The sequence below is a fragment of the Thalassophryne amazonica genome, chromosome 19, assembly GCF_902500255.1.
Source record: "Thalassophryne amazonica chromosome 19, fThaAma1.1, whole genome shotgun sequence".
Lineage (NCBI taxonomy): Eukaryota > Metazoa > Chordata > Actinopteri > Batrachoidiformes > Batrachoididae > Thalassophryne > Thalassophryne amazonica.
This window is the reverse complement of record NC_047121.1, coordinates 34,005,536-34,265,759: the sequence shown is the minus strand read 5'-3', so window position 1 is coordinate 34,265,759 and position 260,224 is coordinate 34,005,536. Positions and strand designations below refer to the sequence as shown.

The 260,224-nt window shown below is 40.6% G+C and overlaps 5 protein-coding genes and 2 long non-coding RNA genes across 10 annotated transcripts in view; 3 read left to right on the top strand and 4 right to left on the bottom strand.

Moving 5' to 3' along the window:
- The window catches only part of tmx1 (thioredoxin-related transmembrane protein 1), an 80,693-nt gene extending 76,444 nt beyond the window's left edge, over nucleotides 1–4,249 (bottom strand). The window contains exons 1-3 of the mRNA XM_034159564.1: nucleotides 4,045–4,249; nucleotides 3,631–3,746; nucleotides 1,096–1,141 (exon numbers count right to left, since the gene is read on the bottom strand). Coding sequence (XP_034015455.1) covers nucleotides 1,096–1,141; nucleotides 3,631–3,746; nucleotides 4,045–4,202 — 320 coding nt within the window. The 5' untranslated portion in view covers nucleotides 4,203–4,249. The remainder of the gene's footprint in view (nucleotides 1–1,095; nucleotides 1,142–3,630; nucleotides 3,747–4,044) is intronic.
- Nucleotides 4,250–58,201: 53,952 nt separating this feature from the next.
- trim9 (tripartite motif containing 9) lies at nucleotides 58,202–150,333 on the top strand. Of its 2 annotated transcripts, XM_034159484.1 has the most exons (11): nucleotides 58,202–59,162; nucleotides 89,203–89,298; nucleotides 93,170–93,292; nucleotides 128,717–128,827; nucleotides 130,233–130,386; nucleotides 131,500–131,645; nucleotides 134,594–134,732; nucleotides 139,520–139,558; nucleotides 142,130–142,433; nucleotides 145,447–145,609; nucleotides 149,449–150,333. In XM_034159484.1, the coding sequence occupies exons 1-11, from the start codon at nucleotides 58,326–58,328 to the stop codon at nucleotides 149,524–149,526; spliced, it is 2,190 nt and encodes a 729-aa protein (XP_034015375.1). In that variant the 5' UTR covers nucleotides 58,202–58,325; the 3' UTR covers nucleotides 149,527–150,333. The 2 variants fall into 2 exon arrangements, with proteins under 2 accessions (XP_034015375.1, XP_034015376.1); XM_034159485.1 differs by lacking the exon at nucleotides 139,520–139,558 and having other exon boundaries at nucleotides 58,326–59,162.
- On the bottom strand, nucleotides 135,277–155,436 carry LOC117500718. Its single transcript, XR_004557833.1, has 4 exons — nucleotides 155,270–155,436; nucleotides 143,985–143,990; nucleotides 140,735–140,741; nucleotides 135,277–135,288 (listed from the first exon to the last, which is right to left on the bottom strand). It is a non-coding gene; the product is annotated as an uncharacterized LOC117500718 (long non-coding RNA).
- A 1,832-nt stretch (nucleotides 155,437–157,268) lies between these two features.
- Nucleotides 157,269–196,399, top strand: pygl (phosphorylase, glycogen, liver). Its single transcript, XM_034159483.1, has 20 exons — nucleotides 157,269–157,548; nucleotides 161,448–161,549; nucleotides 161,626–161,704; nucleotides 162,921–163,024; nucleotides 165,133–165,264; nucleotides 166,012–166,123; nucleotides 167,230–167,312; nucleotides 167,417–167,554; nucleotides 175,659–175,751; nucleotides 177,954–178,100; nucleotides 178,294–178,457; nucleotides 179,444–179,558; nucleotides 179,662–179,763; nucleotides 180,016–180,163; nucleotides 184,776–184,834; nucleotides 184,938–185,079; nucleotides 185,194–185,401; nucleotides 194,125–194,259; nucleotides 194,515–194,581; nucleotides 195,803–196,399. The coding sequence occupies exons 1-20, from the start codon at nucleotides 157,306–157,308 to the stop codon at nucleotides 195,989–195,991; spliced, it is 2,562 nt and encodes an 853-aa protein (XP_034015374.1). The 5' UTR covers nucleotides 157,269–157,305; the 3' UTR covers nucleotides 195,992–196,399.
- LOC117500719 lies at nucleotides 162,309–176,693 on the bottom strand. Its single transcript, XR_004557834.1, has 3 exons — nucleotides 176,682–176,693; nucleotides 162,676–162,684; nucleotides 162,309–162,458 (listed from the first exon to the last, which is right to left on the bottom strand). It is a non-coding gene; the product is annotated as an uncharacterized LOC117500719 (long non-coding RNA).
- Nucleotides 196,400–202,082: 5,683 nt separating the features above from the next.
- On the bottom strand, nucleotides 202,083–213,822 carry LOC117531885 (lysophosphatidylserine lipase ABHD12-like). The gene is given in 12 exon segments (XM_034195077.1): nucleotides 202,083–202,381; nucleotides 202,603–202,730; nucleotides 202,829–202,907; nucleotides 203,034–203,118; nucleotides 206,546–206,630; nucleotides 208,517–208,557; nucleotides 208,588–208,668; nucleotides 208,757–208,802; nucleotides 208,886–208,916; nucleotides 209,078–209,197; nucleotides 209,397–209,499; nucleotides 213,711–213,822. Coding segments are annotated over 12 exon segments (939 nt in total). The 3' UTR covers nucleotides 202,083–202,353.
- A 4,964-nt stretch (nucleotides 213,823–218,786) lies between these two features.
- Nucleotides 218,787–259,966, top strand: nin (ninein (GSK3B interacting protein)). Of its 3 annotated transcripts, none has more exons than XM_034195399.1 (27): nucleotides 218,787–219,008; nucleotides 228,237–228,446; nucleotides 229,182–229,275; nucleotides 231,306–231,478; nucleotides 235,249–235,294; nucleotides 235,437–235,612; nucleotides 237,815–237,961; nucleotides 238,280–238,447; nucleotides 238,558–238,694; nucleotides 238,895–239,035; nucleotides 240,837–241,011; nucleotides 241,378–241,488; nucleotides 244,351–244,440; nucleotides 244,606–244,741; nucleotides 245,184–245,305; nucleotides 247,272–248,392; nucleotides 251,788–251,886; nucleotides 251,958–252,027; nucleotides 252,134–252,301; nucleotides 252,382–252,492; nucleotides 253,103–253,216; nucleotides 254,130–254,306; nucleotides 255,299–255,433; nucleotides 255,542–255,643; nucleotides 255,748–255,840; nucleotides 258,833–258,946; nucleotides 259,182–259,966. In XM_034195399.1, exons 2-27 carry the CDS (start codon nucleotides 228,258–228,260, stop codon nucleotides 259,395–259,397), a joined length of 4,425 nt encoding a protein of 1,474 aa, XP_034051290.1. In that variant the 5' UTR covers nucleotides 218,787–219,008; nucleotides 228,237–228,257; the 3' UTR covers nucleotides 259,398–259,966. The 3 variants fall into 3 exon arrangements, with proteins under 3 accessions (XP_034051290.1, XP_034051291.1, XP_034051292.1); XM_034195400.1 differs by having other exon boundaries at nucleotides 258,836–258,946; nucleotides 259,182–259,397; XM_034195401.1 differs by lacking the exons at nucleotides 258,833–258,946; nucleotides 259,182–259,966 and adding an exon at nucleotides 257,511–258,629.
- Nucleotides 259,967–260,224: the final 258 nt, after the last annotated feature.

Genomic DNA, 260,224 nt, shown 5'->3' with positions numbered 1-260,224 from the left:
TGCTGACAGCAGGAATGTCAACCAGAGCTGTTGCTCGTGTATTGAATGTTCATTTCTCTACCATAAGCCATCTCCAAAGGCGTTTCAGAGAATTTGGCAGTACATCCAACCAGCCTCACAACCGCAGACCACGTGTAACCACACCAGCCCAGGACCTCCACATCCAGCATGTTCACCTACAAGATCGTCTGAGACCAGCCACTCGGACAGCTGCTGAAACAATCGGTTTGCATAACCAAAGAATTTCTGCACGAACTGTCAGAAACCGTCACAGGGAAGCTCATCTGCATGCTCATCGGGGTCTCGACCTGACTCCAGTTCGTCGTCGTAACCGACATGAGTGGGCAAATGCTCACATTCGCTGGCGTTTGGCACGTTAGAGAGGTGTTCTCTTCACAGATGATGCGAAGGAGATGTGTTGCACTGCATGAGGCAAATGGTGGTCCCACCAGATACTGACTGGTATCCCCCCCAATAAAACAAAACTGCACCTTTCAGAGTGGCCTTTTATTGTGGACAGTCTAAGGCACACCTGTGCACTAATCATGGTGTCTAATCAGCATCTTAGTATGGCACACCTGTGAGGTGGGATGGATTATCTCAGCAAAGGAGAAGTGCTCACTATCACAAATTTCAACTGGTTTGTGAACAATATTTGAGGGAAATGATGATATTGTGTATGTGGAAAACGTTTTAGATCTTTGAGTTCATCTCATACAAAATAGGAGCAAAACCAAAAGTGTTGCATTTATATTTTTGTTGAGTATATATATACACACGTACACACACACACATACACACAAAGGCTTCAAATGCAAAACCCAGTATCTCCAAAACCATAAATTTTTAGTTGAGGACAACATGTACTTGGCTGTCAAGGGGCCCATCAGTGTGCAAAATATGAAAGAATTTGAACAAACTGTTTTCATTTTATTGATGAAAGTCTGTGCATTTCCGAATATGGTTTCCTTTAAATCTCCATTTTCAACTGCATTTTTCTCCATTTAAAAAAAAAAAAAAAAAACTTACTGGGTATAATATATGACAAACTGAAAGGATCTTTTTTTTTAAACCACAAAGTACCAGTGAACTTACTGATAAATCGTAGGAAGTGAGGTGATGATAAACCGCCCACTCAGACCTAACAGAGGAAAGAGAGGCGTACTGTCAGTGAGGAGGAACAACATTTTAACTTGTAACTACACAGAGAAATTATAGTCACACTTGGCACAAACTCTAAAAACATTTCATAGGCATTGTACTCACACATGCCAACTGGCATTTTACTACTGTGAAGAAAAATACCTCAGTTATTTCTAAGTTAGGCAAAGTGTCACCTCTGGCAACGGCTGTCAACCGCTGGCCTAAACCATTTACAATCCTAGAGTGGAAAGGGCAGCTACCTTTCGTCTTTCTTCTCCCTACTTCTGTCCATTCAAGAGGGTACAGTATGCATCAATCTCTTCCATCCTCTCCAGTTCAAGTTTTAACCCACACCTGTCAACAGCTAGGTTTCTCATTTATCAAACTGTGCACAGAAAAGCTTCTAAATTCTGTCATATGAACAAAATTAAGTATGTGTGCAAGTACAAAAAAATAATAATTCATATTTATCAAACACACATACACTGGGTCATACCCACAACAGTAAATGTCAGCTGTTGACAAATCCCACATGTTCTTATCCACCATGCTCATGCACGTTCATGCTCATTTTCATTCTGAAATGCCCTCAATCATCCATATACAGGAAATAAACAACTGTTTAAAAGCCATGTGTTGCTCATGTTCATCACTGGAACAATGGCAAAAAGAGTGAAGAAAAGGCACTTTTTGGAAATGGAAAATGAGGCGCTTCTGTGTGGTCATGGGAGGACAAAAACAGTAAATGCAGCGAGTGGCAACACTAGTTAGCAACAAAGAGTCCACAAGTAGTTTTGAACCCAACCATTCGCAATGACAATTCACTCATATTGTTACACATTACTTCTTAAGTTAGACATCACTTATGGACACAATTTGAATCAAACTTTAATAAGATCACCACAAGAATGGTATAAAACATTCTGTGTTGGCCCAGGGACAACACAAACACTGGCAACAAAACTGATCAATCAAGAAAAGTCTGTCAATCCTATATATAATATGCCTTACGTGAGTGGTTCTGTGTATCCGTGTCTGCAGTGGCTCACGCGGAAGACACCACCTCACTCGACAGTAACAAATGCACTTATTAGACATAATCCATTATGCCAATTAACCGCACAAGCCATATTACTACGGATACTTGTCATAATATGCACACAAGGAAGCCATTCTGTCATGCTAATGATAGCACCTTAGCATCATCCTATGTAAAAGATTATGTGAAGGACTAAATCCATCATGAGTCACTGCTTTAAGGTACTCAACTTGGTTACACTGTCAGCCAGTCTGAAAACCAACTTAACACTTAAAAATGAATTACAAAAATAAAATGTTCTTCTGTGTATATCGGGAGACCACAAACCAGCTTTAGAGGTGCATACCGCCACCTGCTGTATGAAAGTGTGAGGAATCATGGCATTAAAGTCAATACAATACAGATCATGAAACAAAATGAAATAATCCAAACATACTGCAAATATTTTAATACTATTAGGAAATAGCAGAAGTTTGATAGCAGAGCTCAAATTAGTCCTCAAGTACCACCTGGCCCACATTTTCTCTCTCTCGCTCTGCTCTGCCACAAGCAGATTAGCTCATTCAGGTTTCTGTTCGTACTTGACTGGCTGCGCATCTAAATGAACCATCAGCTTGTGGCAGAGCAGGTAGACATGGAAAATGTGTAGGTCAGGTGTTACTTGAGGAGTAGGTTGAGAACCACTGTTTTATCACCATCATACAGCACTTTTAAATGACTGAACAAGTAGTTTATTTAGCCTAAAACCACTGTCTTGATGTACTGGTTCCAATGTTGTCCTTACGTTTTTCTTTTTAAACAAATAAAGCTTTCGACTTGGCAAATACGGTGTTACGGACTGAGATGACCCGTATATCAGATATGTATATTCACTACCCATGTGCAAATAAATAAATAAATACATACATACATAAAGGGAAAATTTGTTCTGTACAGAGTTGATCATTTCTGTGTGGAAAGGACTGAAAGCTAGATTCAACATATGGAGAAAAATAACACCTGTAAACCTGATTTTGATCGGTACACAGAAAGGGAAAACTCAGTACAGAACAAACGCCCCGTTTTTCACACATGCACAGATAGTGAATATACAAATCTGGTACGGGGGTCATCTCAGTATGTGACAATGGTACTCTTCACCTGGGCGAAGACGGGTACCTCTGCTAGTCAAGATAAATTTCTCAGTGCAAACCCTGCAAGATGCATGTGTGTGGTAGCGGGCAGCAGCTGAAAGAGCTACGTATGGCTCACAAAACTGTAATTGCACACAAGCTGAAAACACACCGGTTTCTACACAACTGGGATCTAAAGCAACCCACAAAACCTACTTGCAAATACTTCTAGAAACATAGGCTGAAGTTTGCAGTTTTATCCATGTTCTCTGAGGGGAAACCTTCAGGAGTTTGTCTATACAGTGGGGAATCAGACAGGAAACAATTGAGGCCTACCAGGTTGTTCTGTCACGTCCACTTTGGCTATGTTGACACCCATGTCCTCTCCCCACTCTGCAAACTCCTTCCACACGGGCTGGAGCTGCTGACATGCTGGGCACCAGGGTGCATAGCTGACACAGATCAGATGGAAACCCCATCAGAGAAACTGCAACATGTCATATTTTACCACAAAGCTGAAATTAACTGACTTGGGGACTTCACTTGTCAGGAAGTTAGCAAACTGGCTAACATGATACTTAGACAAATTTGCCACACATTAGCAACTGGTAAATGCAAAATGTAATTACACACTAGAATAATCAGAAAAATAAAAACATTTAAAAATAAAGTGGACCGAAACTTTGCACGAGTTCATATTAACACTAAGCTAGCTGCGTAGCATCTAGCTAACGTCAAACGCGTACTGACAATTCAATCATCCATTCTCCAGTAAGGATTTCATCCCAGTTGTCATCGGTGACGTCTTTCAGGCTGTCCTTTTTGCCCAACGCTGGCTCCAAAGTCAAAGATATTGCTACAAATAAGCAGCATGTCCATGCTTTCATTTTACGAGGTAAGAAAAACATTATTTGGCTTGTTCTGCTCGGGGACAGCAACGCCTGCTCACTTCCGTGTTACGTCAGAGTCACGTGTTTTAAGATGACTGTACAGAAAATTACTTTTTCACATTCAGTTGACCATAATGACAAGAAAGTGCCGTAAGCGCCTCATTTATCCTCTTCATAAAATAAAATAAACCTACCATAAACCAAATAAAAAAAATAAATACAAAATTGCAATTAAATAAAAAGACAAATACATTTACATAGACAACTGATCCAAAACCTGACATTAAAATATGATTCATCAGTAAATAAAAATAAAAACAGAAAATCTGGCAACCGCATTAAGCAGCAATCATCACTATAACTGTCCCGCAGCTTTAAACTTAACAAAAATACTGAGTTATATAAAACTAATTAAAAAGTAAATAAACAAGCATTTAAAATTTCAAAAAAGCATTTAATTTAAAGCAGCAGGTATTAAAAACAGGACGTCAACACGTCTAATCAGTTAAAATGTGGAAATGTTATTTTAATGGATAACATAGCAGATTTCAACATTAATACATCAAAATTAATACATCAAATGGTTCATTGGACATGATCTTCATGCGCAACGTTAAATTGTTGCTACTGAAGGCAGTTAGTTAGCAAAAATAGAAATGAAAATAAAAATAAAAATCCTTCCTGCTACCCTCTATATTACCAGCAGGTGGTGCGCGTACCTCCAGTAAAACTTGAGCGCTAGTGTGTGTGTGTGTGTGTGTGTGTGTGTGTGTGTGTGTGTGTGTGTGTGTGTGTGTGTGTGTGTGTGTGTGTGTGTGTAAATTAAATATAATACTATATTGTTATCTAAATTCTTCATTTTCTGAAGCACTTTTCAGTTATGCTCTCTCTCTCTCTCTCTCTCTCTCTCTCTCTCTCTCTCTCTCTCTCTCTCTCTCTCTCTCTCTCTCACACACATACACACACACACACACACACACACTTGTAAAGATAAAAACAAGAGCATGTTGTATATGTTTACATTTATCTATAAATATTACAGTGAAAAGTCACTTAAAAAAGGTTTAGTCCAGCTGTCCTTCACTTCAGTCTGTTATCTTTTGAGACGTTTAGCTGAAAAGATCCTCACAGTAACACAAAGTCCACCGAAAACATAAACCCAAGGATTCTGTGTGTTTGACCTTTTCAAAGTTGGCCTTCTGTTCTTCCAGCTCTTTTATGAATTTGGCTTCTTGTTCCTCCTGTTGTCTTCTGTGCTTCCAGCCTCTTTCTGTGCTTTTCTTCTGTGGCTTTCAGGTCTTTGTTGTAATCTTCCTTCAGTGATTTTTCATGTCTTCCAGTTCCTTCCTCACACATGCTTCCTCCTCTCTCAGCTCAAGCATCTCCTCCTCGTGAGCCTTTGAGGCAACTTTCATTGGTTTCAGATCTAAGAGCACAAATATGTGGTCCAAAGTAGTACAAGAAAAGACATGTAGCCTGTGTGCACTCGGAAAAACCAGAGGGTTGTACTTACTGTCCTGGACGATGACGGTGACATTAGCCGCCTGTGGTCCCTTCCTTGCTTCTACAACATCAGATTCCACCGTCACTGCGTCTCCAGCACTGTTGAGGGATTTGTGGGGATTGTTGTTTGCAATGGCAGTATAATGAACGAAAAGGAGCTCTTGTGTATCCGTCATCTTTCTAAAACCCTTTTTCAGGTATCACAGATTATACACAAACGTGACTCTGCACACCTCTGCCCTCTGTCGATTTGTAGTAGTAATGACATGTTAAACACACACACACACACACACACACACACACACACACACACACACACACACACACACACACACACACACACACACACACACACACACACACACACACACCACCAATTCCAGTGAAGTTGGGACATTGTGTGAAATGTAAATAAAAACAGACTACGATTTGCAAATCGTCTTCAACCTATATTCAGTTGAATACACCACAAAGACAAGCTATTTAATGTTCAAACTGAGAGACTTTTTTTGTGCAAATATTTGCTAATTTTGAAATGGATGCCTGTGACACATTAAAAAAAAAAAAACCTGGAACAGGGGCAACAAAAGACTGGGAAAGTTGATGAATGTTCAAAGAACACCTGTTTGGAACATTCCACAGGTGAACAGGTTAATTGGAAATAAGTGAATGTCATAATTGGGTATAAAAGGAGCATCCCCAAAAGGCTCAACCATTCACAAGCAAAGATGGTGTGAGGATCACCTCTTTGTGAACAATTGCGTGAAAAAATACTCCAACAGTTTAAGAACAATGTTTCTCAACATTCAATTGCAAGGAATTTAGGGATTCCATCATCTACAGTCCCTTATGTAATCAGAAGATTCAGAGAATCTGGAGAACTTTCTACACGTAAGCAGCAAGGCTGAAAACCAACATTGAATTCCTGTGACCTTTGATCCCTCAGGTGGCACTGCATTAAAACCGACATCATTGTGTAAAGGATCTTACCACGTGGGCTCAGGAACACTTCAGAAAACCACTGTCAGTTAACACAGTTCGTCGCTACATCTACAACCCTAATTCCAATGAAGTTGGGATGTTGTGTAAAATGTGAATAAAAACAGAATGCAATGATTTGCAAATCCTCTTCAACCTATATTCAATTGAATACACCACAAAGACAAGCTATTTAATGTTCAAACTGATAAACTTTATTGTTTTTGTGCAAATATTTGCTCATTTTGAAATGGATGCCTGCAACACATTTCAAAAAAGCTGGGACAGTGGTATGTTTGCCACTGTGTTACATCACTGTCCTGCGGGTGGACAGGTACTTTGTGGTACTCACGGACAAACTGACCTTGGAGAAGATGACTGTGGTCGCCAGGTGCGCTAAAAAGTCCTGGATGTGGTGTACTGGGTAGCAGTCCAGCGTAATGGCATCATTAAGTTGGTGGTAATCACCACAATGGCGCCATCCGCTGCTGCGTTTGGGAACCATGTGCAGGGGCGACACCCACGGGCTATTGAAGCAGTGGATAATGCAGAGGCATTCCATGCTGTCGAACTCAGCTTTGGCAATGCTGAGCTTGGATGGGTTGAGATGCCTTGCCCAGCCATACACTGGTGGGCCCCTGGTGGTGATGTGGTGCTCTACACCATGCTTGGTGGCAGAGGCTGAAAAGGTTGGGTGCATGAGTGCGGGGAATTCCCCGAACAGGCAGTGAACCATGTCAGCCTTCAACAGCTCGGTAGACAGCCGCTGAGGGTGTAGCCGCATGAGCAAAAGGTGGTGGTGTTGATCAAATGCCGGTTCTTTACATCCACCAGTAGCCCATATGTGTACAGAAAATCCAGGCCCAGGAGGGTGATGGCGACCTTAGCCATTATGAAGTCCCAGCTAAAGCTCTGTCCCCCAAATCACGTCGATGTGTTGAGTGCCATACGTACGTATGGGGCTGTTGTTGGCAGCTGAAGGGGAGGCCAAATCTATCAGTCAGGATAGATTTGCGCGTCGGTGTTGCACAGGAACTGTCACTCGAAGAAGGTATCTTGGATGCACAGCAGCCTGTCGTGGGGGCCAATGCTCATGGCCACTATTGTGTGCCGGCTGGCTGTTTCCCTTGTGCTTGAAGGTGTAGGGTGAGCAGCAGTGCCCGGCTTTGGATCTGAATGTAGAGAGATAGAAGTAGAGGCTGGGTTGATAGAGATAGGTGTCATCGCCATGAGTGCTGCTTCCTCCGGGGCGACGCTTATGTGTGGACAGTGCAGGCTGGGGCAGCCACGGCCGTGTGGGCAAGGATGACTGCTGCAGCAGCCTTGCAGTGGTGCTGGCCGGCCAGGAAGAACTTGTCCGCCTCCTCAGCCAGTGTACAGCAGTCAGTGATGGTGGTGTTGGCCAAAGCTGCCGTACCTGGGGTGTGGCAAACTCAGGACTGAAAGATGGGTGCTGGAAAGTGTACGGAGACAACAATCTGGCAGGGAAGTGAAGGACTGTGAGGTTTAAATACAGGTGGACTAATCAGGATGTGAGATGAGGAACAGGCGGCGTTAGCGAGGTAGATGTGAGGAAAGAACTAGAAGGGGGTGTGGCTACTGAACAAAGATTACTGGCAAGATTGTGAGGAGAAGAGTGCACAAGGTGGAGTGATGTAATACACAAAGATGCATGAACAGGTGCCAAGAGTGAGAGTGAACGGAAATATTAAACAGACTGAATCAACATGAGGGACACAGACAAAAAGGCAGGTGCAGGGCGTGGTGTGTGAACATAATAAGCTGGCTGTGAGGACTAGCGGAATAATGAACAGAAGAAACACAGAATATAAAGTAACTATGACAAGAACTAGAATTAGGCATGGACATGAGAACAAAAGGACTTACATGAGAACTGATCAGGAAACATGGAGCATAAATACTAAAGCAAAACTAAACTGGTGACAGTAGCAAAATAAACAAGTGATAAACTAATGAACAATAAATGAAAACACAACTGATTGAAGAAAACTAGAACAGAACGAAAGGCCAAAGTAAATAATAACAAAGAAAACAAATTGACACATAAAACATAACAGAATAAACCATGATGAAAATAAACAACTAATAAATTAAAGCTGGAGAGAACAACGGAAAAGGGGGGGGGGGGGGGGGGGGGGGGGGGGGGGGGGGGGGTTAACGCCCTACTCAGGCCCCAGTCATGACACACTGTAACCACAGGTGGTGATCTGACTTGGTGAATTATGTCTGAACTGTACATTGCGTGTTGTGTGTGTGCCACAGGGTTGCTACTGCAGATTTAATGTGGATCACAAGTTTTATACTAGATGCCACTTTTGCCACAACTCCACACTACATGGAGAGCAAGCAGATGAGAGCAACTACTTTGCCACCATAATACCCTACCTTAGGTGTTCTCATTTAAAGTGCTTGAAATATCACCCCATGGTGGCACATACATAATAAATTTGTGAATCAGTGTGTTTTGACCACTTTTCTCTGAATGATATTTCATTATTTTTTTCTGTTAAAATCAAAATAAGAGCACTGCTTCTGTATCAAATAGAAGTTTGTATCAAACTTGAAGTTTTTTTTTCTTGAAAGTGCTAAGAACTCATTTTAATCTGATGACAAATAACAGAAATATTCATGTTTTGCACTTATCTATCATTCCTGCCCTGCATTTTGTCTCTGTGTGCATGACAAGATTTGACTGTAAGTGAATGAGAGCAGTTATTACTGGGAACCTGCAGGCACATTGCATTGGCAGCTGGTTATCAGTGCACCTCACACTCTAAAAATATGCACCGGATGACATCCTTTTGTGCTCCGGCCGACGCCCCCTTTCTCCAGCCATCAGAGCTGCTCCACTTACAGAGCAAAATAAGCCTCCTTCCTCTGCAGTCATCTGCGCTTCTGCTTTATGTGACAGTGAGAGAGAAAAGGGCGTGGGAGTTTTAATGTTGTTTTTTGTGTCATTCTCTCAAACTGCATTAGTGTCCAGAGAGGCTGCTGTTAGAATGTAAAATCACAAATGGACCTAAATTCACTTGTCCACTTTTTTGCAGACGCGGCAGTGGCGAATGTCAGTCTGTTAGCCCCAACTCAAGTAAAGCACATCCATGCAAGATAATTTAATTTACTTTAGCTGGGGCTACATATATTTATTAGATGGAAATCCTGCCCATAATTGAATTGAGTTCATTCACTGAGTCATTTGTTTGAGTGATACACTCAAAAAACTAACTCGTTGGACTGTATTACATTTTATGTAGTCCCAATGAAATTAGATTACATTATCTTGCATGGATGTGCTTTATTTGACTTGGGGCTACATATATTTATTAGATGGAAATCCTCCACATAATTGAATTGAGTTCATCCAGTGAGTCATTTGTTTGAGTGATACATTCAAACAAATGACTAATTGGATTGGATGTTGACCTAATAAATATATGTACTATCAACCCAATTAAATTACATTATCTTGCATGGATGTGCTTTATTTGAGTTGGGGCTACAAAAATTTATTAGATGGAAATCCTGCCCATAATTGAATTGAGTTCATCCAATGAGACATTTATTTGAGTGATACACTTAAAAAAAACTAACTCATTGGATTGGATTTCATCTAATAAATATATGTAGTCCTAAAGTCCCTTCGGCTGCTCCCTTGTTTGCACTCGGGGTCGCCACAGCAAATCCAAGGTGGATCTGCATGTTGAATTGGCACAGGTTTTACGCCGGATGCCCTTCCTGACGCAACTCCACATTACATGGAGAAATGTGGCAGGGGTGGGATTTGAACCCGGAGCCTTCTGAACTGAAACAAAACGCATTAACCACTTGGCCACCACCCCTGCTATAATAAATATATGTAGTCCCAACTCAATTAAATGACATTATTTTGCATGGATGTGTTTTATTTGAGTTGGGGCTACATATATTTATTACATGGAAATCCTGCACATAATTGAATTGAGTTCATCCAATGAATCATTTGTTTGAGTGATACATTCAAACAAATGACTAATTGGATTGGATTTCCATCTAATAAATATATGTAGTATCAACCCAATTAAATTACATTATCTTGCACGGATGTGCTTTATTTGAGTTGGGGCTACACATATTTATTTGATGGAAATCCTGCACATAATTGAACTGAGTTCATTCAATGAGCCATTTGTTTGAGTGATAAACTCAAAAAACTAACTCACTGGATTGGATTCCATCTGGAGGATCTGGTTTGGGAAAGACTGGCGTAGACTGAACCCTTCACAGTTTCATGGGATCACGTCCCCTCATCGAAGGCACCATGTTGCACCACATTGTTAGAAAACTTGTTCTAGAAAACTGAAGAAAAGAAGAGGAATCTGTGAGACTGCTCCCCTGTATGCTGTCTACTGGTTGCTAGTGCAGGCTACAAAGTTTAAAAATCTCATTTTTGCAGACATTTGTCAAAACTACACTACAGTTTCCACTGCCTGAACAGGTAAACAACACCGAATGTTCAACAGCTACACATTCCTGCTCCGATGAGACGTGTTGCCCGACAGCCGACACGTCAATCTGTGCTTCAACACGCCTGCGCTCATATCAAAGCTCAGACACCATTAATTATCATGGGTGTATGTTGTCAGATAATCCAGATCACAACTGCTTAGTGGACAGAAGAGTGGGAGATGTAAAATATGCAGTGGTTCCCTGTAAAAGTGAATACCACTTTTACCAGTCCTGGTTAAACTAAAAGTGATGATCAACTTCATCATGACTTAGTAGATAACATAAGATGATAACTCAGAAACATTAAATGCTACTATCTTGTAACTTTCCGAATTAAAAGAATATGCAGTGCCTTCCAAAAGTACTGGAACACTTGTTATTTCACCCATTCTAATTTGTTTATTCAATTTCAAATACAAAAATAAAACTAGAAGCTCTCGGAGAGCGCAAACCTCCACCAAGGCCATAAGGTCGCTGACGTCACATGGAATACCCTTTGGCAAAGAGACTTACTTATTCCATGTCGTTTCACGCTTACCGTCATGTTTCAGATTCAGTGGATAAACCCTTAGATCTTCAGCAAATGTTTTTATAAAGAGAAACTGCATGAACTACACAAGTTTTTTTTATTTTCTAATAACAAGTTTATTCATTGAGAAGAAACAAATGCTAAATTATTGTTGTGTCGTAACTTAATTTTTGTTCAGCCTTTGTGACCCGTCTTCATGAAGTTAGATGCAAAATTGTTGAAATTGGCCCTATCCTGCAATGATAAAGAATCCTTAAAAAAATTACTGGATCCGGATCGTGTTCTGGATCATTACCAAAATTTAATGACTTCTAAGTTAGGCCAAGATACACCCCTGGTAAAAATTTCATTGAAATCTGTTGAGGATTTTTTGAGTAATCCTGCTAACAATCCAACCAACAAACAAATGGACGTGACCAAAAACATAACCTCCTTGGCGGAGGTAAAAATCTAAAATTGTCTTCCTTAAGCTCAAACCGAATGCAAATCTACAAAACTTGATATAAATTAATTAAAAATATAAAAACCAAGATGATGGGTTGCATAAGTAATGGAATGCTATAATACTTATAAATAATCAGTTTTATTGCCAGTTTTCTTCAGACAAGTCAGGAGATTGGATTCATGAACATTTACAAGTCACTGAATATTTCAATTTTTGAGCCTGTATTTACAGTATTTGCCTCATCAGACAAGAAAATTGTGTTTCTCGTGGTCTGAGAGTCCTTCAGGCACCTTTTGGCAAACTCCAGGTAGGCTTCCATGTGCCTTTTACTAAGGAGTGGCTTCCGTCTGGCCGCTCTACCATACAGGCCTGATTGGTGGATTGTTGCAGAGATGGTTGTCCTTCTGGAAGGTTGTCCTCTCTCCACAGAGGAATGCTGGAGCTCTGACAGTGATCGGTTCTTGGTCACCTCCCTGATTAAGTCGCTCAGTTTGCAGCCAGCTCAAAGAAGAGTCCTGGTGGATCCCAATTTCTTACAGATGATGGAGGCCACTGTGCTCTTTGGGACCTTCAAAGCAGCAAAAATGTTTCTGTACCTTTCCCCAGAGACAATCCTGTCTCAGAGGTCGACAGACAGTTCCTTTGGCTTCATGCTTGGTTTGTGCTCTGACATGCACTGTCAACTATGGGACCTTATACAGTTGTATGCAAAAGTTTGGGCACCCCTGATGATTTCCATGATTTTCCTTTATAAATCATTGGTTTTTGGATCAGCAATTTCAGTTAAATATATCATTATAGCAGACAAACACAGTGATATTTGAGAAGTGAAATGAAGCTTCTAGTATTTACAGAAAGTGTGCAATAATTCTTTAAACAAAATTAGGCAGGTGCATAAATTTGGGCACCCCAACGGAAAAAAATACATCAATATTTAGTAAATCCTCCTTTTGCAGAAATAACAGTAGTCCATTGGCTGAGGGGGATCCCATGGCCATAAAATGTCCCCTAAATTTTTCTTCATATCTTTAAACTAGACCATTAGACATATCAAAAACTTGTGGTTAGACTCTTACTACCCTAGCAGCAAGCGAGATAATTACGTAATCAGCCTTGCCCACTTTCGGCTTCTGCAAATGCCAAAGCGCCCAGCCTGTTGATGAACCTGAGCAATGTCAAAATCCCTCTGGTACAATTTGATGAAAAGCTTGGGTATATTCCTGAGCTTTACCACGTTCTTGTCTACACTTGCTCGATATCAAGCATAATGCCATTCATGAAACATGATAATGAATCAGGAGAAATCTATGAAACCTTATTACATGTATGCTTTTGACTGGTGGCAACGTGGAAAGAGGCGCAAGGGGTTAAAGGGTTAATGCTCATGAGCGGATGTAAGACTGACAACTTAAATCTGTTCATCTCTTGTTAAACTGACAACTTAGATGAACAAGCCCAACAGTTACATTCCTGAATTAATTAAAAAATATGCTGAAGAAACCAGCAGAAAATCATGTAGCTATTTTACTGAGGCCATATGGATTACACCTTGGGTGTGTTAACATTTGGATTATTGTTCACTTTGTGTTATATAACACAAATGAGCCTAAAAGCGTTTAACACGGTTTTTATAAAATCAAACATAAACAGTTAGGAGGCAACTTCTCCAAGTACACAGAGTAAAGCAACACTTTCCCCTTTGTATTACTACTAGTACTTAGATTGTGCCAGTTCCTCATGACCTTTTGACCCCAGGTGACCTAATTTGCATATACATTTGCATAATAAACGTGCACAATTATAAGAGGACTCAAATACAAACATTTTGAGGTACATTTGGTTGTTATGTGATTTGTAAATCTCAAGATACTCCAATTTATGTTTCCCTTACCCCTGAATAATACAGCTACCGAAGTCGAAAGTAGGCGTGGCTGATTACGTAATTATCTCACTTGCTGCCGGGGTAGCAAAAGTCTAACCAGCTGTTTTTGATATGTCTAATGGTCTAGTTTAAAGATATAAAGAAAAATTTAGGATACATCTTATGGCCACGAGGACCCCCTCAGCCAGTGGATTACAGCTTCTAAACGCTTCCTATAGCTTCCAGTGAGAGTCTGGATTCTGGTTGAAGGTATTTTGGACCATTCTTCTTTACAAAACATCTCAGGTTTGTTGGTTTCCAAGCATGGACACCCTGCTTAAAAAACACACCACAGATTTTCAATAATATTCAGGTCTGGGGACTGAGATGGCCATTCCAGAACGTTGTACTTGTTCCTCTGCATGAATGCCATAATAGATTTTGAGCAGTGTTTAGGGTCATTGTCTTGTGGAAAGATCCAGCCCCAGCGCAACTTCAGCTTTGTCACTGATTCATGAACATTGTTCTCAAGAATCTTCTGATATTGACTGGAATCCATGTGACCTTCAACTTTAACAAGATTCCCAGTACCTGCACTGGCCACACAGCCACACAGCATGATGGAACCACCTCCAAATTTTACTGTAGGTAGCAAGTGCTTTTCTTGGAATGCTGTGTTCTTTTTCAGCCATACATACCGCCCCTTGTTATGTCCAAATAACTCAATTTTAGTTTTATCAGTCCACAGTACCTTATTCCAAAATGAAGCTGACTTGTCCAAATGTACTTTAGCATACCTCAAGCAGCTCTGTTTGTGGCGTGTATGCAGAAAAAGCTTCCTCTGCATTACAGCATCATACAGCATCTCCTTGTGCAAAGTGTGCTGTATAGTTGAACAATGCACAGAGACACTATCTGCAGCAAGATCATGTTGTAGGTCTTTGGAGCAGGTCTGTGGGTTGACTATGACTGTTCTCACCATCCTTTGCTTCAGTTTATCTGAGATTTTTGTTAGCCTGCCACTTCAGGCCTTAACTAGTACTGTGCCTGTGGTCTTCCATTTCCTCACTATGTTCCTCACAGTTGAAACTGACAGCTGAAAGCTCTGAGATAGCTTTTTGTATCCTTCCCCTAAACCATGATGTTGAACAATCTTTGTTTTTGGGTCATTTGAGAGTTGTTTAGAGGCTCCCTTGTTGCCACTCATTAAAAGAGATGCAAAGAGGAGAAACATTTGCAAATGGCCACCTTAAATACCCTTTCTCATAACTGGATTCACCTGTGTAAGGAGGTCAAGGGTCAATGATCTTACAAACCAATTTTGTGTTCCAATAATTAGTACAAAATATATTCAAATCAATAAAATGACAAGGGTGCCCAAATTTATGCACCTGCCTTATTTTGTTTAAATAATTATTGCACACTTTCTGTAAATACTTGAAACTTCATTTCACTTCTCAAATATCAGTGTTCATCTGCTATATGATATGTTGTACTGTATGTTGTACAATCATTCCACCCTGGAAAAAGAACAGTTCAAAGACATCATTAAAAGCTCAGAATTACAGTGACATTCCATTACCATGACCATGATGGGTGTATGTAAACGTCCAACCTCAACTGTATATATTCCACTGTGAAAACCAAAACTCATTTTTCTTTTATTAAACATTCAGGTTTAACATTTTGGATTGACTGAGAGCACTGTATTTGTTCAACACAAACATTAATCATCAGGAATACAACTTGTCTGGTAATTGTGCATGCAGTGTATTTTCAGACCTCATTATAAGGACAGTTTTGAGATTTGAGGACCCATTTCTCTTCTTCGTGTATCCCACTATGTGCCGGCATTAATGTGCTCGCACTGTCACATGACAGCTGATGGGTTCTGATAAATTCAAGGTTTTGCGAATGATGAGTGAGAAGTGGAACAGCATGGGAGTGAGGATGGAGCAGAGCTCGCTAATCACAGCTGAGCCTCTTCGACAGTTGGTCCAAACCACAACGCTTTCCAGTCACTCTCTGGGTATTCCAGCTCCTTTTTTTTTCCCTTTTTTTAGAAAGCAGGCGCCCTTCATCTGAAGTCAGTAATGTACAATAATCCAAACTAAGCTCTACTAATGCACCATCATCCCCTGTTCAGCTGCAGAGACTTCACAGTGTGGAAGCATTTGTGTTTGTTTTATTAATAATAATATCATACATATTAATCAGTTAAAAGTTGATAACATAAATTTCCAAACTGGCTACAGTTCAGCTTCTTTAGATAAAACATGTGTTTTATTATCCCATCGCCACTAATCAACATTTCTTCACAATAACTGTTATCAGCATCAGTATCAGAATCAGAATCAAATTTATTGCCAAGTAAGTTCTCACATACAAGGAATTTGATCTGGTGTCAATGGTGCATAAAAAAAAGAAAAGGAAAAAAAAATCTTCTGTAAAAAGTAAAGGAGTGACATAGACAAATAGGCAAAACTATGTTCACTGTCAAATAAATATAACATAGTGGAATGGGGCTGTGCAAAGGCATGCAGATGTACAGTACCTTTCAGTGCAGGGATGATCAATCTGTACTTTGTGGGAGTGGGGGGGGGGCAGTGTAAATGGGGGTCTCTGGCATTAAATTTAAGTCTTGATGCAGATGGAAAGAAGCTGTTTTTTTGTCTTGAGTTTCTAGTCCTGATGTACCTCAGCCGTCTGCCAAAGGGGAAGGTGACAAAAAGTTTGTGTCCTGGGTGAGAGGGATTCGCCACAATCTTCCTTGTTCACCTCAGGGCCCTGGAGGTGTACAGGTCCTGTAGGGATGGCAGATGGCAGTCAATCACCTTCTCTGCTGTGTGGATGATATGCTGCAGTCTGCACCTGTCCTTAACAGTGGACATCAGTCAGAAGCTCCAAGGTCAAAATTTCAGAATTTTCTGGAAAAAACAAACAAATAAATAAATCATAAAAATGCCTAACCTTTTGCAATAGCAGAACATCAAAGTGCAAGACACAAAAGTGTTAATTAGAATATAAACATAAAAAAAACTTCAGCCTTTGTCCTGTTGGTCAACTGTGAAGCTGTTTTTATGTCAATTTCTTCAGACCATTGCCGATGAGGTGCTGAATAATGTCATATTTCTACCTAAATGGTAAATGGGCTGAATTTCTAAAGCACTTTTTCCATCTGACACTCAAAACGCTTTACAATGATCCCTTACATTCACCCATTCACACACCAACATCAGTGTGCTGCCGTACAAGCTGCTCATGCTGACACAAGGAGCAACTTGACTCAGAAATTAAGGACCTTGCCCAAGGGGAACTTAATGATTTTCCACAGGATTTACAGGGGAATGGGACCAAAACTCCTCTGGTCACAAGTACACCACTTTAACCTCTCGACCAACAGTCACCATCCTTTCTCCAAGTGACTATACCTGCATGTTTTCCATGTGTACCTGCTGCAAACAAAGCTGATTTGTCAACACTGCTGTTTTCCAACTCTTGATTGGCTGACCACACCTGAGTTACTTTCTTGGAAATGGGTTCAGCAGGGAGAGCTGAAAACCATGCAGGACAGGTGATCTTCAGGAGCAGGGTCTGCTCTACACCACCCTGACGCATTCCAATCAGGCCCTTAGTTATGATCCTGAGGTTCTGTTGGACCTTTAGAATAAAATTTTGCTAATTTCGGGTTGGTATTCCAAGCCTCTATCTTCAATGATATGAAATCTATAGTCGGTGTTTCGCAGTTGTGAATCTTGTGACGTCTGGCAGTCTGTGACTCACGTGAGAGGTCGGTTTCAGCAGAGTTCCGGTGTCAGGAGCTCAGCACTCACAGTGTAAACACATCTCGTGAAGTATGGACAATAAGACAACATCGGGGCACGGCAGAAGTCCATCACAAGTGCTACACCTCCTCTCAAGCTCTCACCACCTCCTCTCAACTTGGGAGAGCGTATAATCATGATAATCAGCCATGAACTCGCTAAATTAACGCCATCCACATCCTCACTTTGCCATTGTTTACATGTGCTGTGAGACAGCGGAACTCTGCTGGCACCGTGGTGCATTCTGGGATGAGCAGGCGGCCGCCAGGTAAGGGGCATTATGGGAAATGCAGAAACACCGAATGGACCAGAGATTCTTAATTTTGTGTTTTTAGTATAGTAGATTTGGACAGTTGCTTGCAGCAGGCCAGATTCAGGGACTTTTTGAAGAACACCATTTCGTGCAGGGGATTATCTTCATTCTTTCCCTTTCAAATTATTTTCATTTATATAGCACCAAATCACAACAAAGTTGCCTCAAGGCACTTCACACAAGTAAGGTCTAACCTTACCAACCCCCAGAGCAAGCACACAGGCGACATGGTAAGGAAAAACTCCCTCTGAGGAAGAAACCTCAAGCAGATGAGACTCAAAGGGGTGACCCTCTGCTTGGGCCATGCTAGCGACACAACTGACAAAAGAATTTACATAAATGAATATACAGGAAATTTTGCCGGTGCACAGGACAAGAGGGTTGCAGAAGAAGATACCACACCCATCTCTGGATGGAGCCGCACCTCAAACAGAGAGAAAAAAGAAACAGAATCAGGCATCGGAAAGACAACAAATACAGTATAACTGTCAGCATTAAGCAACAAGAAAAACAGAAAAAATACTCAGGGGACCACCGGCCACGAGCCCAAAGCTTCACTAAAAGACCCAGAATTTCATAAAATGAACACTTTGTAGAAAAGTGTTCACCTCCATATCTGTTAAAAAATCAGTCATTTTCTATATCCTTCATTAGATAAACGGGGATCTCAGAACAAATGAATTAAACAATGAGGGACACCTTCTTCCTTAGATCAGTATTGTATTCAGCCCATTAAAAAGCTCTCCAATCATTGTTGCTTTTTCATAATAAGACCAAAGCCCTGGTCACATGGCTCTAAGGAAGAACAAATCCCAAATGAAACAAGAAATTTGGACGTTCATTGACATTTGGAGGCATCGTTTCATCAGAATTTTTAAAACGGTTGAAAAATTTGAACAAATACTGACGACAACCTCAGGTCTTCTGTTTATCTTTTTTTGCTTTCGTTCTTGCTGGTTTCTTGTAGTTCACTTTGTAGTTTTTTGTAACACTTCAGCGTTTCATTTGACTTTCGTCCAACCTCCCAAGTCCGACGTATTGAACGAAGGTTGACGATATCTGAACGAATTGATAACTAAAGCTTTGACGATCTGAACAAAACATCCTTGTATCACTAATGAATTGTCCATGTTTGGGATGAAAAAGCAACGTCTTCATACAGAAACAATAGCGGTAAGAATATTTTATCAACTACTTTAACTATTTATGCACGTTTCGACCATTTGTGGCTGGCCTGCGTGTGCGCTCAGTTTAATACCCTCTTTCAGTCACGTCATTGTGAATGTTTCATTTTGATTTTGTTTAAAGCGCAGAGGTCGACATTCTCTTTGTTTTTCTTTTCGTTTAAAGTTCTGTTTGAGTTCGCTTGATTCGCAAGCTTTTCGATGATGGGAAAAGTGCAGGATCTTTTGTCCACCTTTTCTCTACGATTTTTGACTTTTGATCCTTCATCCAGCTTTCGCCGTCTGCCATGTGACTGGGGCACAATACTGATGTGCTGCTTTATCACCTTCCCTGGTTCTCAAGACCAGGCACCTAAGTGGCTCTACTCTACTCTTTCTACTCTTCTATTTTACTCTTCCTTTTTAGATATTTAGATATACGATATACTCGTACCTTAGTATACTGGCATAGTTCCACCTTAGACTTGGAATATAATATATAAGATATACCTTATTGAATTTTCATGTCTGTGGTGATCCCACACTGATAAACTGAGACATCATACTCCAGTAAATATGCCGTCAGGTATTTACTGACACTTGACTTCCTTGGCATAGCCCGAGCAGATGTTTGGATATTGGTGTCTAATTAAGAAGGAACAAGCAGGAGCAAGAATATCTGAGAGTGGGAAAGCTCATGATGACAGTTAGAACTAAATAGCAGCAGTTCCAAAATCCTCGTTATCATTTGGGATCATTGGTGCAGTCCTAATTACCTGTAAGATTTCATCATCTCATCTTCCAAATGTTACTACACCCATAATAATAACATCACACATTAGTTTCCACATAAATTTGAGGTTATGTGACACATTTCTCACAAGAACAACCAGATGTTGATGGATGCTTTTTCATTCATTCATTTATCTTCATTTCTTACCTTGCAGTGACAGTGCGTGTTAATGAAATGAACTTAAAACATGCAAATAAACAAGGACTGACACTGTCATGGCACTGTTTTGGAAGCAAACCGAAAGGTTTCGTATCTACGCTCCCATTAATGCACAAGTTACAGTGGCCTTAGTGGCCATCAGGATCCTAGGTGAGCAACAAGTCTTTGTAAATTCCGTGCACACTTTGGATGGACTCTACCTGACCAACACAAGCCCAGACAGGTTAACATTGCCATTTAAACTATTATCAAAGAATCACTGCAAATTATTATATTACAAGTGGTCAATATGGCTCCCAAAAGAGGTCTCACTGGTCCTCAACTTTATCTACCAGAATCCAGAATTTCAAAGCTGAATATACATTTGTTTTTATGGAGTTACTGACAGAATTTTGCAGACCCACTTGTTGACTCACGTTATGCCCCTGTTAATCACAGGGGATTACAGGATATGAATAAATGAGGTTACAAAATCTCAAGGTCTTGTCCCAGATTTTACTATTTTAAATTTCAGTTTCAGAGGTCTTATGACTCAGGCCTAAAATGGACTATATTGTCTGTAACTGGTCAGGTCTGGAAGCTGGTGTTACATGTCCCTGCATCCACCACACCATGGAACTGCCTTAGGTTCCTGGGTGATTGTCATCCAGGCCCATTTCTACTTCTCAAAAGCAACCATCTCTATGCAGCACCCAGATAAAATGTGGACCTCTACCCTTGGTTTTCTCCAGCCACTGTGATCTTCAGCAATGTGGCATATGCGTGCTGTATCATGCTCAAAGAAGTGTGCCACTTGGCCAAAATGTCATAGCTGACATTCCCTGAGTCCCCCTCCATGAAAAAACAAAGCAGAGGAAATGTGACCGCTGGGGTCGGGCGCTCTGTGCCATGGGTGGCAGTGAAAATCGAGGGCCTTGACGGACGAGACAGGGGCACCAGCTTCAGGGGCGTGGAACGTCACCTCGCTGTGGAGGAAGGAGTGCTATCAGTTAGATCTGGTGGGCCTCGCCTCCATACACAGCCTCAGCTCCAGAACTCCTTTCCTTGATCAGGGTTGGACCTTATCCTTCTCTGGAATGGCCCAGGGTGTGAGGCACCAGACGTGTGTGGGGATCCTCACGAGTCCTTGGCTGAGCACCGCAACATTGGAGTTTACCCTGGTAGACAAGACAGTTGCCTCCCTTCGCCTTCAGATTGCAAGGGGGTGGGATTCTTACTCTCTAGTGGGGACAATGTTATACTCCCTGCAGCATCATTCAGTATGACTGGTTTGGTGGTGGGTCAGTAATGGTTTGGGGAGACATTCTTGGAAGGACGCACATACCTCTACAGGCTGAACAACAGCACCCTGACTGCTGTTAGATATCAGGATGAAATCCTTGGACCCATTGTCAGACCCTACACTGATGCAGGGGGTCCTGGGTTCCTCCTAGTGCTCAACAATGCCAAGCCTCATGTAGTGAGAGTATGCAGGCAGCTCCTGGAGGATAAAAGAATTGATACCAATGACTGACCCCAATGCTGGCATGACCTAAATCCAATAGAACATATCTGGGACACTATGTTTCGGTACATCCGTTGATACCAGTTTGCATCTCAGACTGTCCAGAAGCTAACTGATGCCCTGGTCCAGATCTGGGAGGAGATTCCAAGGACACCATCCATCATCTCATTAGGATCATTAGCATGCCCTCATGTTGTCAGGCATAAGTACAGTACGCAAGGGCCACATAAACTACTCAGTATCATTTTGAGTTGTTGCAATGAAATTTTGGCAAAATGGACGAACCTGCCACACCATTTTTTTGCTTTGATTTTCGGCGTCTTTGAATTCAGCCCTCTGTCGGTTGAGAACTTTCATTTCCATATAACAATGTAGCATCCTTTAATTCCATTACCCAGTCCATATCAGGTGAGATATCCAGCATGATTTTTTTTTTTCCCAAATGAGATCTGATGTGTTTTTGAAGTGTTCCTTTAAGTTTTTGGAGCAGTATATTTATTGTTTTACACCTGCTGATCAACATTCCAAACCACAGTGTATAATTTTATCATAAATATAACAGGACTTGATGAACATTTGAGAAATTTTCTTCAATATTTCTTTTAATCCATTCATCAATAATTCACCCATTTATGTCACTTCTGTTGTAATTATTTACAGTTCCACATGTTTCCATCTTATTATATTTGAACATACAATCTTAATGTCTCTGTGCAAATACTGTACACTTCTTTTTCTGAGACCACAGTGCTGAAAAAGCATTTTGCAAAGACGTGTAACAACAGAGAAAACGAGGTCAGTGATATTAGAATGAGAATGACTTCAGTTTTGGTGCTCTGTTTGTATGTTTTTGCATCCCTGAGTGCATGGCGAGTGTGCAAAATTAAAAGAAAAGCTGCTGTAGTGTCTATTTATTTAAGACAAAACAGACACATGCATTGGTTTGTGTATTGTGTTTGCTTATTGCAAAGCAGCAGGAACAGGTTCACTTGGGCTTTGCATGCAGAAGATTAGTTGTGGAGCATTCATGGCTAATAGTCTGCAGCCTGGGAGGCCTCTTGATGAGGCTGCGTAAATGTGTCAGGAAGCAGCAGGGGAAAGCCAGCTCCTCCGCTCCCTCTAATTGGATATGTATGGAAGAAGGCCTGGATTTGTTTGGAAGCCGACAATTTTATTCTGCTCATCTGACATCCAACATGCTTTTGTTTGCCATTTTCAGATCCCAGTTCTTTGCTCCATGAGAGGCAAAAGTGAGTCAGTGCGACGGTGACTCAGGTAAGAGGGCAGAAGAGCTGAGCGCAATAAACCAAAAATAAACAAAAGAAGAAAGTATTCAGCTTTTTTTTTAGAACACACACTCACACACTCATCTTCAACTGCTTAGTCCAATTAAGCCTATCCCAGCAGTTACAGAGCGTGAGGCAGGGTACACCCAGGACAGTGGGGCCACAAACAGACAAACAAACACATTCACACCTACTCGCACACCTACGGACAATTTAAAGATTCCAATCCACCTAACCCACATGTCTCTGGATGTGGGAGGAAACTGGAGCACCCAGAGGAAACCCACGCAAACACGGGGAGAACATGCAAACTCCACACAGAAAGGCCACAGGCAGGAATTGAACCCATGACCTTCTCGTTGTGAGGCAACAGTGCTAACCACTAAGCCATTGTGCTGCTTTTTTAGAACATTACTTTATAAATCACAGTATTTGAATGAATGCACCCTTGTAAAAACTAATAAGCCAAGTGTATTTTTATGATTAAACACACTATACTAGTAGTTACACTAGGTAGAGCGGGTTGCTTAGTGGAAAAGGTACTGACCTCCTACGCTGTAGAGCTGGGTTTGAATCCTGCTCATAAACTGAATATATGCTGGACAAAGCCCACGTGACATCACACATAGGTTTTCTAAAGAGACCTGGAAAAGCAGATGTGAAGCCCATATCTGGGTGTGGCCGTGCTGGCACCAATAACAAAATGGATAAAGAGGAGGAGGAAAGAAGCCTGGACACGCCCCTTTCTTTGAGTCCAAACCAGTTAAGCTAACAGGCTAACCTCAGTTCCAGTGTTTCATTCATTTTCTATATCCGCTTACTCCAATCAAGGGTCATGGGGTGGAGCCTGTCCCAGTAGTCATAAGGCGTGTACAGGATGCCAGTCTGTCACAGAGTTCGGGTGTTGATTACATCATATTTAATACAGTTCGGTGATTATCAGAACAGTTTGCTTTGTAGTGGGCATTAAAAGATATAAGCCGATTATTTTCTCAGTAATCAGGACCTGACGCATCAAACTACTGGTAGCTGCTAAAAGACCCGGAGGTGGCAGAGCTGAAGATGTTGCAATTCTCTTTGGGAGTGATGAGAATAGACATGATTAGGAATGAACAGATCAGAGGGACAGCTCAGGCAGGACAGTTTGGAGACAAAGTCAGAGAGGTAAGACTGAGATGGTTTGGACATGTGCAGAGGAGGGACCCAGGGTATATAGGGAGAAGGATGCTGAGGATGGAGCCACCAGGCAGGACAAGAAGAGAGAGGCCAAAGACAAGGTTTATGGATGTGTTGAGGGAGGACATGCAGGTAGTTTGCATGACAGAGGAAGATACAGAGGACAGGCTGAGATGGAAATGACTGATCTGCTGTGGCAACCCCTAACGAGAGTGGCTGAAAGAAGATTAAATAAGACAGGAGTTTCTCTCAGTGCAAATATTGCAGAAAGGATGTCTTAGAGGATCCATTAGGAGGACATTTTAACATTGACTTGAATGGAAACCTACTTGTTCTTGTCATGATTCTGCCTGTTCTGGGCTTTGATTTTCTGTTTCTCATGCTTTAGTCATGTGTTTAGTGCCGTCCTATTTTCTGTCCAGCATTTGTTTTTCTCCATTGTGTAATATTGGTTGTATTATCTATTACTTTTGCCACATGTGAGTTCTGTTCTAGTTTTGTCTTAGCCTTTATTTCCTTGTTGATCCCTTTTCAGTTCTTACATTTGTTTCCTGGTTTAATTCCTCCTTCCTTTGTGTTGGGTCTTCTTTATTTTAAGTCTTATTTATTAGGCCTTGTGTTTTGTTTGTCTTTAGTTTTGGTATTTTATTTGGATCACTGTGGTTTTAGGTGCATCTTTTAGTTGGGTCCTGTTCACTTTGCATCTGTCTAACTGCACACTCTGGTGTTCAGGGTTTGGTATGGGTATGTCTTGTCCCTTCTGTTTGCCACACCCCCTTCCTGATTGTTCTCTCACACGTGTGTCCCATTTTTCCTAATCACCACCTGTCCTATTTAAGCCCTTTGTGTTCTTTGTCAGTTCGCTGAATTTACATTCGTTTTCCAGCCTTTCCCACAGCCTCGTTTTGCCTTCTCCTACTGCCTGCCTGTATTCTGACCCTGCCTTGTTTTTGACCTTCATTTTGTCTCTGCCACTGAACTCCACCATGCCGTGTATTTTGAACTCTGCTTGTTTTTTGGACCACGCCTCAGCCTCTCGATTGCCTGTTACCTCTGCCTGGCTGCTTGACAACCTGTGTTCTGAATCTCTGCTTGTCTTCTATATTAAACCTTTTTTCTTACTCCATTATCAGCGTTTGAGAGTTTGTATTTGTGTCCTACTCCGTTTGAGCCACGCCTCTGCTAAACCTGACAGTTCTTGCAGCCATCCTCAATCACCTACCGGTCTATGTCCTTCGACAAGGCACTTGGTCTGCATTGTCTCAATCCCCCAGCTGCAAATGGGTGCTCACCTGTCCCATACAGGAGAAGTCCAAGACTCTCGTCCACTTTACGCTATGGAATCCAAAGATAAGCACTGGCCTGACGGGCCTCATGGTCTGTATAGGACTTTCCAGTTTCACTATGTCCACACACAATAATGTTCCAGAGCATGTTTTTGTTTTAGTCCAAATTGAATTTTTTTTCCTATTTGCAATAACATGGTACTGAGTTCACTTCCTGCCTTCCTCTGAAGGTGTATCTAAGCTTGTTCTGTTCAAAGAAAACAGTTCATCTTTATCCATAAACAGAATCTTATGTAAGGTGGATTTCCTCATTTCTAAGATTGTCCATATACAGCACGTACACTCAGTCCTGACTCAGTGACAGATGATGCCTGCACAATTCTGTGCAAGTCTGAAAGCGAAGAAGTGTCGCAAGTAGTGGGAGGACAGGGCTGGTGAAGCGTGATGAAACAGCCAGTGGGAAGCACACAATAGGAACCACTCACACACATACGGACAGACTCGCACTCATCAAAAATACACTTGTGTAATGGACTCAATAAATCCTGTTTTGTTTTTTCAGGAAGAGAAATATCTTTAGAAACTGACACCTCTTTCAGTTATGACGCTAATGCATTCTCTTGCTAACGTAATGCTAACCATTTTGAGCACCATGTCACTGCCACTGCCAAAGTGTTTTACACACAGACCACGGCACTCGTATTTTCCTTCATCTGTTAATCGAGATGCCTCATCAAAGTAGATGGGTACGTTTTCTTCACAAAGACATATTGAGAAGCTCATTAAGCCTGAAACTTTCTACTAATGGCTACACACATGGACAAAGTTGCTGGCACACCTATGTTTTATGTACACATTTTAATATATGGAAATAAATGCAAAATTTTGTTTAATCAAAATATTTAAAAAATGTCCAAAATTATTTGGTAACAAGAACAAAACGAAATGCTTCCATGAAGTGAAACAAAAAAATCCTGACATAAAACGTATGCTGGACATTTAAGACAGTAAATTATCACTTTTACGGCCAGTTTTCTTTAGACAAGTCAGGGGATGGATACATGTACATTTCCAAGTTAAAAAAAAGAGATAAGTTTTGAAATACTTTGTTTTAATTCATATTTTGTTCAGAGCTCGTGGTTAGTGTGGTGCCAGGTGGTCAGTACACCTGCTTTCAAAACAGAAGGTTTCTAGTTCACGACCTGGTCTCCATGTAATGTGGAGTTTTATCAGCAAGGGGATCCAGTGTAGAAATGTGCCAAATCAACATGCAGATCCATACTGGATATGCTGTGGCCACACAGAGCAAAAAGGGAGAAACTGAAAAAAAACTTTTGAAAAAAAATTGTTATGAGATAAAGAGGGGGGGGAGGGTGAATATTTGTGGTTTCCTACATTTTAAAGGATCATTTTTAGCAGCTGATAAACTATGAAGTAATCCCAATGTTTTCAGATTGTTACTTTTTTGTAATCCATTGGATTATGTTAATAATTGTTAAAGTGACCATGTATTTATCGTCAATAACTGATTACATTTCAAAGTAGTCTGGATTAAATAAGATTACATTATATTAGATAGAACTTTATTGATCCCTTGGGAAGAAACCCTTAGGGAAATTGAGGTTTCAGCAGCACTGTATAGCAGCACACAGGGTAAGAAGCACACAGAGTATCAAAAGTGAAGCAAAAAAAAAAAAAAAAACAGTTTGCAAATATAAATATCAATACACAACCCAACTATATTTTAATTTATTATTCAATTTATTAAACTTATAGAGCGCCAAATCACAACAGCGTTGCCTCAAGGTGCTTCACAGAAAACAACTTAAACCAAAAGATCAAAGAGTGTAATTAAGAGATTAAAAGCATAATAAAAAAGTTTTTAAAAAGTAAAAAGAATAAACACATAGTAAAACAATATGTTAATCATATAAAATAGAAAACAAATGCTTCTTCAATCGCGACTTAAAAGTCTCAACAGAGTCCGACTGCCTCACTAACGCAGGAAGAGCATTCCACAGGACCGGGGTATGATAAGAGAAGGCTCTGTTTCCTGCAGACTTTTTATTCACCCTAGGGACACAAAGTAAGCCTGCGTCCTGTGAGTGCAAAGCCCGGGCCGGTACGTAGGGTTTAAGTAGATCAGCCAAATAGCAGGACCTTAAAATCTGATATAGCAGAGATGAGAAGCCAGTGAAGGGACGCCAAAATGGTTGTAATGTGGTCAGACTTTCTGCTTCGTGTCAAAAGTCTGGCAGCAGCATTTTGAACCAATTCAAGACCCCTGATTCTGGATTGCGCCAACCCTGAAAATAAAATGTTGCAATAATTCAATCTAGAAGAAATGAATGCATGAATCAGTGTCTCGACATCAGCCGTAGACAGGATGGGATGAATCTTTGCTATATTTTGCAGATGGAAAAAAGCAGTCCTCACAATATCTCGAATGTGGAGGTCAAAGGACAACGTAGGATCAAAAACTATCCCAAGGTTCCTCACCTTGTCAGAAAATCATAGAAAAAACAAACAAAAAAAGCAGTGAAGGTGTGTACGAGTATATGGCAGAAGTGGAAATGCTGAGATGGATGTGTGGAGTTGCAAAGCTAACAGCATAATATATGAGTGACTCAGAATGCAGGACTGGCATTTGCACAGTAATTGAAATTTTCAAAAGTTAGGTTGCAGTGGGGAGAAACCTGGAAGCAAGAACACAAGTGAGAGAAAAGGATGTCTGATCTGATTTTGCTGGATAACTGTGGTGATGTACCTCTCGACACAAGAGTTAACCTAATTAAATATAATCTGGCACCGTATGTCAATTACAGCAGCTAATAATGGTAAAGAAGAAATGAGGTACAAAGAAAGCAGTTTAGAAATTGTTCCTCACGTCTCTTTATGTCTTCCACTGTTCTTAATGCTTCCCACCAGAAATACTCCTTTCCAATAAATAATTTCATCCATGAAAACATCACCCTGTGGAGATTCGACTGTTTCTGAGCTGGAGTTCACTGAGCCTCTTATTGCCCCCCAGGGGACAGTAGCTGCTGATGGCGAGAGGGGAGGGGCACCAATATTCAAACGAGTCAGTCCACGGCCACCGAACCAAGCTGATAGAAAGGAGATATTTACAAGGAGAATGAGTGGAGCGGAGTAGAAAGAAAGAGCACGAGAAGAAACAAATCACATCTCACTATGAAAAACAAGACCACCTCATATTTTTATCACTTTGTGTTGTGTTCCACCGCTTGTCCATGTCTGGTATCCTGTTTGTTCAGTTTTCTTTTACTTTTTCATCATTTTACCCTTGTTTTATACTTTTGTCTTTTTTATTTTTAGTTTTCTGGCACTGAATTTTGGCTCCTTTTGTTTAATACACGTTTTTGAGGATCATATTTAGGGTTTAAGTTAAACTCTCCCTCGGTTTCTTGTACAACCCCTGCCAAAATTATGGAATCACCGGCCTCGGAGGATGTTCATTCAGTTGTTTAATTTTGTAGAAAAAAAGCAGATCACAGACATGACACAAAACTAAAGTCATTTCAAATGGCAACTTTCTGGCTTTAAGAAACACTATAAGAAATCAGGGGAAATAATTGTGGCAGTCAGTAACGGTTACTTTTTTAGACCAAGCAGAGGAAAAAAATATGGAATCACTCAATTCTGAGGAAAAAATTATGGAATCATGAAAAACAAAAGAACGCTCCAACACATCACTAGTATTTTGTTGCACCACCTCTGGCTTTTATAACAGCTTGCAGTCTCTGAGGCATGGACTTAATGAGTGACAAACAGTACTCTTCATCAATCTGGCTCCAACTTTCTCTGATTGCTGTTGCCAGATCAGCTTTGCAGGTTGGAGCCTTGTCATGGACCATTTTCTTCAACTTCCACCAAAGATTTTCAATTGGATTAAGATCCGGACTATTTGCAGGCCATGACATTGACCCTATGTGTCTTTTTGCAAGGAATGTTTTCACAGTTTTTGCTCTATGGCAAGATGCATTATCATCCTGAAAAATGATTTCATCATCCCCAAACATCCTTTCAATTGATGGGATAAGAAAAGTGTCCAAAATATCAACATAAACTTGTGCATTTATTGATGATGTAATGACAGCCATCTCCCCAGTGCCTTTACCTGACATGCAGCCCCATATCATCAATGACTGTGGAAATTTACTTCTTCTTCAGGCAGTCATCTTTATAAATCTCATTGGAACGGCACCAAACAAAAGTTCCAGCATCATCACCTTGCCCAATGCAGATTCAAGATTCATCACTGAATATGACTTTCATCCAGTCATCCACAGTCCACGATTGCTTTTCCTTAGCCCATTGTAACCTTGTCTTTTTCTTTTTAGGTGTTAATGATGGCTTTCCTTTAGCTTTTCTGTATGTAAATCCCATTTCCTTTAGGCGGTTTCTTACAGTTTGGTCACAGACGTTGACTCCAGTTTCCTTCCATTCGTTCCTCTTTTGTTTTGTTGTGCATTTTCGATTTTTGAGACATATTGTTTTAAGTTTTCTGTCTTGACGCTTTGATGTCTTCCTTGGTCTACCAGTATGTTTGCCTTTAACAACCTTTAACAATCTACAGGGTGATTCCATAATTTATTCCTCAGAATTGAGTGATTCCATATTTTTTTTCCCTCTGCTTGGTCTAAAAAAGTAATTGTTACTGACTGCCACAATTATTTTTCCTGATTTCTTATAGTGTTTCTTAAAGCCAGAAAGTTGCCATTTGAAATGACTTTAGTTTTGTGTCATGTCTGTGATCTGCTTTTTTTCTACAAAATTAAACAACTGAATGAACATCCTCCGAGGCTGGTGATTCCATAATTATTGGCAGGGGTTGTAGTTTGATGTTTCACTTTGTTTGTCAGTCTGCATGTTTTTAGGTGCAGCCCTGTGACTCGGTGTTCCTCACAGATGTCTCACTATCACCATCACCACACCTGTCTCACCATCACCACACCTGTCTCACTATCACCACACATGTCTCACCATCACCACACCTGTCTCACTATCACCACACCTGTCTCACCATCACCACACCTGTCTCACTATCACCACACATGTCTCACAATCATCACACGTCTCACAATCATTACACGTCTCACAATCATCACACGTCTCACTATCATCACATGTCTCACTATCATCACATGTCTCACAATCATCACACGTCTCACTATCACCTCACCTGTCTCACTATCACCACAGCTGTCTCACAATTGCCACACCTGTCTCACCATCACCACACCTGTCTCACTATCACTACAGCTCTGTCACTATCACCACACCTGTCTCACTATCACCACACCTGTCTCACAATCATCACACATCTCACTACACCTGTCTCACCATCACCACGCCTGTCTCACAATCACCACACCTGTCTCACAGGTCACCACATCTGTCTCACAATCACCACACCTGTCTCACTACACCTGTCTCACTATCACCACACCTGTCTCACCATCACCACACCTGTCTCACATGTCACCACATCTGTCTCACAATCACCACACCTGTCTCACTATCACCACACCTGTCTCACTATCACCACACATGTCTCACCATCACCACACCTGTCTCACAATCATCACACATCTCACTATCATCACACGTCTCACTACACCTGTCTCACTATCACCTCACCTGTCTCACTATCACCACAGCTGTCTCACAATTGCCACACCTGTCTCACCATCACCACACCTGTCTCACTATCACTACAGCTCTATCACTATCACCACACCTGTCTCACAATCATCACATGTCTCACTACACCTGTCTCACCATCACCACACCTGTCTCACAATCATCACACCTGTCTCACAGGTCACCACATCTGTCTCACAATCACCACACCTGTCTCACTACACCTGTCTCACTATCACCACACCTGTCTCACCATCACCACACCTGTCTCACATGTCACCACATCTGTCTCACAATCACCACACCTGTCTCACTATCACCACACCTGTCTCACTATCACCACACATGTCTCACCATCACCACACCTGTCTCACAATCATCACACATCTCACTATCATCACACGTCTCACTACACCTGTCTCACTATCACCTCACCTGTCTCACTATCACCTCACCTGTCTCACTATCACCACAGCTGTCTCACAATTGCCACACCTGTGTCACCATCACCACACCTGTCTCACTATCACTACAGCTCTATCACTATCACCACACCTGTCTCACTATCACCACACCTGTCTCACAATCATCACACGTCTCACTACACCTGTCTCACCATCACCACACCTGTCTCACAATCATCACACATCTCACTACACCTGTCTCACCATCACCACACCTGTCTCACAATCACCACACCTGTCTCACCATCACCACACCTGTCTCACATGTCACCACATCTGTCTCACAATCACCACACCTGTCTCACTATCACCACACCTGTCTCACTACACCTGTCTCACAATCACCACACCTGTCTCACTACACCTGTCTCACTATCACCACACCTGTCTCACATGTCACCACACCTGTCTCACAATCACCACACCTGTCTCACTATCACCACACCTGTCTCACTACACCTGTCTCACTATCACCACAGCTGTCTCGTTACTTGTGTTGCCATGTATTGTTTTTAACCTGTGCACCTAACAGTTGATTTCATTGATTAGCTCATCTACCTGCCTCAAGATTTGAACAAATTACAAATCATCTGGTTAAGAGGCTGGTTGGATCAAATATGTGGCAGGACTTTTGCTCATTGAAGCCGGTGTCGCAGACCGATTGGTCCCCCCCCCCCTCTAAAAATTGGTCCGCCCTGCCTCCACTGCGCATGCGTCATTTGGGACCACAGCAGCTCGTCTGAGATTGACTCTAACTCTCTTCACCTAAAGCGATCAAAGGGAATAATGTGATTATTAACCATCAGATGACAAGGTAAAACCTCTAAAATCATTCTAAAGTCAGTTTTAAGCAGAAACAAGGCCATTTTAAGGCGATAATCAGTGAGTCACTACTGACACTTTGAAATGACAGAGGTGCAGTGAATGCGGCACCAGCAGCTCGTGCTGCTGTGCGCTCTGATCCCTTCCTCCGTCTTCTATGATGAAATAATGCTGAATTTTTGTGGAAATGATTGTTGTACAAAAGCTTGAGATATCTGTTGCCGAGATAGATGATGAATGGAGTGCAGTTTGAAACAGAAACAAGGCGATAATCGGTGAACCGCGGCTGACACACAGAAATGACGTATGTGCAGTGAAGGTAGAGCGGATTGATTTTTATGGGGAACCGTTCGGTCTGCAACATCGGGATTACCCACCTCTGGTTGTCACACTATGACAGATTGAATAAAATGATAAGTAACAGTTTGAAATAATTTGTCCAGTGGCAAAACTCTCTTAATCCATCGTCTCCTGTGGATTTTGGACACTGATGGACAGAAAGCACGAGATATATATTGTATAAAACAGACAATAAGCAGACAACCACCAAATGTGTTGTGACTTTACTGATGACATGAACGAATGACGAGGGTTTAATGAACAGATAAAACAAACGCCTATCAGACATCCACCAGCAAGCTAACGGACAAAACACACAACAAAAAAGGTTAGGTCATGTGACAGCAGCCTAATACAATGGAATGGCCACACACACACACACACACACACACACACACACACACACACACACACACACACACACACACACACACACACACACACACACACACACACACACACACACACACACACACACACACACACACCCCATTCCTACACTTCTCAATGATTCACATTGCCAGTATCTCTTTTAGCATGACGCCCAAGAAGGGAGGGAACGGGAAGCAGAAGCCACCCACGGGAGGACAACTACCCCTCCTGAGCCTTTTCCTCCGAGTACTATTGAGCGTGACCAGGATCAGGTAGCAGATGAGCCAGAACAGCATGATGAGCCATAGCAGTCACCTCGGGACCCTTCTCCCTCCTTCCACTCTAATGGAGCCCAGTCATAAGGTCGGTCAAATGGACAACCACAGGATGAGAACGCCTGAGTCCCATAGAAATAACGAATAGGTGAAAGAAAAAATGCACAAGAAATAGAAAACAAACGTATAACCACCGGGGTAGCTCTCTGTCCGATGTCCGCTCAACGTTTTGAGCATGCACTTGCACAAGACAAAAAGGACACAAATAGATCTCAGAACTTCATATTCATTAGGTTTCATCAGTCCATCACAGAGTGACTTAGACTTTAAGTTCATCACTGTTCCCCTTTTGTTTGCTGGTTGTGTTCTGGTTCCTGCTGATTACTTTCCATGCCCTACGTTCTGTGTCCTTGTCTGCTTCTCGACTCCACATCCCTCCGATGGTTCTCTGCCCACGCCTCTGACAGTTTGACTGCTCCTTGCTTTTGGACTGCACTGCTATAGTGGTCAAATAAAACCACTGATTCTGTTTACTGTTTGCATTTTGGGTTCAGTTTATATAAATCATGACACATTGATGCTTCTTAACACATAACTTCTACACACAATGGGGATACTAGTTTTAAAGCTATTTTTATGCCTCACCACTACTGTGGAATCTGGTAATAAGCACCAGCACCAATGTGCCTTGGGGCCTATAGAGGACTTACTCAGACTGCAAATTGTAAAAATGGCAATTGCAGAGATGCTTATCCGATATTAGTTAGCAAATGTTTGGTAAGCCAAATGTTAAGTTTAGTGAGCCAATGTTAATGAGCTATGCCAGCAGTCATAGGTGCAAGAGGTGGGGTACACCCTGGACAGGACGCCAGTCTGTCGCAGGGCCATATATACGAAGATTGTAGATCGACAAACTCAGTTATACGCTTACAGTCAATTTTAAGTTTCCAATTCACTTAACCCGCATGTCTTTGGAGGAAGCCGGAGCACCTGAAGCGAACTCACACAAACGCCACACAAAAAGGATGAGGTGTGAAACAATCCCAGTATCTTCTTGCTGTGAAGTCACATTGCTAACCACTAAGACCCCAGTTTGAACAGGGATTTGGCCCAAATCCCGCCCAAGATGGATAGGTTTTTTTCTTAATCTGAATGGCACAAATTGGATTTAAGATTACTTTCTGTCTGTTTTCTATTGGATTTGAGCAGATTTCACTGAGGTCTAAACACAAATGTGGCTACAATCCGTCTAGTTTGGGAATCATGATGTCAAACTTTCTCACCACATCCATGTGTCCACAATGTCTTCTTCACTGTGGTGGAATTCAGTAAAGCAAACAATCTTCTTTCTTTGGGGAACCGTCTCGCCAGCTGCACGCACGCACGCACACACACACACACACACACACACACACACACACACACACACACACACACACACACACACACACACACACACACAGCACACACACACATTCACATGTTGCCTTCAGAAAAATCATCACAGTGCTTGTTATAGCAGAATTCCTGTCGTCTGCAGAGGCAGACTGTAGGAGACGAGGTGAGGTGTGGACATTTTTCAATGACATTGACACGGACAATAATTTACTTCACTGAGAGATACAGGCTGTTTGCATTTTGCATGTTATATTAAAACAGGAAACCCTGGCTCTGATGGCAGCTAAAAAAAAGTTCACTTTTGTGGTTATAAATTAATTAAATTCTGAAATATTACACAAATTACACACGTTAAACTGTTTAAAACCAGGTGACTCTCTGCACTTAAATAATCCATCTCTCTATATCCGTTATTCCTCCTCATTAAAGATAAAACATCCAGTATGTCGCTGTCGCTCCAGTAAGCAGCAAAAGTTTATAACTTTTGATGGAAAGTGCTATTGTGGTATGTAACTGTCTTGGTCACAGCCAGAGGTGGCAACTGGTTGTGTTTTATCTTTAGTTAACTTTTTTAACTGCCCTCAGTTGCAGGGTTTCCTGTTTTAATGTAACGCTGTGCAAAACGCTAAGACTCTGTTGTATCTTTCACTGAAGTAATATTCGTGCTGTGACAGTTTTTCTGAAGCCACCATTTGGATGCAGCATAAGTCCAGATATACACATGCACTCACATGTACACATGGATTGAAATCGGCTTGCACTGGATTGAGCGTGGACGCATGTGTAGGATGAGCTGGATTTGAAAAACAGGTCTGAATGGGATCTAACTAGAAAGCAATCTGGCTTGAATCAGGCTCAAGTCTGATTGCCAACCCCAGGTGGAAGTTTAATACTAGCTAGCATTAGCATCCCTCTGTTGACACTTGATACAACATAATAGACAAAGCATGTGCAATGAATCATGGGTACACCCAAAAGTTATTTGTGATCAATTTTACCCGGAACCAATAAGTCGCCAATGTTTCACAGTGACGCAGAAAAGGTCAAAGCAAAATGCGATTGAAAAGTTGATTTCGGACAGGACAGACGAAATTCATGGAAATGGATGATACAGGGATGACTTTGGATGATTTTTGGCAATAGACAGTGGTGAATTTAAAAGTATTTTTGAAGAAAGGAGGAAAAGAAAACAAGAGATGGTGGCACAGGCATTCAAGAAATGAACATGACAATTTTGCAGGACTCGGAACAAGTTGTCCAACAAATCCAGGCAGATTATGAATCACTACTTAGGACCAATGACGAGGAAACAATACCAGACCCCATGAAGATTAACAAAAAAAGTGGATGGGGAGAAGGGCGGAGTGTGCCGGTAAACTTCTTAACGTTTACAATATATTATTAATTTATTTGACTGAATAAGAAGCTATGTTTGTTATTAAAATATTGCTAAACCAGTTGTTACAGTCTGTGTGAACAAACATGGGCATTCATGTTTTCCGTAAACAGCCATATCACATCTCATTCAAATGTTGTATTTACATCAATCAACAATAGCAAATTCAAAAAAGTAGTTCTAATAAGCTTTTATGACATGTTACAGGTTCATTTCACAGAACAAAAGATGAAATTTGTTGAAAAACAATGATATAATAGATGGTTTCGATACTCGTCACAAGCAGAAACAGCGATCACCATGTGCGCTAATATCCTCCACTTTCAGTAATTCTACAACAAGTTCACACTAAATTTGATAAGAATAGAAGCACAGCACCTAAACTTTGATATTTTCATGATGATATTTTAATATACCACAGATTTGAAGCCTGTAAAACATTGTCAATACTGTTCTATTCCCGATTGACCTTCTAAGCAGAAGAGCTAGCTGGACCTTTTGCCACACTGCGCATGCTCCTGCTGAGATAGCGACTTCGTCTATTCAGAAACTCTGAAGGTAAGAAAGTAAGCATATCCAATTCTGTATTTTAACATTTCCCATATTCCCCATGAGCTTCCCAGAATGCACCACAGCACCAGCAGAGGTCCGGCATTTCAAATCCATGTAAATAACGGCTAGCGAGGAGGTGGATGGTGCCAATTCAGAGAGTTCACGGGTGATTATGATATACATTCTCCCAAGTTGAGAAGGTTATCTAGAAGAGGTGTAGCACCTGTGATGGACTTCTGCTGTGACCCGATGATGTCTTGGTGTCCACACTTCACAAGGTGTGTTTACATTATGCCCTAAACCAGAACTCTTCTGAAACCGACCTCTCGGGAGAGTCACGGACCTCGAGATGGTGCGAGATTCACAACTTCAAAACAGCAAATGGTGAGAGTTAAGCCTAGTTTACACATAGACGGTTTTGTCGGCAGGCAGTACGTAGACCGAAGTTCACGGTAGTTCCGGCTGTTTTCGTGGTGGAAAGGGGCGGAGCATTTCGCCGGCGTTTTGGCCGCCGTACTATCCGCAAATACGCGGATAAAATGCCGCTAAATCCTGAATAAAGTGGCGTAGCATCCGGCACACATCAGGCAATGGGGTTAATACCCAGTTCTATCCTTTACAATCACAGGTTAAGACGCGTGTGAGAACGGCGGTGTTCTGCTGCCGCCGATAATGCCCTGTGTACCACTGGATTTATCCAGGCAAATCCTGCGTTACTCCAGGAACTTTTGCATATAGGCACGTTACTCCAGGAACTTTTGCATATAGGCACTGCCCTCAGAGTATAATAGGCTGAAGCCTCTGTCACTGCAGGGGGAGGGAGATCATACTCAGCCTTTTCTTCTCCTTCCTTTTTCCCCTCCTCAACGTGTTGCTCCGTCTCCACCACAGGGCTACCCTCTGCTTCTGAACCAGACCTCTTTGTAAGTCCTTGCCACTGCCAATTTTCTTATAGGAGGTATACTGGAGCTTCTCTGCAAAAATGTCTGGAGCTGGCAGCGAGTGAGAGGCCTGCATGCAGCGCGCTAGCATTTTTATATTGACCGCTGCTTATCGGCAGTTTGGAACGCCGTTAACTGGGAGGTGGCGTTTAGAACGGCGTACTGTCCACTAGCGCCGCCGTTTTGTCTGCCTCTGTCGCCGGTTAAAACGCCCTTGAGGACGCCGATGTGGGCTCTATCGCCGTTTTACACGCCGTTGGTTAGGGATACAACGCCGGCCGCCAATTACGGCGGTGTAAACTGCGGCACTACAGGAAGGGGCAGGATGAAATGGCGATTTAAAAGTATCAAACGCCGTTGTTCGCGTTGTCACGCGAATTCTTCGGGAGCGCTCCCGGAATTATTCGACATGTTGAATCATTTTTTCGGCGATTCCCGGTAAAGCCGGAACTAAGCCACGCCCCTCTAGTGCAGGCGTTAACAACGGCGTGTGATCCTTAAGACGGCCAAAAACTCTTCCGGGACGCTTCCGGGAGCTCTTACCGTCTATGTATAAACGGGGCTTTAGGCAGGCAGCTAAGAAAGGGTATGTTCCACTATACGGGTGTCTGAAATTGAATTACAAGAGTCTTCCAGGCAAGAATTGTAATATTTAAAATTACAAATAAGAATGATATACGTAGATGTTGTATATGTTGTTTTTTTTACCTCTTTGAAGGGGTCTAAGTCTTATTTGAAGGGGATGGCAGACCCCTCCCCGACCCACCCCCACCCCATACCCCTTGGTATTTGAATCATGTACAAAAGCACTACAAGGATACTCAAGAGTACAATAAAGTGTATTTATTTATTGTTCGTGAAGTGCACAGCATAGTTTAGACATGATATATTACACTGTATGTTCAATCATTCTCTCTACGACAATAAACCCTCCTCCTTCCATCACTCTGAGATTTGAAATAACACGGCAACTTTTATGAGTTTAAATCCCCACGAGGACACAGAAGGGGAGTTTAATTTCACCAAATGTTGCTGAGAGCTCTTCATTTTTGATGAAAGTGTTTCAATCTCTGGAGTTTCGGCAATGGTAGGAGGAGCAAACCTGATGGATGAAGCAATCAAATTAAGGTGTTCTCCTCATCTTTCTTCCTGTGTCTGACATTTATTTTAGTTTCTTGGTAATTATTGATCATTATGTGTGATAAGTGTTACACGGGGCCATATCGTTCCCCTCCTGTTAAAATAAATTATTTTTTAGCTCCGTTTTCTTCCACCTGTTCCGTTTTTTCTAAATCTGAAGTCAACAAAGAAGTCCTCAGGCCAGTAACAATGCCTGCAGTAACAAGAGCTGATTCCATTAGCAGGATCCCTGCTGGATGCTGGGTGGGGGTTGGGAGTGGAAATGAACTGATGTTTTTCTCAAACATTGCACCCGTGGTATCCAAACACCCCTGCAGGTCCTATAAGAGAAGCGAGAACACAATATCCTACTGGGAATTACTTTGTATGTTGCACAACAACATAAATCTTCATTTTCTCAACATTTTTGGAAAAAGCCTGACTATTCAGTCAGTTGGCACTTGGAAGACAGACTAAATAGACTGTCAAAAATGAATTCCAACATTCATTCATTCATTTTCTATACCCGTTTATTCCAATTAAGGGTCACTTGTGGGGAGGCTGGAGCCTATCCCACCTTGGACAGGCTGCCAGGCTGTCTTAGGCCTGAATGTTAACATGGCTCACCTAATTTGTGTCCGTGTGTATTCATTAGCCCACAGCACCATAGAAACACACTTAAATTAGACTGATAACTGGTTAAAGAATCAATATTGTATCATCTGTGCTCCGAGCCTCAGGTTGAGCTCAGTGATAGTCCCTGTGCAGCAGGAAAGAATAAAAACTCAGCCCGCTAAGAATTACAAAATCATGAGGCTATTAAATGTGACAGTTTTTCCCTTCAGTGTGTGGCTGGTTTGCACGGGAGGACAGTGATGTTGCACGTGGAAGCTTTTCAGTGCACGTCTCTTCATGCAGCCCACACAAAAGACGATAATGTCACATTGCTGCTGCTGCTGCTGCTCTTGTATGCCATTAAATGTGGGCTTTGTTGGAATTCACAATGAGGATGACCCCTGACCTCTCATGGTAAGAGAACTGTGAGCAGCAGCAAAGACTATATGCACAAAGAAGCACTTATAGATTTGTTTCATTTGTTCACACACTAAAATTAGAGGATAAAACACAGTCACTGAAACCTGAAACTCACATACAGGACAGGATCATCTCGAGGCACAAAACTGGGGAAGGTACAGAGACATTTCTGATGCTTTGAAGGTCCCAATGACCACCGTGGCGTCCATCAGCTGTAAATGGAAGAGGTTCGGTCCACCAGAACTCTTCCTTGAGCTGGCTGTCCATCTAAGCAATCTGGGAAGAAGGGCCTTAGTCAGGGAGGTGATCAAGAACCCAATCAGTCTGGTCACTCTGTCAGAGCTCATGCATTCCTCTGTGGAGAGAGGAGAACCTTCCATAAGGACAACCATCTCTGCAGCAGTCCACCAATCAGGCCTGTATGGTAGAGTGGCCAGACAGAAGCCACTCCTTAGTAAAAGGCACATGGTAGTCCATCTGGAGCTTACCAAAGGGCACCCGAAGGACTCTCAGACCATGAGAAACAAAATTCTCTGGTCTGATGAGACAAATATTGAACTCTTTGGCATGAATGCCAGGCGTCATGTTTGGAGGAAACCAGGAACCATCCCTACAGTGAAGCATGTGGTGGCAGCATCATGCTGTGGAGATGTTTTTCACCTGCAGGAACTGGGAGACTAGTCAGGATTGAGGAAAAGATGAATGCAGCAATGTACAGAGACATCCTGGATGAAACCTGCTCCAGAGCGCTCTTGACCTCAGAGTGGGGCGACGGTTCATCTTTCAGCAGGACAATGAGCCTAAGCACACAGCCAAGATATCAAATGAGTGGCTTCAGGACAACTCTGTGAATGTCCTTGAGTGGCCCAGCCAGAGCTCAGACGTGAATCCGATTGAACATCTCTGGAGTGATCTGAAAATGGCTGTGCACCGACGCTCCCCATCCAACCTGATGGAGCTTGAGAGGTGCTGCAAAGAGGAATGGACAAAACTGCTCAAAGATAGGTGCACCAAGCTTGTGGCATCATATTCAAGCAGACTTGAGGCTGTAATTGCTGCCAAAGGTGCATCAACAAAGTATTGAGCAAAGGGTGTGAATACTTACGTACATGTGATTTCTTAGTTATTTATTTTTAATAAATTTGCAAAAATTTCAAAAATGTTTTTCATGTTGTCATTATGGGGTGTTGTGAGTAGAATTTCGAGGGCAAAAAAATTAGTTTACTCTATTTTGGGATAAGGCTGTAACATAACAAAATGTGGAAAAAGTGAGTCACTGTGAATAGTTTCCAGATGCACTGTATTTACAAAATCTGAAAACCAAGTCTGTAAAATTGCAATTACAATTTCTACTCTGCACAGAGTTGTCTATTCTAAATCACACTTTTTGAAAAACACTACACGCAGCTCTTTTCATTAAACACAACATTCCTACTTTGTATCTCCAGTGACCTTTGGGAAAAAGCTTCATTTAGCAATTAGCAACACCAATTCCTCACAAGTGTAAACCTTTTACCTGATTGTTAATGTAGAAATCAGAGCTGTAGTGCTGTAAAAACACTACAGATCAATTACGTTTAGGAGGAACATGGAGGTCAGTGATGAATCAGGAACTGCAAATTACGTAAGAAGAGGAGGATGAGGAGGAGCCGTGGTCTCAGATGATATGAGGGCCACTGTGGTCAACTATGGGCCCCCGCCATATTGCTTCTTCCTGAACACAGTTGAAGATTTGTTTTTCCTCACCATAGATGTATCACCAACATCCCCTCATCACACGTTCTGCATAAAACAGGTGATGAAGCTGATGTGAGCATACATGTACACATCTATATAGCAAGAGACAGCTGTGTGTGTGTGTGTGTGTGTGTGTGTGTGTGTGTGTGTGTGTGTGTGTGTGTGTGTGTGTGTGTGTGTGTGTGTGTGTGTGTGTGTGTGTGTGTGTGTGTGTGTGTGTGTGTGTGTGTGTGTGTGTGTGTCAAAAACTTAAAATATGAAAAAGTTCAAAATGTACTTATTCATTCATTTTTATCAGGCATTTCAGAAAGTGAAGATTTTATATATTTTGGAGTCATGACATAAACTAAAATGTTTCTATGAACAACATGGTTGGACAAAAATACTAAGTTCTGACACGGATGGGATACGTTCAAAATGTTTTACTTAGAGTACTGGCAGGGTTCTGTGCACAAAAAGGCAGTCAAAAATCAGCAATGGTAACAGAAACATCAGGCAGAGACGTGGTCCAAAAACAGGCAGGCAGTTCAAAATACACAGCAAAGCAAAGGCAATAAAGCACAAGTAGAAGAGAAGCTTAAATACTGAGTGAAATGAGCAGGTGATGAGAAACAGGTGTGAAGAAAAGCTGTGTTGTATAGTAACGAAGTAAAAATACTTCACTACTGTACTTAAGTACATTTTGGGAGACTTTGTACTTTACTTGAGTTTTTTTAATTTAGCTTACTTTCACTTTTACTTCACTGCATTTCCAACCTTAATTGCATACTTCTACTCCGATACGTTTTCTATGCACCATGCCGTTACTCGTTACAAAAAAAAAAAAAAAAAAAATGCACACACACATAAAAAAAAGTCGTGTTTTGACCCAGAGACACCACTGATTACTAGTGACTGCAACAAAGTTAGGCCGATTTGTCATGAGGCATGTCCGGTAGGCTTTTTTGCAGTTTCGCACTTGTTTGTCAGGAAAATGATCATTTCTCTACAATTATTACAGACCTGCAGCTTGTCTGTAATCAACTTTTCTGCAGCACGGCTTTGCTTTGAACCTTGAACCAATTGAAGCAGTGATTTGCAGATTGAAGCAGTGCTTCGATCTACGATTTGTGGATTCATTGTCGCTTTATCCTAATTTTTCCCGCTAAAACCCTGAAGAGCATATGTCTGTGAGTAATATTTAATATTTTTATGTTAAACTGACCTGTTATGGTCTTCTGAAACAGATGGTAGATGTATTTTATGACTTAAAAACGGGACCGATGCTAACGCGTTAGCATGTCTAAGGCGTTTTCAATGTTAAAGTTAGCATTAAGCTGTTCGCATCAGCACGTTTGTGTTGATTTGTTTTCTGTATAATTAATGGCTCAGCGTTCCTTGTCGTAAAAGAGTCAAATTGTAATTTTTTACATTTATTTTTATTCATATATTATAGCAACAACAATAATAGTCTTGTTTTGAAACAAGGTTCGGTCAGATCGGCACACAGAAATGATCACACAGACTGCATTTTGCTAGAACAAACAGGCGTATGTTTATTCCCCACAAAAGCAGTTACATCAAACACAAGTGGTTGCAGCGCATAAAATATCTCTTTCTCTCTTACCGTGACGCCTTTAAGGTGGAGAGCCAACACCTTCGGCAGAGTGCGCTTGTCAACCGGCTGGGCATTCATACGCAACCCGCAGCAGACTCTATCGGAGCATGGCTCTGCCCCCTCTTTTCTAGTGTGTGCGCGAAGGGAGGGTGAGTGGCCATCTCAAACTCCCAGGCGCACATAATTCCTTTAATCAACAGGCATCTGAAAGTTATTTCCTCTTGCAAAAACATAATGACCCCAGCTCTTCACTCCCAGTTCAGAATGACCCCAGCATGCTTCACTCCCAGTCGTTAGTGGCTACAAAAACAAATTCAGTGTAATAATAACAAGTACATCATTAGGGTTACTTTAAGACAGGGGCAAAACAACATAATCTTTTCTCCACACAAGTCTACATAATAGACAATAATAGTCAATAATAATAGACTAATAATGTTACAATACAATTTTAAAGAAAGACAAAAAGAACCTAATGAAACAAAACACAACAGAAAAGATAAAACCATGTAACAATGAAAATAAATAAATACATATAGAAATAAATGTTTCCTGTGAACACCTAGTGAGTAGTCTACTCTCGTTTAGGTTTTGAAACCTTGTTTCTGAAGTGTTTTTGTGTGATGTGCACAATTTTCAGTACTTTGACTAATACTACCAGTCATTTACAAGTCTAGATAAACTTTGTAATGTAAAAAAAAATCAGTCCATTTTTGATTATTAACATTTACTTGTACTTTTACTTTCAATACTTGAGTACATTTAGTTGTACATTACTTGTTATACTTAAGTACAATAAATATTAGATACTTTAAGACTTTTACTTGAGTAGCATTTCAATCGGTTACTGAACTTCTACCAAAGTCATTTTTTAATGGGTATCTGTACTTTTACTTAAGTGTGATTTTCCGGTACTTTATACAACACTGAAGAAAAGAGATCCAGAGTAGGGTGTGGAAAGCAGAAGGGAATCGCCCACCACCAAGCGCCCAAGTGACAGACAAGAGAAAGCAGTGAAAGGAAATCCAAGCAGAAAAATAACAGAGAAACACATTGCACACATACATCAAAAGTCCCAATCCTGATAGATTCTCACTTTTTTTTTCTTTTTGATAATATGCCCCAAAACATAGAAAATGTGTATCTTATCTCAGAAAATAGTAACATTTTTGTAAGATCAACCAAATAACAAAGGATTTAACATACAGAAACGTCAAACTTCTGAAAGGTATCTTTGTTTATGGACTCAATACTTGGTTAGGGCTCTTTTTCAGGAATTACTGCATCAGTGCAATGTGGCATGGATGTGACCAGCCTGTGGCACTGTTGAAGTGTTATGGAAGCCCATGCAGGTTGCTTTGATAGCAGCTTTCAGCTCATCTGTATTGCTGGTGTCTGTCATCTTCCTCTTGACAAGACTCCATAGATTTGTCTATGGAGGCAAGTCAAACACAGTAATACCAGGATCACCAAAGCAGTTACTAGTATTTTGGCTCTTTGCACAAGTACCAAGTCATGCTTGAAAAGGAAAGAGGCATCTCCATGAAGCTTGTCAGCAGATGGAAGCATGACAAAGTCATGGAATTGACGTAAAATTCTAAAAATCTCCTTGTTGATGGCTGTGTTGACTTTGGACTTGATAAAACACAGTGAACCAACACCAGCATGGCACCCAAAATCATCACCAACTGGAAACTTCATGCTGGACTTCAAGCAACTTGGATTCTGTGATTCCATGCTTCCTCCAGACTCTGGGACCTTGATTTCTATCCATCCATTTTCTATACCTGCTTACTTCAGTTAAGGGTCATGGAGGAAGGGAGGGGGGGTGCTGGAGTATATCCCACCAGTCATAGGGCGTGAGCAAGGTTGGGTAGGATTACTTTGAAAGAATACATGTGGATTACATGTATGTATGTACATACATTTGGATTACTTGTAATCTGATTACTTTTGGATTACATTTCAAAGTAATCCTACCCAACCTTGGGCGTGAGGTGGGGTACACCCTGGCAAGGACGCCAGTGTGTCACAGGGCCGCATATAGACAGTCAAACACATTCACACCCGTACGCACGCTTACTGTCAATTTTAAATTCCCAATTCATCTAACCTGCATGCCTTTGGATGGGGAAAAAGCCGGAGTACCTGGAGGGAACCCACTGGAACACAGGGAGAACATGGAAACTTTGCCACAACTTTGCCACTGTGAGGCAACAGTACTAACCACTAAGCCACCGTGTTACCCCCTTTATTTCCACATGCAATGCAAAATGTATTTAGTTTACTTTAATTGGACCACTGAACAACAGCCTAGTTCTTTTTCTTCTTAGCTGCTTCTTACTGTCTCTAGTCCAAGACTGGCTTAACTGTTGGGAAAGTGTAGGAACACGGACCCACAACAGGGGGCGCAAATGAACGGACAATGGAATAGGTCAAATAACAACACTTTACTGTTGCGAACGTGCACAACAAACACAACAAATTACAACAATGGACAAAGTTCAATTCACAAAGGTGTCGTGTGGGCAGGCTCGAAGATAGGAGACGCCTCTCCAAAGTAGAACCGGAACCACACGGTTTCCTCTGCCACAGGACCCCGGGAATACTGGAGCCGCCAAGTTCCGAACTCCCAGGTGGCCACTGCCTCCGCGTGTCGGACCTGGTACTGCTGGCGAGGAACAAGAACACAATTAAACGTGGGCGCGTTTGCACCCAGCAACCTGTACGGCAGGGAAGCTACCTCCACCTCTCGTTGGAGAAAAAAGTCTGCAATCACTCACAAAAATCACAAAGGTTACTGTCAAGCAGTCAGCTGAGATTATTACCTTCCAGGTAGAACGATATCTCGGCGATGAGGTGGAGATGCCGTCCTGCTGATATACCCCAGTGATAATTGCCGTCAGCTGTCTCAGGTGATGGGTGACAGCTGTTACCCAGGCTGCTCCTGTGGGGCGGCGGCGCCCTCTGGTGCCTGGAGCCCGCACTCCAGGCAGGGCGCCCTCTGGTGGTGGTGGGCCAGCAGTACCTCCTCTTCAGCGGCCCACACAACACTTAACACTAGGAATATGATACTTGTAGTCCATTTTCTGTCTCCAGTCTTAGTCTTCTCCCTATGAAGTTCTTGAATGGTCTTTGCTTGACATTCTTCTCAAGGCTGCGGTCATCCGTGTTGCTTGTGCATCTTTTTCTACCACACATTTCCCTTCCAGTCAACTTCCCATAAATATGCTTTGATACAACACTCTGCAAACAGCCAGCCCATTTGTATGGGCTACAGAAAGTGTACATAATTGGAGACAACTGCCTCCATTTGCTTTAGCTGCTTTTGCCTTTATAGTTTCACAGACAGTGTGACACTGCTACACACAGACATTGTGTAGCTGCCCAAATCAGACATTTCTGGATCGATAGCATCTGATAATCAGTAATGTTGCAAGTCATGACAGGACACTGTTAAAGAGTAAAGCTACAATGCAAAGCTTATAAATCATAATCATAACTCCATTGCACCCCAGTATCTCTCTCTCTCTCTCTCTCTCTCTCTCTCTCTAGGCCTAATTTTAAAATAATGCAAAATGGAAATGTTCTTTTCAGGCCACTGAAAGACACAGATGTTACTGAATCCATCATGAGTTCAACTGGGGTTGGAACTTCACTGAGGTCAAGAACTCAGCAGGATGATTTTAAGTTTTTGTCAACCCAAGGTGCCCTTTCTGCCACTAAGAAACCAGGTACCAGATGGTGATAATGCAAAAATTATTCCATAAGAAAGACTCCTTTCAGGATGAGGTATAAATCAGCTTCCAGTGACTTTCATACATTGATTTAAATGGTTTTTGAAGGTTAGGTTTCTTATGTTTGCTCATGGGTTGGATAAGGCCAAGAGTGTTATACACCTTACACATGTACAACACTTTGGGATAATATGTTGTGACTGGGTGCTGTATAATTGCACTGAATTGTAAGTCATAACTGGTTGAAATTACAGTTATGTGTGCGTGTGTGCGTGTGCATGCGTGCGTGTGTGTATGTTTGCTATGCACAGCCACAGTAATTAAGCACTAAACTCAACACTAAGCTTGCTGTGGTGACTGGGGTCACCAAGGGGGAGGTCACTGGGGCCCATAAGCTGAAAGCGTACGTGTGCAAACACACACACGGTCAGCCTTACATCGCAACCAGCTCACTGGATCCCTTATTTTCACAGTTCTCATGGTACTCAGGTCATGTATCAAGCATCACACTTTACTTACTATGTAGTAGTGGCTAGCTAGGGTGCACTTTAATTACAATCCGAACGTCCCAATGTACACCGCATGCACGTTAAAGTGCACATTTTTTTCACTTAAAATGTACCTGCTGTGTATGGCATGCCAGAGCATTGCAGTGACATGACATGCTGTCACCTTTTATCATCATTCACTTGAGTCTCATGAGTGTCACAAATTGCTCTATGAAAATTAATGATGACAACATACACACAATGCGACTTACTACACCTATTAAAGTGTCAACTTGAACTGTGCAATGAGATGGCTAAAATTCTTCTCTATTATCTGTGCATAGAACGGGTATTTCAGATAGTTCTGTATAACAACCTAATTTTTCCATGAGTCAACCTTTCCATGCTACCTTAGGTGGAAAATCAGCACATACAATCCAGTCTCAGTATACTCAGTAACAACAACAACAACAAAAAGTGTATGATAACCTTGACAGAGTGGTGGCTATATGCAAGTAGCTATCAAAGGATTAAATATGGATCAAAGATTTTAAAATGCTCCAATCATGTTGAAAGGTACACTACATTATTTGTCTGATCCTAAAGATTTAAATAAAGGTAGTTTACACTATCAATAATGTAAATTTGTTGAGTTATTAGGTTAAAAAAAAAAGCAAAAATGGTGACAAGGTTTGTGCAAGAGTCAAAAAAAAATGAAGGTTGCTCTAATTTTGGTAAAATCATAAAAAGATGCACACTACTGGTTGAGTTAGTAGGATGGTTGAAAAGTAATAGTTTGTACTACCTGTTACGTTTACTGTAGTTTTATATTATGTGGCAAAATATTCATAGATTTTGCATTGGTCCAGCATCAAATAGCATGTTGGTCCTATAAGAGCCTGTTAGATATATTTGTGTTTATATCTTATCTTGTTTGTTTGCTATTTGTTTTGGTATTATGTAATGTACTTCACTTAAATGGTTTTATTCTTAGTTTGATATACTTTTAGTCTGTTATTTGCCTAAAAGTGTATATCAAACTGGGCTGAACCGGTTTTTACCACTTAGAACAAAGAGATTCAAGTTACATTATAAATTATGTGTCCTGTTATCGCGCGGGTTATGGACAGGGAGCTGGACCTCCCTCTAATGCCCACGGGGACCAATAAGGAGAGGATTTTGTGAAATAAGGTCTGCCTTTGTCACACCCATGTTGTGTTTTATAAAAACTGTTGTTGTTATGTGTCGGACGCGGGCGGAGAACCGACCAGCGTTTGAAGTAAGACCCAGTATAAAATAAGCAGAGCACGGTACAAAGGATAACAGAATTTAATAACATAACAGTGATGTGCAGAACAAATAAGTGCGCGGTCTGGCGAGGTGGAAAGACGGTGCGCTCCCAGCAGCACAAACGGTCCGGAGCCAGAACAGTTTGGACCCAAGGACCCCGCCGACACCCCCAGGTGGCCGCGACCAACCGAGTCTGTGAAAGAAGAAACCATCATGTGAGTCCACCACTCCACACACAGAGAGACCACTCAAAGGTGTACATAAACAGCAAACACTTCCTGGCTTAATCACCAATCAGCTTCCCACCCTTCAGGCATGGAACACCCAGTTCAATTCTCCACTGCAGTGGAAGCTGATTAAACGACTAACATAACAGCTCAATATAATAAGGTGTGAGGGACACCACATTTACTGACTGTACTCATGTTAGTCACAAAACCTAAAGTACCTCAGGAAGTGTGCTGACGAGCGTGAGACCTCACCCCCTCCTCTTTCACAGACCATGGCATCAAACCTGGTACAGTCTCTGCGTCCATGATGATGAGATGGTTCTCCAAACGTCAATCTCACCCGTCTGGTCACAAGGTCGAGTCTCTGGCAAATACACACTGTGTACTCCAGACTTAAATGCAACCATGCCCCAATCCATAAAGATGCACCACAGCTGTGAGTCCTGACGAGCTGCACATGACAAGCTTCAGGTGATCAGGGTGAGGTCCTGATAACTCAGCCACACAGCCACTCAGTCCTGAACGCATGCCACCTGGAAGGAAAAACAAAAGACAGAACAGAAGACAGAAACAAAAGGCAGCCAGGCACCCCAGCCATACAACAGTTGTAGTCCTTTGTTCAAGGTTCTGAATGGATGGATCTCCTGCGAGAGAGAAGTTCTTCAGAATCCAGGCCTGTTTTTCACTGATTTTGAATAAATTTAAATTGAGAAATAGTTTGACTTTGTAAGGGACAGTATTACAATAAGAACCAGGTGTAATTAACAAGCCAATGGGACCCTATAATAAATGTAGACCTTGTTTGCCCTTCAATTTGATGACCAGATATTCATCATAGTTAAAACTACTAAAATGATTTCGGACTAAGTGTAGTCTTTGTGATTTGCTGGTCAATAGACATCTATAGCTGTTATCTCATATGAACTCCAGGCAAGGTTTGTAGAATCAGGTCTGGATAGTGTCCAGAGCTGCCCCTTCACACATGCAGCACAGAACAGGAAATTATCTGTGGATAATATCTTCTTCAATGTGTCATTTTGGTCCAAATATAGCTATCAATTCTGCCAAATTGCAGTATGCCATCCTTTGAATTGATTTTTAAAATCCCAGCTTTTTATCAAGCCTGTGTGCAGTAACAAAAACAGTTTTAAGTCATATCAGGACCATATCGTCACTGCATTACAGATTCCTATCGAGCCTGATATTAGCCATTTCGCATGATGCTCCCAGTCATTGAGATGTTCTTCACACAGTTGGTTTAAAGCTCCTGAGACTGCAGAGAGAGAGAGAGAGGGTGAGTGTAAAATAAATACATCAAATGCACCACAAAGGACTTTATATGTCTAAATGATAGTAGGGCACAAGCCAGCTGTTGAAAGTGTTGTGAGCATCTGTTGCAAAAATGTGTTTCTCACTCTCACAGCTGTCTGCTGTACAGTGGGGAAAAAAGAGCATAGAGTAGTGTTCAGAATAATAGTAGTGCTATGTGACTAAAAAGATTAATCCAGGTTTTGAGTATATTTCTTATTGTTACATGGGAAACAAGGTACCAGTAGATTCAGTAGATTCTCACAAATCCAAAAAGACCAAGCATTCATGATATGCACACTCTTAAGGCCATGAAATTGGGCTATTAGTAAAAAAAAAGTAGAAAAGGAGGTGTTCACAATAATAGTAGTGTGGCATTTGTTCAGTGAGTTCGTCAATTTTGTGGAACAAACAGGTGTGAATCAGGTGTCCCCTATTTAAGGATGAAGCCAGCACCTGTTGAACATGCTTTTCTCTTTGAAAGCCTGAGGAAAATGGGACGTTCAAGACATTGTTCAGAAGAACAACGTAGTTTGATTAAAAAGTTGATTGGAGAAGGGAAAACTTATATGCAGGTGCAAAAAATTATAGGCTGTTCATCTACAATGATCTCCAATGCTTTAAAAATGGAAAAAAAAAAAAAAAAAAAAAACAGCTCCAGGATGATCAAAGACAGTCTGGAGTTACCTGTAAGTGCTGTGACAGTTAGAAGATGCCTGTGTGTGAAGCTAATTTATTTGCAAGAATCCCCCGCAAAGTCCCTCTGTTAAATAAAAGACATGTGCAGAAGAGGTTACAATTTGCCAAAGAACACATCAACTGGCCTAAAGAGAAATGGAGGAATATTTTGTGGACTGATGAGAGTAAAATTGTTTTTTTTTTGGTCCAAGGGCCGCAGACAATTTGTGAGACGACACCCAAACTCTGAATTGAAGCCACAGTTCACAGTGAAGACAGTGAAGCATGGTGGTGCAAGCATGATGATATGGGTATGTTTCTCCTACTATGGTGTTGGGCCTATATATCACATACCAGGTATCATGGATCAGTTTGGATATGTCAAAATACTTGAAGAGGTCATGTTGCTTTATGCTGAAGAGGACATGCCCTTGAAATGGGTGTTTCAACAAGACAATGACCCCAAGCACACTAGTAAACGAACAAAATCTTGGTTCCAAACCAACAAAATTAATGCCTCGCAGATGTGAAGAAATCATGAAAAACTGTGGTTATACAACTAAATACTAGTTTAGTGATTCACAGGATTGCTAAAAAAGCAGCTTGAACATAATAGTTTTGAGTTTGTATCGTCAACAGCAGATGCTACTATTATTGTGAACACCCCCTTTTCTACTTTTTTTTATAATTATCTTGCATGGATGTGCTGTATTTGGGTTGGGGCTACATATATTTATTAGATGGAATCCAACCCAATGAGTCAGTTGTTTGAGTGATACACTCAAACAGCTGACTCACTGGATGAACTCAATTCAATTATGTGCAGGATTTCTATCTAATAAATATATGTAGTCCCAACTAAATTATAATTATCTTGCATGGATGTGCTTTATTTGGGTTGGGGCTACATATATTTATGAGATGGAATCCAATCCAATGAGTCAGTCTTTTGAGTTTATCACTCAAACAACTGACTCATTGGATGAACTCAATTCAATTATGTGCAGGATTTCCATCTAATAAATATATGTAGTCCCAACTAAATTAAATTACATTATCTTGCATGAATGTGTTTTATTTGAGTTTGGGCTTTGAGTTTTTGAGTGTAGATCCATGTCCTTGCCAGAAAACCTCTCTCATCTTGTCACTTGTTTTTCCCACCATATTAATCTTCCTGGGTCATAGATAGCAACCACCAAGGCAGACAACTGATCTATCCCCAACCTCAAAAGTAGCCAGGTGACATGTGAGTATCCCCTTGTCCATTTCCAGTTGTTGGGGTCCTCAACACTGAGGCACTTTCATGCTGGATCATACACAGAGAAAAACACAACATGGACAAAATGTCATAACTGCCATTGTTTCACTATGCATTTGATACTTCTCACCTGAATCTCTCCAAGTAACTGATTGACAAAGTCATTCTAGCAGTACCTAAGGATCCTACCACAAGATCCAAGACCGAAGACATCCGGTCGTCAACTTAGGCCACTGGCTTGCGTTTAAGTCCCATGGCCATGCAGTAAGTCAAGAAGCACCAGGACTCTAATGACTTGGATCTTTGTTCTCCTGCAAAGATATCAGCATGCCAAACACCTCTGTCCAGTAACCTCATGACTCCATATGAGCTATTCCCAGACTCCCTAGAGCTCAAAGGCAAAGGATCCAGAGAATTGAATATCACTGAATGTATCTGCAAGTTCAACTTGTCCTTGTCTGCTGAGGTACAGTACTTCTGATGCCTGATTCCAGGAAGTCAATGAAAGTCTGGATCTTATTTTTGATCCGTGACAATCATAAATACAGACACTCTGATTCCTCACTCAGCTTCTTCAATGTCAAAGTCAGGAAACCTTTCACTGCTGCTCTTATTTTTGTGGGTTTGGCATTATATCCTGGAAGAGAGGAAAGAACATGGGATCATTTACAAGAATTTGTACCAAAAATTGTAATAATTTAGGCAACTGCGAGTCAAGTGGAGCAGCAAGTTGTTTCCAAACTAAGTGGTCAGTAGTTCAATTCCCAGGTAGTCTTACATCCCACCTGGATGAAAACCAGTACATTTGGATGCAACAAATTAGAGTAATTTTTTTTAAGTTGATCCAAATTTTGTTGTTTTTCTCCCTCAGTTCTCCATAATTGCACTTCAGGTCATCAAAATAGTGTATTAATGAAAGATTATAGAGCATTACAGCGTGTGATCTTTGAAAGTACAAAGAGGTGTGTGTGATTTGAAAGTACAAAGAGGTGTGTGTGAAGCCTCCTGATGTGTGTGTCCCGGCAGCAGGAGGCTGCTGGCGCTGCATCACAAACAAGACGATGAAACAAAGATTTAGTAGCATCGGCCACGCAAACAGAAAGACGCAGCGTGGCCCCCAAACCGAGCAGATTACACAGAGAACGTGTCATCGTCACGCTGGAGGCGTCAGCAAGCACATGTCCAAAAATAGCTGATAGCCTTGTTACAAACATTTGCTTTGAATCAACACTATATTAGATTGAATCCACTAAAATATTTAATTGGATAAAATCGCCATTTGCTTCCTGTTTTCTGTCATCTTAGAAAATAACCCGAGCAGGAACGTCCTCAGCAAGAGTGAAAACACTGTTACAGGAGTGATAATTAACTGAAAAATTTGAAATATTTCACACCTGATGATTAATAAATAATTAAAGCTGCAGTGTGTAGGATTTAGTGTCATCTGGTGGTGAGGTTGCAGATTACATTATGTTGTCAGCAATCATGATTTTGTTTAATTTCACACTAATTTTGTTTCTTTGATCCTCTGTAGTTTTTCCCCTATACTCCTGCTAAATAAGGGAGAGACACTCCTCTTCTTCTTGTCTCCTGTCTATCTGGTCTCTTTGTTTTCTGGGACTTCTGCACTTTGTCCAGGGACCATCGTGGGTACCCAAATACTGTGAGGGCTTTCCGTACAAGTTGTTGTTCTTTAGCCCCTCCTTCTGCCTGGAGAGAACAGGCAGCTCCAGACAGGGGTTTACAGAAAACCCACTCACACTGACCAATATCTGCTCTTTGGCTCAAACCACCCCCTTGAACACAAGCTCGGGGTGATCAGGACTCTTCAACACAGAGCCCTACAGGTGCCCACAACTGCAGGGGGAAGGGCTAAAGAACAACAACTTGTACGGAAAGCCCTCACAGTATGTGGGTACCCACGATGGTCCCTGGACAAAGTGCAGACGTCCCAGAAAACAAAGAGACCAGATAGACAGGAGATGGAGACAAGAAGAAGAGGAGTGTCTCTCCCTTATTTAGCAGGAGTAGGGGAAAAACTACAGAGGATCTTCAGACAGCACAAAATCCCAGTTTACTTTAAACCGATTAACACCTTGAGACAGAAATTAGTTCACCCTAAGGACAGGATCCCTAGTTACAAACAGAGCAATGTAGTGTATTATATCAGATGTCAGGAAAACTGTAATGAACACTACATAGGTGAGACTAAGCAACCTTTAAACAAGAGGCTATAAGAGCACCGCAGAGAGGTCGCCAGTGGACCTCAGTCTGCAGTTCATCTCCACCTGAAAGACACTAACCACACGTTTGAGGACAAGGAAGTTAAAATCTTAGCCAGAGAGAAGAAATGGTTTGAGAGAGGTGTCAAGGAGGCATTCTTTGTGAAACTGTTGAAACCCAGCCTTAACCAGGGAGGGGGTCTGAGACACGCTTTATCCCCTGTTTACAATGGGGTACTCAGGTCAAAGCAGTTTCAGTATTTTGTTCATGGTAATGAGTCATTCATGTCATCAGGAGAGTCGTCAAGGGAGCCATCAGGATAGGTTTCCGTCCCATCATTAGGAGGGACAGCTGCCCTGTCATTAGGAGAGTGATAACTAGAGCACAATAGGTGCTAATTAGAGCTATTGTTTAGTCACTAGCCTATAGCAGTCGGCCTCTCGGTAGGAGGGGTTTGGTTAGGTTTAAAAAAAAAAACTCCAGCTTTTGTTGGCTTCTGTTTATTCTTCTCTACAAGAGTCAAGACAGAAGTCAGACTACCAGAGCAAGAATTTTAGCTGAGGAAGCTTCTGCAATTTGAAGCGAAACGTCCTCACGTCAAGCAACCCAGTCCAGTCAAAGATTCAAGCTACTCTACTACTCTCCTATTTTACACTTCCTTTTTAGATATTTAGATATACCTTTGTATACTGGTATAGTTCCACCTTAGAATTGGAATATAATATATAACATATACCTTACCGAATTTTCATAATATAAATTTGGCCTGTGGTAGAGATTTGGACTCCACCATCTAATCGCGATAACACCCGTGGAGTTTTTCAATCCAGCAAAACTCCTCTGTGAAGCATCTGTGAAGTGAACCACTGCTCCTTTGCTGCAGAGTGGGGGGCTGTTCTGAGCTGAGGCATGTCTTTCACCTAGGTCGAGGATTGTTCATGTGAGTTTGTGAGACACCTGAGTGTCTTCCGCACTTAGCAGTTCTGTTGCTGATATTTGCAAAGGCATTTATTTAGTTGAGCGGACGCTCCCTGCGGAAGCGGACGGCTTTGTTGTGACCTGAATCTAACATTTGAGAAAGCGCCACATTAAATAACGCAAGGATTTTTTAACCGGAGCAGAAACACAAAATCAGCCAGGGAATGAAGATTTACCCAGACTGACTTCAAATATGAGTAAATTAAGTACTTTATTCATTTTTTGGGTGGTTTTGTGTTGAGTTTTGGAAATGAGGAAAAGCTCTCCCTTACCGTCCTGAAAATGCTTCATGTATTCAGAGCGGGTGTGCCATCTAGTGCTCAAGAGATGAAACTTCAGCCACTGACCCAACAATAAATGAATTTATTTAATTTTTTTCACCAAAACGTCAAATCTTGGCTTGCATCTTAGATGTACCTTCTGGCAAATTGTAGCTGTAGTTTCGAGTTTTGTAGTTATATCTGTTTTTGTTTCTTTTGTCATTTATTTATTTATTTATTTTTATCAATTTACCTTTGCTCAGGGATCCATTCAGAAACAGTTACATTATAATTGTTACACTTAAGTCTACATCGCAATATATACTGTTACCAAGAAGTGATTCAATTTATACAGCGATATGAATTTTAGGTCATATCGCCCAGCCCTAATACAAACCCTGTTTCATGAGTTTGCAGCTAACTCTAAAGTTATCCTTTGATTTGCTGTGGATTTCTGTTAATAATTTGCATGATTCACCTTTACCTGTGACCCGAACCCGGAAAAGTGGTTGAAGATGGGATGAGACCTTTCCGCTGTGCTCCCGTAGCTTCCTAGGATCTGATGCATCACACAAATTAGTGAATGTCAGACTGATTACTTTCTAAAGATCTGAATATTATTGTTTTTCTAAATTTGCTATACAAAGCACATGCAAATATATTCACTCAAACAGGTCTCACATTGTGGTCTGTGGGCCTGAGGAAAAAAGAGGAGTGCCATTATGGGATTATTCCACTTAATTTCCCTATCTGATGTGACTGATGTGACCTGGAGCTGCACACTTTCACCAATGCACCGTCCACAGAGGATTGAGGCTTTTGGACACAGATATCTGCAGTGAGATGGAGAGCTGCTGCTTTTTTGTTTCTCTCAAGAGATGCCTGTTTCTATCTTTTGTGTTCCATTCAGGAATAATATTTCCTTCTTGCACAGTGAGAAGAAAAGCTTCTGAACATGCAAACAGCACAAATCCTGCATGTTTGAACAGCTTTGCGAAGGGTTTTGTGTTGATCCCCGCTTTAAAAAAAAAGCTTCAGATCGTCTTTACTGTTCCTGTCAGTCAGTCACAGAAAGTAGCAAGTACTGTGTTTAAGTGCACTTTTGTGGTACTTTTACTTTAAATGAATATGTCCAATTATGCTACTTTTAAATTGTGCCTTTTATTTTTCTATGGTTCACAATTTTACAGTTATAGCTATAGTTAGAGTTATACCTCAGGTGATCTGTTACTGAAATAAAACTAGGGGTTATTTCTTTTGGGCAAAAGTCAGGTATTTCTGGTCATTTTCTGAAAATGAAAATATTTTTCCTGAAAATTTCAGGAAAGTGAAGTCTTCCGTGCCCTAATTTCTATCTATGCTGCAAATTTGGTGAGAATCTGTGAAGTTGTTTTGACATAATCCTACAAAGCATATGTAAAGTGATATGTTGATCTAGAATCCAGATTCGCATCCGGATCACATCCACTATTTAATGCAGTCTTCCATGACCTAATATGCATCTGTGGTGAAAATTTGGTGAGAATCCGTGAAGTTTGACATAATCCTTCAAAGCCTACAAGAAGTGCAACTTGATCCAGAATCCGGATCTAGATCACCTCCAAAATTTTATGGAGTCTCAGTCTTCTATGGCCCAATATGTATCTGTGGTGAAAATTTCATCAAAGTCTGTGCAGTAATAGTGATGCAATCCTGCTAAGAGTAATCCATCAAAGCCTATATAAAATGAAACTTGATCCAGAATTGGGATCCAGATCTGGATCTGGATCACCTCCAAAATTTAATGGTTTCATCCATTGTCTAATATGTATCTGTGGTAAAAAAAAAAAAAAAAAAAAAATTGTCAAAATCCGTTCAGTAGTTTTGACGTAATCCTGCTAACAGACACTCAAATAAATAAATAAATAAATAAACACTGATGAATTTATTATGTAATTAATTCATTTGGTGTTTTTTTATTTGGTTGGCTGGTTTCACCTCTACTTGTCACTGCACAATTCCACCGGGCTCCCCCTGTTTCACACATATGTACTCAGTCTTGCTCCTACTGAATTTCATTCCCCTTCTCTCCAGAGTGTATCTCCATGAAGATATACTCTGGAGAGAAAGGGAATGAAATTCAGTAGGAGCAAATCACAGAACTGCACATGGTTGGTTGGTTGGTTGGTTGTATGCACAATTCTGTGTATTCAGTTGAGCAACATTTTAAAAAAACACATTTTCTAAGCAGTTAAACCCACTTAAAGAAACATCAATATAAAGAGTTTAATTTTATAACAGTGACATTATTTTCTATAATGACATTAGTACAAACTGAGTGGACATAATTCAGTTTAAAGTAAATATGTGGCGTGATTAAATAAAATCCATCCAATTACTTGTGTTATATTTGATGGAGGTTGTAGCTGTGTAGCGCGTGAACGTGCGCGCGCGCGGCGCTGACAGCTGATTTCTTCAATTGCCGGCGTGGAATCCACTGGTTATCCAATGGGAAGATGGGATGCGCCGGCGCTGTCTGCCTATTGGTCAGTGCTCCTCCTCGGCTGTGATGTCTTTCCTCCGGTCAGCGCGTCTCTCGCAGTGGAGCTCCTTTCACGCGCAGAGGTCCTCTGCAAATTCTCCTGTCGCGACTCGCCCACGTCACGCAAACAGCCATGGATGAGATGGAAGAAGAGTTAAAATGTCCCGTGTGCGGCTCCTTCTACCGGGAGCCCATCATCCTGCCGTGCTCACACAACATTTGTCTGGCGTGCGCTCGGAATATTCTCGTGCAGACGCCCGATGCTGAATCTCCGCAGAGCAGCCGAGCCTCCGGATCTGGAGTCTCTGACTATGACTATCTGGATTTGGATAAAATGAGTTTGTACAGCGAGGCAGACAGCGGGTACGGATCCTACGGGGGCTTCGTCAGCGCTCCGACCACCCCGTGCCAAAAATCTCCAAACGGGGTGCGGGTGTTCCCCCCGGCCGTCCCTCAGCCTCCTCCTCCGCAGCACCTCCTCCCGCATCCCGGCTCCCTGCCTCCGATCCCCCGCAACTCCTGCATCACCTGTCCTCAGTGTCACCGCAGCCTGATCCTGGACGACCGGGGGCTCCGCGGGTTCCCCAAAAACCGGGTGCTGGAGGGGGTCGTGGACAGGTATCAGCAAAGCAAAGCGGCCGCTCTCAAATGTCAACTGTGCGAGAAGAGTCCGAAGGAGGCCACGATGATGTGCGAGCAGTGCGACGTGTTCTACTGCGACCCGTGCCGCATGAGGTGCCATCCTCCCCGCGGTCCCCTCGCCAAGCACCGCCTGGTGCCGCCGGCGCAGGGGCGCATCAGCCGCCGAGCGAGCCCCCGCAAAATCTCCACATGCACGGAGCACGACCTGGAGAATCTCAGCATGTACTGTGTGCAGTGCAAGATGCCCGTGTGTTACCAGTGTTTAGAGGAAGGCAAACACGGCACGCACGAAGTCAAAGCTCTGGGCGCAATGTGGAAACTGCACAAGGTACGTGCGTAAAAAAAAAAAAACACCAAACACGAGCAACAAGTTACGCTCGAGCTCTGATTTGCGCCGTTTTCTCAGCTGTTTACCGTTAATATGAAACGAGCTGCGGGGAAGTTGCTTCATGTCCTGTTGGATTTGGATGTTTTGCAGCAGGAGTTTTTCCTCCTCGCGCCCTCGCTGCAGACTGCGTGGAGAATTACGCACCTCTCAGCCCCCGCTGTCTTTGGTGCGCCAATCTGTGAGGAGGCAGTAATTGAAATTCTGTCCACGGGTGGACACCCAACAGCAGGGTGTCCTTTAACAGCACCTATCACACTACACACATATGATCCTCTTTAAATGTACACTGGGGGGAAACCTGTGGGGCGCAGCACCGGTTCAGATCAGTGTGAAAAATTGGGAGGTCTGTTCAGTAAACATATTCTCAAAAACATTTTAGAGTTGTGTGAGGGTCGATTATAATTTAAGATAGTGGCGGGGGGACTTCGGGGTTGCACCCGCCCCCCACCACTGACCAAAGGTGTGATAAAATTTTGGAAAGGCCTTGCATAAACAAAAGCTGGTTAATGAAAGCTGCATTCAGCAATAGAAGTTTTCCAGTGTTTAAAATAACAACTGTGTATTAAAAATGATGACAAGGGAGTTAGTATTCAGCTTCCCAGATTGCATTAGAATCCAGGAAAAGGGTTATACATTATTATTTTTTTTGGGGGGGGGGGGGGGGGTATGCCACCAGACCCCTTGAGTGACACCCAACCAAGTCATTCCTCCCTCAGACCTGAAGCTAGATCCAAATTGGCCAAACATGGCAAATTTGATGATGGGAAAGTGGGAAAGCATGCATTAAATATTGAATTCTAATAAGCTTTAGCGTTATGATAGGATCACAATAAATATTATGCGTGTGTATGGCTTTGATCATGTAGAAACCGGGGAGTGCTGACATTTGCCATTTGGTATGCTTATGTATTTTGGGTCAAGGATGGACGCTGCAAAAACAGAAAGTTGAATAAATGTTGTTGTGGTTCATGTTAGTTTAACAGTGTTGTTAGTGTTTTTGATTTTGTAGTTCAGTTAGTTTAGTCTGTTTCGTTAAGTGTCCTGTTGTCCTTACCAGGAGTGAAAAGAGTTGCTTTTGATGTCTTCCGCCACCGTCTCTGTGCGTGTGTAAAAATTAAAAGCACCTGCTTGTGGCAGAATGCAGAAAAACAAACAAAAGCTCTGTGTGCGTGCAACTGGTGACAGCTGACATTTGCCGTTTGGTATACTTGTGTATTTTGGGTGAAGGATGTATGGCACCAAAATGGAATGTTGATAGGACTAATATTTTTGGAGAAACTATGGATATTAGCTAGGGTTAAGCCAGATACTTGTTTCAGACGAGTATCCAGTACGGATAAAGCATTTTTGACGAGTACGAGCATGATACGAATAAAACTCATCAATATCCATGCTCATGCTGAAGGAAAATCCTCATTGGGTAACTGACTGTCTTCACGCTCTGTGACTGGCCAGTCACAACCAGCGCCCACCCCACCCTAAACAGACGTCTCTGCAGCCTCTCGCACACACACACACAGACAGGGACTGATCTCTCTTTCTGTGCTTGACTTGACTCGAGCTCACATTGCTCTCTCAGTACTCCTTAAGTTTTCTTCAGCTCACCTCTGTTTCAGTTTGTATGATATTTAAAGTTACTTGGTGAACTTGTTTGGTATCATACGCAATGCATTTGACAAGACAGAGCTGAAAACAGCTCGTGACGCATCAGTCACTGCCTCCACTCTGGTTGGGTGGGGGGGGTTACCGTATGCTTGTGCTTAGTTTGGCTGGTAATATGAAGTCAGTTGGAAAGATAGTTTAGATGGTTGAACAGATACAGATAGAAATAGTGGTGTACTCGCCAATCCCTAATATTATCTAACGTTTCTACTTACATTCTGTACTAACATGTCATTCCAGCAGGGGGCAGTAAATCACCCTTGTATTAAAAGTGTGAATGCATTAGTGCTTGACTTATGTAGAAAGTTCAATGTAAGTACATAATATAATTGTAAATACATTAAAAATACATGGATGACACAAGAAAGTGAAAACACTTATTTCCATTCTAGTCCATTTAAAAATCAAATGACAAAATAGAAGTAAAAAAAAAATAATAATAATAATAGTGTGTATACGATAACAACAACCTAAACAATTTCTAAATACATTAAGACAGTAAATTAACATTAAAAATTTAATAATTAACAGTCTAGTAGGCAAAGAGTGTTTTAGGGTTCTAGTCCAATCTTAGCAAAATTGAATCAACCTCTAGAGAATTACTAGGCAAAATTTATGTTAGACCCATCAAGAAATAGAAATATACAATGTCACCTGTGACGCTCTAAGGCTATAATTTGAGAGTTTACATTTAAACTTGCTCAGAGATTCTGTCTTTTCAAACAGATTGGACTCTTGAATTCGACGATCATCTTTTCAACACCAACGGCCAACAGACGCCCCAGAAAGCGTAACAGGTATCTAATTTTGGAGTAACACATGAAGGCGTCACAGTGAGATTCTGTCTCGGAAGTTGGGTTATTATGAGCATGAGACAGTCCTACGTAACTGGTATAGCAACCATCAGCTCCACGCTACAGGTTCCGGTGAAGCATGATGACACTGCAGGGAGGCAGATAGAGAAAGTTTTCATTACCCATACACAAAGACAGGGTGTGTAATAGTCCATTTTACATCACACGGAAAATAAGGAATGCCTTTCATGGTTTTTTGTTTTGTTTTGGTTTTTTGCTGTGATTTACTTTTTTACTCACCTTTGTTGGCACATGAATTGAAAAATTTTTATTTTTAGAAACAAGAGTGATGGCGTATTGACCAAATATGATATATTAGCAGAAATACCCATTGGTTAGAATGCATAATGCAAAGGATAACAAAATATATAAGAATAAATGTGGTGATCATATTATATTTGTCAGATAATGAACTGTTTGGAAAATGACTGTAAATACTGGCCATTGGTGCTGTCATTTTATGTGGGAAAACAATCTATACTATAATAACAAAGTGGCCTCTGTGTGCGTGTGTGTGTGTGTGTATGTATGTATGTATGTACGGCTTCTATCACGCAAAAAACGAGGACAGCTGGTATTTGCTGTTTGGCATGCTTATATATTTTGGGTCAAGGACGGTCGCTGTGAAAATGGAAAGATGATAGGACAAATGTTTTTGGAAATTAGCAATTTTAGCTAACCAGTAAACAATGGATGTTGTGCTACAATGCACCATGGGAGTTTGGGGTTTTGGGGTTTTAAATGTTATTGTGGTTCATGTTAGTTTAACAGTGTTGTTAGTGTTATTGATTTATTGTGGTTTTGTAGTTGAATTGGTTTAGTCAGTTTAGTTAAGTCTCATGTTGCCGCTACCATGAGTGAGTTAAGTCTCATGTAGCCAGTACCATGAGTGAAAACTGTAGTGTGTTTGATGTCTTCAGCCACCGTTTCTGATTCTGCCTGTTTAAATTAGAAGCACTTGCTTGTGGCAGAATGCGGGAAAGACAAAATGCTGTGCGTGTGTGCATGTGTGTACGTAACTTCAATCACAGAGAAACTGTGTAGAGCTGACATTTGCTGTTTGGTATGCTTATTCAATAATAAGGGTCTATTGGCGGTCATTTTGGGTGCCATTTTGAATCTTAAACCAATGAATGAACTTAGTTTAGGCACAAATGAGTTTGCTGTGACCTGCAATGGTCTTCCCATTGAATCTCTGTGATATTTAAGTTGTTTATATGTTGTTTAAAGGTGTTTAGTGAAAACCCTATTTTGGTGGCCATCTTGGACGCCATCTTGGGTAACTGGCTTGAGGCCAGTTTTTATTTTTGGGAACATCCTGATTGTGTTTTGGGGTCATCTAAGGAACCTAAAAAAGCTGGTTTGATTTAGTCCTGTTGGGGTGCAAAGATAGTGGTCGTAGCTCCCCTAGTATATAGATGTTCACTGATCTCAGCAGTGACATTTATTTTTATGGCAAGAGCTTATATAGTCATAAGGTCAGTGGACTGGGGTGTGGGGTGATGATGATATCTTTGCTTGAGAATGAAGGTCCAAGTTTTAGGGTCCTGGTGCTTCCTGTCTTACTGTATGGTTGTGTAATTTTTATGCTTTGGCTTTTAATACAATTTAAGCTGTGTGTGTCTGGTTTTATGTGTTTTCGTATATTTTGGAATTTTAATGCTCTGTTTTGGTGGTATGGTTTTTTGATATTGTTTTTACTGTGAAGCACTTTGGGCAGCTGCTGTTGTTGTAAATGTGCTATATAAATAAAATTGACATTGACATTGTAATTGACACTAACCAGTGACTTCAACTGAGTGGTTACTTAGGGAGACTAAGATGAGGAGTACTACTTGCTTCAACATTTTCACTGCGTGGTGCATTTGTCTGGATATGATCCAGCACACAGATGCCTCAGTTTTTAGGAGCCCTGTTCATAGCTGGAGAAGACCAAGGGAACACTCACACTTCAGATAGATGGATATTTTTCAAGAGGTGGGGATGGACCGGCTGTCTGCCTGGATGATTGCCGTCCAAGACACAGAGCGTCTTTAGCAAGTTCAACATATGATGGGGTTTTACATTCTACTGTCTACTGTAAATCATTACCACACGGATTAAAATCATTTTTGTCAGGAGTGAAGAGGCGAACCCAAAAACATCTACAAATTAAGCCTAGACTGAAAAATGCTGGCGATTCCTTTTAGGAAATGAACTGAAAATAGTTTTGAGCTGCGTTATATCATTTAGTAACATCTCTATTTTCCAGATGGGCTTTTATTCCAGGTTTGATTATCAACTTTGTACCTCTTTACAACATGTTCTCTATCTCTTTAAAACATTTTTCTTTTTGTAGAAAAAAAAGTTGAACAACCAGCTGCCATAACAACCAAATCTCCATTGATGTTGCATAGAGGCGTAAGATACCGAACCCCTTGAGGAATCCATCCCAGAGGCTTTTAAGCCTTCCCCTCCTCCTCACACGTGTGCCTGTCCATGTACAATCACAGATTTGCAGTTTGAGGTCAAATAAACCCCACGTTAGATCATGCGAATCGCTCTTCATGCTCCTTCCTGATTTTCTCACATCACTTCCCTGGTAAACCACCATGTTTTGTTTTTGTCGGACATGACCACATCTAAACCATGATGCTAATCAATTTCATGCCTTCAAAGTCGCTTACAGTCAAAAAAGATGAGCAGAAACCTAAGAGCTATACAGTGACGGGCGTGCCTCTTCAGATTTGTGCCAAAAGCTTTCATGCGATGACAGAATGTCGGTGTTAATCTCTGTAAATCATATTAAAAAAGGGGGGCGGGTGGCAGCGGCAGCATGCTCTGGGTACCAAGCAGTCCTGGGCTCGCCACATTTGTCATCAGAGGTCACGCCAGACGCCAAATGTTATGCACCTCAAGCACTTGTTTAGTGCCAATTACAGGTGATTAATCATAAAGATGCCGTCATACAAGAGGATGTGGATGTGCAGAAAATGTCACTGACGGCGGGAGAAATCATTGTGAGTGGAGATCTTAGCAGTGATAAGCACAGCTAATCTAAAAGTTATCTTTGATAATAGCTAACTGAAGGTGATATCGCTAAAGTGGTAAAGCGGTAAAACATGAACTTAAGCTACCGCTAACTGGTAATGTTTACGATAGGAATTTAGCTTTAATTTTTTTCTTTTCTTTTCTTTTTGTCCCTAAAACCCTGAAAAACAGTCTCAAAGAGCTGAAATTGTAGTATGAGTAGCATAAACATGGACGTTCCCAAAAAAGGTTTAGCAAGCAGAGATCGATTTCGGGTGACTATTCAATATTGTGAAGGCGCACTGATCCGAAGGCCCATCAGACTGGACGTGGATACGCCGTAATGCCTGACCAAGTTTTAGCACTTCCCCACTGCCAGGCCAGAAGCCAAAAGAGGACGAGAGGAGTACAGAGAAACTTGAATATCCCGAGGAGGATTAGAGAATGGAAACTTGTCGCTGCCGTTTTGAAAAGTTTTTTTTGTAGCACTGTTATTGCTGTATGCTGTTAGCCTGCTAGCTGACTAGCTGACCAGCCTTCTTTAGAGACCTCAGACCAATGGCTCTTGAATAATGATCCATCCCCAAATGATTGATGTACAGAAATAATTAAATTAACAAATTAAATTATATAGTTTTTATCTAACACCTAAATAGATCCTTGTCATTTGACTGCTGGTTTGTATGTCACATGATATTTATCACTTGTCCCATTTGCCATTTTGTTTCATTTACAGTGCAATTTTGGCTCTGTACCTTTTGTACCATTGCACGCCACAACCTCCGTGCACTCGCACTAGCGGCGACCGTGGCATGGAAAATAATTTTAATATCATGCATCCATCTACTCTGGCTTTGACTTGCTTCTCCAGCTCCTTGAGGTGATGCTCATCGCCTTCATGCAATGTTTCATTTTGTTTCTTGGATTAGTGTACAACCTTGAACAGGATCAAACATACAATTTTAGGATTTACCAACATTTTTCACAGTTAAACTTTTTTTTTTTTTTTTAAATGTTAGCTGACTTAAACTTAACAGAGTTTAATTTAATGGAAATGAAATTTTGGCCTGTTAATAGTTTTCAAAGTTACCCGAAAAGCTAATCTACTAACAAAAAAGTTAGCTTTGCTAGTTAGCTCTTAGCTGATTAGCTGAATTGCATCACCACTGTTTCTTCACCTAAAAGCCTCCAGGACTTTGCAAAAAATAATAAAAAATGGAACAATTTGGAGTAACTTTAAATCGATATGGGTTGTTGTTGGTTTTTTTTACGTACTCTTGTTCCACTTTTTCATGTCAGCATGTGTAATCTCTTTTATTAATATGCCTGACATAAGCAGGCAGACTCAATATTAACACTGACAAATGTAGTGTAAACTCTTGTCTTAGATGTCCCAGAACTCAGACTATGAAGGACAGACTGAGCAGGTGCTGGGCCAAAGTATTCAAACTCTCAGTCCACGGGATGATACTGTCTGCAGGCGGATGAGAGCGCTCTGTACATTCCCGCCGAAGCTCAGTGTGGAATGAAGAAAAGCCTTGAAAAGTCAGACAGTGGTGGCAGGATCCCTCTCCGTGTGTCCCAGTTTAACCCGACCTGCTGTGAGTAATGAGATTGACTGTCAGTCTGGTTCCACTGAACCCACAGACCATCCTGCTCGGAAATCAATCAAAGACCAGCGGGAAACTGTCCTGCAGAAAGGGATCGTTTTGGAAGAGCTAAAATGTGCTGCACAATTAAAATGCAGCCATATGATAAACTTGCAATCCTGAAAGGATATATGAGTGATTTTATTCTTTAGATTTTCCCTATAGTGGTAACAGCCAATGGCTCAGGCAGCAAGAATTTACATGAGTGGGTGAGTGAGTGAGTTAGTCCATTCCAGACAGATTGTGTAGACACACAAAAACAATAAAATAACAATTAAAATAACATAATATGGACAAACAGGGTTGGATCTGATGAACCTTAATGCAGCAGTTTGTCGTAGTCCTGAAAAATTGTTCAACATGTTTAAAATCATTGATGTTCATGCTAAAACACCGTCAAGACTTGAGCTCCGCTACTGCGACGGGACCTCCACTAGTACGCAGTTGCTGCTCCATTCTCTGCTGACCAACATCAGAGTCTTAACACCACCTCCTCTGGATCCCTTTGGCATGAAGAAATGTGAAGGAATGTGTAGAACATGTCTAGAAGATGCAGCAGTAGCAAGTGACACAATTGCACAGTTACATAGAGTTTTTATAGGCAACGTCAAATGACTGTTCTGAGAGGTGTGCGAACAATGTGCCGCTCTTCCGATATCGGAACTTAAACTATGTCCTGTGTGATCCAGTGGATTCTTGCCAAACATTGAGTGCCATCATTATAATGGTGCCCTCTGGTGGGCTTTGACAACCTGCAATGGCGAGAGGAAATTTGGACCTTTTGGAGTGTGCCGGCATTCCCCAGAGATATTTGTGAATCTACCACATCAGCCATTTCACGTCATAGTGTGAATGCGCCCTACATTTATGAGTTTGTAATTATTAAAATTCTGCAATCAAAAAAAGGTTAGAAATCTTCTAAATAAAATGCATAAATCTTGCAAGCAGGCCTAATTTTTTGCTACAGCCATCGTACTCTCTGTGCGTGCACCTGACCCACTCACATTTCAGAAGTGAAGCGGAGAAGCTCCTGATTCGTATATGGCTCGGAGAAGGTTTGGGAAGACCGGGAGCTGTGTGTGCTTTTCTGTGGAGAACTAGAATTGTGTCAGGAAGGGCACCCAGTGTAAAAATTGTGCCAAATCCTCATGCAGATTTGTACAGGTTCCACTGGTGCAACAAAGACAAAAAAAATAACACTAAATATTCTTTGAGTGTACAAAAATAGGCAACATGACATCATCAAGGCAGGGCTGGGCAATTGATCAAATTTTGACGTTAATTAGGCAGCAGGGTGGCTCAATAATCAAGGAGCCCCGGTGAATGTGATCTGTCGCAACGTGGGGCCTTGTTCCTATTCATACCATTTCAAACCCTTTCAGCCTCTTGCACTTAATCACTTTCCAGGTGACGCCTTTCAATTCTGTGAGAAGTCAAGGGTCAAGGCTGAGAGGGGACATCCAGACCGGTCTGTTATGTCTATTCACTTTTTACTACATCGTATTAAAAAATGTCACATATACTTGTAGAATAGGGCAGCGCAGTCTCGTTTGAACCCTGCGTGATAGCGTGGGATTTAACCACTTTATGGGGACCCACGCGCTGTTGTGCAATATATACACAGCATAACTCACATGAAAAAAATGGTGTACTGTTTTGTTTTTGGCTGCAAACACCAAAGTCGTCGCAAAAATTATTAGTATTTTTTTATTTTTTGTTTTGGTTCCCAGTGGAGAAGGCAAGATGTCACAAATGGGAGACGTTGTGTCTGTAAGTGTTAGCCTACACACCTAACCAGAGTAGCTCCATTCTCTCGCCTACAAAACCGTCTCAACATGTTTGAGCTCCGGGTCATAAATAAACCGCTATACATGTCGACTTTCTACCACATTGTCAATTTTTCTTTGCATTTTCATTTTCTTTGTGTGTAATTTGCCCAAAAAAAACATTGAAAATGCCATGATTTCCCGCCTGGAAGTAGAGAAATTCCATCATATGCGTCATATTTTACCCCTTTAGCGCCCACCCTCAAACGAGACTGCAGTGCCCAATAGTGTTAAAACATTTGTTTTATGACTTTCTGAACATCCCTTAATTCTCTTCAGAGACCAACCCTGTTTTTAATTATTCATTAAAGGTCCGTTTTCCTAAAGCAATGCCATGGAGTAAAACTTTAAGTATGTCATCAAAGAAAACCTGTGCAGACTTTAAAGAAGAAAAAAAACACAGTTGCTTTATTGTTGGAGAAATCAGATGGCAGAACTCTGATATGAGACAGAGGACAAAAGCAGCGCTCAGGTCTATTGAAGATGAATTTCACCGTGGGCGGAGCTCCAGTGTCTCATGGAGCTCTGTCACACATTATTTCACCGCCGAGCTGCAGAGTACAGAGATTAACAGTGTAAATGTTAATGAAGAAAGAAGATAAAGAAGAGAAAAGTGCAAAGGACAGAATGACCCAGAATACCCAAGAAGAACAAATGAAGTAGCAGCCAGATCACAGTGACACATTTCTGATGTCAGTGAGTCGTGTTTGACAACATTTCAACGTATTTCATGTCCAGTTGCTACACAGTGGGTCCACACAAGGAACACTCACACAAAAAAATGGGGTTAGTGTTGATTTGATATCTTTTTATATAATAATTTCTGACCTCAGCTGAGTATTTCAGCCTGCTCCAGGAGCAAAACTCCACTGTGACAATTTTCCTTTGTAGGCCAAACTGTATAGTTTTTTCTTTGTTTGTTTTACTAAATGGGGGCACTTGTGTAACAAAGTGAGCTGAACTTGTATTCTGGGTAGCACAATGTCCAAACACATTTTTTAGATTGGATTAGATTGAACTTTACTGATCCCTTGGGAAGACTCCCTCTGGGAAATTGAGGTACCAGCAGCATTGTATAGCAGCACACAGGGTAAAAAGCCCACAGAATAAAGGTAAAAAAGAATAACAGTTTGCAATATAAATACCAGACATACTGATCAGTACTGAATTACTAGCTACTACTGTTCCTCTCATTCCCATCCTCTGTCTTCCTGTTACTGTACAGTCTGATGGCCTAAAGAACAAAGGAGTTTTTCAGTCTGTTGGTCCTGCACTTGGGAAGGAGCAGTCTGTGGTCTTCCTCATGCTCTTAAAGATGAACTCTGGTATTTTTCAACCTACCTGGGTCCTCTTTTTAGATGTTTTTGGGATCAACTTACAGATGAAAATGAATCTAATCAATCCAGATTGAGGACAGTGGGAAAATCCTTAAAGTAAACAGCTTCTTGTCAACACTGGATGGGCAAAAATGGCATTAGACGTGTCTGGTAGCATGGAGAGGATCCCTGCCTGAGGTAAACATGCATGCTTACCTCTGCAAATGTAAAGACACCTTTTAAAATGTCTGATTATGAAGGCAGTGGCTTACCTTAGCTTTCTTCCAGTTTCGTTATGCTGTTGTCCGCCAAGTCCACACAAGTCATTTATCCATGAGAGAGTTGGTCCTGGTTACCAACAATGCACAAGTCATGAAATCTATTTACAAAGTCACAACTGAGTATTCTGCTGATTTTGAATATACGAGGTCTGTCCATAAAGTATCGTAGCTTTTTATTATTTTTTTTAAACTATATGGATTTGATTCATATGTTTTCACGTCAGACAAGCTTGAACCCTTGTGCGCATGCGTGAGTTTTTCCACGCCTGTCGGTGACGTCATTCGCCTGTGAGCATGCCTTGTGGAAGGAGTGGTCCCGCCCCGTCGTCGGATTTTCATTGTCTGGAAATGGCGGAATTATTTGGGGTTTTTTTCCATCAGAATTTTTTCAGAAACTGTTCGAAAAATTTATCTGGCTTTTGTTGAAAATTTTACGGGCTTCACAGAGAATAAGGTCTGGTAGTACAGCTTTAAGGACCCCTTTAAGGACGCTCAGCGCGCCGCGCTCCGAGCTGCGACGACACGGCACAAGCCACCGGACCATTTCTGAGCTGATGGCTCTGTGGATACGAGACCATCGTGTGCTCTTTCTCTGGTTATCACAAGAGCTGGACATCAGCCATTTTCCGGCAGATTTCACTTTTAACATGAAAAGCGGAGGCTTCGCGCTTTGGAAGGGAGACAAAGGAACACCTCCGTGTCAGAGGACAAGTTTGGACATGTCTATCTCGGCTTTCAGTGCTTACCAGTCCAGTATTGTTTTGGATTTAAACAAATATGTAACTGATTTAAACATACATATTGTTTGGTCCCATGAAATGTGTGGAGTTGGGGAAAACTGAGTTTGAAAATTTTTAGCCAGGGTTTAAGAGTTAGTTTTGCTAACATCCTCTTCTCGCTTACCACCTCTAAGGGGTCCAAAGTACATTCCAGGACAGAGCCAGCCTTTCTGGCTAATCGGTTGAGTCTCTTCCTGTCCCTCTCAGAACTTCCACTGCCCCAGCAGACCACAGAGTAAAGTATGGCTGATGCCACCACAGAGTCATAAAAGGTTTTCAGCAGTGTCCTGCACACAGAAAAGGACCTCAGTCTCCTCAGCAGGTGAAGACAACTTTGGTCCTTCTTGTACAGGACATCTGCCTTGGATGTTCACAGGCACAATCTGAGGAGCCTTCTTTCTGAAATCAGTCACCACCTCCTTTGTCTTGCTGGCATTGATGCACAGATGGTTCCTTTCAGACCAGCCCAGAAAGTTGGTGATGACCTCCCTGTACTCCAGATCGTTCTTCTCAGATGTCCAACGATGGCTGTCAGAAGGAGTAAGACAGATTACATTTGTGTGAATGAGTGAAGATGCCCCATAGAATTAGAATGCACCAGAAGATTTAAATCTTCTTCAGTTGGTCTACCAGTGCTTGGTAAGATCTTGTCCAAATATGTGGCACTTTAAAACTAGATCATCGGGTAGGTTTATGTGATAATCTACTCTGTCCTCAGCGCTGACAAGAATAAATCACTTCTGCCCTGTTTCCTACAGGCCCACGTGTCTGTCAAATAAAGGCTGTTTTTTTTAGAAGAAGAAACCGTTTCAAAGACCTCATTACTATTATCTTCTGAATTTCATCCCTTTTTTTTACATGGATAATTAAGAACTTCTGCATTATTGATGTTGGCGGGTATAAGAGATGAATAATGTATCAGCCACTTAGGTCCAGCTCGTGGAAGCTGGTTTCTTCTTAAATGGAAGCACACTCAGACTCTTCAGCACGTTGGAATATGTAAAAGCTTAACTTTTAACAACAGAACCGTTTTCATGTCGGCACATCTCCTGTTTAATATTTTAAGCTGTGTTTCTGAGAGTGTCAAATCAACCTTTAGGAGAAACATAATCACTAATGTAGTCTGTGGACACACATAAATTCAAGTCCATTTGTGCTACACTGGTTAAAGTGAATCTATAAAGGCCTGATGGAACACCGGAGCGCTGCATAAGAGCAGAGTGCTTCAAATTTCCTCTCAAAGGTAGAGTTGCTTTTTGAAAGTAGGTTACGGGAACTCAAAAGCTGCCTTTGTTGTGGAAGTGCCCTCTGGAGTGCATTCGGGATTATTCTGGACACACATCTGTGTTTTAATCAGCTCGGCCTCAGACAGGAGTCCTTTCACTTTGCTGTGGCTTTAAGGGCTGAGCGGTGACACGACACCAACTGCCTCCTCCGCTCCTTCCACTTAACCACATCCTGCTGGGGGCTGCACTCCAAATGAGCTCTGACGCTCCTCTGACAACCACGTTTTCCTACGACAGACTGGCCACTTCATCGGAGCGCAGAAAGAAAGTGAAACATGTAGGATGGCCCCAGAGCCGCTGGAGAATTATTCACGAGCGGCACGAGTTCCCACTCAGTTTAATTACTGAGACGATTACCAGGGACACCCCTCAGCCTAACAAGCCAACACCACCACCACCAAAAGCTCCATCAAACTGGAAATGGAGCTCATTCTGAACATTCCAGTATCTTCTTTTCCTAATGTTGCATGAAGTTTTTACTTTGATTGTCCCTGAACTAGATGTGCTTTGCCCCTAGGGCCTGGTCGAAACTGCTTTGAATTAATATAGAGAATTTGTGATTCCGGGGCAGCACAGTGGCTTAGTGGTTAGCACTGTTGCCTCACAGCGAGAAGGTCGTGGGTTCAATTCCCGTGGCCTTTCTGTGTGGAGTTTGCATGTTCTCCCCGTGTGTGCGTGGGTTTCCTCCAGGTGCTCCGGTTTCCTCCCACATCCAAAGACATGCGGGTTAGTTGGATTGGAGCAGGCTCAGACTGATAATCTGTGATTTTGGGCATTTGCCCGGTGGGCCGCTGCACGTTTAGACGTGCGTGGGCCGTCCGTCCCATATTTATAGAGATTATGGAAATATACAGTGTTCTCGAACCGCGCGCTGCTGTCAACACGAGGAAAATCGGTGAAGCTACAGCATTTAATCGGCGCAGCTGCAGAGCCACTTCCTGAATTTGTGTCAAAATAAAAGTTCTGTAGTGTTTCATACACGGCGCAGTCTTATTCTAGGTTTCAGTTTTGTTTCCATTTGATCACACAACGGAGACTTACATCGAGCACATGACCAACAGCCAATGACAATGGAGAAGCATACTGGGTGGCCAATCAGATTGCAGGAAGAGCAGGCGGGCCGCTCCCGCCCCTGTGAATGGATTGAGTCCTCGGCGGCTGGACTTCTCTCCGCTCTTCTACTGATACAAGGTTGGAATCGTTTCTTTTATCTTAATTAACTGTGCTTTACTTTTGTAATCTTTAAATGCAACAGCTATGGACTTCAGCTCCTTAATTTGCTGCTGTGTGAATCCTAGCAGTGGTTACACATTACCCCTCTCTCTCTCTCTCTCTCTCTCTCTCTCTTTCTCTCTCTCACTCACACACACACTTTGGAGACACAAAAACTTTTTTTCTGCTTGTGTGCTTTTGCTTCCGTTTTGTCAGACCCAGCGGCAGAAAAAAAAAATATATATATATCACAGGGGGCGGGGTCACCCCCCAAAAAAAGTGCGCACCGGAGGAGACGTGCGCTCCTGGAAAGCTCGTGTATTTATGCTACACCGTTGTAAGAGACTGTAAGAGTGATGACAGTATTTTTTTTATTATTATTATTTGAACGTATAGACCCTCGGTCAAGTGATCTCCTGCATTCCACACAGAGCCGGTGTTCTGTCGAGATGAGATGCGCCAACTTTCGACACTCTGAGCTGTGACGTACCTTTGCATTGTCCAATAGGAACGACGCGTCGGTCCAAAACACAGAAGACTCGAGGCAGAAACCACTGATCTCTACAAAATAGATTGGACCAATCTGATTGGTGCAGAAACCACTGATCTGTACAAAACATTAACGTGTGACAGGACTGCTCATTTAGAGAGCAGTTTTCTGAAGAAAAATCATTGGAAATGTTTTTATTGTTGTTGTTACTTCAAAATTTCTGATTACTGTTAAAAAAAAGTTTTGAACACTTGTAATTAAAATAGGTAAATAAATCAATAAATGGTTCTTTAGAAACCTTTCATCTGTATTAAAACCACCTGTTATTTCAGGTTAGATAATTTCTTGTTTAACATAAGGAACCTCAGACATTTATTTTTAGACAAATAAAATAACATGGAACCTTGTATATTTTTTTGAAGTCTGGTAGATTATTTATATCTTATTTCAACCAGAAAAACAAACACTAAATAAATACAAATGTTTATTATAAATGCAAAAGGAAATAATTTAACAATGACTGCAGTGTGATTGTAAAGTAGGATTTCTGTGACATAAACCTCATGATGTTATATATATATATATATATATATATATATATATATATATATATATATATATATATATATATATATATATATATATTAGTCATTTAAACTTGTAATTTTGCCTTTAATGTTATCAGGATGCCCCCTTGTGGCGCCGGGTCCGCGTTTTGTACTATGATAAAGGTGAAATGACAGTGAAAGTGTGTGTTTAGGTGTGTGTTCATGGTGTTTAGGTGTATAGGATTTGTTCATTGGGGGTTCGGTATGGACGGGTGGGTGTGCGTGTTTGGGGGTGGATTCGTCGGGCCAATAGTGGGCTGGTCCAGAGGAAAAATGTCCGTAGGTGTGTGTGTGTGGGTGTGTCTGTTTGTCTGTTTGTGGCCCTGCGGCAGACTGGCGTCCTGTCCTGTCCTGTCCTGTCCGGTGTACCCCGCCTTGCGCTCTATGACTGCTGGGATAGGCTCCAGCCCCCCGCAACCCTTAATTAGACTGAGCGGTAGAAGATGAATGAATGAATGAATGAATGTGATTCCTCCTCAAGGAGCCAGTGTTACGTGAGGTTAAATTTAAGGCTGTGTGAAGTTTCTTTACACTATCTGTTTCAGTAGAAAGAAACTCAACTGATACAACTATCAGGCTAAGCCCAGTCTCACATTTTCATTTTGTTCCCCCGTCACGAAAAGTGCCCGTTTTTTATTTTGCTATTTATAATCTTCCCCTTCTCCTACACTGTAAAAGAAAAAACAAAAATAAAAATTATGTTAAATTAACGGTGAAATTCTGTGAAATCACAACATAAACAAACTGTAGAAAGAAAAACAATGGAGTGGTGTTTAATTTACAGCAATAATGTGTAAAATGTGGAACCAAACTGAAGTGTAAATTTAACAGTACAAATATGTTAAAATAATCATATACGTACGATATACCAGTTAACGCTCAGCCTCGGCTCGGGTGTCATTCATCACACTGACAAAGTGAGGAACCTTGGGGTAATGTTTGATCCTTCGTTGTCCTTTGGCCTCCACATTAGAAATATTACTAGGACTGCTTTCTTCCACCTGCGAAAAATAGCAAAGATTCGTCCCATCCTGTCTAGGGCTGATGCTGAGACCCTGATCCATGTATTTATCTCTTCTAGATTGGACTACTGCAATCTTCTATCTTCTGGCTTACCGCAGTCTAGCATTAGGGGTCTCCAGTTGGTTCAAAATGCTGCAGCCAGACTTTTGACACGAAGCAGAAAGTACAACCACATTACGCCCATTTTGGCATCCCTTCACTGGCTTCCTGTCCCAGTGAGATGAGATTTTAAGGTTCTGCTACTAACCTATAAAATTATTCATGGACTGACACCTCCCTACCTAGCTGACCTAATTAAACCTTACGTACCAGCCCGGGCTTTACGTTCTCAGGGTGCAGGACTACTTTGTGTCCCTAAGGTGAATAAGAAGTCTGCGGGTCACTTTCTCTTATCGTGCCCCTGTTCTGTGGAATGATCTCCCTGCATCAATAAAACAGTCAGATTCTGTGGAGATTTTCAAGTCCAGACGTAAGACACACTTATTTTCCCTTTCATATGGCTAACATACTGGTACAGTTTTGTTTTACGCTTTTTACTCTTTTAATTCATTTATTAGCAATTGGAGCGGCTGTGGCCTCAACTTTATCTAAATTCTGGGTCTTTTAGTGAAGTTTAGGGATAGTGGCCGGCGATCACCTTAGTATTTCTCTGTTTTTCTTGTTTTTTAATGCTGGCAAATTATACAGTATTTTTTGTCTTTCTGATGCCTGATTCTGTTTTTTCTCTGTTTAAGGTGCAGCCCAAAATCACTCGGGAGGTAGAAGGAGTCACAAAAAACTCGATCTCCTCCCGATGATTTCCAGACACCACCAGAGTTACAGGTTGTGTCTTGTGTGTGATTAAAGGGAGAAGGGTGCCATCTAGTGCCTGCACCTGCAATGGTGAAGGGAGCGCCACCAGAGGGAGCACTACCCCCCTAGCCCATCTGCTGTCTAGCAGATTCCCTTCTGACCCCGTGTCCACCAGTGCTGGGGCTTGAAGGGTTAAATTCCCGCTCAGGATTGTAACTGGGAGTCGTGTGGAAATATGTGTGTGTCCCACATGAATGTCTTGGCCCGCCCTAAGCCCAGTTTCTAGGGGCGGGCGTTGTTGTTTAAACCGCTTGGGGCAGTCTCTCTGCTGGTGCTCACTCGAGCCGCAGACAAAGCACTCCCCGCGGGCCAGCCTCCTCTGTCTGTTAAATGTGGCCCTGCTCGTGTCCATAGCTTCGTCAGCAGGGGGAGCTGTTGCCACACGGAGCGCTGAGGCTGTGGAGCGTGGGGAGGGTGGAACCTTTTCGGACCCGGAAGGGAGAGGGACGGCGCGTGCCCGGCCACGTCCTTCGTCTCGCTCCCGACGGCGTTCCTCCAACCGATTGTCTAACCGTATAACGAGATCAATAAGCCCATCTAAATCCCACGGTTCTTCCTTCGCTACCAGGTGCTCCTTCAGGACCGACGACATTCCGTTTATGAAGGCGGCGCGGAGCGCAACGTTATTCCAGCCGGACCCCGCAGCGATGCGGAAGTCGACTGCATATTCGGCTGTTCTCCGGCACCCCTGTCTCATTGACAGCAGCACTGTTGAAGCAGTCTCTCTTCTGTTAGGGTGATCAAAAACCGTTCTGAACTCCCTCACAAACCCAGTATAAGTGGTAAGGAGCAGTGCATTTTGCTCCCAAAGCACCGTAGCCCAAGCGCGTGCCTCACCACGAAGCAAGTTAATTACATAAGCCACCTTACTGGCGTCAGACGCGTACATTACGGGACGTTGTGCAAAGACGAGCGAGCACTGCATAAGAAAGTCCGCGCACGTCTCCACACAACCTCCGTACGGCTCTGGGGGACTTATGTATGCTTCAGGGGATGGTGGGGGGGGGGGGGGGGGGGGGTCGTTGAACGACCAGTGGAACGTCTATATTCTGCACTGGGTCGGCAGGAGGAGGAGCTGCAGCAGCGCCCTGAGCGCGCGCTTCCACCTGTGCGGTGAGAGCCTCCATCCTGCGATTAAGGATGACGTTTTGCTCGGTCATCAGATCCAACCGAGCGGTAAAGGCGGTGAGGATTTGCTGCAACTCACCAATCACGCCTCCTGCAGACGCCTGTGCACCCTGCTCTTCCATTGGCTGTTCAACAGATGGGTGACGCCCCTCGGGATCCATGACGCTGGCTGAGATATCCTGTTGGGAAAGTGTAGTGACACGGACCCACAACAGGGGGCGTAAATGAACGGACAATGAAAGAGTCGAATATGAACACTTTACTGTTGTGAATGAGCACAACCACAATACAGAGGAATACAGAATTTTGCAAACAGTCAATCCACAACGGTGACGTGTGGGCAGGCTCGAGGATAGAAGACGTCTGTCCTGAGAAGAACCGGAACCACACGATTTCCTCCGCCACCGAACCTGGAGAATACTGGAGCCGCCAAGTCCCGAGTCCCCAGGTGGCCACCGTCTCCAAATGTCGGATCTGGTACTGCTGGCGAGGAGCAGAAACAATAAGAAGTGGGTGTGTGTACACCCAGTAACAACAATGGTGGAGATTCCACCTCCACCTCTCACACACACTCGTGCAGCTCTTGTCAACACTTATCTGGCTGGGGTGTGAAGCGAAGCCGTCGCTGATTACACCAACCTCACTGATAAGGCACTCCACAGGAAAGCAGCTGCAAAATGAATTCAGACTAAGACACAATTAGCTTCTGGCTGAGGATATTACCTTCACAGGTAGATGATATCTCGGCAACGAGGTGGAGATGACGTCCGGGTTTTATGGAGTAGTATGATGAAGTGTAGATGGGTGACAGCTGTCATGAGATAATGAGTGACAGCTGTCACCTCCAGCTGTGTCCGTGGCGGCAGCGCCCTCTCGTGCCTGAAGCCCGCACTTCAGGCAGGGCGCCCTCTGGTGGTGGGCCAGCAGTACCTCCTCTTCTGGCAGCCCACACAACACTCGTCGATTAATGTATTTTTCATAATGCTGCCACAAACTGCTGTGAGACTGGGTTGATCATACCACATCACAGTGGTTGAAGCATTTTGTTAAACTGGTTCCATTTATGTCATAAATTTAATACCTTCAGTGTCTGAAAGAAAGTTCTGAAAAAAATGGCTTAATTTAATTTTTCAAGCATTTTGACCAGTGATTCATGAAGCAATTGTTTCATTTAATCTAACAAGTGTTTAAAAATGTTCTTTGTCTGAAGAAATAGCCATATTTTGTGTTTGGAACATTTAAAAACACTGAATCATTTTGTGATGCAGTTGTTTCATTATGTATTTTGAGTATTTCAAAGCATAATTAACCATTTTCCAATAAAATTAGTTTCATTTTAAGTTCCCAGTAGTTCAAAAGAGTGAATCATTATGTGAAGCAATTGTTTCTTTTAGTGTTTTGAGTGTTTTGAAAAAGTTAATAATTTTTTTAAGCAAATTTTTTTTTTTTACCCTAACCCTTTAATATTTTTGAATGTTTCTAAACAAGTCATTTTCTGAAGCAATTGTTTCATAAAATAATTTCAGCATTTCAAAGTGCATTCCGTAACTGGGGAAGCTCAATTGTCATGAAGACCGTCACATTTCAAGCATTTTTCATAGTTAACCATTTTCCTAATAGTTTAATTTGGTATTTTTCAACATTTTAAAACAGCGAAACACTTTGTGAAACTGTTCTTTGATTTAGTGCTTTGAGACTGCGAATCATTTTGTGAAACAGATCTTTGATTTCATGTTTTGAGTCTGAATCATTTTGTGAAACAGATCTTTGATTTCAGGTTTTGAGTCTGAATCATTTTATGAAACAGATCTTTGATTTAGTGTTTGAGACTGTGAATCATTTTATGAAACAGATCTTTGATTTAGTGTTTGAGACTGTGAATCATTTTGTGAAACAGTTCTTTGATTTAGTGTTTTCAGACTGAATCATTTTGTGAAACGATTAATTTAGTTTTCAGTCCTTTTGAAATAGTGACTTTTCTGATACATTTAGTTCACTACATGTCAATAAGCATTTTTGAACTTGTGAAACATTTTCTGTACCAAGGAATCCCAGCTATTCTTGAGATGTCTTTACTGTAGTTTGTCAAGCATTTTGATATAGTTAACTTATTGCTGAAGCAGTTGATTTATTTAATAGTTTCAGCATTTCAAAAGAATAACTCATTTGGTGAAGTGATTGCTTTGTTAAGGATTTGAACATTTTTGAAACAGTGAAAAAAATTCTAAAGCATTTCATTTAATGCCTGAAAGTTTTTTAAAAGAAGAGCAATTCTTGTGAAGAAATTGCTTCATTCAGAAAGACTGAATGGTTTCATTGATTTTTTTTTTTTTTTGGAGCGTTTAGAAAGGTTGAATTCTTTCTGAAATGGTTCTACTTCCAGGTTATAAACTAAAGCTTTAGTCTTAGTCACATCAAACCATTTGTTGGTGAAATCTGTCTCTTCGCACGTCGACCTACTGATCACATCGCTGTTGTCTTTCTGACGGAACCCAAAGCTGTACAAAAATAAAATATCCTCGACTTTCTTGAGCTGGTTTTGAGGACTCTGCAGACAGTCTGAAGGGAAGAAACTCGAGTGCTTTTCATTTAATCTGCTGTCACTGGACGCTCACTGACTGTTAACTGGAGCTCAGCACCCATCACTGAGAGAATGAAAGCCGTGATGGAAAAAGAAGACATTCTGTTTGGGATTACTGAAAGGGCAGGTGTCACCGATGAGTCTGATATGTAATGAAACCTCCAGAGCCTCTTTGAGCACTTTGGAAAGCTCCAGCGTGACTGACAGCACCTCAAAATGATGGCGGCTGTTTAGCGATCCAAAATGGAGGTGATGGAGTCTCATCACAAGGAGTCTCATCTCTGGAAACGGGTCTATTCTGGAGGGCAGGGTGGTCCTTGTTTTTACTATTGTGGGACTGAAATTCGATATGATGTGAAAAGTTAAGCACTCTACTTCACGCACATTCCTACAAATTCCTGCACTCTTGCATAAAATACTCCAAAATGCACATTTGCATTTTGGTTAAGGGTTTGGTTAGAATAACAATATCACCGCCTCCTAGCGGAACATATGTGGAATATGTACAAATTCCATATAAATATACATACAAAAATGTATGAATTTTTGTGCAGCGCTTTTTATGTACATTTTGCTCCAAATTTTTCATGAGAATACGCTAGATTGTAACCGCAGAGAAACAATCATAAATAACAGTACTTCTCCCATTTTGTCATGGTTTGGCCCTGTTCAAGGCTTTGATTCCTTCTTTCTTTTCCTCCCCTTCGGCTCCTGCTTTGTTTTATTAGTGGATTATTTTCATCATGTGTTCATTCTGTGTTTCATTTTGCTTTGTCACTTTGTTTCTTTGTCACTTTGTATTCTTTTGTCATGATTCAGTTCCATTCTAGTTTTGTCCTGCCGGTTTGTGTTTTCATTTTTTATCATGAGTTTATCACATTTATTGTATATGCATAGTCACATGTTCTTATTATTTTTTTTCCATTGGTGTTGCTCATCAGATTATGTTCCATTTGTTATTCATGGCATTTTCTGTTTATCAGTTATCTTGTTTTATTTATTGCATTATTCTGTATTCACCAGGTTTTGGTTATTTGCAGTTTAATCCATAGTCGTTTTGCCGTTGTCAGTTATCGTATTCTCTTGTCTCAGCCAGTATCTGTTTCATCCTAGTTTGGTTTAATATAAAGTTCCTTGTTTTTTCTCTCTTTAGACTTGTCATAGTATTTCTTAGTTCTGCCCCTTTTTGTTTCACTCACACATTATTGTTTGTCTAGAACACGTCACGTTATTCAGTTAATTTTTCTGTCACCTACTTATCTTGCTTTGCACCACTTTGTTTTGCCCTCTTGCACTCTCTTGCCTTTCTTCTCTCTTCTTTGTTCACTAAACCACACCTCTATACTGCCAAATAACAACAAAGTTGCCTCAAGGTGCTTCACACAAATAAGGTCTAACCTTACCAACCCCAAGAGCAAGCACACAGGTGACAGTGGTAAGAAAAAACTCCCTCTCATGATTTGAGGAAGAAACCTCAAGCAGACCAGACTCAAATGGGGTGACCTCCTGCTTGGGCCATGCCACAATTGACAATATAAATGTACAGGAAATTTTGGGAGTTCATGCTGGTGTACGGGACGGGAGGTCTGCAAAAGACAACACCACACCCATCTCTGGATGGAGCCGCACCTCAAACAGAGAGAAAAAAACAGAACCACGTGGCAGAAAGACAACAACTACAACATAATCTGTCAGCATTAAGCAACAAGAAAAACAGAGGAAATACTAAGCTGATCACCGGCCACTAGCTCTAAACTTCACTAAAAGACTCAGACTTTAGATAAAGTTGAGGCCGCCACCCACTCTCTTTGCTAATAAAATGAATTTAAAAGGGTAGACAGCATAGTAAAACAAACAGGCTGTTTCATACATTTCTGTGCAGAAGGGGTCTGTCTCTCTCACTGATAACCACACCTGTTCCCAATCCTTCACCAAGTCATCATCCACTAACCAACCAACAGGTGGCAGACATATCTATGGGATATTATGAGTGTAAGCAAAAAAAAAAACAAAAACAAAATCTGCTCTTTCAATTGATCCAGTCCATCCAAATTCACAAGCTTTAAAGAAGTTTGTCCTCATTATATGCCCTTATATGTTGGAGATGTACAAGCTAATAGACATATAATTTTTTGAGTTATTGTGTTAACAATTATAGTGGATGGATGGACTATTGATGTATTCATATTGTATTTCAGGCTTTTCAGAACCTAGCAAAATATTTCTTTTGAATTTATGCCAGAATAACAGGAACTGAGAAGAAATGCAAAAGCAAGGTGGTTCCACACATCACAACTATTTTAATTAATTTCAGATATAATGAGACTCAGAATTATTTCCATTGTTTTAAAGGGGTGTGATTGTCTGATTGTGAATCCCTTTTTTAAGCTTCTACAGTGAGATACAACCCCTGGCAAAAATTATGGAATCACCGGCCTCGGAGGATGTTCATTCAGCTGTTTAATTTTGTAGGAAAAAAAGCTGATCACAGACATGACACAAAACTAAAGTCATTTCAAATGGCAACTTTCTGGCTTTAAGAAACACTATAAGAAATCAAGAAAAAAAAATTGTGGCAGTCAATAACGGTTACTTTTTTAGACCAAGCAGAGGGAAAAAAAATATGGAATCACTCAATTCTGAGGAAAAATTATGGAATCATGAAAAACAAAAGAACGCTCCAACACATCACTAGTATTTTGTTGCACCACCTCTGGCTTTTTTAACAGCTTGCAGTCTCTGAGGCATGGACTTAATGAGTGACAAACAGTACTCTTCATCAATCTGGCTCCAACTTTCTCTGATTGCTGTTGCCAGATCAGCTTTGCAGGTTGGAGCCTTGTCATGGACCATTTTCTTCAACTTCCACCAAAGATTTTCAATTGGATTAAGATCCGGACTATTTGCAGGCCATGACATTGACCCTATGTGTCTTTTTGCAAGGAATGTTTTCACAGTTTTTGCTCTATGCCAAGATGCATTATCATCTTGAAAAATGATTTCGTCATCCCCAAACATCCTTTCAATTGATGGAATAAGAAAAGTGTCCAAAATATCAACATAAACTTGTGCATTTATTGATGATGTAATGACAGCCATCTCCCCAGTGCCTTTACCTGACATGCAGCCCCATATCATCAATGACTGTGGAAATTTACATGTTCTCTTCAGGCAGTCATCTTTATAAATCTCATTGGAACGGCACCAAACAAAAGTTCCAGCATCATCACCTTGCCCAATGCAGATTCGAGATTCATTGTTATATGGCTGGGGGGGCCTGGCTGCCGGTTTGTTTCTGTTTTTTGGTTTTCCTCCCAGGTGGCGTGCATTTGGGACTGAGTGGCTGTGTTGCTGAGGCTGTCAGGACCTCACCCTGATCACCTGCGACTCGTCAGGACTCACAGCTGTGGTGCATCTGGATGGAGTGGAACATGTTGGCATTTAAGACTGGAGTGCACAGTGTGTATTTGCCAGAGACTCGACCTTGTGACCAGACGGGTGAGATCGTCGTCTTGGGAGCCATCTCATCAACAGCGGATGCTGAGAACATCCAGGTTTGATGCACAGTCTGTGAAAGAGGAGGGGGTGAGGTTTCACGCTCGTCAGCACACTTCCTGAGGTACGTTAGATTTTGTGACTAACAGTTATACAGTCAGTAAATGTGGTGTCCCTCACACCTTATTGTATTGAGCTGTTTGTTAGTCATGTATCAGCTTCCACTGCGGTGGAGTTTTGTGAACGGGATGTTCCATGCCTGCAGGTTGGGAAGCTGATCAGTAATCAAGCCAGGAAGTGTTTGCTGTTTGTACACCTTTAAGTGTTCTGTGTGTAGAGTGTGGACTCACATAATGGTTCCTTCTTTCACAGACTCGGTTGTTGCGGCCACCTGGGGGGTGTCGGCGGGGTCCTTGGGTCCGAAACAGCTTCTGGCTCCGGACCGTTAGCGCTGCTGGGAGCGCACCACGCCAGGCCGCACCTTTGTGTTATTATCACTGTTATGTATTAAATTCAGTTAGCCTTTGAACCGTGCTCTGCTTATTTCGTACTGGGTCCTTCAAACGCTGGTCGGTTCTCCGAGCTGCGTCCGACACATAACATTCATCACTGAATATGACTTTCATCCAGTCATCCACAGTCCACGATTGCTTTTCCTTAGCCCATTGTAACCTTGTTTTTTTCTGTTTAGGTGTTAATTGTTGTGTGTTGGGGGGTTTGGCTGGACATTTTGGTGTTGTTTTCTTTTCTTTGCTCTCCAGGTGGTGTGCAAACTGGTTTTTCTCTGTGGAGAAGGTGCTGGCAGAAGAGTCCTTCACCCTCATCAGCATTATTGGCTGCACTTGTGGAGGATGTTCACGTGCAGGCCTAACGACTTGCAGCACCTGTGGATGATGCTCACGTGCAAACTTAAAGACTTTCAGCTGAAGCAGATAATGAGATGGCGTTCTGCATTTAAGCCATGAGTGATTCAAGCAGAATTGCCGGGAACTCGACCTTGTGACGTTCGTTTGTGAGACGCTGAGGACCGCGCCAGGGTTTGACACATCGTGCCTGTGAAGGAGGACGGGTGAGGGACACATGCACACATCAGAGGTGATTATAGTCTGAATGATCATTAATAGTAATTTGGCGTTTTGTTACGCAGTATATTTGAACATTGATGAGAATTGTGCAGTTTGCTTCTCACTGCCGTGGCGTACGGATTGATGATCCTCCACCTGTTGTGAGAAGCTGCTCATTTACATAAAGCTTAAATTCAGACCTGAATGTGTTGCTGATAGTGTGTGCCTCTGAAGGATATTTGCTGTAGCTCTGTTGACTTACCTCACCTTTTCCATCCTTCACAGAGTCAGTTTGTCGTGTCCACCTGGGGGGTGTTCGGCGGTGAATCTGAGTCCAGAAGCGCCGGGCTTCGATCCATTTGGGCGCTGGAGAGCGCGCCGTCCTTCCAAATATTTATGTTGTACACCAATTATTGCACAGGAGGGAAATAAAACCGTTTTGTTTTTGGAACCGCTTTCTGGTTATTTAGCGCTGGGTTCGGTCAGACGTTGGTCCGCTCCTCAACCCGCGTCTGCACATAACAGTTAATGATGGCTTTTGTTTAGCTTTTCTGTATGTAAATCCCATTTTCTTTAGGCGGTTTCTTACAGTTCGGTCACAGACGTTGACTCCAGTTTCCTCCCATTCGTTCCTCATTTGTTTTGTTGTGCATTTTCGATTTTTGAGACATATTGCTTTAAGTTTTCTGTCTTGACGCTTTGATGTCTTCCTTGGTCTACCAGTATGTTTGCCTTTAACAACCTTCCCATGTTGTTTGTATTTGGTCCAGAGTTTAGACACAGCTGACTGTGAACAACCAACATCTTTTGCAACATTGCGTGATGATTTACCCTCTTTTAAGAGTTTGATAATCCTCTCCTTTGTTTCAATTGACATCTCTCGTGTTGGAGCCATGATTCATGTCAGTCCACTTGGTGCAACAGCTCTCCAAGGTGTGATCACTCCTTTTTAGATGCAGACTAACGAGCAGATCTAATTTGATGCAGGTGTTAGTTTTGGGAATGAAAATTTACAGGGTGATTCCATAATTTATTCCTCAGAATTGAGTGATTCCATATTTTTTTCCCTCTGCTTGGTCTATAAAAGTAACCGTTACTGACTGCCACAATTTTTTTTCTTCTTTCTTTTTCTTCTTTTTCTTTTTTCCTGATTTCATATAGTGTTTCTTAAAGCCAGAAAGTTGCCATTTAAAATGACTTTAGTTTTGTGTCATGTCTGTGATCTGCTTTTTTTCTACAAAATTAAACAACTGAATGAACATCCTCAGATGCCGGTGATTCCATAATTTTTGCCAGGGGTTGTAGTTGGGGTTTCGTGTTAAAACATAATCACAGCTCTCACAATTCAAATGTAGAAACTATTTGGCAATAACCAAAATTTTGGCCTAAAAATCGCCCATTTTAGACTCCTGTGACATATGTCACAGAATTCTGTATCTGGATTCTTGCTTGCTGTGTGACAAATTCCCACTCTGTGCAACACACCCACACAGTCTGTGGGAAAAAATACAGCGAAATACCTCTGAAAGCAGAGGGGTGTGGCCAGCAACAGCTCGTTTCCATTTAAAGGGAAAATATTAGCCACTTTCTCGGCATGCCAGTGTAGGTCAGTAAGTGTCCTAAAAACCGATGTTAAAGTGTCCCACAGGCCCAGAGGTGACACACCCAAAAATAAAAAAGGAAGAAACAAAAAGTTTCTCCACCTGCTTTTCACCACCAGAGGGCGTCTCTCCATCCCCCTCTCACACATGCTGTGGGGGAGCGACACACAAAGCACATACTGCCTCGTTGTGTTTCACAGGACAAGCAGGACATGCATTTAAAAACAATGGGTTAGAAGCAGAGAATTCTGGAACTTTGAGGATGCTTAACATGAAAGCCTTACCACATTTAAAAAAAAGGATAACATATTTTGCACAATATGGTTCAAATAAACAGCTACACAAACAGACTGTTTCTTACAAATCGGAAAAATTGACCCCTACTCGTATGTTGCAGCTGTGGATAAAGTCTATGTGCATATTTGCGTCCGCGCTGGAAACTCCGGACGTGAAAAATATGATTCCCAAGTTAACCGTGAGGATGTTTGCTCAGGTCCTGTGCAGTCTGGGAAAGTTTGCATTTCAGTCTTTGCTCAGCTGTTACCAGCTCAGTCTGTCTCTCTCTATCGGCAGCTGTCACAGTTTCCCAAACTCAGAGGTCAAAGGTCTCAGCTGGAATCCCACTTGAGTGGCTCAAGACGTATTGCCCACGACGGGTTTGACAGGGCGCTGGACTGTGTGACGGCTTGTTTTTCTGATGTCACTCTTGTCTGTCCATAAGTTATTTCTTTCATTTTAATCATTTTCTTCCAGTAAACAATAAATGTCACAATTTGCTGATTGCCCCTTTCACTCAAAGGTTCCCACAGTGTGAGGCTTTGGGGGGGGTCAAGCCGTGACCTCTTGGACCATCACCTCCTTGTTCACATGAGCCAATTGCAAAGGCTGTCAAGTCCCAACAAAAAACAGTAACAACAGCAACAAAACAACAGCAGTGACGTTTCTGCAGCGCTGAGGTGCAAACTGGCAATGAAGCCGCGCAACACAAAATTAATCATCTCTGCTTCATCACCACTGACACTGTGGGTGCAAGAATCATTTTCCAGCTTTTCAGCACCTGAAAAATACAGTCTTGTTTTCAAATCAGTCACATTTTTGATACTCCAGACGCAAAGAAAATCTTGTTGCTTTGAAGATGTGGTAGTGTAGCGGCGCAGACGGCTGCACGGGGCCTGGGAACAGCCATCAAGAACATTTATTTGCCTTGATTCTCATGCTGGGTCATCTGGGCCCAGCTTTCCTGTTTGGGTTAAAGGTGATAGAGAAAGGCAAAACAGCCTTCCCACATTTGACGCATTTCCGCGTGACACAGGATACAAATGTGGGACAAAAATATATGAACATATCCTCAAAACCCACACTGATGATGTTTTATTGGGCTGAAGAGTCGTATTGTCTCCTGAGAGGTGATGTAATGTTGTTTTAATAATCTAAAGATATATAGGTATAACGACAATATTACAATGTTATAATACATTGAAATAGAACAGTCCAATTCTTTGGAGGCCTTTAAATCCATGTGTGTGTGTGTGTGTGTGTGTGTGTGTGTGTGTGTGTGTGTGTGTGTGTGTGTGTGTGTGTGTGTGTGGGTGTCTGTGTGAACAAGATAATTCAAAAACTGCTGGACAGATTTCAGTGGTGGCGCCAATGGGGGGCTTGGGGGGCTTAAGCCCCCCAATAATGAGCCAAGCCCACCCTCAGCCCCCCAAAAAATCTGCCAATAATGTGAATAGCGACTGACATATTTGTGGATCTCAACTGCAGTTTTGTGCTGAGAATGTCTCAATATTGCGTAACTGAGCAAAGTGATGAATGTGTGTGTTCGGTGATCCACCAATGCTGAATCACCCTTCACAAACAGAATTTTCAGTTTTGCAAATAAACATTTATTTGTAAAAAACCACACACAAGTTACAAATCAGAAATTTGTGTTTGTGGATCACAAAGCACGTGTACAAATCAAAGGATATTTGTAAATCACCCTCTGTGCATTTGCAAGTATTAATGAGACAAATTTAACTCCATATTCCAAAAATTTAGGACGTAAGGTTGATTCCATGTATTGTCTTGAGCACCATTTCAATGAATTCAGTTTGTATACCTATGTGCAACTTTACTGACCTTGCAATCATTCTAAGTGATGTGTGTGCATTGATACCACATTTTAGAGGAGCACGGGTGACTAAAACATATACCTTGGTATTTATAAAGCAATTTACTATATATTGTTCATTTTGACGACATTTTGTGGAGCTCCCCCCAACTTTTACCCCAGCCCCCCCTCAGCTCCCCCAACAAAAATTTCCTGGCGCCGCCACTGACAGATTTCCTTCAAACCTGGTGGGAGTATTACTCAGATAGATATCTAGAGGTGATTGGATTTTGGAAAAGTTTGGTCAAAAGTCATATGACAAAGAAAACATGGCCTGCAAAACACTTTTTAATATATATATCTCAGCAACTAAGCCCAGATGGATGATCAAAAGCATATATTGATCAGCAAAATATTTATGATTGATTGGTATGAATGATTTTATAATAAAGTCACACAGAAATCACACGATGATGTCATACATTGTCAAAAACACAGTGACAGACATGTCACATGTAACTCAAAACCTACCATCCCTGGTTCTCAAGACCAAGCACCTAAGTGGCTCAACTCTTTTTTTTTTTTTTTTAGATATGTAGATATACCTTAGTATACACTAGTAGAGTTCTACCTTACATTTGGAATGTATAATAGAAGATATACTTTACTGAATTTTCATGTGTATATGTACTTGACCATTTATGTTGTGGTGCATGCAGAGTATCCATCAGCTCTCTGATGCTTTTCATTTTGATTTATTTCTATACATATTTTAACCTTTACTGTTCTTTTTAAGGTGTGTTTATTGGTCATTTGTTTGTTGCTGTTGTTTTTATTTGTAATTTTATTTTTGATGTGCATCAGTTGATGTAACGTTCAATGTAAATCTGCATGTGGTGCACAAAAAGTTATTATCATTATTATCATTACTACTGCTATTACTTTACAGGAAAAGAAAATACCAATTAGCTTTAGTTTGAAATAAAAAAAACTTACTTTTGGTTATGCTCTATCAGTAAATAGTAGGCAGGAAGATATTACTTTAATTAGACTTTTCCAGTGATGTTGACATGCCTGTTGTACTGCTGCGATGCGTTTGGGTGTTTCAGTACTTTTGAATGCTGGAGTGTTTGCTGTGGGTCTGATGTGTCTGGTGTCTGGGCTCTCCACAGGGTCAGCTGTCCCAGGCTCTCAACGGACTCTCAGACCGAGCCACTGAGGCCAAAGAGTTCCTGGTTCAGCTGAGAAACATGGTGCAGCACATCCAGGTACAAACACATGCACACGCCCACAATCCATATTCATCCTGACTGTGGAAGCATCTGCTCTTTTTGACAACTGTCAGACTGTCCAACATAACAGTTCAAAGGGGCCAGACTGGGCAAAAAAATCATGTGAATTTTCTTTAATTAACACCGGAAAAGCACATACTTCTATGACTGTAGACATGGAAATATCACTGCTATAAATAAAAATACATTTCCTGGAAGAGCTTGTTTTGGCTGTTGGTGACATACAGTGCCTTCCAAAAGTATTGGAACACCATTTTAATTTGTTTATGCCATTTTAAATAAAAAAAAATATATAAAAAATCATCTTCCTTAAACTCAAACTGAAAGCAAATCTCTACAACTTGATGTAAATTCATTAAAACTATAAAAGCCTAGGTGATGTGCTGCATAAGTAACGCTTTGATATGATACCTGTAAATAATCAGTTTTATTGCCAGTTTTCTTCACACAAGTCAGGGGATGGATACATAAACATTTCCAAGTCACTGAATAAGTCTTAGACTTTATTTACATCAATTATGAAGAAATACAAACAGTATGACACTCTATGGTAAATGTGTATGGAGTAGATAGTTCTGAAAAAACGGAGACGGAGGAGAAGAGTGAGGAAAGCCACCAAAACACCCAGACAACTCAGAAGAAGTTATAGGCTTCTGTGGTTGTGATTGGAGAAATTGTGCATAGTGCATGTATTTTAGTTTGTATCACCAGTTATACTTGAAGAGTTCAGGTGCAAAACCCTGTATCTCCACCAGACCACTCTTGTTTTATATAAGGATATTTACCTGATGGAAGTTGTACATCTCCATGAATCATTCTTTCTTGTTATGAAATGGTTATAGTGCACTGAACAAAATAGCAGAATCTCAAAAATCAACCTTTATTCAGAAATATGTTAATTAGCAACCTTTAATAGATTTGGCTGCAAACCTAGTATCTCCACCTTCAGTTTGTTTGCAAAACTCAGTAAGTCCATCACTTTAATGTACGCTAATGCTGTGTTTAGTCATAGGCAGTACGCCTTATGAATGTCATATTTGCGTCATTCTTGGCACATTCCTGACATTCTTAATGTGACTTAACACATCTGAATAAGTTTCTCAATAGTGCGTGTTGGTGTGTGATATTCCTGATTTTCGTGGAGCTTGTTTTTGGCTGTCAAAAAATCTTCCACGAATGTCACGCACCGCCCTCATTTCGCCTCATGTTGTGGAGGTCACAACTGAGCGTGTTGATCCATCTTGATTAGTGGTGATCCTTAATAGAGTGTGACAGTGTTCTTCTCTGACGTGCGCACAATTAAACCCTGCTGCACCGCATTCAGTTTCATTACTGCAGTATGCTGAAGGAGGACAGAGACGCCACGTCGGCTAAAAGTTTCATTCCAGTGCTCCTCAGCGCGCTCCTGCAGGTGTTCCACCTGCTGCTGCACCTGATGTTTGGGAAAACGAGCGAGACGAGAGCCACATGAAGCCACACATCTGGCTCTCTCCGTCTCCTCCTCCTCTCTGCGCCACTCCATGGCACAGAGCCCAACTAAGCATGCAATCACAAAGTTCTTCTGCTGTGGAATTAAAGGAGCAAACTGGAGCGATTTGAATTGTTCATCAGCTGATGGATGAATATGGGTATGTGCGCTGTTACGCGCAACAGCGCAGAACATTATTCTTGACCGTGCGTAATGGTTCCTGATAATGCTCCACCAACACGTTACATTAAATGTAATGCATGGTAACAGGTTGCAGCAGTTCCTGAGGACACCTGATGCCTCTGCCTCAAATCATCACATTCGTGATCAGCAGCCAAGAATGTGTACTTAATGGCATTCATGACGTGCCGTTTATGTGTAAACTCAGCATCAGAGACGCTCTCGTGGGCACTGCAATCCTTGCATCACGTGATCGAGATACATGCCAGTGAGTGGTGCGCTGTTCACTATGTGGTTTTGCACACAAACTGGGATAGCGCTTACAAGGTTCTGCTTACAAACCACATCTTGACTTGCATTTACCACAGGATTTATGGGGTGTTGCAGCAGAATTGATTTTGTTATCGGATACGAGCCTCTGTAAACTTTCACTTGCAATGGTTATCTCATTTTCCGTGGGCGTGGCGTTTACAGGGTTTTGCTCCTGATCTCTTCACTTATACAACTTCATGATGAAGTGGTATAGAGGAGGATTTTCTTAAAAAGAATACCTTAAGGTTCAGCTACAATTTGCCAGAAGGTACATCTGAGATGCAAGCCTAGATTTGATGTTTTGGCGCAAGAAAATCCTCCAAGCTGTTGTAGACACCTAAAAAAAGTGAATTGGTTTGCTTTTGTCATTTGTATCATCAATGACAGCTTCATGTTGGTGTGCATAGAGAAGAATTTTTGTACAAGACAACAGATAAAATCTAGGCTCAAATTTCCCATGTGCCATCTGGTAAACTGTAGCTCAAATTTCACATCTTCATTTCAAGATATTCCTTTTCTGCTCCACTTTGCCATGAAAGATGTACAAGTCATGATGCAACAGACAAAAGTTGCACAATGACAATATCTCAGTCACAGCCACACAGACCTATAACTCCTTTAGAGTTGTCATAAGTGTCTTGGTGGCTTCCCTCACTAGTCACCTGCTTGTCAGACAGATTTACCATACAGTATTGTAATGTTTTTTATTTCTTTATGATTTGTGTAAACGTAGTCTGAATATTCATGGATGTGATTGTATTTAAGACACCTGGGTACCTGCACTGAAAAAAGGGAATAGTTGAACCAACTTTTAAAAAATAGCATTACAATTGGTAAAACCTGAATGAATTAAGTTGTTTGAACTTACGTTTGTAAGTTAGAGTTGATCTAACTTGCGAACTTAAGTTCAAACAACTTAATTAATTCAGGTTTTACCAATTGTGATGCTTTTTAAGCTGGTTCTTTTTTCAAGTTGTATATATTAGGTTGTTGAATGATGTACTGTATATTACGAGCCCTTTGAGTGAGCTTTATGCAAGGCCAAGCTGAAAAACAAATTTAACTTGGACAAACTTTTAAAAAAATGTACTGTTTGTTACACCTAAACGTAATAGTTTCTTTTAAAGTATTTTCATAATTTAAGGTTTAATACACTACCAGTCAAACTGTGGACACACTTTCCCTTTCAATTGAATGGGGTACAAATTTTTGATCCAATTTTTCACTTTGTTCGGTGAAACCATATCCTGAAAGATGTGCTCTTAAATGCTTCAAAAATAGTTTGATTTGTGAACTGTTGATTAAACAACTATGTCCAGATATAAAGAACTGCAGTTCATTTAAACTAAAGCATTACTATGGCAACAGCAGGACAGCTTTCAGATTTATGAAATTTCTTTTCTTGTTTTCTTTTTGTTTTCTTTTCTTTCTTGAATCAAAACCTTCTGCTGCACATCGTGGAAAGCAGTGATCATGTTAAACGGGTGATTAGAGGAGGAAGGTTTGATTACATGCTCTCATTGATTGGTTTTATCGGCGCACGGCGCACCGACGCTGCAGGAAATCCCCGAGACACTGAGTGTGAGCACAGGGGAAGGGTGAAAATGAAGTATAATTGCAAACACTTTACATAACTCAGTCATCCTGAGGTGCTAATGCTTCATAATCTCTTTGCCCACCGTGCTCAAGCAGCGGGAACAGAGGAGTGAAATTACAAGGATTTTAAAATACACTTTTGGGTTTCGGTTCCGGCTGCAACTCGATTTGTTGTTGTTTTTTTTTTTTGTTTTTTTTTTGTAATTTTGTAATTTGCTTTTGTTTCCGTATTGATGTTCCATCCATGCTGTTTTGGTTTGTTTGTTTGTTTTGTTGTTTTTCACCCTGCAGGAGAACGGAGTGGAGTTCGAGGCCTGTTTGGTGGCGCAGTGTGACGCTCTCATCGATGCGCTGAACCGCCGCAAAGCACAGCTGCTGGCTCGAGTCAACAAAGAACATGAACACAAACTGAAGGTGAGGAAGCATGAGCGCAACCTGCGGGGGGCTGCTCACACATGCAGTGACAGTTGTCACAACTCAATGGCATCCGTGCATCCAAAAAAAAAAAAAAAATCACAAAACTCATATAAATTAAAGAGCCAACAAATAACCAATCAAAAATCATAACCGTTCAGGCAGAGTGCTGAACTCACAGCTTGTTGGCGGGTTTTGCAAATGCACACCTCACTCATATCACAGCTGTTCAAATTAACCCATATTTCTTCAGGTGCCTCCTTATTGTGCATCTTGAAACAGCCACACTATGTTTTTTCCAGAGAGTCCTGTATTTCAGCTGAAGTTATTTGTGGGTTTCTCTTTGCATCCCAAACAATTTTCCTGGCAGTTGTTGCTGAGATGGGCAGCATGGTGGCTTAGTGGTTAGCACTGTTGCCTCACAGCGAGAAGGTCATGGGTTCAATTCCCGTGGCCTTTCTGTGTGGAGTTTGCATGTTCTCCCCGTGTTTGCATGGATTTCCTCCGGGTGCTCCGGTTTCCTCCCACATCCAAAGACATGCGGGTTAGGTGGATTGGGATCTTTAAATTGTCCGTAGGTGTGTGTGGGGGTGTGTCTGTGTTTGTCTGTTTGTGGTCTTGCGACAGACTAGCGTCCTGTCCTGGGTGTACCCCGCCTCGCGCTCTATGGCTGCTGGGATAGGCTCCAGCCCCCCCGCGACCCTTAAATGGACTAAGTGGTAGAAGATGAATGAATGAATGAATGTTGCTGAGATTTTTGTTGGTCTACCTGACCATGGTTTGGATCCAATAGAATCCCTCATTTTGTACTTCTCATTAGAGTTTGAACACTGCTGATTGACATTCTCAGTCCCTTGGATATCTTTTTTATATCCCTTTCCTGCTTTATGCAGTTCAGTTACCTTTTCTTTGATAATTCTTTTGCTTTTCCTATGACTCAGAAACGAGAAACGTCAGGGCAGCACTGGATAAAAGATGCAAGGGTCTGTCAGGAGCCCAGAAACTCATTGACCTTTTATCAAAAGTGGAAAAAAGTGTTTGTGCTATCATTCATATTCTCTGAACAATGGCCAAAAAAATCAACAATTTTGCCAGAGTATGTAAACTTTTGAGCACAACTGTATAGATAGATAGATAGATAGATAGATAGATAGATAGATAGATAGATAGATAGATAGATAGATAGATAGATAGATAGATAGATAGATAGATAGATAGATAGATAGATAGATAGATAGATAGATAGATAGATAGATAGAATATAACTAATTGGTTTAAGCTGTTTTAAATCATAAAGTTATGAATAATTAGGAGTGTGCTCCTGTGGAGTGACAGCTGTGTGCTATGACCATTCAGGACCCCATGAGCAGTGCCTGCCACCTGCTGGGGACTCTGCTGTGTTTGTCCTTTCTGAGCAGTTAATTGAATAGCCTAATCTCATGAAATATCATTCAATTATATATCATGTATCATCATAATATCATTCATTTCTGTCACGCAAACTAAGTCCATAGGGCCACAAGGTAATGGAGCCTACATTTCCCACAGAAAGGATCACTATGGAAATTGGGCCAAAACTCCAAACACTACTCCTAGGGCTCTTATTGGCCCAATGTCAATTTCTAAATAAGAAAATGAGCCCGATAGAGTGACAAACCTATAGAGCCTGAAATTTTAGTTTTTACCTGTATTTGTAGAAACTGTCAAAACAAAATGAAAAATAGAAAAATAAATAAGCTGAAAAATAAATTGTGGTCCATGCCACAATGAGGAGAAGAAATAAGTTCTATATGGACCTGAGGCCTGGTGGCACTTTCCGCAGATACCATAGCATGCAACTGTATGACTCCCCATGGACAGGACTTCAGTCCATTGTAGGTTCCTTCTCCAGGCAACAGTGGTGCCTATTTATAGCTGGGGGGACTGGGACAATGGAAAGAAAGTTACAATTCCTAATGCAGAGTGTAATATGAACTGCTGTGTTTCCTCCATGGAGGATTTTTTTCATAGAACTCTATATAAAGATCCACATTTTAGTTTTTTTGTAGCTTAAGAAAAAGATACAGTGCATCTAGAAAGTATTCACAGCACTTCACTTTTTCCACATTTTGTTATATTACAACCTTATTCCAAATCGGAGTAAACTCATACGAGTATTTTCCCCCTCAAGATTGTACTCACAATACCCCATAATGACAACATGAAAAATGTTTTTTTTAATTTTTGCAAGTTTATTTAAAAACAAACAAACAAAAAAAAAACAAAAGTAAGAAATCACATGTATATAAGTATTCACAGAAACTCATGAAGCTCAAAATTGAGCTCAGGTGCATCCTGTTTCCACTGATCATCCTCGAGATGTTTCTACAGCTTAATTGGAGAGCACCTGGGGTAAATTCAGTTGACTGGACATGATTTGGAAAGGCACATGCCTCTCTACGTAGCGCAGACATAGCATACACGCCTGCGGAAAAAGTGAAGGACTGTGAATACTTCCTGGATGTGTTGAAATACACTAAAGCCTGTGAACAAGCAAAAGTAACAGAGAGATGGAGTTGACAGGAGATGAGGAGGAGGGAGAGATACACTGTGCTGCACAGCATCCAATTTCACGCTTGGACAGGCGAAGTTTCACACATGTAGGCGGTTTGAAAAACATCGCGGGTGCATGGCAGCATGTGAGTATATCTATAATCAGAAATACACAAACACACTTACGGTTCAGATTACATGAAAGTTTTACATTGTTGGAGTGTAGTCCACATGTTGCAACATCCACCACACTATGGAACCTCTACCTCCGTTCTTATTGGAGACCATTCTAGAAGACAACCAGTCTCTATCCCTGCCGCCTGAAAATAACTATCTGCCACAGGCAGGTGAAATGTAGGATCCTTTGGCCTTTTTTCCAGAAGCTGGAATCCTCAACACTCAGGAATCTGTTCTCCGAAACATGCACAGAAAAGTGCACCACATGGCCTTAGTGTCATAACTGACATTACATCACATTGTAGGCTGGACATGTCTTGAGTCTCCAAAGTCATTCCAGTGGTGCTCAAGGATCCTCAAGAGAAACTTTGTACCAAAGACATCCAGTGGTTGCCTTTGGTTAATCTTAATGTCCACGTCTCATGAGCTCACAGTAAGAGTAGAAATGTTAGAAAAGACTTGGACTTTCATTCTCCTGCAAAGATCTACCCAAGAATCATTCAGTCAAAGGCCAAGGTCCAGGAAGTCATTGAATGCCTGGATCTTAGTCTTGACTCAAGACAAAGTGCAAAATCAAACACTCCAGTTCCGAGGCCTGTTTGGTGGCGCCTGGTGAGAAGTCAAAGACTGTTCCATCCTACACAGCACTCAGCACCTGTGTCCAGGCTGACGATGATGTCCAGCAACTTATTGGAGGATCCCATTAATTCTCAGGACATCCCAGAGAGCAGACAGGTTAACCCTCTGGGGCCGACGCCGTCGTATATGACGGCTAAGACCAATGCTTACTACATTATAAATAACTTTTGAATGATATGAGATAGAAACTTACTTTTTTTGCTGAAAAGTTAACTCCGCGGACTTTCAAGCCAGCCATCAGCCATCTTTGTACTCCTCATAGAAGCTGTGTGATGACGTGCGCAATGTGAGTGTCCAATCGGAATTGGTTCACCGTCACATGGTTTTCCAAAATCCAATCGTAGGGCAGATTTACCTCACATGAAAAGCCAAAGATCATTTTCAGGACTGATGTGTTACTAGTTGGCCCGTTTGAATAGCCCCCTGGGCGCTCCAATGAGTACATACTATCAGTACATACTCAGTGTGCCCTGCGCCATTACGCATAGTGATCAGTGAAAGAAGGAGCACACGGAGAACCTGTGATGACAATCTCACGTGCTCAAACAAAGAGTGTGTAACTATCAGGATTGCTCCACTAGTTTGCATGTGAATGTTACTGGATAAGTCTGTTGCTTTCTCTGCACAAAGCACTGTTTACCATATCAATGGACAACAAAATGCATAGACCATTTTGTATATGTTGTTCAAAATGTGCATTTGTGTTTATTGTTTGAACCTTTTTGTTGTTCAGTCTTTCACACAGGACCTCAAATTACCTTTATAAAGTGTCAAAACAGTTGTTTATTATAGTTTGCTGTGTGTTTTGAATAAATGTGTGTGGAAAATTATTTTTCGCTTTATTTTTTTCCTTGCCTATTTTTGATTGTAAACCTTTATTACGTTTACAGTATAAAACACAACAAAAACATATATATTCTGAAAGCACAGGTTGTCCTGAAAAAAAAGACATAAAACTTGATTGTGGGATGCAGGGAGAGCTGTTAACAGCAATAATAAAACATTTATGCCAGGCGAGTGAACTGTCCAAAAAATGCCTTCGGACCCCAGAGGGTTAACTGAATCAAATGCTTGGTGAAAATCGGAATAATGCATGTAAATTCATCACAAAATCAGTCATTATTAAACATTAGCAAATAATTTAATAAATAAAGAGTCTACATAAGGAAGAGTTGTTTGATCTATTTATGCACACTTGGTCTCCTCTCATTTTGTCTTAAAACCAAACAAAAAATTAATTACATGAAAAACTCCAGTTTGGTCTACCTTCTTAATTTGTCATATTCCCTTTTTTGTGTACTCGAATTTGTCTCCTTAAACCTAAAAGTAGATGAAACAGGAATAGACCATTAGGGGACTAGGACTAGTGTACCCTAGGACTAGTGGACCCTAGGACTAGTGGGAAGTTCCTGTTTGGACTCAGAGACAGGGGCGTGTTCAGGCTTTTTTCGTCACACACAGAGCCACTCATGCTCCACCACTTTATGCATTAATGAGTTCATTGTAAATCAGTGCAAGCGGGGCTCTCAACATAGCGACACCCAGAAAATGGAGTCATTTCGGCTGTTCGGGGTCTCCGTAGAAAACCAGTGGTTGCCGTCACAGAGGATCTGTCCGGTGTATATATAGAATCTATGGTAAGAAAGGAATTTGAATGTGGGTTAGTTCATATCTGATCCCCCATTCAGAATGAAACCTTCATGCTGTTCCTGGGAACTTCTGCATGATGGCTGTGTTTCTTTTTGCCTTCTTTGTTGTTTTATTGCATCTTACCCCCACCACCACCTCGGTGCCCCTCGCCGCTAATCTGAGCTAATCTTAGTCATCGGGATGCTTTGTGCTTCATTAGCACGTGGTTCAGCGGCACAGGTCACACTGTAGCCGTGATCGAAAAAGACACCAGGCTTTTGTACATTTTCCACATATAGCGGCTCAGATTAACGTTATTTGCATATGAAAAGCAGGTTGTTACATAAAACAGAACACCAGCTCTGCATTCGAGCCCTAATGAATCTCACTGAAGCAGTCACACGAAGCTTATTTCGTAATTATCACCAGAAAAAAACAAGATAAAACCAGTTCAAAGCGTGAAGCTGACCTCTCGTCCCTCAGCATTTAATAAATCCTGGTGCTTTCTTGTGGCCCTTGCAGATACAAAATGTCCAGTCACCATGGTGACTGTTTCAAAGTGTGTAGGTGAGAAGTAGCTCTTTAAAACATGAGTCGGGCTTTTTTCCCCTCCATATGAAGACGAGTGATCCAGTATTTGTTTTGAAAGGTGGCAGGAGTCAGTTTGTCATGCTGAGGTGTTACGAAACCTATTTCACGCTCACGTACACATCCATTTAGCTAGTGTTTCAGAGCTTCATGAAGCACACTTTGAATATTTTAGGTTGTTTTGTTTTTTTTGTTTGTTTGTTTTTTTTTACTTCTATGTAGCCATTTTGTCTGTTTTGTGTGATTCATGATGTGAAAATGAGTTTTTCAGAGACTAAAGATGTGCTTAACCCACATTGTAGAGAAGCTTGAATCTTCGACTGGACTGGGTTGCTTGACGCGAGGACGTTTCGCTTCAAATTGCAGAAGCTTCCTCAGCTAAAATTCTTGCTCTGGAAGTCTGACTTCTGTCTGACTCTTGTAGAGATGAATGAACAGAAGCCAACAAAAGCTGGAGTTTTAAACCTAACCAGACCCGTCCTACTGAGAGGCAGACTGCTATAGGCTAGTGACTAAACAGTAGCTCTAATTAGCAACTATTGTGCTCTAGTTAGCACTCTCCTAATGACAGGGCAGCTGTCCCTCCTAATGATGGGATGGATGCCTTTCTTGATGGCTCCCTTGATGACTCTCCTGATGACGTGAATGACTCATTACCATGAACAAAAGACTGAAACTGCTTTGACCTGAGTACCCCATTGTAAACAGGGGATAAAGTGTGTCTCAGACCCCCTCCCTGGTTAAGGCTGGGTTTCAAACGTTTCACAAAGAATGCCTCCTTGACCCCTCTCTCAAACCATTTCTTCTCTCTGACTAATATTTTAACTTCCTTGTCCTCATACGTGTGGTTAGTGTCTTTAAGGTGGAGATGAACTGCAGACTGAGGTCCACTGGCGACCTCTCTGCGGTGCTGGTATAGTCTTTTGTGTAAAGGTTGCTTAGTCTCACCTATGTAGTGTTCGTTACAGTTTTCCTGACATCTGATAGAATACACTACATTGCTCTGTTTGTAACTAGGGATCCTGTCCTTAGGGTGAACTAATTTCTGTCTCAAGGTGTTAATCGGTTTAAAGTAAACTGGGATTTTGTGCTGTCTGAAGATCCTCTGTAGTTTTTCCCCTACTCCTGCTAAATAAGGGAGAGACACTCCTCTTCTTCTTGTCTCCGTCTCCTGTCTATCTGGTCCCTTTGTTCTCTGGGACTTCTGCACTTTGTCCAGGGACCATCGTGGGTACCCACATACTGTGAGGGCTTTCTGGACACGTTGTTGTTCTTTAGCCCTTCCCTCTGCAGTTGTGGGCACCTGTAGGGCTCTGTGTTGAAGCGTCCTGATCACCCCGAGTTTGTAAACCCATATTTTACGTACTTGTCCAGCAAATGAAAACATAAGAAGCACTAGCATGGTTAGCGTGCTCAAACTGAGGTGTGTCGTTTTATCTGTCAGGCCTTTTTGCAGTGTTTCGTTTCGGATACCCGAGCATGCGGACTCAGCACTGGGCTTCTTCTGAGGGCTGATAAGACCAACACAAAATGAAATGAAAAGAAGTGATTCCACGTTACTCTTCACCCGCTTGCTGCCAAATGTGGTTCGTCCCCTCGTCAGATGTGTAATGAGAGCAGCCTCGCCGGGGCTGTTCTGGTTTCCACTGTGGTTGTTTCTTGCCGTCCTCCCTGCAGACTCCTCATGATGCGACTGAACGCGTTGCTGCGGGGGATCCCTGCCCCCCCAGAGGCCTGTGGTGCTTTGTTTTCCATGTTCATGCACTCAAACATAGAGTTTAGACTGTTTACTGGCTCACAGATGAACTCAAAAATCTACACACTCGAGGGGCAAATGAAATGATTCAACGTCACTTCGTAATAATTTTTTTTTTTTTTTTTTTTGCAGTGGGATCTACATCACAAACTGTTCATCTGTATTTTATCCTCAGTAGCGGCTCCAGAGGTTTTTATTTGGTGGGCCAGTGTCCAGATGAAATGACCTACCTGTCGAGAGGACATCCACCGCGCAACTGCAGTTTACCTACATCTCTGGACAGTACAGCTGTGAATACTCATCTCCCCGTCACGATGAGCTCCCTGTCATCTAATGACAATATTCTGCTTTAAAGACAGCGTGTGTACATGCAAGTCTTTACTTGTTTTAAATTGAAAAGCCACATTACTGTGTTTTTATGTAAAGACAAAACTTACGTGGGTTTTCTTCTTTTCTTCAGTGGTTGAACTCAACTTGACAGATGAGCTGTGCATGTGCAGTTGCGCAGTGGGGCTCATCTCGAAGGGTTGAGATGAGCTCCACTACCTAAGAAAACCCATGTCTTTTACATAAAAATACAGTAATAAGTGTCTTTTGGATTTATAAAAAGTAAAGAGTTGCATGTACACACTGCCTTTAGAGCAGAATATTGTTATTAGATGACAGGAAACTCAGCTTGACAGGGGAGCTCAACTCAGGACACGTAACTGTCCATTTGTTCTACGGGAATTTCAATTTGACAGGGCACCTCATCTCCACAGAACACCAGATGGCAATCTGTAATGCTGTATTGTGCTGAAAATAAGATGGTGTATTGTTTCTTGGAAATACACCTGAAAAGTATGTAATAGTCTTATATTCAGGACCTATATTTTCCATGTCAATTCAGAACAGTAGGTGGGGAAAGAGGATATGTGTATCTGAGGCTGAAAATACAGGACTTTAAATGGGAAATCTCACACCCGACCCATATGTACACAGAAATTTTGAAAAGGTTTTTGTGTTCACACAAGCTGCATTTTATGTAACTGAAAAGATAGATAGATAGATAGATAGATAGATAGATAGATAGATAGATAGATAGATAGATAGATAGATAGATAGATAGATAGATAGATAGATAGATAGATAGATAGATAGATAGATAGATAGATAGATAGATAGATAGATAGATAGATAGATAGATAGATAGATAGATAGATAGATAGATAGATAGATAGAGATACAAGGGTAGGCTGAAAAGCCTACACTTTTCAGCCTACCCTCATAGATAGATAGATAGATAGATAGATAGATAGATAGATAGAAAGATAGATAGATAGATAGATAGATAGATAGATAGATAGATAGATAGATAGATAGATAGATAGATAGATAGATAGATAGATAGATAGATAGATAGATAGATAGATAGATAGATAGATAGATAGATAGATAGATAGATAGAGGTTGAGAGAGATAGAGATAGACATAAATAGAAATAGAGATAGATAGAAAGGGATAGAGAGAAATAGGGATAGATAGAGATAGATACAGATGGGGATAGATAGAGATGGCTAGAAAGGGATAGAGAGAAATAGAGACAGATAGAGATAGAGATGGAGATAGATAGAGATAAATAGAGATTGATATAGAGATAGAGATAAATAGAGCTCGATATAGAGATAGATAGAGATATACGAGGGCTGTCAATAAAGTAAGGGTCCTTTTTATTTTTTTCAAAAACTATATGGATTTCATTCATATGTTTTTACGTCAGACATGCTTGAACCCTCGTGCGCATGCGTGAGTTTTTCCACGCCTGTCGGTGACGTCATTCGCCTGTAAGCACTCCTTGTGGGAGGAGTCGTCCAGCCCCTCGTCGGAATTCCTTTGTCTGAGAAGTTGCTGAGAGACTGGCGCGTTGTTTGATCAAAATTTTTTCTAAACCTGTGAGGCACATCGAAGTGGACACGGTTCGAAAAATTAAGCTGGTTTTCAGTGAAAATTTTAATGGCTGATGAGAGATTTTGAGGTGATTCTGTTGCTTTAAGGACTTCCCACGGTGCGAGACGTCACTCAGCGCTCTCAGCCGCCATCGTCAGCCTGTTCAAGCTGAAAACCTCCACATTTCAGGTTCTATTGATCCAGGACGTCGTGAGAGGACAGAGAAGTTTCAGAAGAAGTCGGTTTCAGCATTTTATCCGGATATTCCACTGTTAAAGGAGATTTTTTTAATGAAAGACGTGCGGACAGATCCGCGTGTCGGGACGCAGCCGACGCGGTGTGGCGGCACAGGAAAAACACCTCCGTGTTGATAACCATTTGTAAAATCCAGGCGGCTTTTGATGGCTTTCAGTGGAGTGAGTATATGAGAAATTGTTTAACAGGCAGGACATGTTCCAACTTGTGCTTAAGGCTTTCAACAGAGGTGTTTTTCCTGTCGCGGCGGCTGCGTCCTGACGCGCGGACCCGTCCGCACGTCTTTCATTAAAAAAATCTCCTTTAACAGTGGAATATCCGGATAAAATGCTGAAACCGACTTCTTCTGAAACTTCTCTGTTCTCTCACGACGTCCTGGATCAATAGAACCTGAAATGTGGAGGTTTTCAGCTTGAACAGGCTGACGACGGCGGCTGAGAGTGCTGAGCGACGTCTCGCACCGTGGGAAGTCCTTAAAGCGACAGAATCACCTCAAAATCTCTCATCAGCCGTTAAAATTTTCACTGAAAACCAGCTTAATTTTTCGAACCGTGTCCACTTCGATGTGTCTCACAGGTTTAGAAAAAATTTTGATCAAACAACGCGCCAGTCTCTCAGCAGCTTCTCAGACAAAGGAATTCCGACGAGGGGCTGGACGACTCCTCCCACAAGGAGTGCTCACAGGCGAATGACGTCACCGACAGGTGTGGAAAAACTCACGCATGCGCACGAGGGTTCAAGCATGTCTGACGTAAAAACATATGAATGAAATCCATATAGTTTTTGAAAAAAATAAAAAGGACCGTTACTTTATTGACAGCCCTCGTATATAGAGATAGATAGAGATCTATAGAGAGATATACATAGAGATAGATAGAGATAGAGCAGTGGTGGGCACAGTTCCGATAATCCGATAACAGATAATTATCTAAGATAATGTTTTCATTATCGGATTATCTTTTTAGATAACTTTAAAAACCATTATTGAACTAATTATATCTTCCGATACATTTTTGTCCGATAACTTTTAGACTGATAACATAGTAAACAAAGATGAACAGTGACAAACACTTTTAAAATTTAAAATCAGTTGAGCACCTATCTGTTAAAAGTTTTATAACAGATGCATAGTTATATCCTCTGCAAATAGAAAAGAGCTGCTTCCATAAGAAACCACTCTATCCTCTGCAGTAAAAAGTAAAGTGGTCTCACAAAAAAAAAAAAAAAAAATTCCTTTAACACCATACTGATACACTGGCAGTATCACCCAAGTCATCCAGAGGCATACATTTGTAACTTATGGTTCAAACTTTAACCAAACTAATTTTGGACAAGTTATTTAAAATTACTGTCATGTCGGACATTTTATAAAGTGAAAATATCAGATATATGTTTTAGTTTTAAAGTAATGTGCTAAGTTTAAGGTTTTCGTGAGCACATGCTGTGTCCAGCAGTGCATTATGGGTAGGATAGTCTAATCTCAGTATGTTCACGACAGGACAAATGCATTTCAGACACTCTGTTCAGGCTCTACGGACAGTAGCATTAAACTCTAGTGCCTAAAACTCTCGTGAATATATTCTCTGGGTTTCTAGATGTTATTGTATTTGCATTTGTTAAATTCCACGCATCTTAAATGTAGCAGACACGGATTATCTGGGATTTTGTTTTGGCAAGTTTTTCAGTCCTCTACTGCTATCTACTGGCCAGTAGTGTTCATGGCAGTATTCACCCTAAGTACTAAGTGTCTGGGCATCAGTAGATGGCAGTGTTCTACTTATTTTGACCCCGGTTATATCAGATGGTTGTCAAATCAACTTTTTGGCTTTGCAAATGGCTTTTTTTTTTTTTTTTTTTTTTACAAATTAAGTTTAAAAACAAAACAAAACAACAACAAAAAAATAACATTACAAGACAGCTCTGCGGTGTTTGCACAGGCACAGTGCGAGTGGTTGGACGCTTGTAGCCCCTCAGCAGCAGGATAACCTCACGACGGCCAACCAGAATAATATCAAACAGGTTTGATTTTTATTCAACCATATGATCGGCGATCAGGAGGTGGTCGTGAGATGTTAAATGCAGCTTGTTACTCCATGTACATTACACGATGCAGGATGTGCCATTAACCTGAAACTCGGTCCAAAAAATTCTCACACGAATGAAAATCATCTGAAAAAGGGCCAAAACTTGCACAGTGTAAAGCCAACATTTATGTGTCAAGACAAAATTGAGTGCACATTTTACAACATCATCAAACGTGCGCACGGCACAATATAATAAAATGAGCGCACATTCTCTTCACATGCAAAACATTTTGCGATGACACTTCCAGGGCTCCATAAAAATGCCTGTTTTTACAAATAAAAAATTGAATATTTTACAAAAGCACATTTATCTGTAAACACCAACACACAACACACGTCACATTAACATGTTGGTTTAGATAATGAATGACTGAACCAATCAGTGTTTAGCAGAGGTACTTTTACCCAGAATCCTTTGTGATCTGTCTGTTTGTTACAAAACCTCAGAATTAGTGCATTATTCAACATTAAAAGATATATGCTATGTTTTAACTTTCTACAAATGATAGAATTGACATTAATGGAGTTATTCTATCGGTATTAATGTTATTTATAAATCAAAACCATAAGTCAGCATGACTTTATTTTCCAAGACCACCGCCTGACCGGAGCATTGTGATTGATAGAGAGCTGGTTTTATGGCTGCTCTCAGGGGTCTGCTGTGCTGGCAGCTGTGTAGTAAACAAGAGCTGCCAGCAGAGACAGGATGTTCAAAGACAAAAGTGTGGTCTCATTGTTTGGGTTTGTTGTCATTTTTAATATTACTAGAAGCTATTGTGGTATTAAAGCTCAAATTCAGTTTATTAGTGGTTGGAAATGTACAAGAGATGATATTGGAATTTATCGGTTATCTGGAATTTCCAATACATTTTTGGGTGGTTTATTGTTTTATCTTTATCAAAGATAACTTTTCAGTTATCTGATTATCTGCTATCGAAGTTAATTTTTTGGTTATCTGTGCCCACCACTGAGATAGAGATAGATAGCAATAGATAGAGATAGAGATAGAAATAAATAGAGACAGATAGAGATATGTAGATAGAGATATATAGAGATAGTTAGGGATAGATATATATATAGAGAGAGATAGTGATAGATAGAGATAGAGATATATAGAGATAGGGATAGATCGATAGAGATAGAAATAGAGATAGATAGAGATAGTTAAAGATAGATAGTTATAGATAGATATAGATATATATGTAGAGATAGAGATAGATAGAGATAAATATAGAGATAGATAGAGATACAGAAAGAGATAGAGATAGATAGAGATACAGAAAGAGATAGAGATAGATAGAGATACAGAAAGAGATAGAGATAGATAGACATAGAAACAAATAGAGATATATATAGATAGATAGAGATGATAGAGATAGAAAGAGATAGAGATAAGATGGATATAGAGATACACAGAGATGGATAGAGATAGATAGAGATAGAAACAAATAGAGATAGAGATTGAAATAAATAGAGCTTGATAGAGATAGATAGAGATAGAGATAGTTAGAAATAGAGATACATAGGGATAGATAGAGATAGATAGAAATATATAGAGATATATAGAGATAGTGATAGAGATATATAGAGATAGAGATAAGATAGATATAGAGATGGATAGAGATAGATAGAGATGGATAGAGAGATAGAGATACATGGAGATAGATAGATAGATAGATAGATAGATAGATAGATAGATAGATAGATAGATAGATAGATAGATAGATAGATAGATAGATAGATAGATAGATAGATAGATAGATAGATAGATAGATAGATAGATAGATACTAATAGAGGTAGATAGATAGATAGATAGATAGATAGATAGATAGATAGATAGATAGATAGATAGATAGATAGATAGATAGATAGATAGATAGATAGATAGATAGATAGATAGAGATAAATAGTGATATAGAGATAGATACTAATAGAGGTAGATAGATAGATAGATAGATAGATAGATAGATAGATAGATAGATAGATAGATAGATAGATAGATAGATAGATAGATAGATAGATAGATAGATAGATAGATAGATAGAGATAAATAGTGATATAGAGATAGATACTAATAGAGGTAGATAGATAGATAGATAGATAGAGATAAATAGCGATAGATAGATAGATAGATAGATAGATAGATAGATAGATAGATAGATAGATAGATAGATAGATAGATAGATAGATAGCGATTTAGAGATACATAGAGATAGATAGTAATAGAGATAGATAGAGATTGATCGAGAGATAGAGATAGATAGAGATAAATATGGAGATAGATAGATAGATAGATAGATAGATAGATAGATAGATAGATAGATAGATAGATAGATAGATAGATAGATAGATAGATAGATAGATAGATAGATATAGAGAGATTGAGATAGATATAGAGAGATTGAGATAGATATAGAGAGATTGAGATAGATATAGAGATATAGAGATAGATATAGAGATATAGAGATAGATATAGAGAGATTGAGATAGATATAGAGAGATTGAGATAGATATAGAGATATAGAGATAGAGATAGAGATAGATAGGGATAGACAGAGAGAGAGAGAGAGAGATCAGGATAAATAGAGATAGATGATATAAAGATAGAGATAGATACAAAAAAGGCAGCCTATGCTCCCTTTTTTGTAGATTTAGCAGTTTTTTAATGTGAGTCAGCCGTGGTTCATTCACTGTAAACCCTTTACATTAGCCACCAGGTGTCGCTGTTTTCCTGAGCATAATTGTGTGCACAAAAAGGCATGGCAGAAGTGTAGAGGAAGAAAGTGCTAGGCTAAGAGCTAAGCACGTCATTCTGCAGTTTGTATGTGTCCGTAAATGTTAATAAAGCCAGTTAATGAAACAAAGGCTGGATAGTTCATGACAACGACCAACCCGGAAGTAAACAAAAGTGTTGCACATTGAGTCAGCCGTGGTTCATTCACTGTAAACCCTTTACATATTATGTCTGTCAAGTTATCTGCTGTGCTGCTGTATTTTTTACAGGAATTCCCTGGCAACGACAGCTGCCAGCGTTTTCCTGTAAAAACAACAGTTTTTTTACAGTGTGGATAGTGGAGATAATGCTCCCTTAAGCTAGATGCCAACTGCTATAAAACCAAAAAAAAAAAGACGACAATCTGCATAAGGATGGTGTAGTGGATCTGAGAGAACAAGTTAAATTAATAAATCATGGTCTCAAGCTGAAAGACTACACTGCTGAATAGCCTTCATACTACTCAACACTCCACTTTGTTTGCCCTTTGTGGGACAGTTGGAGGACAATGAGGAGGATGGCTAAACTAAGGTAAGGCTAACTGTTATGTTTTGATGTAATCTATTAAAAGGTTTATTTACATTTAGTGGGGTAAATATACACAAACTTAGCTCCTTAAGCCCTGGTCCCACCGAATAATGAAGGATGAACTTTAAGCCATGTAGCATTTTTTTTTTTTAATTTATTGTTTTGGTACGACTCCAGTTATTCAACAATCATGGGAGAATAGTGACTCTCAGAGGCTCTTAGAGGTAGAATATTTGGCTAATAAGGCTCATCTCTGAGTGTGGCACTAATTTCAAGAAGTTCAAAATTTAGCAACAACAGTGTGGGGCAGTCTGTGTATGAGGTACTATGAGGACAAACAAGGATTTTAGAGGCATGTTTGTCGTGAGGACGAGGCTGTTAAAAGGCCATTATCCAAGCACCTGGTGGCTACGTGGACAGGACTGGCTATTTTGGACAGGCACAGCCCTCTTGCACACTGCAATCCCACCTGCTTTGTGCGCTGGACACTGTATATAAAAGCATTATTTTGTAGCAGATTAATCATTTTCTGTCAGAGTTTGGATGTTAAAAACACCTCTAATCACATCGGATCACGGAGTCTTCTGAAGAAGTCTCCCATCCAAGTATTAACCAGGACCCACTTTGTTTAGCTTCTGAGATCTGACTGGATCAGACCTACATAGAGCAGACTGACTACGTTATAAATAAATAATGTAGCATCTAAAATCGTCTTGTTTGTTTTTGCATGAAGCAGCAAAACCACATTTCAAAAATGCAACTTAAGGACTGATGCAACTTGTATTTGTTTTTTGTTTTTTGTCTTCGTGAGACATTTTTGGACAGATGCGACTAATACTCCAGTGTAACATATAGTATGGAAAATATGGTATATACTGTAAGTCTGATATTTTAAAGGGCAACTGTGGTGTTTTTCAATCTGGGCTCTAATTTCAGATGAATTGGGGTTCAGATGGTGGGGTTCACTTTTCACTTTGCAGTTCACCTTTAAGGCAGGTAGCTCAGCGGCATAAGGAGTTGAACTAGCAGTATGTTGACCTGGGCCTGGTTTCAAAAACCAGTCTTGTTTAGTCAACTAAACTTAGTTGACAAACTTTTTGACCTTAGTCGTTACACAAAGCGTTTTGTCAGCTAAAATTTTGCATTAACTGACTAAAGTTTTTAGCCTGGTACAGAGGAGGTTAATCTTATTTTAGTCAACAAAACAAGTGTCTTACCTCAAAAAATGGTGACTAAAATGTATCATCACTTGATGGAACACTCAAGAGCACCTCCTATTCCTCCAAAATACGAGCTTCTTCCACTTTTGGCCATGGTTGCAGCAGACAATGGCTGTCATGTGTTTGTGACAGTTGTCACATTAGCCACCAGGTGTCGCTGTTTTCCTGAGCATAATTGTGTGCACAAAAAGGCATGGCAGAAGTGTAGAGGAAGAAAGTGCTAGGCTAAGAGCTAAGCACGTCATTCTGCAGTTTGTATGTGTCCGTAAATGTTAATAAAGCCAGTTAATGAAACAAAGGCTGGATAGTTCATGACAACGACCAACCCGGAAGTAAACAAAAGTGTTGCACATTGAAGGCATTTCATGGCAACAGCACTCAGTCATTATGCCCATGAAAATTGTTGACTAACGTAAGACAGCTAATTTACAAGTTTAGCCGCCAATATGAAACAGTGATTAGACGGATAATGTTATGCGACTATCCGTAGTCGACTAAGTAAATTTAATAGAGGAAAAGATTAGACTGCTTTATGAAAGCAGGCCCTGGGTTCTGACCTGAGCTCTGGGGAGGTCTGTTGAATGCACATGATTTAAATATGTACACCAGTAACACATGAGCACTGCAGTATGTGTCCAAATGACATGAATGTCTTATGATTTCTCATTAAGATACAAAAGACAATTATGTCATTTGGACACAAGCTGATCATGTGCTGTTGATGTACATATTTAAGTCATGCTTCCTTTTTTCCAGTGTATCTGTGCACTTGGATAAAACACTTCATCTGCCTTGTCCCAGTTCACACAGTTGTTAAAGGCTGCCAGCCTCGACTCGGACATAACCGATGACAGACTGCTGTCCCACCCGGGAGAGTCTTAGACACCGATCCACTTCACGCTACAGAACCTGGGGACAAGTATACTGGCACCACTGGACCTCTGGGCTTATACAGGATATAGGAGTTAGAGTAGCTGAAATGACCTAATATTAGCAGGTCCCTACTTGACAAGAGTCCCACAGCAGGAGATCATGATTCTCATCCTGATCTTGGGATGAAAAAGTTGACAAAAACTTGAAGGATGACAGCAAAAGGACATATTGCGGTTTGTCTCTGCATCAGTGTTTCTGCAGTGCTGCTGTGTTGGTGTGACAGTGTGCTTAATCACCACGACAGCCACATGCAGCATCTCAGAGAGGACACAATTTCCTCATGAGTGCCCATGAGAAACTGTGGCCTACTTCACAGTCTGCTCTGCCCTCAGTAAACATACTTCATTTCTGCTGATCACTCCATTTATCTTTCTTAAAGGGGCCATATTGTACTAAAATATTTTGTAATCTTCCTTACAGTTTATTGGGGCTTAGATTTCACATTAAACATCATCAACTTCCCACAGTTCTCAGACTGAGAGTGTGCAAACTACCTGCAGTAAGTGAATATTCTGCCTAAAACAGCTCATTTTAGATTTCTGTAACATATGTCACAAACATCCATATCTGAGGCCTTGCTCACTTTCATAGACATCAACATTGAGGTCCAGTTTTTAACTCTGTGTTGCTGCACAGAGCAGAAACTTATGGGTCCAAACGTGTAGTTACACTGACGTGTCCCTGCTAAATCTCACAGCGCGGTCACACCAGACGACACGCGACGCCACAAATTCACTTTCCTCGCCTGGTGATGGAAGCGACCCATCGCCGGTGTGTTGCTCTGCTTTCGCTGTGAAAATTCGCCCCAATGCGTCATCAAATAAGAGGAGTTTCCATTCCGCTTTCCGACAAGTCAACATGGCGGGCCTTGATCACACGGGGCGAGTTGATGTGCTCTGTTTGTTGTGGAAAGCTGACATAGTCGCCAGCAGCACCGTCCCAGGGTTCACAACATCCTCATGAGACGTTCCCAATTCGTGGCAGTTTGATTATTTGCTGCATCTGGATGACGGCCGCTTTCAGCGGTACTTCCGCCTCTCCGGGATCCAGTTTGAGGACCTCCTGTCCCGTTCACGCGCGCACATGTGAACAATTTAAAAAACTGGCTGCTGCTGCTGCTCGCTCTCCCCTCAAACTCTGTCATAATTGTGTTATAAACCAGTTACCATTTGTTTTATTATACATCTGTTGACAGGACTGAGCAGAGACGAGGCACAGACAGAGGCTGGACACAAATGCAGGCTCACAACAGGACTTATGATTAAAGGATGGTTTAATGCAAGCCTGGGTTCGGTAACAGGAAGGCAGTCCGCGGAGCAAAAGTACCGGGCAGGGACAAGACAGAGGACGTGGTCAAAAACAAGCAGGGTCAGTACACGAGCGAACAGAGTTGTCAGGGCTGAGGCAAAAAGCAGGATCCGGTACACAGAGCAGAATAAAAAAAACACGGCTTGGCAAAAACAGAACGAGACAGAGTGCTGATAAGTGAGTGAACTCAACAAATGAGCAGGGAGGAAGTGAACTGAAGCAGTTTAAATAAGAACCGGGGATAATAAGATAATGAGGTGCACGTGGTGGAGGACGGGCCTTGAAGGGGGCGTGGTCAGGTGTAAACTAAGTGGCAAAAGACATGCAGAAAGGCGGTGACAAATGGGCGTGGCCAACAGTGATGAGAAAGTGTGGGTGCAGAGAGTGTCGTGATCAGAAGAAGACTGATAAAAATGAAGTTGGGTGTGAACACGTGAGAACTGAGAAGAGTGCAGACACAGAGCAGATGAGAACAGGCTGAGACAGACAGGTGCAAGTGAGCAGTGAAGAGAATTACAGACAAGACAACTAAAGATCATACAAAGAAAAACATGAACACGAATCTAAACTTGAACAGGGCTGAAAAGCATACCAGAACATGATAAACAGAATGATGGGAAATAACACACCGTGACAAAACTGAGTGGCACAGACAGACAAAACTATAAGAAAAACAGAAACTAAGTGATAACAAAACCTGGCATCACAGTACTACATATTACAGAAATGAGAACAGCAATAATAGGCAAACAATAACTAAATGATAAACCATGACAACACAGACTGATAGAACAAAACTAGAACGGAACTGGAACATGGCTGAAGAATAAGAGTAACAAAGAAAGAAAGTGCCAAAGCAAAAATAGAACATAGAATAAACACATGATGAAAATGGCAATTAATAAAACAAGGCTGGGGCAGAAAGAGCAGAACCAAAGAAAGAGGGAAAATAAGGACAGAAGCCTGGAACTGGGCGGGGCATGACATCTGTGTAGTTAATAAATAAAATAATCTTCACGGACGATTCGTTCGCACGCGCACGTGAAAAAAAAAAAATAGCTGCCGCTGCGGTTCCTCGCTCTCTCTCCCCTCAAACTCTGTCATAATTGTTATAAACCAATCACCAATTGTTTTATTATACATCTGCGTAGTTAATAAAATTATCTTCACGGACGATTCTTTCGCGCGTGCACATGAAAAAAAAACTGGCTGCTGTTGCGGTGCTGCTGCTCGCTCTCCCCTCAAACTCTGTCATAATTGTGTTATAAACCAGTCACCAATTGTTTTATTATACATCTGTGTAGTTAATAACATTATCTTCATGGATGATTCGTTCGCGCGCGCACGTGAAAAAAAAAAACTGGCTGCTGCTGCGGTGCTGCTGCTCACTCTCCCTTCAAACTCTGTCATAATTGTGACAGAGTTTGCCATGTGATCCATAGGGATTACATGGCAACCTGTCTGCCGCCGTCGCTCACGTGTTGTCCAGTGTGAACGCAGCATCAGTAAGACGTTGTTTCTGCTGTGAGACAAAGAAGCTGACTGGCTGATTTTACCCCTGTGGTCAGGTTACGGGAACAGTCTGTAACAAAATAACAGAAAATAGATGTCATAGTTCATATTTCTGGTGTTGTATTCCAATCTCTGGGTTTTTCTTTCTCTCCTATTATCTCCTGGAATATTATATTGTTGTATTATTTTATTGCTCTGTGGTGTTTCTCCTGAGCGGTAATCTTTGACTATCCCAAATGAGGCATTCCTGAAAGAAGAAGAAGTTGCAGTTCCTTAACTGGCCACCTGTTAAAATGTTAAAATGCCCACCTTTCACCGAGAGAAAAAATAAAACGTGTTTACAACCTGGTACAAAAAGCAGTTTTAGTCTCTATAGATATTTCCCTCCATGTGACAACTGTATGGGGATGAATTTTTTATAACGTTTTAGTTTAAGACAGTTTAAGCCATAAAGTTAAGCCTAATTAGGGGTGTGGCCACTTTGAGTGACCACTCACTGAGCTGAAAGTTCAGACTCAGAATGTTGCTTGCTTAGAGGCCACTAGCTGCGGCTGCTAGTGGTTGTGGGGTGTTGTCTCTGTCCATTTCATCATTTTATTACAAACATCTGTAATAATATGGGTTGTCGTGTGGTTACTTCTCCTCGTGGATCATCTGAGATGTCTGTGCTGTGATATTTGTGTTTGTGAAATTTCCGTCTTATTTAATGTTGCATGCTAAAGGTGTTAGCACTTTGAGCACTAGACCTTGGTCTGTTAGAAAATAGGGGGGTCATAATTTTTAATGCCCACACTAAAGCAAACCGTTAGGAGAACCACCACACAGTCCCCAAAAATATGATTTGATAAACACCTGAACCAAGGTTAGCCTATTAGTTTAGCATGTCTGTAGACTCTCGAGCACTGCCTGCCCTTTGTTGGACTGTTTGCTTGGTATGCTTGATGACTGTGTTTTGACCCTTTGCCTGCTCATCTGGTTAACCCAACTGCTGTTTCCCACATGGACACTATTGCCATGTGGACCACCTTCCTGTTGTGGTCTGACATCAGACTGTTCCTGCAGGGATGCTTTTATTGAGTTGCTACGCAGTGTGCTGAATCCATTGGCTTTATTTACTGCAAATAAATCCACTGGACCTTTACCACCAGCACCTGTCCAGCACCTGTCTCTGCTCCATGGGCCAAGATTGGGCTAAAATCACTACATATGGCACCTGCTGACCTATATTAACATACTGAAGATATGGAGATTATAACCATTTTCATCCACTTTCCTTATGTCTTGTCATGGTGCTAAACTCCTCATGAATGAACATTATCCAGTAATCATCTGGCAGAGCCAAACTGCCTGTGGCAGCTTTTAATATTTTAGTCTGAGGCAGATTTCAGGAAAGATGACTAGAACGCTGAGAGGTGCTGCACAATAAGCTGCCACATTCTGAAGCTGTGTATGAGAAACGAATCAAAGGAAACACACAATAAACTACCGTAAAACCTTTGACACCTTCACCAAAAACTTTTGCGAGCATTTTCCATGTTGGGAATGGAAGGCGGTGAGTGTGATTATTTAGCAAGCGGCGACAGCTGTGGGAAGCACTTCCTGGAGTCCTGCCAGGCCACTGCAGGGGTGTGAACGCTGCACACAGCAGAACAACTCCAAAAACATCAGTGCTGTGGTGAGATCCCCTCTCAGCATGTGGGAGGCAAGACAAAAAAAAAATTACAATATATTCTGTTTGTACTGGAAGAAAACACCTACAGATTTGTTTCGGTTTTTATTTTACAAGTTGCATTTTTTGTGTGGGTGTATTGAAAGCTACAGTGTGTAGGATTTATAGCCACCTAGTGGTAAAGTTACAGATTACATTGTGTCATCGCCAGTCACGATTTTGTTTCCCCTTATGTTTTCACTTTTTCTCCAACAGTGATTCATGCTTCCTTGCCTTCGCTTGTGATAAGTCATATCCATGAGCCTCCATTTCACAAAAATGAGGGTTCAGCTCGTAGTTTCGTGTTGAGCACAGAAAGAATCCTTCAGAGATATCAGGAGTTCGATGACAGCCGCAGAAAGTGTCATTGTATGTTGTCACTGTATTTTTACCCACATGGGTCAAAATTGTAACTTGTTTCCAGAAAACCTGAATTTTGGTCATATTTCCAAATTAAGATTGTGAAGCCTTCATCAGTCAGGAAAATTCTTTTCCAAACTCGGAAAGTAAAAAGTGAACGGGACTAACAGCTTTAGTTTTATTTTCACTCAATTGGAACCACTGGAAATTAAAGCTTGTGTTTCAAGACCTGAATTAAAAATCACATCTTGGTACTGTCAATAAAATTCAGTTTTAAAAAATGTAATTGTACAATGTAATGTTTGAATAAGGAAAGTGTTAAAATTAACTCCAATAAAATGAAATAATTGATTTTACCTTTTCTGTGGTCCTTTGTAAACAGGCCTGGTTTATCATCTTCATACTGGTTACCTGCACATTTTGGAATCAGCTGTAAAACATTACTTTTAAAGCACTCTATTACATTTCACAGCTGTTATAGCTCATGAACCTGCACCGCGTGTAAAATCCTCAGGTAATCTCTGCAAGATGTTCCCTAAAACCACTTAGTTTAGGGAAGACTGTTCGCACAACATCTCACAAATAAATACATGCAGGAACTTGCAATTTTTTTATGATGGCAAATATTAATATGAATATGAAATGACTGGAATTTGTTGTATATGAGCATCATCAATTAAGAGATTTTGATATTTAATTGATTACTTTGCTGTCCCTCACATATACTTCAGCATATCCTCCTATACTCTGATCTAGTGGATGACATTATTGTGTTAGGTTCAAAATGGGGAAGTTTATCTAGCCTTTGGTGCAGAAATACAATCTCAAAGTGTCATCTAGTTGTAATTATTTCTGAAGCTTGCATTTTTTTATTATTATAATTAATATGTATATGTTGCGGACATGAACGAGTGAAGCTCCTCACCATCTCATCATGTCATTTAGGTCCTTCAGACATTTTTTGAACAAATGCTTCTGGGGAGCATTAGCATGGATAAAACATTTCAGACCCCCCACCTTTTTAAGCATTTTTCTTTTTTTTCTTTTTTTTTTGCCTTTCAGCTTCTGGGGGGATCCACCCCACAGACTCCCCAAATTACAGCCCTCTTAACCCCTCAGCTAGTTGACAGTAGTGCTGTACAATATGGCCAAATTATCCTATCTCAATATTGTCATATCAATATGATATACGATATAACTGATTTCACACAAAGTGCAGCAACAGTGAAAATTAAACATTCTTAAACAAAACAGTAATAGTACCACACTCATTTTGCACTCATCATAAGGTTAGGACACTGTGCCCTCCAAAAGTATTGGAACACTTGGCATTTCACACATTTTAATTTGTTTATACCATTTCAAATACAAGAAATACAAAAAATATAAAGAATAAAAATGTCTAAAATTATCTTCCTCAAACTCAAACTGAAAGCAAATCCCTAAAACTTGATAATACCTGTAAATAATAATCAGTTTCATTGCCAGTTTTCTTCAGACAAGTCAGGGGATGGAAACATGAACATTTCCAAGTCACTGAATATGTCTTGGACTTTATCTACATCAGTTATGAAGAAATACAAAAATTTATTTCACCAAAACATCAAATCAAGGCTTTCATCTCAAATGTACTTTCTGGCAAATTGTAACTGAACATTCAGGTCTTCTTTTTAAGAAAATCCTCCTCTACACCACTTCACCAGGAAGCTGTATTTTATATTTTTGATTAATTTACATTAAGTTGTAGACATTTGCTTTCACTATAAGTTTAAGATAACTTTAGATTTGTTTATTCATTTGTATTTGCCAATTGTAAATGCCAAGTGTTACAATACTTTTGAGTAGAGTTGAGAAACACTCAGTGGCATGTGTATTTTTAAGTGAAATGCATCACGCTGGTGTCACTCAAAGAGCACAATTACGAGGCTATTTAAGTCCTTCAGGCAGCAAAATTAAGAGGTTATTTAATCAACCGCTGACTGCTCATTTAAAAATCACTGGAGAGACACGCATATATAAGACAACCCGAATTAAAGGAGAAATGCTGCTTTTAACAACCTGGACCTCATTTCTGGCATAAAATACAGTCGTTTACTCACCAACTTTGGTATCATTATTAGTCCATGGCTGAACAAGGTGTTCAGTTCAAATCTGAGGCAAACATTTTTCTTCTTCTACGAAGGTGGATTAGAACGTTTTGTGGTACACAGTACCAACTACTGAACAGGAGGAATCTAGCAGTCAGTGTGACTCACTGATTTCAAAATGTAGCTCTTTTCAACCAGATGTGTGGCGCCATGACATGTCAATCTTCTGTTCCCAATCAAATTTCAGGGGAGCCCAGTGCAACCCTGGCCTCTGCTCTAGCTCCACACATACCAGGATGTGTTCAACATTTGACATTTCCTGTTTCACTGTGGATTCAAAATTTGGCACTTCCTGTTTCAGTGTGAACTTGCCGCTGAGTTCCTGTGAGATTCCATGAGATCTCACCTGTCAATCCAGGAAGTGTTTGACATTTGACATTTCCTGTTTCAACATGGACTCAATATTTGGCACTTCCTGTTTGGGACTCCCTGTACCATGAGCGAGCTTCATGCCACTATGTGGCACTTCGCTCGTATTATTATTATTATTATTATTATTATTATTATTATTATTATTATCATTATTTATGATCAGCTACAGGTGTTATTATCATTATATTTATTTGACTTTCAAATTACTGCCTTGTTTTATTCCTTGTGTTTCTCTTTTGCTACTTAGTTGTACTTTGTAAAATTTGTTTGGAAAAATGTCAAACAAATTGCTTTCAACATTTCTTCTTCTGATGATGATGATATTGATTATTTTTATTATTATTGATTTCTGCTCAGTGTCCCGGAATGAACCTGGTTCACGATCAGATTCTTTTGTGAGATTTTGCACACAATCTGGGTTGTGGATTTACAAACATGGACACAAAAAAATATCCAAACAGAATGTTGAAATGTTTTTTGTGAGAAGACATTGAAAGCTGTGCAGTACAGTGGCTTAGTGGTTAGCACTGTTGCCTCACAGCATAAAGGTCATGGGATCGATTCCCACCTGTGGCCTTTCTGTGTGGGGTGTTTGCATGTTCCGTGTTTGTGTGGGTTCTCTCCGGGTAGTCCGGCTTCCTCCCACATCCAAAGACATTCAGGTAACGTGGATTGGAAACTTTAAATTGTCCGTAGGTGTGCGTGTGGGTGTGAATGTGTTTGTTTGTCTGTTTGTGGCCCGGCGACAGACTGGGGTCCTGTCCTGGGTGTACCCCGCCTCATGCACTATGACTGCAGGGATAGCTCCCTGTGACCCTTAATTGGAGTGAGCGGTTGAAGATGAGTGAGTGAGTAAGTGAGTGACGCTGAAAGCTCCCAGGAATTGCATTGGAGTCGCCAGTGTCCACAGGGGGAGCTGCTTCATCTCAGAGATCACTTGGAATATCATCCAAAGGAGTAACAGTGTGGGGATTGGTGGAAATTCCAGGCTATATAAGGAGGTGAAAAAGCAGGCTGTTGATGGCTCTGAGGGTAAACAAGGAGGCGTTTGATAGAGGAATCTGTGAGCAGGTGACACACCATCTGTGGTCGAGTGGCCTTCCATCTGCTTACAGAGGAATAGAAGCACAGTGTTTCTCCAAACTACATCTCATCCAATGGCAGGCACAGCAAGTGATGGCTTGTTCTTGACGGATGACTCTGATGTGCTGTCTCGTTGGGCCAGCTACTTTCAGCAGTTATATAAGGCTGAGCCTCCTACCAGGATGATAGAAATCTCCAGTGCCAGGGTTCTGGTGGCTGATCTGTCACTCAGCTGTCAACCACACATCTCAGTGAGATTGCAAATGTGATGAAACAGCTGAGGGCAGATAAAGCTGCAGGAATGTTTGCATTCATTTGGAAGATAGATATAATCCCAAAAGACAGAAAGAAAGTCTGAAGAGGAATGAGTGATTACCTGGACTGCAATAACTACAAGCGTATTACCATGGACTGTATACAGTGCATCTGGAAAGTATTCACAGCGCTTCACTTTTTCCACATTTTACGTTACAGCCTTATTCTAAAATGGAGTAAATTAATTTTTCCCCCTCAAAATTCTACTCACAACACCCCATAATGACAACATTAAAAAGTTTTGTTTTGTTTTTTATTATTATTATTATTATTATTATTATTATTATTTTCACAAATTTATAAAAAAAAAAACTAAGAAATCACATGCGCATAAGTATTCACAGCCTTTTCTCAATACTTTGTTGATGCACCGTTGGCAGCAATTACAGCCTCAGGTCTTCTTGAATATGATGTCACAAGCTTGGTGCACCTATCTTTGGGTAGTTTGTCCATTCCTCTTTGCAGCACCTCTCAAGTTCCATCTGGTTCGATGGGGAGCGTTGCTGCACGGCCATTTTCAGATCTCTCCAGAGATGTTCAATCAGATTCAGGTCTGGGCTCTGGCTGGACCACTCAATTCACAGAATTGTCCTGAAGCCACTCCTTTCATTTCTTGGCTGTGTACTTGGGGTCATTGTCCTGCTGGAAGATGAACCGTCACCCCAGTCATAGGTCAAGAGTGCTCTGGTGCAGGTTTTCATCCAGGATGTCTCTGTACATTGCTGCATTCATCTTCCCTCAATCCTGACTAGTCTCCCAGTTCCTGCTGCTGGCAAACATCCTGACAGCATGATGCTGCCACCACCATGCTTCACTGTAGGGATGGTGCCTGGTTTCCTCCAAACATGACGCCTGGAATTCACGCCAAAGAGTTTGATCTTTCTCTTATCAGACCAGAGAATTTTGTTTCTCATGGTCTGAGAGTCCATCAGGTGCCTTTAGCAAACTCTAGGTGGGCTGTCATGTGCCTTTTACTAAGGTGTGGCTTCCATTTGGCCACTCTACCATACAGGCCTGATTGGTGGATTGCTGCAGAGATGGTTGTCCTTATGGAAGGTTCTCCTCTGTCCACAGAGGAATACTGGAGCTCTGACAAAGTGACCATCAGGTTCTTGGTCACCTCCCTGACTAAGGCCCGATTGCTCAGTTTAGATGGGCGGCCAGCTCAAGGAAGAGTCCTGGTGGATCTAAACTTCTTCCATTTATGGATGATGGAGGCCACTGTGCTCATTGGGACCTTCAAAGCAGCAGAAGTGTTTCTGTCCCCTTCCCCAGATTTGTGCTTTGAGACAATCCTGTCTCAGAGGTCTACAGACAATTCCTTTGACTTCATGCTTGGTTTGTGCTCTGACATATACTGTCAGCTGTGGGACCTCTTATGTAGACAGGTGTGTGTCTTTCCAAATCATGCCCAATCAACTGAATTTACCCCAGGTGGACTCCAATTAAGCTGTAGAAACATCTCAAAGGCGATCAGTGGAAACATGTGATTCCTTATTTTTATTTTTAATAAATTTTCAAAAATAAAAAAAAAATGCTTTTTTCAGATTGTACTTATGGGGTATTGTGTGTAAAATGTTGAGGAAAAAATACATTTCAACCATTTTAGAATAAGGCTGTAACATAACAAAATGTGGGGAAAAAGTAAAGCACTGTGAATACTTTCTGGACGCACTGTATACAGTGACAAACCCTCCGTGACCTCACCCACAGGTTCTTTTGAGCAGCAGTTTTGAAGCTCAAATAGTGCAGCTTCGGGTGTTGCCATGCTGGCAGTGCTTACTCCACTTCAGTCCTGGACAAGCAATAAATAGGTAAAGAGTTGGGGGCGGGTAGTAAAAAACATAACCACTTATTACCTCAATACCCATAGTGGAGCTAGCATTACCAAGTTACCAATACCTGCTAACACTGTCAGTGCTCCCATACAAATTGAATAACTTGAAAATTTCACTTGATGGAAATTAACAGACCAGCTGGGTCTTTTTCTGGCTCTCCACCGCATTTCCCCCCCATGAAACCCTGCCATACCAGTGACTTCTCCGCACTCACCAGGTACCGTTACAAAAGAGCAACAGCAAACATGTCAGTACATCAAACAAACATGATTAACACAAAACACATTTTTTTCACATTACATATTCCTTCCTGAATCTCACAGGAAGTGTACCCCCAGTACACCTCGCGGGTCGCCTTTGCGATTCACCCTCATCTGAATCTACATGTGACTCATCGGCATCCCCATCTATGACCTGTGCTTCTTGTGGCTCTATGTCTACCCCCTTCCATCCCTTGGCTATGCTCCTCCTCCCCACACTGATTCTGGTGTGCACCCATGTCTAGTGCGAGTGAGCTCTGGGGAATATAGACTACATTGTGAGTGTCAGAGTCTGAATCTGTCATTTCCCTTCTGTCCCTTGCTGTAATGCACTCTTTCACTGGTGTCTGGAATGTACAGTGTTTTAACTGTTCTCTGCGTACTACTTTAGCGGGCCCTCCAGCTTCTGGTTTGACAGTGAACTCTGGCATGTCAGGGTGATTCAGCTTGACAACTACGTAGGGGCCGGGTTCCTACTTATCTTGAATCTTATTTCTGCCCCTTGGCTTATGATTTCTCATAAGTAGTCAACAACCTGGCCTGATTAGAACCGTGCTGAGCTTATGATCTTATGTTCTTTTGCGGTGGGTAGCAGTTTCTTTTGCAGCAGCCTGTGCAACCTCAGTCGCCAACTTAAGCTTTTCATGATGGTTCAGCACCCAGTTATTTAAGTTGTTGGCGTCACTATGCTCCAGGTCCCCTCCACCCAGCACGTCAAGAGGAAGTCTAGCATTTCTGCCAAAAAGCAAGTAGAAAGACGAACAGCCTGTCGAGGAATGAACATGGCTATTGTATGCAATACAAGTTCTGGTAGGTACTCTGGCCAGTCTCTTTTATGCTCAGGTGGCAGTGCCCGCAGCATTTCATGCATTGTGTGATTGAAACGCTCGCATTGTGTGTTTCCTTGCCAATGGTACGGGCTGGTACGACTCTTAGAGATCTTATAGACATGACACAACTCTTTGATTACACTAGCTTCAAAACTGCACCCTTGATCAGAGTGTAGCCTAGAGGGGGAGCCATAGTACAGTCCAGTGCCTCAACAGTGCTTTGGCTGTGGTTCTCGCAGTTTGATCTTTTGTGGGTACCTCAATGGTGAACCTGATGAACATGTCAGTAAGCACCAGAATGTTCTCATACCCTTCCTTAGACTTTTCGAGGAGAGTATAGTCCATTGCCAGAACTTCCAAGGGTACAGACACATTTGTGCAGGTCATAGGGGCACATATTTTCGGAAAAACGTCTCTAGCAAGTGCACAATGTCTGCATTGCTTCACCCAATGCTGGACTTCTTTATACATTGTAGGCCAGTAATAACTTTGCCACTTCATCTCAAGTGTGCTCCTCTCGCCAAAATGGCCTTTGTGGTCATGTTGGGTCTCAAGCATATGCTTACACAAGGATTCTGGCACAACCAGCTGCCAGACTTTTTCACCATCCCTGGGATCCCATATGCAGCAAAACAAGCCTCCTTGTCGGACCCTCAGCTGGTCCCATTGATAAACCAGCTTCCTCAACACTGGCCCCATGCTTTGCACCTGCTCTCCTACTGGCTTAGCGTTTGCTTTAACAGCACACAAGACAGGACCAATGTTGGGGTCAGCCATTTGGAGTTGTGGTATTTCACTCCATTCGTACCCAAACACCTGTCCCTTTATAACCGCTTGTACTGGGATATGTTCTTCCTGCCTCTCAACCGCTGCCTCTTGGGCAGGCCACAAACAAGCTGAAACTTCTTTGGGTGTCATCCATAAGAAATCTTTCTCAGTGTCCTCTATCTCAGGTTCCTCTGCTGTTGGGAGCCGCGAGAGAACATCTGCATTGGTGTTTTGCATCCCTGGCTTGTACTGCACTTCAAAGTCATACTAGGCCAATTGAGCAACCCACCTTTGCTCAACTGCAGCAAGATTAGCAGTTTCCAGGTAGCGTAGGGGGTTGTGGTCTGAAATAACAACAAATTTAGAGTAGAGCAGGTGATCACAGAACTTTTCAGTAACCGCCCATTTGAGCGCTAGAAGCTCCAGCTTAAATGCAGAGTAGTTCGTGTCATTCCTTTCTGTGTTCCGCAATCCCTGGTTAGCAAATGCTATGGCACGCTCTACTCCCTCCTGCCGTTGGCTGAGGACTGCACCAAGACCATGTCGGCTCCCATCAGTGGTGAGTATGTAAGGAAGCTTAAAGTTAGAGTACGCCAGGATTGGGGGCACCATCAGATACTACCTCAACCTGTCAAATGCATCTTGACACTGTTCGGTCCAGACAGAAGGTTCGGTTGGAGTACTGTTGCGCAAGCCTCTCTTATTGGTTTTGCCCAAGAGCGCATGCAGGGGTTCTGCCAGATGTGCAAAGTTGGGTACAAAGCATCTGTAATAATCCATGAACCCCAACACCTGCCCGACCTCTGTCACGTTTTTGGGGACAGGCCAGTCCTCCAAGACCTTGACCTTCTCCATGTCAACCTGGATACCTGCAGCAAAAATAACATGGCCCAGAAATTTGACCTCAGGCTTCAACAAAAAACACTTTTTGGGCTTCAACTTCAGCCCATGTCCCTTAAGACAGCTAAACACCAGATCCAACTTCTTGCAATGACTTTCAAAGTCAGCGGAGAAAACGATAATGTCCTCAAGATACATAAGTAGAACATCAAAGGCGAGATCACCCAGCACCACCTCCATAAGATGTTGGAAGGTTGCAGGTGCATTGCATAACCCGAATGGCTTCTGGGTCCACTGAAATAGGTCGAATGGTGTCATGACTGCTGTCTTTTCTTGGTCCCTTTCCTCAACTGCAGCCTGAAGGTACCCAGCTGGGCGATCAAAGGTTGAAAGCTGGGCACCACCCAGAGCGTCAAGTGACTCATCCACCCTGGGAAGTGGGTAAGCATCTTTCCAGGTCACGTTGCCGAGCTTGCAATAGTCACAGCAAAAGCGCACTGACCCATCTTTCTTGAATACATTAACAGCAGGCGAATGTGGTGTATTCAGTTGAATATAGGTTGAAGAGGATTTGCAAATCATAGTATTCTGTTTTTATTTACATTTTACACAATGTCCCAATTGAATTGGAATTGTGGTTGTACTTTAGAAGCTAAGTGAGGAGTTGGTGTGTCTATGTTTTTGACTGTCCTGGATAAACATTGACCCACCGCTTATACGATCCTCTGCTGGAATCCCCTCCATGTGTACCGAATAATCCTTGGAATTTGTTGTCTGTGATTGGTTATGCACAGTGTGACTGACAGGTATCTTCAAGATCGGTGTTTTCATTTTTCAGAACTTTGTCAAACTGTTGAAAAATGCTCCATCTTGTTATGGAAATGAAAGGGATGCTGGGAATGATTACCCAGGATCCACATTAAAATCATGTTTAATACCGAAATAAATAGTGTGATCATTTCATTGGGTCTTAAGAAGACTGGGTGAAAGCATTTTGAGTCATCATGATAGAGACAGGCGTGCACTGTCATAATTAGGTGTGATTAGATGTGGGCTATAAGATTGTGATAGTTTGAAATTGCAGAATGTTCCAGCTCCAGGCTGCAGCATAAATAATTGTTCTTTATGCTCGCTAATTTGCGCTCAACTTGGGATTGACAACAAAAATTAGAATACAGGAAAAAAAATACTCAAACATTTTAGATTCATGTTTTTATAAAGAAAATGGCAGCAGGCAGATTTAAAACAAAATTGAATGATTGGTGCTCGTGATGTGTCAGTCGCAGAGCGAGCCCGTTTGACCACAAACATTTGATGCCATTTTGAATTCACTCACGGTGTCTTTCAGGTTTGGAGTAGCTTTTGCATCTAAAAGGGGAACACGTTTAAGTGTATGTACTTGTGCATGGCACATTCTACTTCTCTTCAACTTCAGTCATTTCTGCACATTTCCCACACAGATTACATCTGTGAAGCGGCGGTTTCCCTGAGTGTTATTTGTCGGTGCCATTTGCATTCTTCACGTGTTCAGACTGCAGTCGTCAGTAAATCATCTTCATGTGCGCTCCCAACAGCTGCAGAAAGGATTTTCCTCCATTCAGCCCAGGAGCCTTTTGGATAGAAGCAGTGAAGTTACTGTTACCTAGCAACCTTCAGTCCTGCACCCCCGCTTATTGCAAACTGTTGCAGAGACGCTCTGTGTCAGTGCAAGAGGGGGAATCTCCAAGAGGCATCACCTGCTTTGCGGAAAAATAGCAACTCATGGTATCTTTCTGTGACTTTATGTGTTTGTGCATTAAATGCATGTAAACTATGACTATTCATTCCAGGTCTGTATAGACTGAAGTGGAGCCATAAAGTAGATATGATTGTGCATGCAAAGCAATACAGTCACTTATTTTCACCCGAAGCCATCAAAATATGGCCCTCGGATATTGCGAAGGCCGTCTGTCTGTGCTCAGCAAAAGTCCAGTCCTATTACTTTAAATTCTGTCTTCAAATTCACATGGAACATTCTTGGGACACAGACTTTGGACAAGTTCAAAGATGGCTAACCTTGACCTATTTTAAGAGGTGAAAACATCACATTGTGTTTCCTATTTTTATGGTATGAATCACGCAAATCCACTTTTTTGGGGGGTGACAGCCAATTAGAGTAGAGAGGCACCGTGACATCACTGGCTGGTCTAGCTAGCTGCTAATTCCACGGCGTTTCTGAGTAAATCTGTTTCTCATACATTATGTAAAAGCTAGCGAGAAATAAACACTTCTAAAACTGAAAACGCTATTTTTGTAACCTGACAACACCTCTGGAGAGATTTACAAGTCATCTCACAGACGTTAGCCTGGTGACATCAATGGCTGGTCTCGCTAGCTGCTAATTCCGCTGTTTCTGAGTAAATCTGTTTCTCGTATTTTATGTAAAAGCTAGTTAGAAATAAATACTTCTAAAACTGAAAATGCTATTTTTGTAACCTGACAACACACCTAGAGAGATTTACAAGTCATCTTGCAGACATCAGCATGGTGACATCACAGGCTGGTCTCGCTAGCTGCCAATTCCGCTGTGTTTCTGGGTAAATCTAACATGTTTCTCATACATTATGTAAAAACTAGCTAAAAATAAACACTTCTAAAACTGAAAATGCTCTTTTTGTAACCTGACAACACCTTTGGAGTAATTTGAAAGTCATCTTACGGATGTCAGCATGGTGATGTCATTGGCTGGTCTCGCTAGCTGCTAATTCCGCTGCATTTCTGGATAAATCTAACATGTTTCTCATACATTATGTAAAAGCGAGCAAGAAATAAACACTTATGAAACTGAAAATGCTATATTTGTAACCTGATATTTAAGACATTTTACGTACATTAGAGTGGTGACGTCACTGGCTGGTTTCACTGGTTGGTCTCACTGCTGCTAAATTCCACTGCGTTTGTGAGTAAATCAAACATCTTTCTCATATATTATGTAAAAACTAACAAGAAATAAACACTTCTAAAAGGAAAACGCTGTTTTTGTAACTTGATAACACCTCTGGAATGATTTACAAGACATCTCACAGACATCAGCGTGCACTCGCATCACACGCGGTCAATGGTAACTTCTGTTCCTTTCAAAACCTTATGTATGCAGACACGCATGCCCTCCTGCAGATGCCATTAAAAGGTAAACAAAATATTGTTTATGATTGATGAATTGACTGAGTTTATTAGACATACAGAGGTGAATACATCAATGATACACGGGTAACACACTGAAGCATGAATGCTTATTTCCATTGTGGTCCTTGTGAAATTATCCCATGATAAAACAGAGCGGCTTGATTGAACATGTACAAATTGTAAATAAGACAATAGGATCTTAATAATTATAAAAGTATAACGCCTTGGGGTTCCCCCGGAGGAGCTGGAGGAGGTGTGTGTGGATCGGGAGGTCTGGGTGGCTTTGCTTGAGCTGCTGCCCCCGCGACCCGACTCCGGATAAAGCGGAAGAAAATGGATGGATGGATGGATGGATAGTTTGTACTTGGATACCAATTAAACAACTGGAAATTTTAAAGAAGACAATGCTTATACAGCCGAGGGTATTTTAGCATTGTGTTATTTTTTATAATAAAGATAGTGTAGGGATGTTACTCAGGGCCTGGATGTCGGTTTTGCAGTAAAACATAATCAGTAAAAAAGTGTCTCAGTCTGACTGGCTGCAATGCCTCAGAGCGATCTGGCTCATGTATCTGGTGATGTTTCATGCGGCCTTGGTGTGAAAACAAAATGTTACTTTCCTTCCATTAGCGTCATTAACAGGAACGGTTACTGATGTCTGCTAATCCTCTACTTTCTTTGTCAATCTGTTCCCAAATCTCAAGAGGAACTGGAGATCTGCGACCAACCCCCACCCCCCATACTTCTTACTTGCATCTCTACAGTTGTCTTGTTCTGCAGCTCCTCCCACAGTTTTGCAACTATAATTACTTTTTTTTTCCATGAAGGTTACGTCCATGGGACATTTTGGTGCTGCTGGAATGTGTGTGAAGTGGAATATACATACTTATACGTACATATGTGTAATACATTTGAGCTCCTGTGCCGCAACTTTGCCCTAAACAATAACATGAACCCCTTTGTGCAAAGCGTGGAGTCTACTCGCATTCCGAGATTGAAATACGTTGATGTTCGACTGCCAATCTGATGATTGATACATTACAAACATTTATAAATTAATTTGGTCTGACCTCTATCAAACTTCTAAATAAAGCTGCTGGTGGCTGCAGCTGTTGTGTGATAATTTGATGCTGTTTTATTGTGAGGTGTATGTTAGCTGCAGTGTGTTTTATGGGGCTTTGTGCGATATGTTTTATTGTTTTAATGTGCATCTTATTGTTGTGAATGGCACAACTGGTGCAGTCTTGCTTATATGTAGTTTGTTTTATTGTATTTGTGAGGGCATTTATGTGCACTGCATTGAGTCCAAGACAAATTTCCCTCTGGAGACCATAAAGTGTGTTATATTATACCATACGGCAACTCTGTAAATGTAACAAATATGATATATTAAAAACAAACAAAAGTCTACTTGTAGTTTCATTGTAATCCACGGGGGGGGGATAATGTGTACAGTTTTATTACTAGTATCCTTCCTGGCTGTTTCATTTTCTTTCCACAGTCATTAACAGCTTTTTTTTCTTTTACTGTTGACATGTTTATTGTCAAAATCTCTTCCTGCATCCATCATTTGCCTTACTTTCTCTCCTTTACTCCTCATCCCTCCCACGTTTACTGTCTTACTTCTTGTCTTCTGTACTTCCTTCCCTGCTTTCTCTGTTCCCTCCCCTCATGTTCTGCACTGTTTCACTTTGTTAAACATTTACATGCATTTGATTTACATTTCACTACAGGGTAATTATGGGTGGAAAAAGAGAGCGATTATGTGTTATGTGTCGCTTGCTTGCATAACTTTAACGCCTGCCCTTCTTCGCACCCACCAACCATCTTTATAGCTTTTTTTGGTCCTTACCGTCCTGTTTTTGTCTCGGCCTCAGGTGGTGCGGGATCAGATCTCTCACTGTACGGTGAAGCTGCGGCAGACGACGGGACTGATGGAGTACTGCCTGGAGGTCATCAAGGAGAACGACCCCAGTGGTTTCCTCCAGGTCAGACAGACGGCTGTACACAGGAAGCCACACCTGATCCGTGTGTGTGTGTGTGTGTGTGTGTGTGTGTGTTCTCTCAAATGAGGTGAAGAGGAACTCAAAATGTTTAATAGGAAGAGGTGAAACTGTGATATTCAATTTAAGCCAATTCAATTTATTCATACAGCGCCAAATTACAACATAAGTCGCCCCAAGGTCACACACGAACAAGGTTTAAACCTGACTAACCCCAGGAGCACAAGCACACTGACAACAGTGATAAGAAAAAAATTCCCACAGGCATTTATAGAGCAGCAGATAACTGAAACAATCCTTCATATGGTGAGTAGGAGTCAAAATTTAAACATGATCCAAATAAATGGAATAGTTTCGACTGTGCTGAATGTTTGGTCTCCAAAGTAAAGGTCAAACAATGTCGACATGTGACATATGTAACTCCGTAACGTGATAACTAAGCATGACACATAGTGCAAACTATTCCTTTTTTTAAACCCTGATGACCAATAATTTGCATCACTTTTTACCAAAATTGAAGCAACTTTAACTTTTGATCCCTGTACAAACTGAAATTGACCTTTGACACCATTCTTGCTGTTTTTACCCAATAACTCTATAACATTCAGTCATAGATAGTCCAAATTATACCTTTTTGGAATCTTTATGTTCAGACAAAAAAAATGTGGTGTAGTTTTCAATATGATTGGAGCATTTTTAAATGTTAACCCCTGTGTAATTCTTCAGTTGACCCCTACCTGGCAGCCTATTGAAAATTCAAGTGGACAGTACGTTTTTTAAAAAGCGCAATGTCTGGGTTGGAGGAATGAAGCTCCAACATACCTCATCGTGGAGTTATTACAGCTACCATCAGGCTAACCTTAGTTTGGGTGTTGTGTTAACACATATTTTTAGGAACTAGTTGTGGGAATTAAAAATTGTGACCAGCTTATTGCCTCGGTAACAGTGTAGTTGATGTCACCAAGCCACCAATACCTGCTAACAGTGCTAGTGTGCTAACATACAAGTTAAGTAATACTTTCACTTCACCTGATGGAAATACTGGAGCACAGACTTCTTAGATGATCTGTTAATACAATTAACTGCACAGCAAGCCATATTAACTCAGGTATGTGTAATAAAAGGCTTATAAACCACACACAGTCGGTCCACAACAGCTAACAGCCGCTGCTAGTGGTCTCTGGCACACTGATATTTAAAATGTAGACTCACAAGTGAGAGGTTTTCTGGCAAGAACATGGATCTGTGCACACAGTGTCAAAGTGGTGTGTAAGAACAGGTCCTGGATGTACGCAAGAGTCGAAGAAAACCCTCACATTGAGGAGGTTTTTTTTCATTCCTGATAAGTGACACTTACAGATTATTTGTGATCACTCTGTGCTGCTCCCAGATCTCTGATGCTCTGATCCGGAGGGTCCACATGACAGAAAGCCAGTGGGGGAAGGGAACCCTCACCCCTAGGATGACCAGTGACTTTGACCTGACCCTGGACAGTGGACCTCTGCTGCAGACAATCCACCAGCTGGACTTTGTACAGATGAAAGGTAAAGAAGGGGGAGATGACAGTCGCCAACACCAGGGGGATTTAAAGAGGAATTTAATTAAACACACAAAAAATAGAGAGGAAAATTCTAGTTCTTTTAAGAGCAATTGGTTCTATGATATGACAGAGCTGTTCTGCAATCTGCAAATTTTTATTTTTACTTTTATTTATATAGGCCCCATAAAAAAACAAAAAACATTCATTTATCATCAAAGGGAGGTGATGGTCTAGTGGTTAAGTGTTGGTCTTGAGACCAGAGAATCCTCAGGTCAAATCCCAGCCTGACCGGAAAATCAGTAAGGGCCCTTGGGCAAAGTCCTTAATCTTGTAGTTGCTCCCGGTGTGTAGTGAGCGCCTTGTATGGCAGCACCCTGACACTGGGGTGAATGTGAGGCATTATTGTAAAGCGCTTTGAGCATCTGATGCAGATGGAAAAGCACTATATAAATGTAGACTATGTACCATCATCCACGCCCGCATGCTGAAATTGGCTGGCATCAATTTTTTGTTTTTTCTTTTTTGTTTTTGACAAATTTCATTGATGTCGGTACAGCTGGCGCTGAACTGGCATGTCCGCTAGGTGATGAGTATGCTTTGGCCAAAGACAACCACACAGTCAGTTGCTCCGTGTCACTCACACACAGTATGCATGTTTATCACGCTACTAGTGTGCAGTACACTGAACTTCTTCAACATGGAAACAAGATTTACTTTAAAAATATCTGGTATTTTTAGTTCCTCACTTGGTACGCAGGTGCTTTATGTGCCATTTTTCAGGTTTGAAATGATGTTGTATGTACCTGTTTCTAAGAAGAAGAAAAAAACACCCGCCCTCATCACTTTTTTCTGATGTCAAGGATGATAAACTAATGTTTTTTCATGGGGCATTATTTATTTATTTGCAGCAGTAACAGAAAAATGCATACCATTGAATAGTCCTATGAAGTGCCTTTAGTAAAATTCTCTGGATTGATATGCATCATAATTCATAAGTCGAGGAATGTAGATGCTAAATATTGCAAACGGGTCCTCTTGTACCGCAGCATCATGTCCAGTTTGCTCAGCGTTTGTGTGAACGTGTTGTCACATCAGTAGCCTGGTTTCTCCTCTCCAGTCCCAGCGTCGCCCATTCTGCAGCTAGAGGAATGCTGCACTCAGAACAGCAGCGCCACGTTGTCATGGAAACAGCCACCGCTCTCCACCATCACTGTGGATGGATACATCTTGGAGCTGGACGATGGAAATGGGGGACCTTTTAGAGTAGGTATTCTCTGCAGGTATTCAGATGTTGAGGTTTGATCTTTTGATTATATTAATAAAAAAACTCTTAAATGGGAGCCTTTGTTAGATTTGGGCAAAACATACCAGTTTGACTAATAACTTAACTTTACAAGACAGTCTTTCTAACACAGGACAGTCTCAACAAAGAGTCCTTTATTTGTAGCCAGAGACGCCACCGCCACAGACAGTGGAATGCGAAAGCGAAGCTTTTGTCACCAAACTCCCTCGGGTGGACGCGTGATCCTTTTGTGGCGGCTCAGTGCTGACTGATGTGTGAGAGCAGGTCATGTGACACATGGTACTGGGGCAATGAATGACACGCTGTCAGGAGAAAGGCCAGTAATGCAGCTGTAAGCTGGGAGGATCCCACAAGAAGTGATGATCTGGAGTCAAACTAGGGTGTTCCCTGAGGTTTACTGTGTAATCAATCCTGCTAAAACCCTCCTGCTGGGGCCCTGGGTACGATAGGAAAGTAACTTATACCCCCTGAACAATGAGTAAAGTATAATGGCAGAGGATGTCTGTGTCCGCCCTCCAACATGTGTGCTTCCTCCGACGGGCTGCAGACAAATTTTGGGAGATCTTGATGTTGGAATTCTGGTTGGAGCTTCTTGTCCGGATTAGCTGTTCTTTTGTTCCAAGGATGGAATACATTTGAGTTGTGTTACAGATTCTTTCCCCGTTTATGGGGCTATTCCACGGAGCATCAGTCTTTCCGTTTAATCCCGGATAGCACACATTTTGAAGCATCATAGTAACTTCTTGATCCATCTTTGTCAATCTTGAATAAACATGGTATACATAGTAGTTATGGCCATCATCAAAACCAGGGTCACATTTTTGAACCGTTAAAGAAATTTCATCCCAATTTTGCAAAATCTGCATCATTACACGGTCACTTCCTGGTGTTCATAGTCTTAACAGCTTCAGTCATGTTCGAACGTCTTTACATTGGGTATTCCTAGTAAGTACAGCTTGAAACTTGTTTGATTGTGCTCCATCTGGATACAATTTGAAGCTGAAACAGCACTTGCTGCAGTTTTGTTCAAAGTTGAACAGCTCGGTCCTGTCTGGCCGAGGGTGCAGCTGCTTAGCTTTCGTTTTCAGGCAGGTTGCTACGTCTGCACTTTATAAGCCAGCCTGTTATGAGGCAAGTCGTTTCATCCTATTTCCTTGTGGAATAGGGGTGTTAACCCTGAATAGTATATCATGGCATGATTTGAAGCATTGTAGTAACTTCTTGATCCATCTTTGTCAGTCTTGAACAAACTTGTATTGCGGGTAGTTACAGCCATCATCGGCACCAGATTTTAAATCAGGATCCTATTTTTGAACCATTCAAACTTTTCATCCCGATTCTCTAAATCACTGCCAGTACATAGTATCTTCATAGTCTTCATGGCTTCAGTCATGTTCAAAAGTCTTTAAACGGGGTATTCGTAGTGACTACAACCCGAAAGTTGTTCCATCTGTGTGAAAATTTGAAGCCGAAGCAGTGTTTGTTGGGGTTCTGGCCTAGTACGCAGTTCCTTTTCTTTCGTTTTTGGGCAGGTTTGCCAAGTCTGCACTTTATAAGCCAGCCCATTAGGAAGAAAGCTGTTTCATCCCGTTTTTGCACTTATTTGGATTATGGGCAATCGTAGTAAAATGGTGCCCTGTTAAATAGGCATGTTAATGATAGTTAGCAAAATTTTTTTGTACCCTAAATTTGACTGTCACAGCAAAAGGATATTGTGGGCCCCACTCTTACCTGGTACAAGCGATGCACAGTGCAACAGAAGTGTGATTGGTAGTTTCCAATTGATGTATTTGTAGTTTTCACGCTCAGAGTCCATGTCATTTTAATAGCGAGTAGTGTTGCCCTCATCTGTGCACCCATGGTGTAAAAATGAGGTGTGGTCAGAAGCAGTGCTAGAATGTTACTATCGTGTCTCACCATGTGTAAGAGCATGCACCACATCATAAGCTATATGAAAACCAATGACCTGTTCACCAAATGCAAATATGGATTCAGTAACAAGAGGTCAACAACCCTACAACTGCCGAAAGCAATTGTAGGGTTGTTGAATGGACTGAGGCAATAGATTAGGGAATGACGACACACTATACTTGAATATCCCAAAAATATTTGACACTGTCTCACATCACAGACTTTTTTTAACAAACTAAAGGCTTATGGTTGTTTGGGCATCTGGTGCAGATGTCCACTGGTCGTCTCCCTAAAGAGGTCTTCCAGGCACATCCAGGCTTCTGGGAAGACCCAGGACACGCTGGAGGGTTTATATTCCTCAAATGGCTTTGGAAAACCTTGGGATCCCTCAGGAAGAATTGGAAGACTTGGCCAAGGATAGGGAAATGTGGGATGAGCTGCTTGATCTACTGCCACCATGATCCAGACCCAGATAATCGGCAAACAAATGAATGAATTGTTATTATTATTAATACATATTATTATTGCAGAGAACGTCATTTCTTTGTAACAGAAGAAGCATTATTTTTTAGCTTAGATCTGACCTGATGCCAGTTAGTTGTTTTGTGTCCAGCATGATGAATTCTATCGTCAAGTCTACAGAGACTCAAAGGCCTTCCTGTCTGTAATCGTACAATTTGGGATACAACAATTTTGGAATTGCGGGGGACGTTTTCTCTTCCTCTGCTACTCTCTGACTCACTGAAGGTTCACCAACGCAGCTCAGCACTCAGCTTGTGTCCCCGTGTCTATTTATACTCCACAGTGTGGGCTGGGTCGCCCCCACTCATTTGTACAAAATCACACTTATTATCGTCAGCGCCGAATCCGATTGGGACACTCCTTATAAAGTAGACTCTGCCAGGTTTAAGAAACAGGACTCTGTATGTGTCGGTCTGTCTTATTTACAGTATGTACTCGCTGTAGTTAAGGGGCACGCCTGTGTTTTTTCTTACAGGAAGTGTACGTAGGAACGGAAACCATCTGCACTGTGGATGGACTCCACTTCAACAGCACGTACAAGTCCAGAGTAAAGGCCTTCAACGCCAGCGGAGTGGGACAGTACAGCAAAACGCTGATCATGCAGACCTCTGAGAGTACGTTCAGCACCGTCACCACCTTGTCTTAGTTATACAACTGTATACCTTAAAGGCAAAATGCACCCTTACAACAGAATTCATCCCCAACACTCTGGGTAGTTTGAACTAATGTTGCTGAGTTAAGCTACAGAAAGAGCGCAGACTCTTTTGGACACACAAGCTGCCATTGTCTATTTTACATAAAAGTCCTTTCAATATGGAAACCAAATTGCCAGTTTTTTCTCCTCGCACTTTTTGTGATCTTTTGGAAAACGATATATGATTAGCAACTAATCCATTTATCAGCCGTCTGATTTTTAACTGCTCATTCTCACCTGTTTGTTAATTATAGCAAATTTATAGATGCAAATTAATCATACAGTTTTAAGTGTATGCTTGAAATCTAGAAGATAAGAAGTCTAAAACTTTAAAAGGTGAATTTCTTAGAAATTACAAGAAGAAGAAAAAAATGCACCATTTTTTATGCAGAAAACTTAATTCTGGTATTAAGGTATTTTGAGTTTAAAATGATATATTTCAAATGTTTTCAGTAACCAGATGGTCTTGAAGTGTTCTAATTATTTTACATCTGCAGTAAAACTAATCACAGTTGCAGAGTTTTGACACAAACTACTGTGGGTGTGAATTCTGTGTGTTTTAATGCTGACATTAGGGGCCACGCAAAACAACTGATTTTAAGACTCTCACCTGCTCATAGTCTCTCACACACATACATATATTCTCACACACATTGTCAGTCATACACATACAGCACATACAGTATTTTGTCGCTAATACATACATACCTATAAACACTCGGACATACATACTTTCATATTCACGCATATGTACATTCTCAAACATACACACGTTTTCACACATAAGCGGTGCATCCAAAAAGTATCCGGCCTCAGTTACTCACCTGGGGGTCTGAAATCCTAATCCCCTTCAAAGTAGTCTCCTTGACTGCACACACTTCTCCCAGCAGTTCTGCCATTGATGGGAGCATTTCTGGAAAACCACTTTTGGAATGGTGTCCAGCTGGGCCGTCACATTCTACACAATGTCTTCTCGTCACTGGAATCAAGTCCTTTTTACTGTCATTTTGATCTTGGGGAACAGTCAAAAATCATAGAGAGCCATGTCAGGAGAGGAGGGACCCTGACATATCACAGGAGTGTTGTGTTTGACCAAGAATCAGCCTGAATTAGCTAAGCAGAACACGTGGGGGCATTGTCATGATGGAAATTCCAGGCACAGTTGCTTCTGCTCCACGGTTAGCCACTTCGGTATGAATTTACCTGACACTCTCAGCATACCCAAATCCTCCATCAAAATGGAATGTACCGAACCTGTGCTTACCCTCATCTTGTCTGAAAGTTCTTTGATGGTGACATAACAGTCATCCATGACCAAGATTCCATTCAGAAGATTCAGACGGCTTTCGGTGACGATGCTATGGGCATCACACAGATTAAGGAGTGGCACAACTGGTTTAAAGACGGCCGCACAACGGTGGAGAGCGAGCCACACTCCGGTCGGCCATCAACATGCTGAAATGACCAGATCATTTCCAAAGTGAACGCTGTGGTGATGTGGGACCGTCGTGTGACTATCCGAAAATTGCAAAAGAGTTGGACATCAGCACTTTTTCGGAACATTCCACTGTGACAGAAGATTTGGCGGTGAAAATCATGCCGATGGCTTTGGCACGAAGCTGCCAACGGCGGAGCAAAAGCGCCTTTGTGTTGAAGTCTCACAGGACATGCTGTGACATGCCCACCTCTTCCACAATTTCTCAGATAGTCACACGACTGAAAAGTCACCGAAAGCCATCTGAATCATCCGAATGGTTTCCACCTGGCTGTCGCCCAGTTTCTGGCAAATTTTGATGCGGCGCTGCTCCAGTTGTTCCGTCTTTTTCCTTGAAATGAAAAAACGCAGAGGGCATGACACACACCTCACACAAAGGCTGCTTACCAGAAAATGATGCAATCGACAGGTGTGAAAAAGTTCACGCATGCGCATGAAGGTTCAAGGTTGGCTCATGCAAGCACACGTGATTCAAATCCATCAGGTTTTTGAAAAAAAATAAAAGGTCCGATACTTTTCTAACAGACCTCGTATACACATTATATTTGCACTCGTAGATACATTCTCATTGACATTCCCACATACAGTATGTTGTTACTCACACATACATACAGTATATTCCTCATTACACATACTACTTACATTCTTAGTCACACATACAGTTTTCTCTCCTTTCATATGCGTGTATCCAGAAAGTATTCCCAGCACTTCACTTTTTCAAAATGTTATGTGACAGCTTTATTCCAAAATGGAGTAAAATTATTTTTTTCCATAAAAATTCTATTCACAATACCCCATAATGATAACATGAAACAAGTTTTTTTTTTTTAAGTTTTGCAAATTTAGTAAAAATAAAAAATTAAGAAATTGCATGTACGTCAGTATTCACACCTTTTGCTCAATACTTTGTTGATGCAGCTTTGGCAGCAATCACAGCCTCAAGTCTTCTTGAATATGATGCCACAAGCATTCCTCTTTGCAGCAACCCTCAAGCTCCATCAGGTTGGATGGGGAGCTTCGGTGCACAGGCATTTTCAGATCTCTCCAGAGAGGTTCAATCGGATTCAGGTCTGGGCTCTGGCTGGGCCACTCAAGGACATTCACAGAGTTGTCCTGAAGCCACTCCTTTGATATCTTGGCTGTGTGCTTAGGGTCATTGTCCTGATGAAAGCTGAACCGTCGCCCCAGTCTGAGGTCAAGAGCAAACTGGAGCAGGTTGTCATCCAGGATGTCTCTGTACATTTCTGCATTCATCTTTCCCTCAATCCTGATTATTGTCTCAGTTCCTGCTGCTGAAAAACATCCCCACAGCCCACATGATGCTGCCACCACATGCTTCACTGTAGGGATGGTGCCTGGCATTCACACCAAAGAGTTCAATATTTCTCTTATTAGACCAGAGAATTTTGTTTCTCTTGGTCTGAGAGTCCTTCAGGTGCCTTTTGGCAAACTCCAGGTGGGCTGCCATGTGCCTTTTACTAAGGAGTGGCTTCCATCTGGCCATTCTACCATACAGGCCTGATTGGTGGATTGCTGCAGAGATGTTGTCCTTCTGGCAGGTTCTCCTCTCTCTAAACAGGAATGCTGGAGGTCTGACAGAATGACCATCAGATTCTTGGTCATCTCCCTGACTAAGGTCCTTCTCCCCTGATCAATTAGTTTAGATGAGTGTCCAACTCTAGGAACAGTCCTGGTGGATCTGAACTTCTTCCATTTATGGATAATGACGTGCTCATTGAGACCTTCAAAGCAACATAAATGTTTTTGTACCCTTCCCTAGCTTTGTGTCTCAAGACAATCCTACCTCAGAGATCTACAGACATTTCTTTTGACATGCTTGGTTTATGCTCTGACATGCACTGTGTGTGCTTATATGTAGACAGGTGTGTGCCTGTCCAAATCATTTCCAATCAACTAAATTTACCTCAGGTGGACTCCAATTAAGCTCTAGAAATATCTCAAGGGTGATCAGTGGAAACAGGATGTACCTGAGCTCAATTTTGAGCTTCATGGCAAAGGCTGTGAATACTTACGTACATGTGAAATCTTACTTTCATATATATGTAGCAGCTACATTCTGCGTTGTGTTATTATGACTCCACCCATTTACTCCCCTCGGGACGCGAGCTCACCCGGCATGGGAGTCGAACTCTCTAACCAGAAGGCTAAAACCCAGGGCTCTGGCCTTGTGACCAGAGAATCCTTTTGAGCTGTTGGGAGTGAAGTTTATGGGGTATTGTGTGTAGAATTTTAAGGGAAAAATCTATTTTATCCATTTTGGAATAAGGCTGCAACCTAATAAATTGTGGATAAAGTGAAGCGCCATGAATACTTTCTCGATGCACTGTATGTTCAGACATACAAAGATTGCTTCTCGCACATGCATATCTTTCAGAATAAATCTGTGAGGTTATTTTAAAATGATTGTAAGAAAGCACACATGTGAAAGAGGAAATGAATGTTTAGGCTATGGAAACAAATACAGCATACTATGTATGTGAGCGGGAGAATATCTGTATGTAAGTGTCTAAGAATGAGTTGCGGCTTGCGTGGCCCCTGATACACTGAATAGATTCTGTAGCAGCTGGTTCATGTAGATAGTCCACCCACGCGCTTGCATTGCTATTTGTTAATTGCTGCTCTGCATAAACGGGGAAGCTGGACATCCATTAGTGGAACTGAAAGGCTCAGACAGTCTCTGGCCCTGATAGACACAACACAGTGTCTGTGAGACACTGTCCGGTTTCAGTGTTTCAGCAGGCGTCTGACATCATTTACCCTGACTGAACTGTGCTTAGATTTTTTTTTTTTTTTTTTTTTTGCTGGATTTTTCAAAAGAAATGAAGTGCTTGAGTGAAATTTTTTTTTTTTTCTCCAGGGTGGATTTTGTAATTAAAATGGGTTATTGACAATCTTTCTCTTTATTTTTCACCTGTTGCATTAAATGTCCCCATGGTGTGTTTCTGTCAGGACTTTGGTTGGATATTAAGTCTGTGGTTTTATGTTTTGGGGGGATTTCCACTCTGGTCTTTTGGCCACTGAGTTGAAGCAGCTTCCCTGATCAAACCTGCTTTTACCCTCTCCGTCACCCTCCCAACTCCTCTGTCTGCTTCACTGCTTCGCTCCGCTCCCCTCCTCCCTCCTGTTCTCTGTCCTTCCTTTTCTTTCTTCCTCTCTACACTCCCACCCCACCCATCATATCACAATTTCAGCTGGACTCCCTCCATGCGATATGCAATCTATAGGCACAGGTATGGACGGCTCTCACTGCTGACTGTTCCCCTCCTGTTCTTGTTCCATCCGTGCAGTCGTCATTCTAAAAATCCGTGGGTGGGCGCGTTGCTGCTCTGTGGGCTGCATTTATTAAATCTTCAATAGAAGCTTCCAGGATGTCTGTGCTTATTTCTGTGTGGAACACAGCTATGTAATTAAACTTTATTGAACATGGTAACACCAACAAGCGTAGTGGAGCCTACGTAAAGTGCAAACGCCCTCCCACCTTCTTCTGCTCAATTTTTTTCTGTCCTGAATCAAACAGTTGCTGTAAAACAATTTGTAACATTACCAAAATAAAAGACTACCGGTTTTCAACTCATTTATGGAAATCTCAGTGGATGGGTGGGAAATAGGACAACAACAAAATCACTTAAATTTAGGTGCAGGTCCAACTCCAGTGTCAAATATTTTTAAACTTTTCTAATTTTGGATTTCACCTTAAAATTGTCATTGTCAAAAGGTTTGACCTTGGAGCTAGCTAATTACTGTGCATCCAGAAAGTATTCACAGCGCTTCACTTTTTCCACATTTTGTTATGTTACAGCCTGATTCTAAAATGGAGTAAATTCATTTTTCCCCTAAAAATTCTACTCACAACACCCCATAATGACAACATGATTTTTTTTATTTGCAAATTTATTAAAAATAAAAAACTAAGAAATCACACGTATATCAGTATTCACACCCTTTGGTCAGTACTTTGTTGATGCACCTTTGACAACAATTACAGCTTCAGGTCTTCTTGAATATGATGCCACAAGCTTGGCGCACCTATCTTTGGACAGTTTTTCCCATTCCTCTTTGCAGCACCTCTCAAGCTCCATAAGTTGGATGGGGAGTGTCGGTGCACAGCCATTTTCAGATCTCTCCAGAGATGTTCAATCAGGTTCAGGTCTGGACTCTGGCTGGCTATTCACAGAGTTGTACTGAAGCCACTCATTTGATATCTTGGCTGTGAACCGTCCCCCCAGTCTGAGGTCAAGAGCGCCCTGGAGCAGGTTGTCATCCAGGATGTTTCTGTACATTGCTGCATTCATCTTCCCCTCAATCCTGACTAGTCTCCCAGTTCCTGCTGCTGAAAAACATCCCCACAGCATGATGCTGCCACCACCATGCTTCACTGTTGGGATGATGCCTGGTTTCCTCCAAACATGACGCCTGACATTCACGCCAGAAAATTCAATCTTTGTCTCATCAGACCAGAGAATTTTGTTCACATGGTCTGAGAGTCCTTCAGGTGCCTTTTGGAAAACTCCAGGTGGGCTACCATGTGCCTTTTACTAAGGAGTGGCTTCCATCTGGCCGCTCTACCATACAGGCCTGATCGATGGATTGCTGCAGAGATGGTTGACCTTCTGGAAGGTTCTTCTCTCTCCATGGAAGAATGGTAGAGCTCTGACAGCGCTAGGAAGAGTCCTGGTGGATCTGAACTTTTTTCTTTTATGGATGATGCCAACGTTTCTGTACCCTTCCCCAGATTTGTGTCTTGAGACAATCCTGGCTCAGAGGTCTACAGACAATTCCTTTGACTTCATGCTTGGTTTGTGTTCTGACACACTGTCAACTGTGGGACCTTATATGTAGACAGGTGCGTGTCTTTCCCAATCATGTCCAATCAACTGAATTTACCCCAGGTGGACTCCAATTAAACTGCAGAAACGTCTCAAGGATGATCAGTGGAAACAGGATGCGCCTGAGCTCAATTTTGAGCTTCATGACAAAGGCTGTAAATTCTTATGTACATTAAATAATAACACAGTTGGTCCTTGAAACAATTTGGTGCTCTTTTCTTTTGGCTTCTCCCATTTTGCTCGGTGTCACCACAGCCCATCCGGTATGGATTTGCATGTTGATATGGCACAAGTCGTGCACCAGATGGACCCAAATCCAACTGGCCTTGAACCAGTGTCCTTCTCTTTGGGAAGCAAGCATAGGAACCACTTGCACCAAAATGCTGCCAAGAAACCAGCCTGGCAGCCAAATTGCCAGAAGCATTTTGGTCCAACAGGGCTCTGCATAAAAAGTGATATAGTTCCTGCAGCAGTCACCTGATTTGGATACAGTTAGCCTCCCTTTAACATTGACAGTCTACATCTTCACTATTTTGATTATCTTGAATAAACTGTGAGAGGCAAAAAATCTGTCAGTGTCTAAATATATATGAAAACCTCAGCAAATTGTGAGCAAATCTTTTCTTTTTTTCCAGATTTGACAGTATTTCAATCCTTTTGTGATCCAAGCAGGTGAAGATAAATGACACTTATTTGCTTGCAAACTGTTTGACACAGGTGCAGTATTTTATACAAATATTAAAGTAGGCTGTTCTGCTAGTGTGAATTTCTGCTCGTCAAAATAGTGACTCGTCTTCCTTCAAACTGGCATTTGTACTTTCATTAAAATGATTCCCACCCTGTTTAACCCCTGGATTGATGTCATCTTATAAAAGTCTGTTTATGATGTTTGTACATAATTGTTGTATCACTTCTTATCCTGAGTAACATTATTTATGCTAAACATAGTGTGTTTGTTCCTGTGTATGTGTACAGTTGCTTGGTTCACCTTTGACCCAGCATCCGCCCACCCTGACATCATCTTCACCAACGACAACCTGACCGTCTCTTGCAACAGCTATGATGATAGAGTGGTTGTGGGTAATTCTGCTTTCTCACGCGGTGTGCACTATTGGGAAATGGTTGTTGATCGCTATGACAACCACCCGGACCCAGCCTTTGGGATTGCACGGGGTGACGTCCTGAAGGATGTGATGCTGGGGAAAGACGACAAGGCCTGGGCAATGTATGTGGACAACAACCGCTCCTGGTTCATGCACAACAACTCGCATACTAACAGGTAATGGAAGCAGATGATACTTGTCCAAATCAGCGTCCTACTGTTGTTTCGATATCATTCGTCTTTGGCTTTTAGGCTCAACTTTTGCCATTTTCAAATGTAAAGTGCTGTGAAAATATTTGTGCCCCCTTTACTGGTGCAGTTTTTGGAATTTTGTGATATAAGTATACGGTTTGTTACAGTTATGGCCAAAGATATTCCAAAAATCACTGGATATTGAGACATCATGAATTTTCAAGCTGTTGCCCATACAGCTGCCAGCGATAATTGTTTATACATCTGTTTTGTTATCAGCAATGGCTATACTGTGATACTGAAAGTATAATTAGTTGGATTTATTTACCATGCAGAGTTCTTGAGAAATGCTGTTTGGATAATGCATCGGAATTATTGACAATTCAAGATGGCCGCTATTTTCATTCAGATATAATGTAACATATACATTAAATGGGGTTTTCAGTGTTAAATTTAAATAGCCACAAAATCTGTAATCTGGATCAGATCTGTATCCAACTTTGTGAGTCGGTAAAGGATACCATCCTACACAACACTCTCAAATATGAAAGAAATTTGATCTTTTGTTTGACAGATTTTTGAAAATTTGTTCAATGTATGACCCCGGCCATATATTTTTGTGCACCATTTTTCTAATTTTAGTCAGAAAAACGTTTCCTACCATGAATTTGTCAATCTATTTGTCCTGCATTTGTTCATAGAATTTTGAAAGGATCGGCCTATCCGTGTGCCAAGTTTAATCCAGACTTGTGCAGGGTCCCTTATGACCCCGGGAAGATCTATGAGATTTTTGACATTATGTCTTCAGATTTTATTGTAATTTGCCAAATCTATACATTATATTATTATTATATTATTATATTATTACTATTTTGCAAGGAAGCATGACCAACAGACCAAGAATAGTAAAATTTATAGCTGCACAAGTATTGAGACTGATTCTCGATGTCCAGAGTGAGGATGAAAAGTATGATGGATAAATATATTAGAGAGTATAACAAATATGAAAAATCCTAAAACAATCATTTATATAGAAGTATTCCAATATAAGGTCAATGGCGTCATAAATAACCCCACTGGTCATATTAGTCGCTAAAATAGCTTGGTCGTTTGAGGATTAAAGGATAGGGATTTTTTTCTAATTTTCCAAGATTTTTCCTGACTTTGACCTATGACCTTGAAAATTGAATCAGTTCTTGCCTATCAAGATATGAATCCTCTGTAAACATTTCATAACGGTATACAAAAATTGTGGGTTACAGGCTATCCAAAAGCAAACAAACAAACAAATGGTGAAAAAAATTCATTAAAAATTAATTTAAAAAGTAAGTCCCTTCAGCTCCTGGAAACAAGTCCAAAAACACTGCACGAATGTATAAAATAATTAATTTTAAAAAGTCCCCATGCCAAATAAAAGGTTTGGTGTTATTTTCTTTGCAGTTTTCTATCTCCTTAAAGATGCCAGACACCAGCTGTTTCAGGCTGTGCAGAGTGGATCTGGTGCTGACAAAAATTAATTGCATTAAGGTTGAAGACACCAGTCTGATATGGAAGATCTGGGCGTCAAACCTTGCATTTTTTTTTCATGCTGGCCATGACTGCCATCTTGAAAAAAAATTGTGGGCAACCCGTCATTGTAAGCTAGAAGAATTTCTCATTTCTAAAGTTACAAAATTCAATTCTGTATCATAAAAAAAGATAACGAGCAGGTATATCAGTGGTCTAATGCTGCCAATATATACTCAACAAAAATATAAATGCAACACTTTTGGTTTTGCTCCCATTTTGTATGAGATGAACTCAAAGATCTAAAACTTTTTCCACATACACAATATCACCATTTCCCTCAAATATTGTTCACAAACCAGTCTAAATCTGTGATAGTGAGCACTTCTCCTTTGCTGAGATAATCCATCCCACCTCACAGGTGTGCCATACCAAGATGCTGATTAGACACCATGATTATTGCACAGGTGTGCCTTAGACTGCCCACAATAAAAGGCCACTCTGAAAGGTGCAGTTTTGTTTTATTGGGGGGGGGATACCAGTCAGTATCTGGTGTGACCACCATTTGCCTCATGCAGTGCAACACATCTGCTTCGCATAGAGTTGATCAGGTTGTCAACTGTGGCCTGTGGAATGTTGGTCCACTCCTCTTCAATGGCTGTGCGAAGTTGCAACGAGGAACTGGAGTCAGGTCGAGACCCTGATGAGGACGACGAGCATGCAGATGAGCTTCCCTGAGACGGTTTCTGACAGTTTGTGCAGAAATTCTTTGGTTATGCAAACCGATTGTTTCAGCAGCTGTCCGAGTGGCTGGTCTCAGACGATCTTGGAGGTGAACATGCTGGATGTGGAGGTCCTAGGCTGGTGTGGTTACACGTGGTCTGCAGTTGTGAGGCTGGTTGGATGTACTGCCAAATTCTCTGAAACGCCTTTGGAGATGGCTTATGGTAGAGAAATGAACATTCAATACACGAGCAACAGCTCTGGTTGACATTCCTGCTGTCAGCATGCCAATTGCACGCTCCCTCAAATCTTGCGACATCTGTGGCATTGTGCTGTGTGATAAAACTGCACCTTTCAGAGTGGCCTTTTATTGTGGGCAGTCTAAGGCACACCTGTGCACTAATCATGGTGTCTATTCAGCATCTTGGTATGGAACATCTGTGAGGTGGGATGGATTATCTCAGCAAAGGAGAAGTGCTCACTATCACAGATTTAGTCTGGTTTGTGAAGAATATTTGAGGGAAATGGTGATATTGTGTATGTGGAAAAAGTTTTAGATCTTTGAGTTCATCTCATACAAAATGGGAGCAAAACCAAAAGTGTTGCATTTATATTTTTGTTGAGTATATATGTAGATCTGGGTTTGAGTCCCTGTCACGCTTTCTGTCTGTGTCCTTGAGCAAGACACCTTTGTCACTGCACAGGTATGTCTGGTGTTGTACACAGAATCTCTTCAAGTTTGTTTTCTGTTTTTTTCCCCCCTCTGCAGAACGGACGGTGGCATCAGTAAAGGATCTACAATAGGAGTGCTGCTTGACTTTACACGTGGGATCCTCATCTTCCTCATCAATGATGAGCAGCAGGGTCCAGTGGCTTTCGAAAGGTTGGAGGGTGTCTACTACCCTGCTATCAGTCTAAACCGAAATGTCCAGGTACACAAGGTCCACATACAAACACCCATGAGGTTCCCAGCATCTTAACAAATCTAGATTGAGGCCAGACATGTTGCTTATACAATCCAGAGTCACATTTGACTGAATGATGAACTCTGTTATTCTACATGGATCTACATGTTGATTGGGCACAAGTGGTCTTCAACTGTAAACCTGTTTTTGGAAGCATGCCACCATGTTGCTCTCACATTTAACTTAAAGGGATCATATATTCATTCCACGTTTTAACAAGCTATCTTAAAAAATGAATATTAATGTTTCCTAGTTAACAGGATTTTTTTTTTTTTTTTTTTTTTTTTTTGTGACTGTTGGGTTAAATGTAAACTATTGCCCGTGTGGATCCACGGGCTCGAGATAGGGTAGTGTTTATAAAATAAGTAGCTGAAATTTTTCAGGGCTGGTAATAAATTATGAAAAATTTCTATGAGTTGGAATGGTGTCTGAGTCCAGAATGTTTTTACATTAGACCGCAACAGTTTTAAGAAGAAGAACTCAGCCCTTTTATTTCCTGTTAATTACGTATTTTTTAATATACTTTATTTTTAAATGGACCACAACGGAAATAAGTGTTTTCATTTTCATGTGTCATCCATTATTTTTAACGTATTTACAATTATATTATGTACTTACATTGAACTTACTAAATAAAATCACACACACATTTTAATATATAGATGATTTACCGCCCCCTGGTGGAATGGCATGTGAGTCCAGAATGTAATTATCAGCATTCATTGTTCAGTGCTGTTCGCTAATATCCATAGTTTCTCCAAAAATATTAGTTCTATCAACATTATGTTTTCGCAGCATTCATCTTTGACCCAAATGGCAAATGTCAGCTCTCCACAGTCTGTCCGTGATCGAAGTTATACGCACACAGGCATGCAGAACGTTTTGTCTTTTCTGCATTCTGCCGCAAGCAGGTGCTTCTATTTTTACAAACCCACAAACAGAGATGGTGGCTGAAGACATCAAATGCACTACAGTTCTCACTCATAATGGCAACATGACACTTAGCTCACTTATGGTGACCAAACATGACACTTAACTAAACCGACTAAACCAATTGAACTACAAAAACGCAATGAATCAATAACACTAACAACACTGTTAATCTACCATGAACCAAAATAACAACAGTTAAAACCCCAAAACCCCTAACTCCCATGGTGCATTGCTGCACAACATCGATTGTTCAATGTTGTTAGCTAATATTGCTAATTTCTCCAAAAATATTAGTCCTATCAACTTTCTATTTTCACAGCATTCATCCTTGACCCAAAATACATAAGCATACCAAACGGCAAATGTCAGTTCTCCCCAGTTTCTGGAGTTTCTGGAGCTGGAGTCTATCGTACTGGTCATCAGATGTGAGGCCGGGTACACCCTGGACAGGACCTCAGTCTGTCACAGGGCCATATTGGCATTAAATAAATGATTTTCTAAAAAATCATGGGTTAAAAAACTCCAATTCTGAAAAGATGCAGTGAGTGCTTCCCACAGACATGGAGACAGTACGGATGGAGATTAAGATAGGACAATTTACAAAAAAAAAAAAAATCAAACCAAAGAAAATTAAGGTGCGGCAAGTCCATGGAAAGCTGGTTACGTTCTGTGCACTAATTCCATCCATCAGTGGCAGCTGGTGGCATTGATTTTTAAGGGGGCTCACCATCACTTCTTGATGAAGGAAGATTTGCCGCAGGGCTGCATTACTTTCCGCTAGGTTTACCTAATAAACTGGCAATTGAGTGTATATTTGTAGCCAAATAAAGTATCCTTCCTATCTCTCTCTCTCTCTTACTCTTTCTCTTGCTCTCTCTCTCTCTCTCTCTCTTACACAGACACACAGTATTACCTGTCATTAGATGACAATAGTTAATCAATAACGATCAAAGCGTGGAACCGCTGTAAACTGTTCAGGCGGCCCTTCACGGCGCGTTATTATTATTCTGTTTGACGATATAGGAGCATGTCTTATGTATTTGAACCATGGAAATGCTTTAAAACTCACCATTGATGAACTTGTAAAAGTTTGACGAAGTTGTTCGGCTGCATGCTGATAACCACCAGCTTCTTGTTTTGAATTCAGCCTGCCAGACAAGCTTCGATTCAAAGCTTCAAATATTCCAGCGTGCTTTGGCTGCAATCTTTGCTTTAAATTATGTGATATCCTACCTTGATATTTAATGTTATCAATCGATAACTAGTAGGTATCGTAGCTTAGTTCATCCACGGTTGACTTCTTGTTTTGAATTCAGCCTGCCAGACAAGCTTAGATTCAAAGCTTCAAATATTCTAGCGTGCTTTGGCTGCAATCTTTGCTTTAAATTATGTGATATCCTACCTTGATATTTAATGTTATCAATCGATAACTGGATATCGTAGCTTAGTTCATCCACGGTTGACTTGGTTTTGAATTCAGACAATGAAACGTTTCAGTTCAGAGCTTTGAAACACACTTTTAAGATTCCAAAGAGCATTTCGCACTAATCTTTGCCTCAAATAACATGACATAACAATCGCAAAACGACACAGATGAAATAAGACAAAAGCAGCTGTAAGTTGAACTGAGTATATAAATGGCCATGGCGGTTTCGTCGTACCAGTGAGTTTTCTTGCTAGAGTGACGTGAGAGTGAAACGTCTGTGATGGATGTGAGTGATTTGTCCACTGTCCAACCACATTAGATCAAAAAACATGAGGGAAGGTTCGATGCTCAAATTGAAACTCCGCCTCAGGTCACATGATTGTGAAACATTTGCAGCCTTCCTTAGACTCTCATATGACCAGCAACCCCACCAGGAAATCACCAAAATTAAATTTAATTAAATTAAAACACTGAAATGAAGTGTTTGAACACATTTAACATACTGACACTAACAGTGTCAACAACAATTTTGTTGTAGTATAATTTCTTTTCAGTATTTTGAGGGGGTGGCACCCTAGTGCCCTCTAGTGACCAGCTTCCCCTGCCATGCCTCCATTTTCTGGACCCACTTTTTCCAGTTCAGGGTTGTGCGCTAACTGTGAAACCATTTTACAGGTCAGGTAGCAGGTTGGATATCATTTTGTGTGTATTAATAGTCGCAGTTCGAGTTGTGGTGGGATTGAATTAAGGCATTGTGCAAGTTGGGTTGAATGGACCCGAGCACCACTGGTGTCGCACAGAGCACACAGCAATCCAGATATGGACTCCTGTGACATATGTCACAAAACTCTCAAATGAGTCATTTTGGCCTGCATTTTGTTATTAGCAAGAGAATTTCTGCATGCACAGTCATACAATCATACGTCGCTCGTCCTGTTGTTCTTCTGAATGATCCACTGTGCCCAATCAGAAAAAGCTGTAAATGAAGATGAAGCAGATTTTGAATAATGCAGCCTCTTTAAACAGTCAAGCAGTGACATTGGCCAACTCCAGATGGGTTAGCCTGGTTAACCTTAACACAAACTTAAGTTTTCACATGAAAATGATTAAACTGTTACCTAAATAGTCTTTCTTTTCATGATGGCTGTCTTATAAGGTTTAGTAATATGGACGTGTAAGACTAAACCTCAAAAGAGAAAACAGCTTCAACAACTGAACACTTTCAAGGTTTCAAATGTTCTCTTTCTCATTTTTAATTCTGCCTCTGGGTGATGAAAACAAAGTGGGGGTTGGATGGGGAGGGGAGGGGGCGTGCACACTTCACTTACAGAGGAAATGGCTCAATAGCATCACCTACAGGTTGAAACAAGCCATAAATAAAACAAACCATAAATGCATTCTGAACCATTTTGCTTGCACTTAAAAGGATTTGTCTGATGCTCCACAGATCACCTTGCATACTGGCCTCCCCATCCCCGACTTCTACACTCCGGGGGAAGCAGATCCGACCGGCTCAGTGTGTTGAAGACATCCCAGGGTGCATTCTGTCTGTCAGTTACTGTGATCTCACCGTCGCTCCTCCCCTTGTTCTTCTGAATGATCCATTGTGCCCATCCAAGCACTGAAACATGCCTTGATCATACTGAAAACCTTGAAAACATGAACTCTCCAGAGCGCGTCACAAAAATGGGCCACGCTTTCCCATCAGTGCATTGTATCTTTACGATATACAGATAAAGTGCAGATGAAATCCTGTTCAGCCGATAGACTCTGAATGTTATTCCTTAAAAAATGTGCAATGGATAGTAATATGAACGGAAAGGAAGGAGGCTTTTTTTAAATTATTAGTACGTATTAAATACAAGTTCATTCAGTCCTTTTTTTTTTCGTTGCAATCAGTTATTCAACAAAGGAAACACATTTAAATCACCAGGAGGAACGCAGTTGGGACAAGACCAGCCAGCAGCTGCAATGATTCCTGGATGAGAGGAATAGTCTGACTCTCAGCCGCATCACTGTTGTACGCTTTTCTTAGTGGCTTAGCTTCTATAAATCTTCTGTACTGGATGTAAAATACAGTATCTGTGCTGAAATGCGACTGTAAGCAAGGCCTTCGCACAGCTTTTCTCAAACACATGGGCTCCACCTGAATAGCTGGCAAAAAGCAGTACGTCATAATAATCCATAGTATGTCCGAATACGCAGTGTGCATTTAGTATAGTAGCTTAATGACACCCGGACGATCTACTACCTCCATAGTGTGCAGACAGACTACACTACACTATCCCATGATGCAGCTGGAGCATATCAACCGAAGAAGAACTTTCCAGGAGAATTCAAAGAAGATAGTGGACATACATGAAAGCAGTAGCAGGGCTGTGGCATTGTACAAATATACAATTATTAACCCGTTTATGCCCAGATTTTTTTTTCTAAGTGGAAAGAGTTGCATTAGTACCTTTGAGATTTTTTATTGTGAGTAGAAAATGACAGTGATACACTTCGGCAACAGATGTTGCCAGTGGGGCAAAGCGGGTTAAGTATCAGGTGCCATTCAAAAAGTCTACTGTTGCATACAACCCCTGACAAAAATTATGGAATCACCGGCCTCGGAGGATGTTCATTCAGTTGTTTAATTTTGTAGAAAAAAAGCAGATCACAGACATGACACAAAACTAAAGTCATTTCAAATGGCAACTTTCTGGCTTTAAGAAACACTATAAGAAATCAGGAAAAAAAAATTGTGGCAGTCAGTAACGGTTACTTTTTTAGATCAAGCAGAGGGAAAAAAATATGGACTCACTCAATTCTGAGGTTAAATTATGGAATCATGAAAAACAAAAGAACGCTCCAACACATCACTAGTATTTTGTTGCACCACCTCTGGCTTTTATAACAGCTTGCAGTCTCTGAGGCATGGACTTAATGAGTGACAAACAGTACTCTTCATCAATCTGGCTCCAACTTTCTCTGATTGCTGTTGCCAGATCAGCTTTGCAGGTTGGAGCCTTGTCATGGACCATTTTCTTCAACTTCCACCAAAGATTTTCAATTGGATTAAGATCAGGACTATTTGCAGGCCATGACATTGACCCTCTTTTTGCAAGGAATGTTTTCACAGTTTTTGCTCTATGGCAAGATGCATTATCATCTTGAAAAATTATTTCATTATCCCCAAACATCCTTTCAATTGATGGGATAAGAAAAGTGTCCAAAATATCAATGTAAACTTGTGCATTTATTGATGATGTAATGACAGCCATCTCCCCAGTGCCTTTACCTGACATGTAGCCCCATATCATCGACTGTGGAAATGTACATGTGCTCTTCAGGCAGTCATCTTTATAAATCTCATTGGAACGGCACCAAACAAAAGTTCCAGCATCATCACCTTGCCCAATGCAGATTCGAGATTCATCACTGAATATGACTTTCATCCAGTCATCCACAGTCCACGATTGCTTTTCCTTAGCCCATTGTAACCTTGTTTTTTTCTGTTTAGGTGTTAATGATGGCTTTCGTTTAGCTTTTCTGTATGTAAATCCCATTTCCTTTAGGCGGTTTCTTACAGTTCGGTCACAGACGTTGACTCCCTCCCATTCGTTTCTCATTTGTTTTGTTGTGCATTTTCGATTTTTGAGACATATTGCTTTAAGTTTTCTGTCTTGACGCTTTGATGTCTTCCTTGGTCTACCAGTATGTTTGCCTTTAACAATCTTCCCATGTTGTTTGTATTTGGTCCAGAGTTTAGACACAGCTGACTGTGAACAACCAACATCTTTTGCAACATTGCGTGATGATTTACCCTCTTTTAAGAGTTTGATAATCCTCTCCTTTGTTTCAATTGACATCTCTCGTGTTGGAGCCATGATTCATGTCAATCCACTTGGTGCAACAGCTCTCCAAGGTGTGATCACTCCTTTTTAGATGCAGACTAATGAGCAGATCTAATTTGATGCAGGTGTTAGTTTTGGGAATGAAAATTTACAGGGTGATTCCATAACTTATTCTTCAGAATTGAGTGAGTCCATATTTTTTTCCCTCTGCTTGGTCTAAAAAAGTAACCGTTACTGACTGCCACAATTTTTTTTTCCTGATTTCTTATAGTGTTTCTTAAAGCCAGAAAGTTGCCATTTGAAATGACTTAAGTTTTGTGTCATGTCTGTGATCTGCTTTTTTTCTACAAAATTAAACAACTGAATGAACATCCTCCAAGGACGGTGATTCCATAATTATTGCCAGAGGTTGTAGTAGGAATTTCCACTGTACACTTGGTAATGCGCCTATGTCTCATCTGTAAAACATCTGGGACAAAGGACAGGTAAAGTGGTGTGGCATAGTTTGTCTGAGTTGTGTTCCTGCTACTCGCTTGCTTACTTAGAGTACATACAGCAGTAATGGCTGGGTAGTTTGTGCTAAATGATGTTGACTAAGTATCTGGGCACAGCGTTTAATTTGAGTTATCAAATCCTAAAAACAGGCTGTTGTGTGCAGTGATGGGAGTCAGGATCAGGGCTTCGGGCCAGAATTTTTGTTTGAATCACTTAATTCCGAGCAGAATCAGTATTTTAACATTTGTGGGTTTTTGTTCCACCTCAAAATTATCATTCCCGAGCTGGTTAGTGAAAGATGAAAGGTTTCGCCTCGTTGAATGGAACATTTCATCTTTCACCTCATGAAATATTCTTACCATTGCACTAATAAACATTTATTATTTGTTTTATATAATGCCTATTAATTTATAAACAAAAGAAAAGAGACTTATATTTTGGTCCTTTGACATCAAGAGGTTTCAAACAGTCCAACATGAACTTTGAATAGCAATCCAATCTAATCCAAAATTGTTCTCAACCAACTTGTAAAAACAGTCACATAGATCAAAAACAATCTTGAAGATATAGTCCATAGCTGATGCCGTGCACTGACTTCTTTGTGTGTTCGACTGCCATCTGCTTTTCTCAGTCCAGTGAAAATTTGCGACAGAAATTTGTCAAGCTCTTCATCCAACAGCGGTTCTACTTTAGCTAGATACATCCCACCGAATATTCCAAATGCCTCCAGATGGCTTACAGCGTACTGAATTTGTTTTTCTTTTGTGTTAGACGAATGAGCAGCATCAATAAGCTGCTAAGCACCATCACCGCTAGTGTGCACGTGCATGGTGGTCGCGCGCAATGGTATGAAACATATGGAACCAAAATTGCACGGTAAATGGAACCAAAATTGCACAGTAAATGGAGCACTATGACAAATGGGATGAATTATTAATATCACATGACATACAAACCACCAATCAAATGACACAGATCTTTTCAGACATTATATAAAACCAAATGAAACATTGTTTAATAATGTTCCATGTAAGACTGTGTGAAATAACAATGTGTATCTTTCAGACATTATAACAATGTAGGCTATGGTTTACTCTTTAGTTTTATCGCTAAGGCTGCAGTTAGCATGCTAGGCTATGGTGGGCATATTTTTTAGCATAACTACAGCCAGCTAGTACTTTCCAACATTATTTATCTTTATGTTTGCCTGTCCATCAAACAGTGATGAAGTTAATGTTGAAGGCTAACATTTGTAAGTTACATAGCACAATATTTACCTCCTCTGGTTTAAAAGATTTTACTTTAATTGAGGTGTATAACATTCAGAGGAAAACAGGCGGTGAACCCGGCACCACGTTATTGCAAGCAGAAAATATTTTAATATTTTAATTTATAATACAAGAATGGGGCGGGGGACCCTTTGTTAACCGTTTCCCATAATTTCACATAAACCTTTATGTTCTAGAACATAAAAAAAACCAGTGTAGACAGTTTCCAGTTTTGCTTTTGTTCCGAGCAGTGTATCAGTTTTTCATGTTTTTATTTTGTTCCTTAAAATGGTTTGAAGCCTTGGTGATAGGATAGTGTAAAAACCTGTGCTGAAGAATAAAGATGACTGTAAAGCAGTTTGAATAAGGTGCTACAACTACTTGTTATGGCTTCTTCTTTCTTTTCTTTTTTTTACTGTAGGTGACTGAATTCTGGTAGTTTTGTAATATTGTTATTGAAATGAACTATTGCAAAAAGGTTGTATAGTTAAATAAGTTATTGATGTGCAGAGATTTTCGATGATAACTCATCTTTGTTGTACAGCAATTCCTCAAAGAGACTGAATCATTTTTGTGGCTTTAAATGTACTTTGGGTTTTGCTTTCAAACTGAACCAGCTCCAGCTAATGTGAAAAAAAGAAAGTAACAGCAGGAGAGGCGATGATGCAATGCAATGATTTTCTGGAGGCACTTCTCTCAACTGGCAGCAACTTCTTCAAATGTTTTCTGGCAGCAATAATGTTGCAAACCTGTGTGAATTTTCCTGTGGGGGAAAAAATCCATCACAAAGTCCCAACAAAAAGCCATCACAGCCCTGAGGTAGATGTGTAACGTAAAGGTGCTATCCTGTGTTTTAGCTTCATGGGTGTGCCTTTACCTCTTGAATACTAAAATATTTGTGGTGCTTTGCTACAAATTAGATTCATTGCTTCAGCAGATTCAACTCTAATGCCTCACTTCACCTGCTGCTACATATTTTTCTATCGGAAAAGGGGGGGGGGGGGGATCAATGTTAGTTTGCTATGAATATGACCACAGTATTACTATGATGATTATTATTATATTACAGCCAGGTTTGTCTTTTTAACATTCTGGATCCTCTGATTTTGTTTTCTTTTTCTCTCTTGTGTGAATGTATTGAGGATCACATGTGCGTTGAGTGAACATGGATGTACAGCGATAAACTGAACCAGGTGGTCACACACACTTTGATTTCTGCACCATTAATTGGTTGTAAGGTGTTTGTTTGGCCACAGTTAAAGCACTGTGGGCTTTCTTTCTTTGTACTATGGAGCACAAAGCAGTGGGTCACTGCAAATCAAACAAACTCAGACACCAGGACAAAAACAAAACGCCTTTAATTTGAAGGAATTGTGCATGTGTTGGGTTTAAGATAACACGCCGCGCAATCAAAGCATGTATTCATGCATTATTGTTGATTTTAAAACTACACACACACACACACACACACATCCAAATGTTTCCTCAGCTGAACACAAGGGGATGCTGAAATCCAACAAAGTATTATTTATTTGTGAAACCAGACAAATATACATTAGATGACATTAAACCCGTCTGAAGGCATTTTTTAAATCCAGCATACACCCTTTTCTTATTTCGACCTCAGACATTGAGTCGCTGGGCGACACAAAGTGGTACTCCTCCCAACTATACGTACATGTGTGCGTGCATGTTATCTAACCTCATGAACTCCAAAGTTGATCTTTTGCCCTGTTTGAGGATCCAAAGTGACATGTCATCTCTCAATATTATTTACCGTGAAAATATGTCTATGGAAGGTTTTATGGCTATTAATGAACATTATTGTTGATTTGAGCAGTATGATTACAATGATTGTTAAAGTTATGTCTGTTATGACCATATTTCTTCTATTATTATGATTATTTGAAATGTAATATGAGCCTCTGTGTTTTCTGTATGTGTGAATATTCAATAAATAGGTGTCAAAAAGGCCTCATGCTGCCTAAAATCAGTCAATCAGTGAATCTGTCTTGTTTTCGGTTATTTGTTTCATACAGATCAATACAATATTGCCTTTTATAGGTATTGCCTGAGACAAATCCTAAACTTTTTAACTATTTTTTGATAATGAAAGGGGTAGTAATGTTAAATACGGCTATACTAAAATACAAAATTGACAAAATGGGGCAAAATGGAGCCTAATAATCACAAAATGGGGGTAAAAAGTAACGAAATGGTGCAGACTGACCCAGACTGACTCCAAATATAATTAAATATGATTCAATTAATCACTTTTATTTAATTATTTTTAAGCAAAATGGAGTGAAATGGGGACTGATAATAACGAAACGGGGTTAAACGTAACGAAATGCAGCAGACAGACTCCAAATATGATTAAATTAAGTACTTTTATTAAGTTGTTTTTTTTAGCTAAATAGGACGAAATGGAGTAGACTGACCCACTGATTGAAGTTTCATCTCTTGAACGCCAGATGGCACACCTGCCCCTACTACTAGAGGTGGGTGGATCGATCCTAATATCGATACCAACGCTGGTATTGATATTGAACGAGCCTCGTGTAAAAAGATCGATACTCAAGCTTTTTTTTCTCTCCCGCACGCACTGACTGCTGCGCACGCAGATTCATCAAAGTCTGCTCTCTGTAAGAGCAGCACTGCGCTGTGTCATGCAACACGGAGCAGCGCACCCTGGTCTTTTGTTGTTGCGCTGTCACATGGCTCAGCGGCGCCAGCCGATTTTGTTGTGGTGTGTTAATTTTGTTGTATTGTGGTTTTCAGCCCTCTATCTCAGGATATTTTGTTTTAAGTTGAGTGATTTTTTTTTAAACAAAAATGTTGATTGTGATAATAAAGTATTTTGTGGTCACGTACAATGTTTGGCAAAATTCTATCCTAGGTCTTTTGGATCCTTTGGATCTATGAAGCTTAAATATGAAAAAGTATCGGTATCGTTATCGATATCCGCGATACTGGGCCTGTATTTACTTGGTATCGGATCAATACCAAAATTCGCGGTATCGCCCACCTCTACCTACGACATGTACTGAGCGCATCTCACAAAAAACAAAAGCTAAACAATTAAATAAAAGTAATTATTTGGACTCAGTCTAGTTTACTCTGCATCATTTTGTTGCATTTTACCCCAATTTCGTGATTATCAGTCCGCATTTCGCCCATTTCGTATTTTCGCATGGCCCTGTTAAAAATGCTAAAATACCCTCGACCATATGAGCATTGTGTTACAATTTGTACACGTTTAATAAAACCTCTCTATCAATCAATCAAAAACAATATTTACATTTTAAGGGCGTCTGCACAAGGCCTTGCCTATGTGTGTTTGAGCTTATGACTAGAGCGGAAGTTGTGCAAATGAAGGAATATTTGTAGAACACCCTCTGTGCATTTGCTGGTATTAATGAGACAAATGTAACTCCATAGTACGTTAGCACTGAGTTAGCAGAATGTCTATATATATATATATATATATATATATATATATATATATATATATATATGAGTAATATCTAGAGATCATCAGGGTGAGTAGATGTGTGACCTGAGAAGCTTCGTGTTCTGAAGCCCCGCCCAGGGAAACACCCTCCCCTTGCTGCCACCAATGAGGAGCAGAAAGGAGGAGACTGTTGAATGAAAAGTGGCACGCGCTTCTCTTCCCCGTGTCAGTGTCACGCTAAAGTCTTCGTCATGGCAACTCCGCTGAGCGACCAGGAGAAGCGGAAACAGATCAGCATCAGGGGGATTGTGGGAGTGGAGAATGTAGCCGAGCTGAAGAAAGGCTTCAATCGCCACCTGCACTTCACTCTGGTGAAAGATAGAAACATCGCGACGCCCAGGGATTATTACTTTGCCCTGGCTCACACTGTGAGGGACCACCTGGTGGGCAGATGGATCAGAACCCAGCAGTTTTACTATGAAGTTGACCCGAAGGTAAACGAAACAGGGTTCAGTGTCATTTCTCGATAACTGAACCACAGCTCACATCACTGTGTTCCAAATATATCCCAAAGTAATAAACTTTTCAAGTCTGTAGTTTTGTTTTGTTTTTTCCCCCGTGAAATGTCACTGCTGTATTTTTCCAGAGGGTGCGGAATGCAGCTTTTCCGCATTCATTTCCTACAAAGTCGCATTGTTGTTCAAGTCACTGTGCCATAAGAATCGGCTCAGTAAAGACGTTTGTTTTGATTGGTCACTAAATGATAAATTAACTTGACTCAATTTTTTATTTTTATTTTTTAGTGCGTGCTTCGTTTGCGGGGGGGGGGGGGGGGGACTTTTTTTTTTAAATCGATCGAACACAATGCTATTGGATAAAAATAAATAAAATCAAACAGCCGGTGTCACGTACGAAGGCCCAGCCCCTTAAAGGCCCACTTTTGAAATTTTTTTTTTTTTTTTTGCACATAATGACAATAATAACCACATTCTGCTACTTTGAAAAAAAAAATCCACACACACACACATATATATATATATATATATATATATATATATATATATATATATATAATGCTCTCCAAAACTTTTGGAACACTTGGTATTTCACACATTTTAATTTGTTGATGCCATTTCAAATACAAAAAATAAAAATTTCTAAAATTATCTTCCTTAAGCTCCAACTGAAAGCAAATCTCTAAAACTTGATATAAATGAATTAAAAACATAAAAGCCAAGATGATGGGTTGCATAAGTAATGGAATGCTTTGATATGATAACTGTAAATAATCAGTTTTATTGCCAGTTTTCTTCAGACAGGATTTTCTTTAACCAAAACATCAAGTCTACACTTACGTCTCAGATGTACCTTTTGGTAAATTGTTGCTGAACTTTCAGAGCTTCTTTTTAAGAAACTCCTCCTCAACCCATGCAACCCATCATCTTGACTTTTATATTTTTAATTAATTTATGTCGTTATATAAATTTGCTTTACGTTTGAAATGACATAAACAAATTAAAGTGTTCGAAATACCAAATGTTCCAATACTTTTGGAGGGAACTTCAATATAAAATTAAATTATTATTAGTGACTTACTAGTTGTAATAAAGTAATGTAGCTTGAACCATATTAACACTGAAACTGTTTGGTTTTGGCTGAGTTATTGTTAACATCAGAAATTTAAAAATAAAGTTATTGTGGTGGATTTATATTAGTTTGTTTCTTCTTATTCAGCCTGTAACTATTTTCAAGTGTATGCACCTGAAAACAGAATACGACATAAATATTACATTGACTTATTATTTACAACAGGTGTTGAAACTGGCCACGTACACATTGTTGGCGCATACATTGCTCTAAAAGGCCCTTTTTTTAGTTAGAGTTTGCCTTTGGCCATTGATATTTTACCCATGAACATTCCTGAATATATGTAAATCTGATTTGCTACAAACTGGCTGCATAACATTTTGCTCCTTGTTTTTTCCCCCAATAAGTTTTTAACAGTTCTATTGGAAATTGGCTTATGTAAAAAGCACACATTTTCTACTTTGTTCAAAGTCATAATACTGTGTTACTGCACTGTTTATACAGCTATTTTATGCTGGAAAATGTTTCCTTTTGCCACTAAATGGGCAGTCAGTGGAGTGAATTCCTCTGCCAAGGTTCTAAAAACATAATAATGTTCGTTTTGCAAAACAGGACAAAGTTGAATTTTTTTTTTTCCTTAAACACCCAAATTGAACTGCTATGTCTGGAAGGGCGCTGTGCACTTGTGGTTAGAATGAGGTTCTAACCCTGTCTCAACTACATAGCAACCTTTAGAATTATTTTATCGATTATGGTCCGTTCTGTTTGTACACCTTGCAGGAAGGCCCCCTGAAGTTGGAATCCTAACTCGTCAACTCTTTTGAACCCCACTCCGAGTTCACAATCCGACAGGAATATACCGCTAGTCCGAAGCTTCAGGTCAATAAATTAATGTATTTTGATGCAAAGTTTCCGTAGGCTGCACTACTAGCCACTACCAGCCAGTAGATGTTCCTGAGAACACTGTCTACACCACTACAAACCAAGCGGTAAATTAAAACACGAATGTACCGCTGCTTCTTGCTTCATCTATATCCTTTTCCATGAGGACTCTCTTGTGGACTAAATACTTCAGTTGCGCAATATTGTCCAAAATCTTCAGTGAACTGCATTTGCCTCAAGTGTAACATCTTTCATATTACAACTTACAACTTCTGAGTTTAATGGAATTCCACATTAGAATCGGGGTTTGAGTTGAGGTCCTTTAAAAAAAAAAAAAAAAAAAAAAAAAAAAAAAAAAATTGAACAATACTTCCACTAAAGACATGGTTGTTTTTACTTCTGGGAACAGTTCCAATATGATCCACATCCAATTCTGGAATAGTTCAGATTCACCAACTATATGTGTGATTTTTGTCTCTGCCAAGGATGTAACTTTTCTGTTTGTCAAAATGTCTCAAAGCTACATTGACACATTTTAGTGAACCTTGCTGAAGATGTAGGTGGATAATAATTGATTATTATTGCGGTGTCTCTTTGATTTTTGTTATTTGTACATTGGTCAAATAGCACCCATGTCTTCACTTCAGTGAATGACAGATAAGCATAGGACTGTATACTTTAGTGGAGCTATGCACTCTACAAGTGCTCTCGTATTTTTTTTTTTTTTTTTATTGAGGTCTATGCCTTTTTTTTTTTTTTTTACAAGAAACTGTTGAACATTACAACAAACCAAAAAAAACTAGAAAGTACACTCCGCGTACAACACCATGTTTCACAGTGAGTCATGCAAAGTAATTCTTTATTATGTTCCACTAATATATGGTCTTGTGTGGCCTTGTCATTTTAATCAAATTTGACATGTAGAAAGGTGATATATAACTTCATATTGGGGTTTAAATGAACCACAGGTATATTTTAACCAGTTCATCATAATAGTCATTCTAAATATCCCTTTGTTGTTGTTAATATATATTTGTTTGAACATGGTCAAAATTTAGATCCTTGAAGCGTCCCCATCCCTGCATACCCGCCCCCCCAACTCAAAACATTTTGTCCATGGCTGACCCTCTTCATTGCTGAAACAATAATAGAGTAGGAAAATCTAACTCCCTTGTTCCAAAAAACTTGCGTTCACTTGATAAACTCCTAAAACAATATGAGTGCCCCCAGTAACATATTTGTGCTGTGTTCTTGCATTTACAAGGAACACATACATAAATTATTATAGCTGCTTGCTGTTGGTGACAAAAGTGGAAAATATGAGTGTATTTCTATTTGTAGTCTTGACTGTTTCCAAATACTGTAGACATCTTGGCAAAAACTGTAATGCTACCAACTTCACTAAATGAATCTGTCCTTGTACATATCCTGCACCACCCTCACATACGTCTTTTAAAAAACGCAACAATATTAATATTACTGTCTCAACAGAGGATGCCATGATTGTTGTTGTTGTTATGACAAGAGAGATGAGTTGAGTGCATTTATGTCACGCTTTTTTTCCCGAACCACTTTACAGTGATTCCTTACTTACACACAGATGACAGCATGTTGCCGTATACAAGGTGCTCAAGTGGGAGCAAGTTGGGTGTTAAAAACCTTGGAACACATTTAACTGAAATCTGATGGGACCTTTAGTGATTTTTATTTTATGGTTTGGTAGGAATTTGAATGGAGGATACTCTGATAGCAAGCCCCCCTCTCCAGCCTCCAGACACAGATGATAGAGATCCACCCCCCCCCAGCCTGGTTGTTAAAAAGTGCTTTCTTGCAATGTCAACAGGAGTTCAAAATATATATTGCATCTGAAAACATACACGTTTAGCTGAACTGTTTCTGTTGTGTTTCTTCACACTTTACCCAGCGGGTTTATTATCTGTCTCTGGAGTTCTACATGGGCAGGACGCTCCAGAACACGATGATCAACTTGGGCCTGCAGAATGCCTGTGACGAGGCGATCTACCAGGTATGACAGAGGAGCACCAACGCACACAGTTAAATGTGTTACGGTTGATTCCCATGGCGCTTTTCTGCTCCTATAGCTCGGCCTGGACATGGAGGAGCTGGAGGACATGGAGGAGGATGCAGGATTGGGTAACGGAGGTCTGGGCAGACTGGCAGGTAAATTGTTTGTTTAAGCCCAAGACTGGAGTCATGCAGGGGCTTGTCTGAGCTGAAATCTAGTAGTGCAGCAGATAAGAGAATGTTTAGAGTGGAATCCTGCAAATGGTGATACAAGCATCAAATTCAGTACAAATACTCCTTAGACACTCCTCTTTTGGAAAAAAAATGACTGGCCACTTGAATTTTTAATCGGCTGTCAGGTAGGGATCAATTAAAAATTACACAGGGGTCAAAATTAAAAGATGCTCCAATCCTATTGAAAACTTTTGACCCCTGAACAAACTGAAACTAACCTTTGTCACCATTCTTGCTGTTTTTATCCCATAACTCCATAGATTCAGTCACAGATAATCCACACTATACCTTTTTGGAATCTTTATGATCAGCCAAATAATTTGGTAAAGTTTTTAATACAGTTGGAGCATCTTTTAATTTTGACCCCTACCTGACCACTGATTGAAAATTCAAGTAGCTAATCTTTTTTTGTTTGTTTGTTTGTTTGTTTTTCCAAAATAGGAATATCTAAGGAGTATTTGTGTTGAATGTGATGCTTGTATCACCATGTGAAGGATTGTTTCAGCTATCCACTGCACTGTAGGAGCCAAAGTATTTTACAGCCCCACAATGTTGTAGAGATCTATCAGGAAAAATGTATAATGATGATAATGACACTTGAACACTTGCTAACAGAACACAGTCTCATTGCATGATGGGAGCTAATTCACCTCAGGACACAGCAATTTTTTTTTTCCTTCAAAAATGAAAATGACATTAAATGTTTTGTTGCTGTCCTTGAAGATCTTCTGTTTTGCTGGTCTTCAGCTCCACTCTTCCATAATGGGGTCTTAAGTCCCTGCAGATAAGCAGATCCATGACCACTTTATCCCTTTTACCTAAAATCTGAAAATAATTTGCCCTGATCTCCATCAGGTACTTTGAAAACTATTTGCATAGTTCTGCTTGCAGACATTTTGTTTCTGTTTCAACATGACTGCGTTATAGTTTCTAGACTGTCTACTTCTCTGTTTGTCTACTGAACTACTGATGTAACAAAACCACAGCAATCTTTTAAGTAACTGGGGTCAATGAGCACATACTGTGCAAACTTGACTTCCCCAACAGCACAACCAAACCTCACCTCAATGCATAATTGTAGACTTGGGTTTTTGTTTTTCAATTGCTGTCTTATTCTCGGTCTTCTTTCTGCCCACAGCATGCTTCTTAGATTCCATGGCCACCTTGGGTCTTGCTGCTTATGGTTACGGTATCCGCTATGAATACGGAATCTTTAACCAAAAGATAAGAGATGGCTGGCAGGTAAGCACAGCTAAATGTAGTTCACATCAGGTAACGAAGTGGTCAGTGGACCTGTCGCACCTTGCGTTTCTGTTTCTGTGACCAAAACAAAAAAATCAGAAACAAATAATTTATTACACTAGTCAACAACAACAAGAAGATTCTTGCATTGACTTTGAGATCTGAATCTGAGCTCAGATTTCCTCTATCACATCACTTTTTTTTACAGTCTGCATGTTCCGTATTGATGAATTACGCAAAAGTTGCTTATTCACTCACTAGTTTGACGCCACTAATCATGAACAATGCACCTTCAAAAGCATCATTTTTAAATCAGGTTTGCAAAATGTGAACAAGAGCCGTAATATTGTTTATGGTGCTGAAGAGGTGTGTGAAACTGAAGCTTTTGCTTCAATGCTTGATGTGAGAAATATGTTTTCATATCTCAGAAATGTGATGTGAATGGCAAAAAAAAAAGATTCAGCACTTCCAAATTACCCAAAGTCCATTGAAAAATTCCATCCAAGAAAAATCGTGTTGACCAGTGTCATCTACACCCACTTACTCCAATGAAGGGTCATTGGGGGGGGCTACAGCTACAGCCAAAAAAAAGTAGAAAATATTGCCATTTAAACTCACAGGCATGCTTAAACATCCCGTTTCGAGAGAGAGAGAACTGAAAGAATGTAAACCGTGTTTTCTGATTATCAGATTACTGAAGTGCGTGTAAACAGATGCATCCCTGCCATAGACCGGCTCATGCACGTGCAACTGCTCATTCAGCCATTTCCTGAACACACACACACGCGCGCAGCTGAGGAATCATTTCATCACACACTCGCGCGCCAGTTCGAATACCTGTTCTGAGCACACACATGTCCACCAGTTCGATCACCTGTTGTAAGCATGCACAAGCACTGCGGGCTGCATGAATCACCCACGCGCTACACCTGTTCTCCTCCAGCTGACTCACTCTGTATGTATGCACTCATGCAAGCATGTTTTTGGATGTATACAGTTGTGCAGTGTTGTGGAGACTTGCTTAAACTCTGAGTACTTTCTGCGTCCAGTGCTGTACACAAAAAAATTAATTAAACATGTTTAATATTTTGCATCTGTCTCTCATACCCCTTTGCGTCCCTCAGCATACTGCCGCATAGGGCAGTATAAACTCAGCGTACAGCTACTTAAGATCGGTGTAGAGCTGCGTAGTCTGTACGCCACATTACACAACTCTGTATGAAAGGGGCTTTAGAATATGTCTAGGTTATCCATCTTTGATCTTGTCCAAGGTCTGTATCCCAAAAATGCGCTCTGTGAATTTGAAGACCCTGGCAGTAATAGGACTGGACTTATGCTGAGCACGGACAGACGCAAATATTTTGGCCATTGGGTAAAAATGATTTTTTACTGCACTATTATCATTTTGCTCCTCTGTATTCAAATGTTATGTCACCAATATGATCAAATCCATCGGGTCTGGTAGCAATTTAAGATTTTTTCCCACACATGGTAAAATAAGCAACAAGTAGGAATGGGAATTGAGAAATTATTCTGTCCACTGGAATAGTACACCTCAAACAACTAGCAGCTCTTCTCATCAGTCCCATGTTTGTGTGACAGTTCAGTCTGATGCTTGGAAATGTGGGTGTGGCATTTATGTACTTCCTAAGTACTTTTGGTCTAATTACCACCACTAGCCCCCCCACTCCCCGCTGTTCTTGGCATCAAGATTCAAGGTCGGGCGGGGCCCGGGTAGAGATGAAGCAGGTCGAGTTGATCATTAACTGTAAGTGGGTCTGAATGCAAGCCTGCTCCTGGTGGTTGATTTTACATGGGAAAAATAAACATTGTGTATCTTGTGATAAGAAAACAAAAAACAAGTGCTTTTGCCCTTTTGATTTGGTGGTTATTTGCAGGTCAATCCCTCAATGTAAACATGCCCTTCTGAACACTGAACTGATTTTGTGCTCACTGTTTGTTCAGTGGGGTAAACAACGTGAAAACTGGATTTTTTTTCCTCCTTCTTCTTCTTCTTTTAAAATTCAGCATTTTATTTTGAATTGTTTCTTGCTTTACACTTCAAGGAGGTCAGGTGGTATACCCCTGTCTATATCCTCCTGCTGTAGGTGGAGGAGGCAGACGATTGGCTGAGGCACGGAAACCCCTGGGAGAAGGCGCGTCCTGAGTACATGCTGCCAGTCCACTTCTACGGACGATTAGAGGATACACCAGATGGTTCCAGATGGGTTGACACGCAGGTAGTGAAGATGTATGCCAGATGGATATTGGAGGACCTACAACTCCAAATCAGACAAAGTGTGGACCATATGGAAAATGCAAAAATAAAAAGTGATCCTTACATTTACTTTGACTTCTGTTCTGTATGAACCCAACATATTTCATGTTTTGTGTGGTCAACTTCATTCAGCTCCTGCAACATATTCCAAAAAAATGTGGGACAGGAGCAATTTTTTTCTAAACATAAAGACTAAATCAACACTTTTACATCCTGTTTTCTTGAGAGAAGTCAGGTGATGGATACATGAACATTTCCAAGTCATTGAATATCTTTTGGACTGCATTTACATGAATCATTATGAGGTCAAGTAGGCAGTTCTCAAATATTGAGCAACCATGCTGGAAGGAGACAAGTGAGGGAAGACATCCAGACAACTCTAAAAGAATAACAAACGCCTTTTTATTATCCTTTGACTCGACTGAAACCATCCATGGTTGTATTTCAGGAACCAGTGGACTTAAATAAATATTTTACATGTATGAGAGATGCACTTGAGAGCTCTTTTTTGAGATTATTGTAGTTTGATACCATAATTATACAGGTTGTCTAAATGTCTACTTGCAGGGGCAGTGTCTGTAGTTGGGCCACACAACATGTGAACATTTTCCATGATTGATTCTTGTGTTTTCCCCATTGATTATTCCAGTGTCATCACATTCTATAACCTGAGTGTGCGTTAAGACTGTCGGCACTATTCTGTGTGCAGGTAGTTCTGGCGATGCCCTATGATACGCCTATACCTGGCTACATGAACAACACGGTGAACACCATGAGGCTGTGGTCCGCTCGAGCGCCCAATGACTTTAACTTGAGAGACTGTGAGTGCAGGAACGAGTTGGTTGTTGATTGTGTAACCTCCACCTTTGCACAACACATTTGCATTCAACTGTACTTATCTGACAAACTTTGCAAGACAAAAGGAAATTGTTCTTGCATTCTTGCATAATTTTGGAATCCCACAGCAACATGTCTTTCAAAAGGCCTCTGGTATGTCAGTTTCCTGCTTTATTACATCTGCCAAGGGCGTAATAAAATCATCGGCGTTTACTTATTTGCCTGTCTGTCAGGATTACGTCAAAACTACTGTACAGGTACATATTAGGTCATGGAAGAACCCATTAAATTTTGGAGGTGATCTGGATCCAGATCCCAATTGTGGATTCAAGTTTCACTTTATATAGGCTTTGAATGATTACTGTCAGCAGGATTACGTCATAAGTATTGCACGGATTTTGACGAAATGTTCAAAATAGATACAAATTAGGCCATAGAGGACTCCATTAAATTTTGGAGGTGATCTGGATCTGGACTCTGGATCAAGATTCACTTTATATAGGCTTTGAAGGATTACGTCAAAACTACTTCACAGATTCTCACCAAATTTTCACCACAGATACATATTAGGTTCATATTAGGAGGCGATCTGGATCCGGATTCTGGATCAAGTTTTACTTTATATAGGCTTTGAAGGATTACGTCAAAACTACTTCACAGATTCTGACCAAATTTTCACCATGGATACATACCAGGCCATGGAAGACTCTATTAAATTTTGGAGGTGATCCAGATTCTGGATCAAGATTCACTTTATATAGGCTTTGAAGGATTACATCCAAACTACTTTGCAGATTCTCACCAGATTTTTACCACAGATGGATATTAGGGCATGGAAGACTCCACTGAATTTTGGAGGTGATCCGGCTCCAGATTGGCGGACGTCAGAAATCTCTGATTGCTCTTGTTTACACTGATTTTAAAATGTTTTTAAAAAGATTTTTATTTATTTAAGCAGGGGTGGTGGCCAAGTGGTTAGTGTGCGTGGTTTCAGTGCAGAAGATTTCCGGTTCAAACCCCACCCCTGCCACATTTCTCCACATAATGTGGAGTTGCATCAAGAAGTACTTACTTTTTCTTTGTGTTTTAGTTAATGTTGGTGATTACATCCAGGCCGTTCTGGACAGAAACCTGGCGGAGAACATCTCTCGTGTGCTTTACCCCAACGATAATGTAAGGTCACTTGGAACATGTTGGTGGCCATTTTATTATTTATTCAACGCAAAGCTTTAATTGTCTTCCCAATCACTTTTTTTCTGCCTGTTTTTGTGCTGTAGTTCTTTGAAGGGAAGGAGCTCCGTTTAAAGCAGGAATACTTTGTCGTGGCCGCCACGCTCCAAGACATCATCCGCCGCTTCAAGACCACAAAGAAAGCAAACACGGCTCACCGCTCCTTTGAGAGCTTCCCAGATAAAGTAAGCTTCATGTTCAGATGCTGGACAAAACAGAAGTCCAGTGTGTCACACAAGGTCAAATAAAAATATAACGCAATGTTAAAATACCCTCGACTGTATGAGCATCAGAATAGTAAGCAGAATGCGACCTTTTAACTACTTAAAATAGGTCAAGGTTTGTCATCTTTGAACTTGTCCAAGGTCTAGGTTCCAAGAATGTTCCCTGTGAATTTTAAGAGCTTGGCAGTAAGAGGAATGGACTTGTGCTGAGCACAGACAGACGGGCGCAAAGTCTTTGCAATACCTGATGGCCATATTTTAGCCGTGCATAAAAGCCACCGTCAGTGGTTGTTGGTAATTTTACTCATATCAGTAGAGCTTTCCTCTTCTAGCAGCTATGCATAAAAAAGGTCTGACTGTATGGCTGTGAGTCTTTGATAATGAGTGGCCTGAAGCCACAACTGTGTCTTTGGTGTTAGCTCTCTGTAAGCTCCTTGGGTACTGCTGTTACGACTTTGTGTCAAAAGAACAGATACAGTGCATCCAGAAAGTATTCACAGCACTTCAATTTTTCCACATTTTTTTATGTTACAGCCTTATTTGAAAATGCATGAAATTAATTTTTTCTTTAGAATTCTACACACAATACCCCATAATGAGACTGTGAAAAAAAGTTTGAGATTTTTGCTAATTTACTACAACAACAAAAAACAAAGAAATCACGTGTACATAAGTTTTCACAGCCTTTGCCATGAAGCTCAAAATTGAGCTCAGTTGAATCCTGTTTCCACTGATTATCCTTGAGAAGTTTCAACAGCTTAATTGGAGTCCACTTAGGGAAAATTCAGCTGATTGGACATGAGTTAGAAAGGCACACACCTGTCTACATATAAAGTCCCATAGTTCACAGTGCATGTCAGAGCACAAACCAAGCATGAAGTCAAAGGCACAAATGGTAATGGACTCCATTTATATAGCGCTTTTCCATTTGCATCAGACGCTCAAGGCGCTTTACACATCAATGCCTCATATTCACCCCGATGTCAGGCTGCTGCCATACAAGTCACCCACTACACACCAGGAGCAACTAGGGGATTAAGGACCTTGCCCAAAGGCCTTTAGTGATTTTCCAGTCAGACTGGGATTTGAACCGAGGATCCTCTGGTCTCAAGCCCAACGCTTAACCACTAGACCATCACCTCCCCTAGGGAAGGAGATAGATACATTTCTGCTGCTTTGAAGGTCCCAATGAGCACAGTGGCCTCTATCATCTGGAAATGGAACAAGTTCAGATCCACCAGAACTCTTCCTAGAGCTGGCCACCCGTCTAAACTGAGCAATCTGGGGAGAAGGGCCTTAGTCGGGAGGCGACCAAGAACCCAATCACTCTGGTCACTCTGTCAGAGTTCCAGCATTCCTCTGTGGAGAGAAGAGAACCTTCCAGATGGAGAAGCATCTCTGCAGCAATCCACCAATCAGGCCTGTATGGTAGAGTGGTCAGATGGAAGCCACTCCTTAGTAAACGGCACATGGCAGCCCACCTGGAGTTTGCCAAAAGGCATCTGAAGGACTTTCAGACCATGAGAAACAAAATTCTCTGGTCTGAGGCAAAGATTGAACTCTTTGGTGTGAATACCAGGTGTCATTTTTGGAGGAAACCAGGTACCATCCCTACAGTGAAGCATGTGGTGGCAGCATCATGCTGTGGGGGTGTATTTCAGCAGAAGGAAAAATGAATGCAGCAATGTACAGAGACATCCTGGATGAAAACCTGCTCCAGAGTGCTCTTGACCTCAGACTGGTGTGCCGGGTCATCTTTCCACAGGACAATGACCCTAAGGACACAGCCAAGAAATCAAAGGAGTGGCTTCAGGACAAGTCTGTGAATGTCCTTGAGTGATCTAGCCAGAGCACAGACCTGAATCTGATTGAACATCTCTGGAGAGATCTGAAAATGGCTGTGCAGTGATGCTCCCCATCCAACCTGATGGAGCATGAGAGGTGCTGCAAAGAGGAATGGATAAAAACTGCCCAAAGATAGTGCGCCAAGCTTGCGGTGTCATATTTAAGAAGACTTGAGCCTTAATTGCTGCCAAAGGTGCATCAACAAAGTATTGATCAAAGGGTGTGAATACATGTGACTTCTTAGGTTTTTTTTTATTATTATTATTATTTTGAATAAATTTGCTAAAAATTTCAAGCAAAACCTTTTTCATGTTGTCATTATGGGGTGTTGTAAGTACAATTTTCTTTGGGGGGGGGGGGTGAATTTACTCCATTTTTGGAATAAGGCTGTAACATAAAATGTGGAAAAAGTAAAGCGCTGTGAGTAGTTTTTGGATGGACTGTACTTAGGGAGACTCTGAGGAGTATCATTTGCATAGTGAGAGAGCATCAGCTACAACAGTTTGGGTATGTGGTGTGCTTCTCTGGGCGTGTTCCAACAAACAGGTGCCCCAGTATTGAGCACCCCCATCATCTGGAGAAGACCAAGGGCATGTCCACGCTTCTCTTGACCATGGCAAATAGATTGTTACTTTTTATAAGTGGGGCTGCTCCGTTTGTCTACATGAGTGGCTGCTGTCCGTGACCCAGGAGCATTTCCGTGGTGTGGTGCAAGAGGCAACCCACAACATCAATGCATGCTCCCTGACTGGACCGTAAAAAAGCTTCAAAATTCATTGCTACAAATAAAATATAAAATGTATGCATGAAAATTCAGTAAGGTATATCTTGTATATTATATTCCAATTCTAAGGTGCAACTATGCTAGTATATAAAGGTATATCTAAAAAGGAAGAGTAAAATAGGAGAGTAGAAAAGAGTAGAGTAGAGCCACTTCGGTGCCTGGTCTTGAGAACCAGGGATGGTATGCATAAAAAGTAGGGTTGAGAGTAGAGCCCAGATATGAAAATGTTTATTATACAAAATAAACAATGCAGAAAAATGCTTTGGCAGTTGGAAAAAAGTGTCATTATCTAATTTGTCCAGCAGAGTGTACTTTGATGTTTTTTTACACAATGCTGTAAAGCATTGTAGGGACCCTGTCACCCCTTGGTCATAAGCTGCAAGAGACAGGAAATGTGGCCAGCTGCCAGGCATTTTCAGTCCCAGTGGGTGTTTTACAGTGACAAAAGAGGTTGCTATGCCACCAGCTTGGAGAGGCAAATACTGAGGGAATGCACCTGCCAATCCGAGTGACGGAGGATTGGTTGTTTTTATTTAAAGTTATTTATAAAAAAGTTAACAATCAAGCACCTTTTACATTTCAATATCATGCATTTTACACTGAAATGTTAGGAATCATTTCCATTTTTATGTATGTATGTATGTATATATATATATATCAGGATTTATCACTGTACTGTATCTGGGTCCAGACTTGCCCTCTCGTTGGCAATAATGTTGCCAGCAACAGAAAATCCTCTCTTTTGCAGAACGAAGGTGGATGGGTACCACCTTGCAACACATCCTGTTTGCAAACTGGGCAGTTTGCAAAATGTCAAGTGTTTTGCTTCTACCAGACTGTTATTTGAAACAGATTATTTTTTTAAAGATTTCATTACACTTAAAATGTAGGAAAATCATGCTGTTTGAGTTACCGAACTAGTCAACTAGAAGAAAATTAGTTGACTAGATGGGTACTAGCAAGTTGCAGTTTACCATTACAACCAGTCATCCCAACCCTACAAAAATGTGTTATTAATCAAATATCTTACGCTTGCCAAATGCACATTCTGCCTTTTATATGGATCATTAAAAATAGACATCCAAATTGGTCTAGTACAGAATCGGGTGAGATGGACATAGATGATCCCGGGTGAAGGGGAGGAGCTGAAAGTTTTTTTTTGTTTGTTTGTTTAATTAAATTACCTCCGATCTTACCCTCCACTGTTTGTGTAAATGACTTTATTATTCCATTTAGCTTAAATGATTGTGTTTATGAAGACAATATCACTCTGAAAAAAACTGTTTAGAAGCTTGTGTGTCTATAAACAAAAAATGTGAATGAACTATGGTCTTTAGTTTTCATAGTTTAAGATTTGGTCTCGTGGTGTGTCAGTCATTTCTGCATTTGCAGGATAGTATTTCAGTGGCAGTTAGACTTTTCTACCACAAGGTGGCACTTGTCAGGGCTGTGTTTAAATTTTTACACTCATATACAAACTGTTGAATCCCACACTTTGCTTAGAAGTGTTGCTACACAGTTTGAACACATTTCTACAGCGTTTGTAACTGGATGTGATGATAAAATCAAAAATTAAGTGCTTGGGGGGGGTTATTTCCCTGATTTTGTTTTGTTTTTTACGCCAGTGTCGGCGACTGAATGGTCCCCTCTAAAAATCGGTCTCCCCTGTCGACAACAGCACTCAACAAAGTTGGGGGCATTATGTTTCCACCATCTGTACACTTTAGTTTCCGTACAATAAAAGAGTCTTGTCTGTATGTAAATCCCATTTCCTTTAGGCGGTTTCTTACAGTTCGGTCACAGACGTTGACTCCAGTTTCCTCCCATTCGTTCCTCATTTGTTTTGTTGTGCATTTTTGATTTTTGAGACATATTGCTTTAAGTTTTCCGTCTTGACGCTTTGATGTCTTCCTTGGTCTACCAGTATGTTTTCCTTTAACAACCTTCCCATGTTGTTTGTATTTGGTCCAGAGTTTAGACACAGCAGACTGTGAACAACCAACATCTTTTGCAACATTGCGTGATGATTTACCCTCTTTTAAGAGTTCGATAATCCTCTCCTTTGTTTCAATTGACATCTCTCCTGTTGTAGCCATGATTCATGTCATTCCACTTTGTGCAACAGCTCTCCAAGGTGTGATCACTCCTTTTTAGATGCAGACTAATGAGCAGATCTGATTTGATGCAGGTGTTAGTTTTGGGGATGAAAATTTACAGGGTGATTCCATAATTTTTTCCTCAGAATTGAGTGAGTCCATATTTTCTTCCCTCTGCTTGGTCTAAAAAAGTAACCGTTACTGACTGCCACAATTTTTTTTTTCTTGATTTCTTATAGTGTTTCTTAAAGCCAGAAAGTTGCCATTTGAAATGACTTTAGTTTTGTGTCATGTCTGTGATCTACTTTTTTTCTACAAAATTAAACAACTGAATGAACATCCCCCGAGGCCGGTGATTCCATAATTTTTGCCAGGGGTTGTACATCTCCTACTTTCTCTCCAGCTTTTCCCACTTGTGTGGTTTTGTTTTTTGTTTGTGAAGCTCTTTTGAAAACGTCTTTGGAAAGCATATGTAAATAAAATCAACAACATTATTTGATCAAGAATGTAATCACCAGCCTTTTAGCTAATGGCTAACCCGCTCTGTTTTCTGACGTACAGTCATCGTGTCTCAACAAATACTTCAAATGAAGAATAAAGTTCAGTGTTATATTCAACTTGCACCAGTACTAAAGTCTGCCTTCAGACTCAATCAGTGATCAATCAGAAGCTACTAATCACTGCAAAAGATGCTGTAATGTTTTTCCTGCTCTGTCAGATTTCAGTGTGCTTTATGTCATATGTGTGAGCTTGGAGTATGTGAATTCCACAGTCCTGGGAATTTATAAATCTCTGCTTCTTGCTAAGTAGGTGCTTAACCCTGCAGGCCTTCATGGGAAAACTATCCAAAAATGGAGATGTTGCAGCAGTAACTCCAGGAACAACAGTACCAGGATTGTACTAACCACTGAGACTACTGAGCAGATCTTGGCCTTACATTAATCAGACCGTGAATTTCTGTTTCATCCAACTGAACCCCAGATTTTCCCTTAAATGGAAGAAGTGATTTTACAAGAATAAAAAAATTGTTGACTATTTCACTGATCTGGTGAGAAGTATCACTTGCATTGTCTGTTACAGCAATCTGGCCATGTGACTCATTGATCTGTACACGATCCAGCACAGTGATACCTCAGTGTTGAGGACAGTAGCAATGGCAAAGCCCAAGAACACGATTGCATTGCCCTTGGCTGCAGCAGTACATTGAGACTTCCAAGAGGTGGGGATCGACCATTTGTCTGCCATCCAGGATCCAAGAAGGTTTCATGGTGTGGTGGATGTGTGCACCAGCACCTGACCATTACTATGACCAGCAACAATGCAAGGAGTATGGGGTGAATATTTTCCATGCAGTATGGGAAGGTGAAAATCTCTGGAAGTGGAATCCCGACCATTTTTGGATTTCGATGCTGCGCAATACTTCGGGAAGTGTGACAAGTTGGGAGACAGCTGAGGTGTCAGCTATCCTTGTTCTGATTCCATAATACGTAGCACCCTTCTGGAAGTGACGGCCAATGTCAGAAGGACAAACTTTTTAAATTTTGTTAATTTGAAACTAAAAAGGAAAAAAAGCTTTAAAAATTTTAAACTGTGCCGAGGTGAGACAAATATTTAATTGGCTGAAATAACGTGAAATCTCTGCAAACATTGTTTCTTTTTAGACAAAACTGCACCACTCCTTTTTGTAAAATTCCACCAACACCTCTGCGGAGTTTCGGATTTGTTTCTCCTGGTGTATTATCTTTGTTTTCCACATCTGAAACGTTGTAAATGGTGAAATGAAAACTAGTGCTCATATGTTTGTATTTTAAACATTTTAGTGAAGATACTCTTGCACTTGTGTTGCAGGCATGAAGTTTACAACACCATTCTTCAGTGGTTTGACCACACAGTTACAAGCTCGAGTCATGATGTTGTGTAGGATTTTTTGTTTGTTTTTTCTTTTCAATATTGAATTAAGGAATTATTTTAATAAGTTGTTCCACAGTTGCGATGGAACCACTTGTCCTTGAGTTGTCCTTGTCCTTCCTTAAGTTTGGTCTGATTTGGAAGAAACTGTGGAAGTAAAGATTAGGGATGGGATGACTAGTCGTAATAGTCGACTATGACTAGTCGACTATTTTTTGTTAGTCGACTAGTTGAAAGCCATTTTTAAGTTAATTTAAGCCTTAAAAGAACAGACCTGCTGGAGCTGCCCCCACTCCCTTCACTCAGTGAAGAAAGTGTGTGAACTTTGGCAGGTCAAACGGGTCGTCTATGCCTAGTAAATGAAAGCAGACCTTGTCTTCATGCTAATGCTGGGGTTTTTGTGATTTTGTGCTTATATTTGTTAAAATAAATGTCACGTTTGCATTTCTCCATGAAGATTTGAAATTGGCCTAATTCATTCATTGTCAAATTTAGTTGCCAAATAGTTGATGACTAATGGTACCCAACTAGTCGACTAATGATTTTAATTCTAGTCCAATTACATTTGTTCCACAAATCTGATTGGTTAATCTTGTGAGATTTCCGACCATAAAATATCACGTTGAAGGAGGCAAAACATTTGACCATTTCACATTTCATGTATTACTCTGCGCCCTGACCACTTTGCTACGCAGATGTCAGTAATGGCACTGTCAGCTGAGAGCGAGGAAAAACTAGTGGAGCGACGACAAATTTAATCTATCATACAAAAGTATTGATGTGGATTCTGCTCACAGAATTACTCAATGCAGTTGGCGAGATGGAGAAATCTGTGGGTCTGCTCACAGAATTTCCAGTTTGGCTTGAAGACGCTGTTGCTATGGTAAGCTTCGCCGACCGAATTACTTACAGAAAAATAAACTGTGCAAACAATGGAACTGGATTAGAATGGGAATAACCCCCTTGTGTCTAATTTGCAGACGTTAATGCTGAATTACAGTCGCAAGTATCCATTTTGCTGGCGAAGCGTTGGCTTAAAATCCAGCATTAATGTCCGCAAATCATCAGACACAACAGGGTTATTCCCTAATTAGTCGTTCCAGCCCTAGTAAAGATCACACAACAAGATGATGTGATTTGGCTGCTCTCCTCTTTGTTCAGAGCATCTGAAAAAGAAAACCTCTTCTGCAGTGAAAATTCTCATCAGGTTGACAATGTGTGAATCTGTTATTAAAATGACACTGTGTAGGTCTGCAAAGTGCCAATCCAGGTGTACTGAGCAACACAAATGATCCTTTTTATTGCAGTCATGTAAATGATGTATGTGGATTCACTGATCAGGTTGTAGCTATTACATCGACTGTATCAGTTGTTGAGGTAAGAAATCAGTAATGTGGTGATGACAGTGTTACTGTAAGGTTTTGTATTCTAGGTTGCCATCCAGCTGAACGACACTCATCCGGCCATGGCTATCCCCGAGCTGATGAGAATCTTTGTGGACATCGAGAAGCTTGACTGGGACACGGTGTGTGGTAGTGCTGTCTTGCTTTTCCCTTTTGGCTTTGAGAGTTCAAATTTGTTCATTTCAAGAAAATTCAAGGCAAATGAAATTTAGCTGTTTTTAAATACAATGTTTTATACATATGGTCTCCTTCGAGGGGGAGTTGTTGACTTTATCCTTCTGGCTGCTACGCAGGGGTGGATCTAGTTTCAGGTGAAGGCATGATTGTGACTTGGATGGGTGTGCTAAAGGCACACCCCTACTAGCAGAGATCTGGAGGTCCACCTCACCCACCTCTGGAATATTTTAGAAATCTACACCCACTTTTCTGTGTACTAAGACAATCCCTGAAGCTACGTAAATACTGACTCCCTAGTCAGTTTTAATGCACAGTTTGTATTTCAGACACTGGGATCTCCTAGTTCTGCATGCAACAGTGTTCATCAATCAGCCTGTGTTCATGCAAGATATTTTATCACAGCTTTGGTCAGTGGCTCGAAGGGTTGCAATCCAAACCCCCCCAGATCTGCCACTGCACTGAAATCTGGGGATAAGCATGTGTACCAGTGGGCCTCGTGGTCTGTGTACAGACAGTAAAATTTAGGTAGAACAAAGGTGATATGCTAGTGGTTAAGCGTTTGGCTTCAGACCAGAGGATCCTCTGTTCAAAACCCAGCCTGACCGTAAAATCACTAAGGGCCCTTGGGCAAGGTCCTTAATCCAAAATTGCTCCTGTTGTGTAGTGAGTGCCTTGCATGGCAGCACCCTGACATTGCTGTGTGAATAGGTGAATGTGAGGCATAATTGTAAAGCGTTTTGAGCTTCTGATGCAGATGGAAAAACGCTATATAAATGCAGTCCATTTATTTCTGTGTAGGCTCTCAGTTGTCCAGGTGGTTTCCATAGTAGAGAAGCTTGAATCTTCGACTGGACTGGGTTGCTTGACGCGAGGACGTTTTGCTTCAAATCGCAGAAGCTTCCTCAGCTAAAATTCTTGCTCTGGTGGTCTGACTTCTGTCTTGGCTCTTGTAGAGAAGAATAATCAAGAAGTCACAAAAGCTGGAGTTTTAAACCTAACCAGACGCCTCCTACTGAGAGGCAGACTGCTATAGGCTGGTGACTAAACAATAGCTCTGATTAGCACCTATTGTGCTCTAGTTCGCACCCTCCTAATGACAGGGCAGCTGTCCCTCTCCTGATGGCTCCCTTGACGACTCTGCTGATAACGTGAATGACTCATTACCATGAACAAAAGACTGAAACTGCTTTGACCTGAGTACCCCATTGTAAACAGGGGATAAAGCGTGTCTCAGACCCCCTCCCCGGTTAAGGCTGGGTTTCAAACGTTTCACAAAGAATGCCTCCTTGACCCCTCTCTCAAACCATTTCTTCTCTCTGGCTAATATTTTAACTTCCTTGTCCTCAAACGTGTGGTTAGTGTCTTTAAGGTGGAGATGAACTGCAGACAGGTCCACTGGTGCCCTCTCTGCGGTGCTGGCATAGCATTTTGTGTAAAGGTTGCTTAGTCTCACCTATGTAGTGTTTGTTACAGTTTTCCTGACATCTGATAGAATACACTACATTGCTCCGTTTGTAACTAGGGATCCTGTCCTTAGGGTGAACTAATTTCTTTCTCAAGGTGTTAACTGGTTTAAAGTAAACTGGGATTTTGTGCTGTCTGAAGATCCTCTGTAGTTTTTTTTTTTTTTTTTTTTTTTTTTAAAGATCACACATTTTGGTCAGTTTAAATATATAATATACAGCTTCTTTGTATTTTAGCAAGCAATGCCATGTTATGCATCACCCAAACTTGATGACCTCTAGCTGACCGCAGGGGTCAAACTGCGAATGTCTCCACATCTTAAATCAAAGCTTATGTCATCAAGAGCAAATCCAGAAGGTTTCTTGCTTCTTTCATTTTGTGCACAATTCTTATGCTTAACAGCTCCTCTATTGCAGGTTTGAGCACTGACTGAAATACTGCGATCAACCAGTTCAGCTTAGGTTGAGCAGAAAATATGAAAACATTGAAATTACAGAACCGTGTTCAGCAGCTCTTCTTCTCAGAAGTCAGATAAAAGCAGTTGCTGGACAGTTTAACAAAATCCTGCGGACAAAAATAGGTTGTTTAAAATAACTGATGGGGGGGGCAATTATGTGACATTAAACCAGATGGGAAAGAGATACACAGAAGCATGTGAAACTTACCTCCTTCATCCTTGGCAGGCCTGGGACCTGACCACGCGTACCTTTGCGTACACCAACCACACAGTTCTCCCTGAGGCACTGGAGCGATGGCCTGTGGCGCTGATGGAGACGCTGCTACCCAGACACCTGCAGATCATCTACCAGATCAACCAGATCCACCTCAATGTTGGTGCTGCACCTCATTCTGCCCCATCTGATGTGAAACTGTGAAGCACACGAAGCTAAAGATCCCTTTGCAGAAATCATGCCTTTTCTTGAAGACTTGTAGGAGTGTCCCTCCCCTTCCTGTCAGCACTAACTGAGCATATCTATCAACACGCGCAATCGCCCCTCTCTCGTCTGTGTTTTGTTGCTGCAGCGGATTGCGGCGCTCTTCCCAGATGACCTTGACAAACTGCGTAAAATGTCACTGATTGAAGAAGAAGGGTGTAAGAGGGTCAACATGGCGCACCTGTGCATCGTGGGATCGCATGCTGTCAACGGAGTTGCTGAGATACACTCCAACATCATCAAGACTCAAGTGTAAGGGGCAAAAGCATTTTGATAAAATACCTGTAATGGTATAAAATGACATGAAGTACACACAGCTTCTTTCCATTTAAAGTGACAGGAGCAGAAACTTACATCCACATCTGATCATCTGATTATTTTGTATGATTAATCACCTCATAATGTTTATCGGATGTTTTTATCTACAAACTTTATTATGTGGCTGAAATACTAATGTGACCCCTTAATTTCAAGGTATCCATTCAGAAGCAGTGTATTAGTATTAGTCAGCACCTACAGTTCCTACAAAAGTATCAAAGCATTTAATTTGGTTATTCAGTGCATAAAACACTACTTACACCCTAAAATCTCACAGCTACACGAGCTGCTAGCTGTTGCGTTCATTGCATATCCGATCACCGATTATTGCCTAGTTTCTGCTTAAAACTGACTTTAGAGTGATTTAAGAGGTGTTATCTGATGGTTAATAATCCTTGGGTGAAGAGAGTCCATCTCAGAAGAGCTGCTGTGGTCCGAAGTGACGCATGCGCAGTGGAGGCAGGGCGGACCAGTTTTTATGGGGGGACCGTTCGGTCTGCGAAACTGAATCACCTCCAAAATTTAAAGGAGTCTTCCATGGCCTAATCTCTGTCTGTGGTGAAAATTTCATCAAAATCCTTGCAGTACTTTTTACATAATCCTACGAAATGACAGAAAAACAAGAGCAATCAGAGATTTCTGGCGTCTGCCGATCCAGATCACCTCCAAAATTCAGTGGAGTCTTCCGTGCCCTAATATCTATCTGTGGTGCAAATTTGCTGAGAATCCATTAAGTAGTTTTGAAAAAATCCTTCAAAGCCTATATAAAGAGAAATCTTGATCCAGAATCCGGATTTGGATCCGGATCACCTCCAAAATTTAATGGAGTCTTCCATGGCCTGGTCGCCTCAATATTTTAACCCTGATGCAACACTGCATGACGTTGTTCCTCATGAACATCATCCACTTCGTTCCTACAGATTCCGCAATTTCAGTGAACTGGAACCAAACAAGTTTCAGAATAAAACCAACGGCATCACTCCCAGGCGCTGGCTGCTGCTGTGTAACCCCGGGCTGGCCGAGCTTCTTGCCGAGGTTAGACTGAGTGAATGATTCAGTGCCAACAGTCGTGCACCAAATAAAACCTGCATTCGATGTGCTGTGTTGTATGCCTGTGACTTGCAATGTCTTATTTCAGGTCATCGGGGAGGATTATGTCAAAGACCTGAGCCAGTTACGCAAGCTGCTCGACTTTGTCGACGATGCCGTCTTCATCCGAGACGTCTCTAAAGTCAAACAGGTGAACACCAGAAGTCAACAGGAGGAGCTGCAAATGCCTCATCCTGTGTTGGGATTGTAATTGTTTTGGGGTGGGGGGCAGTGCTTGTCACCACACGTGCATAGTGGAGACTGTTCACACTGCCCTGTAGCGGCATAACTCATGCATTTGAGGTGTGCACAGATCATATCTCGCACCCCTGTCTACATGCCAGGGCAGGCCAGGGGCCTTAAAAAATCTCAGTTTGTAGATTCTCCACATTTTTCTCCACAGGAAAACAAGGTGAAATTTGCCCAGTTTTTGGAAAAAGAGTACAAAGTGAAAATAAACCCGTCCTCCATGTTTGACGTGCACGTGAAGAGAATCCATGAGTACAAGCGGCAGGTCCTCAACTGCTTGCACATCATCGTCATGTATAACCGTAAGTGGATGACTCACACTGTTACTTTTGTGTAACGTACAAGCCTTTACAGGTCTGTTTCTGTGAGTGATATCTCTACCATCATCCAAATCCTCTTACGTGCCTGGATGTACGCTCCACCTGTGCCGCCAGGCATAATAAACACTAAGATGTGGATGCAACTCACATTCCAGTGAATTGCAGTCTCACTACTCTTATTTTTACAATCCAAAGGCCTCAACATTTCTTATGCAAATGTCTGCTTAATCTGGGCGTCGGAGCATTACAATCAGAAACAAATTTATTGTCAAGTTCTCACATAAAAGGAGTTTAATCTGGTGTCATTGGTGCATAAAAAAACAATAAAAAGAAAAGGAAAAAACAATACTTATGTAAGAAGTAATTGGTGCATAAACAACAATAAAAAATAACAGGAAAAAATACTTCTGTAAGAAATGAAGGCGTCAAATAGACAAAATGGGCAAAACTATGTTCACTGTCAAATAAATATAACATAGTGGAATGGGGCTGTGCAAGGCATGCGGATGTACAATACCTTGCAGTGCAGGGATGATCAGTCTGTACTTTGTGGGAGTCGGGGGCAGGGTAAATGGGGGTCTCTGGCATTATTTAGAAGTCTAGGTGTGGACAGAAAGAAGCGGTTTTTAGTCCTGATGGACATCAGCCGCCTGCCAGAGGGGACAGTGGCAAAAAGTTTGTGTCCTGGGTGAGAGGAATCGGCCACTATCTTCCTTGCTCGCCTCAGGGCCCTGGAGGTGTACAGGTCCTGTAGGGATGGCAGATGGCAGTCGATCACCTTCTCTGCTGCGTGGATGATGCATTGCAGTCCGCTCCTGTCCTTAACAGTGGCAGCAGCGTGCCAGATGCTGATGGAAAAGGAGATGATGGATTCAATGATGGCAGTGTAGAAACGTTACTACACGAAGTCTGGAATTTGCCAACTTGCACTTTCATTTCGGAATGTGCATCAATGTACATATAGCATCTAGTGGTAGAGAAGGGGAAACTGCAACATGAAGGCATTGCTGCCATCACAGCAGGCAACCTTATCCGCAAATGTTCTTTGTTTCCTTTAATAACACACAATTGGTAATTGTCGAGTTATACGAGGGCTGTCAATAAAGTATAGGTCCTTTTTATTTTTTTCAAAAACTATATGGATTTCATTCATATGTTTTTACGTCAGACATGCTTGAACCCTCGTGCGCATGCAGTGAGTTTTTCCACGCCTGTCGGTGACGTCATTCGCCTGTGAGCACTCCTTGTGGGAGGAGTCGTCCAGCCCCTCGTCGGAATTCCTTTGTCTGAGAAGTTGCTGAGAGACTGGCGCTTTGTTTGATCAAAATTTTTTCTAAACCTGTGAGACACATCGAAGTGGACACGGTTCGAAAAATTAAGCTGGTTTTCAGTGAAAATTTTAACGGCTGATGAGAGATTTTGAGGTGATACTGTCGCTTTAAGGACTTCCCACAGTGCGAGACGTCGCGCAGCGCTCTCAGGCGCCGTCGTCAGCCTGTTTTAAGCTGAAAACCTCCACATTTCAGGCTCTATTGATCCAGGACGTCATGAGAGAACAGAGAAGTTTCAGAAGAAGTCGGTTTCAGCATTTTATCCGGATATTCCACTGTTAAAGGAGATTTTTTTTTAATGAAAGACGTGCGGACGGGTCCGCGCATCGGGACGCAGCCGGCGCGGTGCGGCGGTACAGGAAAAACACCTCCAAGTTGATAACCATTTGTAAAATCCAGGCGGCTTTTGATGGCTTTCAGTGGAGTGAGTATATGAGAAATTGTTTAACAACTGGACATGTTCCAACTTGTCCTTAAGGCTTCCAACAGAGGTGTTTTTCCTGTGGCGGAGCGTCGTGGCGGCTGCGAGCCGACGCTGCAATCCGCCCGCACATCTTTCATTAAAAAAAATCTCCTTTAACAGTGGAATATCCAGATAAAATGCTGAAACTTCTCTGTTCTCTCAAGACGTCCTGGATCAATAGAGCCTGAAATGTGGAGGTTTTCAGCTTGAAACAGGCTGACGACGGCGCCTGAGAGCGCTGCGCGACGTCTCGCACCGTGGGAAGTCCTTAAAGCGACAGTATCGCCTCAAAATCTCTCATCAGCCGTTAAAATTTTCACCAAAAACCAGCTTAATTTTTCGAACCGTGTCCACTTCGATGTGTCTCACAGGTTTAGAAAAAATTTTGATCAAACAAAGCGCCAGTCTCTCAGCAACTTCTCAGACAAAGGAATTCCGACGAGGGGCTGGACGACTCCTCCCACAAGGAGTGCTCACAGGCGAATGACGTCACCGACAGGCATGGAAAAACTCATGCATGCGCACGAGGGTTCAAGCATGTCTGACGTAAAAACATATGAATGAAATCCATATAGTTTTTGAAAAAAATAAAAAGGACCTATACTTTATTGACAGACCTCGTAAACAGGTGTGTAACCTCATTGGTAACAAAAACAACAAAAGACACCTGTGTGAAATAAACAGCAGCTTTTGACTTCATGATTTAAATAAAGACTTTTTACCTTTATCATCAATAAGCGCCTCGATCTGTCTGTTACTGCAGTGCATGAAGTAGTTTTCCTCCTGCAATTTTATATTAAAAATTTTCCCATGTTATTTTCACCACTCAAATTTCTTCAGTGGAGATTTTATCTTAAAGACAACAGCATGGTGACATCACAGCAGTGCAAAAGATCTGAGACAACTTTAACAACATATAATTGTCTACTTATTCTGTTCATTGGAAAGTTTAATGTTAGTTGTTGTGGTGAGCGTGTTAAAGTTTGTTAAATTATATCTTTAAGTGACTGTGATGTTGAAATGAAGAAACATGACTCCATGAGTAAACTGGCCTTGCGAATAGTTGGGTTTAAAACTACTTGTGGACATCTTTCTCACAAAAATTGATTTTCTTCATTCTCTTAGCTGTTATTTTGGTGAGGAATGCAAGTGGCAAGCAGTTTTCTTACCATATACAGTAAAACTTTCCTAAACAGTCATTGTATAAACCGGATACTTGCACTCACCGGGTAAAAGCTAAAGCCCCAGTGTTTTTGTATGGGTTTCATGTAACAAACACTGTATGTACCAGATTTTGTATCATGGATTTTTGCTCACATTGGACAAAACATCCCGTCTCATCGCAATGCATTTTCATTAGAAACCCCTCGCATGTAGCGGATAGAGCACTCTGAACGTGCTCAGTCGCAACAGAGGTACAAAGGGAAATTCAGCACTGACACTCTGTGATTCAAGGAAAGTGGGTACCATATTTCCTTGATTAAAAGCCCAGGTGTTTATTTTTTTCAAACAGTGCTCAGACCCGGCACCTAAATGAGGCAGGCCTTTATTCAAGGCTGGTGATTATTAACAAAATTCTGCTTACTGCCTGCGCTGTAATATGATAGGTTTCACACATGTCCCTGTGTGGCAAACCAAAGGCAACCACTTTAGATCAGAGCCCTGTTTGTAGCTGCGATCCCTCTCCATAGCCCGATTGAAACGACAAGACCATTAGGGGCTGTAATTCCTCACTTTTCCGATTTCACTCTTTCCTCTCCCATCATATTTTAAAAGTTTTTGCATTGTGCCTGCTGATTACATTTCGATCATGGATCAAATAGAGGAACATTTGGCAGAAAAGAAAATATTGCCAAAATCATATTTGCCAAAGGTTTGGCAAATATGACCAACTTTACAACATGGAGTCTGAAAACTACAAAGACACTCAAATGACCTGCAATTCATGGAGGGATACTGCACATACTGTAATGTTGGTTTGGAGGTTGACAATTGTATAAAGAAGTGGAGCTCGTCGAGGGACAAATTAATCTAGAAAAAGCCACTGTTCCTGTGGTAAATTGCAATCAGGCACCCACCAACACAATGGAGAACTTTAAAAGGGTCATATGCACGTCAACGTCATTGCATGGCCACAGAGCTGGAGAAGCATAAATCAGTCTTTAGGATTTTAAGGTACCACTCAGCACCGGACTTAGGAAGAAGAGTGACTCGACCAAAAGTAATCTTTTTAATGCACATAAGGTCCGGCGCTTATTTGGGGCAGGCGTTTACTTTTTCAGATGATGTTTTGACCCGGTAATGAGGCAGGTCCCGATTCAAGGTCAGGCGTTTAATCAAGGAAATACGTAACTCTAATTGGTGCTGGGGATTCCTTGTAGATCGTTCAGCGCTTCCTGACTGTAACTAATCTGTTACATATATATATTGTGGATTTTGTCCTTTTTTTTATACATATAGCAGATTTAGATTTTAACGGACAAAATTTGCTAGTCCACTTGATCCATTATATGCAAGTTGTACTGTATGATTAATTGAGGGTGTTTCTGAATGCAAATACTAATAAAGTGCACAAACATGTGGCTTAGAACATATGGGATTCATCAACAGCTGATATTTACCAATACATTCTAAATTTTGTTAGTAAGGCACTATTTAGAACCTTTTCTGCTCAGTTTGATAAACGAAGGCCCAGAAATAATAGTTTCTATCTCTGTATCTAAGCATGTTTAACCAGGCTTTTGTCCTTTATGCATCCATCAATTATGCATTTGAGTTTGTTTAATTTGTTTGTTTTTAGGCATCAGAAAGAATCCCACTGCACCTTTTGTACCTCGAACAGTGATCATCGGTGGCAAGGTACCAGCTAAGACAAAAGCAAATATGAGTGGCTAATAAAGGACAGTAAACAGGACAGTAGTGGTGTGACAGTTTTATTTCAGCTATTTTTCGCCCCCTGCAGGCTGCTCCTGGTTACCACATGGCAAAGATAATTATCAAGTTGATCACAACGGTGGCTGATGTGGTGAACAATGATCCTGTGGTGGAAGATAAACTGAGGGTTATCTTTCTGGAGAACTACAGGGTGTCTCTAGCGGAAAAAGGTACCATCCAGGCAACTTTTTTTTTTTTTTTATCAAAATTTGACATAAATCACACAGCATGACAAAAAGCCATGGTAACAACTTTTATTCTTATTATTTTTCTTCTGTCCGCAGTGATCCCTGCTACAGATTTGTCACAGCAGATCTCCACTGCTGGCACTGAGGCCTCAGGAACAGGCAACATGAAGTTCATGCTGAATGGAGCCCTCACCATCGGCACCATGGACGGCGCCAATGTGGAGATGGCAGAGGAGGCTGGAGAGGAGAACCTCTTCATCTTTGGCATGAGAGTGGAAGATGTAGCTGAACTGGACAAAAAGGGGTAATACTTTATTTGAATATTTTCCATGTATGGATCTTTTAACATGACTAGTGATAGACTTTGTTTTTGTGATGGGCATTGATCAGCAGAGTTGTAGTCTTACACACCTCTCTGCAGCTTCTCTCCCCCTGCCATCCCCTCATTACCCCATCCCCGTAGAGACGGTGCCTGCTCCCAGACCACCAATAACCAGCAAAAATCTATTTAAGCATAAAAATTCAAAAAGAAAAAATAATATAGCACCTTCAACTGCACCACAGACTAAAACAGTTAAATGTGGTCTATTAAACATTAGGTCTCTCTCTTCTAAGTCCCTGTTGGTAAATGATATAATAATTGATCAACATATTGATTTATTCTGCCTAACAGAAACCTGGTTACAGCAGGATGAATATGTTAGTTTAAATGAGTCAACACCCCCGAGTCACACTAACTGTCAGAATGCTCGTAGCACGGGCCGGGGCGGAGGATTAGCAGCAATCTTCCATTCCAGCTTATTAATTAATCAAAAACCCAGACAGAGCTTTAATTCATTTGAAAGCTTGTCTCTTAGTCTTGTCCATCCAAATTGGAAGTCCCAAAAACCAGTTTTATTTGTTATCTATCGTCCACCTGGTCGTTACTGTGAGTTTCTCTGTGAATTTTCAGACCTTTTGTCTGACTTAGTGCTTAGCTCAGATAAGATAATTATAGTGGGCGATTTTAACATCCACACAGATGCTGAGAATGACAGCCTCAACACTGCATTTAATCTATTATTAGACTCTATTGGCTTTGCTCAAAAAGTAAATGAGTCCACCCACCACTTTAATCATATCTTAGATCTTGTTCTGACTTATGGTATGGAAATAGAAGACTTAACAGTATTCCCTGAAAACTCCCTTCTGTCTGATCATTTCTTAATAACATTTACATTTACTCTGATGGACTACCCAGCAGTGGGGAATAAGTTTCATTACACTAGAAGTCTTTCAGAAAGCGCTGTAACTAGGTTTAAGGATATGATTCCTTCTTTATGTTCTCTAATGCCATATACCAACACAGTGCAGAGTAGCTACCTAAACTCTGTAAGGGAGATAGAGTATCTCGTCAATAGTTTTACATCCTCATTGAAGACAACTTTGGATGCTGTAGCTCCTCTGAAAGAGAGCTTTAAATCAGAAGTGTCTGACTCCGTGGTATAACTCACAAACTCGTAGCTTAAAGCAGATAACCCGTAAGTGGGAGAGGAAATGGCGTCTCACTAATTTAGAAGATCTTCACTTAGCCTGGAAAAAGAGTCTGTTGCTCTATAAAAAAGCCCTCCGTAAAGCTAGGACATCTTTCTACTCATCACTAATTTAAGAAAATAAGAACAACCCCAGGTTTCTTTTCAGCACTGTAGCCAGGCTGACAAAGAGTCAGAGCTCTATTGAGCTGAGTATTCCATTAACTTTAACTAGTAATGACTTCATGACTTTCTTTGCTAACAAAATTTTAACTATTAGAGAAAAAATTACTCATAACCATCCCAAAGACGTATCGTTATCTTTGGCTGCTTTCAGTGATGCCGGTATTTGGTTAGACTCTTTCTCTCCGATTGTTCTGTCTGAGTTATTTTCATTAGTTACTTCATCCAAACCATCAACATGTTTATTAGACCCCATTCCTACCAGGCTGCTCAAGGAAGCCCTACCATTATTTAATGCTTCGATCTTAAATATGATCAATCTATCTTTGTTAGTTGGCTATGTACCACAGGCTTTTAAGGTGGCAGTAATTAAACCATTACTTAAAAAGCCATCACTTGACCCAGCTATCTTAGCTAATTATAGGCCAATCTCCAACCTTCCTTTTCTCTCAAAAATTCTTGAAAGGGTAGTTGTAAAACAGCTAACTGATCATCTGCAGAGGAATGGTCTATTTGAAGAGTTTCAGTCAGGTTTTAGAATTCATCATAGTACAGAAACAGCATTAGTGAAGGTTACAAATGATCATCTTATGGCCTTGGACAGTGGACTCATCTCTGTGCTTGTTCTGTTAGACCTCAGTGCTGCTTTTGATACTGTTGACCATAAAATTTTATTACAGAGATTAGAGCATGCCATAGGTATTAAAGGCACTGCGCTGCGGTGGTTTGAATCATATTTGTCTAATAGATTACAATTTGTTCATGTAAATGGGGAATCTTCTTCACAGACTAAAGTTAATTATGGAGTTCCACAAGGTTCTGTGCTAGGACCAATTTTATTCACTTTATACATGCTTCCCTTAGGCAGTATTATTAGACGGTATTGCTTAAATTTTCATTGTTACGCAGATGATACCCAGCTTTATCTATCCATGAAGCCAGAGGACACACCAATTAGCTAAACTGCAGGATTGTCTTACAGACATAAAGACATGGATGACCTCTAATTTCCTGCTTTTAAACTCAGATAAAACTGAAGTTATTGTACTTGGCCCCACAAATCTTAGAAACATGGTGTCTAACCAGATCCTTACTCTGGATGGCATTACCCTGACCTCTAGTAATACTGTGAGAAATCTTGGAGTCATTTTTGATCAGGATATGTCATTCAAAGCGCATATTAAATAAATATGTAGGACTGCTTTTTTGCATTTACGCAATATCTCTAAAATCAGAAAGGTCTTGTCTCAGAGTGATGCTGAAAAACTAATTCATGCATTTATTTCCTCTAGGCTGGACTATTGTAATTCATTATTATCAGGTTGTCCTAAAAGTTCCCTAAAAAGCCTTCCGTTAATTCAAAATGCTGCAGCTAGAGTACTGACGGGGACTAGAAGGAGAGAGCATATCTCACCCATATTGGCCTCTCTTCATTGGCTTCCTGTTAATTCTAGAATAGAATTTAAAATTCTTCTTCTTACTTATAAGGTTTTGAATAATCAGGTCCCATCTTATCTTAGGGACCTCGTAGTACCATATCACCCCAATAGAGCGCTTCGCTCTCAGACTGCAGGCTTACTTGTAGTTCCTAGGGTTTGTAAGAGTAGAATGGGAGGCAGAGCCTTCAGCTTTCAGGCTCCTCTCCTGTGGAACCAGCTCCCAATTCAGATCAGGGAGACAGACACCCTCTCTACTTTTAAGATTAGGCTTAAAACTTTCCTTTTTGCTAAAGCTTATAGTTAGGGCTGGATCAGGTGACCCTGAACCATCCCTTAGTTATGCTGCTATAGACGTAGACTGCTGGGGGGTTCCCATGATGCACTGTTTCTTTCTCTTTTTGCTCTGTATGCACCACTCTGCATTTAATCATTAGTGATCGATCTCTGCTCCCCTCCACAGCATGTCTTTTTCCTGGTTCTCTCCCTCAGCCCCAACCAGTCCCAGCAGAAGACTGCCCCTCCCTGAGCCTGGTTCTGCTGGAGGTTTCTTCCTGTTAAAGGGGAGTTTTTCCTTCCCACTGTAGCCAAGTGTTTGCTCACAGGGGGTCGTTTTGACCGTTGGGGTTTTACATAATTATTGTATGGCCTTGCCTTACAATATAAAGCGCCTTGGGGCAACTGTTTGTTGTGATTTGGCGCTATATAAAAAAAATTGATTGAATTGATTGATTGATCAGAAGGGCTTTTTGTACTAGACGTGAAAATGGTTGTACAGATGGAGCCTTGTATTATGCTACACAAAGAAGACAATTATCTCATTCACTTCTGTACTGAGAGGAAAACAGAATGTTTCTGCAGATGCTCATGCAGTTAAATCACTTGTAAGAATTGGACGATGTTCACTCCAGTATGATATGTCTACCTTATCACATGTCTGGACTCGGGCTGATACAGATACATCGGGGCATGATACAGGGCGTGATACATAAACAGACATATGATATTTATCCCATATTACAATAAAAATAAAGAACAAGAACCATATAATTATCTTCAACTCCATTTAACAACTCATGTACTCACTACACCAACAACGTTCATTCTACACTTGTGCTAATAATAAATGGCATAAGGAGCCCTCTCTTCTCCTTCTTGGTTCCATTCAGCCATTCTGTGAACAAGTTCACATCACTCTCCATTTCCCTGGTGGTTTTCTTGTTCTTATGTCTCTCTATAAAGTCATGAGTGTCCTCTTCACTAACTTCTTGGTGTCTCAGAACTTCAGTATGAGACTCAAGTTGTAGAATTTTCCCTGCTAGGGAGGCTAAAACTCTCTCACCTTGTTCAGACATCTTGGTTGAATGACATGATCTGGATCTTGTATCAGGATCCTGCCCTTGTCACCAGGGTAACACAAAATGGGGGTGTGTCATTGGTGTGGTTAAGAAACGGGGACTCCTGATTGATGAAAAGTGAGGCGATACAAAGCCTGATGTTTTCAATTACTTTTTTTGTATTGCGCTGTTTTAAGATTTGTATCGCCCTGATTTTATTGCCACAATTTCCAGGGCAGTAAAATTGATCGGAAAAACGTATGATTTATCAGCCCTATTTTTTTTTCTTGTATCTCATGATTCCTGGTTTGAGAGTATAGGACAGATTTTTTTGTAATATGTGATAAAGTTCAGCTTCAGGTCATACAAGTTGGTAACGGTTGATATCAAGTCTCATTTCTGTTGGAAGATATATGTCGGTATGAAAATACTCTATAAGCAGATATAGGTTGTATCAGCAAATATAGGTCAGTATCAGCCGGACTCTGTTTCTGAGGAGGTGATGGTCTTTAGGTCAGAGAGGTGGGCTTGTGACCAGAGAGGCCTCTGTTCAAGTGACCATGAGACCAGAAACTTATTTCAACCACAAGTTGCTCCGTGTGTGTGTGTGTGTGTGTGTGTGTGTGTGTGTGTGTGTGTGTGTGTGTGTGTGTGTGTGTGTGTGTGTGTGTGTGTGTGTGTGTGTGTGTGTGTGTGTGTGTGTGTGTGTGTGTGTGTGTGTGTGTGTGTGTGTGTGTGTGTGTGTGTGTGAGAGAGAGAGAAGAAAAAAATGCATAGCATCATTCTGAAGTGTTTGAACATCTGCATTAGGTGGAAAAGCACCATAGAAATACAATCCATTTATTGTTATTGGCAAGCATAGGTCAGTATAGCTCGATTTGATTTGGTTGATTTTGACTCTACAGTGATGAAAATAAGTATTTGAACAACCTGCGATTTTGCAAGTTCTCCCACTTAGAAATCATGGAGGGGTCTGAAATTTTCATCTTAGGTGCATGTCCACTGTGAGAGACATAATCTAAAAAAAATCTGGAAATCAAAATGTATGATTTTTTTTGTGTGTGTGTGTGTGTGTATGTTACTGCTGCAAATAAGTATTTCAACACCTGTGAAAATCAGTGTTAATATTTGGTACTGTAGCCTTTGTTTGCAATTACAGAGGTCAAACATTTCCTGTAGTTTTTCACCAGGTTTGCACACACTGCAGCAGGGATTTTGGCCCATTCCTCCACACAGATCTTCTCTAGATCAGCCAGGTTACTGGGCTGTCGCTGAGAAACATGGAGTTTGAGCTCCCTCCAAAGATTTTCTATTGGGTTTAGGTCTGGAGACTGGCTAGGCCACTCCAGAACCTTGATATGCTTCTTAACGAGCCACTCCTTGGTTATCCTGGCTGTGTGCTTCGGGTCATTGTCATGTTGGAAGACCCATCCACGACCCATCTTCAATGCTCTAACTGAGGGAAGGAGGTTCTTCCCCAAAATCTCGCAATACATGGCCCTGGTCATACTTTCCTTAATACAGTGCAGTTGTCCTGTCCCATGTACAGAAAAACACCCCCAAAGCATGATGCTTCCACCCCCATGCTTCACAGTAGGGACGGTATTTTTGGGATGGTACTCAGCATTCTTCTTCCTCCAAACACGGCGAGTGGAATTAAGACCACAAAGTTCTATTTTGGTCTCATCTGACCACATAACTTTCTCCCATGACTCCTCTGGATCATCCACATGGTCATGGGCAAACTTAAGACGGGCCTCGATGTGTGCTGATTTAAGCAGGGGAACCTTCCGTGCCATGCATGATTTTAACCCTTGACGTCTTAGTGTATTACCCACAGTAACCTTGGAAACAGTGTTGCCAGCTCTCTTCAGGTCATTGACCAGCTCCTCCCGTGCAGTTCTGGGCTGATTCCTCACCTTTCTTAGGATCACTGATACGCCATGAGGTGGGATCTTGCATGGAGCCCCAGTCCGAGGGAAATTGACAGTCATGTTTAGCTTCTTCCATTTTCTAATAATTGCTCCAACAGTTGATCTTTTTTCACCAAGCTGTTTGCCAATTGCCCTGTAGCCCTTTCCAGCCTTGTGGAGCTCTACAATTTTGTCTCTGGTGTCTTTGGACAGCTCTTTGGTCTTAGCCATGTTAGTAGTTGGAGTCTTACCGATTGTGTGGGGTGGACAGGTGTCTTTATGCAGCTAACAACCTCAAATAGGTGCTTCTAATTTGGAATAGTAAGTGGAGTGGAGGTGGACATTTTAGAGGCGGACTATCAAGTCTTTGAGGGCCAGAATTTCTGTTGATTGGCAGGTGTTGAAATACTTATTTGCAGCAGTAACATGCAAATAAATTATTTAAAAAAATCATACACTGTGATTTCCAGATTTATTTATTTATTTATTTATTTTATTTTTTTTTAGATTATGTCTCTCACAGTGGACATGCACCTAAGATGAAAATTTCAGACCCCTCCATGATTTCTAAGTGAGAGAACTTGCAAAATCGCAGGGTGTTCAAATACTTATTTTCCTCACTGTAGGTCAGTATCAGCAGATACAGTATGTTATTGGCTGATTTTGATTTTAGGTTAGAATTGGCAGCAAATGTGGGATGGTATCTGGTGATTTATATTTTATAACTTTACTGGCAAACATAACTCAGTGTAGGCTAGTATCGTTGATTTTTGACTCTAGGTCAGTGTATGTTAGCATCTGCAAATCTTTTGGTCAATATCAGCACATACACTATACATGTATTGGCTGATATTGATATAGGTTTGATTTGACAGGAAAGGGAGGATGGTATTTTTTGGTTTTGATTGTACTTCTTTATTGTTAGCATACATAAATCAGTAGAGGCAAGTGTTAGTTAATTTTGAATTTAACAAGCTATAGGGTAGTATCTGAAAATGTACTTGCATCAGTATCCGCAGATACAATGTTGATGGTATGGGCTAATATTGATTTAGGTTTGTATCTGTCAATAGACTATTTCTGCATTGACAGATGAAGCTTATTTGTTACTAGTTCATTTTGAATCTAAGTCAGTATTTGCTAGTGTTATATAAATAATGAATCTTTGAGTTAAATACGAATATTTCATGAGGTGAAAGCTAGAACCTACCATTCAATGAGGTGAAGCCGAGTTCAATGGTATGTTCCAGCTTTCACTGAATTAAATATTTGTTCCATTGAAAGAATGTAAAAACATTTATTATTTGTTTTATATAATGGCTAAAATAGATCCTTGTCATTTGATATTATAGTAATTTATAAACAACAGAAAAGGGACTTACATTTTGCTGCATCACTGCTGCTTTGACATAAACAGTCCTACACGAACTTTAAATACGTGTCCAAAAATAATTCTGACGATTTTGTCCGCTATGCTGTGCACCAACTTCGTGTACTTTGGGGGGAAAAAAAAGACTGTACTTCCTCAGTGCAGCGAAAAAAATCACATCAGAAATTAGTCCTGATTTTCATTCTAACATGCTCCTAACAGCTCTTCATGCCTCCAGACGGCTTACAGCGCAGTGGATTTGTTGTGTGTGTGTGTGTGTGTGTGTGTGTGTGTGTGTGTGTGTGAGCAGCATGCAATGATACCAAATGTATGGAACCAAATTTGGACTCTAAATGGCAACTCAACGCAAATGGGATGAATAATCCATGTCACGTGACATACAAACCACCAATCAAATGACAAGGATCCACTCAGCCATTATATAAAGATTGTTATTGCCCTAATAACTGGGAGTATGACCAACCAGTCTACATATATTTTGTGGACCTGGAAAAGGTGTACAACTGGGTCCCTTGAAGTGTCCCCTCTGGATCAGGGGAGAGTTATTTCTCCAGGTTGAAGAATTCTGTCTTGGGGTCTTGTTGACAAGTGAGGTCAATAGTTGGTTTGGGACTGTGTCTGATGTTTTACAGACAATGTATTGGACCATCATGGTGAAGAAGGAGCTGAGCTGACTCTATATTTACCATTCAATTTGCACTCCTGACCTCACCTATGGGCATAAACTTTGGGTAATGACTGAAAGATACAAGCGGCAGAAAAACTATTCCTCCGTCAGGTATCGGGGTTTACACTCCTGAACCAGGTTAGAAGCTTGACTATCTAGGAGGCACTGTGAGTAGAGCCGCTGCCTCTTTGTATTGAAAGGAGCCACTTGAGGTGGTTCGGCCATCTGATGAGGATGCCTTCTGGTCGTCTCCCGAGGGAGGTCTTCCGGGCACATCCAACTGGGAGGAGGCCCCGTGGAAAACCCAGGACATGCTGGAGAGATTATATTTCCCCCTCTGGATCCCCCGGGAAAAGTTACAGGACTTGACCGAGGATAGTCAAGTGTGGGATGAGCTGCTTGGTCTACTGCCACTACAACTTTGACCCAGATAAGCAGCAGAAAATGAATGAATAGACTTGTATCGGCTGATTTTTATATATATATATATATATATATATATATATATATATCTTCAGTTCAGGATTTAGAGAGGAATTTCAGTTGGTCTGCTCAAGGTTTACTCTTGCAATATATTTATCTTTATGCAGATACGATGCCATGACTTACTATACGAAGATTCCTGAGTTGAAACAAGTGATTGACCAGATGAAGAGTGGATTTTTTAGCCCCAAAACTCCTGACCTTTTCAAAGACCTCACTAACATGCTTTTCAACCATGACCGGTGAGTAATAATAATTCCTGTGTTTGCAGTTCCAAGTGGCACAACCTGATAAGTTAAATTACCTGAGATTTTTTTTTTTTTTTTTACTATCTACAAAAATGTATCATAAGTTAAGTAAAGTCTGAAGACCCAAATGCAATCGATTGCTGTTTACGCTATACAGTAGGGGTTTACAGTGCTTTTGTGTCTTATGTTCTTGTGTCTGAGTTGAAGTTGTCGACTTTGAGTTTTGTTCTCTTGTGAACTCTCTTCCAGTTTCAAAGTGTTTGCTGACTTCGAAGACTATGTGAAATGCCAAGAGAGAGTCAGCGAACTGTACAAGGTAACGTTAGCCACAGACGGACGTGGCCCAAGTCGTATCTGCACATACGTCTCACTGTTTGTGTTCACCTGGTCTGGTGCCAATGGTGCACAATGTTAGACAGTCGTAATCAGGTAAACTTGATAACACATGATAATTTGCCTTAAGTGCTTAATGTTGTTAGTCGTACCCACCTGCTGCTTTGATCAGGTTCATATATAGTGCCCTCAAAAAGTATTGGGCCACTTGATATTTCACACATTTTAATTTATTTATGCCATTTCAAATACAAAAGGTAAATCAGGCGTCTCAATATAAATAGAGGAGGATTTTCTTTCACCTAAACATCAAATCTAGGCTTGCATCTCAGATGTACGTTCTTGCAAATTGTAGCTGAACTTTCAGGTCTTCTTTTTAAGAAAACCCTCCTCTGTACCACTTCATCATGAAGCTGTATAAGTGGGGATACCAAATGCAAAACTTGCACTGTGCACAATTTCTCCAATCACAGTCAGAGAAGTCTGTAACTTCTTCTGGGTTGTCTGGGTGTCTTGGTGGTTTTCCTCACTCCTCTCCTTCTTGCACAGTCAGTTTTTGAGAACTGTCTACTTCACACAGATTTACCATAGAGTGCCATACTGTTTGTATTTCATCATAACTGATGTAAATAAAGTTCAAGACATATTCAGTGACTTGGAAATGTTCATGTATCCATCCCCTGACTTGTCTAAAAAAAACAAAAAACAAAAACTGGCAATAAAACTGATTATTTACTGGTATTATACCAAAGGGGCCCATTACTGATGCAACCCATCATCTTGGATTTTAGATTTGTAATTAATTTATATTAAGTTGTAGAGATTTGCTTTGAGTTTGAGTTTAAAGAAGATAATTTTAGAATTTTTTTTTTTTTATATTGAGAAGCCTGATTTTCTTTTTGTTTAAAATCGCACAAACAAACTAAAATGTGTGAAATATCAAGTGGCCCAATATGTTTGGAGGACACTGTACATAATTACATTTATGGGCAGGTAGAACGTTTAATCACACCAGTATAATGGTTTCCAGCATTTTTTTTTAGCATGTGATTGATACAAAGCAAATATTACTTGGGCTCTACATTGCAACAATATGAAGAAACCCTAAAAAAAAATAATAATAATAACTGTGCCTATTACTTTGTGCAACAAAAGACTGGCCAAATGTCAAAATGTCCTTTTTCCTCTCCATCTCTGTTAAAAGAATCCGAAGGAGTGGACAAAGATGGTGATCAGGAACATCGCTGCCACAGGAAAGTTCTCCAGCGACCGAACAATCACAGACTACGCCACCGAGGTGTGGGGAGTCAAGACCACGGACTTGAAGATTCCACCTCCAAACGAGCCCAGAGAGGCCATTGATGAAACTGTCAGAGCTCTGAAGCACATGTGAAGTCATTTTGCAGTGAAATTGCTCTCGTCAGGTTGACAACGCATTCACCAGGCCATTATCTTCTTACATCTCAAGTTGGACAAACCTTCATTTCATGGTCAGATCATAAATCACATCGGCTGGCTTTTTATTGTCAAACCTGCTGCAGTGATACTTTGTCTGTTACAGTCCTTCTGCAGGAAACCTAATGTCCTTGTGGAGAATGTCAAGTAATACTTGGTAACTTTTGCCATTTTTAACTTTCTTAAGGAAGAGAGCAGGTGATGTTTATTTGCAGATGTTTATCCTGTTCACACTGTTTTCTACTATGCATACAGAACTAACCTGGCAAAGGAAAAATACAAACCAATTCCATGTCATCTAACATATTTCTTCCCACTGGTGAAATAAAGTATTAATATATAGATATATAGTGTAAAGTGCTTTTGTTTGTTTTTACAATACATAGAATGAGAAATGTGTGTGTGTGTGTGTGTGTCTGTGTGTGTTTCCAGTGCATCCAGAAAGTATTCAGTGCTTCACTGTTTCCCCTTTTTATGTTAGTCTTATTTCAAAATGGATGAAATTCTTAATTTTTTTCCCTCAAAATTCTATACACAATACCCCATAATGACAATGTTAAAAAAAAATTTTTTTTGATTTGTGGGGGGGAAAAATAATTTATATATATATATATATATATATATATATATATATATATATATATATATATATATATATATATATATATATATATATATATATATATATATATATATATATAAAAAACACTAAGAAATTGAGCTCAGGTGCATCATGTTTCCACTGATCATCCTTGAGATGTTTCTGCAGCTTAATTGGAGTCCACTGGGGTAAATTCAGTTGATTGGACATGATTCGGAAAGGCACACACCTGTCTACATATAAGGTCCCACAGTTGACAGTGCACATCAGAGCATAAACCAAGCATGAAGTCAAAGGAATTGTCTGTAGACCTCCAAGACAGGATTGTCTTGAGGCACAAATCTGGGAAAGAGTACTGTTGTGGAATTTCCTTGATGATGTGAGCATAAAAGGAGACAGGTGAGCAAGGAGCACTCAGGATTCAGTCATACGAAGCAGAGAGAGATTTATTTTGGTTGAAGCAGGAAACAGGTGTACCTGGAGAAGCTCCCACAGGTACCGCATGCAAACAACCACAGAACCTTCTGGCCTTACACACTCAGAGCTGTGTTAGGGACCCCTGCCCTAATCAAAAACAAATCTTAATACAAACATGGCCTTTGGCTAGTCCGGGCCATGATCAGATGTTTAGTCGTGAACTTGGAGAAACACGCCATGTGCTTTTCATCAACAAAGACAAGCAGGCAAGGGATGACCCTGGCCCAGTACGCTCTATGACTGCAGACATGGGGAAAACTGCAATTTTTCATCTACAGGTACAGAAACATTTCTGCTGCTTTGGCCAATGAGCACAGTGGCCTTCATCGTTCGTAAATGGAAGAAGTTCAGACCACAAGGACTCATCCTAGAGCTGGACACCCATCTAAACTGAGCGTTCGGAGGAGAAGGGCCTTAGGAAGGTGTCTAAGAACATGGTGGTCACTTTGTCGGAGCTCCAGCATTCCTCTGTGGAGAGAGGACAACCTTACAGAAGGACAACCATCTCTGCAGCGATCCACCAATCAGGCCAGCATGGTAGAGTGGCAAGACAGAAACCACTCCTTAGTTTAGGTGCATGGCAGGCCACCTGGAGTTTGCCAAAAGGCACCTGAAGGACGCTCAGACCATGAGAAACAAAATTCTGTGGTCTGATGAGACACAGATTGGTTTTTGTAGGCGTGAATGCCAGGCATCATGTTTGGAGGAAACCAGGCACCATCCCTACAGTGAAGCATGGTGGTGGCAGCATCCTGCTGTGAGGATGTTTTTCAGCGGCAGGAACTGGGAGACTAGTCAGGATTGAGGGAAAGATGAATGCAACAATGTACAGAGACATCCTGGATGAAAACCTGCTCCAGAGTGCTTTTGACCTCAGACGGGGGCGGCGGTTCATCTTTTAGCAGGACAATGACCCTAAGCACACAGCCAAGATATCAAAGGAGTGGGTTCAGGACAACTCTGTGAATGTCCTTGAGTGATCCAGCCAGAGCTCAGACCTGAATCAAACTGAACAGCTCTGGACAGATCTGAAAATGGCTGTGCACCAACGCTTCCCATCCAAGCTGATGGAGCTTGAGAAGTGCTGCAAACAGGAATGGGCAAAACTGTCTAAAGATAGGTGCACCAAGCTTGTGGCATCATACAACCCCTGGCAAAAAATTATGGAATCACCGGCCTTAGACGATGTTCATTCAGTTGTTTAATTTTGTAGAAAAAAAAGCAGATCACAGACATGACACAAAACTAAAGTCATTTCAAATGGCAACTTTCTGGCTTTAAGAAACACTATAAGAAATCAGGAAAAAAAATTGCGGCAGTCAGTAACGGTTACTTTTTTAGACCAAGCAGAGAGAAAAAAATATGGAATCACTCAATTCTGAGGAAAAAATTATGGAATCGTAAAACAAAAGAACGCTCCAACACATCACTAGTATTTTGTTGCACCACCTCTGGCTTTTATAACAGCTCGCAGTCTCTGAGGCATGGACTTAATGAGTGACAAACAGTACTCTTCATCAATCTGGCTCCAACTTTCTCTGATTGCTGTTGCCAGATCAGCTTTGCAGGTTGGAGCCTTGTCATGGACCATTTTCTTCAACTTCCACCAAAGATTTTCAATTGGATTAAGATCCGGACTATTTGCAGGCCATGACATTGACCCTATGTGTCTTTTTGCAAGGAATGTTTTCACAGTTTTTGCTCTATGGCAAGATGCATTATCATCTTGAAAAATGATTTCATCATCCCCAAACATCCTTTCAATTGATGGGATAAGAAAAGTGTCCAAAATATCAACGTAAACTTGTGCATTTATTGATGATGTAATGACAGCCATCTCCTTAGTGCCTTTACCTGACATGCAGCCCCATATCATCAATGACTGTGGAAATTTACATGTTCTCTTCAGGCAGTCTTTATAAATCTCATTGGAACGGCACCAAACAAAAGTTCCAGCATCACCTTGCCCAATGCAGATTCGAGATTCATCACTGAATATGACTTTCATCCAGTCATCTACAGTCCACGATTGCTTTTCTTTAGCCCACTGTAACCTTGTTTTTTTCTGTTTAGGTGTTAATGATGCCTTTCGTTTAGCTTTTCTGTATGTAAATCCCATTTCCTTTAGGCGGTTTCTTACAGTTCGGTCACAGACGTTGACTCCAGTTTCCTCCCATTCGTTCCTCATTTGTTTTGTTGTGCATTTTCGATTTTTGAGACATATTGCTTTAAGTTTTCTGTCTTGACGCTTTGATGTCTTCCTTGGTCTACCAGTATGTTTTCCTTTAACAACCTTCCCATGTTGTTTGTATTTGGTCCAGAGTTAGACACAGCTGACTGTGAACAACCAACATCTTTTGCAACATTGCGTGATGATTTACCCTCTTTTAAGAGTTTGATAATCCTCTCCTTTGTTTCAGTTGACATCTCTCCTGTTGGAGCCATGATTCATGTCAGTCCACTTGGTGCAACAGCTCTCCAAGGTGTGATCATTCCTTTTTAGATGCAGACTAACGAGCAGATCTGATTTGATGTAGGTGTTAGTTTTGGGGATGAAAATTTACAGGGTGATTCCATAATTTATTCCTCAGAATTGAGTGAGTCCATTTTTTTTTTTTCCTCTGCTTGGTCTGAAAAAGTAACCGTTACTGACTGCCACAATCTTTTTTTTCCTGATTTCTTATAGTGTTTCTTAAAGCCAGAAAGTTGCCATTTGAAATGACTTTAGTTTTGTGTCATGTCTGTGATCTGCTTTTTTTCTACAAAATTAAACAACTGAATGAACATCCTCCGAGGCCGGTGATTCCATAATTTTTGCCAGGGGTTGTATTCAAGAAGACTTGAGACTGTAATTGCTGCCAAAGGTGCATCAACAAAGTATTGAGCAAAGGGTGTGAATTCTTATGTACATGCGATTTCTGACGATTCTTATAGGACTTTTCCAGGGATCAAAGCAGTAAACAAAATAAACTCTTAATTATAAAAGAATAAATGCCAATAATAAAAAATAAGGGATTAAATTAAAAAGCTGATAATACAGAAAAAAAAGGTGAGACTTATACTCCAGTGCAACTTATATATGGGTTTTTGCTCTTCAAGAGGCATATTTTTAACAGGTGTGGCTTGTGCTCTGGAGAATACAGTAAGCAGGCTGGTGAGGGAAGCCACCAGGAGAAGGCAAAATAGGCTTCTGTGGCTGTGATTAGATAAAAAAGTGTGCATTTTGTACCTCGGGTCTATTGCGCCACCACTCACTGCTTCATGGTGGAGTGGCACAGAGATTTTCATTCAAGAAAATTGATCACATTGAGGCTCGAGTCTCACATGTGTCTTTTGGAAAAGTGTAGCTTAACTTTCAAGTCCTCTGCTCCACTCCACCATGATGATGTGTAACTGGTGATGCAAAATACAGAAGTTGTACTATTTACAGTTTCTGCAATTACAGCCAGAGAAGAAAGCACTTGTGAAACATCTTCAGATTTCTCACGGGTATTTTGGTAGCTTCCCTTGAACTGCCTATTCTGGACAGCTTTGCCATAGTGTAGCTTACAGTTTATATTTCTTAATAGTTGCTGTAAATGAAGTCAAAGACACACTCATTGATTCTTGTATCCATCCCCTGAATATATATATATATATATATATATATATATATATATATATATATATATATATATATGCAATGCTCAAATACCATTGGCTGTATGAGTATTGTGTTCTGTATCATTTCCAGTTGTCTAATTAATTAATTATAACATCCTACTGTCTTATGCACAATTTGTACATATCCAATAAAGTCCCTCTATCAATCAATCAATCAAAAACAATATTTACTTTTTAACAGCATCTGCACAAGGCTTTGCACGTGCATAAACATGAGCTTTTGACAAGAGTGGAAGTTGTACAAATCAAGGAATACAAGTATTTGTAGATCACCCTCTGTGTATTTGCAGGTATTAATGAGACAAATTTAACTCCATAGGAAGTTAGCGTGAATTAGCAAAATGTCTTATAAATGACTCCAGAGGTGTTATCAGGTGACAAAAATGTCATTTTCAGTTTCAGAAGTGTTTATTGCTAGCTTTTACATCATATTTGACAAAGAGGTTATATTTACACATAAACAAAATGGAGTTTTACAGCTAGCTACCAGCCTGTGATGTCACCATGCTAACATCCACGAAATGTCTTGTAAATAAGTTCAGAGGTGTCGTTAGGTTCCATAAAAATGTCGTTTTCAGTTTCAGAAGTGTTTATTGCTAGCTTTTACATCATATATGACAAAGAGGTTATATTTACACACAAACAAAATGGTGTTTTACAGCTAGCTACCAGCCTGTGATGTCACCATGCTAACATCCACGAAATGTCTTGTAAATAAGTTCAGAGGTGTCATTAGGTTCCATAAAAATGGTGTTTTCAGTTTCAGAAGTGTTTATTGCTAGCTTTTACATAATATATGACAAAGAGGTTATATTTACACACAAACGGAATGGAGTTTTACAGCTAACTACCAGCCTGTGATGTCACCATGCTAACGTCCACGAAATGTCTTGTAAATAAGTTCAGAGGTGTTATTAGGGTCCATTTCAGGTTTATAAGTGTTTATTTCTCGCTAGCCTTTACATAATATATGAGAAACATGTATAAACACACAAAATGTCACAGTGCAGCACTGCTCTGATTGGCTGTCACCCCCGCCCACCACTCAAAAACAAAACGGGACAGATTGCAATAGAACGTGACTTTTTAACCTCTTAAAATAGGTAAAGGTTAGCCATCTTTGAACTTGTCCAAGCTCTGTGTCCCAAGAATGTTCCCCGTGAATTTGAAGACTCTGGCAGTAATAGGACTGGACTTATGCTGAGCACAGACAGACAGATGGATGGACAGATGGACGCAAAGAATTTGCAATACCCGATAGCCATATTTGTTGGCCTTGGGTAATAACTGGCTGTAAAAGTGATGATTTACTTGTTGTACTAAAGGGTGCCATTACTTATGCACCCCATTATTTTGACTTTGATATTTTTCTTTGTCATGTTGTAGAGATTTGTTTTCTGATAGAGTTTAAAGGGGATAATTTTAGAAATATTAAAATACAATATTAGTATTTTGACCATTGTTTTCACTAGCTTTCGATGCCTATATGGCACAGTGCAGAAATCCTGACTCTGAATTTAATAAAAAAAGATGCATCAACGAAAAGTTCTAACTCGTCTCTACTGCTTTGCATTTTGAAGAAATCTCCTGCAGTGAAACACAGATGGAAAAATTAAATTCAGTCTGTTCAAATGTTTTACAAAGACACAAACATAAGAGAGGTTTCTGCTCACCCCAGGACATAAAAATAAGTATCAGACAGTAACCGATTTAAAAAGATCAACAGCAATGTCCACTGATAGATGTTAATGCAATGCAGTTGTATAGTATATTTACAATAAAAGATTGCATTGTCAGTTTTAACCTACCCAACAACATTTGGCAGCTCGGGGTCCAAGTAAATGTTGTTGTGGGAGAATCCAAGACCTGCACTGTAGGTGATCATCTGAACCTTGTTGTTCTGTTCTTTCTGGGTCTGAAGAGCTATCTGGTACAGCTGAAGAAAAAGCAAAAGTAAATGTCAAATAATTCAGCGTGCAGGCATAAACTATTATCTAAAGGTTCAAATGAAGGGCAGTTAAAGCCACAGTGTACCTTTAGACCCATGTGATATGGCACAATGTCATCATCCTCCGAATGCAGTACAAGAAGTGGGCAGATCAGCATCTTTAAACTGCACACATGTTAATTAAAATTAAAATCAATCATTCACAAAGACAAATGTAGGGAATCTATCAAACAAAGCAAATAATCCAGTAAAATAAAATGAAGTTCTTGAAATGTTGTATGTGGCACATACTTATTATCACTGGCAAATACAATGTTGTTCATTTCCAATATTTTCCAAAGCAAGCTTTCAAAGCCTGGAAGGAGCATGTATATCTGGAAGAAAATATTTTACAATATTCAAAATATTTCAGATACAATGAATGTTAATTAAAACACTGTATTTTCTCTGTAGGGAGCAAGATTATTTGTTTTTTCTATTTAAATATAATTCATACAATGAATTGGAATAATATTACCATCTGTGGTGGAAGCATATTCAAAGAGAAAATGGTGAATTGATTTTTGTGTTTAAATTTAATTGCATTTTGTGCATTTATACAAAATTAGTATACTCTAAAGAAAAATAAGAGCTGTGGTGGTTAAGTGGTTTGGAATCTGCATTATTTAGTGGCAACAGAGTGGCAAACTCCTTGCTTATTAACATGTAAATATATGTACCAAACAACTCCAACATCTAGTCAGCTCATCTACTTTCCAGGTGGTACCTATGGTGCAAGCATCAAGAGGCTACAATATGTATATGAATTAACTAGCATGTTGCCTGTGGGGATCCACAGGCTCTGGATTGGCTAGTGTTTCGAAAGCTGCATTTTTCTCAGGTGGTAATAAATTGTGCAAAGCTTTTATAATGAGTTGGAATGGCGTGTGAGTCCAGAAAGTTTTTGACAGTTTTTAGAAGAGGAACTCAACCCTTTTATTTCCTGTTAATTGCATAATTTTAAATGTTAATTTACTGTCTTAATGTATGTATAAATTGTTTAGGTTCTTGTAATCATATACATACTATTATGATTATCATTATTATTATCAGTATATTATTATTATTTTATTTTATTTTTACTTCTATTTTGTCATTTGATTTTTAAATGGACCACAATGGAAATAAGTGTTTTCACTTTCTTGTGTCAGCCATGTATTCTTAACATTTCTACAATTACATTATGTACTTACACTGAACTTACTAAATAAATCATGCATGCATGCTTTTAGTATGCTTTTTACGCCTCCTGTTTGAATGGCGTGTGAGTCCATAATGTAATTATCAACATCCATTGTTCAGTGTTGTTAGCTAGTATCTGTAGATTCCCCAAAAATATTAGTCCTATGTTTGTCTTTGACCAAAGATATGCACACGCAGAGCTTTTTGTCTTTTGTGCATTCCGCCACAAGCAGGTGCTTTTATTTTTACACACCTACAAACAGAGACAGTGACAGAAGACATCAAGCACTTCTCACTCATGGTAATGGCAACATGGCACGTAACCAAACTGACTAAACCAACTGAACTACAAAAACAAATCAATACCACTAACAATACTATTAAAATAATATGAACCACAATAACATCTAAAACCCCAAAACCCCGAACTCCCAGGGTGCATTGCAGCACAATGTCCATTGTTCACTGGGGTTAGTTAGTATCAGATACAATTGTATGCATACGTTTGGGCACCCCTGATAACTTTCATGATTTTCCTTTATAAATCATTTGTTGTCTGGATCAGAAATTTCAGTTAAATACATCATATAGCAGACAAACACAGTGATATTTCAGAAGTGAAAAGAAAGTTCTAGTATTTACAGAAAGTGTGCAATAATTAATAAAACAAAATTAGGCAGGTACATAAATTTGGGCACCCCAACAGAAAAAAATACATCAGTATTTAGTAGATCCTCCTTTTGCAGAAACAACAGTCTCTAAACACTTTCTGTGGCTCCCAACTAGAGTCTGGATCCTGGTGGAAGGTGTTTTGGGCCATTCTTCTTTTGCATACAACTGTATATGTGCCACTAAAGAAAAAAATGTTTTCTCCCTCACACCACTTCTGTCATGTCTCGAGGACATCAAAACCTGGATGGCCTTGAACATTTTAAATTTTAATGAAAATAAAACAGAAGTGATGGTGTTTGTCCCCAGCGGCTCTTGTGAACCCTCGCCTGTTGACTTGGGCCCTTTGGCAGACTATGTAAAGCCAATAGTCACAAACTTTTTAAGTCTGGTTTAAGTTAGTTTTTAAGATGCACAGTGATTTTAAATTGGATCGGCAAATTAGGTCTGTTGTGAAGTCCAGCTTCTTTCAGATTAGGCAGCTGGCAAAAGTGAAGCCTTTCCTTGCAAAAAGCATTTTGAGAGAGCGATCGAGGCCTTCATAACATCTCAGCTGGATTACTGTAACGCACTCTATTTTGGAGTCAGCCAGTCCTCCCTTGCAAAATGCAGCCGCTCGCCTCCTAAGTGGAGCACGTAAGAGGGGGCACATAACCCCCATCCTGGCCTCCCTCCACTGGCTGCCTATGCATTTTAGATTCCATTTTAAGATTCTTTTATTTGTTTTTAAGTCATTAAATGGTTCCCCCCCTTACCTCTCTGAGCTCCTTCAACCCTACGCTTCTGCTTGGTACCTAGGTCAGTGGACCTGCTGCTCCTGGAGGTACCGAGGTCCAAACAGAAGCTCAGAGAGGACAGAGCATTTTCCACTGCTGCTCCAAAACTATGGAACGAGTTACCATTGAACATTAGACAAGCCTCCTCACTGTCCAGTTTTTGAAACCAGTCTTAAAATCAGAGGTGGGACAAAGTCACTGTCACGTTATTCTCAAGTCATCAATCTGCAAGTCCCAAGTCAAGTCTCAAGTCAGCTTGCAAACAATTGGTGGTCATTAGGACTTGAGACTTGACTTGGGACTTGCTGATTCATGACTTGAAAGTGACTTGATGGTGACTTTGTCCCACCTCTGCTTAAAACCCATTTTTATTCCTTGACTTTTAACTCTGCAGGAGACTCTGTTTTTGTTTTAGTGTTTTATGGTTTGTTTTCATTTAGGGTTTTATTGTTTCAAATTGCAAACATAAACACCAAGCAGCCCAAAACATTATCAGTAAATCTACTGAGGGAGACCCTGATGTAACTATCAAGTGCCTAACATATATTAATGAATTATCATGTACCAACAAAAACAATATTTTTCATTAATATGCAAATAAGCATCCCTAATTTACTGAGCTCATCTGCCAAAGATTAGATCACCACCAAAATGAGTGAAATGAAACATGAAAATCCACTATTTTCTATATGTTAAGTAGAAGTAGAAGTTTTTTTGAGTAATTCTATTTTTCGTAAGTGTAAGAGTTATGCTTTTCAGGAGAAATTCCATCCTTCTGTATGTCCTCCCAGCAAACCTTTGTATCTTAAAATTGAAGAACCATAAAACTCTCAAAATCTAAATTTTTATACATTAAAACTAAGAGGTCAACGCTCTGCATGTCAAAAAATAATGCATTTCTGGCATTTACAAATGCCTCTTTTTTTTTGTTGCTTGTTTACAGAATTTTGGATTTGAAGTAGAAAAACTGAAATGCTCACATCTCCCGCTGGATGGCGACAAAAGCTGCTCAAACATGCGGCAAGGTCTCGACTGTTTATTCATTTCAGAAGTTCACTTTTGGCGAAAATAAGATGAGCTGATAACCAAAAATCAACTGATGCGAAGTAAAAATGCACTCGCCAAATTGCGCTCACCTTGTAAGTGGATGGTTGGCAGCAACATGTCCAGTTCTTGTGAATGGAGCTTCGAGTATTACAGCATGAACCCCAGACCCTGATAGGAGCCAAGATTATGGACAAATACTGAGTGAATGGATGAAACATTTAACTTTCTAGGATTTGTGTACTTGGTGGCACAGTTATTGATTTTCACCTGTTGCCAACTAATTTGAAAGTGGCTACGTAGCCAGTTAGCGGTCATGCAGCCTATATGTCGTCATGTGGCTATTTAGCAGGCAAACTTAATAGAGGTAATGTTGCCATAAAAGTGACTCACTGGATTGGATTTCCATCTAAAAAATATATGTAGTCCCAACTATGTGCTTTATTTGAGTCTGCAATAATCAAAATTAGGCAGGTGCATAAATTTGAGCGCCCTTGTCATTTTATTGATTTGAATAGATTTAGCACTAATTATTAGAACACAAAATTGGTTTGGTAAGCTCACTGATCCTTGACCTCCTTACACAGATTAGTCCAATCATGACAAAGGGTATTTAAGGTGGCCATTTACAAATGTTTCTCCTCTTTGCATCTGTTCTAATGAGTGGCAACATGGGAGCCTCTAAACAACTCTCAAATGACCTGAAAACAAAGATTGTTCAACATCATGGTTTAGGGGGAGGATACAAAAAGCTATCTCAGAGATTTCAGCTGTCAGTTTCTACTGTGAGGGACATAGTGAGGAAATGGAAGACCACAGGCACAGTACTAGTTAAGGCCCGATGTGGCAGGCCAAGAAAAATCTCAGATAAGCTGAAGCGAAGGATGGTGAGAACAGTCATAGTCACCCACAGACCTGCTCCAAAAACCTACAACATGATCTTGCTGCAGATAGTGTCTCTGCGCATTGTTCAACTATACAGCGCACTTTGCACAAGGACATGCTGTATGATGCTGTAATGCAGAGGAAGCCTTTTCTGCATACACGCCTCAAACAGAGTCGCTTGAGGTATGCTAAAGCACATTTGGACAAGCCAGCTTCATTTTGGAATAAGGTGCTGTGGACTGATGAAACTAAAATTGAGTTATTTGGACAGCACAATGGGTGATAACACAGCATTCCAAGAAAAACACTTGCTACCTACAGTAAAATTTGGAGGTGGTTCCATCATAGTATGTGGCTGTGTGGCCAGTGCAGGTACTAGGAATCTTGTTAAAAGTTGAAGGTCACATGAATTTCATTCAATATCAGCAGATTCTTGAGAACAATGTTCAAGAATCAGTGACAAAGCTGAAGTTACTCCTGGGCTGGATCTTTCAACAAGACCACAATCCTAAACACTGCTCAAAATCTACTAAGGCATTCATGCAGAGGAACAATTACAATGTTCTGGAATGGCCATCTCAGTCCCCAGACCTGAATATTATTGAAAATCTGTGGTGTGATTTTAAGTGGGCTGTCCATGCTTGGAAACCAACAAACCTGAGATGTTTTGTAAAGAAGAATGGTCCAAATTACCTTCAACCAGAATCCAGACTCTCATTGGAAGCTATAGGAAGTGTTTAGAGGCTGTTATTTCTGCAAAAGGAGGATCTACTAAATATTGATGTATTTTTTTTTCTGTTAGGGTACCCAAATTTAAGTAGCTGTCGAATTTTGTTTAAAGAATTATTGCACTCTTTAAATCCTATAAACTTCATTTCACTTCTCAAATATCACTGTGTTCATCTGCCATATGATATATTTAACTGAAATTGCTGATCCACACAACCAGTGATTTATAAAGGAAAATCATGGAAATTATCAGGGGTGCCCAAACTTTTACATACAACTGTATCTGTAGCTCTCAACTCAAATAAAGCACATCCATGCAAAATAACTTCATTTATTTGGAACTACATATATTAGATGGAAATCCTGCTCATAACTGAATTGAGTTCATCTCATGAGTCAGTTTTCTGAGGGGTTACCAGCTACACAGGTACTTCCAACTAATTCTCAGTCACCTCTTGCTCTTGTATTTTCAGGGCAGTACTGTTGCAACTCTGCAAAATTAAACGATCGTCAATCACTGTGCTTCTTTAGCCAGTGATACAGATAGAAGGCATCAGTGGTCAGTCCGGCTTCACTCGGCTCTCCACTGGAGTCTCCAAAACCTCGAAACATAATATACAGCATTGTTTTTTGAGGAGATTTTTAGACAATCTGGTGTGTAATCAAAGTAATAAAGTGAAAACCTCTTACCTCTGTAGTCTAAAGACAAAACATGATACCCTGCAGCACTTAAGATCTGCAACACAAACATTTGAAGTTTCATATAATACTGAGACAAAATTTCAAAACAAATCAGTCACGTTTTTCGAGACTTTTTACCTTCACTAGTTCTACTCTGTGACATAAAGCCCTGGAGAAACAACAAAAGAGAAATGGCTTTCACTTATTTACCCACAATCCCTTGCATGCATTGTGCCTAGTAAACTACTCAAAGCCCTGAGCATCATGTAATACCCACTAGACTCCATTAGGATCAATTCAAGGGTCTCTACCCTGCAGCACTCATCGCACCTGGTCCCCACGTTGCCATGGAGATAGATAATAACAGGACGCCCGTCTCCCAGCGCCTCCCGGTACCACTCGTGGCTTCTCCCTGCAACATTCTCCCATTGGCTGGCAGGGAGGGTATGCCTGCAAGACACAAAGGTGGAGATGAGAAGAAACAACACAAGCAACAACGTTGGCATTGTTGGATAGATTTGTGAGCCACATCTGTGCAGATGAATGAGTAGATGCTGGCCGTATTCACACTGCAACCACTTGTAACGCCTGTGGATTTATTCATGGGGCATTGTCGTTCATTTGGACATTAGAAGAACCAGTAACCTACCACACACCAACTGAGATGCTGTCCTCTGTGTTGAGGTAGAAGTTACACGTGTGGTTCAGCACATTTTCAGGTGCACCAAGATCCACAAAGAATGGAATCCGTACTGCAGCCAAAAACATACAAGGTCAGATCAAGTTTTGTGTCCTGTTGTTGTTATGGACACGCATGTGGAACATTGTGATTGTGATTTTGTGTGTGTATAATAAGTCTAGATCAGTACATATTGAACATCATCGTTTTTTGTCATTTCCTTTGGCTCTTTTCTAAAATTTAACTTTCTGAACAATATGCACTTCCAAAAATTCTATTTTTAGAAATCTAGTTGTGTAAACTGGTCCTCAAAAACTTAGTTATTTAAATAGAAAACAAAATATGCAATTACTTGTAATGATTTGTTTTTCCATTTTTTCCATTCCCACCGTCTGGCCCATTCCTCACCTGCCGCTCTGAGACACTGTGCTAATGAGCTTGCCCCAGTGTTTACAGACATATTCAACTCCTCAGTGGAGGCTTGCCACGTGCCTGACTGTTTCAAAACCTCCATCATTATTCCTGTTCCCAAGAAACCGAGGATCAATAGACTCAGTGACTACAGACTGGTGGCACAGTGGTCAGTGGTGGCACTGACTTCTGTAGTCATGAAGTCATTTGAGCGTCTGGTTCTGTTCCACCTCAAATCTCTCATGGCCTCCCTCTTGGACCCCATGCAGTTTGCTTACAGAGCCAATAGGTCTGTGGATGACGCCATCAATCTGGCTTTGCACTTCGTTCTGCAGCATCTGGACTCCCCGGGAACCTACGCTAGGATCCTGTTTGTGGACTTCAGCTCTGCCTTCAATACCATCCTCCCAGATCTTCTCCAGGCTAAGCTTTCCCAGATGAACATGCCTGATTCTACCTGCAGGTGGATTGCCAACTTCCTGAAGGATAGGAAGCAGCACGTGAGGCTGGGGAAGAATGTCTCGGACTCCCAGACCACCAGTATCGGTACTCCTCAGGGCTGTGTCCTCTCTCCTCTGCTTTTCTCCCTGTACACCAACTGCTGTACCTCTGATCACCAGTCTGCAAGCTTATCAAGTTTGCAGATGACACCACCCTTATCGGACTCATCTCTGATGGGGATGAGTCCGCCTATAGGCTGGAGGTCCAACGACTGGTGTCCTGGTGCAGCTATAACAACTTGGTGCTGAACACCAAGAAGACAGTGGAGATTATTGTGGACTTTAGGAAGAACACAGCCCCTCTCCCCTTCATTACCCTGGCAGACACCCCCATCACCATAGTGGACACCTTCTGTTCTGGGAATCACTCTAACCCAGGACCTCGGGTGGGAGTCCACCATTACTTCTGTTGTCAAGAAGGCCCAGCAGAGGATGTACTTCCTGCAGCAGTTGAAGAAATTCAACCTGCCAGCAAGGATCATGGTGCAGTTTTACACTGCCATCATCGAGTCCATCCTCATCACCTCCATCACCATATGGTATGCTGGAGCCACCACCAGGGACATACAGAGACTACAGCGCATTGTACGCTCTGCCGAGAAGGTGACTGGCTCCAACCTTCCATCTCTTCCCGACCTGTACACCTCCAGGACACTGGGGCATTCAGGTCGGATCAGAGCCGATCCTTCTCACCCTGGATATAACTTTTTTGACCTCCTCCCCTCAGGCAGGAGGCTACGGTCCCTTCGGACCAGAACCTCCCGCCATAAGAACAGTTTTTTCCCCTCTGCTGTTAGCCTCATCAACAAGAACTTTTAGAACTCTAGATTGTTGCTATCACCATTTATCATCACCATTTATTTATCTTAGCTCATACAATCTGTACATTTTGTAACATTGCTATAGTGTTAAGTTTTATTATATATTACTTGTTTTACTACTCTTTTTTAATGTTAGCACCAAGTACCGCAGCAATTTCCTAATGTTGTGAACTTGTTCACTCATATGGCAATAAAAAATTTTTCTGATTCTGATTCTGAAACCACCCTTTGTTGAACTGCAACTAGATTAACAGAATAAAACGCTGAATTTTTTAGACAGTGGGCATTCCCCACAAATGGGGTGTCATGTGATTATCATTTTTATCATTATTTTTGCTTTAATACTTCAGCAAATGATTATGTGCAATTTTGAAGAACTGAACGATTATCAATATGTCGTGTATGGCTTACAAGTAAATTGCCCATAAGGGAAATGGACACAACTGTAAGTTGATTTTTGGAGGTCAGTCCATCTTATTTTTACCAAAAATTAACTTCTCAAATGAATAAACAGTCCAGACCTAGCCATACATTTGAGCGGCTTTTGTCGCCATCTAGTGGGCAATGTGAGCATTTCAGGGCTCTTGTACATTTCCTACTTGAAACCCAAAATTCAGTAAAAAAAAAAAAAAAAAGGCATGTATATATGTCAGAAATGCATGGGGTTTGTTTGTTTGTTTGTTTTTTGGTTTGTTTGTTGTTGTTTTTTTTACAGTCAGATATTTGACCTCCCAGTATTAATGTATTAAAAAATTTAATTTTGAGAATTTTACAGTTCTTGAGTTTTAGGACACGGAAGGTTTTACTGTTCAGATGGACGGAAAAACAGCAATTTCTGTTGACAAACAAAAAAATTCCACTAGTATGGAAATGTAAATTCTGCTAACTTGATACACTGGTCACACTTTAGAATAAGGGTACATTAATTGAACTAATGCAGTAATAACTATATGAAGTAACTGTTAATTAGCAGTTAATTTGTGTTTAGTAATAATTTATTAATGGTGTACATGTTAGTTCCTGCAATAATAAGCAATAACTAACAATGAATTAAGACAATTGTGTTTAGCAACCATTTATTAGTGTGTTCAGAATTATTTGTTAAATACATTAGTTTGGACATTACTCGATTTATATTTTTGCTGCGTTATTCACTTGTTCTAGTGGCATTTCTAGTTCTGTTATTTTGTCATGCACACAATATATCAAGCTGTATTGTGGGAAATGGATTTAAATGGAAGGCCTGTATATTCATTTTATGTATTTCATACATATTATTATATTATCCAAACCACTCAGTCTATTACTGACCCCCAGAAATGTTGATTTGGCAGCATCCAGAGGCAATTCTAATTTTAAAAATATAAAAACTAGATAGATTGCCTTATTTTTTCCTCTTTTTTTTTTTTAACTTCTTTTTCCTTTTTTAATCCAAGACAGCCATGATAGTGCCATTAAGGAAATGGAATCAAACAATTTCAGACTGGCTATTTCCTACAGTTAGTAGGGCAAGCATATAGGATTAATGGGGTGAGTGAATCAGAATTGAGTCAGTCACTGTTGCTACAATAGTTGCATAAATTTGCATACAAATTTTTGAGTGCCATCTCTATCTTACTTGTGCTAACCAGTGAAAAACTCCACCTCAGATCATATGGAGTATATAGTGAATAATTTGCACATTTCCAACATTACCATCCACACGACAGCACCTTGACTCACATTATCACATATTATAAATCACATATACATCAATAAAACAGTCAGATTCTATAGAGACTTTCAAGCAAAGACTAAGACGCACTTATTTTCCCTTTTGTATGGCTAGCATACTGGCATAGTATGTTACTATGGTTTTACCCTTTTAAATTCATTTATTAGGAAACAGAGCAGGCTGCAGCCTCAACTTTATCTAAATTCTGGGTCTTATAGTGAAGCATAGGGCTAGTATCCAGCAATCCAGAGATGGGAGTGGGTGTCTTCTTCTGCAAGCCTCCCGTCCTGTGCACCAGCATGGACTCCCAAAATTTCATGTATATTTGTTTTGTCAACTGTGTCGCTCACATGGCCCAAGCAGTAGGTCACCCCTTTGAGTCTGGTCTGCTTGAGGTTTCTTCCTCAAATCATCAGAGGGAGTTTTTCCTTACGACTGATGCCTGTGTGCTTGCTCTGGGGGTTGGTAAGGTTAGATCTTACTTGTGTGAAGCACCTTGAGGCAACTTTGTTGGGATTTGGCACTATATAAATTAATAAATTTAAATTAAATTGAATTGAAATAAAGGGCTGTAACAGACTCTGTATTTTATCAAGCATGCTTCACATTATATCATATCCATGCAAGATTGTAAAGTATGGTCATTATATCTGATTGTGTAGTAGGAATATGGTCATATCTTTGTATTATTTGCCTCATTATCATAATTTCTGTGATGCCATTGTTGTTGTTTTTTCCTTTTGTTGGTAATATTTCAGTGTGGATTAATAGTGATCCATGGTGCAGTGGCTGCACACTGCTCTGCTGTATCTGTGGGTTGTAAATGCACATTACTTACACACATGAGCATAGATAGCGTGGCCCAGTATCCAGGGAAATATCTAGACAACTTCAGGCACTGCAGCGTAGACTGTGATCCGAAATAACACCGCTTTCTTCAATCCTGGCATCATGGAACAGGTAAGTCTGCTGTCCAAAACTTTCTTTGTATTTTTGAATTTCCCAAACAAGGATCCAGCAGCTGTCCTCCTGACTAAGCCCACACTCACTGTAAGGCACAGAGATAAGAGGTCAAAGTTAAACTGAAACTAATCTTAACTTCCGCTGTCGTTGCCTCACATGTGACCAGTGATTCAAACATGAACAACGAAGAAACATGACCAAAATCAGTATTATTTACCATTAAAACACTGCAGAAAGTCAAAAATGTAATCAGACTCCAGCAAATGCAAAACACACCAATTGCAATCAGTAAGGAAAGTATATTCTGCTTTATTACAGCAACCCTTAAATATGTTCAAGGTCGCTCAAAGTCTAATGAGAATTTGCATATTATAAGCCTACATGTGACTTTATATTTATGCCTTATAGGGCTTTCTAGCACTGTTTAGCCATTAGAATCAAAGCGAGTCAACCTTGATTGTGACCTTCAAGGTCACTCAAGGTGATTTGAGCAAAGGATCATCAAGTCTCAAGCCCATCTCATGACCATCACCTCCAAAGAATAACGGAAACAATCTTTCAAATGGTGATTCGAGCACCAAACTGTGCAAAAATGCTCCTTTAGACGGGTCATTTGAATTTTCAATGGGTGACCACGTAGGGGTCAATGTAGAATTACACAAGGGTCAAGATATAAAAATGTTCCTATCACATTGAAATTTAGACCACATTATTTGTCTGGTCATGAAGATTCCAAAAAGGTATATTTTGAATAGTCTATGACTCAATTATATGGAGTTATGGGCTAAAAACAGCAAAAATGGTGACAAAGGTGTTAACCCCCAAAAAGTGAATTAGCTGCAAATCGTGAATTATCCGCAAACCGTTAATTGCAAAACGTGAATACTGAAAAAATATCTCCCAAAACGCTTGCGGATAATTTACAATTCGCAGCTCATTTTGGGGGTTAACACCGTTGTTTTTTGGTGGAGAGATTTGTCTGGTTAATTCCAATAAGGAACGAGACTCCGGCATGCTAACTAGTTACGTGGCCCTGTGTGGTCAGCGCCAGCTTCTTAGAGGGACAACTGACGTTCAGCCACACGAGACTGAGCAAAACATAGGTAATTGTGACAGAAGTGAAGAACAAAGCAGACATGAAAACTCCAACGAGTATTGTTTAAGCCTGCAGCAAGCCGGTGCTTGGGTCCCGTGAGTTGACCCGGAAGTGCTATAGGCTCTCCCAGGCATGTGCACTTGTAACTATGAGATGGCTTATTGGTCTGGCTCCTGTTTGTTTTTCTCTCCTCCTTCCTGGTTCCGTGGCAGTGGAGCTGATGATCACCAATCCCTGTGGCTGTGGCACACCTGCATCAAATCAGCGGCGTCTCTACTTCAGCCTCAGATAAACAGAAGTACACCACCAGATTATTCTGTTCCCTAGAGTAGTAATACTGGCCTCCAGGGAATTCCTTGTCCTTGAAAAGTACTTCACTTAGTTTGTAGAGAAGCTTGAATCTTCGACTGGACTGGGTTGCTTGACGCGAGGACGTTTCGCTTCAAATCGCAGAACTTTCCTCAGCTAACATTCTTGCTCTGGTGGTCTGACTTCTGTCTTGACTCTTGTAGAGAAGAATAATCAAGAAGTCACAAAAGCTGGAGTTTTAAACCTAACCAGACCCCTCCTACCGAGAGGCAGACTGCTATAGGCTAGTGACTAAACAATAGCTCTAATTAGCACCTATTGTGCTCTAGTTAGCACCCTCCTAATGACAGGGCAGCTGTCCCTCTCCTGATGGCTCCCTTGACGACTCTGCTGATGACGTGAATGACTCATTACCATGAACAAAAGACTGAAACTGCTTTGACCTGAGTACCCCATTGTAAACAGGGGATAAAGCGTGTCTCAGACCCCCTCCCCGGTTAAGGCTGGGTTTCAAACATTTCACAAAGAATGCCTCCTTGACCCCTCTCTCAAACCATTTCTTCTCTCAGGCTAATATTTTAACTTCCTTGTCCTCAAACGTGTGGAAGGTGGAGATGAACTGCAGACTGAGGTCCACTGGCGCCCTCTCTGCAGTGCTGGTATAGCCTTTTGTATAAAGGTTGCTTCACTTAGTTTGCCTAATTGTGTATTACTTCCAGTTTTGTGTTTGTTTTTGTGTAGTCTGCAATCACCACCAGCTCCCCTGGCCCACCTGGTTTCCCTCACTTGCCGCCCGTCCTCCAGTGTCTGCATCTTCCGATCTCTGTCACTTGCAATATCACATTTTTGTCCAGCATTGTTGTAATAAACCTTTTTTTTCCCCTTAAACTCCTGCCTTACAGCTGTTTGAGTCCATCTCCAGTTCCTGGTATCATAACAGGATTCACATTAATCTGTAACGTGATAACGAAGCATGACACATGATGCGACCCTGTTAACTTAACCAATAATTTGCATCACTTCTTACTAAAATTGGAGCAACTTTAATTTTTGATCCCTGTACAAACTGAAACTGACCTTTGGCACCATTTGTCATAGATAGTCCAAACTATACCTTTTAGGAATCATTATGATCAGACAAATAATGTAGTACAGTTTTCAATATGATTGGAGCGTTTTAAAATTTTGACCCCTGTTTAAATCATTGACCCCTACCTCGCCGCCTATAGAAAACTGAAGTGGTCTGCCTGCTTTTTCAAAAGAGTAACATCTAAGGAGTATTTCAGAATCAGAATCAGAATGCCTTTTATTGTCATTATACATTGGTACAACGAGATTAGGGCCATCCAGTTGCAGTGCAATAAAATAGAATAGTGCAAAAAAAAAAAAAAAAGATAAAATAGTGCAAGAATATATATCAAAAACAAGATACAGAAATTTCAACAATGTAAGGAAAAATATATATATACAATTGACACTAATGCAAGGTGCGGCTTAGGATATAAATATATTGCACAGAAATGTATATTGACAATGGTTGAAGTACCACTGAAGTATCTTTAGGGGTATTGTAGTGTTCAATTTAGACCAACTAGCCCAGAATATGCAGTGCTGGCAAAGTAACTTTGAAAAGTTACTTCATTAGTTACTTTATACAGTTATATTTTACAGTTACTTTATACAGTTACTTTATTAGCAGCTGTGGACAAATTGTCGGCAGCTGCTGAATGTACTTAATAAAGTAACGCATAATCTAACTTGGTTATTTTTAAGATTTAGTACTCAGAAAAGTAACCATTAGTTACTGTGCTGATTGCACAATCTTAAGATTAGATTACTAGTTACCTTATTAGTTAAATTACTTCTTAGTTTTTGGAAGATTCTAATAAAGTAATTGCATAAAGCAACTAAAAAAGTAACTAAAAAAGTAATTTGTCAAAGTTACTTTGACAACACTGAGAATATGTCAGGCGAAACGTGCCTCCAGTCAGTGGTGTTAACAATTAAGTTAACAATGAAAATTTACTGTTTAGTCCAGCTGGCTACATGTAGTAATAGACACATTTATTACGTACATTTTGTTTGGAGGTAACGTGCACTTTAATATAAAACTGGGCATGCCCTTGATGAAACAATGAGACTTTCTGAAGAAATTAATTATGATGAGTCTCAAAGTTCAAAGTTTTCACTTAGGACATCTACTAGTCAAAACAATGTTTAGCAGAAAACTATAAACTCAATTCTAAATGTAATTACTGTAATTATAACTCTTGTCTGTAGTCCAGAAGTATCAATAATAAGTTTGCTAATATGTGGGGAGGGAGTGACAGTTTAAGTTTTTAATGACCTACGTTGTCTTTGCTTACTGATTGTTATTATTTATTTATTTATTTATTTTTGGTGAGCCTAGAATACACATCATAATGAAAATTAATAGTCACAATAACTGAAGTGAATGTTTTGTTATGCAAAGCACAAAGAAAGAAAAGTAAAAAAAAGTGGTACTAAAATACCATGAGCATAACAACAGGAAACAGAATGTGACCTTTGACCTCTTATTAAATAAGTCAAGGTTAGCCATGTTTGAACTTGTCCAAGGTCAGTGTCCCAAGCATGTTCCCTTTAAATTTGAAAACCTGACAGTAACAGAACTGGATTTATGCTGAGCACAGACAGACAGACGGACATACGCAAAGCCTTTGCAATATCCGATAGCCATATTTTGGCCATTGGGTAAAAACAATCTGCATCCCATGAACTGGTTTCCTACTACTGTTGCCAGATCTCATTATAGAAACAAGCATTCTGTAAAAGTCAGCCACACAAAAATGTGTGAGACAGAACCAGAAATGGACAAACTCTTAAAAAAATGCTGAATGTAACAAATTTTCTATTTTATTATTAAGTTATCCAAAGTTACACACATACCCAGAAATAAATAAAATTGCCACAATACAATACTATTAATATATCATTGCTGATGATAGCTAGTTACACACATGAGCTATCTAGCAACCTAGCTAGCTAGATAGCTAGCTAGATATCTAGATAGATAGATAAGGTATCTGTTATTAATATGAGCACATGATCATTAAACAACAACCCAAACAATCATTATCATAGCAGCCTTTACAGCTTTTTGCTATGAGCGACATTTAATACATTGGAAATCTGCTGTGTGTCTGTTGTGAAAACATATTGTTTCCAAATAAACTGAATTCAATTGAAATGTTATCATAAAATCATAATAATCAAACAATATAATCAAAAATCATAATTGTTAAACAAATAAAATCTGTATTAATAATGTTAATGTAGTGTGTTGTTGACTGTCAGAGATGATGTTTGGTCATTTAAATGGAATTTGCTCATTATTATTCAGATGTCAGGAACAAACTCAACAAAGGACGTTAATTGCTTAAAATCGGCGGACCTGGCAACGTTTCATGATACACGCTTCGAATCTTCAAACCGCGGATAGCTCGGTCGCCGCCTCTTCCTCTGTCGGGTCGCTTTTCAAAATCCGCTACAAGTTTCAGGAGGAGGATGATGTTATATAGCCGTGAGCGTCACACACAGTCCCGCTCCAGATTTTAACATCCGTTTGTTACATTTACCTAAATGCTCGTAGTTTACTTGGCCAGCGAGGAAACAACACTGACAAGCGACCGAAGGGAAAAAAGTAGTAAAACTTTGTTTTCTGCGCGCGTGCAATCTGACTTCAGGTGGAAAAAGAGAAAGACGCCCGTCTTTTAAAGTCAGATTTTGGTGAGTTTTTTTTTGTTTTTGTTTTTTTTTTAACTATTATTGATTTATTAAATCTGTAATTTGTAAATCTGGTGCTGTTGTTTAACATGCAATTTATGGCGAATAAGTTTCACCACGCAACCGCTGAGACATTAGCACTGTTAGCATAGCTCATTATTTTAACATTTGCATTATTGCTGACTTCAGTTTTTGACACTTTTGATTTTTAAACCGGTTTTTCAGGTCAGCGCGGGTGCGGTCGATAGTGGAGCTTAACAACAGCAATATTGCATTTTATTTATAAAGCGCTTGTATCAAAGACGTTTATGTGAATGACATTGTTTTAAAATGATAGCAAACGACATTAATGACTGACTGTAAACAGAGATGTGACAGTGGAACTTTGTTTTGTGAAGGGAACTATTTCTGGAAGTGGAAGGAAATGTTTCCATAACATCCCACAATGGTCTCTGAAACGTCTCTAAATGTTAACTGAGAAGTGACTTGATTTTGACATTATTGCTAGTTAACTTTGTGTGTTCACGAAGTCGATCTGTTTTTAATTTACTTCTGCCTGCGTGTATGTTTGCTTTTTTGTGTTGTGTGAAAAAACAACAAATCAGATTTTTTTTTTTTTTTCTCACTTCAGATTTGGGTGACTTTGGTATTGATATTAGTCAGGTATAAATACGAAAAATCTAATTGTTATGCATTTTATATTGGGCTTTTTTGTTCCTCGATCAGTTAGAATTTGTGCTTTATCTTGACTCCATCTCGTTATGGTCATGTGCTTTGTGAATGATCAGATGCTGCTCACTCATGAGTTTGCACTGACAAGATAAAAAGACTAAAATAACTGGCAAAATCTGAAACAGAAAATCTGGTTTAGGTCACTTCAGCCAGGAATGTAGCAGCAAATGTCCACAGATGTTTAACGTTTTAGAGGGAAATCCCTGCAGAAAATACTGTGTAAATTACGGTATCTTATTGTTTGTATCAGAATAATGCACCCTGTATTGACCAAAAAGATGATAATAATAATGTTGTTTTATGAACAAAGTACAGGATTGCAGCTCATTGTTATTGCTGATAGATCAGTGGGATAAGGGCTCTTGGGCTAGTACAAATATTGGTCTACTTTTGTTTAAAGAAAAATTGATTTGAAATTTTTGCCAGTCAGATGTCCAACATAAAGATTGTATTTTTGCATGGAATGATTTTGACAAATGAAAAGCAAACACTGTTTATTTTTATTATGATTTTATTCTTCATTCAGTCAGAATTCTTAATATAAAAATTTGGAGATGGAACTTGTTCGTTCTTCATAGTGTATTACACAGTGCACTACCTTTTATATTTTTTCACTTATTCTCAGTTACCGCCAGAATTACCAAGTTCTATCTCCATCATATATCTTTTGTTTTTAAAGGAAAGTTGTCTAAAATTTTCTTAAAACAGCTCCAATAACTCCCTAAAACACTTTATATCAAAAATTCCATTTTGAAAACAGGGTTGGAACTGTACATGTAAGACTTTTCAAAAATGAACAAAACAACAATAATGATTCATTTGGACAACAAAAGTCACTTGTTTCTCTATCTCTGGACCAACTCATACTTGAAACACCGGCAGTACTGACTATCTGGCATAATATCCATATATATAAGGCATTTTGAAAAATAAAGGAGAGTCCTGCTTGCATCATAAAAATAGTGAAACTGTAGAAACTGGACCTTTCAAAAATGAACGTAACCTTATTGATTTAGACAAGTCAAATTGGTCTAGGCCAGTGATACCTGAAACATATAGCTATGCTAAAGGGCCTATGTGGCACAATATCCATAAAATGTTTTCCAAAGGTAACAGACCAGTTTATAATGATGAACACGCGAAATCAGGATATATATGTTTTTGTTAAGACTGGCAACCTAGAACTATATGATTCTGTGATGTACTGACATGATTAATTTTACTTTTGGAAAAAGTGGACATAGAACCAGTTAATTCTCAGTGAACAATATGTAGATTTATGTTTGATTCCCAGTTGTGTTACCTCATGAACACACTTCATCTGTATTGCCCCAGTCCACCAAACTATAAATGGGTACCAACCTTGGCTGGGAAAGTAACCTGCGCTGACTGCCGTCCCATCCAAGGCGAGTTGTAAATTGTCATCCACTTCACTTTACGTAAATCTGGTGATAATCTCCAACACAAATTGGCCTCAGAACCCTTGTAGGGGAGTGCTAAAACAGAGCTAGTAGAAAAACAGTTATCTATTTTATTAAATGAATAATTTTAAGTATTTTGATTAAGAGTAAATGCTAAATTATGAGGATTTAAGTTTTTGTTTTATTTGTTTGCACAGTGGCACCATTGGAGGTACGACAGGCATAAATGCCTAGCAGGTGGAACGACCTATGCTTACATCTGACATAAAATGTTTTACACAGCTGCATACCTACTTTTTTAAGTTTAATGTCTGGTTAAAATAATCTAGTATAAGCTGATATTGTTCAGCACCGTGGATAAATAGCTTTACTAGGCCTTTAGGAAACTTAAATGTGAACCCATTTTAGTTCCAACTTGATATGATTTTTGTTTATTTCTGAGAGGTGTGGGTGCGGTGGACTAGTTTAACCAATGAAATACTAGTCTGAACTTGAGTTAAGCTGACAAAAGTTGATAGTTGCATTTTTTCTTTTTGTGAAAGTGGTCTTTCTGTAAACAGTGTGTATGTATTATTTATTTATATGTTGAATCTTAGAGATTGTGTCATGTGCTAGTGATGATGGTATATGGATGAATAAAATAGATTTGCACAAATGTTTGATAGAATAAAACAATTGCAGACTTAGGAAATTAAATTATTTGAAAGAGAGGTGTATGTGTTGCACTAAGGGATGTAAATCACGTATGTTGATGTGTGAACATGAAGAAAGAAATGTGTGTGAGCTTATTTGAAAAATTGTCTATGGCTCAAATTAATTTCAGGCTGTTGTTGAAAGAGAAATTTAACTTTTTTATTGCATTTTAAATAGTCCATATTCACACCAGAATCAGTGAATGTATAGACTGTTCAAGGTTTACCTTCCTTCTTGTGATCTAGACTGGTCTAAGTCTTTGAACACAGCATCCGCCAACCTGTGGGCACCTGTAGCCGCTGCGATTGAGCCGGGCAGTAGGATTAATGGTATAATTGGCTTTTAGAGCTTGTTTGGAGTAAGCAAACTAAGACAGAGTGACGTGAAAATTGTGTGGATGAAATTTTGTGAATATGGTGGTCATCATGAAAATATGTCACACTAAAAATTTTCTAAAACATCTAAAATTAAAAACATTGCAACACACGAAAAATAAATATATATTAAAAAAACACTGAATGGTAAATTCAGTATTTCCTGATCTTTCTTTCACTATCTAATATTTGTGTGACCCTTATACCATGGCTTTTTTGTAATTAATCTATTTTTGTTATTTGAAAATACACTAACTGTAGACACTGTGTTTATATCGCTAAGCCATGATTTTGTTGGATTTGTTAACGCTTGCAAATGTGCAAATGCAGAATACTAATTTGGTTTTTTATGGACGTCTTATTGTGTGTGGGACACCTGGCTGAGCCCTTCATCTCACTGAGAGCGCTGGTAAAGCAGTCACCCTGACAAGTGGTTAATATATAGACCGATAGGCCATAACCATTCACCAAATAATAAGATTTAATGGCATGTTATAAGTTGTGTAATGAAGTCTGCCATATGCAAGGTGTGTATGTCACGCTATTGTGACCGCACAGAAATAAAATAAGCCAAGGTGACAGAAATTACAGGAGGAAAAAAGTGTGTGTGTGTGTGTGTGTGTGTGTGTGTGTGTGTGTGTGTACATGGCATGCAAATTGTGTCTATAAAAAAATATGACAGACATTTGAGGCATTGTGGGAACATGCAACCACTGCTGTCAGTGTAAATCCCTGGACAGAGTCTATAAAGTCATATAGAAGATAAAAAATAATGCAAGCTTGAGGTGTAGAAGTTGCAAAGTACTTTTAAAACATTTAATACTTTTAGAACATGACTAATGTATGAATAAAAGTACATCACCTCAGCAAACATACTGTGATCTTTGTGGAATTTACAGATGCCCTCATTGTGGGACCTAATGTCTGGTTCACACGGCATGAGAATTATGCCGATTTGATGCCCGATCTTCCCCTTCTGACAATCTTAAGGATGCCCCGACTATCGTGATGGCTCTACAGATAATCTTATCAGATATTCCTGCAGTGTGTGGTGCATTAAGAGCGCTCTAATCTGCTCGGAAGTACGTCAGAGCCGCTCAGACCGCAAATCGTGGATGTTGGATTGTCTTGGCCCGATATCCCAGTGTGTGTGGTGTCAGCCAACCACAAACAAGCACACAGTCTGCAGAATTTGATGTGTAGCCAATCAGAAAGTGAGGTGACAGATGCACAGAGCGGAATCCAAAATCAAACAGATGTTATGGTGCACCAGAAAGTCCGGTGGTCGCGCTGTCTCCACTGCTTTAAACAACGCCTTTTCTTTTTGTGTTGTTTTTCTCTGTTAGAAATAGTCCACAAACTATCTCCGTTGCTTCTTTCTTGTCCACCATGTTTGTTTACTCTGAAGTCACGTTTAATCTCAAGAGATTTTGCGAGATTTCCTGTTTGACCTGGGAATGTTTGTGTGTGAAATCTGCGTGGTGTGTTGTCCTTACAGTGTGGCTGCACACCACACACTGTACGACCAAAACTGATAGATCTATGATATTTTTTTTTTTTATCTCCATGTGTGTGGTCTCTCAGGTAAACCTACAGATAATTTTAAAATCTTGCTGTGTAAACCAGGCTTAAGAAAATGAGTGAGGAGCTTGAGTCTCTGGGTTTGCAATTTTGTTGGATCAAGATGAAGATCCATGGTTTCAGTGACTTTCTGGATTCAGTCATCAGAAGTGCACCTGTATGTGGTGTATCAAACTTGTAGAGTGGTTTATTTACCTCAGATGTTCATGTCTGTGAGTCCTTGGCCTTTAAGGTTGAGGGCGAGAGATGCCTGAGAACAGAGAGGAAGTCGTGGGGTCCCCGAGCAGAGTTGTTTCATGATGCCAATACCTGTGTAGGAGAGCAAATACCCTGATGCTTCCAGTCTTAGTCTGTTTGTGAGTATTGAACACTGAAATGTAATGTAAGGAACAAGTGGATGTCTTTGGTACTCCTTGGAGAATCAATGAGGTACTGCTAGAATGACTTTGTGTCAAACAGTTACTTGGAAAGACTTGCATAAGCACATAGCACTTGAAGTGATTTGTGAGAGGAAAATCATTGACATTTTAGCCATTTGACATATTTCTCTGGGTATAATCCCGCATTCAGGTGCCTCAGTGTGGAGGATTCCAGGAAATGGAAACGGTTAATGGGACAATATGAATATCTCATGGATAAATTCAAGAAATGGGGACTGTCACCTTCAAATTCTCCATGAAAAACTTTGTCATCAATCCCAGTTCTTGGGACTCTTGTGCAGAACTGATCAGCATGGTGTGATTCAGTGACAAAGGGAGCAGCAGCCTGTGAGGCACAAACATGATATTTTAAAATTATTCATTATTACCTAGCTCGTCATTTTGATCAGTTAAATTTATTTATACTAGTGCAGTGCCCGTAGAAAGGTTGTATTCCTATAGCAAATTGGGAGCTTAAGTAGATTTTTCATGGATAGTCGTATGATGCTGTGTTTGGAGGTGGGATGTACAAAGAGGTGTACTTAGTCATACATAGTTTTAACAAAGTGTACGTTTAAGACATGGTTGACATTGAGATACAAAGAGACAATTTTTTTCTTAAAATAACTGACATTCATCCAACATGGTCAGACATACATATATACACCCACAGAGATATAAGAAGGAATAAACACAGTTAGTGGACATGAACATATGGATGTGAATAAAGTAGTTATTGATAATGAGCCGGGGACATTTGTTTCTTGTGAAATGTGTGGCTTGATTGATAACTATTGTTTTGATATATTTTCGCTTTCAGCAAGGACACTGTAGTAGGGCTGCAGCTATCGATTATTTTAGTCATCGAGTATTCTATCGATTATTCTGGTGATTAATCGAGTAATCGAATAAAAATTAATTTCATTAATTTACTTACACTTAGTTTAACAGTAATACCTGACAGAGAAAATAAGTCAGTTTAATGAAAAACCAATTCAACTCCTCTTAAAATAAACGTTTTATTGTCAGACTGTGGTGGCGTAATAGCTGCTTCTTTAAAGAAAGAAAAGGAGTCCATTTAAGTGGCATTGGCATAGTGTGGATTAATTGTAAAGATGACAAAAAAAGATGATAAATAAACTTAAAACATATTGTCATATTAGGCCTGAACAGGCCTGAAAGAAGTTTTTGTTGGAAGTAGACATAAGATGAGCAGGTTAGGTGAATTGGAAACTTTATCACTGTCCAGGTCTCCCTGCATCCCTCCCTCAGGTGCTCCTGCATCACCGTTATACTGCTGTGGACAGGCAAATTCTTCCTGCAGATTTTGCATTGCATGTTTTCTCTTTAATTTGGTTAAAATGTTCCCAGACTTTTGAGCTCCGTTGCCAGCAAGCCATGATATTGTTTGGGCATAACTTTTCTGGTGACATCACAGCTGACCTGGATTACCGCTACTGCACATGTGCGTCAAGGACAGAAAGGCAGCGAGAAGATGCAGCGGCAGTTTTGAGAGAAAAACAAAGCTTCAAAAATAAACTATTATGTCAATTTATTAAATTAGTCACCGGCTATTTTGATAGTTGATGTAATCGTGACAAGTTGACTAATCGTGGCAGCCCTACACTCAAAGTCCTTAATCACAGAGCTGCTTCCAGTGTGCAGTTGAGCACCTTGCATGTAAAGTGTGGGTGAATGTGACACGCTTTAAGTGTCTGCATGAGATGGAAAATCCCTGTTTATATGCAGCTGATTTATCATTTTGTGAACTGAACTTGAGCTTTGTTTGGGATGACAGCATGCTTTAACCTAGTTTATCTGTCTCTGTAATTAATGCCTCCACACAAAGTGTTGGCACATTTGAAACATAATTTTTATTCTGTTAGCACACACAGTGGTGGGTACCCTTACACATTGGTATTCTTTACAACAGACACTGCAAGTGGTTTACAACCCCAATTCCAATGAAGTTGGGATGTTGTGTAAAATGTAAATAAAAACAGAATACAATGATTTGCAGATCCTCTTCAGCCTGTATTCAATTGAATACACCACAAAGACAAGATGATTAATGTTCAAACTGATAAACTTTGTTTTTGTGCAAATATTTGCTCATTTTGAAATGGATGCCTGCAACACGTTTCAAAAAAGCTGGGACAGTGGTATGTTTACCACTGTGTTACATCACCTTTCCTTCTAACAACGCTCAATAAGCGTTTGGGAACTGAGGGCACTAATTGTGAGTGTCATGACTGGGTATAAAAGGAGCATCCTCAAATAAGCAGGGACGTCCCTGAAAAAGACGTTGCTTGGATGGCAGCATGTGTTGCTCCAAAACCTGCATGTACCTTTCAGCATTGATGGTGCCATCACAGATGTGTAAGTTGCCCATGCCATGGGCACTACCACACCCCCATACCATCACAGATGCTGGCTTTGAACTTTGCACTTGTAACAATCTGGATGATCTTTTTCCTCTTTTGTCCGGAGGACACAACGTCCATGATTTCCAAAAACAATTGGAAATGTGGACTTATCAGACCACAGCACACTTTTCCACTTTGGGTCTGTCCATTTCAAATGAGCTCAGGCCCAGAGAAGGCAGCAGCATTTCTGGATGTTGTTGAAGTTTGGCTTTCGCTTTGCACGATAGAGTTTTAGCTTGCACTTGTAGATGTCGTGACAAACTGTGTTAACTGACAGTATTTTTTTTTTTTGTGTGTGTGTGTGTTCCTGAGCCCACGCGGTAAGATCCTTTACACAATGATGTCTGTTTTTAATGCAATGCCGCCTGAGGGATTGAAGGTCACGGGCATTTAATGTTGGTTTTCAGCCTTGCTGCTTACGTGTAGAAAATTCTCCAGATTCTCTGAATCTTCTTATTATCTTATGGACTGTAGATGATGGAATCCCTTAATTCCTTGCAATTGAACATTGAGAAACATTGTTCTTAAACTATTGGACTATTTTTTCACACAGTTGTTCACAAAGTGGTGATCCTTACCCCATCTTTGCTTGTGAACGGCTGAGCCTTTTGGGGATACTCCTTTTATACCCAATCATGACACTCACAATTAGTGTCCTCAGTTCCCAAACGCTTATTGAGTGTTAGAAGGAAAGGTGATGTAACACAGTGGTAAACATACCACTGTCCCAGCTTTTTTGAAACATGTTGCAGGCATCCATTTCAAAATGAGCAAATATTTGCACAAAAACAATAAAGTTGATCAGTTTGAACATTAAATATCTTGTCTTTGTGGTGTATTCAATTGAATATAGGTTGAAGAGGATTTGCAAATCATTATTATGTTTTTATTTACATCTTACACAACGTCCCAACTTCATTGGAATTGGGGTTGTAGATTCCAACAGACACTGCATGTGGTTTAGATTCATGTTGTATCAGTGATGATGTTGACAGTGATGATGAGTAACAGACCTGGCTGTCCATTCAGTCTGATTGTGTAATCATTGTAATTGGATTAACTAAAGCTTTTCCAGGCTGCATCGTGTTGGTGGATCATGTGCTCATTGACAGTCTTGGATGAAGGTGCTTTTAGGGACACGTTCAAAAAAGTTTCAGTCTGCATGGTGTCTAAAGCTAATCGGATGTACTGCACTGTACATTTAAGGTAAAGACTTTTTAGTCGGTGTGCTGTTTATTCCTCTTGCCAGCTGACTGAGGAAGGCAGAGGTTGTGTGATCATTCTTGTGTGGTCTGTCTGTGGACAACATGTCACAAAAAAGGATGGGATGACAAAGCTTTTGGGAGAGCTACTTATTTTTTTGGGGGGAGGGGGTGGAGTCAAGGAGGAGTTAATAGAATTTTGAGGTACATTCAGAATTTCCTGTGTTTCAAAACAGGGCATTGAAAAAAGTCTGTACCAGAATATTGCGGTATTCTGTGAACTTTGCTTTTGGGAGGCTTTCATATGTATTTAGTTCTTTGTGAAGTAATAAGACATTTATTGCTACAGAATAAATGGAGAAATGTTGAATCTTCTTGTTCAGGGCAGAATACTGTCCTGTGGGATGGATGACACCCAAGAAAATGACTACGAAGAGCGTCTAAAAGAAGTTTTTAACAGTTTCAATACCAGTGGAACTGGATGTCTGTACCTGGAAGAGGTTTCTGACCTTTGCCAGTCTCTACACCTGGGTGATGCCACACCAGACCTTCTCCATGCACTCCTGCAAAACCAGGACCCCCTCACTGCCAGGGTAAGGTTGCAATTCTGTACCAAAAAAACATTAATTACAAATACATTTTTCTGTGAGGAAGTTTTAAAACCAGTGTCATGTGGTGTACATGAACTCTGTAGCCTTTTAGCTTTCATACATGTACGGTCTTCTGCATCCTTTGAATTTGGTAGACGCCTGTGTTAAACCACACCCTTGTCACACTTTTGTGTGTGTGTATCATGTAAACTTTCAAGAAATGGGAAGAACATGGGTCAGATAATGCCATATTTTTCTTTTGAGGTGATATTACCTTTTGTCACTTTAAACTAATTTGTGTTTGTTTGAGAAGATTATACACAGTTGAAGCTCAATGAAGTGTTAATAAATGGATGTGTAATTTTACTCCATTATACACTCATTAGATTTGCAGTAGCTTGAGACCGGTTGTTGTCTATCGGTGGCCTCTGTGTGCACATGGGGACTGAATGTTAGCACAAACCCCCCACCCAAAACTGGCAGCCGTCAGCCTGCAAGCACAAAGGAAATCTCCATATTCAGGGTTAGCAGCTGTTGATTCTTGAAGTGTGACCTCACTGGTCTGTTTCAACAAACCCCCAGCCAGACACTCAGGGACATCTAGCTTCCACCCGGCATGCAGAGTGTTACGTGCAGTATTTTCAAGTTTGGGGAAGTTTACATGCATCATATAAGAGTAATGCTCATGTAGGTGTGATTATTTGAAAATAAAATCTGTCCTCCCCCCCATTCCTACAGGTCGACTTTGAACAGTTTAAAAATGCATTGATTCTGGTTTTGTCAGCAACCATTGAGTCATCTCAGACAGAACAGGAGACATTGCCTAAACCAGGTAAAATCCAGATTTTTAGTGTTTTTAAAGAGTTAAACACATTTGAGTGTCTCTTGCTGTGTAATATGTTGTCACCCTGGAGATCACACAGAGAGTGAGGCTGTATCATTAACCACCCATGTAGTTGTTATACTCAGTTGAGTAAGTCATCCAAGCATAGAAGGTGCTGTGTAAGCTGAATTTGTGGGCGAGCCAACATGTTGATTCAGCTGAAAATTTATATGCATACTGGGCCCCAAAAGCATAATCTGTGTCAGTTAATTGACAGTTGGTACTTACTGTAGTTCTGTAAATGCTTATTTTCTGAAAATATGTACTCATTGGCTTGTTAATATGGTACACTATTATACCAACCTACCGCCTTGCTTGTGGGGATCCACGGGCTCTAGAATTGGTAGTGTTTCTGAAATAGGTAGTTGACATTTTTCAATGGTGGTAATAAAGTATGCACTGTTTGTTTTAATTAGTTGGAATAGCATGTGAGTCCAGAATGTTTTGGAACCTTAGACCTCAACAGTTTTTAAAAGAACAACGCAACCCTTTTATTTCCTGTTAATTATGTAATTTTTTTAATGTTAATTTACTAGCTTAGTGTATTCATACATTGTTTAGGTTCTTGTTATCATATACACATTGTTGTTGTTGTTATTATTATATTTTATTATTACTTCTATTTTGTTATTTGGTTTTTAAATGGACCATAGTGGAAGTAAGTGTTTTCACTTTCTTGTTGTCCATGTACTTTTAACATTTTTACAATTATATTATGTACTTGCATTGAACTTACTAAATAAAGTCACACATGCATGCATAGATGATTTACCGCCCCCTGCTGGATTGGCATAGGAGTCCAGAATGTAAATATCAATGTCCATTGTTCACTGTTGTCAGCTAATACCCATAGTTTTTCCAAAAATATGAGTCCTATTAATGTTCCATTTTGGCAGCATTCATTCTTGACCCAAAATACATAAACATACCAAACACCAAATGTCAGTTCTCCCAAGTTGGTGTTCAAAATTGCACGCACGCACTTATTTTTATACACCCACAAACGGAGGTGGTGGCAGAAGACATCAAACACATCTTTCTCACTCATCGTAACAGCAACATGACACTTAACGAAACTGACTAAACCAATTGAACTACAAAAACACAAATCAGTAATACTAACAACACTGTTAAAATAATATAAACCACAATAACATTTAAAACGCCATTACCCGGAACTCCCATGGTACATTACAGCACAACGTCCAAAGGTCACTGTTATTAGCCAAAACTGCTAATTTCTCCAAAAATGTTAGTCCTATCAACTTTACGGTTTTGCAGCGTTCATCCTTGACCCAGAACACATAAGCATACCAAAAAAAATATAATATATAAGAAAATATCACCTCTTCCCAGTTTCTCCATGATCGAAGCCATACACACACACAGAGGCCACTTGGCTATTATAATGTAGTCCCAACTACCCAAATCATCATGAGCCATTTTACATAGTATCTTATGTATAGCTCAGACCATCGATATTTTGGGGTCCTGGATAATCTCAGTATTTTACGTCTTTCGGGTTGCAGCACATTTTGGTGACCACCACATTGGGAAAGGCTCACTGGTATGTCAAATAAGTGTGTAAGCACATTGTTCTCAGTCGTACTTGTAATTTGACCTAACAAGATTTACACCAAACTGGTCCTGAGATGCTGCATCGTCAATATTTACATTTTATTGTCAATAAAGTGGCAAGAGTGTCATATTACCTACTGTTGTTTTCTCAGCTGTGTGTCTGTTGCATCAGGTCTGTTTTATTGTGACTTAGCAGACAACATTCTAGATATCACTCTCTCTGTTTTAGAGAAGTAGATATTTTTGGAGAAGTAACCATGGGACAAACACTTGTCATGGGATGCCCCCCCTTCTTTTTCTGTAGTCATTCATCAAAGCTACAGTATGCAATACTGTGTGCAATTTTTAAATGTAACTTTGCTGATCTGATTTTACAGTTCCTTGTAATTTATCATCTGCAGAGACGTCAGAGATCCAACCAAAGTTTGTAAATGGCCGTAAGCATTACGGCCGCCGCTCTACCCCAGAGTTCATAGAGCCCATTTCAGATTTCTGTGAAATTGCCCATGAAAAGCTCACAGAGGACGGAGATCAGGAGGACAACGATGACTCTGCTGTTCCCAGGAAGCGTGAGGTACAAGACAGTATGTGATGCTTTGAGTTTTTCCAGCATCATTTTGTACCTTCAGACACAAGGATACTGCCCTTATCTCTGCCTGTCCTTGTATGTACTGTATTTCTCACCAGCCGCTGACTGGTGATACGGGATTATTCTTAGCTAATCATCTTGGTAGTATGCAGGGCCAATCCTGATATAAATGCTCCACAAGGACACTCTCACTAATGGTGATATGCTGTCTGGTTTAATATTACTCTGCGAATGAGATGTAACGTACTTTGTGTGTATCACTATCAGTTTAGTAAGTCGTGAGTGAGTAGAATTAAGTGCTGATTTGAGCTTTTGTTGTGAGTGCATATCCTAGCAGTGATGTGTCAAGGTAACAAGACAGTGTTGTAGGGATTCCTGTTATAATGTCCAAACGGCAACGAGCATTCAGTCAATAGAGATGTCATTATCAATGTCAATATTTGCGATGGTTTCTTCCAACCTCCAGCGAGGAGGTAATGCTATACTTATGCTTACTGGTTGGATTGATAGCAGAAATGCTTTAAGCCCCGTTTACACATAGATGGTAAACTCTCCCGGAAGCGTCCCGGCAGAGATTTTGCCCCCTCCTGACCGTTTTAGGGATCAAACGCCGTAGTTAACGCCGGCGCACGGGGGCGTGGCTTGGTTCCGGTTTCACCGGGAATCGTCGAAAAAATTATTCAACATGTCGAATAATTCCGGGAGCGCTCCCGGAGAAGATGCCTGACGACGGAGACAACGCAAACAACGGTGTTTGATACTTTTTAATCGCCGTGTCATCCCGCCCCTTCCTGTAGTGCCGCAGTTTACACCGCCGTAATTGGCGGCCGGCGTTGTATCCCTAACCAACGGCGTGTAAAACAGCGATAGAGCCCACATCGGCGTCTTCAAAGGCGTTTTAACCGGCAACAGAGGCAGTCAAAACGGCGGTGCTAGCGGACAGTACGCTGTTCTAAACGCCACCTCCCGGCGTTCCAAATGGCCGATAGGCAGCGGTCAGTATAAAAACGCTAGCGCACTGCATGCAGGTCTCTCACTCGCGGCCAGCTCCAGATATTTTTGCAGAGAAGCTCCAGTATACCTCCTAAAATAAAATTGGCAGCAGCAAGGACTTACCAAGAGGTCTGGTTTAGGGGTAGCCATGTGGTGGAAACGAGCAACACGTTGAGGAGGGGAAAAAGAGAGAAAAGAAAAGGCTGAGAGGTGAGCTCCCTGTCACTTCCTCCCCCTGCACTGACAGCTGCTTCAGCCTATTATACTCTGGGGGCGGTGCCTATAAGCGAAAGTTCCTGGACTAACGCAGGATTTGCCTGGATAAATCCAGCGGTACACAGGGCATTATCGGCGGCAGCAGAACACTGCCGTTCTCACGCGCGTCTTAACCTGCGATTGTAAAGGATAGAACTGAGTATTAACCCCCGTTGCCTGACATGTGCTGGATGCTACGGCGTCAAAACTCCGCTTTATTCGGCGGATTTAGCGGCGTTTTATCCGCGTATTTGCGGCTAGTACGGCGCTCAAAACGCCCGGCGAAATGCTCCACCCTTTTCCACTGCGAAAACAGCCGGAACTACCACGAACTTCGGTCTACGTACTACCCGCGGACAAAACCGTCTATGTGTAACCTGGGCTTAAATCTAAGGGCAGAGCCAAGAATACTGGAATGGCCTCTGAAATCTTATTCCTTCATTTATTTTTAAAGATTTTGAATACTGTAGATGTCCCGATTGGTCAACAATGGAGCGCAGTAATTAGTTTAGATCCATGCAGGTTCTGTACAGAGTTTGGTTGAGTTGGTGACCGTGTACTGAATAATATGACGCTGGGGTCCTTGGATTTAGCTTCTCAATCTTTTTACTGGGTAATCTTGCTCTCAGTACTACTATACAACCTTATTTTACATGCATATGGAGGTCTATAATTACTAATCATTCAGGTGGAAATTTGCCTCAAGCACCAATATGGAGCAGCAAGGCAGTGAAGTTACCAACTGGTCAGTGAGCACTTACAATGATGGATAGATGTGTTAATATGCTGTGTATTGTTGCATTAGTAACCCCACCCCAGATGCCTCCTAACCACGAAAAAAAGTAATTTATGACACTGAACTGAAGCATGTCTATTGACTAATCTAGGGTGCAACAATACTACAATGACCAGCAGATGGGAAAGGGTCGGGGGGCTCTGTCGGAGAGAAGGCAGGCTTGGCGCTTTGGGAGCAGGCAAGGGAGCAGGCATGTGAGGGGAAACAATGAGCCACGCTACCCCTGCCCTCCTACATGCCTCTGCACCGTGTATCAAAAATCACATGTGCGGAATCCCATCTGTTCCTCATTCCCCCACTGTTTGCTTCCCCAACAATAGATGGTCATGCTGGGATTGAGTTGGGTCAGAGTGGGTCATATTCCACCATACCCACCTTCTTTTATATGGTGCTTGAAAACCACAAGAAAAGTCACCAAATATTCAGTTTAGAGCAGAGATAGTTTTGTCAAATTAAAGCAAAAGCATCTCGACAGTGTTCCGAGAGCACATACCTCTGCCAACACAACATATATCTTTGTAATTATTACAGATAAGTAGTAGCAGGGATACACAAAAACTACTAAAGCAGTTTTCTTAAACTTTGTGAAATGAAGAGGACCAAGGAAGAAACCATTAACATTTGTAGTCGACTCAGCTAAGTTAGCAGGTACAGGAATTGGTTTAGATTTGTGTTTTAACATTAAGATACGTATGGGTGATTCTTAGACTATGGGCACTTATTATGTCCTTTGATCATATTGTATGAAAAACAGAAAAAAGGGGAAATTTCACACTTTTATAGTTATCTTTACAATGAAAGTGTGTTAAGAAATTTGTTCTAGTAGTCTATGATGACTTTTTCACCTTTTTTCAGCATCATTATATGCAAATATTGCCGTTTTGTGCTTGTCCCACACCCAGACTTTTGAGCTTCAACGATAAAAATGAATGGTGAAGAAATGTTTTTTCTAATGTTTTAAAATATCTGTGAATAAAATATCAGTAAAATAATCAAAGCATAATTGGGGTATTCAATGTCATACAACTGTTGTGATTTTTTTAAACAAAATGTAGTTGTCCCACACTATTGCCGTAATTTCCACCGCAACACTGTAATGTCCCTTTAAACAGTTTGTATGAAAGATTGTTTGGGTAGTTTCTATGGAGATAAACAGTGACATCAGAGCACATGTATATAGCGCCAAATCACAACAAACAGTTGCCCCAAGGCGCTTTATATTGTAAGGCAATGGTGTGGTGGAAATTACATTTACAAGGCCAATAGTGCCCGTAGTTAAAGAATCACCCGTATATGGCATTTTTCAACATGTTTGTGATTTTATTTTTTTTTTCTAAAAAAAAAAAAAAAGGCATGTTGCTGTGAGAGCTGTCAAGCAAAACAATTTAAGAAAACATAGTTTCTGTGGTATACAGTACATTTAGTATTTAAAAGATTTCAGGTTTAGTGACAGACCCTCCTTGATGCCTTTTTTTAATATTGCACACTAGCAAAAAGAATCTACAGTCATAAAGGGAAAATAATGTTGTCTGTCAGTTACACATTTTACGCATTATCACTGTTCTTTGACTTTTTTTATGTGCAGATTAATTAATTTGCATACGTCACTATTTTGAATGTTTATATTACTAATAAAGAAAACAAAACTTTGTTACACGGAGGCAAATAACCAGAGGGACCCTTATTTTCAGTTTGTGTTTCTCTTCAACAGCGTTGGAATGCTCATGATACGAGCTCAGAAGAGTTTGAGGCAGAAGGTACATCAAAGTCTTCATTTCATAAATTTAGTGTTTGTACACACACCTATCTATCAATCATCTATCCATCTATATATATACACACATACACACACACACATAAAAATAATTTTTGTGCGATATATTCTTACCTTGTACGTAGGCCAGATGCAGCTCTGGAACCCTGATGAGCCAAGCACCCCTCAAGGATCTATCATTACTTTGTCAGGCTGCTTGGAGGAAAGGATTTCTGAGGCCTGTGAAGAGTTGGGGATAGTGTGGGAGGGATGTGCCAGTCAAACTGAGCTGCGTGCTCTTTGTCAACACTTGGATCTGGAGGTGAGCTAAATTCTGAAAGTGAGGTAAAATATTATTTATTGTCAAAGTAACATTTAATGTTTACCTCCTAATGCCAGGGTAAGTACACAGATATAACGTTAATTGCAGAAATTGCTTAAGAACAACCATCTCTCCACCGCTCCATGCTCTGGGCTTTATGGCAGAGTGGCCAGATGAAAGCATCTCCTTGAGAAAAGACACATGCAATCCCACTTAGAGATTTGATGAAGGCCTTACGGTTAAGGCTGTCTTTCTGATGTTGTTATTTAGCCATCTATAATTGTGCAGGGTGTGCCTCCTGTGTTCTTTTTATTGTACTGAGCCATTTCTGTCAGCAGTGGAATAATGGCTTTAAATTAACGTGTATTTTATTGAATTTTAAATGGCCATGAAGATTTTTATATGTGCCAGTATTGCTATTTTTTAGTTATGTAGTTTTAGTTTTGCTCTAAATCTTCTTTGCTCGATACAGCAGTGACAGTATCTGTGTATAGAGTGGCTATGATGTCCAGGAACTTCGTGGGGATCCCACAAATTTTCAGGATGTCCCAGAGAGCAGCTCTGCCAAATGAATGAGCCATTTTACAAAAATCAACAGATGGTGTGAAGAAACTCTGCCGATATTAAAGTTCAGTACTTGAATGATTCTTACAAAGGACTAAACAAAACATTAGAGGCAGGGGTGGTGGCCAAGTGGTTAGTACTCTTGGTTTCAGTGCAGAAGGTTCCCGGTTCAAACCCCACCCCTGCCACATTTCTCCATGTAATGTGGATTTGCATCAGGAAGGGCATCATAAAACCTGTACCAATTCAACGTGCAGATCCACCGCGGATTTGCTTTGGCGACCACAAGTGTAAACAAGGGAGCAGCCGAAGGGACTAACTTACCAAAGAAAACATTAGTATTAATAGTCACATGCTCCTTAAATCTTGCTTAGGGCCCTGTCCCGCTGGCGTTTAGGAAGATTTGCGTATGGATTGCGCACAAAATTGGCCCATATTCGCCAAACATCCGCAATATCCACGTAACATGCCTGTATGAGTCGGCCGTCATCCGAACATGTCCGTGATCATCCGCAGAGGCCCGCATGTCTGCAGCTAGGATTTTTGAGCTGTTCAAAAATCTGTATGCGGATGACATCCGCTTTACATACTCCATATATACTCAATTCATACACAATACATACTCACTCTGTGCTGTATATCTGCCGTTAACCGCTGATATCCGCATCTGACGGGGATTTGCAGCTTGGCAGCGGACCGGGACAGTGTGTAAAATGGATATATATCGTGCCTAACACGTCCACATCACAAACTAAAATATGTTGTAGCAAATGCATACAGATTGGCCACGAATAAAGTGTTTTTATTACATCTGCTTTGCATCTGATTTGCGGACAATCTGTGAATGCATAACAAACACGTCACGTAAACCCAAAGTATTGTATGTGGCAGAAAGCGACATACCTGCCCATCAGTGCCGGTCCGGCTGTGTAGATCCACAAAGACGTAGCTGCTGCAATCCAGGACTTTTATTTAACACCAACAAAAGGAAGAGTTGCTGTTTAGCCACAACTCATGCTGACGTCTGTTTTCTGTGACACTCTCAAAAAAAAAAAACACTGTCTCACACCCCGAGCGGCTTCTCCCCTCCCGCTCCCAAACTCATGAACAGTTAACCCTCGCATGACAAAATGAACATTAACTCTGTGATCAACTTGTCCAAGTCCAGCAAATGCTCCAGAGCCTGTATTGTTGGTGTGAATAGTGATGCCGACGGTCCGAGTGAGCTTATTTTATGACCGCAATGCAGATGCTGTGCATGTGCAACACGTGCGCAATGCACTCATAATACACCCGTAATACTGCCGTGATAATCTCAATGTGTCGGATCAGTTTCCTCACTACATGTGTTATATAACCGTGATTGTTCATCATATATTCGCTATATATTATTAATATATCCGTAATTCATACTGCGACATATGTCATTTTTGGCCATTTTTGTTGCGGACGACAGTGAACGCACGCAATTTGTGTACTCAATTCATGCGCAATTAATCCTTTCCCCAGTGGGACAGGGCCCTTAGATTACACAGTTCCCTATTCTGACTTGCTAGATCCCAGATAAAGGAAAGCTATCATTAAAGAAGATTGTTGGTCTTACCTTTCAGTGTTTTACCTCATATTTTTGTTTTGCAGATAAAAGGAGATTTGCTTCAGAGTTTGAGTGACAGCGGAGTCATGAATGTTCAGGAGTTTGTTTCCAGGCTCGTGAACCACAACAAACCTCCCACGCCATCTGCCTCTACGCCCTACAGACAACTTAAACGCCACCATTCCACACAGGTACATTATTTCTGACTTACTTGGTATTAGATTGTGGAGAGGTTTTGGGGGGAGTCCCCTAATTATCTGCTTTGTGAAAGAAGTTGGTGGGTGGTTGTCAAAAACAAGCCTGTTTTGCTATCTGTGTCCTTTGTATTAGCATGATTGACTGCAGGTAGAAGTTTGTCTCCTAGAATTTAATGCATATGTTGTGTTTTCAAAAATCATAGTCGCAGGGTTGTTTTGCTTTATTTCTGTTTCCTTAATCCATTGTGATCTTTGCTGCTGTTGTTGCAACTGCATTTCTTCAGTGAAAAGGGTTAACTGTTTTCCTTTCAGCCCTTTGATGAGGGAGGCCGGAGGCTAACCACCCCAGCTGCTATGACCAGCACCATTGGCTTGCGTCTCTTCTCCACTCTCGATGATGGCACTGGTTACACAGCAGTGGAATGCATCTTGGATGCCTGGATGGAAGAGGGTATTGAAAATTGCACTGAGATCCTGCAGGTATTATTATTATTATATTGCTCTACATCAGAAAAATGTCAGACTTTATGCAGTCATGGGGGAATTCAGATGCTTTCAAAACATAAACAATAAGGATCCCTATGTTGCAGGCTTTGAATTTCAACATAAATGGAAAAGTGAGTCTTGGTGATCTCACCATGGCACTTGAAAATGAGCTGCTCCTTACCAAGAATGGGATTCACCAAGCAGCACTAGTCAGCTTCAAAGCTGAGATCAGGCATCTGCTGTGAGTATCAGTCACCGCTGTAATGCCGCTGTTTGTGCCCCTTCATATTTGATTCGCTAAATTTGACCGTTTTATTTGTGTGTATTAAAAAAAAAACCTGCATCCTGATCTGTTAGTGTGTTTATGTTGCCTTGTCAAGTCACTTTTAAAAATACAGAAACTGTGAAATTCTGGATGCTTCTTTTGTTTTGTTTTGTTAGAGAACGTGTAGACCGAGAGCTTGGGGAGAAGGAGAAAATCCGGTCTGACCTGGAAAAAGCAGAGAAGCTGAAAACTCAGCTTGCGGCTGAGGTGGATGAGCATCACTCTGCTATCGAACAGATGAACAACCTCAATATCAGGTCAATAGTCCCTTAACTTGTCAGTTATTCATTGTGATGTTGTTCTTGACATTTACGTATTTATTTTATTTTTTACCATCTAGAATTTGGAGTCCACTAAAGCCTGGTTCACACGGCAAGATTTTCAAATTGTCTGTAGGTTTCCAATACCCAAGAGACCATGGAGATAAAAAAAAAAACATAGATCTAAAAGTTTTGTTCTTACAGTGTGTGGTCTGCAGCCACATGGTAAAGACAACACACCTCACGAACATTCCCACGTCAGACCGGGAAATCTCGCAAAATCTCGAGATTAAACATGACTTGAGAGTAAACAAACATGGTGGACAAAGAAGAAGCAACGGAGACAGTTTGTGGACTGTTTCTAATGGAGACAAAATGATGCAAAAAGAAAAGGCGTTGTTTAGAGGAGTGGAGACAGCCTGACCACCGGACTTTTTGGTGCATCATATCAGCCGTTTTGATTTTGGATTCTGCTCTGTGTGTCCATCACCTCACTTTCTGATTGGCTGCACATCGCATTCAGCAGGCTGCATGCTCGTTTGTGGTTGGGGGACACCATACACACACTGGGATATCGGGCCAAGACAATCCGAAATGTTGAATATCCCAGATTTGCGGTCTGAGCAGTCTCAATGTCCTTCTGAGCACACTAGAGCGCTCTTAACACACCACACACAGCAGGAATATTTGATAAGGTTATCTTTAGCTTCATCATTATAATCGGGGCGTCCTTAAGATTGTCGGAAGGGGATGATCGGGCCCGATATCGGCGTAATTATCTTGCCGTGCGAACCAGGCATCAATAAACGGCACATTTACAAGATCTCTTTTAATAATTATAGCTTGTTGTTTCACTATCCGGTTATCTTAGTTACTTTTTTAACTATAAAGTTTAGCTCTTATTTATCTGCAAGTACAATAACCTGCATTAAGACAATGATTTTATTAATATAAGTTGTAGTGAATTGCTTTGGTCGCATAGCTGTCTGGATGTGGTCTCAAACACTCTCATCTGCTGTGACTGTACTTAATCCAGATTTTAACCTGGGTTAGAGCTAAATCCCATTTTCCCATATAGCTTGGGCACAGTTAAGAAGGCTGCATCAGGTCAAGTTTTCTGGCCATCATCTCAGGAACACATGTGGCAACTATGTAGTTTCTCTGGTTTATAGAGAGGAACCAGTGTACTGTGTGTATATAAAAGGGATTTAATAAAAATTGTATTCACCTCAAGATTGTAATTGAAATGGCAAACATATAATATATAGTGCCCCGGGCATGAACACAGCTAGCGGTGGGCACAAAAGTTATGCCCCCTCACTGCTTGGCATTTGATTGGGCAGTGGCTGCAAACAAAACTATAACTAATGATTCTCAGATGAATAATGTCAATTATATCGATAATTTTAGCTTTCCATATAGTATTTAAAGATACTATCAGTGCAGTTTTAAGGTAAATAAAAATATGCTGAATAACTGCTGAAAAAGCCTGAATGCACATTATCATGCACCCTCATTGAGAACCGCAGGTTCCAGTGAACCATCCACCACCGCATTTTGTTCATTTGCATCCTCATGTTTTTTGCATACAGTTGTGTTTGCTATATTAAATCTGAGAGAAATATGAGAAATGCAGTTGTAAGGCAAATGCTAAGAAATGTTCCCCCTCCAGGACAGATCTGAATAGTCATCAGGGTATAATAAGAATTGCTAATATCCAGTTGCATAACCAGAAGAAATACATTTTTGTGTGGTATGTATATTCTGATTTGTGTTCGCTGTGGCTGAATGTCTACAGAAAGCTTGAACAAGACCACAAAGACAAGCGTGCTGCTATAAGGTCTGAGCTAATGAAGGAAATGGACCAGATCCAGCAGCAGGCTGGACTGCAGCGTGAGGAACTGGAGGCAGAGATCGAGAAGATCAGGGAGGATGAATCTTTCCTCAGGGACCATCTGTCCATTTCTGTTAAGGTAGTGTAACCGTTTTATTAGGACCCTGTAATGCTTTGTACAGTAATTTCAAAGAGTTATGCTTAAAGTAAAATGGGGTTTATTCACTGTTTTTGTGGAGTCATTCACTGAGCTATAAATTCATCAATTCATCAGATTTTTTTTATTAATCTAATTTCTTATTGTTTTTACCAAATAAAGTTTTCTGTAACATTTGTTTTGTAAATATTTGGAAATTTCATATTGGTATACCATTGAAGAGATATGCCAAAACTGCATGCTTTAGACTTTTGTACTTGCACAATAATTTATGCCTCTTTGCTATATGGCACACTTTTGACTGGTACTGTGTGTGTTGTACGAATAACACTTAAATTTATCTTTTAGGAAAATAGGCGCCTTGAAACAGAGTTGCTGGACAGCACAGAAAAGTTATTGCAGGCACAAAACCAAATTGAAAAACTCCAGTCAACTTTGGATAATATTATGAAGGAACGGGTAAGAAAAACAATTTAATTTTGGTGCTGCTCAGAAGAAGCTTTATAGACTTAAATAAATACAAATTTTCTTTTAACGGCTAGAGTTGAATATTCTAAATCAACCATGCATTTGAACATATATGGCCATATTTATGATATATACGAGGTCTGTTAGAAAAGTATCCGACCTTATTATTTATTTCAAAAACCATATGGATTTGAATCACGTGTGATTGCATCAGACAAGCTTGAACCCTCGTGCGCATGCGTGAGTTTTTTCATGCCTGTTGGTTGCGTCATTCGCCTCTGAGCAGGCTTTGTGTGAGCACTGGTCCACCCCTCTCGTCTATTTTTTATTGCAAATAATTGTCTGAACGATTTGGAGCTTTGCTGCATCAGTTTTTTTCCAGAAACTGTGAGAGACCTCCAGGTGGACACCGTTCGAAAAATTAATATGGCTTTCAGGGACGATTTTATGGGGATTAAACAGATTACGGGGTGTTAATGCCCCTTTAAGGACGGCCCACAACTGCTGAGAATGCGGCGCGCTCCCAGCCGCCATCGACAGGCTGACACCCCGCTGGAACAACCAGATCACTTCCAACGTGAAAGCTTTGTTGAGCTGGGACCTCGTCTGACTTTCACAAAAAGGCAGAAGATGTGGACATCAGCACTTTATCGGCACATTTCACCGTTACAGGAGTTTTTTTCATGGAAAAAGAAGCGGAGGGACGTGCCACCGTGCCGCTCATGGCGCGGCACAGAACCACCTCGGTGTTGGTCTCTCAGCATGGCTTTCAGGTGGATTTCAGACGGATTCCGGTTGCTTTCCAGTTGTGAATATCCGATTGCGATTGTGCATGAGCTGGACATGCCAGAACATGTCCCGTGAGGCTTCATCACGGCGTTGCTTTGCGCCGAGCGGCTGCACCGCAACGCGCGGAACTCCTCCGCACGTCTGTCTTAATGTGCCGGAAAAGTGCTGATGTCCGCGTCTTCCGCAGTTCCTGTGCTAGTCAGAGGACGTCCCGGATAAAACACAGTGTCCAGTTTGGAAATGAACGGCACATTCCACTGTTACAGGAGTTTTTGTCATGGAAAGAGGAGCGGAGGAATTCCACGCGTCGCGGTGGAGCCGCATGGCGCAAAGCAACGCCTGGCTTGTCCAGGCTCATCCACAATTTCTCGATTAGTCACACGACTGAAAACCCACCGACAGCCGTCTGAAAGACATCTCAAAGCCGTCCTGTGAGACCAACACGGAGGTGGTTTTGTCCCGCGCCATGAACGGCACGGTGGCGCATCCGTCCGCTTTTCTTTCCATGAAAAAAACTCCTTTAACAGTGGAATGTGCCAAAAAAGTGCTGATGTCCACGCCTTTTTCCTTTTTTTGTGGAAGTCAGACGACATCCCGGATCAACAAACCCTTCACGTTGGAAATGATCTGGTTGATTCAGCCTGTCGATCGGCGCTGGGAGCGCCGCGCGCTCTCAGCAGTTGTGGGCCGTCCTTAAAGCGGCAGTAACACTCCTTAATCTGTGTAATCCCCACAAAATCGTCCCTGAAAGCCATGTTAATTTTCCGAACGGTGTCCACCTGGAGGTCTCTCACAGTTTCTGGAAAAAAATTGATGCAGCAAAGCTCCATATCGTTCAGACATTTATTCGCAATAAAAAAACGACGAGAGGGGTGGACCAGTGCTCACACAAAGTCTGCTCACAGGCGAATGATGCAACCGACAGGCGTCAAAAAACTCACGCATGCGCACGAAGGTTCAAGCTTGGCTGATGCAGTCACACGTGATTCAAATCCATATGGTTTTTGCAAAAAATAAAAAGGTCTGATACTTCTTGGACAGCCCTCGTGTGAGTGTGTGTGTGTGTGTGTATATATGTATGTGTGTGTATATATGTATATATATGTGTATATATATGTATATATATATATATATGTGTATATGTATGTATATATATGTATATGTATGTATATGTATATGTATGTATATGTATATGTATGTATATGTATGTATATGTATATGTATGTATATGTATATATATGTATATATGTGTATATGTGTGTATATGTATATATATGTATATATGTATATGTGTGTATATGTATGTATATGTATATATATGTATATATATGTATATGTGTGTATATGTATGTATATGTATATATATGTATATATATGTATATATGTATATATGTGTATATGTATGTATATGTGTATATGTATGTATATGTGTATATATGTGTGTATATGTGTATATATGTGTATATGTGTATATATGTGTATATATGTATATATGTGTATATATGTATATATGTGTATATATGTATATATGTATATATATGTGTATATGTGTATATGTGTATATGTGTATATGTGTGTATATGTGTATATATGTGTATATGTGTGTATATGTGTATATATGTGTATATATGTGTATATGTGTATATATGTGTATATATGTGTATATGTGTATATATGTGTATATATGTGTATATATGTGTATATGTGTATATGTATATATATATATATGTATATATATGTATATATGTATATATGTATATATAGCCTATGTAGTCCATCCATTGCAGTACTTTGCCCTTATGAACACAGTCTACTGGATTATCAGAGCATTTCTCAAATGTGCAGGGATATTCTGCACATCCCAGTGTAGGATAAATTTGACCTTGTGAATTTTTTTGCCATAGGCTAAGGGTTCTTGCTTTTCTGAGTTCCTGTCATCTCCTTAAAAAAAGTATTTGTCTCTGATTTTGTTTTATAATTGTGGTTTATTTTCACAACGATGAGACAGAATCAGAGACAAACATTTTTAAGCAGAAATCTGTAAATGCATTGTAATTTCTGTAGTTTGGAGACTTGGACCCTGGCAGCGCTGACTTCTTCTTTCAAGAGGATCGTATTAAACAGCTGCGAAGCAGCTATGAAGCCCAGTGCAGGGTAAATGCAGCCACATCACAAAAATGTCTCTTTTTTTCCTGAGCATTTTTTATTTGATCTTACAGGTTGCAAAAAATATTTTGAAATAGTGGATGATCAGAGAAATAGTGTTTTGTTGGGTATGTATGCATCCTTACAGAATTCAGTATTATTCTTGCTTGGTAGGAACTGCAAGATCGTATTGATGAACTGCAGTCAGAGTTGCAAGATTTCCACGTTCTTGGTCGAAGTCATCAGCCCTGCCACAAACCTCTCTCAGAAGATTTGGAGAGTCAAAGCCCTGGCATGGAGTCTGACCAAGGTAAACCTGATGTTCAGTAAATCTCCACTAACAAAGTACAGAACTCAATCTCTAGAGAACTATTTAAAGGGCGCTAGCTACAAGAGGAGTTGATGGTGTAGCGGTTAAGCGCTGGGGTTCAGAACTTCAGACCTGAGGATCCTCGGTCCAAAACCCAGCCAGACAGAAATATCGCTAAGGGCTTTTGGGCAAGGTCCTTAATCCCCTAGTTGCTCCCAGTGTGAAGTGAGCACCTTGCATGGCAGCACCCTGACATCTGTGTGAATGTGAGGTATAATTGTAAAGTGTTTTGAGCTTCTAATGCAGATGGAAACATGCTATATATAAATGTAGTCCATCTGTGGATGTTAACAGACTGTTCGTACTTTGCATAAAACAAAGCTACCAACGCAAAATAGTACAAGCCATCAATTTCATCAGCATCAACTTTGGCTTTTTGCAGGCATTGGCTCAGAAGAGGTGCAGCCATTCAGCATGAGCTTAGAGGTGGAGATGATGTTGGAGCAGCTGAAAGAACAGCACTTTCAAGAAAAGGAGGAATTACAAAGACTGCTGGAAACCAAGGCATGTCTCGAGGTTTTTAAAGTTGAATTTTATGTAACGTAAGGTGGGTCTGGTGTAGGCTTTAAGATGATGTGGTTTGTTGCTGTATAAAATGTAATGTAACTATTAGAAGGTGAGATTGTTTTATAGTGTAATTTCCTAGCATTTCTGGGAAGCATTACAATTGTTAAAAAGTAGATTTTGCGGTGTTAAATTAATGCAGCAGCCAGTGCATATTGTCTGTTTCAAACTAGTGTTACATCAACCAGGGCTGTGAAAACTCCGCGGATCCGAGGAATTCCACCGATTTCATGGGGGGGGGCACTGTATTCGTGATCGCCACTGAGTTTTTAAAATGCCTACCGCAAACTGTTTTTGTTGTTTTTTTACGACATCGTGCAAGTTTTATAAGTCCCCGGCCAGTGATCTGTATAACAAATACAAATCAGTGTCCTCGGGTCCGCAGAGAAAGATTCCTCACTCAAAGCGTGGCTACGACAGTTGTTGTAAAGCAGGACTGGTTGGTTGCTACGGTGATGGTGTGTGACTGCTGCTAAACGTAGCATGTGAACATCAGACACTTTTAGAGCTATCAACTTTTTTAAAGTAAGACTTTTGCAGCACGTCTGTGTCACGGAGCGACATCAGACAGGAAAGATGGCGAGAAACATTGTTTGAAAAAGTTTAATAAGGACTCAAGAATCCATGGAATGGCGCTGGGTTGAATCATGAACACATCTGAAAGATAAAAGAAACGGGAAAAGTGAACTGCATCTTGTGCTGTCATGAAACATGGTAAGAATTTTTCTCTCCCTGCAAAATAAACATTGTGCTGTTCAAACAGGATTTCAAGCAAGATTGTGATTTTTTTTTTTTTATTAATCTAGACTGTCTTTGAAAAGACATTGTGGCTTTGAATGGATTTACAGGAATTTACACAAGATAAATAACTTTTTACTATAAGGTGTGTTATTGATATTTTACCATGATTTTCAAAATATACAAGCTTTAGCTGTGGTTTTTGAAATACTTTAACAGTCTTTTCAGTCTTCATGAATTTCATGTAGTTTAATTGTTCTGAATTAATGCATAATTTGGTTTACAATTAAAAGGGAAATCATTCCAGGTCCTACTTCCATGTCATATTCTGTTATTTCAACATTATCATTGACAGTTCATATGAAAGGTTGAATCTAGGATAATTTAAATATGCACTTCTTTTGAGATTTTTCTTCCAGGAGATGCTGAAAAAGTATCATTGGGTACAAAATTAATTTGGTTTCTGGGGTGCCGTGGACCCTAGACCCCGGCTCCCCGAGACTCCTTTCTGTATTTTGTCCATTTTACTTTTGCGCAAATGACGGCATCTCATAAAATCTCGTTCTGTACAGATTTGAAATTATTGTACACAATGTCGTTATTCGATGGTGGTCTCAAATGTGAAATTTTACACTAAGTCATATAAAACGTAAATTTATAAGTTGGTGGCATTGTCTGTCTGAACAGGAATGCACACCGATCTCCTCCAGGGACAGCAGTTCATCACAAATGCGTATCAGTACACTTTCAGGTTCATGTCTTGGAAGAAAAAGGTAAATTAACCAATTGTATTTATCGTCCCAAAATTTCTGATTGGAATAATCTGTTCGCTTGCTTTAAACTGCCTGGTTCAGTTTCCTCTTTTCCTCTAGTTCCATGGAGAGAGCATGGAACTAGAGTGACAGTCTGTGAAAATGAGACTGAAATGTCAGTGACTTACAGAAACAAAAAAGCATGTGTGTATCATACTGTGCAGTCGTACCGTGTATTCTGCGTGCATTTCTGTGAACCAATCCTTTGCATGTGTACCATATGGTTCAATACAAATACATGTATTGTGACACCTCTACAATATAACACTGCAGACCTTATGGAGTGAACTTGTTTGTTGAAATGCATGAAAATGTTTTTTAATTCCTCTGTATTTATATTCTTTCAATTGTTGCAGATCACTGAATTTAATGAGACACTAGAAAAGCAGAGGGAGGCCCATGAAGGTCACACAGTTGCTTTAACGCTCCAACACGAGCAAGAGGTCCAGACTTTGAGAGAGAGGATGGCCACTTTTGAAAGCCACGCAGAAGCACTCCAGAGCCAGCTTGAGCAGGCGGACCTGGAGCGGGCCAGTCTGGAACAGAAGCAGGCTGAGGAGAAGGAAGAGCTCAAAAAACGGCAAGAAAATGAACTCGAATCCCTCAAGAGGGAGCTACTGGGAACCAACACTTCCATTGCAGACCTCCAACAGCAGCTTAAGACCTTTGAAGTTCAGGAAATTGAGACTGCTAAAAATCATACCTATGAGATTGAGAAACTGAGGGAAGCGCATGCTGTGGAGATTAAAGAACTTGAGGGAAAATATGTGAAGCTGCTAGAGGTCAGACTGGAAGAAGAGAGAAAGAAACTTCAGGATGAGAGGTCTGAGTTGGAGATTAGATCTTCAGCTAAATGTGAAAGGGAGAAGGAACTTTTAAAACACAATTATGAGGAACAACTGAAGGCACGGCTAGAGGAGGCGAGATTGACGTATGAGGAAGAACGCAATGAAATGATAATGAGACTGACAGAGCAGTGGCAGAAAGAGAGAGCTCAGCTGGACGAGCAGCACAGCGAGTCTCTGCAGGTTCTCCTGGAGGATGAGATGTTGGCACTTGTCAGAGAACACGAAAAGAAGGAGAGCAAGCTTAGAGACGAGTGGGAGATCGAACGAGCTGAGCTTCAGAAGCACCAGGAGGAGGCTTTACTCAGAGTAGCTGAAGAAAGATCGCAGTTATATGAGAATTGGGAGCACAGGAGTAAAAGCCTAAAGGAGGAGTGGCAAAGGGAAAAACTGCAGCTGGAGGAGGATTATGAAGGGATGCTTCAGGATAGGCTGATGGAGGAAAGGGAGAAGTTTGACGCTGAGAAAGAAGAACTGGAGAAGATGCTAAAATGCTTAATGGAAGTGCAGAGGGCTGAGCTGGAGGAGCGCCATGGAGACGTGATACAGGGGCTGACTGCCAGGCACACTAAGGAGAGGGAGGCACTGAGCAGGCTGCTGGACAAACTGCGAGATGAAGTTGCTCAGGAGAGGTGAGACACACTCTAATTTATTAGAATAGTTTCATCTTGTCAGTTACTGATAAAACATTTGCAGCATGTTTGTTGTGCTGTTGCTGTAACAATCATAATGACAATGTGCAGGAGGGAATTTGAGATCGGCTTCATCCAAAGAATCAAAGAAGTGGAATGCCGGTTCTCAGATGATCAAGAATCTGTTGCAGAGCATTTTCAGGCTGATGTTCAAAAACTCAAACAGAAGTATGAAAGTGAGCTGGAGGCTCTGTCTAAAAGCCATGTGGAACAGAAGCTCCACTTAGAGGTAGAACTACAGAAGGGCCTCAGGACTATCGAAGAACAAAAGCAAATGATGCTTCAGGCAGCGGAGCAAGAAACGGCAAGAGTAAATCAGCGGGCAGAAGAACAACGCGAGTTAGAAAGCAGCCACAAGGAACAAATGGAGACGCTAGTGATGCAGAACCAGCAACTGCAAACCGAACTGGACAGATTAATTTATTCAGCCCAGACAAAAGAGACAGAGTTGAGCAGGCAGCTGAATGAGCTTCATAACCGGCTACAGGAAAGCCTCGTGAGTAAAGATGAACTTACTGCTCAGACAGCACGTGAGAATGAGCGCCTCTTAAATCAGATGGCTGAAGAGTTTAAAGAGAAAAGAGAAGAACGTCTGAGTCATCAGTTAGATCTTGAGACAAAGTACAATGAGTTGCTTGTAATTTGTGAGAGGCAGGTTACAGATCGGATTCAACTCTTAACTGAGAGTGATGAGTTGAAGACGAAGATCGAAGAGTTTGAGGTCCTCCTGAAACAGATGGCACTTGATCGTGAACTTGAGAGGCAGGGACTGCAGGAAACTATATCCATTCTCGAGGAAAGGTTGAAAGGTCATATTTGCTTCTGCAAGTCACAAGAGAGAGATGCAGGACATGTTGATGCTGAGAGCATTATTGGAATCGGACTCGAAGCAGTGAAAATGAAGCTCGATCAGCATGTAGCTGAACAAGTTGAGAAGCAAGACGTGGGTCGCTCAGATGTAATGATCACTCATATTGATGAGCTACTGAACAGCCAAGAATATAATTCTTTGTCTGGAGAAGATCAGGAACTGTGTTCTCCGCCTTCTAAAGCTTGCTGTAGAAGATGGAGTGATGATAAACCAAGCAGTGATTGTGAAAATTGCCCAGATTCTGATGTTCTTGATACATGTTCCTTAGATCACAAATTGAACTATTTATCACCAAACCTTGACATTCCAGTTGAAATAACACAATTTCTGGTTGGACAAGAAGGCGTGATGATAAAGAAGACTGCCAATGCACTAAACATGTGCTGTGAAAATATCAGATGGCCTGCTGATGATGGTCAAAGTGATGCTTCAAAGATTAAAGCCACTGAAATTGAAGAGCAAGATGGTCAAAATGCAGTGAAAAGTGCTGTGTGGTCTGAATGCACCAGAGTTGATGCTGTTCCACAAAATCACAGAGGAGGAGACCCTCAAGTCTGTTGTATCACAGAAACTGGTCTTTATAATAATGACAGTTCTAGTGCACATGGAGTAACAGCTTGTCACGAAAACAACGCAGAAAACTTACATCGACATGAGAATCAATATGATGATGGGAACCGTCAGAATTTTAAACTCAAAACAGGTTTTAGCCTCACAAAGCAGCGTGAAGTTCATAAGATCGACTTTTTGCTTGAGGTCTCTGAGGATGTAGCTGCTGATGAACACCCACCATACTGTGAGAATAAAGTTGTTCTTGAGTCATGTGAAGAGACGAACAAACCTCAGCACACTCTGTCTTCAGACAAAGAAAAACGGCATACAGCTGAACAGCGTTGTGAGATTGTGCCGTATCCTTCAGAAGTGGAGGAGATGGCTGTCCCTGTTGACTTGTTCCCGCAAGATGGCATGGATGTTTGTTTACCAAATAATTGTCATGAACGCAAACAAGAAGTTAAACTGATGTCCTCCTCAGACTGTGACAATTCAGCTGCTAAAATTTGTGATGCTCAGGCAGTGTGTGCACGTGATTGTTTAGTACATCCGAAGAAATATAACTGTGAGTGCCGTCATGGTTTCTTTGAGCTGCAGACCTTTTATATCAACACCACAGAAGAGAACATTCTCTTGCATGAAAAGGTTACTTTGCTTCAACAAAAGACTGATTTACTAGAAAACCTTTTGGCTCATAACAGTGAAAAGGTCAAAATGGGCAACCAGGTGTTGGAGGAAAATTACATCCTCAGTGTTAAAATGTTGTTTTTAGTGGAGCAGGTGAAGGTGCTGCAAATAAAGACGCTGAAAATGACAGAGCTGCAGATTAACTACGAAGATTGCTTGTGTGAAAACGCCAACTTGAATGACCAAATTACAGAACTTGAGAGTAAGGTGTTGATGCTTGAAAGCAGGATGAGTAGTTTCCCTGATTTCCAAGATGATGAGATTTTACTTTTGGATGAGGTTGGCAGAACGACAGAAGAGAATGTTCATCTGCCTGAATTGGGGCCTCAAGATGAGCTTCTTTTGGCCACGCGTTCAGAACGTGGGCCCTCAGAAAGCATGAAAGTAGATTTTGTTCCGCAGCTGAACCCTCAGCAGGTGGCAAAGGGTCAGTCATTGAACAACTTGGAGGATTACTGCATGGAGTTTGAGAAGCAGAACGCCAGTCTTCGCAGAGCCATCACAGAGCTGCAGAGCAGGTCACAGACATTAAACAAAAAGACCCAAGCCCATAGGTAACTTGGAGAAAACGCAGGTCCCAGTCCTACTTCTGTGCCGTGGCCTGTCTATTCCTTTCCCCCATGTAAGCTTGTAAGTGTTGTGATGGAGGGTGCAGTGCTGTTTTCCCATGACGAAATACTCAAGGACTCCAGATCTAGAACATGTGTAGATTAGCTGCTTTAATCCCTGTAGATGACCTCTGTAAAGCAAACACAAAAAAGGTGATTTATTGTGTAAACCATAGATCAATCTGTGTCTAGTAAAGAATTGTTGTGTGGAGTGCAGCTGCAACGATTAATCGATTTGTTTTTTTTTAATTATTATTATTAAATGGATCATCATTTAGAAATTAAGAATTTCTTTATTTTTTTTAATATTCTCTGTCAGCTTTTTGAATGTGAATAGTTTCTGGTACATTTTATTGGTTTCTTTACTCCTGTCTGTCTGACGTGGACAAAACAAGACATTTAAAGGCATCGTGTTGGGCTCTGGAAAACAGACATGTTTCATAATTTTCTGACAATTTGTGGATTTAACCACTAATCGATTAATCGACTGATTATTTTCTCAAATATTTGATGAAAATAATTATTATTTGGAGCCTGGGTGCAGAATAGTTTTTATTTGGTGCTACTGAATTTTTCCTTGCAGCATCGTATTTATTTTTCTGACTGTCTGCGTGCAGATCTGAGGCCAGCCACCTTGCTGAAGAAAACCACAACCTCAGACAAAAGATCAACATGCTGAAGGAAGAGGATTTAAAGGAAGCAAGGGCACAACTGCTGTAAGAAGCAACTCATTAATGTTAATCATTTTTTATCATGAAAGATTTGTCTAATTTCTCTTTAATTTTAGGCAAACATTGGAACATCTAAAAACTGAGAAAACAGCAGCTGAAACATTGGCAAACAAGTTCAATAAGGAGGCAAGTTTGTTACCTAATTACTATATAATAATTGACTAATTTTCTCTTCACAGCGTTGAAGCAGTTGCCACTCAAAGCACCTGACATGTTACTCGCTCTTCTGCAGATTTCAGAGCTGCGTTTGAGGAGCCAGCAACTTGAGGACGAGAATGAGAGGCTGTCAGAAGAAAACATCCAAAATGTCGCTGACAGGAACAAACTGAAACAACAGCTGGCAGAGTTGACAAAGGAGAAAAATAGGAGAGAGGCGTTCCCAGCTGAGGAGAAAACTAAGGTAATTGGTGTTTTGTAACAGACCGATAGTGGTTGTGGTTTCTGCAGCAGCTAGTTAATTGGTGGCTGTCTTTGTGTTAGCTGGCAGCTTGTGTGTCATCTCTGGAGTTGACCAAAGCTCTGGAGGAGGGTGTCCTGCTTGAGGAAAGAAACACACAGCTAATGCAGCAGCTCTCTAACCTCAGAGAAAAGGTGAGCAATGGGTCCTGAAATGAGCCACGACCAAAACCATAGTGTGGTCAGTAAGTATCAGCACCACCTTTATTTTCACTAAATGACATGACCATTAGTGACCAATAACTCAACAGGAGATCATCTCATAATCAGTCAGTTAGCCAGTGGATTGAATTCCACTTTCTGCTGTCTGAGTGCAAAAAGCATTTTTGAACAAAACGTAACTGTGATTTGCTCCATACTGGACATGACATTGCCATGTACAGGTGTTTCTCAGGCTGTAGGAATCTTGTCATGAGATTGTTTGCCAAATTAACAGTCCAGTCACTGATATTATCAAGGTCAATCTGACCCATTTTAGTAACTACAGCGCTTGCAAAATTCTGTTGTACCTGCTTGAATGGTAAATGTCCACCAGGTGGAGATATTACTCCATTTCAAGAACCTTGAGTACAGACTGCTGTTACTTATAGTAGTAGATGATTGGAAAGGTTAATAAAGAAATGCTAAAGATGTACATTTAAGTTGTGAGATATAAAGGTTAAAAAATATGGTTCTATCTTGGTGTGATTTGCCAGTTGAAACCAAAATTCAAAGATTGTTTACAGCTTTTCTCACTCACACTCAGGTATTGAAGATGGACTCTCTGGAGAGTCATATTGGTCAACTGTTGGAAGAGCAGAAGAACACAAATAAGGAGACCCAGCTCCTCCGCAACCAACTAGCCAAAGCTCAAGAGAGGGTAAGTGTACGTGTTCCATGATGCATAACACAAATGGCTGACGCATATCCAAAATATCCTTGTAACTGTCTGATCTTATCCCAACTGCTTTTCAAAATGGCTGATGCACAAAATGTCCTTGTATTTGGTAAAACTGTCTGATCTTTTTACAACCGTCTAATTGATAAAACCATCTGATCCTTTTATAGATGTTTAATTGATAAAACCAGTCAGCATGATGTAACACTCTGTTTTATGCATGACACTACATACATAAACACAAGATTTTTAGATAACAACCATGAACGTACCGCGGACAGACAGCCGCCTATTTTCACCTCACTTTGCAGCCACCTCACATAAAAAGACACTGATTCAAGCCAGGATAAGGACTGCTCATATGGGGGTGGCTTAGGCTGAAGGAACAAAAGGTAGTAAAGGAGAAAAATCTAGGTTCTTTGATCCAGGTGTTTGCATGCGACCTGTTCAAGATCCCAGCGCTGAGATGATTTCTTTGTATCAGTGTAACTACTCTTTACAATACAACATCTCAACTTTGAAATCCGTTTCCCCTCCAATTCCTCTTGTTGATCACTCACAGTGATAAAAGAACCTAACTGTAAGTTTACTGTAATGTACAGAATCATCTTGCCATTAGAAAATTCTTCTTCAATCAGTGCCACAAATGGTACTGCAGCTCGCCGTGGGGCAGGGCGCCGCACAGCTGCACCTGATGTTACAGCTAAAATGATGATCAGATCTTTCAGCGATTAATAGTGATGGTTGAGAATAAAACTACAGTGTAAAAAATGATTAAATGTCACAAAGATTGACAGAAAATCCAACTTTTGAAGAATGCCAGGTATTCAGATATGCAAATGCAACAACTAATGTATGTTTATAGTAGATTTAATTTTGCTTTGGGTTACCACAGAACTGTGTCATGGAGAGAGCCTTGCACTCAAGTGGTTTCCAGAATCCAAGTAAGAAGTGGTACAGGGATGAGATGTCTCTGTTGGAAAAGGAGCAGCAGCTACTGAGGCAGGAAAATGAGAGACTTCTGGCAGAGGTGTGCAGCATTAAAGGAGAGCTTGTTCATTCCAGAGAGAAGGTAAACAGCCAAAAGCTAACACTTATAATTGGTGACGCAAACGGCTACATTGTACAAGGACAGAAGTCAAATGTGTAGTAGAGGTGACTGATGCATATATATATGTAAAATGAGAATCGAGTCGTAACCCTTCATTGACCCCTGCCTGGCTCTAGCTACCACCTTCAGATGACTATCATCCATTTTTGATTAGGCCATGGTACACTGAGGCTGGATTATAAGTGTCTTTTAGTCCCCTTAAGCGGTACTGATTAGGTCAGCGTTGATGACTATTGGAATTGAGAACCAGTTCCAAATTTTTCAGTCCATCAGAATCTCATACCTCAGACATGATCAATTCCTCTTATTGATGGTGCATTACAAATGCTGATGGTTCAGCATTACAAAAACTCACGAGTCATGACATCAGATGTGACATCATGATGCTAAGCGCTGTATCTAGCAACAAGGAAATGGCTGCATTGACACTGAAAACCTGTGTAGGTCAACATTTTTCACATAGAAAACTGAGGAATTGATGAAGAATCAGGCCAATAATCATAATCGATAATGACATTGATATAGAGTAAAATCTCATCCTTTCCCTGATTAAGGGTGAGCCTATCAGAGACAGGATGGTTTGGAGACAGTCAGTGGGGAAGGTTTGGACATGTGGAGAGAAGGGATAAAGAGTATATAGGGAGAAAGATGCTGAGGATTGAGCTACCAGGCACGAGGAGAAGAAGGAGACCAAGGAGGTGGTTTCTGGATGTGCTGAGGGAGGACTTGTATGTGGGGGCAGATGACAGGGTGAGACCTGCTGTGGTAACCTTTAATGGTGTCAGCTGTAAGGAGTAGGTGTAAACAACTACAGAATGGTGGTAGCAATGTGACAGTTGTCCTGTGCATGCATGGATTTATTTTTAAGGCTTTTCTCTTTAAAGTATGTTGGTTTATAAACTTATAAATCATCTCTGACCATTCAGTCAGTCACTTTCTTATTTTGTGTGCAGGTTCGGCACCTTGATGCTACCATCCTGTCCCTCAAACAGCAAAAGCAACAGAGTCAGTCTTGTTTGCTGAAGGCTTTGGAACAGGAAAATGCTTCTCTGAAGCAGGAACTACAGGCTCAGAAGGAGCTGACCAGGGTAAAAACTATACCAGTTTAAGCAGAAACTTTCTTTGAGTTGTTCCCACCTCTGAACACAATGTGTCCTCTTGTATTCTCATTGGTGTTTTTTGTATGTTGGTTTTAGGGCTGTGAAGCTCAGGCAGGACATACAGAGCTTGAGAGTCTTCAGCTGGAAAATGAGACACTGAAGTCCCAAATGGCTCGGATGTCTACACAGCTGATAGAGGTACAGTAAGGCGACTCCAGGCTAATTTACTGATATAAAGTGGGCAGTGACAAGGTTGTACAGCAGTTTTTGTGACTCTTTTGTCCTCTGTTTTCTGTGTTCAGTCATTTCAAGTTCAGCTGGCTGGACTTCTGCCACCATCACCTCACAGAATGCCCAGAGGACAACATCGTGGAGAAGATCTGGACAACATCCAGGTATAGCAAAACTTTGAACAGAATATACAATATATGTTTCATATGCACATGATGATACAGTATATGATTAGCTCAGTTTTAATCCAATTAATACAAGCAAATTAAGAGCTTCTTGTGCTTTCCAAAATCACTTCACCTGAGCCTATTTTGGAGTTTACTTGGAATTAAAGATATGATGAGGGAGTTTAGTACCTGAAAAGTGGGTATTTTTGCATAGTTTTGTATTAAATCATCTCATCTGTGATTTCTTTTGTCGTGTTGTGGTCACTGCCAACAAATTAAGGCATTAAAGACTGTAAGAAGGGAACACAATACATGCAACAGTAACAATTTTTCTGTTGCCTCTGTACCACCACAATGGAGTAAAAATAAACGATTGAGATGTACGTGCAGTGTGTGTAGTGTATGTAGACTTCTAGCCTTGACTCTATGGGTTCAACAAAGAGAAACCGCTATTTTTACTCAGAGGTTACCAGTAATTGGACAAACGAAATATTTTATTACTTTTAATACAAATCAACACTTTTTTACAGCCAGTTTTCTTGACACAAATCAGGGAATGGAAACATGAACATTTTCAATTCAATGAATATATCTTGGGCTTCATTTACATAAACCATTAAGAAATATGGACTAGGTCAGTGTGGACCTGCTGATCTCAAGTTAAAAAGGGTGAAAACAAAAGAACTTACATTAAGAAATGGTAGACTAAGACTAGAGAGGAAAGCCACCCAGACATCCATGGTGACCCAGAAGGAATTAATAGGCTTCTGTGGCTGATTGCAGAAACTGCAGAGTGCAACTTTTCTCTGTTCCTTCACCAGTTTCACAGTTGCATGATGCAGTGACCCAGAAAAGGATTTTCATTCAAGAAACCATAAAATCTATGCTTGATTCTCCCCTGGGCCTTCTGGCAAACTGGTTGAAGTTTCACATCTTTTTTCTTTTATAAAATTCCAGTGTGTGCTTTGGAAAATGAACAGTAATGTAACGTATGGTTATTTTATTTGTTAAACTCGAGCAGCAATTAGGTCCATCTCTACTAAAAGCCATTCTCTAATTTCACTTTTTAAATATAAAAACGTCCAAATGTAAAAAAAGAAATTGTTTGTTTGCTACTATTAGCAATGCAAACTGTCTCAGTAAATGAGTGCTACTTAGTAAGTGTGATTGGATGATTCCTTCCAGCAGCTCACTTTTTTTGTTCCTTTCACATCATTATTGTTAAAATACTGGGTTTGCTGGTGTCTCTGTTACATGGAAATGTCCATCCACCTTTGTCCTCTTTTATAGCTTGTGTGTGTGTATTTAGGATGTGGTTCCTGTTTGTTTTCCTCATTTGTTTCTGAATTTACCATCTTTAATTTTCCATTTTGGGATTACCGTGGTGTAATACGCTGGGTGTGGTTTCACTGTGGCTTTCTTTTCCATTTGTCATCTTGTAGAGAGTCGTGTTTCAGAAACCTTGTTTCCCCTCTTTTGTAGAAATAATGTAACCGTCTTCTCAAGCACTCCACTTTGATAACACCTGACCTGCACCTGTGTGGTTTTTACCTGTGGTAGTCACTGTGGACCTGTGTGAGGTTTAATTATGTGACAGGCTTGTGTAGGTTTTAGGACTAATGAAGAGGATGGAGCCTTGGTGAAGTGTACCTGCCTTTTCTCTCCAGGGGGCGATGCCAGAGCAGCGAGCAGCTCACGCAGACAGCTACCGGCGCATCGGTGGATTGTAACAGCACCTTTCCTGCTCTCCACTTTAACCTCTGTTCTTCTGAGACTGCTTTCCTCTGCTCTGCGCTTCTCATGCTGTGCTTCATGCACACGGTGCAACTTTTTCTGGGTCTTTAAAGGAGACTGAGTGCACACTCAGCTTGAGTTTGACTGATACAAAAGGCATGAAGGTGTAATTGTAACTAACTGCTGCTAGGAGGCAGAAGCGCACAGAGAAGGATCCTGATGGTTTCCCCAGTGGGATAATCACCATTGTAACATTATCATCATAATACTGATCTACCAGACGCACCACCTAGTGGATTCGTCATCTACATGCTTTAGTTTTGCTGCAAAGTTTTAGAAGCATTCAGTCTCTTCATGTTATCTGTGCAGTAAAGCTGTTTTGTGGTTTGATTAGCTGTCTTTATTACGGGGATGTATGTAGTTGTGTGTTTGTTTGAAAGTGAGTTTATAAAGCTTGAAGCGAAATCAGTTTTTCTTATGATTCCTGAGGAGTGTCAAGTTGAAACGAGGTTGGTGCCTAACAGCCTTCTGAGCCTTTTTTCCTCACTAGCTGCTGTGTGTTTCTGGAGAATTGTCGACGACTAAACGGAGTGTCCCATGTTGTTTTTCCTGTGTGTCTTACATTTTTACACTAAATGTAGGTAAACTTTTCTTTAAATTCGTCAGCCCATGTTCATGTTGTATTTGTGGTCTGGGACTGTCTGTTATCTGTGCTGCTGCTGCACAACCAAAATGAATCGTGTCTTTCTGGCATGTATGGATGTTTTTCTTGTAGTGGGTTCCTACTGTTGTTTTTATTTATTTATTTTTGTTTTAAGCAGCTTATCTTTTGATTGTTTGTGGTCTTTATAAAACCCACAAGAATGGTTAATGTTCTAATCATGTTTTGTCAATAGTAATATATTTGTTTTTAATGATATCAGGGTAAAATATTTTTTATTTATTTCAATAGAATGATGCTAGGGTTCATTTTATTTATGGTTATTTATTTTTATACAGTGTCCTCTCCTAAAATGTTCTAGACATTTAATAAAGCACCTGGATGACAAACATGTGGTCTGTGTATTGTTGTTTTTTTTTTTTTTTTTTTTTTTTTTTTTTTGCCAAAATTTAATTCTTTACGCCAACTCAAAGGTTGGAAAGCATTTACATACAAAAAAAAAAAAAACTAAGAAGCTTATCAATCCTTTGATTACAGTTTTAGAAATTTCTTACAGTTTGATTGTAGGGATTATTTTTTTCCCCTTCTCACCAGGAGGAAAGGGAGAAGAAAATGAAACGTATGGAAGTGCGTATGAAGGAAATTGAGCAGTCACTGCATAACGTCAAGCTGCTTCTCAGAGAGAAGGTTGCTCAACTGAAAGCCCAGGTAGGTGAAAGATGTCGCTTATAAAGCAAACTTTATGGTTTAGGCAATAACTAGTTTGAATATAAATTTTTGAAATAATCTGGAGAATCACAAAATACGGTTTGAATTAAACAAATGGCCAACAAGTTTCACATCTGTTGTTTTGACGCTGGCACATTTTCTTTGGAGGAACCTGCATCAAATTAAAATATTTCTTTGCATGAAGCTTCAAGCACTTAATCTATTAATTTTCTAGCTACACAAGAACGGCAAAGCAGATGTGCTGATTAAGGACTTGTACGTGGAGAACAGCCAACTGCTGAAGGCTTTGGAGAGAACTGAACAGCGACAGCAGATTGCAGAGAAGAAGAACTACCTACTGGAAGAGAAGATCTCTAGCCTGAATAAGATAGTCCGGGATCTAAACCCATCATCCCTTTCCCCGTTACCGTACCACTACAAATGCTCGTAAAGTATTACCCAAAATTCCAGAGGTGCTCGGAGCATTAAGAGTACCGGTACTTGACTTGCCAGGCAAGTGTTACATTTCTGCTGTTAACAGCACATCATTCCTAATAAATAAACTGCTTGAACAGTCATTCGACCAAATGTACAAAAACAGTTTAATGTCCATTGCGTCTTCCCCATTACTATATCATGTCTCGAGTTGAAAGTAAACATGAGATCACAGTGTAGACTTTCAGCTGCAATTTGAGGGTATTTACATCCAAATAAATGTGTTGTATTCAACATGACAGCTCTGGATTTCATGTGAATGATAACCAAAGTTGGGTAGGATTACTTTGAAAGAATACATGTGGATTACATGTATGTGTGTACATACATTTTGATTACTTGTAATCTGATTACTTTTGGATTACATTTCAAAGTAATCCTACCCAACCTTGATAACCGTAACAGTTTCTTAAATGCCAATTTGAAATCAACACTACACTATTCGTTTCTTATTGAAACGAAGTAATGAGGAATTATGCTCATGTCCACGGAAGTTGAAGAGACAATTACGGCCACCCCCCAAAATTTAAATCTCAAAGTAAAATGACTTCAAATTCAAGCTGAATGTCTGGATTTTGACCTCTTATTCATTACTTGCGTTCAACTCCAGTTTTAATATCTGCAGTTAAAGTAAGTTTTTAAAGTGTTAAATTATGCACCTTTTCAGCAGACTAACAGTCCAGTTAATGTTTAAAGTTGAATTGAGTTTAGAATTATTGTCAGGTCATTGAAACTGCTTAAGTGTTTTGTCTGGCACTTTAAAGGAAAAGGAGCTGCTGCTGC

Coding starts and splice junctions, on each gene's coding strand:
- trim9 (XM_034159484.1), top strand. CDS start 58,326: ATGGATGAGATGGAAGAAGAGTTAAAATGTCCCGTGTGCGGCTCCTTC. Junction 93,293..128,716: donor AACATGAACACAAACTGAAG/GTGAGGAAGCAT, acceptor TCTCGGCCTCAG/GTGGTGCGGGATCAGATCTC. Junction 128,828..130,232: donor ACCCCAGTGGTTTCCTCCAG/GTCAGACAGACG, acceptor TGCTGCTCCCAG/ATCTCTGATGCTCTGATCCG.
- pygl (XM_034159483.1), top strand. CDS start 157,306: ATGGCAACTCCGCTGAGCGACCAGGAGAAGCGGAAACAGATCAGCATC. Junction 184,835..184,937: donor CAGTGATCATCGGTGGCAAG/GTACCAGCTAAG, acceptor CGCCCCCTGCAG/GCTGCTCCTGGTTACCACAT. Junction 194,582..195,802: donor GAGTCAGCGAACTGTACAAG/GTAACGTTAGCC, acceptor CTCTGTTAAAAG/AATCCGAAGGAGTGGACAAA.
- nin (XM_034195399.1), top strand. CDS start 228,258: ATGGATGACACCCAAGAAAATGACTACGAAGAGCGTCTAAAAGAAGTT. Junction 241,489..244,350: donor ATAATATTATGAAGGAACGG/GTAAGAAAAACA, acceptor TAATTTCTGTAG/TTTGGAGACTTGGACCCTGG. Junction 252,493..253,102: donor TCTCTAACCTCAGAGAAAAG/GTGAGCAATGGG, acceptor ACTCACACTCAG/GTATTGAAGATGGACTCTCT.